The sequence below is a fragment of the Delphinus delphis genome, chromosome 14, assembly GCF_949987515.2.
Source record: "Delphinus delphis chromosome 14, mDelDel1.2, whole genome shotgun sequence".
NCBI classification, from domain to species: Eukaryota; Metazoa; Chordata; class Mammalia; order Artiodactyla; family Delphinidae; genus Delphinus; species Delphinus delphis.
In genome coordinates, this window is record NC_082696.1 from 34,786,051 (window position 1) to 35,074,408 (window position 288,358).

The window sequence follows — 288,358 nt, forward strand, 5'->3', positions numbered from 1 at the left end:
TAAAACCTATTTTGTAAGGTAGACCATCTAATATCACATAAAATATGTAGAATATGGAAAATAGCAATGTTCTTAGTTATTAATTTAAACTACTACTGAAAATAAGCAAATTTAAATTTTCACTCTACCTCTATCAGTGTGTGTGTGTCTGTAATCTTCTTGACAAAACTTGAGTGTGTGTCTCTTACTAGAAAGCACGCTATAGCAAAAACAGGGCTTCATCAATTTATACTGTAAAGGATAATCATAACCACATAAAATGATTAAGTGCCTACTTAAGTATGAAAATTAACCTGTCACTCTGAGAGTTACTCAGAATTTCTTTAAATATTAGATTTTATTTGATTCTACAATTTGAAGGCTTTCGGAGGATGTGTCATTTGAGCTATTATCTGCAATCTAGATAGATAGATTTTTAGCATAAAATGATGAGAATAAATACTTTCCAGGAAGAGAGAACACAGGATCAAAGTCACCAAGTTGTGAAAATTTAAAGTTCTCAGAAGATGCAGTAAGTCTTCCAATTTGTCTAGAACGATGAGTTATTAATTGAAAAAACTGGGAAAGTAAGATAGGAAACATAGTTTAGTAGCAAATTCTGAGGAACCTTGGATGTACAATTCATCATTTTGGGCTTTATTCTGCAGGTAATACGGACTTATTGAAAAAAATCTGAGAGCAACAATAATAACCTAAGAGAAACGATTCCAGACAGAATAGACTGGCATCTGTGTGTAAAAAAAACTCAGTCTGTTGCTACTGAAGAGAACAGATAAGGTATCAGTATTCTACTAAGACTTCATTGGAACTCCCCCAAATATATAACAACAAAGGCAAACTTAAACATATTCCAAGGTAGACTTAGACATAGAGATTAATAAAAAATGATTATGTATTAGGCTACTAGATTAAAAACTACCTAAATTACACAATATCAACTTCAGTTTTTTACCAGATTATATTTGACGTTTTGAATGGGTGTGTGTGTGTGTGTGTGTGGAATTAAAGTATATCATTGAATTAATTTTATCTTTTATTTGTTTCTCTACAAAAGACAACTGCTGTGTGAGATTTTCCATGCTGAAAGACAATTTGTTTAACATTTTCAATATATAATTATTTGACTGTTAAAGACCACATCAGAAAAACTAATTTACTCATGAAGCAGCTTATTATGCCCTCTGATCATTCCTTTTGAAAAACTCTTATACTCAGCATCAAAAACATTTACCCATTTCAGAGAAATCAATCTCAACACACATGATTCTATACCATATTGATGGTATTAATCATATCATATGTAATACTGCTTCAGTTATTTTACCTATTTCAAAAACTTAATTTGAATCTCATCATTACTGCCTTTGCTCTTATTAAATAATAGTGCTTTAAAGCTTAAGAAAGATGACACTCAAAACAGAACCATCCTTCTTTATCTTTACTGGTCCTGTCCATAGCCTTCCTACCTACCAGTAACACCTTGCCAGTGTCAAACACTTAGAAATGCTTAATGGAGTAAAAAAAGAAAAAACCTTATAAGGATGTCTCTGAACTCTCTGAGGAAGTGGTACAGGGAAAGGAGATCCTAATCTAAATTTACACCACTCTTAGTTTTGAAGACTCTAAAAAGAATATTCTAGTTTGAGGACAGGCCTGAGGTTTTGATTAGTTTGTGCTAAAGTAATTCACTACATTAACAAACAAAAGAGGAAAAGAAATATGATCATGTCAGGGGTACAGAAAAAGTATTTGATAAAGTTCAACATCCATTCCTGATAATGCACTTAAAAATTTGGAATTGAACAGAACTTCAATTTGATAAAGATTATCTGTGAAAAACTTACAGCTAACATTATGCTTAATGGTGAAATACTGAATCCTTTCTGACAAAGATAAAGATAAGAATAAGCAACAGTTGTCTGTTCTCACTAGCTCTATTCAACACTGTATTGGAGGTTATAGCCAGTGCATTCAGGCAAGAAAAAAAAAGAAGGAATTCAAACTGGAAAGGAAGAAGTAAACTTGTTACTATTCTCAGTTGATATAATTGTCTATGTAGTAAATCTGACAGCATCTACAAAAATGCTCATAGAACTAATTAGTGAGTATGTCAAGGCTGTGGGATATACGATCAATATACAAGATCGATTGTATTTCTATACTCTAGTGATAAACAATTAGAAATTGAAATCAAACATACCACTTAATGGAAGCAACCTGTGTCCATCAATGATGAATGGATAAAGAAAACGTGGTATATATGATGAATATTATTTAACTGTTAAGAAGATCTTGCAATTTGTGACAACTTAAGCCTCAAAAAATTGTAAGAATTTAAAATGTACAGATATGTTCTCTGACCACAATAAAATTAAAACAGACATCAACAGCAAAAAAGACCACAGGTAAATATCTAAAGAGTTGGAAATTAAGCAATGCTTCCAAATACTTACTGGGTCAAGAGGAAGTCTCACAGGAGATTTTAAAATGTATGTAGAACTGGATGAAAATGAAATATAATAAAAAATGTAGTATAGAGCTAAAGCTGTACAGAAAGGGAGATTTATAGCATTAAATAGTTACGTTAGAAAAGAGGAAAGTCCTCATCAATAATCTGAATTCTTACCCAAAAAGAGTAGAAGAAGAAGAGCCAAACAAAACCAAAGAAAGCAGAAGGAAGGACATAATAAAGAAAAGAACAGAAATCATTGACATTGAAAATAGGAAAACAAAAAAGTCAATAAAACAGAAAGCTAACTCTGAAAAATAGCAACATAATCGATAAACCTCTAGGAAGACTGACAAAGATAGGAAGAGAGAAGATGGAAATAAACAATATCAGGAATGACATGGGAGTTATTTACTATAGAGCCTGAAGCCATTAAAATGATAATAAGGGAATACGCTCATAAATTCAAGAACTTAGAGGAAAAGGACCGATTCCTTGAAAACTATAAGCTACCAAAACCTAACCAAGGTAAAGTAGACAATGTATGTAAATAATCGTGTAACCATTAAATATATTGAAGTCATAATTTACAGCTCCCAAAAAAGAAATTTCCAGGTCAAGCCAGTCCCACTGGAGAATTCTACCAAACATTTAAGATTTAGAACAAGACAGGGATGTCTGTTTAAGCCACTTTTATTCAACATAGTAGTAGATGTTCTATCCAGTGGAACAGGCAATACAAAGAATAAAAAAAAAAGCACAGATAGAAAAAAAATAATTAGAACTTCATTCTGCAGATTTATTCTTGCAGATTTGCAGATGATATAGTTGCTTAAGTACAAAAAGAATCCCCAGAAATCTACAAAAAACATGAAGAGCTAATATGTGAATGCAGCAAAATTGCAGGATACAAAATAATCACAGATAAAATAAGCTCATTTCTATATATTAACAATGAAATGTAGTTACAAAAATTCAACACAATACCATTACAATGGCTCCAAAGAAAATGAAATGCATAGGTATAGGATGTGTATGCTAAACGTGTATAGGATATGTATGCTAAAAAAAATATACTAATGAAGGAAATCAAAGAAAGCCTAAATAAATTGAAAGACAGAGGTGGCATGACAAATCAGTAGTCAAAAGACATTGCTCATTAACTTATGACAGAAAAAATTTGTATTAATAAGAAAAAAATAAAATTAGATCCCTATTACACATCATATACAAAAATTAACTCCAGATGAATTAATCACATACATGTTAAAAACAAAACTGTCAGCGTCATATCAAAACATACAGATGAATGTCTTGTAAATTGGTGGTAGAAAAATATTTAAATAAGAGATAAAAAGTATTGAATATATTTTAAAATTGGTAATTTTGACTATATATAAACAATTAAAAACTCTTGTTCATCAAAAAGACCTTAAAAAGGGAAAATACAAGGTACAAACTGGCATATTTGTAGGTTGCAATACACATAATTGGGAAATGATTAGTATCAAGAATATATAAAGAACTCTTACAGACCAATAAGAAAAAACAAGTAAAAGGTATGAGAAATATTTCTCAGGAGTGGAAACACATGAGACCATAAATCTAAGAGTTGTCCAACATCATTAACAATTAGTAAAATCAAGACCTCCACGTGATTTATATGCATTTAGTTGGCAAAAATCTAAAAGTCTCAGAATGTCAAACGTTGAAGAGGGTGTAGAAAACACAGCCTCTCTTACACATTGTTGGTGCCAATGAGAATAGTTTGGACTACTCTGGAAAACTATTTGCTGTTATATCCTGAAAATGTTTTCACTTACACTGTGATCTAGGTATATACTACTTCTAAGTCTACACCAAAAAGAAACTCTTGCATGTGCACAACTGGACACATGTCTTAGTGGCACTATTCACAATAGCAAAAACTTGGAAACAGTTCACATGTTTATCAACAGGAGAATGGATTAAAAGATGGCGTATAGTCAGACAATGAAATATTTTAAGACAGCAGCAAAATTAAGGAATTAAGCTACACTCAACAATAAGAATGAACCATAGCTTAATAATATCAAATAGGGACTTCCCTGGCAGTCCAGTGGTTAAGTCTCCACACTTCCACTGCAGGGGGCATGGGTTCAATCCCTGGTTGGGGAACTAAGATCCCGCATGCTGCGCCGTGTGGTCCAAATAATAATAATAATATTAATATCAAATAAAATATTTAAGTAATTAAGTCTAGAACATTACAGGGTACAATGTTCTATTTACAAAGTGAAAAAGTTAAAAAATATGTTATATAAAGATGTATAGTTTTAAGGAATATATATGTGTATATATATTCCCTATAAATTGTATACACGTATACACATGTATATGCAAATCAAAGGAATAATGAATCCAGATTTTGGATGATGGTTACTTCTAGCTGAGGGAAAAGGAGGATGGACGGAGTACATATGACTAGATGTCAGTTGTCAAGATCTGAGTTTTTGTACTGGGTTGTGGCTTTATAGATGTTTATTACCTTATTAAAAATAACCAGCTAACAGACTGAAAAGAGATTCTGAATGGATCAGTGGCAAGAGTGTGTCATAAACCAAGGATTATGCATAATACAATTCTGTATACCTGAATGCTTTTAAAAAAAGTTTATGTCTTTGTATTATACAAAATTTTGTCTATTTAAGGAAAATGTTAAATTTAATGTAAAGTACTTATTCAGGCTGTGTTTATACATTAACTTAGATGTATATAAAAACATTATATGAAATATTTTTAAAATCCTAAATTAAGTTGTTTTTATATTTATGAGAACTGTTTGAAAGCATTATCTATTTTACTCCATTTTCACCCCAGCAAGTTTTCAACCGACTTTGCTTTGCCTTCATCCACATATAAACTGTTTCTGCCAAGGTCATAATGACCTAGTAATTTGAAAATCCAGCATCATTTTTCAGTTATTTTACATGATTTCTGATCTCACTTGACACTGTTGAAACTTCTTCCTTTTCAAAGAACTCCCCATTTGTTTTCCTTGATACCATGCTGTCATGGATTTCAGCCCCATTCAGTTTCATTCTTCTTAGTTTCCTTTGTAGGCTATTTATTTTCCTGATCTTCCTATATGTTTCCTTCATAGTTCTATCCTGGTATTCTTACCTCCAAAGGCCTTGGATTACCTCCTGTTTTATGCTAAGGACTTTTAATCAACTCACCTGTTTTGCACAAGCCATCACAGAATCCATGTTTCAGTCAACTGAATCCAAGTGGCTCCAGGTGTCAAATTTGCTCCAGAGTTTCCGCTTAGTACACTACATCAATGTATTCAGCATGATATAAAGATATGTTCTTCCATCTTTGTTTAAGCTCAATTCCCATGATTCTGTTATTTTTAAAAAATATAACTTAAAAGCTCTGCAAGTTTTCTTCTCTAGTCTTGACTTGTTATTGGCTCACTAAATTTTCTTTTAAAAAGATGAGCACCCAAATATCTCTTTAGTGAAAGTAATTTTCTAGGATTAGTATTTATAGGACACAATAAGTGCCTTGTTCTAATAGAAACTTCAATGTTGCCATCATAACATGATGCATGGTACTATTCAGAGATACACATATGTCTAAACCTATTTGGCAATAATTTTATGCTGTAAGTTTATACCAATATCTTAAAGATAGTATGTGTGGCTGTGTAGAAATTAGGCATGAATACAGAATGAGGCTAAGCAGAAATGAGAATTGCTGAGAGGTAGAGAGGGAGAGGGCCACACTGTCTAATCTCCTGGATTGAATTGTTCATTCATACAAAAACTATTTATTGAGCACCTATGTTATTCTAGACACTGTTCTGGGTTCTAAGATTACAACAATGAACACAACAGATTTTTTTAAAAGGAAGAATGATCAAGGAAGGCAATATTGCAAAGGAAAACTTAGAGCAGAAGTTTCAGTGAAATGAGGCTGGAGGTCATTTAGATATCTGAGGGAAGAAATCTTGGCAGAGGAAACAGCAGCTTCAAAGGTCCTGAGGTGGAGCAAGGTGTTCTTTATGGCTAAAGCTGAATGAGTGTGGGGAGGCAGTGGTGGGTAAGAAAGAGGGGAGCGTTGGCTATGGAGGGCTTGTGGGCTCATTATTTTATTCTGAGTGACATGGAAAACATTTAGAGTATTTGGTCCAATGTGTTAAATAATCTGAATATTTTGAGAAACGAAACCAAAAACAATTTTCTGTACCAGTATCCAGGCAGACAAGCAAAGAAAAGGATTCAAGCTATAGTGAATGATGGTGACAAATGGTGCTGATAAGTGACATAAAGCCTAAAATTTGTCATTGGTTTGCAATGTGAAGGTCATCTGTGACCTTGATAGAGGGATATATGTAGAGTAATGGACATCCAAGAGAGACTGAAAGAGAAACTTGAAGACAGTCCCATCTCTGAATTTTCTGGTTAAGAAAAGATTCCTTTTTAATGAAGCTATTTTGAATTGGGTTTCTATCTTGTTGTAGCAAAAGTGGCTCGATTAATTTTAAAAGCAAGACATTAAGCTGATTTCCAGGGTAACAGTTACAATGATGCTGTGCTCATAGAAAAACATCTTTACAGGTCTACAACATAGACAAAACTCTGCTCACAGAAAGAATTGCTTTTTCATCAAAATTCCTTGGCCTGATTACAAGTGCCATTATTAAGAGCTATGCAACTGGATATTTGAAAAATTTTTCTCCAATATACAACTTGTTAATGCTGTACTATAAACGTCTCAGACTTGTCACAATCTTTTCTGTATTTAGTTCAGTAATATCATGTGGTTTAGCTTCTGCTGTTCTGTGTGTATTAAGCTAATCACTGATTGCAAATGTGCATAACTTTGTTTTATGCTATTTTATGTTTCACAGCAATATCCCTGTTAACATCTGTCAAGAAAGTTGCCATGGAAACTGAAGCATAACATACCATATTATACATACAGATTTAACATTTTGTTTTATATCCTTTCTAGTGGAAGTTTTGTGCATATGATCAGTTTTATATTACTTTGTATTTCAGTGTCTTAGCTTTCTTTTCAATAAAAGCAGAAGTTATTTGATATGCTAATACTACACTGTCATGCATAGGGAATTTCTTTAAGCCTTTAAAACTATTTTGGCAGTAAGGTTTTAGTAAATAGAGTATATGGGAAAAGACAGCTAAAACAAATCATGCTTAGAGCATACTTTCACGTATCTAGAAATTAGGAAAAAACTTTAAATATTGAAAATTAATAATTATCTAGAAAATATTTGGATTATTAAGAAGATTATGTCATTCAGAAAAGGATTGCGAGGTTGTTTAATAAAGATGATCTTTAACCTTTAGGCTTTTATTAAAAATACTTTATGGTAATATAGGAATCAGGGTAACAACCTTTGATATTTCACTTCAAAATAAGAAGCAGGTAGAGTAAACGAATTATACTTATGAAACAATCACTTAAAATTATTTAACTGGGTACATTAAGTTATTTAACTCAAAGATATTTACTGAGTTGAATTGTTAGTGGATTAGTGTTAACATTGCACTTTTCAGCATAGGTTAAAACTGCGGCCTTGCAGGTCAGTTCAACCGGTTTTTAGTCTTTGTGGAGGACAAGAAACTGAAGCTGGGGAGGTGGTCTGGATTGGATTACCCATCCTGAGCGTCACAAAGCATTCCACATTGACTGTTTATTGTATTGTTGTGCAGTATATTTAAAATAAACAACATTACAATTTTGCTTCAAAAATATTGAAACACAATTGTTTAAACATTAACTCCTGATTTTAAGAAAAAAAAAATCTATCTTATTACACGGCAGCTAAATTTTAGTTTAAACTTCCTGATGCCTTAGTTTATTTTTCCTGAGTTTTTTCTTATCGATTTTTGTTAAAGACTCAATTCCTGTTCTTCAGATCAGAAACCTTGTCTCCTCTGCATTCATCTGATACACAGAGGGCAACTGGCCGTGCTTTTGATACTATATTAAAAATCTCCCTGTAACCATAGTGTGGTAGGCAGAATCCTAAGATGGCCCCCCAATTTCTTCCTGTTGGTGTACACGACCTGCACGACCTGGAGAGTGGACAAGACCTAAGAATATGAGGGGCTATTACTCCCTTGATTAGGTTGTGCTGTATCGAGGGAGATTCTCCTGCTGGCTTTAAAGAAGCTGCCGTATTGTGATAGGGCCACGTGGCTAGGACCTGAGGGTTGCCTCTAGAAGCTGAGATCAGTCCCTGGGGACCTCAGTCCTACAGCTGCAAGAGACTGAGTTCTGCCAACAACCTGAATAAGCTTGGAAGAGGACCCTGAGCCCCAGATGGGAACGCAGCCTAGGCCAAAATCTTGGTTACATCCGTGTTAGACCCCAGCAGAGACCCCAGCTGCACTGTGCCTGGACTTCTGACCTACAGATACTGTGAGACAATAAGTGAATGTTGTCTTAAAGCACTGTTTGTGGTAATTTGTTATGTAGCAATAGAAAACTAATACAATCTGACTTCCTTTTCTGTATTCCTTTCACTCCTCTTCTGCAATAGATGTAACCAACAGCAGAAACCTTACATGATTAATCTCAAGATGGCCTATTAAGACAGTAATTGTAATGGAAATGTGGCTAACCAATGGTGACTTACCTTGCGTTAAGGCAGCATTCTATAAGTGCTGTTACCTGTGCCACTTCAACATTTATACTTGTGTGTTTTCTTAATTCAGATATAATATTTTAAAAAATTCCTAAAAGAGTTCTTTATTCCAAGAATTTCTAGTGAAAATAAAACAATCCTTATAAATGATTGATTTTATAAAATGAACTATTAGCCATTAATTAAGCAATTCCCAAATGCATTCGCATATTTTCTTGACTATAATATGTTATTTTATCTTTGTTTCTGAAATTGGGATGCAATGCTTCAAATTGATGTCAAAGAAACTTGCTCCCAGAAGGCAGAGGACTGAATTATTTTGTAGCTGTCATTGCCTGCACTTGTGCAGACTTAACCTTGTAGGTATTTTATGTTTATACAATTGTCAATTCGTTTGAGTTGTTTGCATCAGGATCACACAAGCCATTGCTTTATAAATGATACATATATCCTTGATTGTTGCTTAAAATATCTTCATAAAGTTAGTATTATGAAACAGCATTGATATGAAAAGTCATTGTCTATGTGGAAGGTTACCTGTCATGGGCCATGATCATGTTTGCTCACTAAGTGTGGCCAGCACTTTGTGTCTTAAGGCAGAATTAGATTTCATGTCATGTCAAAAGGCAAAAGTTACATGTTGATATTACCTTTGAAAACTTACTTAAACCAATCTGTCTTAGATTAGATTGATGTTACTAACACTGAGTAATAGTTGGACTCATTTCAAGTTCTTGCTTTAACTATGCTTTTTACTTTATTCACACATTATTATCTCACCTCAGATAACCAACAAGTTCTTCATTGTAAATGGATTTCTATATGTATAAAATCAGTCACTTATAGAGGTTAAAAATTAAAAATGAATAAATTGATATCAAATAGATGCAATAAAAATGATGCTCCAGGTCTCAATATTGGTATTAGATAAGAAAGAATTTAAAGAAAAAAGCATTAAAGTGAACAAAATGGTTATTTTTTAGTAGGTGAAAAATACCAAATACAATGAAATTCTAAAAAAATGAAATTTTTGTAAAGTAAATAGATCATCAAAACTGATGAAAAAAATTATAAATCAAGGAGAGAATGAAAAAAACACCTCCACAACTGTTGAAGAAGACTTTAATACAATACTGTCTTATCTTTTAAAAGCAAGTAGGTATCAATAAAAGAAAAAAGAATATAGATAATCAAAGTAATATAATTAATCACATTATTTTAGACATATCTATATATCAAATTTTAGAAACTACAAAGAAGGGCTAAGTCTTAAATACTTATTTATGTCAGTTGGTGGTTCAGTTAGGAAATAGAGATCATTCTGGCTATTTTAAGCAAAAGATATTTGCCCCAGATAACTTAGTTCATAGAAAATGCCTGAAAAGGCAAGAGAACTGAACTGTAGGATGATCCCTAGGAATGATTCCCAGAATCACACTGCTCCACAGGCCTGCAGGGTTGCTGCCACCTTTGCCATCATTAGAAAAGTGGGTAATCACGTGAACACCACCTGAACTGTCAAGTTCAAGAGCACACCCCTGGAGGTATGATCCAGGCATCAGGAAACTGTTGCCAATGTCTCCACTGCAAGTGCTTGTAAAGTTAGTGACTGGGTACTGGGACAATACCGTCTCTGTCCTTATTTGCCAGCTGCAAAAAGCAAAGCGAGAAGTAGTCCCCCGCCTCAGCCTCACCTGCACTTTCCCAATCTCAAGGTTTGGAGTGGGGCATTTTCAGGGTGATCTGTTTCACATCTACATTTTAAATTGCCAATTAATCTTGGAAATATGAGTTTTAGCTTTCCAGCCTCTGTAGTACTAAAAAACTCTTTAGAAAATAGACAGAATGAATACTCAGTACCAGATTTACCAAGTCTACCATATCCGTGAGACTGAAACAAAACTTTTAAAATAATGGGTGTTTATTTGTATGCAAATTATATATTTTAATGCTAATAAATGGAATTATGCAAATTAGTCTCAGACCATGAATTAATAAAACTAGTAATCAATAATACATATGCAAGCAAATATTAAAAAGAAACTCAAAGACTGGAATTAAAAATTATCCTGTGAAATTTTTGGATCAAATATGAACTTGAATCCATAGGGACCTCATAAAATAATGACAATGAAATATCTCATAATAGCATTTTCAGAATGAGACAAAAGATATAGAGAGTCAAGTATATAGCATTAAATGCTTCTATTCTTAAAAGAACTGAATTCCTGGTCTTCTCCCTGAAATCAGCTGCTCCTAATAACTGCCTTCAAATTAAAATGAGAAGTGAGAGAGCTTTTATATACCAAATTTTCAATTTTAGAAACTGTAATTCTCAGGGTCATCAAAGGTAGAGTGACAATGATATATTACACACTCGGAAAAATTATAAGTTCATAAAAAATCTTTGAAGGGTAACTTGGCAATGGGTATCAAAAGCCTTTAAAGTATGAATAAACTTTGATGCAGAATTTCATTGTGGAAATGTTATCCCAGAAAAGTAATCAGAAATATACACAAAGAACATGGAATAGGTTAGCTAGTATAGCACTACTTAGCAAAATTGTCCAATATTAGTGAAAGGTTAGATAAAATATGGTACAATGTTAATTCAATGCTCTGTAACTATTGAAAATAGTGTTTTGGAAAAAAAATTGAATGGCTTGGGAAAATGTTCATTATATATTATTTAGTAAAGGATAGTTTACAAAATAACATGTACAACATGATCTAAATTTTTATATATCTATAAATAGAAAATAATACTGGAAAGCTAAATACAAATATATTAACAGGTTTTTAACTGTGGTTGATATATCAGTCAAGATAGGTTACATTATAATTTGGAAACAAACAATACCAAAATCCCAGTGGCTTAATATACAACAGTTTATTTATTTGCTCTCTCAAGGTCTGCTGAGGGTACAGGCAGCTTTCCAGGGCAGCTGTCTTCCATGTGGGAGCTCAGAACCCCAGGCTAACTTGATCATGTGGCACTTCCATAACAAGTCCTTCCATGATTGCCATGGCAGTGGAGGAGAAAGTCTGCTCAGTCCTACAGGTACTTTTCTCCCTTGAATTTATATTTCAACCATAAGCGAGTATAAACGATGAAAAGCCTAAGTATCTCAAACTAGAATTCAAAACTTCACTCATCCCAAATGGTTGAGTATCTCAAATCATTCTAGTGCCTGAAAATTAGCTTCCAATTCATTTCATTCATTGAGAGTAATGCACTGGCTGTTCTGAACACATCATTTATTCCATCAGAGTCTCAATTATACTAGCTAAAATGAGGAAGAAATATTTACATCAAAGCCTTGATGAAAATTCTAGACTATCTCATCAATAAATAACAGTGAACTGAGATGTGATCCACAGCGTTTATTTGTCTCTTAGACTTCTTTGAACACGTTCTGCTTTCTCCTTTAGATAATGCTCATAAATGTTAAATGCAATGGACTCTGGGGTGATTTTATAGATAGAAATCATATTGTTTATTCCAAGCAACCTGCCTTTATTTTCCCCAATGCCATTACTTTGTTTTTGTTGTTCTCTTAAGTTTTGCCAGGGATTTTATGGGCTGTAACTTTCAAGCAGTTTGTACTGCTCGACATCAATAGTGGGGCAGGGTAATATTTTAGTCATGTTTCTCATCTTGTGTATAACCTCGTGTTAGCCCTTCTGTGTTCTGGTGTGAACTAAAGTTGATTTTTTTTCTTAAAGAAGGGAACTTACCTCTATAGTGAACTTCAAGAACAGAATCATGCCCTTTTGTTAAAATTGGATTAACAGCAACTGGGCACCGTAGAAGACCACTGTAGTTGGTATATAAACATAATAAATAATAGAAAATAGCCTGACATTGAGCAATATCCCAAATTACTGGATCTGCATGAGGGATAGATTTAGATTTCTTCCATTAGGGTTGTTCCGTCTCCAAGGTGAGAATGATGTGGTGCAGCAAGGATTTTTAAAATGTGTTATGCAACTCTAATTAAACTGCTCACGTATAGATACTAGAAATGAGTGACTTATTCAGAACAGGTGAGATGGGATAAATGGTGGAAAAAGAAAGACAAATTCTTTGAAAGGAAAATCATCTATAGTATTAAATATATAAGGTGCATGTGATTTCTTGGTTCCTTCTGCATGTGGTTATAATCAAATCCAACTTTTCCTATTTCACATACAAAATGAAGCTAGGAATTGGGCTGGGAAGGGAATTTCAATTGGCTTTGACAGGTTGGAGTAATTTTCAACATGGCTTTGAGATAGTGGTTTTGCTTGGCTAATACATATTTTTCAATTTTGTCAATTGAGACAGAAACCCCAAACATTAGAAAAGTGTTTGAATACTGGCTGTTTTGTGCCAGGAAGGCACATTGACTTTGGTGTACAATGTTAAGATCATGAATTTTGCTAAATACAATTGCAAACACATGTTCTACTGCAAAGCAGGCAATGAAGAGCAAATTGAAAAATAAACAACACAAATGGGTTTCACTAAGAAGCACTGAATAACACCAAGGATGTTTTAAAAAATTATAAAATTGTGCAACTACTAAAACCACTTTTTACATTGCTAATATTTTAATGAACCATATTGGTTGTGCTATTTTTTCCTACTTTTTAAATACCTGAATTAAGGGGATTAAATTATGAAAGCTTGTATCATACAACTTCAGTCTTCTTTTTATTAGTGAAGGCATTTTAAATACATAAGGAACTAATTTGAGGATGATTTAAATTTTAATTTAATTATTAAAAATGGTATTTTCTGAAATTTTGTTCTGGTCAGATCAGAATAGTATGGATTTTGGATGAAGACTATTACAAGACTCAAAGAAAAATACATAATTACAAGGTGATCTCTAAAATAATGTATAAATAGAATAATTGTGAAAGGGGAAATAGGTGGCAATTTTAAAGTTTATTTCATAAATGAAATTATAGTTTATTCTCTATCTATCATTTTCATTTCATTACTTCTTTCTTAGAAATAGTCCAGAGATGTTCCATCATGTGAAAATATGGGACCATGATATATGGAATCCTTATTCAAGAATCCGTTTGCGGGCAAAGCAGTGCTTCCTAATTCTAGATTCAGAATGTCCAATGTTCTAGCTTTCGAATCTTTCAGTAAGTTCAGATCATTTTCTACACTGCAACAGTACATCCCCAAAGTCATTCCTGTGAGACCAACTGGTGGTTAAACTCCAAATCCAGGAATGTGTCATTCCCCTTTTTCTCAACTTATAAACAATAGGAAGGATTCAGTTTATTTATTCTTTCATTCACTTAATTTATAGGTTTCTCTGAGGTGCATATACTTGTCGATACTTCTCTTACATTTGTCTTTGTAATGTAGCCTGTCTTAAATCATAAGTTCCTATCAGACAGGGACCATGACTATTTAATTTGCTTATAACACATCTAAACCAATGCAATAAAAATATGTGAACTTAACACATGAATCTTGATGATGATGATGATTATTATAATTTATGTTGTTTCTCTTTTGCTTCTCAGTGGCATTTACTAGTAATTCACTCTTACTGACAGCAAAGGTTTGTGTATTTTTGTATACATTTTCATATTTCTTTCAGCAAAAACATAACATAAAGACATAATGCATAAAATTTAACTGCAATATTCCTTTAATTTTATCCCACTTCTCTGGCTCTTTTCCATTTATCTGCCAGAATTACAGATGAGGCCAAATCTTTAAATTCTTTGCAATTTTCTCTTTGGATTTACAGCACAAGTCTGTTGATTATTTCATATCAGTCACTACTAATATAAGGCAAACATTAAAGAAATGGGAAAGGGATAGTTAAAAGAAAAATTCTACAGAACAATGCGTGGTATTTCTCTTCCCACATTCTAATGTAATCCATCATGGCCAAGACTTTAACAATTTGCTGGGTTCCTAGAGAATTATGAGCACTTTTTTCTTTTCTGAGATTTTTCTTTTTTCTGCACAGTTAAGAAACTCCATGCTCTCTCTTTTTTTTTTTTTAATCTCAAAGAGAGGATCTACTGTACTTGAAAAACTAACTTACAGAGAGTAACATTTCAATATAAATATGTAACTACTAACAAATGCATTTGCTAACACTAAGCTTTCTCATTGGAAAATCATACCAATACTGTTATTAGTTGGCATTTGTAGGCTCTCCTACATTGCTTCTCATGGCTATCCCTAAAAAGATTTGGATTTTAAAAAGCAGGTTTCATGTTACGTACATCTTTTAAATACTTATATCACCACCTTGTATACTATAGCATACAATGGATTCCAATAATAAATGTATTTAGGTACATTTTAAATACAGTTGTTATTATTAGTTAGTATGGTATTCTTTTTTTTTTTTAATTTAACATCTTTATTGGACTATAATTGCTTTAAAATGTTGTGTTAGTTTCTGCTGTATAACAAAGAGAATCAGCTACACATATACATATATCCCCATATCTCCTCCTGCTTACCTCTCCCTCCCACCCTCACTATCCCCCCCTCTAGGTGGATACAAAGCACTGAGCTGATCACCCTGTGCTATACAGCTGCTTCCCACTAGCTATTTTACATTTGGTAGTGTATATATGTCCATGCCACTAACTCACGTCGTCCCAGCTTACCCTTCCCCCTCTCCTTGTCCTCAAGTCCATTCTCTATGTCTGCATCTTTATTCCTGTCCTGCCCCTAGGTTCTTCAGTACCATTTATATATTTATTTAGATTCCATATATATGTGTTAGCATACAGTATTTGTTTTTCTCTTTCTGACTTACCTCACTCTGTATAACAGCCTATAGGTCCATCCACCTCACTACAAATAACTCAGTTTTGTTCCTTTTTATGGCTGAGTAACATTCCATTGTGTATATGTGCCACATCTTCTTTATCCATTCATCTGTCGATGGAAATTTAGGTTGCTTCCATGTCCTGGCTATTGTAAATAGAGCTGCAATGAACATCGTGGTACATGACTTTTTTGAATTACGGTTTTTCAGGGTATATGCCCAGCAGTGGGATTGCTGGGCCATATGGTAGTTCTATTTTTAGTTTTTTAAGGAACGTCCATACTGTTCTCCATAGTGGCTGTATCAATTTACATTCCCACAAACAGTGCAAGAGGGTTCCGTTTTCTCCACAGCCTCTCTAACATTTATTGTTTGTAAATTTTTTGATGATGGCCATTCTGACCGGTGTGAGGTGATACCTCATTGTAGTTTTGATTTGCATTTCTCTAATGATTAGTGATGTTGCGTATCCTTTCATGTGTTTATTGGCAATCTGTATATCTTCTTTGGAGAAATGTCTATTTAGGTCTTCTGCCCATTTTTGGATTGGGCTGTTTGTTTTTTTGATACTGAGCTGCTTGTATATTTTGGAGATTAATGCTTTGTCAGTTGCTTCGTTTGCAAATATTTTCACCCATTCTGAGGGTTGTCTTTTCGTCTTGTTTATGGTTTCTTTTACTTTGCAGAAGCTTTTAAGTTTCATTAGGTCCCATTTGTTTATTTTCATTTTTATTTCCATTTCTCTAGGAGTTGGGTCAAAAAGGATCTTGCTGTGATTTATGTCATAGACTGTTCTGCCTATGTTTTTCTCTAAGAGTTTTATAGTGTCTGGCCTTACATTTAGGTCTTTAATCCATTTTGGGTTTATTTTTGTGTAGGGTGTTAGGGAGTGTTCTAATTTCATTCATTTACATGCAGCAGTCCAGTTTTCTCAGCATGACTTATTGAAGAGGCTGTATTTTCTCCATTGTATATTCTTGTCTCTTTTATCAAAGATAAGGTGACCATATGTGCATGGGTTTAACCCTAGGTTTCATATCCTTTTGCATTGATCTGTATTTCTATTTTTGTGCCAATACCATGCAGTCTTGATTACTGTAGCTTTGTAGTATAGTCTGAAGGTAGGGAGCCTGATTCCTCCAGCTTGGTTTTTCTTTTGCAAGATTGCTTTGGGTATTCGGGGTCTTTTGTGTTTCCAAACAAATTGTGAAATTTTTTGTTCTAGTTCTGTGAAAAATGCCAGTGGTAGTTTGGTAGGGATTGCATTGTGTCTGTAGATTGCCTAGGGTAGTATAATCATTTTCTCAATGTTGATTCTTCCAATACAAGAACATGGTATATCTCTCCATCTGTTTGTGTCATCTTTAATTTCTTTCATCAGTGTCTTACAGTTTTCTGCATAAAGGTCTTTTGCCTCCTTAGGTAGGTTTATTCCTAGATATTTTATCCTTTATGTTGCAATGGTAAGTGGGAGTGCTTCCTTAATTTCTCTTTCAGAGTTTTCATCATTAGTGTATAGGAATGCAAGAGATTTCTGTGCATTAATTTTATATCCTGCTACTTTACCAGATTCATTGTTTAGCTCTAGTAGTTTTCTGGTGGCATCTTTAGGATTCTCTACGTATAGTATCATGTCATCTGCAAACAGTGACAGCTTTACTTCTTCTCTTCCAATTTGCATTCCCTTTCTTTCTTTTTCTTCTCTGATTGCTGTGGCTAAAACTTCCAAAACCATGTTGAACAATAGTGGTGAGAGTGGGCAACCTTGTCTTGTTCCTGATCTTAGTGGAAATGCTTTCATTTTTTCACCATTGAGAACGATGTTGGCTGTGGGTTTATCACATATGGCCTTTATTCTGTTGAGGTAAGTTCCCTCTATGCCTACTTTCTGGAAGATTTTTATCATAAATTGGTGTTGAATTTTGTCAAAAGCTTTTTCTGCATCTATTGAGATAATCATATGATTTTTCTCCTTCAATTTGTTAAAATGGTTTATCACGTTGATTGATTTGCGTATATTGAAAAATCCTTGCATTCCTGGGATAAACCTCCTTGATCATATTGTATGATCCTTTTAATGTGCTGTTGGATTCTGTTTGCTAGTATTTTGTTGAGGATTTTTGCATCTCTGTTCATCAGTGAGATTAGCCTGTACTTTTCTTTCTTTGTGACAGCTTTTTCTGGTTTTGGTATCAGGGTGATGGTGGCCTCATAGAATGAGTTCAGGAGTGTTCCACCCTCTGCTATATTTTGGGAGAGTTTGAGAAGGATGGGTGTTAGCTTTTCTCTAAATGTTTGATAGAATTTGCCTGTGAAGCCATCTGGTCCTGGGCTTTTGTTTGTTGGAAAGTTCTTAATCACAGTTTCAATTTCAGTGCTTGTGATTGGTCTGTTTATATTTTCTATTTCTTCCTGGTTCAGTCTCGGAAGGTTGTGCTTTTCTAAGAATTTGTCCATTTCTTCCAGGTTGTCCATTTTATTGGCATAGAGTTGCTTGTAGTAATTGCTCATGATCCTTTGCATTTCTGCAGTTTCAGTTGTTACTTCTCCTTTTTCATTTCTAATTCTATTGATTTGAGTCTTCTCCCTTTTTTCTTGATGAGTCTGGCTAATGGTTTATCAATTTTGTTTATCTTCTCAAAGAACCAGCTTTTAGTTTTATTGATCTTTGCTATTGTTTCCTTCAATTCTTTTTCATTTATTTATGATCTGAGCTTTATGATTTCTTTCCTTCTGCTAACTTTGGGTTTTTTGTTCTTCTTTCTCTAATTGGTTTAGGTATAAGGTTAGGTTGTTTATTTGAGATGTTTCTTGTTTCTTGAGGTAGGATTGTAGTGCTATAAACTTCTCTCTTAGAACTGCTTTTGCTGCATCCTATAGGTTTTGGGTCGGTGTGTTTTCATTGTCATTTGTTTCTAGGTATTTTTTGATTTCTTCAGTGATCTCTTGGATATTTAGTAGTGTATTGTTTAGCCTCCATGTATTTGTATTTTTTACATACTTTTTTCCTGTAATTGATATCTAGTCTCGTAGCACTGTGGTTGGAAAAGTTACTTGATATGATTTCAATTTCCTTAATTTACAAAGGCTTGATTTGTGACCCAAGATATGATCTATCCTGGAGAATGTTCCATGAGCACCTGAGAAGAAAGTGTATTCAGTTGTTTTTGGATGGAATGTCCTATAAATATCAATTAAGTCCATCTTGTTTAAAGTATCATTTAAAGCTTGTGTTTCCTTATTTATTTTCATTTTGGTTGATCTGTTGATTGGTGAAAGTGGGGTGTGAAAGTCCCCTACTATGATTATGTTAGTGTCGATTTCCCCTTTTATGGCTGTTAGCATTTGCCTTATGTATTGAGGTGCTCCTATATTGGGTGCATAAATATTTACAATTGTTATATCTTCTTCTTGGATTGATCCCTTGATCATTATGTAGTGTCTTTCTTTGTCTCCTGTAATAGTCTTTATTTTACAGTTTATTTTGTCTGATATGAGAATTGCTACTGCAGCTTTCTTTTGATTTCCATTTACATGGAATATCTTTTTCCATCCCCTCACTTTCAGTCTGTATGTGTCCCTAGGTCTGAAGTGGGTCTCTTGTAGACAGCATATATATGGGTCTTGTTTTTGTATCCATTCAGCCAGTCTATGTCTTTTGGTTGGAGCATTTAATCCATTTATATTTAAGGTAGTTATTAATATGTATATTCCTATTACCATTTTCTTAATTGTTTTGTGTTTGTTATTGTAGGTCTTTTCCTTCTCTTTTGTTTCCTGCCTAGAGAGAATTTCCTTTGGCATTTGTTGTAAAGCTTATTTGGTGGTGCTGAATTCTCTTAGCTTTTGGTTGCCTGTAAAGGTTTCATTTTCTCTGCTGAATCTGAATGAGATCCTTGCTGGGTAGAGTTTTCTTGGTTGTAGGTTTTTCCCTTTCATCACTTTAAATATGTCCTGCCACTCCCTTCTGGCTTGCAGAGTTTCTGCTGAAAGATCAGTTGTTAACCTTATGGGGATTCCCTTGTATATTATTTGTTGCTTTTCCCTTGCTGCTTTTATTATTTTTTCTTTATATTTAATTTTTGATAGTTTGATTAATATTCATCTTGGTGTGTTTTTTCTTGGACTATCATATATGGGACTCTCTGCACTTCCCGGACCTGATTGACTATTTTCTTTCCCATATTAGGGAAGTTTTTAACTATAATCTCTTCAAGTATTTTCTCAGTCCCTTTTTTTTACTCTTCTTCTTCTGGGACCCCTATAATTAGAATGTTGGTGCATTTAATGTTGTCCCCGAGGTCTCTGAGACTGTCCTCAATTCTTTTCATTATTTTATCTTTATTCTACTCTGCGGTAGTTATTTCCACTATTTTATCTTCCAGGTCACTTATCCGTTCTTCTGCCTCTGTTATTCTGCTATTGCTTCCTTCTGGAGAATTTTTAATTTCATTCATTGTGTTGTTCATCATTGTTTGTTTGCTCTTTAGTTCTTCTAGGTCCTTGTTAAACGTTTCTTGTATTTTCTCTATTCTGTTTCCAAGATTTTGGATCATCTTTACTATCATTACTCTGAATTCTTTTTCAGGTAGACTGCCTATTTCCTCTTCATTTGTTTGGGCTGGTGGGTTTTTACCTAGCTCCTTCATCTGCTGTGTATTTCTCTCTCTTCTCATTTTGCTTAATTTACTGTGTTTGAGGTCTCCTTTTCACAGGCTGCATGTTTGTAGTTCCCGTTATTTTTGGTGTCTGCCCCCAGTGGGTAAGGTTGGTTAAGTGTGTTGTGTAGGCTTCCTGGTGGAGGGGACTCCACCTCAGAGGCTCAGGCCTGACACCCGGCTGGAGCACCTAGACCCTGTTAGCCACACAGCTCAGAAGAAAAGGGAGAAAAAAAAGGAAATAAAATAAAATAACATAAAGTAATTAAAATTAAAAAATTATTTAAATAAAGTAGTAAAAAAAAAAGAAAGAAGAGAGCATCCAAACCAAACAAACAAATCTGCCAATGATAACAAGTGCTAATAACTATACCAAAGAAAAAAAATCGATAGCCTTTAGGACAATTGTTAAAAGCAAAGCTATACAGACAAAATTACACAAAGAAGCATGCACATACACACTCACAAAAAGAGAAAAAGGAAAAAAATATATATATATATTTATAAGAAAACAAGAGGAAGAGAGCAACCATATCAATAAACAAATCTACTAGTGATAATAAGCTCTAAATACTAAACTATGATATGCATAAAACCAGAAACAAAGTAGATGCAGAAAGCAAATCCCAAGTCTACAGTTGCTCCCAAAGTCCACCTCCTCAATTTTGGGTTGATTTGTTGTCTATTCAGGTATTCCAGAGATGCAGGGTACATCAATTTGATAGTGGAGATTTAATCTGCTGCTCCTGAGACTGCTGGGAGAAATTTCCCTTTCTCTACTTTGTTTGCACAGCTCCTGGGTTTTAGCTTTGGATTTGACCCTGCCTCTGAGTGTAGGTCACCTGAAGGCATCTGTTCCCCGCCCGCACAAGATAGGGTTAAAGTAGCAGCTGATCAAGGGGCTCTGGCTCACTCAGGCCAGGGGGGAGGGAGGGGTATGGAATGCAGGGCAAGCTTGCAGTGGCAGAGGCTGGCATGACGTTGCAACAGCCTGAGGTGTGGTGTGTGTTCTGGGGAAGTTGTCCCTGCATCACGGGACCCTTGCAGTGGCTGGCTGCACAGGCTCCTGGGAGGGGAGGTGTGGATAGTGACCTGTACTTGCACACAGGCTTCTTGGTGGCTGCAGCTGCAGGCTTAGCGTTTCATGCACGTCTCTGGTGTCCGTTATGATAGCTGCATCTCAAGCCCTTCTCTGAAGCTCATTTAGGCGGTGCTCTGAATCCCCTCTCCTCGTGCACCCCAAAACAACGGTCTCTTGTCTCTTAGGCAGTTCCAGACTTTTTCCCGGACTCCCTACCAGCTAGCTGTGGTGCACTAGCCCCCTTCAGTCTGTGTTCGTGCAGTCAACACCAGTCCTCTCCCTGGGATCTGACCTCCAAAGCCCGAGCCTCAGCTCCCAGCCCCTTCAGGTGAGCAGAGAAGCCTCTCGGGCTGGTGAGTGCTAGTCGGCACCGATCCTCTGTGTGGGAATCACTCCACTTTGCCCTCTGCACCCTGTTGCTGTGCTCTTGTCCATGGCTCTGAAGCTTCCCCCTTGCCACCCCCACCCCCCGTCTCCACCAGTGAAGGGGCTTCCTAGCGTGTGGAAACTTTTCCTCCTCCACAGCTATCTCCCGGAGGTGCAGGTTCTGTCCCTATTCTTTTGTCTCTGTTTTTTGTTTTGCCCTACCCAGGTACATGGGGAGTTTCTTGCCTTTTGGGAAGTCTGAGGTCTTCTGCCAGCGTTCACTAGGTGTTCCGTAGGAGTTGTTCCACATGTAGATGTATTTCTGATGTATTTGTGGGGAGGAAGGTGATCTCCACGTCTTACTCCTCCACCATCTTGAAGGTCCCCTTCTTAGTATGGTATTCTTATACATTAGCTTATGGAGTTAACCACAAGTCTTAAACAAAAGTTAAATTATAAATTCCTAAAGAGAAAACCCCTTAGATCATGGATCTTTATTTACTTGCATGTTTTATACATCAATAATTGGTCTCAGGGAATTCACTGTCTTATCTTTTCCTATCTCAATGTCATTTTCTCTATTCTCCCACTGTTGAAATTTAATAGTAGCTCAACTTTGAGTAGATCTGAAGTCTAATACCCTGGCCTGTGTGAAACAAAGGAGGCAAGTATGTTAAAGAGCTATTACTGGCTGAAATAGTTGTGGTAAAATCCATACATTTCATTCATAAAAGAGCACTATGTTTACTCAGATCTTATTTAGTCATTGTGTATACAATATGAAAAAATTGTATCTGCAACAAATTCAAACGAGAGGAAGTATACATACTCTAAAACCAAAAGTGAGGTCTGTCAGCTTTGTATCAAAAGATTAAAAATGAATCTATATAAAACAGACAAATCTCAAAAAAGCAGCATGATTTTTGTTTATTTTGTATAGGTAAAACAACCTGTACCTTTCAGTAGTTCCCAAGATAACCCTGTGGTACATCATAGTTAAATAATTAAAATTTGCAATAATGGCTTTGAGTCTTCTAGAATAAGTTAAATAATTATAATTTATATTTCTTTAGTATATTTTGGGATACTTTTCCAGACAATCATTACCATCTGTGTGGTCAAAGAATTCATGAAATTTGACACAAAAATATTTAAAACAAATATAAGTGATACCAAAACAACTGAAGAAATCTGTGTTCCACAATAAAGGTTTACTGAAAGATGGTCCATCCACCCAATAGAATATTACATAGTCATTTAAACGATAATTATTAGAACTATATAAAAATATGGAATAATGTTAACAGTGTTAAGTGAAAAAAGTGATCATAGAATTACATAGACATCTGACAGATCACTGCTATTTAAAAGAAGGTTATTTGTCGATAAAGACTGGAATGAAATAACACAAATGGAAAGACAATGGCAGAATATAGAGGCCATGTGCATAAACTTGGAACCAGGTTTCCTGCGTTTGGTTTCCAGATTTGCCACTTTTTAGTTGCCTTACTTTGAGCAAATTACTCATCTGATAAACAAGGACAGATTATCTTCTCCATATGCTCTTATAAGGATTAAACTGATATAATATATATGTTAAATACTAAGAACAATGCCTAGAACATACTATTACTATATAAGTTGATAAATTTTTAAAAAGTAGTTATATTATATTGGTGAGATTAAAGGAGAATTTTATGTTGTTTCTAGGTAAGGTGAATTAAAATAAAAGATTTCATCATGTAAGTTAATGCCACTTAAAATGTCAAGGAATTACATAAATAATTTGGAAAAAACAATGATTTAAGTGAAATAGTTTTGGATTTTGAAAGAAATGCACTCAGCTATCTGGAAAGTTCAACTAATAGGTAATTTTCTAAAACATCTGGATTAGTCCAGACTTTACTACTCTTAATATTTCACTCTTGTTTACAAATTGCCACCATATTGTTCTCTAAATTTATTGTTAGTTATGTCGTGTGTGTTTGGCCTTCACAGCCACATTGTATCTCCATCCTAAGGAAGCTTGGTGGGTTGAGTAGAATAACCTTTCCTTTGCTTGCCTTACCTTGGGTTAGATTTCCTTTGTTAAGAGATAGAAGTATACCTTGGCAGTAGTAGAAAGGCACAGAGAAAGCTGGAGTCCTGGTTTTAGGCCTGTGGTTTGACATGTAGTTCCATGTAGTTCAGCCTAACTCACAAGCTAAGTTAGGGCTCCATGTGGATATTTGGGGCCAAAGGCAGCAGGTGATAATAAGTCATTCCTTTAACTGGTGTTATTGTATTTATATGTTTTGGCACTAGATGTGCACCAAAACTTAAGCCAGACTGAAGCTCCAGGACAAGCAAAGAAGCCTCCTTCACAAAAAGATTAGGTAGTATACCTCAGTCACTGTCTGCACAGGGCCCTGGAGATGGCAGCCTGCCAAGAGTCACCTTTCTGATTGCCACAGTCCCATGGGACTCAACAATGCAAGCTCCCTTCACCAAAATAGCCAGGCAATCAAGGGGGTATCCCTTGGGTTGTAGCTGTAAAACTGGGACACCAGATGTGAAAACCAGGGCACCAGCTACATATAAAGCTCTTTTTTAGTAGACACTGGTGGTCTGGGTGCAGCAGAGGGAGAATGTGAAGATAGTGCCTACCCTCCATGACCTCTGAAAAGGAGTGCAGTCAACTCCCAGATGTGCTTAATTAGAAACCTGACCTTCAGACTGCAGCTCTGATGATTAGCTAGTAGGCCTCTTTCATAGAAAGGTGGAGATCCTGGGCCCTTTGCCTCTTGCTGTGCCCTGGGGGTGGAAGCTGTTTAAGAATTCTTTTTCCATTGATTACACTTGTGGGAACCACAAGTGTAAGTCCTACTGGCCACCAGAGCCACAAAAATCAGGGTGCCAGACAGGGGTATGAACTCCTTTGTGGGTGACCACAGTTATTACAGTCCTATGGGACCAAGAACACAAGCTCACCTGGCCTCCAGAACAAGGCAGCCAAGAAATGTCCTCTGGGCAACAGCAGCAGAGATCAGAGCACGAAACATATATAAAAGTTCCCTTCTGTGAGATACTCGTGCTCTAAAGCATGGCAAAGGGAGAGAGAAGAGATAGTACATTTCAGTCTCTCTTCCTGGAGAGTGTTCTAATATGGTCCTAGAGTGTGTGTTAAATTAGATGCCTGACCTTAAGGGAAATGCTTTAATATAAGCAAATGAGCCTCCTCTACTTTAAGTGTGGGAGAAATTGGCTGCCTCTGAGCTGGACTCTGGAGTGGCTAAGTCCAAGCATGGGTCCTTTAAGAGCTGTCTCTCAGTTTGCTACAATTTTATGGCTCTCAGGACACAAGTCCTGTCGATTTTCAAAGTTAGATGTTTTGGGGGTTTTCTCTCTGGTGCAAGTCTTACAAGTTGAGGTGCCTGATGTGGGGTTCAAACTATTTGCTCCTTAGGGAGAAGCTCAGGCCTTGGAGTTTTCTCCTGGTTGTGGGGGTGGCGTTTATGGTGAGATTGTGTGCCAGCCTCGTCTACCCATTTCAGTGTGGTTATCTTCTTGTTTTCCCAATGTGTAGTCGTCACTCAGCCGGCCTTTAGGTTTTCTTTAAGAAGAACTTGTTCCATATGTAGCTGTAGACTTAGTGTATCCATGGGAAAAGGTGATTTCCAGGTATTCCTATGTTACCATCTTGAACCTGAAGCAAATAGGAGTCACAGAGCTGAAGAATATAGTAACTAAACTGAAAAATGCACTAGTGGGGTTCAACAGCAGACCAAGTAAAGCAGAAGAAAGGAATTGGTCAACTCGAAGAAAAGGCAGTGTAATTCACCCAATCAGAGCAGCAAAAAGAAAAAAGAATGAAAAAAAAAGTGAAAATAACTTACCGAGCCTATGGGACAACATCAAACTGACTAACATTCACATTACAGGGGTCCCAAAAAGAGAAGAGAGAGAGAAATGGGCAGAAATCTTGTTTGAAGAAATAATGGCTTAAAATTTATTAACCTGGAGAAGGAAAGAGACATCCAGATCTAGTAAGCCCAGAGAGTTACAAATAAGATGAATCCAAAGAGACCCTCATCAAGACACATTGTACTTAAAATACCAAATGTTAAAGACAAGGACAGAGTATTATAAGCAACAAGAGAAAAACAACTTGTTATGCACAAGGGAACCCCCATAAGACTATTAGCAGATTTTTTTCAGCAGAATCTTTGCAGGCCAAAAGGAAGTGGCACAATATATTCAAAATACTGAAAGAAAAAACCTTCCAAACAAGAACACTCTACCCAGTAAAGTTAACATTCAGAGTTGAAGGAGAGATAAAGAGGTTTCCAGGCAAGCAAAAGCTAAAGGAGTTCATTACCACTAAAGCAGCCTTATGAGAAATGATGAAGGGACTTCTTTAATTTGAAAAGAAAGGGTACTAATTAGTAACAAGAAAACAACAAAAGAGTAAATCTCACTGAAAAGGTAAATATATGGTAAAGTTAGTGGATTAACCACTTATAAAGCTAGTAAAAGGTTAAAATACAAAAGTAGTAACAATAACTATGATTACAATAATTATTTAAGGAATACACAAGATAAAAAATGTAAAATGTGTCACGAAAAACATAAAATGTAGGGGAGAGAGTAAAAATGTTGAACTTTAAAATGAGATCAAACTTACATTGTTATCAACTAAAATAAACTGTTATAGATACAAGTTGTTATATGTAAGTCTCATCATAACCACAAAGTTAAAACTTATGGTAAATACACAAAAAATAAAGAGAGAGGAGTATAAGCATACCACTAGAGAAAGTCTTAAAATCACATAGGAAAAGAGCAAGAGAAGAAAAAAGGAACAGAAAGGAACTACAAAAGCAGCCTTAAAAAAATGAACAGAATGGCAGTAAGTACTTACCTATCAATCATTACTTTAAGTGTAAATGGACTAAATTCACTGATCCAAAGACACAGAGTGGCTGAATGAACCCACCAATATGTTGCCTACAAGGGACTGTCTTTAGATGTAAGGACAGGCACAGACTGAAAGTGAAAGGATGGAAAAAGATATTCCATGCAAATGGAAACCAAAAGAAAGCTGAAGTAGCTATAAGTATATCAGACAATATAGACTTTAAGACAAAGACTGTAATAAGAGACAAAGATGGTCATTACATAATGATAAAGGATCCTTTTCAACAATACATGAAAAGGATCACACACCATGAACAAGTGAGATGTATTCCAAGGATGCAAGGATGGCTCAACATCTGCAAATCAGTCCATGTGATATACCACATTAACAAAATGAAGCATAAAAATCACATGATCATCTCAATAGATGCAGATAAAGCATTTGACAAAATTCAACATCCATTTATGATACAAACTCTCAACAAAGTGGGTATAGAGGGAATCTATCTGAACATAATAAAAGCCATATATGACAAGCCCATATCTAACATCATACTCAACAATGAAAAGCTGAAAGCATTTCCTCTAAGAGCAAGAACAAGACAAAGATGTGCACTCTTGCCACTTTTATTCAACATAGTTTCAGAAGTCCTAGCCAGACCAATTAGGCAAGAGAAAGAAATTAATAGCATCCAGGTTATAAAGGAAGAAGTAGAACTGTCACTATTTGCAGATAACATGATACTGCATATAGAAAAATCCTAAATATTCCATTAAAACACTTAGAACTAATAAACAAATCCAGTAAAGTTGAAAGATGCAAAATCAATATATAAAAATCTGTTGCATTTCTATACACTAATAATGAACTATCAGAAAGAGAAAGGAAACCGTCCTGTTTACAATTGCATCAAGAAAAGGAAATACCTAGGAAAAAATTTAACCAAGGAAAGCCCTGTATATTGAAAAATATGACATTAATGAACAAAATTGAAGGAGACACAAATAAATGGAAAGATAGTGCATACTCATGGATTGGAAGAATCAATACTGTTAAGATGTCCACATTACCCCAAACAATCTACAGATTCAGTGCAATCTCTATCAAAATTCCAATGGCATTTTTCACAAAACCAGGACAAATAACCACAAATTTCTATGGAACCACAAAAAACCCTGAATAGCCAAAGCAGTCTTGAGAAAGAAGAACAAAATTGGAGGTATCATGTTCCCTGATTTCAAACTGTATTACAAAGCTATAGTAATCAAAATAGTATGATATTGGCATAAAAACAGGCACAGATTAATGGAACAGAATAGAGAGCCCAGAAATAAACATATGCGTATATGGTCAATTAATTTATAACAAAGCAGCCAAGAATATACAACAGGGAAAGGACAGTCCCTTCAATAAATGGTATTGGGAAAACTGAACAGCTAGATGTAAAAAAATGAAAATCTACCACTATCTTACACCATATACAAAAATAACACAAAATGTATTAAAGACTTGAATATAAGATTTGAAACCATAAAACTCCTAGAAGAAAACGTAGTTGGTAAGGTTCTTGACATAGGTCTTGGTGGTGGTTTTTTTTGAAGCTGACACCAAAAGTAAAAGAAACAAAAGCAAAAATAAATAAATGGGACTGCATTATACCAAAAAGCTTCTGCATAGCAAAGGAAACCATTAACAAAATGAAAAGGTAACTTACTGTATGAGAGAAAATGTTTGCAAATCATCTGATAAGGAGCTAATATCCAAAATATGTAGAGAATTCCTGAAAGTCAATAGTAGACAAGCCAATTAAAGGATGGGCTGAAGATCTGAAGAGACATTTTTCCATAGAAGACATACAGATAGCCAAATGAAAATATGCTCAATGTCATTAATCATTAGAGAAATGAAGATCAAAATCACAATGAAATATCGCCTCACATCTTTTAAAATGGCTATGAAGAAGAAGAAGAGAGATAACAAGTGTTAGCTAGGATGTGGAGGAAAGGAAAACCTTGTGTACTGTTTGCGGGAATGTAAGTTGGTTCAGCCACTATGGAAAACAGTATGGAGGCTCCTCAGAAAATTAAAAATAGAGCTACCATAAGATCTAAGATCAAGCAATTCTACTTTGGGGTATTTATGTAAAGAAAATGAAAACACTAACTCAAAAAGATATATGCACACCCATATTAACTGCTGTGTTATTTACAATAGCCAAGATATAGAAACAGTCTAAGTGTGATTGATGAATGAATGGATAAAGAAATTGCGATATATATATAATTTATATCATTCAGCCATAAAAAATGAAATCTTGCCATTTGTGACAACATGTATGGACTTTGGGGGCATTATACTAAGTGAAATAGGTCAGAGAATGACAAATACTGTATGATCTATCTTATCTGTGGAATCTAAAGAAAAACCAAAAAACCCAAAACAAAAAACCAAGCTCAGAGATACAGAGAACAAATTGATGATTGCCAGAAGTGGGGGGTGGGATGTAAGAGAAATGGGTGAAGGGGTTCAAAAAATAGAGGGAAAAAAAGGCAAATACTATAGATATCTGTTAAATGTTAGCTCAGCTGCACTGTCTGTGTATGTTTTATAATAAGTGCTAACGAGAAAGATTATCTCATCTACTTTGTACTACATTGAGTGTAGCAAGATATATATAGATAATTTATAAACTTCTAATTGCGATGATGCCTTGAGAAAGGGAAAAAAAATTAAAACATTTTTAGCTCTTACATGAATCATATATTTCTATCTTTCATTAAATTTTTTTTCCAAAAACTTCTTCAATAAGGTTATGTTTTTCTGTTGCTTCTTTCTCTGTTATTGAAATTTCCTGAATCAATAAGTCATAGTACTGTCGTTTTCAGTAATTTTCAAGATTAGGCACCATGGCAATGGGCAATGTACTAATTTAGAAATAGAGAAGATTTTTAGGAATGTAGTAATTCAGCTTTATGGAAAACAGGAAAGTGACTCAATAAAACCATCTGGTCACTAAAAAACAAAACAAAACAAAACCTGTATGCCATACTTATGGGTCCCTGCTGTGTGAGTGACCTAGCATGGTATGGGGGCCTGCTTAAACTCACCACTAACAGCTGGTTACCATTCAGTTGCTAGTGTTGGTGCCCAGTTATTTTCAGTTTGTCTTGGCACCGGCAGTGGCTAACATCTGCTAAGTGATGGCTCAATTTGTGGGCCCAGGTCTTTAGGATTTAAACGCCCCTGAATTCACTGTAAGGCATAATCTAGGCCTCTGTGGGAGCTTCTTCAAAGTCGACCTGAATGCTTGCAAGAGGTTGCAAGGCATCATGGTTTCCTGGCTTTTACGCAGCCTGGACCTTCCTTATGAGGTGGTTGCTGCCCACCCAGGCCTCCTAGGACTTGGCTGTCTCCTTCTCTATGTAGCAACAGGAGGGTATTGTTAATGAGATAACTGTTTTCCATAGTTTCTAGATTTTTGCCATACGAATCTGTCTTTGGTGAGAATTATGTTTACATACATATATGTGCATCTGGGGCTGTGGAGCACAGACATTTGCTGTGCATTTCTTTCATGCGTCTACCAGGAATCAGCTAGACATTGGAAGTTGGCTTTTGGAATTTGTTATATCTACTGCTAGGTCACAAAGTTGTGTTGGAAAGTTCAGGAATTAAAAGACCCAAATAGTAGTGAAAACAAAGAAAATATCATTTATTCAAGTTGAGGAACTGGCCAATCTCAAGTAATTACAGCTTCTTGTTTGTTCATATTGATTTTTTCCCTATTTACAGTTCCTAGAAGTTAGAAAATGCTTGCTTGTATCCTATTGCCTTTTTTTTTCCTTTTAAGACAAAGAACTTATTTATTTTAGAACCTAGTGGTCTTTAGCATCATTTTAATGTATGTTTGAGTAAATTTTAGAGTTGGAAGAGTAAAAGAAATGCAGTATTTACATTTTGCTAATTTTCTTCTCTTCTTAGAAAGCTGTTATTTTGCAGAAAGAGAAATATGTTTAAAATGTATGTATTTTAACTATAAAAATCAATTGTCATAAATTGTATATATAGCAAATCACATGGGAAGTCTTTATTTCCTAATTTAAAAAAGCTGCCTCAAAGAAATGTTTCAGCACACAGAGGCACATGGGCCACTTGGCAGACAGCCTAATTGAAACCAAGGGCCCGGGAGAAGAGCTGAACTCTGCATCTGCCATCCAGAACTGGCTGCGCTACACTTTGAACCAGTGCTGATGGCTTTGTACACAAAGATCAAAATGAGTTTGTTTTATTCAGCTGGGTTGTGGAGGTGCACATATTTTGGCTTCTGGATGCAATAAAGCATTGAGCTCTCAGATAAACAAACTATAAATCTAATCAAGCCTAGGCACAGTGATAAGTAGATTGCTTGAGAGAAGGGGGAGAGACAGACAAACAGAGACAGACAGACAGAGACTCATGAGATAAAATGGCCCAATTCCATTTTATGCAATGGAGTACAGAACATGAGTCTTGGTATGTTGCCAGTCTTAACAACTATTTCTTCTTCTTCCTTTTCCTCTTCCTCTTCTCATCTTCCTTCTTGTCATATTGCAGTAAGACTGCAGATATATTCTCTATTAAAGAATTGTCTTGGGAGCTACATCAGACTCCTTGAATGGAAGCAGGTGAATTATTGTTAAATGTTTCTTCTTAAGGTTGTGTCTGAAGACTTTGAAATATTTTCCTCTCTGTTTCTCAAAGCAGTATAGGCAAATAATATTTAGGTAGTGTGTTCCTTGTGTGCTATTTGTAGCCATCAGTATCATTATCATGTAACCTTTATTTGTCCCCAGTTATGTGCTTGGAAGTAAAACAAAAGAACAATGAATGCTCCATCTTAAACACGTTTAGATGTAACCACTCCGAAGCACAGTTGAGAGTTTCAGCTATGACGAAGAAATAGAAAGTTGTCATTGATTTATTCACGTGCTTTGGATGCTTTGACCCACCACACAACTTCAAATATTGTTGGAATCAATCCATCTCCTTACTTTACTAAGTAGCTGCCAGATAAATCTCCAGGTATAATAAAATATGTGTCCATTAGGAATGACTGAATTCCACAACTAGATTCCACCTGAAATCTGTATGATGAAGTTTTCATTTAAAGTGAATATATAAGTTGACAGGTTTAAAAACTGCCCACGAGGGCTTCCCTGGTGGCGCAGTGGTTGAGAGTCCGCCTGCCAATGCAGGGGACACGGGTTCGTGCCCCGGTCCGGGGAGATCCCACATGCCATGGAGCGGCTGGGCCCGTGAGCCATGGCTGCTGAGCCTGCGCGTCCGGAGCCTGTGCTCCGCAACGGGAGAGGCCACAACAGTGAAAGGCCCGTGTACGGCAAAAAAAAGAAATAAATAACAGTGATTTAGAAATTTCCTCCAGTAATACAGGAATCCTGGCTGTGCAATAAATAATGAACTTCTAAAAAATAGACACCTATAATCTAAATCACTAATCAGATATTTACAGCGTGGTTAATTGCTTAAAATTTTTTTATTGAGATATAATTCACTTACCACAAAATTTATGCTTTCAAAGTATACAATTTAAGTAGTTTTTAGTATATTCACAAAGCATGCAACCATCATTTCTATCTAATTCCAGAACATTTTCATCACCTTAAAAAGAAATGGTGTACCCGTTAGCAGGCTTTTGTGGGATTTGTTGATGGTTTCAGAGTACTGGTACCTTCTTTCTAACTTCCAATTTGAATAAAGGTTCATTTGTAGCTCTGAAAAATCAACTTTGATATTTTTTTCATCTCCAATTTCCACGCTATTAAGATTCTTTTCTGTAGATAACCAAAATATTTCAAGCATGTAGTAAAATGTAGCAGAGCTTAGAGAGTTCAGCACTGGACTGGACAGCTTATTGTATGAACTATCTAAGTTCCTTAGCAACTCAAAAGTTTAGTCTTATTGTGTATGAGCCAACCAGGCTAATGAATTGAGCTGGGTACTACATTGTCCAGAGTGTTATGCTAGGAGTCATATTTCTTGTTCAAAACATATATAGAAAGTTCAATAATAATTATTATAATAATGTCAATAATAATTAGGAAGAATAGGAAGAAGAAAATGAAGTTGAAGAAAAACCTATTAACATAATTTATTGATCACCCCACTATGCTAGGAATTTGTTCAATATACTTTTCATTTAGTAATGCATTTATCCTCAGTACAACTCATGAACATAAGTAGCATGATATAGGATTAAGTGTAACTTTGTTCTAAGCAGCAGAAACCAATCCTGTTTATCTACAGTAAACAGTGAGTTTATTGGAATTATCTAGAGGCTTCAGACTCAATGGAGGACACATGACCAGGATTATTGACTAGAAGAAACCAAGGAAGCTACAGAAGACTGGGCAGCAGAAACAGAGTGTTAGTCATGCCACTACAATCTGATGGCATGCCACTGCTCTTACTGCTGCTGTAATGAATATGACCACCTGCTTTCCTGATACCATTGTGTTAATGGCTTAGATTCAACAACCAAGAAAGAGCATCTGATGTACTGAACTTATATTACGTGCGCATTCTGTGGAGAAGCAAGGGAGGAACAAGTCTGTTTGGCTTAGGTGATGGTTAATTTTATGTGTCAACTTGGCTGGGCCACAGTTCCCAGATATTTGGACAAATGTTATTCTATATGTTTTTATGAAGGTGCTTTATGGGTGAGATGAACATTTAAATCAGTGAACTCTGAGTATTGCAGACTACCCTCCATAAAATGGAGAGCCTCATGCAATTCAGTGAAGACCTTAATAGAATGAAGACTGATCTCCTCCCAGCAAGAAAGAATTCTGTCAGCAGACAGCCTTTGGACTTGAACTGAACTTTTTCCTGTGTCTCCAGCCTGCCGGCCTACTCCATTAGATTTTGGACTCACCATACCACACAATAGTGTGAGCCAATTCCTTAAAATAAATCTCTCTCTCTCTCACTCTCACATACACACATTCACACACCCTGTTGGTTCTAATTCTCTGGAGAACCCTGACTAATACAGCTTATTTTGTAGGAAGTGGCTAAAACCTCCATAGAGTTCTACAAAATGAGTCATTACTCAAATGAATTTGGATTACTAATAAGAAGGGAGGGGCTCAGTAATGAACAGCCCCAAAGCAAGAAATGTCTATTACACATAATATATGAAGATGGTGTCTAAGTTCTGAGGGAAAGGAACTCAGTGATATGGAGTTAATCTGGAAAGAAATCATGGGACAATCTTTTCTAAAGGAAGAGAGAGACATGAATTGGAAGAGCGAAAGAAGGAAGGTATTCTAAGTCAGGGGAATAAAAATGGGCACATGATCTCCCACTGAGGTGGCAATACAATGGTGTATGGAGGAAACAATGCTGTGCCAGACCTTTGAATAGCCTGGAAGCCTGTTGGAAGCCAACTGCCATGTCAGAACTGCAACTACCTGGAAACCATCATGCTATGAGAAGTCAAAACCATCTGCAGAGGCCCTAAGAGAAGGAGAGAGAAAGATAACGCACACAAAGAGCACCTATGTGCAAAACGTAAGCGAAGAAACCTTTGAGGAAGTGTATTCTCCAGTTACCCTAGGTATCAAGCTGATATCAAGAATATCAAAGATGAAACATCAAACTGAGTCCTTCTTGGGCACCTTAGCTCCATATCACTAGTTAAATAAAATGGTTGTTTTATGCCATTATGTAGTTTTGGGTAGTTTGACGATGCAGTGGTAGATTCCTGTCACAGATACTATCCGCTTGATGTGGTACTCTAAAAGTTTGGAGATGTAGAACTGAATCAGGAGAACAAATGAGGTTCCTGAGGGTGAAGTTTAGAGAGTACGAAAGTCAAGGACTGAGGCTGAGAGATACCAGTATTAATGGTCAAGGGAAAAATACCCCAGATGTTAGTGAAGGAAAGAGATGATCAGAGCAATCAGAATTAAATTAGGAAACACTGCCACTGAAGACCAAGATGTTGACAGGGGCAGTGAGGAACAATATATGTAGCCAGAGAACATGGGCTCAGTGAAGACAATTTATTTTATTAAGGTCCATATTGATCTTGTATAGAGCAATTTTAATAGAGTGAATAATGAAACTAAAATGGATAAAGAATGAGATTTGGTTTTGGTAAATGTTTAATAGTATTATGTTACTTTAGATTATTAACAACTATAAGTAAGCTCTCTTAAAAGGAAAAGAAATAAAAATCTAATGTGCGTTTTACTAGTACAAGTGTATTTTATAAATGATAAAATTTGTAAATAAAATGTGTTTAAATTTATTTTATAAGTGATAAAATATGTCTATAAATTTATTTTATAAATTTAAATTTATAGAACTTACTTATAAAGAAAATGCATGAGAAGAATAAGGCCATTTTAAAGATAGTAAAAATTTGAAATTTGGACTTGTGGTCCAAATTAATGGCTACTGTCTTCTTTCAAGTTGGCAACCCATTTATTCGAATACCATTTTGGTTTTGCACAATATTGAGGTGCTCTGTGATGCTCCCTTCACTCTTTCAATCCTACAGAAGTGGACATGCATAGGGCTGGCACTTAAAAAGACCAGTGAAGGGCTTCCCTGGTGGCGCGGTGGTTGAGAGTCCGCCTGCCGATGCGGGGGACACAGGTTCGTGCCCCGGTCTGGGAAGATCCCACGTGCTGCGGAGTGGCTGGGCCCGTGAGCCATGGCCGCTGAGCCTGTACGTCCAGAGCCTGTGCTCCACAAAGGGAGTAAGCCACAACAGTGAGAGGCCCACGTACCGCAAAAAAAAAAAAAAAAGAAAAAGAAAAAACAGTGAAAAGTTAAAACTTCCTCATGAATTGCTCATTTGTAAGAAGGTCAAATATATATGGAGATGGCAAAAGAAGCTTTATTCCAAAATCTGCATAGAAACAATTTAACTTAGGAGTCAAGATGAGCTCCACAGATTCTTGTGTGTTAAAATATGCTATATATTGTCTTATGCATCTTTCTAGTTTTGAAATTAGTTAAAAATGTTTAGAAATTATATTTCTATGAAACATTCGTGTGACTCTTGAAGCTTCTCCAAAGGCTTCTATGGAAAACTACTGGTTTAGATTAAACAAAGGGAAATCTTCAAGGCACTTTGCCTTCAACAGAACTACTTTGGATGTAAAGCAATTTCATTTGAGTATAAAAATTATATTCTCCATGCTCTAGTCTGTGCTTATTTTATCTTAATTACTTGTGGTTTCACCAAATTTCAAATAAATGTGTTCTTTATTTTTTTTTATAAAACTTCTCATGGAAATTGGGTAATTTCTTTCTGTATTATTTACTTTCTAGAACTTTCCCCTGCTTTTTGGAAAAAGACTTTTATGGCCAGCTGTATGGCTCACTAAATTCTGCTCAATACCATGCAAGGACAATGGGATAGTCTTTCAGTTTGCTTATATTATTAGCTATTATGTCAGTATTAAAGATATCAGAAGGCATTTTAGCCTCATAGATGAAGCAGACAGTCACTAAATAAGTACTGTGACACCTGTTAGTCTCAATCAAGACTTTAGGTATCATTAGCAAAGAAGCATGTTGGGCTTGAGTGGAGGCTCGGTCATCTTTACTTCAAGGTTGGAATTGCCCTAACTCCACTAATAGCTGTGTAATATGGACACCTCTGTTTTGGATACAAGAGGAAGGTAACTGTTCTGATGCTACAGTTTGTGAAATGTAACACCATTGTTTGGTTCTGTTATTAAGTGCAGTTGTTCACACCTAACCACATATTTATCATCTTGCATTGTTATCTCAGGATATTTATTCTCTAATGGGACTCTAATAGCTTTGTGTGGGAGGTCTCATCTTTCCTGTTTAGCTGTAAACTTTTCAAAGACAATGGGAAATAACTCAAAATTTTAGTTGCCACTGTGTACAGAATAGTTTCAGGCACAAACTAGGAATGCAATAGAGTTTAGCGAATTAATGTAATATTTATTGAGTTCCTACGTCATGTCTGTGGCTATGCTAAGTGCTATGTGCACAATAGTAATATGGCACAGGTTCTACCTCCTTAATAAATTGAAAAAATTAAAAGTGTGTATAAATACACATATACAAACACACTCATATATACATATATATATGCGATGATTCACTTTTTCTATCACTGGTTCAAAATAGTGAGTTTTAGAACTTACTTGAATTTCAAACTTGTAATATTATTGATTTTATTATAGATAATCCAGTATTTTTTGTTAATTTACCAAAGAACATTCCATATTAATAATGTTATAAAATATGGAGAATTTCTTTTTATTAAGAAAATTTTCAATTATTATCTTTATTCTTACTTTTTTTTTTTTTTTTTTTTTTTGTGGTACACGAGCCTCTCACTGTTGTGGCCTCTCCCGTTGCGGAGCACAGGCTTCCGGACACGCAGGCTCAGCAGCCATGGCTCATGGGCCCAGCTGCTCTGCGGCATGTGGGATCTTCCCGGACCGGGGCACGAACCCGTGTCCCCTGCATCAACAGGCGGACTCTCAACCACTGCGCCACCAGGGAAACTCCCTATTCTTACTTTTTAAGATAGGAATAATAACTTAGCAAGACACTTGTGAAAACTCTGTGTCTTAGTTCTTAATTATATTCTCTGTGTTGAAGCCTGATGAAGTTTTGTGTTTTCTGAGAAAACAAGTAAGGAAATGTTTCATGTTGGAGATTTCTATTCAGTGTGCTTTTCATGTTGGAGATTTCTCTTCAAGACCTGCATGATCTTGAATCCTTTGGACTTTGAGCTTTCCCTTACGCCTCTACAACAGGAGTATCTTTTCTTAGCACAAGCTCTGGCCCAGGATTTCCCATTAGCACAGAACAAAGATCATTAGTTAAGGCTGGATGGAAAATTAAAGAAGAGAAAATCTGGGAGCTATGGTAAAATAAACTTGGAATGTATGGTGAACCTTGTTTCACCATTCCCTTTTTCCCTAGAACCTCTCAGTTTCTGGCATGAAACAGAGGGTCTTCCAGGGTTTAAGCTCTAAACTTCTAATAAATGGTAAATCCCCCTCAGAATGAAACTAATGAGAGAATTCTTAAGGGAGTTCTCAAAATTACTGAAACACAGACAATTTGGAAAGAAGGGCAATTTCTCTTTCTGTGAAAAACTTGAATATACTGTTCAAAGGGATAGATAAATGCCTTACTTTTGGCAAATGCAAGTTCCCAGGCAGGACTTAGGGCTGCCCTGGCTGTACTCTGAGTAGTCAGAGGGTGCTATAGGTTTCAGAGAGCTACGGTAGAGTGTGGAGTGGATTACTGTGAATTCTAGTTGCTGGCATCTGAATTATTGCGGCTGATGGTTCTTTGATCTAGAACCCTGAAATAAATCTGGAAGTGGAAGGATATGCTAGTGTTGAGAGAAAGAAAGAAGGGAAAGGAGAGAATTGTTACAACTATTTTCACTAGTGAATATTTGCTTGCTGAAGAGTATTGATTTTTAATGGAAATTTTCTCTTATAGTGAAATATATAAGAATTAGCTGTGATTTAGATATATAAGTTGTATGGGCTTTCCAGTGGAATTTAAATTTCGTGATGCAAAAAAGACAGCATTTTGTATAACTGACATGAATAAAATAAAATAGTCTTGTAAGAGATACTGAAGAGATACTGATAAAGAGAAATTTATTTTAAACAGAGAATCAGAAATAACAGGGAATGTTAATTTAATAAACTACTCCTATCCTCAAAGTCATAAAAAGCAGCATATATAATTTTTTTAACATCTTTATTGGAGTATAATTGCTTTACAATGGTGTGTTAGTTTCTGCTTTATAACAAAGTGAATCAGTTATACATATACATATGTTCCCATATGTCTTCCTTCTTCTGTCTCCTCCCTCCCACCCTCCCTATCCCACCCCTCTAGGTGGTCACAAACCACCTAACTGATCTCCCTGTGCCATGCGGCTGCTTCCCACTAGCTATCCACCCTACGTTTGGTAGTGTATATATGTCCATGCCACTCTGTCACTTTGTCACAGCTTACTCTTCCCCCTCCCCATATCCTCAAGTCCATTCTCTAGTAGGTCTGTGTCTTTATTCCCGTCTTACCCCTAGGTTCTTCATGACCTTTTTTTTTTTCTTAGATTCCATATATATGTGTTAGCATACGGTATTTGTTTTTCTCTTTCTGACGTACTTCACTCTGTATGACAGACTCTAGGTCCAACCACCTCACTACAAATAACTCAATTTTGTTCCTTTATATGGCTGAGTAATATTCCATTGTATATATGTGCCACATCTTCTTTATCCATTCATCTGTTGATGGACACTTAGGTTGCTTTCATGTCCTGGCTATTGTAAATAGAGCTGCAATGAACATTTTGGTACGTGACTCTTTTTGAATTATGGTTTTCTCAGGGTATATGCCCAGTAGTGGGATTGCTGGGTCATATGGTAATTCTATCTTTAGTTTTTTAAGCAACCTCCATACTGTTCTCCATAGTGGCTGTATCAATTTACATTCCCACCAACACTGCAAGAATGCTCCCTTTTTTGGGCTCCCCTGGTGGTGCAGTGGTTGAGAGTCTGCCTGCCAATGCAGGGGACACGGGTTCATGCCCTGGTCCGGGAAGATCCCACATGCCGCCAAGTGGCTGGGCCCGTGAACCATGGCTGCTGAGTCTGCGCATCCGGAGCCTGTGCTCCACAAAGGGAGAGGCCACAACAGTGAGAGGCCCGCGTACCGCAAAAAAAAAAAAAAAAAAAAAAAAAAAAAGTGCTCCCTTTTCTCCACACCCTCTCCGGCATTTATTGTTTGTAGATTTTTTCATGATGGCCATTCTGACAGGTATGAGATGACATCTCATTGTAGTTTTGATTTGCATTTCTCTAATGATTAATGATGTTGAGCATTCTTTCATGTGTTTGTTGGTAATCTGTATATCTTCTTTGGAGAAATGTCTATTTAGGTCTTCTGCCCATTTTTGGATTGGGTTGTTTGTTTTTTTGTTATTGAGCTGCATGAGCTGCTTGTAAATTTTGGAGATTAATCCTTTGTCAGTTGCTTCATTTGCAAATATTTCCTCCCATTCTGAGGGTTGTCCTTTGGTCTTGTTTATGGTTTCCTTTGCTATGCAAAAGCTTTTAAGTTTCATTAGGTCCCATTTGTTTATTTCTGTTTTTATTTCCATTTCTCTAAGAGGTGGGTCAAAAAGGATCTTGCTGTGATTTATGTCATAGAGTGTTCTGCCTATATTTTCCTCTAAGAGTTTGATAGCGTCTGGCCTTACATTTAGGTCTTTAATCCATTTTGAGTTTATTTTTGTGTATGATGTTAAGGAGTGTTCTAATCTCATACTTTTACATGTACCTGTCCAGTTTTCCCAGCACCACTTATTGAAGAGGCTGTCTTTTCTCCACTGTATATTCTTGCCTACTTTATCAAAGAAAAGGTGACCATATGTGCGTGGGTTTACCTCTGGGCTTTCTATCCTGTCCCATTGATCTATATTTCTGTTTTTGTGCCAGTACTATACTGTCTTGATTACTGTAGCTTTGTAGTATAGTCTGAAGTCAGGGAGCCTGATTCCTCCAGCTCCATTTATCATTCTCAGCATTGCTTTGGCTATTCAGGGTCTTTTGTGTTTCCATACAAATTGTGAAATTTTTTGTTCTACTTCTGTGAAAAATGCCAGTGGTAGTTTGATAGGGATTGCATTGAATCTGTAGATTGCTTTGGGTAGTAGAGTCATTTTGACAATGTTTATTCTTCCAATCCAAGAACATGGTATTTTTTCCATCTATTTGTATCTATTTGTATCATCTATTTGTATCATCTATTTGTATCATCTTTAATTTCTTTCATCAGTTTCTTATAATTTTCTGCATACAGGTCTTTTGTCTCTTTAGGTAGGTTTATTCCTAGATATTTTATTCTTTTTGTTGCAATGGTAAATGGGAGTGTTTTCTTAATTTCACTTTTAGATTGTTCATCATTAGTGTATAGGAATGTCAGAGATATCTGTGCATTAATTTTGTATCCTGCTACTTCACCAGATTCATTGATTAGCTCTAGTAGTTCTCTGGTAGCATCTTTAGGATTCTCTATATATAGTATCATGTCATCTGCAAACAGTGACAGCTTTACTTCTTCTTTTCCAATTTGGATTCCTTTTATTTCTTTTTCTTCTCTGATTTTAGCTGTGGCTAAAACTTCCAAAACTATGTTGAATAATAGTGGTGAGAGTGGGCAACCTTGTCTTGTTCCTGATCTTAGTGGAAATGGTTTCAGTTTTTCACCATTGAGGACGATGTTGGCTGTGGGTCTGTCATATATGGCCTTTATTATGTTGTGGAAAGTTCCCTCTATGCCTACTTTCTGCAGGGTTTTTATCATAAATGAGTGTTGAATTTTGTTGAAAGCTTTCTCTGCATCTATTGAGATGATCATATGGTTTTTCTCCTTCAATTTGTTAGTATGGTGTATCACGTTGATTGATTTGTGTATATTGAAGAATCCTTGCATTCGTGGGATAAACCCCACTTGATCATGGTGTATGATCCTTTTAATGTGCTGTTGGATTCTGTTTGCTAATATTTTGTTGAGGATTTTTACACCTATGTTCATCAGTGATATTGGCCTGTAGTTTTCTTTCTTTGAGACATCTTTTTCTGGTTTTGGTATCAGGGTGACGGTGGCCTCGTAGAATGAGTTTGGGAGTGTTCCTCCCTCTGCTATATTTTAGAAGAGTTTGAGAAGGATAGGTGTTAGCTCTTCTCTAAATGTTTGATAGAATTCGCCTGTGAAGCCATCTGTCCTGGGCTTTTGTTTGTTGGAAGATTTTTAATCACGGTTTCAATTTCAGTGCTTGTGATTGGTCTGTTCATATTTTCTATTTCTTCCTGGTTCAGTCTCAGCAGGTTGTGGATTTCAAAGAATTTGTCCATTTCTTCCAGGTTGTCCATTTTTTTGGCATAGAGTTGCTTGTATAATCTCTCATGATCCTTTGTATTTCTGCAGTGTCAGTTGTTACTTCTCCTTTTTCATTTCTAATTCTATTGATTTGAGTCTTCTCCCTTTTTTTCTTGATGAGTCTGGCTAATGGTTTATCAATTTTGTTTATCTTCTCAAAGAACCAGCTTTTAGTTTTATTGATCATTTTATCGTTTCCTTCATTTCTTTTTCATTTATTTCTGATCTGATCTTTATGATTTCTTTCCTTCTACTAACTTTGCGTTTTTTTGTTCTTCTTTCTCTAATTGCTTAAGGTGCAAGTTTAGGTTATTTGAGATGTTTCCTGTTTTTTTTTTTTTTTTGGTGGTACGCGGTCCTCTCACTGCTGTGGCCTTTCCTGTTGTGGAGCACAGGCTCCGGACGCGCAGGCTCAGCGGCCATGCCTCATGGGCCCAGCCCCTCCACAGCATGTGGGATCCTCCCGCACCAGGGCATGAACCCCTGCCCCCTGCATTGGCAGGCGGACTCTCAACCACTGCGCCACCAGGGAAGCCCTCCTGTTTCTTAAGGTAGGATTGTATTGCTATAAACTTCCCTCTTAGAACTGCTTTTGCTGCATCCCACAGGTTTTGGGTTGTCATGTTTACATTGTCCTTTGTTTCTAGGTATTTTTTGATTTCCTCTTTGATTTATTCAGTGATCTCTTGGTTATTAAGTAGTGTATTGTTTAGCCTCCTTGTGTTTTTATTTTTTACAGATCTCTTCCTGTAATTGATATCTAGTCTTACAGCGTTGTGGTTGGAAAAGATACTTGATATGATTTCAATTTTCTTAAATTTACCAAGGCTTGATTTCAGCATATATAATTTTTGACTTGGGTTACATTGTACTATGATATCTCAGTGAAAAGTGATTCAACATTTTTTTTTAATTTATTTTTTTTTTAATTTTTTTTGATTCAACATTTTTGCATCTGTATTTTTTGTGGACATTATGGACATTACTGGTTGATTATTTTTCTTCTGGATTATTTGCATTAATATAGATATAGTCTTTGTAATTCAAAAAATGGAAATATAATAGATTGACCTTAACTATTACGCATGAATCTGAACTTGCAAGGCAATAGTACAAATTACAAAAATATCCCTTTCTCTATAAGGAAGATCAAGATTAAGTTTACAAACTGAAAAACATTTCATTGTTTTGGAGTTGTCTTTCCCTGGTCAAAATATCTTTTTCATGCTTAGAAATGCTGACTACACTTTTAAAATGAGGATTTTATGCTTTAAACTTCAAGTCAATAAATTCTCATATAGGGTAAGAGTTTTTGTATGGAAATTGAAGAGAAGTTGGTGATTATTCCATCATTATTAGCAATATATATTTAGTCATGAGAAAATGTCACTTACGTTTTCAAAATTTGATACCCAGGTAAAACTTATCAGATGGGGTTACTTTCACACCCTCTCTAAAATGTCTGTTTTTTAAGGAAAATCTCCATCTACATCAGAGGCCAGCAAAACTTGAACACATGTCCTAGAAGACACATTTTGGTAAAGACAATTTTACATTTCCGGAATGTTTTAATCATTGCTTCTTCCTTCCTCATGCCCTTTACTTTCTTCCTTTTATTCTGAATAGGAAGCTGTTGAGTTTCTCCTTGAGGACAACATGGCACAAATGGTTAGCATCATTTTTCTCTTTTCCTCTGCTTTTACCCTGTTTCTGTAGTAACCTACTCCTAAATATGTCACTGATGGTTAATATTTAAAGGCTTATCAAATTTCAGAATTCTACATGTTGGTTCACAAAGATCAATTCAAATACTTAACAGTACATAGGGCTCAGAGAGAAGCTTGGTATCATCTATTCTCAGCATCAAAGAGGGCATGTCCATCCTATTCTCTATTCTAAGTTTTGGTCTTCGTTGTTATGGAATTGGTTCTGGTCCCTGTCCAGCAAGGACTGATGAGAAAAGTCTCTTCTTAGTATCAAAATCTGCCTTGCCACTTCTCATCCTTAATAAGCTGTGAGTACATAATTAATAAATTGGATGGGCTACTGGGGATGGGTGGATGAGTCACCACTTTCCCGCCCAAAGGAAGGGGCGGGCTTAAGTAGCAGTTGATACTCCTTGAACTGCCTTCTGTTTGTGTAGTTTTTGCTTGTTCAGTGGAATATTCAATCCAAGGTGATTCCCTTCCATAGGGGATAAAGGGAGGAAAGAGAAGGGAGATGAAATGCCTGGTTCTGGGGGAAGTGATTTTAGAGAAAGAAGAGCCTGAAGAGGATTTTGTGCAATTTTTCAAGGTAAATATTCTTCTGCAACATGAATTCTTCAATAAAAACTCTCTTTGTGCTAATTCATTATGAGTGAGGTGTGTTTCTGGGGTGAGCAGGGTTGAAGTGAGGGCAGAGGCTGCACCATAGGAGGCCACCATATTTGAGCAAAGGGCTACAGCCCACTTCTCTCTTAGTCTCCTCACTAAGACTCCCATCCTTGCTGAAAATTTGTTGCTTTTAAGATCTTAGCAAATTTGGGGGAAGAATCATTTTGAAAACCTAACCTCTGTAGGCCTCATTTTTCTCATCTGTGAATGGGGGTAGTAAAAATACCTGTCTCATAAGATCATTGGGTATATTAATGCAAGTAACCTCTTTAGCACAGTACCTTACATGGGGCACTCAGTGTCTGTTAGATATTTTTCTAATATCAACAATTTGTTAAAGACAGCAGTTGCTTCAATAGAAAAGTGGAGTCAGCAGATCTGGATGATTTCCTTGCAGTTTAGTAAAACAACTGGTTCAAATCAGCCCAGGCACACCAGTTATTATGAGATCACATAAAAGATCAGCATGTTCCTGAAAAGGGAGAAAACTTAGGCTAAAGTGTCATATATATTCATATATATATGAATGATATTGAAAGTTACAGGGAATAAAAGAGAAAGATTAATACTAAAGTCAATTTGAAGGCCCCTTGAAAAGAAAATGGTTTTATATTTGTAAAGAATTAATCCTTTCATATTACTCTCATCCAAGTTACTGAAACACTTAAGACTGATAGATCTGCTGTTGAATTTAAAAAAGAGATCTATATCATGATTCCAGAAAAATCTTAAAAAATTTTCCAGAATAATAGATTCTAGATTCTTTATGCTCTTATTCTAGACCAGGTATATCTAACACCTTTAACATTTTTATTTCATTTAATATTCACAATCTCTCCATGTTAGTAGATATTACTAGCTCTACTCTGCAGATTAGAAAACTATCCAAGTGAAAAATAAATATCATTTTGTTAATGTATATTTTAAATCTTTTCTTCTCTAATAAGTCCATTTTGAACCTATATACTAACCTTTCTCACTTTCCATCAAAACAAAATAAAATTTAAAAGTAGTACTTAAATTCTATGGCTCTCTTTAGCTATATCTTACTTCTCACCCTTTTCATTATAAAGACATAAGGTTGGATTTTGCCTAGACAAAACAATCAGAGAAGATGCTAGATTTTATGTGAAATACATAACCAAAGTTGCATTACTTGATTTTTGAACCCCTCACATATTAAGAATATAAAATTAATCCAGGGTTAGAAATAAAGGAGAATATTTTTGTTGAGACAGATATTTGAGGAGAACTTGTGGAGTGCTGTGAGTCTATCTCCCCCTTTCCTTCTGCCCACAGGAATGAGGGGTACAACTTCTTAACTTTACATCTTTTAAGAGGGACTTCAAGGGGACCACTTAAGGAATCTGATATATATGTAGCTAGATATGTATATATATGTGTGTGTGTGTGCATATGTATGTATATTATGTATATGATAACACACATATATGAATGATTCATAATATGCATGCATATATAATATAAATGTGTATTTGTGTGTATATATTTGTGTATTCTCTGCAGTTGGAGGAAATTGTAAGCTTGTGCTTGATTTACACCTGAGAAAGTGTGACCTGCTGGTGGTGGTGTCCAGCAGTAAGAGGCTGTGAGTTGTGTTATTGGAGACAGTAGTGGGAAATTTGCAATAAGCAGCCAAAAAAGAGGCACTGCCTAGGTCAAGGGAGTTGTTTTCAGAGGGTCCACCCAAGCGTCTCTACAAGATGCCCAGGGAAAGAAAGAATCAGTGTTAACAGAGTATAGAGCCATATAGAGTGTAACAGTACCAGTCAAGACCTGTTCTCAAGGCATTAGGAAAAAAAAACTGCTGTCAAGTGGAAAGGAGAGAAGGCAACCACCTCTGTCTTGGCCTGGGCTCCTTAAAAATGAAAGTCCTATTGAAAGCTTATATGTCAAGACTGTATTGGAAGGTGCAATCTCAATATGGCAAGATCAAGGGAAAAGGGAAGTAAGGCAGGCAGGGAAAGAGGAAGTTCCTATACCAGGTGGCACATCACTGAGCATGCTATAGCTTCACCAGGACACAGAGCTGGTTGCTTGTTCCTAGGGCACCTCTTCCAGACAGGCATTGTCGAGCCACTGTTCCTTAGAATATTCCCTCAATAGAAGTAATAGAGAGGCATTCACCTGCTGGTTTTTACCCATATGTGGTCACTCTTTGGTTCAAGTTCAACTCCTGAGGCATTAACTTCCCTACTTTTGACCCTTGACCCAGGTTGTGTTCTCAGGCCCTCTGGACAGCCACTAGGAAAGCCAGACCTTGTGCCTTGCAGTGCATGGCTTCCTCATGAATGTGAAAGTGGGCAGAGAGTCAGAGTCTCCACAGGTCCAGTTAGGTGGGATTAAGTGCAGAACCAGTGTGAGTACATCATGGCCAACATGAAGAAGCTGAAAAACCTAACACGATGTCAGTATACGAGGCAACAATGAAGGTTGCTGAGGCTGCCCTTGAAAGTGGCTGAGGTTTAGAAGGCAGGTGGGGCAAGATGAGGTGCCTCTCTGATATCCCCCTCTTCATGGAGGGAGGAGGAGCAAATATTTATCTTTGAACAAACCTTGAAAGTTTGTTTATTATGTTGTCGGGACAATTTTACATATTGAACTGAAGCTGAAATAAGAGAATTTATTATGAGAATCTACCTATGAGAATAGATATCTATGAGACTCTATGAGAATTTTTACTAACTGAAAGAAGAGTCATAGAATCTGCCTAGTTTTTATCCAGGGGCATGAAAGGATTATCCACACTGAAGACATTTAAAGAGATAATAAAATTAACTTCACAAATGTATCTTAAGATTTCTGCACTTTCAAGTCATTGATTCTGCTCCAAGCTCTTAAAATGAACTTTATTCCACTATCTCTGCTTCTTCACTTCCCATAGCTTCCTCATGCACCACCATTATTCTTTAGCTCAAATCACTTCACTCGAGCTACTCAGACGAGTATTACCACTAATGTTATAATTGCGCAAACTGATAGCTCTTTTAAGTCCCAATATCACTTGATTTCTCTGCAGCTTTTGTCTGTGCTCACCACTATTTATTTTTTTAATATTCTCCTGTGTCAGATTCTAAGATACAAAGCTTCCTGGTTCACTTTCCACCTCCTGGATCAGTCCTTTGAATCTCCTTCTTCTTCTTTTATACCCACTCCCTCTTCTATACCCAACTTAAAAAAAAAATTAATGACCTTTGGGGTTTACTCCTCAGCTCGTGCTTTCTTGACTCTGTGTCTTTCCCCAAGATGAGTTTTCTTTTCTCTGCCAACCCCCAGCAATTATGAACTCAAATCCCAGAGAGCTCCTTATCTATAGGACATCTCTCTTTCAAATTCAACATGTCCCAAAACTGAACTCTTCATCTTTTACTTCCAAACTGGCTACTTCTTCTGGAATTTACTATCTTGATTTATTGTACCATTAATCACACCACCACCACCACCACCACCACCACCCCGCTGAAGTCAGTAACCTGGGAATGATCCCAGACTTCTCATGGACCTTCATTTCCACATCAAAGCAATCACCGAGCCCTGGAGATAAAACCTCATGAATCTATCTGTTCCATGTCATCCTCACTGCTACTACCTTAGATTAGGCCTTCAGTGGGTCTGACCTGGATGTTACCTTAGCCTCCGACAGCATATTCCTGAAACCATTTCTATCATTTTAAATTTTGGATCTATGCTATCACAAGAGATGTCTTTATAACTTTTTTCTAAAAATAAAATTATAAAAACTCTTCCAACTCTCTTTGGTCTATAAAAGAAATGACAAATTTCATAGCAGCGCAGTCAAAGCCCCTATGATCTGAGCACTGTTGATCTACTAGCTTTAGAATAAGAGAGTAATATGACAAACATAGAGCATGTACTTTACCATTATCCAGTCCTGGGTTCTCATCCTGGCTCTGCTACTCACTGTCTGTCTGACCATGAGCAAAGTAATAACCCCTCTGAACTTTAGGTTTTTCATGGGCAAAATATGGGTCAGTGTATATAACCATGGTGAAAATTAAATGGAACAATGTATGTGATGCATCCAGCACATAGACAATGATCAATACATTTTCCTTTCCTCCTTCCCTCATTTTATTCCCTTTACCTTATGTGTCAGCATGCTGGTAGGCATGAGATACGTTGAATCTATTTTTTGGTTCCATCCATTTATGTCATATAATATTCTCTGTAAGAGTAACTCCCTCTTTCCTGCTGGAAAGTTACTTCTCATTCTAGAAGACAAGGCTGCAGGGTCACTTCTGCAAAGCACCCCCTAACACCCAAGACAAAGGTAAACACTCCATTCTCTTTTTAAAACCTCTTTCCATATCTTGTCCAGTTGCCAAGTCAGCTCTTATGTCACTGTTTCGTAATAATGAGGCACTTGGGCGTGGAGGGTACATAGCCAGTCATGTAATGCTATTCTTAAAAGCTGCCATGATACCAATATAAATTTAAAAAATGCATAAAAGCACCTCTGAAATGATCTTCTCATTATTGTGAAATCATGCATTGGCCAACTGTTTGCATGGTGGTCTTTACCATTAAAAATGAGTGCGGGAAATTTGTATGGGATTGACTGAAAATTATTATGTTTTATAAAACAAGACTTAGGAGAAAAGGCTGATTGTACTGATATTACTCGGTCCAAAGAAGAGGTAGAAATCGTTGAATAACAACTCTCAATCATGTTGTATTTTAACGTAGAGGAGACAACTGGGCATTTTCTGGCATCAGTGAGTACCAGATGATTGTGAATAGCGTAAATTGCCACCGGAAATGTAGATACAGTAACAGAAAAATTTCTTGAGGGTGAAGGATACTAAATAATAAAGTATTTCTTCCAAGTGGCTGTGACAATTCCTCAATACCATCTTTCCAAGTTTGTTTAACATTCCTCTTGAATGCTGGAGAATGGACCAGTTTGCTCATCAAGGTCTTCTCCACCCACAGGATCCCATGAATGCCATCAAATAAAGAAGACTTCACTCTTGTGCAAATGTAAGCATAATAAGTTTTTCTTAAAGCTATTAAACCCTTTGTATTGTAAGCAGTACTTGCACCAGGGGAGACTAAGGTTCACAGATGGATAGCATAAACCCATATAATTATACTACATATCTGCAAATAATTAATTTGGCTTTGTGCATGTAATTTGTGTGTCATTGCCCAAACATTCCCTTACAACAATACAACTCAAAATGTGCTGAACGGGGTGACAAGCTCTTTAGTCGTCATAGTGACATATTTCCAGAATAAGTGACACCAGACCTAAAAGTAGACAGTTGGTCTGTCTTCCATGAGGCCTAAGAGTAGTTAATAGGTGATTGAGGAGTGATTGTAAAGGCGAAGGGGTTCCAGACAGAGAACTGTCACGTCATGAGCCAACAGTGTGTGGGAAGTTGGCAGCCAGTCAGATGGAGACTAAACTGGGCTTTACTACTGCTCTTTACTTCCAGTGAACTGGAGACACGCATCTCCTAATGTGTTTTCTCTTTCCTTTCCTTCCTACTGATGATTATGACTCAGTATGGCGACTGACCAACTTTTCACTTCCACACATTCTGATCTGACTTCCAACCCCCCTCCCTTGCTCTAATACAGTTTTGCCCCAGAGCAGTGGCTGAGTCTAAATCTGCCAATGGCAGCATGTTATCTGCTCCTAACATTCTTGGACTAGGATCAAAATGACGTAACCCTTCAGGGAAAGTTCAGGACTGCTTTTTGCAGCTATATAGCAGCTGCCTGCTGACTATAGAACGTTGTAAGAATGGGCTCAGTGGTTCTTAACTAGGGGCAGTATCATCCCTGATGGGGTTTGTATTTGTATGGGGGCCTTTTGGCACCATTGACATTTGAAAGCCAGAGATGCAAATGTCTTGTAACATTTGGGACAATTCAGCAACACAAAGATTTGTTTCATGCCAAAAGCCAATAGTGATTCTGCTGAGAAGCAGGTTAGATTTAGAACTGCCCCAATGTTGGCCTGAATAGCCAGGAAGCAACCTAAAGGCACCTTGCTTCTCTGCCCAAGGAGATTCTGTGTGAAAGAAAATATGGTTCTATTTTATTTGCCTGAGAACCAGACTCTTATTATAAAAGGGGACAATTAATTTCATCTAAGAACTTGAGATCATAATAGGAGATCTAGACCCAGAGTCTGTTGAGGGCTTTGAGCATTTCTACTATTCCAGTCCAATAGGAAAAAAAACAAGTGCATTTGAAAGGTAAGTGGCATTTAGTGAAAATCCCCTGTGTCATAAAAGCTTTAGAAAACTCTATCTTTGAATACCGCTTCAGCACTTATTAGCTGTATAACCTTAGCCTATGTGCTTACTCCTGAACCTCTATTTTCCTATCCGTAGAAGTGTTATTGTACCACATGGGTTGTTGAGAAAATTAGTTTAATGCTTAAGTCCCACCACAGTATCTTGGTGCTTGAAAAATGGTAGCTAGCTAATAATAATAAATAATTATTAATATTAGTAATAGTGTAATTATTCAGAGTAAGAATAAATGAACCCTATTATCTGAGTCCAACTGATATTCCATTCAATGTCTTCTGTAAAACAAATGTAATACTTAAGCCTTGATGAGATAGTAAACAAGTAACACTCTTTGGTAATAAATGTACAAAATATGTGTGGGGGAGGAAATGTGGTAAAGAGGAAATTACTTTGGTTTCTGGTACTATTTTTTCTTTATATTAATTGTATGGCTCCTTCCCATCCCAGGTCTGGTTGCCTTTAACTTTAGAAGCTGAGAACCTCTTCGGGGGCTAAAGATTCAATTATTCACTGTTATAATACTATCCATTAAAACCCTCTACTGTGAGTTTTGTTGCTGTGAACTTTCATTTAGAAGAACTATTGTGTAATTAGCAGCATCTTGGTATAATTCAGTTTTGGAGGGTGAGAACATTGAAACCATGGGCCCTTGCTCTATTCATCCATCATGTCCATCTGTGTACAAGAAAGAGCTATACTACGTTGAAGTACAGATATTCTTAGGGAAAAAAAATACAGTGCTCAACAAGATGACTTTTTGAATTCATATAAGACAAATAATTGTCCTGTGTCATTTCTTCCTATCAATTCCAGATGCATGCAAAGATTTACCAGACTTTTCAGTAGTTGCTTTGCTGCTCTTGTCTCCAGTGAATCTATAAGAAGATCTATTTTTCTCCTGAAACATTACTCTGTTGCCCATTCTCCCCTACATGGCCGAAATGTTCAGGTACAGTGGTTGTTGATGTGGTGCAAGGGCGCTGTCCTAGCTGCATAAATGGTAATACAATTTTAAGTTCTCTAACAGAGACTTAGCAGATGCCACTCTAGTTTTCAGTTGTACCTAAAGGGATTTGCTAGAAACTGCTTTAAATAAAATACGACAATGCTTAAGAAAAGGCAGCTTTCAAGTTACATGCATGTCCCAGAGGCTTTTCTCACAGGGGCCTTAGACTTAAGAGTTTGGCCCCTTCCACGGCTGCCTCATTCATAGCCTGTGTTCTTGATTCATAAGAATAGAATATATGTTCTTTCTCCATAAGTGTCAAGTGCAGGATCCCAGTTGGTTTAATAAGCCATTTATAAAGCATTGAAAAGCTGAAAAATTGGAAAAATATCTTTAGGGGAATATTGGTTGATTAAGTCAATTATCCAAAAAGAATAGCATAGAAAAATATACAGTTCAATTATATGTAACATAAATTGTTAGTGTTTTATAGTAATTATGCATAACATTCAACTTTATTATTATATCACTATAATAATGTTATATTACAATTTCATATTTAGATTTAATGAATAACTAATTGACCATGGTTAATCATTTTAATCATTTTAAATAAAGGGAAAGAGTTATCGGTCAATGAATTAAGGTGATCAGAATATAAAACTTTATTGTCTACCTGAACATGATTCCTGTGGAGGTAGAGAAAATATTCTCAGTACACTGACTGCACTTCTGTCCCCAGAGTTGTATTTGCATTCTAAAACATTGGAGCAGGTGGAGCTAAGGCATTGGGAGGGAGGGGTCAGCAACCTGGTCCTTACTGTTGTCTGTCTATTTATGCAACCCTGAACCAACTGTCCCATCTGGTCCTTACAGCTTGCAGACATCTCTGAACTATCTTCATTTCTGTCTGCAGGGTCCCTTCAGATTCTGGCACAACTGAGGTTTGAACAGGACTGGTTAAAGTGCTGGAACTCTTAACCAGTTCGTTTTAAGTGACTTTGTGATCATCATGGTGTAGCTGCCACTTTTGACATTAAAGGTGACTAAAGAAATTGTGACTGTGAGCAAGAATGAAAGGGCCTGATTGTATCAGGTGCCAGAGCATAGGATACCACCTAAGAAAACTCAGAACCGTTTGGGAAGAATTTTTTGAAGGCTAGATCAGGCAGAAATAGAACGAGATCATATTGATGATTATTGTTGTTATTACCTTATCTTACTCAGAGGTTAGTATAGTCTGTGAAATACGAGTTTAACTCATCTTTCTAAAAATTCAAAAGATAAAAATGATACATATACAATGGATAAGAGGGAATTTTCATCAGACTTCCAGATCTCAACTCAATTCCTTTAAAAAAATTGTCGTGTAATTCCAAGATCCTTATGTTTTCAATCCCCATGGACAGCTCTTCAGAAATTCATAAAGATGTAAAATGCTTCAAAAGAGATGGAGAATGTTCAGAACAAGAGCAGGGAAATTATCACTTGATAGGTGATGAGCATTGTGAGAAACAAGTTTGCCTTTTTTCATTCCTTTCCTGGTTATTTTTCCCATCACATAAGGAAGAAATGAAACACCAGAAAGAATCAGGTTATCATCATCTACACTGGTTCCTGTCATTGGTTAAGTATTAATTTAATAGCGCATCCTTCATAGAAGAAGCTGCTTCCTAACCCACCGTTCCTGGTGCGTACGTTTTGAGCTGTCTCCCAGGCATGCCACAAAGCAGGAGGAGTTTCTTGGTCACTGTGGGGCCTGCTCCTCTAAAGCAGGAGTTTTCAATCTTCGTTGTTCTGGTTGCAGAACCCTTTGTTTAAAAGCCCAAGATGTAAACCAGATGAACACAGAGCTGCTCTGTTTGAAGCAGGCACTTGAGGGGGCTCATTGTTTTGCTCTTTCACTTCTCCGAGGGCTCTGAAGACCCTTGCTCTATAGCAATTCTAACTTCCTTATTAAAATCAAATTCAGGAGCACCATGGGCTTTCCCTGGAAGGAGAATGTCCACATGGAGAAGCACAGCTTACTGAGTGTCTCTCTCTGCTTCCTTTAGTTTTACATTTGATTTAGTCCCATTCCCACCTTTGTGATGTGATCCTATTAAGCCGTTGGCCCTGGGCTTTTCTTCACAGACATGATAAGGAAGTGATTTTCTACTCCTGAGAACCAAGGAGCCACACTCTTAAACTGTAAGCCCAAGAAGGATAGAGACTGTGTCTGTTTTGTTGAGTGTTGCATTGCTGAGGCATAATGCTGCGCCTGGCACATATTAGGCATTCAGTCAATATTTGTGGACTGACTAAATGAGGGGGTAAAGGAATAACCAGTGGGGGAAAAGCACAGAGAGTTCAGGAGATAAAAAAAGTGCAATCAACGAAGTATGTATTTTTCTAGAGCTGTTATAGCAGCCTTGACACTAGGCTTGTGAACTTGTCTCATCTCATTCTCCATTTTGAGTCAGATGGCCCCAAGGGGCCCTCACAGCTTTACTTGGGCTGTTATGACTTATTGCTTAGCCAGTTTCACTTAGTACCATCTTAAAACTACCCTACGGGGATGGTTTATATACTCTTCTCTATGGCGTACCTTAGTACACCCACGATTGAGACAAAGGGAGTCTGATGCTTTCCCTCAGTTAGTGGAAGACACTGCTTTACTTTATGGGGTTTTTTTCTTTTTGCTTGTTTGTTTTGTCTACGAAGTACTAGAAATTACCTCATCTATCAGATTAGCCCATTCCCCATACATAGTAGATGAGCTTGGCTCTTGCAGTCCTGAATATATAACTGTATTTAAATACAATTCATTATAATAAGAATGGTATTTATAGATTAATAGTAGCAAATATTAATAGCAGCAAAATGATCCCCTGATATCTACAGAAAGCACTCAGAATAGGGGAAGGGTCATTGGAGGGTGGAGTAAGCGGAATAATGCTCCCCCAAAGGTATCAGTTTCTAATCTCTGAAACTTGTAAATGTTACCTTATAAGGGGGGAAAAAGAAGGCCTATGTAGATGTGATTAAGTTGAGAATTTTGGGATAGGGAGATTATCCTGGACAATCAGGGTGGACCTTAAATGTAATGTCTTATAAGAGAGAGGCAGAGGGAGGTTTGATACAGACAATAGAGAAGAAGATACACATGCAGAAGAGAAGGTGATGTGAAGACAGAGGCAGAGACTGGAATGATGAGGCCACAAGCCAAGGAATGCTGGCAGCCACCAGAAACCGGAAGAAGCAAAGAATCGATTCTCCCCTAGAGCCTTCAGAGGGAGTGCATACCTAGTCAGTCTTTGATCTTGGCCCAATGACACTGATGTTGGAGTTCTGGTTCCCACAGTGGTGACAGAATAAATTTTTATTGTTTGGAGCCACCAAGTTTGTCATAATTTGTTTCAGTAGCCACAGGAAACAAAAAGAGAAATGTACCCTTTTAAGATTTGCTATTACATGCTCTTAAATCTGCTCATTGCCAAGTGTTTCTGGGTTTAGGAACATATGAATGTATATACACTATTGGGATTACCAGCTATTTCTTGTGGTTAAAATATTCAGGGGGTTTCCAAACCTTAAAAGATGAGAGAAACTTTTGAAAGGCCAGTCACCATAAAGAACAATTCTCGTCTGTAAAAGTTGAGAGAAGAAAGGATGAGACTCAATTTGAGGAGAGCATTCTGAGAGCAAACAATGGGATTGATGGCAAATAGCTACTGGGGTGATGGGGAAGTGGACTAGGGGACTTACCTGTTAAATGAAATATGATATTTATAAATTAATGCTAGGGTTGGGGGACTTCCCTGGTGGCACAGTGGTTAAGAATCTGCCTGCCAATGCAGGGGACATGGGTTCGAACCCTGGTCTGGGAAGATCCAACATGCCACAGAGCAACTAAGCTCATGGGCCACAACTACTGAGCCTGTGTGCCACAACTACTGAAGCCTGCGTGTCTAGAGCCTGTGCTGTCCATAAGAGAAGCCACTGCAATGAGAAGCCTGCACACGACAACGAAGACCCAAATGCAGCCCAAAATAAATAAATAATTAAAAAAAATTTTTAATGCTAGGGTTGGTGTTACCTTGATATGCAAGCCCTCTAGTCTTTGCATGCAATGAGCCCTGCTTGTCCTCCCATAGGTAAATAACTGGTGAATACCTGTGAGAGCCAACACTCAGTGCAGGAGGCACTTGTTAACAGTAAAAGGCACCAAACATTGACACCCCTGGTTGGATAGCCCCTCTGTTGTTGAACCTTGAAGCATCAGCCCTTAAAGACCTCAGTTCAACTCAGGCCAGCCTTTCTCCTCTAATGGAAGAATGAGCAATTTCTGCTGCTTGCTAAATGTGTCCAGTTAGCCTGTGCGCAGGAGCAGATGACCCCTTCCCACCAAATGCATCCTTTGACTTGCCCACAGGCCTTTATGGTCTTTTTAACTTGAGCTATTCCAGTGGTGTGTTCATGGATACATCTACATTCTCATGAGTTTTTTCATGACTCAGAACCTTCTTTCTAGGAGGCCAGGCTGGAGTAAAGCACCAGTAAAGCATCTTTAGTCTTAAAGCAGAACAAAGACATTGGGCTTTCTTTAGAATCCTATTCTAGCCAGGCTTTCTGTATAAATTATAGATGTGAAAGCTCCTCTAAACATTCTGGGTAGTAGAAAGTACATAATAGTTATCTTGACATTTTAAAGCCATCTGTGCATAAGCTTTAAATTCTCATTATGTCATATAAAAAGGAGAGTGTTCACACATAGGCACTTATGATTTCTAATTACTCCATAGTTCTGGAATTCTGAGAAAAGTTTTTGAGTTGGAAACTAATCATGTGAGAGACTTCGCAAAATCTTTACATTTGCTTATAATTGCTATAGGACTGCTCCACGTTTGTGGTAAGGTAGGACCCTCCAACTTGCCATGTAACTTTCTAATTTTCTCAGTTGATCATAAGTTTTTTATACTTCTATATTCCAGAAAAATACTTGTGTTGTCATCACTGTGGTGCTGATGAGTAAAGCTTAGTCTTACTATGATCCTGTAAGATGTTTGATTTCCTCTAGCTTTTGAAGTTCATAAAATTACAGTTTCCAGCAATGTTTTAATATTTCTCTAAAGAAACAGCAAAGACATAAAACTCATGTTTGTTTGATTCTTCTCTGTATGACAGGCTTTCAAAGTTCAGCATCTCTGGAACTCCAAAATTCCCCACTCTAGAAGATGAATGGCTAATTGGATCCTAGTATGTAAGAAAATACTAGCAAAATAGCAGTACATACCAAGTATTTCTTTTCATGATTCTAAAAGCAGTCAAAACATATTTGTGCTTCTAAAACAACAGTGAAGAGTATGCATTAGATTAACAGTCTTTCATTTGTTAGTAATTTTGTTACATGCTGCTTGGAAGAGATTAGTTAAAGCTGTTATTTCTGGAAAAGAGGGTCAGAGACAGCATAACACCCTAGTAAGACATACTAAACTTTTTTATTTCCTCATTCATTCATTAATGAAATATTTTTCTTAGTGGCTACTTTGTGTTTGATAATATGGTACATTTTTGCAGAAGAATGCAGTGAAACAGTATGTCTATGTCAACCTCTGCAGTTAAGGAATTTATAGGATTAAGGTGCAGTGTAGATATTAGTATAAGTACCACAAAGACAATAATTATTAACAGGTATTGAGCTCTATGTGTCAGGCAGAAGATATTAACAATAAAGTATCTTTTCCTTACAATAATATCTAAGAGAGATAAAAATTTTCTGGTTTTATGAGTGAGATATCTCAAGCCTAAGACTCCATGGTTTAGTAAATTGTGGAACTGGCATTAAAACTAGGTACTTCTTCTCTAGAGCCTGGCTAATATATCACTCTGCTAGAATGCTCCTCATTACAGTTTATAGTTAAGTACAGTGAGAAGCATCGAGTTAATTAAGCTTCATTTTAAGAGGGAGATATCATTTAAGATGGAATCAGTCACCAAAAGTTTTGTTAAAGAGGTTAGCCTATGACATGGATAAGCTTGGGTTTGAGTATGAAAGAAGGTGAAGGAGGTGTTTGTAGGTTAAAGGTACAGAGGTGAGAAAGAGTGAGGATGGTCACGTAGATCAGAGTGTATACATATACATGGGGAAGTAATGGGAAGCTAGGTCCCTCCCTGCCAACATTTTATTATAAATCTTTCCAAATGCACAGAAATTAAAAGAATTGTGCAGTGAACATTCATATACCACCACCTAAATTCTAGTTATTTTTAGTATATTTACTTTATCACACATCTATTCATCTATATATCCATCTTTCTATAAGTCAATCCATCTTACTTATTAATTCATTTCAAATTAAGTTGCAAACATCAGTACACTTCACCGCTAAATACTTCATCATGTATATGAGTAAGTGGGTTCAGTATTTGTTTACAGTTATTTTTTTAAGTAGAATGTGTATACAATGAATACACATAACTTAAATGTACCATTCAATGAGTTTGACTACTCACATACATTTATAAAACAAACCTCTATCAAAATACAGAAATTTATCGTCACTCCAAAAAATTATCTTGTTTCTGTAGTTGGTTAGTTTTTGTAACTGCTGCCTCAGAGGCAACCAGTATGCTGAGAGTTGTTGACCTTAAATTTGTTTTGCCTTTTTTTTTTCACTTAGCATACTGTTTTTGAGATTCATTCATTGCATTGCATCAGTAGTTAATTCATTTTTACTGCTGAGTAACTTTCCTTGTATGAATAGTTTGTCCTTTTGTCTACTGATGAACACCTGGGCTGTTTTAATTTTGAGGCTATTATGAATAAAAGATGCTATTAATATTCCTGTGTACAGTTTTCTTTCCTTGGAAAAATACCTAATAGTGGAACTGCTGTGTCATAAGGGAGTTGTGTGTATAGTTTTATGAGAAATTTCTATATCTCTTCCCAATTTCCATTAAAAATGTATGAGAGTCCTGCTTACTCCATATTCTTGGTAACATTTAGCATGGCAGGCAGAAGCTAAGTGGCAAAAACTAAGTACTGACTAGGTTGTGAAAGAACCAAGTTTTGTGGCTAAAGGCTCCATCTTAATTAAGTAGCTGGGAGTCACTGAGGAGTTTGATCTAGAAGATAGCCTAGGGAATGTGGTGTTTGGTAAGATAAGCTGGCAGTGGGGTACAGGGTGGTTTTGAAAAGTAAGGAATTATAGATAGAGGCTAGGAAGGTTGTTGTAAGCATTTAGGCATGATCTAATGATGATTTAGACTAAAACCAAGTCAGTGGACATAGAAAATTTTAAAAATGAAAAACCCTATGAAGAAGTAATTTAAAGTATTTGGTGCCAACTGAGGGGTATGTGAAGAGACAAAAAAATGCTACATCCTGTGATGAATTTCCTGTATCAACTTACATTCCCACCAACAGTGCAAGAGGGTTCCCTTTCCTCCACACCCTCTCCAAAATTTACTGTTAGTAGATTTTTTGATGATGGCCATTCTGACTGGTGTGAGGTTATACCTCATTGAAGTTTAGATTTGCATTTCTCTAATGATTAGTGATGTTGAGCATCCTTTCATGTGTTTGTTGGCAATCTGTATATCTTCTTTGGAGAAATGTCTGTTTAGTTCTTCTGCCCATTTTTGGATTTAATTTTTTTTTTTTTTGGTATTGAGCCGCATGAGCTGCTTGTATATTTTGGAGATTAATCCTTTGTCAGTTGCTTCATTTGCAAATATTTTCTCCCACTCTGAGGGTTGTCTTTTCGTCTTGTTTAAGGTTACCTTTGTTGTGCAAAATCTTTTAAGTTTCATTAGGACCCATTTGTTTATTTTAGTTTTTATTTCCCTTACTCTAGGAGGTGGGTCCAAAAGGATCTGGCTATGATTTTTTATGTCATAGAGTGTTCTGCCTAAGTTATCCTGGCCTTACATTTAGATCTTTAATCCATTTTGAGTTTATTTTTGTGTATGGTGTTAGGAAGTGTTCTAATTTCATTCTTTTACTAGTAGCTGTCCATTTATCTCAGCACCACTTATTGAAGATGCTGTCTTTTCTCCCTTCCATGTTCTTGCCTCCTTTATCAAAAATAAGGTGACTATATGTGCATGAGTTTATCTCTGGGCTTTCTATCCTGTTCCATTGATCTATATTTCTGTTTTTGTGCCAGTACCATACTATCTTGATTACTGTAGATTTGTAGTATAGTCTGAAATCTGGGAGCCTGATTCCGCCAGCTCCGTTTTTCTTTCTCAAGGTTGCTTTGCCTATTCGGGGTCTTTTGTATTTCCATACAAATTGTGTAATTTTTTGTTCTAGTTCTGTGAAAAATGCCACTGGTAGTTTGATAGGGATTGCATTGAACCTGTAGATTGCTTTGGGTAGTAGAGTCATTTTCACAATGTTGATTCTTCCAATCCAAGAACATGGTATATCTCTCCTCTATTTGTATCATCTTTAATTTCTTTCATCAGTGTCTTCTAGTTTTCTGCATACGGGTTTTTTTGTCTCCTTGGGTAGGTTTATTCCTAGATATTTTATTCTTTTTGTTGCAATGGTAAATGGGAGTGTTTCCTTAACTTCTTGTTCAGATTTTTCATCATTAGTATATAGGAATGCAAGAGATTTCTGTGCATTAATTGTGTATCCTGCTACTTTACCAAATTCATTGATTAGCTCTAGTAGTTTTCTGGAAGTATCTATAGGATACTCTATGCATAGTATCATGTCATCTGCAAACAGTGACCGTTTTACTTCTTCTTTTCTGATTTGGATTCCTTTTATTTCTTTTTCTTCTCTGATTGCTGTGGCTAAAACGTCCAAAACTATGTTGAATAATAATGGTGAGAGTGGGCATCCTTGTCTTTTTCCTGATCTTAGAGGATATGGTTTCCGTTTTTCACCATTGAGAATGATGTTGGCTGTAGGTTTGTCATATATGGCCTTTATTCTGTTGAGGTAAGTTCCCTCTATGCCTACTTTTTGGAGGGTTTTTATCATAAATGGTGTTGAATTTTGTCAGAAGCTTTTTCTGCATGTATTGAGATGATCATATGGCTTTTCTCCTTCAATGTGTTAATATGGTGTATCACATTGATTGATTTGCGTATATTAAAGAATCTTTGCATTCCTGGGATAAACCACCTTGATCATATTCTGTGATCCTTTTAATGTGCTGTTGGATTCTGTTTGCTAGCATTTTGTTGAGGATTTTTGCATCTATGTTCATCAGTGATATTGGCCTGTAGTTTTGTTTCTTTGTTACATCTTTCTCTGGTTTTGGTATCAAGGTGATATTGGCCTCATCGAATGAATTTGGGTGTGTTCCTCCCTCTGCTATATTTTGGAAGAGTTTGAGGAGGATAGGTGTTAGCTTTTCTCTAAATATTTGATAGAATTCACCTGTAAAGATATCTGGTACTGGGCTTTTGTTTGTTGGAAGATTTTTAATCAAAGTCTCAATTTCAGTGCTTGTGATTGGTCTGTTTATATTTTCTATTTCTTCCTGGTTCAGACTTGGAAGGTTGTGCTTTTGTAAGGATTTGTCCATTTCTTCCAGGTTGACCATTTTATTGGCATATAGTTGCTTGTAGTGATCTCTCATGATCCTTTGTATTTCTGCAGTGTCAGTTGTTATTTCTCCTTTTTCATTTCTTATTCTATTGATTTGAGTCTTCTACCTTATTTTTCTGATGAATCTAGCTAATGGTTTATCAATTGTGTTTATCTTCTCAAAGAAGCACCTCTTAGTTTTATTGATCTTTGCTATTGTTTCCTTCATTTCTTTTTCATTTATTTCTGATCTGATCTTATTTCTTTCCTTCTGCTAACTTTGAGGTTTTTAGTTTTTCTTTCTCTAATTCCTTTAGGTGTAAGGTTAGGTTGTTTATTTCAGATGTTTCTTGTTTCTTGAGGTAGGACCCTATTGCTATAAACTTCCCTCTTAGAACTGCTTTTGCTGCATCCCATAAGTTTTCGCTCATCATTTTTTCATTGTCATTTGTTTCTAGGTATTTTTCTATTTCCTCCTTGATTTCTTCAGTGATCGCTTGGTTATTTAGTAGTGTATTGTTTAGCCTCCATGTGTTTGTATTTTTTATCGATTTTTTCCTGTAATTGATATCTAGTCTCATAGTATTATTGTTGGAAAAGATACTTAATACGATTTCAGTTTTCATAAATTTATCAAGGGTTGATTTGTGCCCCAAGATATAATCTATCCTGGGGAATGTTCCATGAGCACTTGGGAAGAAAGTATATTCTGTTGTTTTTGGATGGAATGTCCTATAAATATCAATTAAGTCCATCTTGTTTAAAGTATCATTTAAAGCTTGTGTTTCCTTATTTATTTTCATTTTGGATGATCTGTCCATTCGTGAAAGTGGGGTGTTAAAGTCCCCTACTATGATTATGTTACCATCGATGTCCCCTTTTATGGCTGTTAGCATTTGCCTTATGTACTGAGGTGCTCCTATGTTGGGTGCATAAATATATACAATTGTTATATCTTCTTGGATTTATCCCTTGATCATTATGTAGTGTCCTTCTTTGTCTCTTGTAAGAGTCTTTATTTTAAAGTCTATTTTGTCTGATATGAGAATTGCTACTCCAGCTTTCTTTTGATTTCCATTTGCATGGAATATCTTTTTCCATCCCCTCACTTTCAGTCTGTATGTGTCCCTAGATCTGAAGTGGTTCTCTTGTACACAGCATATATATGGGTCTTGTTTTTGTATCCATTTAGCCAGTCTATGACTTTTGGTTGGAGCATTTAATCCATTTACATTTAAGGTAATTATCGATATGTATGTTCCTATTACCATATTCTAATTGTTTTCAGTTTGTTATTGGAGGCCTTTTCCTTCTCTTTTGTTTCCTGCCTAGAAGATTGCCTTTAGCATTTGTTGTAAAGCTGGTGTGGTGGTGCTGAATTCTCTTAGCTTTTGCTTGTCTGTAAAAGTTTTAATCTCTCTGTTGAGTCTGAATGAGATCCTTGCTGTGTAGAGTAATCTTGGTTATAGTTTTTTCCCTTTCATCACTTTAAATATGTCCTGACACTCCCTTCTGGCTTGCAGAGTTTCTGCTGAAAGATCAGCTGTTAACCGTATGGGGATTCCCTTGTATGTTATTTCTTGGTTTTCCCGTGCTGCTTTTAATACGTTTTCTTTGTATTTAATTTTTGATAGTTTGATTAATATGTATATTGGCATGTTTCTTCTTGTGTTTATCCTGTATGGGACCCTCTGCGCTTCCTTGACTTGATTATTTCCTTTCCCACTTTAGGGAAATTTTCAACTATAATCTCTTCAAATATTTTCTCAGTCCCTTTCTTTTTCTTTCTTCTTCTGGGACACCTATAATTCGAATTTTGGTGTGTTTAATGTTGTCCCAGAAGTCTCTGAGACTGCTCTCAATTCTTTTCATTCGTTTTTCTTTATTCTTCTCTGCGGTAGTTATTTCTACTATTTTATCTTCCAGGTCACTTATCCATTCTTCTGCCTCAGTTATTCTGCTATTGATTCCTTCTAGAGAATTTTTAATTTCATTCATTGTGTTGTTCATCATTGTTTGCTCTTTAGTTCTTCCAGGTCCTTGTTAAACATTTCTTGTATTTTCACCATTCTGTTTCCAAGATTTTGAATCATCCTTACTATCATTACTCTGAATTCTTTTTCAGGTAGACTGCCTATTTCCTCTTCATTTGTTTGGTCTGCTGGGTTTTCACCTTGCTCCTTCATCTGCTGTGTGTTTCTCTGTCTTCTCATTTTGCTTAACTTACTGTATTTAAAGTCTTGTTTTCGCAGGCTGCAGGTTCATAGTTCCCATTGTTTTTGGTGTCTGCCCCCAGTGGCTAAGATTGGTTCAGTGGGTTGTGTAGGCTTCCTGGTGGAGGGGACTGGTGCCTGTGTTCTAGTGGATGAGGCTGGATCTTGTCTTTCTGGTGGGCAGTACTGTGTCCGGTGGTGTGTTTTGGGGTGCCTGTGATCTTATTATTATTTTAGGCTGTCTCTTTACTAATGGGTGGGGTTGTGTTCCCTTCTTGCTAGCTGTTTGGCATAGGTTGTCCAGCACTGTAGCTTGCTGGTTGTGGAATGGAGCTGGGTCTTAGCATTTAGATGGAGATCTCTGGGAGATCTTTTGCTATATGATATTACGTGGAGTCAGGAGGTCTCTGGTGGGCATGTGTCCTGAACTTGGCTCTCCTGCCTCAGAGGTACAGGCCTGACACCTTCCCAGAGCACCAGAACTCTGTCAGCCATACAGCTCAGAAGAAAAGGGAGAAAAAAAGAATAAATAAAATAAAATAAATTTATTAAAATAATAATTATTCAAAATAAAAAAATAAAAAGTAATGAAAAATAGAAAATAAAAGAAAGAAAGAAAGAAGAGAGCAACCAAACCAAAAAACAAATCCACCAATGAAAACAAGCGCTAAAAACTAAACTAAAATAAAAAACAAAAAAAACGAATAGACAGAACCCTCGGACAAATGGTGAAAGCGAAGCTATACAGAGAAAAATCACACAAAGAAGAATATACATACACACTCAGAGAAAGAGAAAAGGAAAAAAATATATATCTATACATATAAAAAATAAAAGGAAGAGAGCAACCAAATCAATAGACAAATCTACCGATGATAATGAACTCTAAATACTAAACTAAGATAAACATAAGACCAGAGACAAATTAGATGCAGAAAGCAAACCCCAAGTCTACAGTTGCTCCCAAAGACCACCGCCTCAATTTGGGGATGATTCATTGCCTATTCAGGTGTTCCGGAGATGCAGTGTACATCAAGTTGATCATGGAGATTTAATCCGCTGCTCCTGAGGCTGCTGGGAGAGATTTCCCTTTCTCTTCTTTGTTTGCACCAGCTCCCAGGGTTCAGCTTTGGATTGGCCCTGCCTCTGCATGTAGGTCACCTGAGGGCGTCTGTTCCCACCCAGGCAGGATGGGGTTAAAGTAGCAGCTGATTAGGGGGCTCTGGCTCACTCAGGCCAGGGGGAGAGAGAGGTACGGAATGCGGGGAGAGCCTGCGGTGGCAGAGGCCAGCGTGATGTTGCAACAGCCTGAGGCACACCGTGTGTTCTCCCGAGGAAGCTGTCCCTGCATCACGGGACCCTGGCAGTGGCGGGCTGCACAGGCTCCTGGGAGGGGAGGTGTGGAGAGTGACCTATGCTTGCACACAGGCTTCTTGGTGGCTGCAGCAGCAGCCTTAGCATTTCATGCCTGTCTCTGGGATCTGCGCTGATAGCTGCAGAGCTTGTTTAGGTGGTGCTCTGAATACCCTCACCCCAAAACAATTGTCTCTTGCCTCTTCGGCAGTTCCAGACTTTTTCCCGGACTCCCTCCCGGCTACCTGTGGCACACTAGGCCCTTCAGGCTCTGTTCACACAGCCAACCCCAGTCCTCTCCCTGGGATCTGACCTCCGAAGCCCAAGCCTCAGCTCCCAGGCCCCGCTCATCCTGGTGGGTGAGCAGACAAACCTCTCAGGCTGGTGAGCGCTGGTCGGCACCCATCCTCTGTGCGGAAATCTCTCCGCTTTGCCCTCCGCACCTCTGTGACTGCGCTCTCCTCTGTGGCTCCGAAGCTTCCCCGCTCCGCCACCCACAGTCTCCGCCCACGAAGGGCCTTCCTAGTGTATGGAAACATTTCCTCCTTCACAGCTCCCTCCCACTGGTGCAGGTCCCATCCCTATTCTTTTGTCTCTGTTTTTTCATTTGCCCTACCCAGGTACGTGGGGAGTTTCTTACCTTTTGGGAAGTCTGAGGTCTTCTGCCAGCATTCAGTAGGTGCTCTGTAGGAGTTGTTCCACATGTAGATGTATTTCTGATGTATTTGGCGGGAGGGGGGTGATCTCCATGTCTTAGTCCTCTGCCATCTTGAAGGTCTCTAAGAAAATTATTGAATTTGTGTTAGTTTTGATGAAAAATAATATTTTCAAAATACTTTTGTTTAAGAACTCATGCACATAAGTTGTGTAAGAAACTGTGTTGAAGGTATTTTGGGTTTAAAATGTATGCCTATGAGCTGCTTCAGTACTTTATTCTAAAATAATACATTAGTGTTTAGAACTTCACAGTGAACACTTAACTCACAGATTCTGCTCTTTATTGACATTTGACAATGTCTTTGAGAAATTACCTTAACATATTGTATTCTGCCTTTGCTCTGCTACGTTTGGAGCAGGTGCTGCTAATCTAAATTCTTTAGAAGGGAAAACTGTTCTTATTGATTACATGTGGCTAAAAATGAAATCTGGAAAGCTTTGTCATTCAAGGGGTGCCTGTCTCCACCCCAATCTTTGTCTTGATTATGTGGTTCTCTTCCCAGCAGCTCCCTTCCTCTGCTGGGCTGCTGCACACTGCACAGATGTTTCTCCTATTGCTGCTACATGGTGATTTTTCAAGCAGTTTCATAGACAGATATTTCCAGATGTGTTCCCCCATTTCTCTGCATAGAACTTTTCTCCTTACAAAGAGCAGATCGCACTGCCTCTCAGGCTTTTGATCTACTGACTATAGAAAAAACAAACAGCACTCATTGATGTTGTGTTTTGAGGGGCTTTGGCAATAGCACACACAATAAGTGTCTTCCTCACTCTTTGAAACACTCCTGCAGATGTTTTCCATGGACTTCTCCACCCAACAGTTTTTATTCTCACCCCAGCTCCTCCTTCCTGAAGGGAGGATGGATTAATGTGGTTCAGCCTCTGTTTTCCATTTATATTACTTTAAGACTCTCTTTACCTGAACTTTGAGGTTAACGGCAAAATTTAACTCTTACCAAATCAAGACCTAGTTAATGTCGTGTGTCAGTAATAAGGTAAATAATTTTAGGAAATGTGTATTTACTGTCAAAAGAGAAATTTTAATTTCAATTACTTACTTAAGAAATTTATTTACCCAAATTTAGAGGGAAAATTATGCACCCAGATTGTCTTAGCACTTAAATACTTGTTTCTCCACACATCTACCCTTCTATCCATCCACTCATCCATTCATGCATGACTATTCACTACCTGATAATTGAAGGCCTACCAGGTAACAGACATTGGGGATACAAAGATGGAAGAGTTAGAATCCTTGACCTCGGGAAGCTCATGACCCAGTCGCAGAAACTAATGTAAGAAATGAAATATAAGCTCTTTGATAGCAGTCTGTATAGAGTTCTGACAGGATGAAAGGAAAGAGCAGTTGGATGGTTAAACTATGAGGAGGTATATCTCCTCCTAAATCAGTTACCTGTTTGTCCCTCTGAATAGCCAAAGATTTGGGTAGTCTCCCCATCTTTCCAATCTGCTGTGGTAGAACAAGCTAAATAATGCTATAATAACAACCACAGTTTCAGTGGGTTAAAACACCAAGGGTTTATTTCTTTTTTGTTTTTTTTTTCTTTTGCGGTACGCGGGCCTCTCACTGCTGCAGCCCCTCCCGCTGCGGAGCACAGGCTCCGGACGCGCAGGCTCAGCGGCCATGGCTCACGGGCCCAGCCGCTCTGCGGCATGTGGGATCCTCCCGAACTGGGGCACGAACCCATGTCCCCTGCATCCGCAGGCGGACTCTCAACCACTGCGCCACCAGGGAAGCCCTAGGGTTTATTTCTTGTTCATGTTACATGTCCATTGCAACTTGCATTGTCATTGTCCTCAATCTAGAACCCAGGCTGAAAAAGTAGCTCCTGGCTAGAGAACTCCCTATCACAGTTGTAGAGGGAAAAGAGTACAGTACAGAAAGAATGGTTTCTTAAGGCTGCAGCCTGGAAGTCACAGAGAACATTATAACCCATTTTTTATTAGCCAAAACAAATCACTTTTGAATTGAAGTAAAGCCTAACTTCGATTACCCAGGGAAATATAATCTTTCCCCAATGAGGAGAAAAATATTGAGGAACAATAACACAGTCTAACACATATTTTATACAAGGAATTTTTGTTGAATATCCTAGTACATCTCAGTTCTTATAATTTTCACTTACTTGTATTGCCTAAATATAAAAATATTAAGACCAAGAAGAATACTTAATATATATTTTATTATACTATAATATAATACTATTTGTATAGTATGCATATAGTATATATAGTATTGATGGTATTGTATATTGAGATTTCTGTGGTTTGCATTTTATTATATCATAGTATAATATATATATTATCTGTATGTAGCATATATAGCATCTATCTGTATATAAATACATGTGTGTGTGTATATATATAAAATAATGCTATATATTTTATTGAGATTTCTGAGGTTGTTTGTTGTCAACAACTTAGCCAAGAACTAGCCTCCCCTGATTGATAGACCTAGTATTCTCAATTACGTTAATCTCTACAAGAATTTGTATGATGTTGACATTAATTCTTCTTTGTTTGATGGAATTTTACCTGTATGGGCTGAGAGTTCTCCTTGTGGGAATGTTTTAATTTAAATATTCAATTACTTGACTAGAATTGTACTAAAGATTTACTAATAAACCCTAAAGATTGCTTTAAGACTTTTCAATTTTTCTATTTCTTCTTCTATCAGTTTTGATAGGTTGTATTATTTAGGAATTTTTCCATTTCTTCTAAATTTTCAAAATTGTTGGCCTGAAGTTGTTTATAATGTTTGGAGAATCTGATGTTAGGTATTTGCACCTTTTCTTTGTAAAAAAATTAATCTCAGTAGAAATTTATCAATTTTATTTTTGTTTTAAAGTAACCAATTTTGGCTTTGCTGATTCTTTTGATTAATCTCTTCTTTATTATTTACTTCTACTATTTTTGCATTTATTTTGCTAATCCCTTGAGAGAAATAATTGACTTATTAATTTTCAGTATTTCTTCTTCTTTAAAGGACACATTTGGGGCTGTGTATTTCTCCTGAAGCAGTGCTTTAGCTGCATCTCATAAGTTGTATGAGACTTTTATTGAATGATAACAAAAATAAATCATAACACAACACTGGCCCTGATAAGGTTGAGTTACTGAGCTAACACCAGCAACTACACCCTTCCCCCCAAATTGCTTTTTTTTTAAAGCTAAAATTGTATAAATTAAAACTGACCCTTTTTAGATGTATAGTTCTATGATTTTTCCAGATGTGTATAGTCACGTAAGCATCACTACAATAAAGATTTAGAACATTTCCATCATCCCCAGAAAAGTCTTCTGGGCCATCTGCTTTAGGCTGAATCCCTGCACCGAACCATTATTTTGTCCTGATAATCAGATTCCCTTCACAATCTTGCTCTTCTTATTATGTCACAGTTTGAATAGAAATCAATTAGATATAAGTCCTTCTGGTATTTCTTGTATTGTTGATTTAAAAATGGTAGATCTTGCTATAAATCAATGAATGATTTCACTCATGAGTTTTTGCAAGATTTTTCTATTAAGATGCTGACACCAAAAAATTGAGACCTTTTTGTCAATGTTAAGAACAGAACTAATAACATTGTCTTTTCCAAATAACAAGAAACATTCTTTCCTAAAATTAATATATGGTAAATTACATTACTGGGCTCCAATCTCCTCCAAGCTAACAATGACTCCCTTAATATTTCAAAGAACACTGGGAAATCATAATGTAGGCTACAGACTTTTATTTACCTTTCAAATAATTTGGGAAAAAACAATATAGTAGTTGTGGGAAGAAATAAAACATTTACATATTAAGTACATTTTACTTTAGTCAATATTTACCTTGGACAATTTGATTTAAGGAGAAATATAGCCCTTCAGGATTTTCATTGTTCTTCTTAAAAGTTGTCAATAGAAAGTTTTATAAGCTGCTAGTGCCAGAATTGATTATAATAACCTCTAATTAAGTCAATATTGGTAAGTAGCTGTTATTCTTCAGCTATTCCTCCTCAATAACAGTGCACTATTAATTTTAAAATCCTGTATGTAAGCTTTTATCTTAAATTAATAAGATTTTAACTGAGACATGAGCAGCCCTTGAAATGTTCCAAATCAATTTATACTAGAAACCGTGTCTCCAGAGTCATATTTCATTGATCTTCTCAAGAAGCAGGCAAACAAATACAAACCACATCTTTATATTTATTGCTATTTACATTTATTTGACAGGAGACAGGGATGTTTGATGTCCTGCAATGAGTGGGGCAATCCCACACAAAAGGGAATTGGCTCCCATCCTGTGTGGCTTTTGAACACTCTATCAGACAAACGCATAAGTGGAAAACCAATTTGTAAACATCTGAGCCTTAATACAATCACTTATTACATAAACACAAGAATTTTGGAACATTTTTACATGCACTGAATTTTTCAGAAATCGTAAGATTTAAATTGAAATACGATTTTTAAAAATTTATCATTTTGGAAAATCAAATCACCAGTGGCAGTGTCATTTTAGTGTTTGAGTTGCCAATACAACATATCCCTTACCAGTTCCTCTCATAATCATGGTAATTCTAATACACACATGTGCATGTATCCACACACACACACACACACACACACACACACACACACACATTTACTTTGATACTTTGAGGTTTTCTTTAATGATGAACACAGAAATGCTGAGAACATTCAGGTGAACATTTGCAACTGAGTTTTATAATTCTGCTCACAGTTGAAAAGTTATCAATGTTCTGTGATAGTATTCTTTTTTAAATAATGAAGCAAGTAGAGAAACCAAATGAACATTTTACAGATAGACAGTAGCAAGTTAACAAAGGTATGTTGTACTTACTTTTTCTCTCCATTTTGACAAGATGTAATTTGGTCTTACCTATTTAGTAATTCCTCCTTTTTCTTATCATAAGTACAAAAGTCAGGTTTGTTAATACTTTTTGTAACTCTAATTTTTATTCTAATGTCACCAATACCATCAACATTTCATTTTCCTTTACTTCTTTTATAGACTGACTTCTGATCTCCCTTGTTCTTTTAAATAAGAACTTATTCATTACAAGTAGGTGAAGCATCTGATGAACTCATTGTGTCTTGTAGTATAGTCACACCTGAGCATTTGCATATTGAACCCTATATTCATTTGCTAAAATTTCTTTTATTTCTCCATTATGTTAAAAATAAGATTTCATATTATATTTTCCTGAACATATTTGTTTAAATGTTATATTACCTCAGATTTACTGTTCAGGATAGAAGGGAGGATACTATTAAACATTTACTTCTTAAAGGGGTCATAAGGTCTCATAGGTTTGAGGACAACTGCCCTAAGCTCTCCAGAGAGTAGAGACCTCAATATACTACTCAGTCTATAAGCCAACTAAGCTTCCTTTCCTTTTTTCCATCTTTCTTCCCTTCCCTTCCCTCCTCTCCCCTTCTGCCTCTTCCTTCCCACCTCTCCCTTCCTTCCTCCTTCCTTTCTTCTTCTTATATTTAATGTGTACTGCTGTGTATTAAATTTTACCGCAAGTTACTGAAATGCAACAGAAATGAATAATACATATTGCTGGCAACAGAGAACCTTAAATCTAATGGACACGATGTATATGTCATAGTTCAAGGACTTAAACACATTTCAAGAGGAGAGAGAAAGGTGAGGATATAAGATGTGTCCAATATTTAATTAGCATTGTATGTGTCTAATATTTAATAACTATGGGTATAGCTATCCTTAATTTTCCAAGATAGGGACACTATTCTGTGTCCTGTGGTAAAATCATGTACACATAGTAGAGTTCCTTACCCTGATCAGTGACTTTAGCAGACTAGATTGAGGAGGAAATTTTAAAACTATACAGAATGCTGTGCCTGTAGCATTTTCTTAATAAATACACAGTAGTTCATTTTATTAATTAAGCAACTGGTCCCTCGACATTCCCAAATTATCACTTTGTTACTTATAAAGAGAAAAATTGTAAGCATAATCAGAAGGTAAAGATTCAGTGAGTGGATTGTATTTCTAGGATTACCTGGGTTTCAAAAATACAGGAAATGCTAGTCAATACTCTGTAATGGTCTATATGAGAAAAGAATCTAAAAAAGAGTGGATATACGTATATGATTCACTTTGCTGTACACCTGAAACTAACACAACATTGTAAATCAACTATACTCCAAAAACCTTTTTAAAAAAATAGATGGGAATGGTGGTGGTGTGTGGAGTTCAGAGGAGGGGCTCTAGAGCCAGACCTACCTGGGTTCAGCCTCACTCCATCACTTACTAGGTGTGTGACATCAACATTAACCTTTTGATGCCTCAGTTTCCCTACCTATAAAAAGTGAAAGTCACCCAAAAAAATAAATAAATAAATAAATGGCAATTCATGCCTTATGTTTTGCTTATACTCAGACACACACAAATGGATACCCTAGCCAGGTCTATTCTTTCAGTGGACAAAATGCACTGAAAATACAATGGATTTTTTTTTTCCCGGTTGACTTGATTGTGTTACCTCATTATTATCTGTGATATCTTTTCTTTAGGAAAATGTATTATTTCATGCATTTTATTTTCCTGTTTTTCTGTTATTTCCACACATTTTCCCACATTTTACCTTCTTATTTCAATAAGCCATGTACTTCTAACGTGTTTGCCAATCTCTTGTAGTCTCAATTTTTAATAAGTTAGATATAATTCATTACCACAAAATTCACCACTTTAAAGTATACAATGCTTTGGTTTTTAGAATATTTACAAAGTTGTGCAACCATCACCACTATTTAGTAACCTCCTAATTTGTGGGTTGTATTTTTACTTTCCTTGCAGTATCCTTTAACACAAAGAGTTTTTTTAATTTTGATGAAGTCTAACTTATCTATGTTTGGAAAGTTTTATTGATGTCATATCTAAGAATTCATTCCCTAATCCAAGATTGCGAAGATTTATACCTGTGCCTTCTTCTAAGAGTTTTATAGCTTTAACTCTTACATTTAGGTCTTTGATTGATTTTGAGTTAATTTTTGCATATGATATGAATTAAGGGTCTAAATTTATCCTTTTGCATGGAGACATGCAGTTTTCACAGTACCATTTGTTAAAAAGATGATTCCCACCCGCCCCACCCGCCCCCCACTGAATAGTCTTGGCATCCTCACTGAAAATTAGTTGGCCACAGACACTAGGTTTATTTCTGTTCTCTCAGTTCTATAACACTCACCTATTGTCTAGCCTTCAGCCGGTATCACACTTTCTTGATTACTGTAGCTTTATAATAGTTTGAAATTAGGAATTGTGAGTTCTTCAGTTTTGTTTGTTTCCAAGATTATGTCGACTATCCCGGTCCCTTGCACTTCTGTATGAATTCTAGGATCAGTTTGTCCATTTCTTTAAGAAAAACAATTGAAATTTTGAAAGGGATCTCTGTGAATCTAAAGACCAGTTTGGGGAGTATTGTGGTCTTAACAATATTGTCTTCCAATTTAAGAGCACAGAATGTTGTTCTATTTATTTAGATCTTCTTTAATTTCTTTCAATAATGTTTTATAGTTTTTATATGAATAAGTTTAACAAAAGGAATTCAAAATTTATACACCATTTGTAGGTTTTTGAGCAATTTCGTAAATCATTATAGAGTATTGGGTTTTGTCAAACTATCTATTGAGATGATTATGTGTTTTCTACTTTTAATTCTATTAACATGGCATATTACATTGATTAATTTTCATTATATGAACTAGCCTTGCATCCCTAGGCTAAATCCAACTTGGTCATATTGCATAATCCTTTTTAGTTTTTGCTGGGTTCTGTAGTTAACTTTACTTGTGTTCTTTATTTCTTCATGTGAATTTGAGTTGTGGTCCAGTGTCCTTTCACAACTTGAAGTGGAATTAAAAACAAAAATCATTTGGTCATTATGTATGACTTCATAATACTCAAAGCTCAAATTTAATCATATGGGAAATATTCATAATATATTAATATTTGAAATATCAGTTATAAATCAGCATACATATCTATGTATCTTATTTACATAAAAAGTGGATATATTTTATACACACAAAGAAAAATTAAAAACAAGAAATTTGTATGCCAAATTGTTAACAATGTTTATCTTCCTGTAGTGGAATTAATGGTGATTTTAAAATTTTAAATGGTGACTTCTTCTTTTTCTCCAAAATTTTTCTATGAATATATACGACGTATAAAAAGTAAAACACGAGTGTTGACTATTCCTTAATAATTTCTTATTCCTCAATTAGACATTCACAGGGAGATTAGGAGAATATAGCGTTGAAAAGAGTTTGTTCTGGCTATTCAGAATAGGATCTTAAACAATTAATTTCCTAACCAGAACTCAACTAAAGTGTAAGCTCTTTAATACTTCTTTATATAACCTGAAATCTACACAGTTTTAGACACATATGAACATGACATAAATATATGTTCAGTATATGGATCAATGACTCAGTAACTCGGTGAATGAATGCATGAGTAAACAAATGAAAATGATTATAGTCTGTATTCTTCTGGAGCTACCTAGGAAAATTTACTTACTAGAACTGCACTCGAGGCTCTTTAGTTTCAATTCTGGAATGAATGATTTATTGCTTATAAAACCATATAAGATACTAGGTGAAAAGCCCTACATAAATGTGAAATATTATTTTATTCATTGTGACTTTTAGAATCATCTGAAAGACTCATAACATACCGTGATTGCCAAAAGCAGCTGACAAACCTGGTTAGCTTGGTATGTTTGCTTTTAAAAAATAAAAGTGAAATTGAAAGAAAAAAAATCATATTCAAAGTTATTCCATATAAGCTGAGACTTACCAGACTTACCAAGCCAAATGAATAATATTTACTTTCATTTAAAAATTATATAATCCAACCATAGAATGTTTACATAGGAGAATTAAATATAGTTATTATTAATTTATACCATGGGGCCGTGATTAATGTTTTTTCTGCCCTAAGACTTTATTTTTTTTCTTCCTTTTCTCAAACATGTTTGGCATTTAGAAGTTTTAAAGTAATTTCCCCCTTTGGCTTCACCTGGGGTCTCTGCTGTCCCAGCACCTCCTCCTGACCTCAGTGTTGTGTTTTCATTTAAAATAGGGCATGTCTATAAATGTCAGCAATACAGGGCAATTAGAAGTTTGAAAAGAGCTGTAACATAAACCAGCATTATGGTGAAATGGATATTGCCTTAAGCTGCCTGCAATTCACTTGCTGTTGGAAAGACAATATCCTGCCATTCTCCCATGGTGGCCTTCAATTGAACACATTTGCCTGAGGATTGACCCATTATTAAGATAAGTCTCCCCCAGCTTGAAACAATGAAAAAACACAGAGAGAGTGAAGCCAGCAAATTGGGCTGGTAGTTAGTCAGCATTGGGCAGAAAGGTGACACTGGATTAGGCCTTAATAGCTGTCTGTGGTGCTATCTGTGAAATCCAATGCTGTCCTGATTCCCTCGAATTGGACGATAGGTGTGTGCTGTTTGGGCTTGCCCCAAATTATCAGGCTTTTGAAGGAATAGCTGTCTATATATTTAGGCATGTATTGGTGTTATTTTTATTTTTTACACCACTACCACCAATAGCAACAAAAAGTCCAGCACTTCTGACATTAACTTGCCTTTATTCATTTCCATTTCCTTTGCTTCCAAGAATCTAGGCCACAAACTGCTTTTGCGATGTTAGAGAATGGGATATGTTTTTAGACATGGCATATCATATTGTTCCAATTTACCCACTTCCAAAGATGTTCGACCTTTGTGCACTCACGATGCTTTCTTTTGCGAGCTCGAGGCCTTTTGACACAGTGTCAGCTGGGTTCTGGCTCGCCCCATGTGACCTCAGAGCAAACTTTCAAACAAGATAAGGTTGCTGTTGAAAGTCTCTCCTGGGTTTTCAAACTTGGTCCTGACTGTTCTGATGTTTGGTGGGATAACGAACTGCAAAAGCGTACCAAGCAAACATGTATTGCCTTCCAGATTCTATCTACTATGGACCTTTTTTTAAGACATTTTTTTAAAGACTACATGAGTTTTGATGGTAAGGCAAGGAGAAAATTTGGGGGACAATTTACAAAATTACCTGCTCTTTTGCTATGTTAGGGTGAGTCATTTTAATTAAATATATTTCTGGTGGGGTGTTGCCATGAACTCGCTTTTTAGTTCCTAACAACATTTCATCTCATCACACTCAGCTTTGTAAAACTCATATGCAAAGCGGAACTGAAATGAGGGAATATATAATAATTGAGTGTAGGGGGGAAAACCTATATCACTGGTCTGCTTGTAAAAATCAAGGTTTCTATGCAGGCCATGAACTACAGTTTTGGCTGTCTTAGGAAAGACTTTTAAAAATCCTTGCTGTCAACAGGCTTTTGAGGTTTTCCAGATTTCAGGGAAAGTTAAATAGACCATGAAATATATAAGAAAGTATGTCTGGGCCATGAGAATTGGGAGAAACTAGAATGGTCTACAAAAGAAGTTGGCTGAATCTCTTGCTGAGGTTTAGTGACATTTGAGGGCCTACACCATTTTGCTTGAAATGGCTTCAGGGACACAGATGCTAGAGTGCCTAAGATACTTTCAATGCTGACTGTCTCTAGCCAAGTATGTGGATTAAATGGCTTTCCATGGTCAAGCTCACCACTGTATTCTAGATTCAATATAAGTGCTTTATCTTCACTTCCTTTGCACATTTTTGTATATAACTAAGTATAATTGTTTCTGAACAGATATATAATGCCCTTTTACAGTGAGTATTGTGTAGAAACACTTCTTAGTAAATGAATGAATTGGGCCTCAGAGACAACTGGAATAAGACCTATGACATACTTCATAATCAAGATGGTTACTGTACCACTAAGACCAGAGAAATCACTAAAACAGTACCATAGGACTCGCCTAAATTGCATCATTTTCATTAACAGTATTCTCAGCCACCCTTCTACACATGCCTAGTCAGGTCTCACTTCCATTCTTCACAACAGCTATTCCAAAATTTTCTTCAACATTTGGAAATTCAACTACCCAGCCCTGCTTTCCTCCCCTTCATCAGGGGCCTCACTCTCATGGACAAAAAACATAGAGCACACTCAGAACTTCCTCAGATAAAGCTTCCTCAAAATTTTAGCCTCAAACAAATCTATCCATTCATCATTCTGTCCTCTCAAAGAAAAGTAGGTTTCATCTCTGTAAGGGTAAACTTCCAGTTGTATACTTGCTTCTTTCCCATTCCTAGGTCTTGTTCATCATTGGTTTCCTATTTTTCCTACATGGCTAGATGTGCATGTGAATTCCTCTGACTTCATATCCTTGCCAAACTTGGCAACTTTTGTCTTTTAAAATTTTAGTTGTTTTTGTATGTGGTGGTATCTCAATGTGTTTTCAAATTGCATTTTGCATTTCCCTGAATACTAATGAAGTTAAACACATTTTTTTTAACATCTTTATTGGAGTATAATTGCTTTACAACGGTGTGTTAGTTTCTGCTTTATAACAAAGTAAACACACTTTTACAATGTCTATTGGCCACTTGGATATTATCTTTTTCAAGTACCTGTTCAAGTATCTTTCTCTGTTTTCTCTGTCTGATATTACAAAACTTTATAGGTAGTCCTTTTCACTGTGTCTTCTGTACTCTTTTGTATTTTACACACTTTATGTTCTTATTCTGGCTACGTTTTTTCCCTGATTTTTCTTTCAGGTTACTAATTGTCTCTTTAATTGTGTTAACCTGTTTTTAAACCCACTGATTGAATTTTTAATTTTGTTTACTGTATTTTTGAGTTTCAGAATTTCCATCTGGATGTTTTTGGTATTTTCCAGTTCTTTCATCAATTTCTATTTTGTCTTTTATTTCCTTGCACAGCATTTGCAGTTATTTAAAAATGTCAATCAGTGAATGACAATATCTGAAACCCCTATTGGTCTTTTTTCTATCGTCTAATTTTTATTGTTGTCACTGGTTTGCTTTTGCTCATGTTGCCTTGTCTTCTAGTATGCCTGATTATGTGTAGGATCTCATATTTAAATATTTTATAGAAATAATTTGAATCTTAGTATGATGTTATATCACAAATGGATTTAAATTTACATGTGTTTCTGCCAGGAGCTTGTGCACTGTTTTCATCATCTGAAAGTTCCTTGGAAGGCTCCTCTTCCTCTGCATTGCCTCTATACTTCTTTAGATTTTGTCCTTGGCCTTCTTTAAGCTCTGTCTGGGTCTCTTCATCCAGTCTCATGTTTTCAATTACCAAACCAACTATGTGAAGCTGAAATCTGTATTTCTATCCAGATCTCTTTCTTTTGAGTGAAACACTCCACGTCCAGCAGCCCAATAAACATATCCACCTGAATAACCTGAGGGTAGCTCAGTCTTGAATGTTTTATACTTCTATATTACTTAATTCATGGTTAATGTAATCAATAAATGCTGACTCCTCTTAATAGTGTCACTTTTCCAAATTTGAATCCTCTTATTTCTTCTCTGACTGTTCCCAAATCTAATCACTCATTAAATTATATTGATTTTTCTTGCTAATACTTTCCTAACCATCTTCCATTAATTAAAAATGTAGAGACATATAAGAAAATTCCTTTGACAACAGACACTGAAGCTATACTGTTTGGGGAATAACTTAAGGTAAATTAGCTAACAAATCTGTGTTTCTGTTTCCCCATCTGCAAAAGAGGCATGGTAATAATACCTACCAAAGGTAGACATCAACCATCACCACAATCTTTTCCTCCTCTCTCTACTCTTCCCCTGGCAATGTGATTTTGAAGCTCCTATGATCAAGAGATGAAGTTGATGGCACCGGCCCTGGGCCCCCTGGATTCCACAGCCAGCTACCCTAGTACCCAACCCCACCTGCCAGTGGGCCAGTGCCAGCCAACACTTCCCCACCTCAAGCTTTGCAGCCAGTTGCACTGGGACTATGCCCTGCCTACCACCAGGCTGGCAGCCACTGTGGGCTTGGGGCCAGCCCACCTACCAGCATACCTATAGTGGTTGGCCCCACCATAAGAAGGGTCCTCACAGCTCATGTAGGGGCACCCCTAGAGTATATAGCTCTGGTGACCAGAGGAGAGTGTGCTGCTAGGTCCTATTAGATGTGTCCTACATAAGGCCACTTTTTCAAAATCTGGAAATTTAACTGACCTACCTAATACATAGAAATAAACAGAAATTTAGGCAAAATGATTAGATGGAGAAATATATTCTGAATGAAGGAACAAGACAAAACTTCAGAAAAAGAACTAAACAAAGTGGAGATGAGCAGTATACCCCATAAAGAGTTCAAGGTGATGATTATAAAGATGCTCAACAAACCTGGGAGAAGAATAGATGAACACAGTGAGAATTTTAAGTTAGAAAATATAAAGAAGAACTGAATTGAGCTGAAGAATACAATAACTGGATTGAAAATACACTAGAAGGAATCAACAGTAGATTAAATGATACAGAGGGATAGATCTAGAAAGTGGAAGAGAGAGTAGTCAAAATCATCCAAGCTGAACAGAAAAAAAGAATTAAAACAATGAGGACAGTTTAAGAGAACTTTGGGACAACATCAAGCACACTAACACTCACATTATAGGAGTTCCAGAAGGAGAAAAGGGAGAGAAAGGGGAGAAAGCATTTTTTTGAAGAAATAATAGCTGGAAACTTTCCTAACCTGGGCAAGGAAACAGATATTCAGCTTCAGAAAGGACAGAGAGCCCCAAACAAGATGGACCCAAAGATGTCCTCACCAAGACACATTTTAATTAAAATGGCAAAAATTAAAGGTAAAGAGAGAATATTAAAAGAGAAGAGAAAAGCAACTAGTTACATACCTGGGAACTTCATGAGACCATCAGCTGACTTTTCAGCAGAAATATTTCAGGCCAGAAGGAAGTGGCATGATATATTCCAAGTGATGAAAGGAAAAAAACCTACAACGAAGAATACTCTACCCACCGTGACTATCATTCAAATTTGAAGGAGAGAGAAAGAATTTTACAAACACACAAAAGCTAAAAGAGTTCGTCAGTACTAAACCAGCTTTACAAGAAATGTTAAAGGCACTTCTCTAAGCAGAAAAGAAAAGACCGCAGGGTTTCCCTGGTGGTGCAGTGGTTGAGAGTCCACCTGCCAATGCAGGGGACATGGGTTCGTGCCCCGGTCTGGGAAGATCCCACATGCTGCGGAGCGGCTATGCCTGTGAGCCATGGCCGCTAAGCCTGTGCGTCCGGAGCCTGTGCTCTGCAATGGGAGAGGCCACAACAGTGAGAGACCCACATACCGCAAAAAAAAGAAAAGAAAAGAAAAGAAAAGACCACAACCAGAAATATGAAAATTACACAAGGAAAAATTCTCATTGCTAAAGGAAAACATACAGTAAAGGTAAGAGATCAACCACATAAAAAGCTGGTAGGAACGTTAAAAGGCAAAAGTAAAGAAAATCATCTATACCCACAATAAGAAGTTAAGGGATACAGAAAACAAAAAGATGTAAAATATGGTGTGAAAAGAACATTAAACATGGGTAGGGGGAGTAAACTGCAGTGTTGCTATAATGCATTCAAAATTAATAGATTATCAACTTTATATACAAACCTTACGGTAACCACAAACCAAAAACCTATAATAAATACACACAGAAAAGACAGAAATTAAAACATCACTAAAGATAGGCGTCAATTCAAAAGAAGAAGAAAGGTGAAAAAATGAAATACAAAAGCAACCTGAAAATAGTTAACAAGATGGCAATAAGTATACACCAATCCATTATTACTTTAAATGTAAATAGACCAAATTCTCCAATTGAAAGACATAGAGTGGTTGAATGGATTAAAAAACATGACCCGTATGTATGCCGCCTATAAGAGACTCACTTCAGATCTAAAGACACAAATAGATTGAAAGCGAGGAGATGGAAAAAATATCCATGTAAATGGAAATAAAAGAAAGCTGGGGTAGCAATACTTACATCAGACAAAATAGATTTTAAAACAAAGAATGTAACAAGATACAAAATTGTACATTACATAATGATAAAGGGATCAATTCAACAAGAAGATATAACAATTATAAATATATAAGCACCTGACATAGGAGCACTTACACATAAAGCAAGTCTTGACAAACATAAAGGGAGAAATTGAGAATAACACAATATTAGTAGAGGACATTAACACCCCACTTGCCTCAATGGACAGCTCATTCAGACAGAAAATAAGGCAACAAAAGCCATAAATGACACATTAGACTAGATGTACTTAACATATATATATAGAGAGAACATTCCTTACAAAAGCCCAGAATACATATTCTTTTCAAGTGAACAAGGAATATTCTCCAGAATAGATCACATGCTAGACCACAAAAGAAGTCTCAATAAATTTAAGAAGACTGAAATCATATCAAGCATCTTTTCCAATTACAAATGTATGAGACTAGAAATCAACTACACGAAAAAAATTGTAAAAATACTAACACATGGAAGCTAAGCAATATGCTACTAAACAACCAATGGCTCACTGAAGAAATCAGAGAGGAAATAAAAAATACCTGTACCAATGAAAATGGAAACACAACAGTCCAAAATCCATGAGACACAGCAAAAGTATTCTAGGAGGGAAGTTTATAGTGATACAAGCCTACCTTAGGAAACAAGAAAAATGTCAAGTAAACAATCTAATATTACACCTAAAGGAACTAGAAAGAGAAGAGCAGTATTAGTAAGAGGAAAGAAATAATAAAGATCAAACCAGAAGTAAATGAAATAGAGACTAAAAAATAATAGAAAAGATCAGTGAAACTAAGAGCTGGTTCATTGAAAAGATAAACAAAATTGATAAACCTTTAGCCAGACTCATCAAAAAAAAAAAAAAAGAGGGCCCAAATAAATAAAGTTACAAATAAAAGAGGAGAAATTACAACTGACACCACAGAAATACAAAGGATCATAAGAGATTGCTACGAATGATTATATGGCAATAAAATGGACAACCTAGAAAAAATGCATAATTTCTTAGCAATGTACAGTTTTCTATGATTGAATCAGTAAGAAATAGAAAATATGAACAGACTGATAATCAGCAATGAATTTGAATCAGTAATAATAATAAAAAACTCCCAACAAATAAAGTTCAGGACCAGAGGTTTCACAGGTGAATTCTACAAAACATTTAAAGAAAAATTCGTCTCAAACTATTCCCCCCATCCAAAAAAAAAATGAAGAGGGGGGAATGCTTCCAAACTCATTCTACAAAGCCAGCCTTACCCTGATAACAAAACCAGATAAGGATGCCACAGGAAAAAAGATTACAAGCCAATATCACTGTATCACTGATGAACATAGATGCAAAAATCCTCAACAAAATGTTAGCAAACCAAATTCAACAATGCATTAAAAAGGTCATACACCATAATCAAGAGCAATTTATCCCAGAGATGCAAGGATGGTTCAGTATTCACAAATCAACCAATGCTATATATTACATTAACAAATTGAAGAATAAAAATAATGAATGTCTCAATAAGTGCAAAAAAAGCTTTTGACAAAATTCAACACTCGTTTATGATTAAAATTCTCAACAAAGTGGCATACAGGGAACATACCTCAACATAATAAAGGCCATAAATGATAAACCTACAGTCAGCATCATACTCAATGGTGAAGAGCTGAAAAAATTTCCTCTAAGATCAGGAACAAGACAAGGATGCCCACTCTCACCACTTTTATTCAACATAGTATTGGAAGTCTTAGCAACAGCAATCAGACAAGAAAAAGAAAATGAAAGGAATCCAAATTGGAAAAGAAGAAGTAAAACTATCATTTTTGCATTTGACATGACACTATATAGAAAAGACACCACCAAAAAACTATTAGAACTAATAAATGAATTCAGTAAAGTTGCAGGATACAAAGTTAGTATGCAGATATTTGTTGCATTTCTATACACTAACAAACTATCAGAAAGAGAAATTAAGAAACAATCACATATATACCTGCATCAAATAGAATAAAATACCTCAGAATAAACCTAACCAATGAGGTAAAAGACTTGTACTTGTAAAATTACAAGACAATGATGAAAGAAATTGAAGACAACACAAACAAATGAAAAGATATACAATGCTCATAGATTGGAAGAATTTATATTGTTAAAATGACCATACTACCCAAGGCAATCTACAGATTCAATGCAATCCCTATCAAAATACCAATGGAATTTTTCACAGACCTAGGACAAATAATTCTAAAATTTATATACAATAGAATATTACTCAGCCATAAAAAAGAATCAAATAATGCTATTTGCAGTGACATGCATGGACCTAGAGATTGTCATACTGAGTGAAGAGTCAGACAAAGACAGATATCATATGATAATCACTTATATGTGGAATCTAAAAAAATGGCACAAAAGAACCTATTTACAAGACAGAAATAGAGTCACAGATGTAGAAAACAAACTTATGTTTACCAAGGGGGGAAGGGGGGAGGGATAAATTGGGAGATTGGGATTGACATATACACATTACTATATATAAAATAGATAACTAATAAGAATCTACTGTATAACACAGGGAACTCTACTCAATACTCTGTAATATCCTACATGGGAAAAAAATCTACAAAAGACTGGATATATGTATATGTATAACTGATTCACTTTGCTGTACAGCAGAAAATAACACAGCATTGTAAATCAACTACACTTCAATAAAAATTAATTTAAAAATAACTAAAATTTGTGAAACACAAAAGATCCCAAATAGTCAAAATAAGTTTGAGAAAGAAGAACAGAGGTATATATATCACACAGCCTGATTTCAGACTATACTACAAAGCCACAGTATTTGAAACAGTATAGTACTGGCACAAAAACATACACATAGATCCATGAAACAGAATAGAGAACCCAGAAAGAAACCCACACTTATATGGTCAATTAATCTATGACAAAAGTGGCAGGAATATGCAATGGAGAAAAGACAGTCTTCAATAAATGGTGTTGGGAAAACTGGACAGCTACATGCAAAAGTATCAGACAGGACTACTTTCTCACATTGTATACAAAAATTAAGTCAAAATAGATTAAAGACTTAAATGTAAGACTTACAACCATAAAACTCCTAGGAGAAAACATAGGCAGTATGCTCTTTGACATCAGTCTTAGCAATTGTTTTTGGATATGTCTCCTCAGACAAGGGAAACAAAAGCAAAAATGAACAAATGGGATACATCAAACTACAGAGTTTTTGCACAGCAAAGGAAACTTATTATTTGAGGCAGATGGTTACTAGACTTATTGTAGTAATCATTTCATAATGTATACAAATGTCAAATCATTGAGTAGTAAACCTGAAACTAACATAATGTTGTATGCCAACTACATTTAATATAAAAAATTTTAAAAGATAGTTAATTTTTCCACCTTTGAATCAGGGCTGTACTGTGAACTGCTTTGATCAATAGAATGAAGAAGGTATGATAGTGTGTAAATTCTAAACCTAGATCTTAAAAGGCTTTGAATACTTATGTTCTCTCAAAACTTGACCCAACTTTCTGGGGAAGGAGAGACCATGTGGTTCAGAGAGAAACCTTCCCAACTGAAGCCATCTTAGACCAGCCAGACCTCAGCCAACCTAGACATTGACCACAGAGAATGTGTGATGCTGGCCAAGATCAGAAGAACTGCCAACCTATGGACTGTTGTGCTAAACAAATGGTTGTTATTTTAAGGCACTATGTTTTGGGTTATTACCCCAAAAAGGCCAATTGATAACACTATTTCAAAGGGTTGTAGTGAAGATTAAATGAGGTAATATGTGTAAATTGCTTAGAATGTGGTCTGGCACAGAGTAAGCATTATTTAAATGTTAGTTATTATTATTCTTTGCTTCTCTATGTTCTCTTAACTGTTCCTATTGCTGCTAATCTCTTCCTCCTCAAGTCCATCCTCCACAATTGCTTCTTGAGTGCTTTTCTAAAATGCAAGTTCAATCATATTAGTTCCCTGTTTAAAATATTGCAATGACTGGTTAGTACTTGGATGGGAGACTGCCTGGGAATACTGGGTGCTATAGGCTTAAAAATATATATTGCATTGAATCTTTACTAGTTACATTTAAGTCTAAACATCTTGGTTTAGTTATTTAAGGCCTGTCTAATTTTCTCTCTTTATATATTACTTTGATTCATTTATGTTTTTATCTGTGCCTGTTATGCTATATTGATTATTAGTAAAATAACTAAAAGTGAGGCAAAAAATATTTTTTACAGTATAGAGACAATTACATTGTAGTTGAATTAATGTGGTGTTTGTGGTCAATTCTGTTAATACTGAGCGGAAGATCAGGAATATAATAATAATCCCAAAATTTACCATATTAAGATTAGATCTGATTTATGCCACTTTTTCCATAAACTAACCCACCATAAAATGCTATCTCTAAACTGTTCATATTAAATTTATTTTCACTATAAATTTCACTATAAATAAATTTTCACTATAAATATAACACCTGGTGCATCAGTATGGTCAGGTAATGAAATGTTGTATCCCAGTAGTTTCCAGATGCAGATCCCCTCATTGATGCTGGATTATTAAATAAGAGAAAATTTTTAAAAATCTGAATACTCCAGGGCCACCCCAAAACTACTGAATAAGAATTTCTACTAGTACAACTAAGGATCTGTGTGGTTTCAAAGAACTTTTGGCTCATAGACCTCTCTTATAACTAAGGAATATTTTTAGTTATTTTGAAGCTAATTGAAAACTCTCTAGGGCACAGAACACTATGGTTTAGAATATATGGAATCTGGGACCAGAATTCTCTTTCAGGTGTACGTTGATTGCTTTCTTATTTTACCAACTGTAAATCTGATAATCATTAATTAAACATAGTAATATTTGTTAGAAGTATAGGAAAAGCACAATGTTTTCCATAGTTAATTTCATTTTAATTGAACTGAGAAGAATTTTAAATATGGTTCCTGACGTTTTAAGAACATTTGGATTGATACTAGAAATTCACAGCTGATAGAAAGTATTCTCCAACAGTCATAAAATTGTGTAATACCTGGAGGCTTATTTTGTTTTATCTTACTAGATGCCATTCTAGCTTTGCTTCACCTAACTTAGAGATTGAATATACCTGTGAACTCTATGCATAACTGAAATATTTTCTTCTAAAGTTTTTCCAATATTTTATATTAACATGATTTCTTTTATTCTGAGGTTGAATGTAAAGTGATTATAGGCTAACTTCCGAAGTGTGGTAAGCCATCAAATTATTCAGCATAATTATGATGTTGTGGGTTCAAATTCAATCTAATGTACAGCTGCTAAAGAAAAAATTTTGCTATGAAGAGCCTTTTCCTATTAATATAAACCAACATGCCAAGATTGTGCATAGGTGACCATGGAGGAAACCTCTGGACCTGCATAGGCCAGGGTTAGAATTTTCACTCTTACTCAGTTTTTCCATATGCTAAATGGGAATAATAAAAGTGTCCCAAACAGAAAATTACTATAAGGATTTAATGAGGTAGTATATGTAAATATTCTTAGCTCTAACTTAGTACCCTGTAAATGTTAATTATTACAATTCAGAAATTATATGGTCAGTCCTTAGTTATCATCAAGCTTAAAATGTCATTGAGTCATATAAATATTGTCTTCCTTATGATAATTTTTATAATTCTATAGTGGAAATGACATTTAACTAGTAATCAAAAGATAAAAATTGAATCAAAGCCACCATGAACTAATGTAAATTTAGGCAGTCTCTTCATTTTCTCCCAACCTTAGCTTTCATCAAATAAGGATACTTGATGCTTTATAAGGAGGGATAAGATGCAATAAAGTAGGTAAAAAATATTTTGTAAACTCCATTTTTTTAGTGATAGTATTGTTACTATCAACAACACTTCTATTGATTCAAGTTCTCATTACATATATAAATATTTGTTGAGTCATTATAGAATTGTTTAGGACATTTTTTCACATCAACTGCATCAATCAAATAGTTTGAACAGTTCTGTGCAAGTTGTAGAATCAGCAGTATTTCACAGAGAAACTGTGTAAACCACTGTGGTTTACAATGATCTACCATTTCAGTAATTATTGTCTGAATTTCTGTTGTGGTATCGCTACATTGTTGGCTGCTACATCTAAGATGTATTGCTATTTAACTCATCACGTGCTTATACCTGTCTCCCAACTAGATAGAAAGCAACTTGAGGGTGGGGACCATAATTTAGACTTCTTGATTATCTTGGCCTCTCACTAAAAGAAAACATGATCTTAAATAAAATAAAAAGATAAATGAGGGTAGGGGGCCTTTTCTCTTCTTAGCCTATTGTTTTGATGTTTGTATTAGCCATCTGAAATAAAGGTTGAAGGGAGAATAGTTTATTGAAGTTTGCCTGGATCACCCCTACTAGAAGCAAAAATTGAGTTGTTTTACCTTGGTTTTCTCTATTATTATAATGATTGTGATGGAACTCTCTTAGTAAGCACCTACTTAGATATTATTTCTTTTTTAATTGAATGACTTTGGAAAACTCAGAGGACATTTTTTCCATATAGCAACTTCAATATAAAGAATTGGTCTTCAGAATCCAAATAATGAGACAATTACACATATTTGCTTTCCTATACTAAAACATCAAGGTGTAAAATAAAAATGAGAGGAGAGCGATTTATAATTATAAAACCTTTCTCTTCAGAGATAGCATTTTAAAGTTTACAAAGCCTTTCTCCTTAAATTATCATGATGAACCAAAAAATGTACAAAAATCATACCATGTCAAACTGTGAGTATGGCGCTTAATTCTACATTAAATGCAAGAGAAGTGAACGGTGCTGGATATTGCTTTGTTAAAGCTCATGATTTCTTGGAGACTTCTGGTCCTCATCGCAGAAAACAAGGATAATAAAAAAAGTCTTAGGTACAGTTGCCTGATGGAGTAGTAATCTGAGAACTGGGGCTTTGAATACTTTTCTTTCTTTGGATACATAAAGTAGCAGAGCATGACTCTGTGCGGGTTCGTTCCACTTTGTGTTTTGGCTTTTGTAATCCAAAATGAATTAGTTTTCCTTGGCAGATTGAGCAGTAGAAAAAGTCTAGAGTGGGTGGAATGCGTGTATTTTATTTTTTTAAAGGAGAGTGGGGATTTGCACAGTGACCCAGATGTGGGCTCTCTGAACTGCAACTGTCTGTGTTCAAATATGCAATGTGAAGTGAACAGGGTTTAAAGAGACCCCTTTGGATACCTTGGGGGTATTTCTTGCACGGTGTTTTGGCAGTGTGCTCTTCTAGCTGAATTAGATTTATTGCTGAAGCACTAAATCTTCATTATACGTGACAACCTTACTCCCCTGCTGTCCTGGTCCCTTTCCATTCACAGTCCTTTTTTTTTTAAACTCCAACATTTTGTTTCTTCCCCTTCCCTAGCCCCAAGATCCCCAAATATTCTACATTCCAGTCTATCTCAGAGTTGAAATTGCATTAAATTTGTGAATGTGTCATTAACAGATGTCAGAAAGTAGAAAGCAGAGTAAAGGTTAAAGATGTCTCATTCAATCCATCAGTATTTAGCAAGGAGTGCACTGGAGCTTTTAAAAGTGATCTATATGGCTGGATGCCTGACATAACTCTATCAATGAGAAGCAGTCACACACATTCTGGCTAGGTGTAGTTACAGGTGAGTATTGAGAAAGAATACTATCTCAGGTGTGTGGTCCTAAAGCTGTCACTTTTCTATCCAGCTCTTCAGGCCAGGGTAAGGAATCAGCAGGAATGCTCAGTGGACTTTATCTCCTGTTGAACTTCTCTGGAATGTTTAATAACTTAAGAAAGACTAGACCAGATGGAATCTAGAATAATTAGATAAATCCAGAAATATTAAGAAAGCTGATTTTTAAAATTCTGGATGTATAGGAAATTCCACCTATGCCCAAATTGCTTAGATCTATTATCTAGCTTATTGAAAAGTTGTAATACTGTTATATTTTCTTTCTCTGATCTTTTACTACAATAACATTAGATTTGATCAATAATACCAATTATGTATAAAGTCAGCAAGTATTACTCTAGTGTTCCTCGTACAGGTATGAAAGTCATTCATTCATTCATTCACTCATTTATTCATTTAGTAGATATTTACTGAATGCCTACCATGTGCCAGACACTGTGAGATATATAATTGTGAACAAGACCAACAAAGTATGTCCTTCTCAGTGAGCTTTCAATAAGGGATGAGATTCAGACCAGTAAGCAGGCATTTGCAATGTAAGTGCTCAGTAAGGATAGGAAATGAGCTATAATGATATAAAGGTCTTCTAACTGAGCCTTGTTAGTCATTTACAATAGATGGTATCTGAGTAAATGCACATAAAAAGGATTAAAAGTGAGACTGGATATGATAGATAGGAAGTGAGGGCAGTTCTGTCTGTTTGGAGCATCAAGGATGGGGAGAGAAGAACAAGAGTGAAGATTGCTAAAGGAAGCAGGATGATTGTAGATGTGAACTTGGCCAGGAACTTCCGATGCACACCCACTGCTCCTAGACTCTCATAGTGGAGCTTCCTGATTCCTACAGAGATGGACATCACCTTTCCAGTGTGCTTTGAAACATTAAATGTCACTTTCAGCTACCATTGTGTTTAGCTTCCAGCATATGTGAAAGTGATTGAAATAGAGAAACAAAGAAACAAGCAGTAAGTAAATGTTTTCCTATCCCATTGAAAAACTGGCTATCTTCTTTTGCAGTTGAGAAAGAGGACATGTCACTGTTACATCAATGAAAAAGAGATTTATAAAAACATGTAACACATGAGGAACATAAATTACAAACAGAACAAAAAACAAAGCTACTCTGAGAAAAAGTGAAAATATAATTTAGCCTAAACCTAAAGCAGGTAAGAAATTTTGATTTTAAAAAAAGTTAAAAAGAAGAAATCATCCTCCAGCAAGCAGAAGTATCCCACCTTGTTATGGACTTCCTTGGAGAGTGCTATGGTCATTGTCATGAGAAAAAATCAAGCAGATGACTCCATTTATGCATGTTTTTGTTGGGGGATTTCTATAGATGCAAAAAAATATTATTCATTCATGATGCTGAAACACAACTTTTACCTTCTTACATGGGCTCAGTTAGCTTTAAATGAATTAAATAGTAGATTTGAAGACAAATGCTACTCCAAATCACTCAAGGTCATCTTTCACTGAAGTCTGATCCCTTTCCCTGATGTCAGTAGCAGTTGTATGTAAGAATTTGGCCCACTGTCCTAAAGATCACCAGGTTTGTTGAGGTCTTTTGAGTCCAATTTTAACCCCAGAACCTTGACACAGCTGAATTTCAGACTGCTGGAGACATTTCCCAACAGCACATGTCAACAAGTTATCCAGGTGTTAAATATATACACGTTGTAATATATACCTCAGAGCTTTAATTGGCATACCTTGATGCTAAATTCTTCTTTGTGGACGGTGGTTTGTTGAAACTTTTGGAGTGTTCATCTATAAACAAGAACAGATTCATTACTTTAAATTTGGCTAAGGTACAAATATGATAATCTGGATTTTTAGAAAAATGCCTGCAAATTTTTTCCAGGCACATTCTCAGTGTAGATTTAGTCAATCTTACCTTCAAGAATCTCTTATCTGCCAAAGGCTTAACTTCTTTCACAAACACACCAGGTAAAATGGAAATTGTTTGCCACGTGTCTACAAAAAGCAAGTAAACAGCGCATCCAATTTCACAGTTTATAAGGTATGTTTAATAATATAGATTCTCCTTACAAAATTCTTCCAGTTCTTTAGAAACTGTTTGAAATGCCATTTTTAATGAAATCTTTTGTGAATTTTGTAAATCAATTTTATTTAAATCCCTTACTACTATCTTAAACCTCTCCTCATACTTTTGTCTTGTACTTATTCATGAACTCTAATCAGTTAACTTTTAAAATAATTAGTGTTAGAGACTCTGCATTATCTGTTTTAAATATCCTGTGTTGCATAGATGGGTACCTCTTATTTAATAGACCCTAGAGGAAATAGTGTGGTGTACTGGAAAGAAAGAGGACTTAGGAATCAGACACACCAGGGTTTGATACCTGTATTTACTATTCCCTAAGCTGAATGGCTTTAGAAAACATACTTAACCTCTCTGTACCTCAGTTTTCTCACCTGTGAAATAAGAACATTAACATACACCGTACAGATTTTCTGTAAGGATCCCAGAAGAGAGCATATCTAAGTGCACTTAGAAGGCAGTAAATAGTTGCAACTTTCTTTCTACTCTTTAGTAGAATTTCAATTTTTAATTCTATAGAAGTATCTTGTGACTTTTAAGTTGTATGTTTGTCTTGTACACATACTAATTTACAAGATATAATTGCTTTTCCGGTTATAATAGCCAATTAGTTTAATTTACCTCTAAAAGCCATAGTGTGCTATTCTTTTCTAAAAGAACAGCCTTACATGTAACGTACAGTGATGTGTGCTGCGAAAGATCCTTAGAGTCTTTTTCTTTATGCCTGTAGAGATCCCGTGTCATGAAATGAAGTGTTGTTAGAAACAGCAAGACGTTAATGAATCAACAACAGCCCAGTGAACCGTTATTTACAGTAACATTACAGCCATGATTTATGTCCGTGAGGTTCCTAGGTGACATGGGAACTGAGATTGTAAATTAATGTAGATTTAGATTGTCACACAGGAGGTGCCAGTGGCCTTTGTTTTCTATTTTGAGGCACAACATTTGAGGCGCAACAAAGGACAGAGGGATGATGTAGTAGCCCAGACACCAGCTAAGCTCACGTTACATTTCACACTCTGGCTCATCTTCTGATTTCTTCTTTGTGTGAGGAGTTTTGTTATTTTATTTTCATGTTGTGAATATGTAGCCGCCTCATGACTAATTCTAAATGACTGAGGGACTCCCACCCTATTACTTTCCAGGTCCAAAGCTACCTGCTGCCATTGATAACAGACACAGGGATGTGTTCTCATTGTGGTCATCATCAGGTGCCTTCTGTCCCTCATACTTAAAAGTCACCAGAAGTGCTTATGCCGATTATATGCCCTGTCAGGGTGACCTCTGAATGGACAAATGTCAAAATCATTGCAGAGGGTTACTGATCTGATCAAATTCAATGGGGTTATAAACTATTTTTGTTTCTGAATCTGTGTACATGAGGATTTCCAAGTCAGATTCGTTCATAATGTTAAGGTTAAAGTTTTGACTTTTAATTGTATTGTTTGGGTGATTATAAGAGAAATTTAAAAAATAGACCGAGAGCTGGTATTTCTAGAAGAACACTTTAAAATACTTTATCTTTTAAAGAACTTTTACCATAAAAGAAATATTATCAATATTATAGAGAAGATTAATTATAACCCCAGAGTATTCTGGCTAGTACAATTTGGAACCAGGACAAGAATCCAGGTCTTTTGAGTCTTATTCCAGTGTTCTTTCTCTTGTAGAATTGCCTCTCTGGCCATATGTGATATGAACAATGTAAAATTTTTTTATCGACCTAGAAATTTATAAATGGACACATGTACATAAATAAGTATATATTCTACATGCACACATTTATCCACATAAGTATCTATTTTCCTCCATCTTGTAGAACAATACATTTTTTGTGTGTGTGTGGTACGCGGGCCTCTCACTGTTGTGGCCTCTCCAGTTGTGGAGCACAGGCTCCGGACGCGCAGGCTCAGCGGCCATGGCTCACGGGCCTAGCCGCTCCGCGGCATATGGAATCTTCCCGGACCGGGGCACGAACCCGTGTCCCCTGCATCGGTAGGCGGACTCTCAACCACTGCGCCACCAGGGAAGCCCAACAATACATTTTTAAGCATTGTTTAACAATGCATCTAATAAATAGAAATAAATAAAATACCAGAGCCAAAGAAAATACAGTTTGATCAGAATGATAAAACATTGGGAAGGTTAAAATATACTATAAAACAGAAAACATAATATAAAGTGTGGTGACATGACTGAGAATAAACATACAAGCCATATTAATAAATACAAATGAATTGGACTCTTCTATTAGTAGAATAGAATTCTCAAATTGGATCACAAAGCAAAACCAGCAAAAAAAAGAGATTTATTTAACTTAAAGTGACTCAGGAATATTGAAAATTAAATGATAGATAACAACATACCAGACAAAATAAAATAAAATAAAGGGACACATATCATTATATCAAAAATGGTTGAAAACCAGGCACAAACACTAAAAGACCTAGAAGAGTCCTCAGTGATGATAAAGAGTGTACTCTGCAATGAAACTATGACATACGTGAATAACTATTTGCCAAAAATGTAGCATTGCCATTCTTAGGGCAAAAACAAACTCAAACGCACACAAAAATAGAGAGACAACATTGGTACCTGATTTTTATTCACTCTCTTAGCCCTTGATAGATTTAGTGGATAAAGATTTTTAAGGGTACTGAAAACATAGACAAAACAAAACAAAAGATATGATAGTGCTAACTGATATGACAAACGTTGTCTGTAGCTTGGAAACAAAATATGTGGCTTTTTTACAAGTTCAATGACCATTCACAAAATTTAATTACATACAGGACATTAAAAATATCTAAATACATGTAAAATGGGAGAAATAATACAAAGAACATTCTCTGATCACAATGTAATACCAGCAGAAATAATGACAAAATAAGAAAGTAACAGATGCTTCCATTTAGAAATTAAAACCAAACAAAACTTCTTCCTTAAACAACAAAAGAAAATCAAAATAAAAAAATACTTAGAAAATGAAATTAAAACACCCATATCAGAATCTAGGAAAATTCTCCACCTAAATATTTATATTCATAAAGAAGAAATAATAAAAAGAAGTGGATTGAGCATTTCCAGGAAGGTAGAAAGGAACAACAAATAGTCTTAAGGAAAGGAGAAAGAATATAGTAGCAAGAGAAAAGCAGAAATTAATAAATTAGAAAATGGAAAAAAAATTAGAGCTACTGAATAAATCCAAGACCAAGTTCCTTAAAAATTAGGTAAGCAAATAACCTACTCAAGGAACAACAAGAGGAGAAAGCACAAATACACAGATAAGAATTGAGAAGGGGGAAGTAACTATAGATTGGGAGGAATCTAAAAGGTCCACATAATGTCTTTTAACCTCATTCAAAAACTTAGCACATCTTGACAAAATGGGAGATTTTCTAGGAAAGATAAATTTCCAAAACAACCCACACCCCCAAGTAAATAGTTCAAATGTCATAAAAACAAGGAAAGAATTTGTATTGTGTTAATGTCTTCCCCCTCCACGCTAAAGCATTAGGCCAAGAGTATGTTTTAGTGTATGGAGTGGAAAACTCATTTATTTAAGTGCTCTATGGCATAGAAAAAGAAAATAAATTTCTGAATTGTTTTACTCAGCTTAGCATAACTTTTATAACCAAACCTGACAACAAATAGCACTAAAAATAAATTTAAATTCATTGAATATAAATTAAATAAATTCTACCATACAAGAGAAAAAAAATCTTATTTTAAGGGGAAAATGCTAAAAGGGGAACTTTAGGAACACTCCCAGTAATGTTAGGACAAAACAAATATGCTATCATAGCTATTATTTAAGATTGTTCTAGAAGTATTAGCTAAATAAGATAAATAAATAATAGGAATAACATTTTTGAGGTTGGAGTAACATTGTAATTATTATAGAAGATTTGATGGTACAGTATACTTGTAAAATCTAAAAGAAGTAGCTAAAAAACTAGTAGCATTCACATATTATATAATAAAAAATTGGAGTATGTTATAAAGGAAAGGCCCCATGACCCTATTTACAGCAGCAATAAAAAGATAAAATAATTAGGGCTTCTCTGGTGGCACAGTGGTTGAGAGTCCGCCTGCCGATGCAGGGGCCGCGGGTTCGTGCCCCAGTCCGGGAAGATCCCACATGCTGCGGATCAGCTGGGCCCGTGAGCCATGGCCGCTGAGCCTGCGCGTCCGGAGCCTGTGCTCCACAACAGGAGAGGCCACAACAGTGAGAGGCCCGCGTACCACAAAAAAAAAAAAAAGGTAAAATAATTAGAAGTATAAAGTTAAACATGTAAGAAATATGTATATATAGAGAGAAAACCATATTTTACGAAAATGAGAGTGCATATGCTTGTATATGCATGGAATAGCTCTGGAAGTGGACTGAAGACTCTTATAAAAGTTGTTGAATCTGGAAAGACGAGTCAAAATGTTGACATCATTTTGTCCTTTTGAATGCTTTATCTTGTTCATATACAATAAATATATAATTTTTATTTTATACAAGTCTTAAGATCCTGCCCAGTTATTAAATTTCATTCACAATTTGATTTAAGATTCCCTTTGGTCAAAGCAAAAGAGAAAAATTAAGAAAATAGTAATTGAACAACCAACCAACCAAGTCATGTACATTTACATGATTTACATTATTCAAAACGAAAGGTACATCAATTTCTTAAGAAAAGAAAAGCTTACCCTGGCTTATATTTGAAAGAAATTTTACACCTTTATCTTTTCCAAGTCATAATCAATGTCCTCTACATGTAACAATTGCAGTGTGGCAGAGAGTGTGCCCCTGTCCACCGAATTCTGTTCTGCTTTCCATTGTAGAATCATTAATGGGAAGATGCTGCCTAGTTAGGGGCCACATATACCCCAATACTCCTTTCAGTGAGATGTGACCATTCATGTGTGAATGGAATTCCTGTGAATGGAAAGTGAGCATAAGATGTGAATGCTATTTTCCGGCTAAGCCTTTTAAGAAAGGGTGTGCCCCTCCAGGATCTCCATCATCTTCTACCATTAGACACACATGATGATGAAGGCCTAGGGCTTCATCAAAGTATTCCCAAATCATCACATGGATAAGAATTGTGCACCTACAGGGAGCACCCATATTAGACTGTTATATGAATGAGAAACGAACTTCTATTATGTTTGAGGTACATATAGATGTTTGGGTCTATTTGTTAAAGCAGTTTAGCCGACCTAACTGAAGAGTTTATTTTTATTTTGTTTATCTTATTGCAGCTCTCAGTACAAGTCTAGGATCCAATACCAAAGTACAATTCAGTAAAAATAGGTCTCTCGAGAGCTATGATAATAGTGTACCCTGGTGGTTAAGGCTTTCTGATGGTGCAGATTGAACTAAGGTAACATAGATGTTCTTTTCTCCTGCTCTTTAATTTCTTGCCATTGCTTCTCATTGACCCAACCTTGCCAAAGCCAGCTGTCAAGGGGGCCTGGGAAATGAGGCTACCTGCAATATAGACAGGAGACAGCAGGGAATGGATTTGAGTGCAAACAGACAAATGACAGCCATGCCTCCCCCTGCCATTCTGCCCTGTACACACACACACACACACACACACACACACACACACACACACACACTCACTCACTCACAGTCCACAGTGGTTTCTCTTCCACTTCAGGTCCACAGAGAGCTCTGTCTCAATTTTCTTTAATTTGGCTCTATCATTTAATTGTTTTCTCTGAAACTTTTTTTTTTAATAACTGCTGGGTTTTCAGTGGGATGGGGTTGGGGAGTATGACCTCAAAGCATGAAAGCACATAGGCTTGACATGAGATATCATATTCTCTCCTTAGCCCTGGTGTTTCACTTTATTATTAGTTTTTTAGGCAAGGTTGCTGAGTGAAAAGAGAATAGACTTTTAGTACAGTCAGATCTGGATTTGAGTTTCAGTTTCACATTAACCACCTATGTGATTATTTTAGGATGGGCTAGTTAAGTTGCCTTATCTATAAAATGGGAATGATAATACTGACCTTACGATCTGTTTAATGATTAAATAAAAGAGAATATCCAAACTGCCATATTGTGAACCAGGTACTATGTGTGTTCTCAATATAAAGTTGTTATTATCATTATTATTATCATAATTATGTTCCACTTCATTCCTAGTTAAGTGAAAGGACTATTAGCCTTGACTTGTATTTTCCAATATATGACTTTCATCTTGTTTTATCAGGAGACATTGATTAGTAGAACTCACAGTAGAATGAGCTATACCCTGTTGGGTATCAAGCATAATGTGTTTTTGTTTCTTTTGGGTATGAAGGATATGCTTAGGAATTAGCAGGGTACCTATACACATCTTTGTTATATCAACTGAATTTATACATCTTGCAACAGGTTAGCAACTATAACCCAGAGAAAGTTTTAAGAGAAAAATAAAATTCACTTGAAATATATTTTAATGCAGACAAATTCCCAAAACCAAAGATTGGAATCTCAGTGCATAACACTTCACAACTACAGGGACCCTCATTGTTGAAATAAAATGTTAAGATTTTAATATTTCTAAGGTCTTTTGCAAATGCTTAGCTAATAACCTTCATATTTTACAGCCTTTGAGCACCAAAATTTTGTGAGGAAAATTTTTCTTACTCTGCAAATGCTAAATAATGCTGGCATATACAACCTAAAGAGAAGCATAGTTTTCATACACTTCTCCCTTCCATCTCATTTTGAAAACTCATCAAAAAAGTTCAACCTCTTGTTCCTTCTAAGGAAGAATGGCTCAGTTCACACTTGACCTCTACTGCTCAACTGTTCTCCTTCAGAGGGTGTCTTCTTTAATGGGTTGGATTTACATAAAAAGGATTTGACTATATTCAATATGAAAACAAACATCTATTAACATATTCGTTGGGTTTTTACGCAGCCAAATCAATGGTTAGACTTACTGTTTCCCTGTCCAAGCTTGTTTTGGCATTGTCACAACTATGTCTGAGCCACCCAGAGTCCTTCCTAACTTCAGAACCCAAGTGCTTGGTTCCATTATCGGGGGCAATGAATCATTAGTATCTATCAGACTTCACAGGGCCATGTAAGTGGTGTAGAAGTTTGAAAGCTGTTTCATTGCCTAATATCTATCTTGTCCCATTTGATTCACATTTTCACCTTGATTACAATCAACTTATACTATTTTCTACATTGCTAATGGAAATAATCAATACAAAGGCTGAAATTAGATTACGTGGTAACTGCCCTTCTACTGTTTCCAACATGAGTGGTTCTCTGTTACTAAATGTTCTGGAGGAATGAAATGTTTACCAATGCAAGTACGAATAATTGTAATCATTGCAAGTGTATTCCTGGGCAATGAGAAATTCAATTTGTCCTTGTCAAAATAAAAACAAAAGAACAAAACATCAGTTGGTTGGAACCTTTGAGGTAGTGGAAAGCACTCATCAGAGATTAATTGGAGAGGGAACTAATTTGAAAATGGTTTAACTGCATCAGTTTTGCATTGATCTGACTGTAATAAATGTCTTTTTGTGTAGCTATAGGAATGGTGGCAGTTGTCTTAAGGTCAAAATATCCACAGGGAGTTTGTTGAGAGTAGTATGAAGGGACGTCACAGGGGAAGTGAAACAAAGGAAAATGATTGATGATGTGTTGAGAGCTTCATTCTGTGAGAATAATCTAAAAGTTTTAGTATTGTTTTCAGCACTGTGTTAAAGTGGTTTTCATATAAAGTAGAACTATGGTACAACACTATTTAAATTTGTGTGGATCCAGATGTGTGGACCCCATACTACTTGGTTGACTGAAATGAAACGAGAGCCATAGTTGTTATGTCAAGAGCCACATAAATACTTATTCTCAAGATATATTCTTGAAAATACTGAGAAATTGATCCACATGAGAAATGGCGTTAAGGCTTGTCAACTTCAGAAAAGCCACATTATCTCAAAACACAAATTTTACCTTAGATTATCAATCACAAAGAATAAGTGAAAATGTAGTGTGAATATAGTAATAACATTAGATACCTATAGAATATATTTCACATTTATTATAGAATAACAAATTAAAATCATATGAGTATAAAAAAAATCAGAGGCTCTGCTTTTTCTTAATCTTTAGAAGTATCTTCATTTTTTTTAATTTAAAAAAATTTTTAAACATCTTTGTTGGAGTATAATTGCTTTACAATGGTGTGTTAGTTTCTGCTTTATAACAAAGTGAATCAGTTATACATATACATATGTTCCCATATCTCTTCCCTCTTGCATCTCCCTCCCTCCCACCCTCCCTATCCCACCCCTCTAGGTGGTCACAAAGCACCGAGCTGATCTCCCTGTGCTATGCGGCTGAGAAGTATCTTACTTTAGATGGCCTATTAATAACCACAAGGTACTGAGCATATCTTATGTGCCACACACTGTGTTTTCCAAGGTGTATTGTGCCGTTATCTGATGTAACCAAATTAACAAGAAATTAGTGGGAAAAAATACAAAGGAAAGAATGCTTGTGGACAAGTTGCATGCCTATAAATGATGATTTGTATATTAGGGAATCAACTAAGTAATAAACATAATTTTTAGGTGGGCCTAGAAAGGTAGTGAGAATGATTCTATAAGATAAATACATAAACTAGACTCATTACTTTTTGATCATTTCTCAAATTAAGAAATCAAACACCTTACCCTTTTAAATTCAATAGCAGGCAAAAATATACAATTAGGAAATGAGAAGAAGGAAAGAGAAAAGGAAGTCACGCTCTACATCGGTGTTTGCCACACAAGGCTATTGTGGAAATGTGAACGAAGTGTCTTTTATTATTGTTTTTATTTTTCTGGGCCTGAATTTTTGCTCACTCAAAAGATCCAACTGTGAGAACTTGCTCTAAAGTCCCAGCTTGCTGATGGGTAGGCATCTTCTCCCAAGGAAATAGGGAAGCTGTTTTAGCAACTCATATTTTTGGAAAAGTCACTGCTTGTTGTAATTTGATCCTGACTGCAACCCATATCTCACCTGCATTTATCAACACCAAGCCACAGAAATGCCTGGAAGGACCAGAATGCTCCTTGCTCGTGCTATGCGTTTGTGGTATTTTGGCTGCTTCACTATAAAAATATTATGCCATAGAAAATACATTCTGATTTCATGTAGCAAGTCAACCCACAAACATGAAGCTGAGTGTCGGTTTTATTATCCTTAACTAATTTGTGTTTCCTTGAGAGTAGAAAGCAATAGTAAATTCATGGATTCGTGTAACTGTGCTTGGGGAAAAAAGCAACTTCTATATCAAACCTCAACAATATTTTTTCCTTTTCTCCAACACCAATGCTTTCTTTCTAGCGTGTTTTATTTGTCTAAAATAAGTTTAAGCGGTTACATTTTATGAATTATGTATGATATTTCCATTTATAAATGAGGATAGCAACTCTTCTATATACAATAAAAGAATAAGAAATTCTGAAAACTATTAAGAAATGTTTAGCCATTTTTACCAGAGAAAGAAGAAAAAATACTTCTTAGACTTACAAATGCAGGTATTCCTTCATTTACTCATTTAGTACATTGTTTGTGATTACAAATTTGAAGGCAAACAATTTGTTGGAACTGGGGGGTCAAAGATAAACAAGCCATGATCCAAGCCATGAAAAATGCCCACAGGGAGAAAGACACATTGACGCAAAGGCAATTGCAATAAAGGAAGATGAGTGCATAAAAACTGTATGTATGTTAAGGTTATGTCTGTCCCTTTAAAGTCAGATATTCTTATGTTAAACCATCATTTTGGAGCTCTTGGCTTGTCTTTCCACTACAGTATCTAGGTCCATTGGTATTCTCCCACAGCATTTTCAAGATTGATACCTGTGTAATGTCAACGATTAGAGAATATCTAATGTGGTGTAAAGCAAGCATTTTTGAGTAAGGAATCATATTTCTCCCCGTGGTGACTTTATATTTTGGCAACAAGCAAAATGATTGATTCTCGCCACCTCTTCTCTTCCCTGTGTTATGAACTGACTCTATTTTCATGATAAGAGGAGGAGTGAGTTAAATAAAACACGTAGCAACAAAAGGAGGAGGCTCAATTTTGTGTACTCTTTTTTAAAAATTATCAATGAGAAATGTCACTTATGGGGCCTGTTTCTCCTTCATAATTCAATAGGAGAATTATCAGGTTCTCAAAACGCTTTGGATCTTTGACCTCCTTTAGGGCATGTTTCAATGTAAAATTACTGTTTTAATGTGAAGTTTTAGAATGGATATAGATAGATACAGGCATAGACATAGATATATGTTTATTCATTCAAATTACTTTTTATGAAATAATTACAATAATTTGCCCTATATTATGGAACTTAGTTATGTATTCGACACCTTTATTTGCATCCCCTGAATGAGTGTGTTTGATAAATATGGTAGTTGGGGGATTGCCAGTGTTGGTTGTGTTTATGAATCTAGAAATATATGAGTAATATGCCTGAGATGCAAGAAAATTAACTTTACCTCCATGCTCCCTAACTCATCTTGCACCTATCAATAGGAGATAAATTCTGTGGGGAAGCAATCAAAAAAGGAATATTTCTAAGCCCATTTTCATGGAGGAGCCAAAAATATTGATAAATTTATATTTTCAGACTTATTATAGTGTACACCAGGTGATCAGAGGGTGACCTTGGATGGTTACTAAATTTTCCTATGCCCAGGGTTTCTCATCCATATTATAGGGATGACAAATAGCCTGTGTTTATGATCAATAAATCTCTCACTTAAACCAGGGCCAAATGCTATTCAAATATTAGTTGGAATATTTTGTAAGTCCACTGCTTATATATATTATTATAGAATTTAAAACTCTAGAAGATCTTCTCTGTGCCCAATATTTCTACAGCTGGAGTTAAGCATCAATTCAGTGCAATTCTTTAAATGCTTTTATTTATTTTTAATGATTAATAACATTTTCTACCCCAACCCTTTCCCCCATTTTATAAGTTGAACAAAGAACATAAAAGAGATTCTGATTTGTAAAAAGTGCCCCCCACACACCCAACGAAGGGGAACTTCCAGTTTCCAGTCCAGCATGTAAGTAGTGTAAAAGAGTCCATTTATCTTAAACAAGTAGAATTTGAACAAACTGAAAAATCAGCAACTCTTCTTAGATCTGTCAGATAATTGAGATCACAGGGCAAACTGCTGCCCCCTAAGTTGGAGAGACAGACAGAAAGATACAAAGAATCTCAACTTACCAGTGTAGAAACCTACGGGCAGAAACCTCCATGGAAACCAGTGTCAGGTTGGAAAACCTGAACTATTGGGTGGGCCAAAACCGAAGTGCTTTTGGTTTTTTAACTAAAAATAAAAGACACATTTTTCATTTTCACCAAGAACTTTATTGAACAGCGTATTCACCCTTTTGTTTCACTACCTTCTTCCATTTTCCAGGCAACTTCATAATTCCATCTTCTGAAAACTTTTTATCTTTTTGAGCAAAGAACTCTTCCAGGTGCCTCTTACAGTCTTCCAGGGAACTGAAATTTTTTCCATTAAGAGAATTTTGTAAAGACTGAAATAAACGGAAATCCAAAGGTGCAATGTCTGGTGAATACGGTGGATGAATCAGTACTTCCCATCCAAGCTGTAACAGTTTTTGCCTGGTCATCAAAGAAACATGCGGTCTTGCATTATCCTGATGGAAGATTATGTGTTTTCTGTTGACTAATTCCGGATGCTTTTCATCAAGTGCTGCTTTCAGTTGGTCTAATTGAGAGCAGTTCTTGTTGGAATTAAGCGTTTGGTTTTCCAGAAGGAGCTCATAATAGAGGAGTCCCTTCCAACCCCACCATATACACAACATCACCTTCTTTGGATGAAGACTGGCCTTTGGTGTGGTTGGTGGTGGTTCATTTCACTTGCCCCACAACCTCTTCTGTTCCACATTATTGTACAGTATCGACTTTTCAGTGCCCATCACAATTTGTTTTAAAAACGGAATTTGTTTTCATTACGTTTCAGTAGAGAATCGCATGCTGAAATATGGTCAAGAAGGTTTTTTTTGCTTAACTTATGTGGAACCCAAACATCAAAGCGATTCACATAACCAAGCTGGTGCAAATGATTTTCAATGCTTGGTTTGGATATTCTGAATATGTCGGCTATCTCCCGTCTGCTATAACGTTGATTGTGGTCAGTTATTGTTTCGATTTGATCGCTATCAACTTAAACTGGTCTACCCCACTGTGGAGCATTGTCCAGTGAGAAATCTCCAGCACAAAACTTCGCAAACCACTTTTGACACGTTCGATCATTCGCAGCACATTCTCCATTCACTGCACAAATCTTTTTGTGCGTTTCAGTTCTGTTTTTACCTTTCTTGAAATAATAAAACACAATAAGCCGAAAATGCTGCTTTTTTCCTTCCATCTTCAATATTAAAATGGCTACACAAAAATTCACCAATTTTAGTAAGTCTTTTTTTATTTTATTTTATTATTTTTTTTTTGCGGTACGCAGGCCTCTCACTGTTGTGGCCTCTGCTGTTGCGGAGCACAGGCTCCGGACGCGCAGGCTCAGCGGCCATGGTTCATGGGCCCAGCCGCTCCGCGGCATGTGGGATCTTCCCGGACTGGGGCACAAACCCGTGTCCCCTGCATCAGCAGGTGGACTCTCAACAACTGCGCCACCAGGGAAGCCCATAAGTCTTTTTTTAAATGCACGCTGATGTGACAGCTGTCACAAATAATCTAACAAAATTGCTTCGAATGAAGCTAAAGACAACTAAGTGCTACTAGAGCCATCTTATGGCAAAAAGCGAAAGAACCTTTTGGCCAACCCAAAATAACTGACAAATTGCCAGAGGCTCAATGTGGACAAGCTTGAGAGTTGAGAACTCCAGGGGGACCCAGTCATCTGAGGGGTCCCACATGTATTGTTACTTTTACCTCCAGGTGCTCCACCAGGTCCTCACAGTGAGTATCAAGAAAAATCTCCTCATGCTTCCAGCAGAAAGAGAGAAAAAGAAACCATTTTGAAATGTGCCTGAGTCTGTTCTTCTTAACAAGACATTCCCTCAGGAGAAACTATTTTGCCAAAGCTTAAAACATGCTGGGGTTTTACTGGAGCCTGACTTACTTGGGGGAAGAGAAATATCTAACTCTAGTCAGCAATAGCCTTCCACATGGGAGAAGGGAAATACCGAACACCAGCTCCCTCCAGCCTTCCATGTGGGAAACAGGAAATACACAACCCCAGGCCCCTCTAGCCATCCTGTCTCACTTAAGGGGAGAAAAGAAAACCTGAGAAGCATGAGTGAAGTTCACTTGGAAGTACCACTTCCAAGATAGGAAGCAGCTTGTTGTGTTTGAAGACACCCACTGTCTGGAAGATTCTACGCATGGAGCAAGCAGGATCTGATAGGGGATGAGGTCAGAGAGACAAGGGGCCAATGTATGCAGGTCTTTTAGGTCAGGATAAAGTGTTTGGATTTTATTCTAAGTGTTATAGGAAGACCTGAGCAATTTTTAGCTGGGAGATAATTGGATCTGATTTGTCTTTTAAGGAGGAGATGGCTGGCTGCTGTGTAGAGAAGAGAATCAAGTGGACTGGGAGGGGAGGCAGGGAGATCATTTAAGAGGCCATGGCAGTAGTCACGTGACAGTGTTGTAGACTTGGACAGCAGTGATGGAAGTAGTGAAAAGTTGTCCAATTTAGAAGATATTTAAATTTAGAGAAGATAAGACTGATGAATTAGATGTGAGAGATGAGAGAGACAGAGGAACCAGTGATAGGTAGTAGTTTTTTGGACTAAGTAAATTGGTGAAAGTGTGGTACATTTTATTTAGAAGGAGATTATAGAAGAAGGAGCAGATTTGGGGATGAGGGGTAGATCAAAATTTTGTTTTGGACCTCTTAAGCTTGAGGTGCTTATTAAACAACCAATAGATAAAGAAATCGCTAACATTTTCTACACCCTAGGTATTTTTAAGTGTTCTCTATATAGTAACTCAATCTTCACATCGACTTTGCAATAGAAGTATTATTATTATCATCATCCTCATTTTAAAGTTTAATACTAATGTAAAGTTTAATACTTACCTAAGGAGTCAATAATAAGTGGCGAGAGGTCTGGTTTCAGGAGTCTGCACTTTTAAACACTGTGACTTATTTCCTTTCAGATGAATATGCCAACCAGGCATTGGGAAAAGGGAAATGCTATTCTTTTTATTAGAAAATAGGCTAATAAATGTGACAATTTTATAGACAGAAGCAATCCTCTAGCAAAAATGTAAAATTACCAAAGTGATTCATTATTAAAAAATTGAATTATTCCTAAAATTATTATCTGAACCTAATTCCCTAAAGCCTTTTCTCCAAAAACTGTTACGGAATCAATGCTTTTATGTTATATGGACTTGAAAAATATAGAAAAGTAAAATATGTTACTATTCCATTCACATTATGAAACATACAGATCTTCCTTGACTTATGATGGGGTTACATCCTGATAAACCCATTGTAATTTGAAAATATTGTTAAGTCAAAATTCTTTTAATTCACCTAAACTATCGAGTGTCATAAATTAACCTAGCCTACCTTAAACATGCTCAGAACACTTACATTAGCCTACAGTTGGGCAAACTCATCTAACACAAACCTATTTTATAATAAAGTATTGAATATCTCATGTAATTTGAAAACTGTACTGAAAGTGAAGAACAGAACGGTTGCATGGGTACAGAATAGTTATAAGTGTATCAGTTGTTCACCCTGTGATCCTGCAGCTGACTGGGAGCTGCAACTCGCTGCGGGTGCCCAGATCATAAGAGAGTATCCTGCTGCATATTGCAAGCCCAGGAAAAGATCAAAATTCAAAGTATTGCTTCTACTGAATGCATTTCTCTTTCTCACCATTGTAAAGTCAAAAAATCGTAAGTTGAAACATCACAGACAGTTTGTATTTAGTTTTAGCACCAAAACTCAAAATGGCCAAAAATTATATATTTAAGTTTACTTACAGATATTTTAATGAAAACTCTATATAAGATTTTTTTTTTTTTTTTTTTGCGGTACGCGGGCCTCTCACTGTTGTGGCCTCTCCTGTTGCGGAGCACAGACTCCGAACGCGCAGGCTCAGCGGCCATGGCTCACGGGCCTAGCCGCTCCGCGGCATGTGGGATCTTCCTGGACCGGGGCACGAACCCGTGTCCCCTGCACCGGCAGGTGGACTCTCAACCACTGCACCACCAGGGAAGCCCTATATAAGATTTTAAAACAGAATATATCACATTGAAATAATTATCCATTGTGACCATAGGTGTTTTCTTTTTCTAACAGGCAAACACGTATAACATGAGAAAAAACAGCAGAATCCAATGCATTAACAGGAAATATAATAAACATGTTATTAGACAACAATTATTGATTAAAAAGCTAAGATGATCACATATTTGTATGTGATATTATATAAATAGAGAATTTCCTCAACTTTTAAAGCCAGGGAGACAGAAGTCTGCATGGGTGGGAAACGTAGATGGTTCAATCTAATAAAAATGGAGAATTCAGGGCTTTCCTGGTGGCGCAGTGGTTGAGAGTCCGCCTGCCGATGCAGGGGACACGGGTTCGTGCCCCGATCCCACGTGCCACGGAGCAGCTAGGCCCGTGAGCCATGGCCGCAGAGCCTGCGCGTCCGGAGCCTGTGCTCCGCAACGGGAGAGGCCACAGCAGTGAGAGGCCCGCGTACCGCAAAAAAAAAAAAAAAAAAAAAAAAGGAGAATTCATGCTATGGAAGTTCTCAAATGCTATGCTAAAGACTTTGGATTTTTCTCTCGGAGATAAAGGGGGGCTCTATTATAAGCAGGGAGGGAGGCCTAAAGGAAGAAGTAATAGTTCTCAGTGAGCATTCAAACTGAACAGTCATGGGACAGGAACAGACCTGCTTAGCTGGGAAGGGGGAGGGTTTTTTTTAAATTTATTTATTTATTTTTGGCTACTTTGGGGCTTCTTTGCTACGTGTGGGCTTTCTCTAGTTGTGGCGAGTAGGGGGCTACTCTCCGCTGCAGTGTACGGGCTTCTCATTGCGGTGGCTTCTCTTGTTGTGGAGCGCAGGCTCTAGGTGCGTGGGCTTCAGTAGTTGTGGCTTGTGGGCTCTAGAGCACAGGCTCAGTAGTTGTGGCGCACGGCCTTAGTTGTTCCACAGCATGTGGGATCTTCCAGGACCAGGGATCAAACCTGTGTCCCCAGCATTGGCAGGCGGATTCTTAACCACTGTGCCACCAGGGAAGTCCCAGGGGGAGGGTTTTTATCACACAGAATGGTATAATAGCTTAGGCTAAAGTCAACAGTCTTCTAGAGATTAAGATCTAGGCAGTTAGCAGAAATACAAAGGATCATGAGAGATTATACAAGCAACTCTATGCCAAAAAAATGGACAACCTGGAAGAAATGGACAAATTCTTTGAAATGCACAACCTGCTGAGACTGAACCAGGAAGAAATAGAAAATATGAACAGACCAATCACAAGCACTGAAATTGAAACTGTGATTAAAAATCTTCCAACAAACAAAAGCCCAGGACCAGAAGGCTTCACAGGTGAATTCTATCAAACAATTAGAGAAGAGCTAACACCTATCCTTCTCAAACTCTTCCAAAATATAGCAGAGGGAGGAACACTCCCAAACTCATTCTACCAGGCCACCATCACCCTGATACCAAAACCAGACAAAGATGTCACAAAGAAAGAAAACTATAGGCCGATATCACTGATGAACATAGATGCAAAAATCCTCAACAAAATACTAGCAAACAGAATCCAACAGCACATTAAAAGGATCATACACCATGATCAAGTGGGGTTTATCCCACGAATGCAAGGATTCTTCAATATACGCAAATCAATCAATGTGATACACCATACTAACAAACTGAAGGAGAAAAACCATATGATCATCTCAATAGATGCAGAGAAAGCTTTCAACAAAATTCAACACCCATTTATGACAAAAACCCTGTAGAAAGTAGGCATAGAGGGAACTTTCCCCAACATAATAAAGGCCATATATGACAAACCCGCAGCCAAAATTGTCCTCAATGGTGAAAAATTGAAACCATTTCCACTAAGGTCAGGAACAAGACAAGGTTGCCCACTCTTACCACTATTATTCAACAGAGTTTTGGAAGTTTTAGCCGCAGCAGTTAGAGAAGAAAAAGAAATAAAAGGAATTCAAATTGGAAAAGAAGAAGTAAAACTGTCACTGTTTGCAGATGACATGATACTATACATAGAGAATCCTAAAGATGCTACCAGAAAACTACTAGAGCTAATCAATGAATTTGGTAAAGTAGCAGGATACAAAATTAATGCACAGAAATATCTTGCATTCCTATACACTAATAATGAACAATCTGAAAGTGAAATTAAGAAAACACTCCCACTTACCATTGCAACAAAAAGAACGAAATATCTAGGAATAAACCTACCTAAGGAGACAAAAGACCTGTATGCAGAAAATTATAAGACACTGATGAAAGAAATTAAAGATGATATAAATAGATGGAGAGACATAGCATGTTCTTGGTTGGGAAGAATCAACATTGTGAAAATGACTCTACTACCCAAAGCAATCTACAGATTCAATGCAATCCCTATCAAACTACCAATGGCATTTTTCACAAAACTAGAAAAAAAATTTCACAATTTGTATGGAAACACAAAAGACCTCGAATAGCCAAAGCAATCTTGAGAACGAAAAACGGAGCTGGAGGAATCAGGCTCCCAGACTTCAGACTCTACTACAAAGCTACAGTAATCAAGACAGTATGGTACTGGCACAAAAACAGAAAGATAGATCAACGGAACAGGATAGAAAGCCCAGAGATAATCCCACACACATATGGTCACATTATCTTTGATAAAGGAGGCAAGAATATACAGTGAAGAAAAGACAGCCTCTTCAGTAAATGGTGCTGGGAAAACTGGACAGCTACATGTAAAAGAATGAAATTAAAACAATCCTTAACACCATACACAAAAATAAACTCAAAATGGATTAAAGACCTAAATGTAAGGCCAGACACCATCAAACTCTTAGAGGAAAACATAGGCAGAACACTCTATGACATAAATCACAGCAAGATCCTTTTTGACCCACCTCCTAGAGAAATGGAAATAAAACAAAAATAAACAAATGGGACCTAATGAAACTTAAAAGCTTTTGCACAGCAAAGGAAACCATAAACAAAATGAAAAGACAACCCTCAGAATGGGAGAAAATATTTGCAAATGAAGCAACTGACAAAGGTTTAATCTCCAAAATTTACAAGCAGCTCATGCAGCTCAATATCAAAAAAACAGACAATCCAGTCCAAAAATGAGCAGGAGACCTAAATAGACATTTCTCCAAAGAAGATATACAGATTGCCAACAAACACATGAAAGGATACTCAACGTCACTAATCATTAGAGAAAAGCAAATCAAAACTACAATGAGGTATCACCTCATACCTGTCAGAATGGCCATCATCAAAAAAATCTACAAACAATAAATGCTGGAGAGGGTGTGGAGAAAAGAGAACCCACTTGCACTGTTGGTGGGAATGTAAATTGATACAGCCACTATGGACAACAGTAAGGAGGTTCCTTAAAAAACTAAAAATAGAACTACTGTACAACCCAGCAATCCCACTACTGGGTATATACCCTGAGAAAACCATAATTCAAAAAGAGTCATGTACCAAAATGTTCATTGCAGCTCTATTTACAATAGCCAGTACATGGAAGCAACCTAAGTGTCCATCGACAGATGAATGGATAAAGAAGATGTGGCACATATACACAATGGAATGTTACTCATCCATAAAGAGGAATGAAACTGAGTTATTTGTAGTGAGGTGAATGGACCTAGAGACTGTCATTCAGAGTGAAGTAAGTCAGAAAGAGAAAAACACATACCATATGCTAAACATATATATGGAATCTAAAAAAAAAAAAAAAAAATTGGTCATGAAGAAACTAGGGGCAAGACGGGAATAAAGACACAGACCTACTAGAGAATGGACTTGAGGATACAGGGAGGGGGAAGGGTAAGCTGGGACAAAGTGAGAGAATGGCATGGGCATATATACACTACAAAACGTAAAATAGCTAGCTAGTGGGAAGCAGCTGCATATCCCAGGGAGATCAGCTCAGTGCTTTGTGACTACTTGGAGGGGTGGGATAGGGAGGGTTGGAGGGAGGGAGATGCAAGAGGGAAGAGATATGGGAACATTTGTATATGTATAACTGATTCAATTTGTATAAAGCAGAAACTAACACACCATTGTAAAGCAATTATACTCCAATAAAGATGTTTAAAAAAAAAGATCCAGGCAGTCAAAAAATGTCAAAATAAGTAAATAACTTTGTATTCTACTGCTAACAAATTCAATGTCTTGTATTTGCTTTAGACTGGCTGAAAGAATTGCTGAAATGGGGTGTCAGAGAGCAGAGGGATATTTAAGAAGACACAAAATTTATTGTTCCTGATGCCTCAAAACTTTGATATACTCAAGAAAAACTAAATATATATGCTGAATCAGAATATGCACTGGACTGAGGGCTAACTAACTATTGATTAGGCAAGCAAATCTTCATATTGATACCAGGATGCTGGGGGGGGGGGGTGTACTTAATTGTCAATGACCATGAAATAAACTCCATGCCATTTGGTATCATATAAATGTGAAAAATAGACTGGAGTCTTTTTGAATGGGAATAATTTCTTTAAAAAAATTAAAAAAACATTCTGATACTCAAACTAGGATTCCATCTCTTATTCAACAACCTCATTCATTTTTGCCAGGATAAATGGAAAGATAATAGAATGGTCTTGTCTCTCCTCCTCTGCCTTCACACACACAACACAGTACATCAGGAACAAGTTAATAGAAGTATGGGTATCTAAACTTTGGTTTACTGAAATATTTAGCCTTTGGATGAATATTCTCTACATAAAGTAAAGACATTTAGAACTCTTTGTTCTTCAAGTTGAGCATAATTAATTAAGTCATGCCTTGAACCCAGTGATAAAGACTTCCCAACAAATGCATGCCATTTGTTCTAGGGGAGTATAGTGATCCCTCGACTCTTATTCCTTCCATTGCCCTATTTGTATCTGATATAAACTACTCTCTTCTCATAAATGAAAATGAATATATGCATGTTGAGAAAGACCATAAATGAATTTGGAAAAACGTAAATAGATTTTCTGTTCTTTATAAACATTGACTAAAGTTGCCTAAATTCAAATGTTACTAGAAGAACCAGCCTCTGCCCTGCCTCTCCTTCATTCCTTTAATTCAGGAATTTGAACAGGGAAATAAATTCTATACTGTTATAACCTGTTTATAGAGATATAATGAGGTGGGGGAATGCATGCCTAAAATTTGACCTTGAATTTTAAACATGTTAGTTTCAATTCCAGCTAACTGTTTGCATAACTAAAGAAATACGTAGTTCTGATATTTATCATGAAAATCTGATGGAGTTCATTTCTTTTGCATCACTAAGATTTAAGATTATTGTCTAGAAACAATAGATGGAAACGAAAGCTTCTTACATAATAATATAAAGCACTATAGTCATTGTTCAGACAGCTATCTGTGCAGATTATATTATATTCACAAAAAAGTGCTTCTCTCTCTTAGTATGGATTTAGACGGCAATGTTTTTGAGATTATTGTTTATCCCAGGGAAGAGTGTATAGGTGTGTGTATGTTTATGCTGGAATCCATGAAACATCTGGTGCCATAGGATAAGTTCAAGAATATATTATTCAAGGAACTTCAGATGGTGACAGGAAATCAACCCAAAATGGCTTAAGTTAAAAAAAAAAAAATCGGGCTTCCCTGATGGCGCAGTGATTGAGAGTCCGCCTGCCGATGCAGGGGACACGGGTTCGTGCCCTGGTCCGGGAAGATCCCACATGCCGCAGAGCGGCTGGGCCCGTGAGCCATGGCCGCTGAGCCTGCGTGTCCGGAGCCTGTGCTCCACAACGGGAGAGGCCACAACAGTGAGAGGCCCGCGTACCACAAAAAAAAAAAAAAAAAAAATCTTAGTTTCCATACTGAAAATTCCAGCCGTACCAGCTTTTATCATGGCTGGATCTAAGAGTCTCAAGTGTCTTCATCAGAGCCAATTTCTCTTTACATGTGAGCCCTGTTTTCCTCTTGGTTGGCCTTATTTTTATGCTTTTATGGTGCCTGATGGAAAGTCAGATTTACTTCATCCTCTCTGCTAGCAGCCTTAGGAAAAAAAACAAAAACAAAAACAAAAAACTTGTCTTTCCTAGCTGCCCCAGAAAAATTCCTGGGATTACTTTGATTAGAGCAAAGAGTGATTAACCAATCACCATGGCCACACCACAATACTGATTGTCCATATCTGGATCACGAGCTCACCTCTGATTCCAGAGGTTGGGCTAGCCCCACCTAAACCACATGGAATGAAAGTGGGTGGAGTTGATCCCCAAGGAAAGTAAAGATGCTATTAAAGGAATAAGGGGAAGGATACTGGCTATGAAACAACACGTGTCCACCCAGCAGCATAGGCTGGCTTCACTTCACACTGACTGACAAACCTGAGTGGTAACCAAACTTTAAACTGCAGAATCCATTATAGACTATTTTCTGGAGGCTCTCCTCCCACATCCAAGTCTCACCCACTGTTGTCATGAATTTATTTTGGACTTGCTACCTTAGTCTTAGGGAAATGCCCCAGGTGATGATTACTGCATCCCGGGAGTGTCCAGATTGAGAAAAGGCCGTGGGTAAAAGCAATCCACATAAAGTATCAGGGAATTTTTTTCTGGGAGGAAACTAGAGGGTTTTACTTGGAATGATCCCCAAGCTACGTCAAAAGCTGCAACACCCATAAACTTTGTGGTTGGGTATTAATGGGAGCAAAGTGACAGGTTAGTGATGGAAAGTGTGAACCTCTTGAATTGGCACTATATCACCTAGAAGACCCAAGTTTCAGGTGGTGAACAACAGTGAACAGAACAGTGACCAAAGACCATGCAGAAAGCAAAGCTAAGAGGAGCACATGACATAGACAATAGCTGCCGGGTCAGTGACTCAAGAGTTGACATGAGAGAAATCCTTTTGTTCCTTTATTTTCCAAATAAACTAGATGGTGACCCTTAGATGCAGGAGGCTGACATTTCAGTTACACAATAATAAAAACCCAAAAATTAGAAGCAACAGCAAAAGGTACAATACGTTATTATTTTCAGATGGGAAAACTGGAGTGGAATGACTATTTCACAGTGACTATTTTAAGCTCTGAAGACATAACAAAATATTGCAAAGTGATTTGGCATTTTAATAGGCCACATTCAAATGGTGATTAAAAATTGGAAGCTTGGGCTTCCTTGCATAAAAATTTTCTTCATCTGCTCTTCAGATGTAACTTTCTTATCCCTGCCACCTTCATTCAATATCGTTCTCCTCAGTTTTCTAGATGGCACCAATCAAAATTAGATTGGGGCACAGGGGACAATTCAAGAACTTGGTGAAAAAGAAGAAAGATGGGAACTTTTTGACCCCAAACGCTACAAAAAAGTTATGGATGTAATCATGAAATAATAATCACTCGCATTCAACAATGCATAGTGTTCTTTACACGTGTATGGGTGTGAGGAGTGGGGGAAGAGCTTAGGAAACCAATTAAACATATCCTTGACCCTTTGGTAGTTTCTAAGACCCCGACACAGATTTAAATGAAAAATAACAGCTATGCAAATCTGTACTAAATGGGATAAGTGATGTACCAGAGAGAGCACAAATGTAATGCAACTTTTCTGTTGCTTTGCAATCATCAGTTGAATTTTAGGACAAAGACCACAGTAAGTGTCTATTCTTTGTGGAAACCTGAAGGGCTTACAGATAACAGGATTATGGCTCTACTTTCATCCGGTATGAACTCCTTTCGGGGCAAATGAAGAGCCAAAGTCTCTTTTTCACCCTCTGGGCCTCTCTCACCAGAGTACCTATACTGATCATACACAATCCACTGAACTTTGGACATGGCTAATGTGAGCAAATAGGAACGAATCAAACTTCCAGAGAAATTGTTGACAATTTCCAGCCATCATTAACATTCACTGCTCCCTTGAATTTTAGCCAAGTTCTTACCTTTAATCACTGGACACCCTTAGGATAATGCACCACACCTGGGACTGGGGATAATTTACCACTTGCAGATGGGTTAGCACTGCAGTTCACTTGGATGGAGTTTTGCATTTATTCTGGGTCCCAGAGGACTTCCTTTTATAGTGCAGTTATATCGACTAAAATTATAACTTCCAAAATTCTGTTCTATTTTATTGCTCTCGTGAAGTATTTATGACCCCTACTGCTTAAGTGGACATTTCTAGAGATTTATTGCTGAAAACTTTCAGGAGAACTGCACAAGATCGGTGCTGCCGGTGCTGAACTATTAGACTGACTGTAAGAACATTTTTATGAGATGCCAAGAGAAAGTGTATCCAGTTTTAGTTTCTGATACCTTAAGAGCAAATCACAGTGAAATATGGAAAGTATATTTCGTGCAGCATCACCATCCAGTAGACTTAATAAGCACCTCATATTATGCAAATGAACGTGTTGACTTTTTTTCTCCTAATTTGATGCAATTTCAGGTAGCCGGAGATTGAGTTATTTCCTAATGTTATAAAACTGGTTAGCGAATTGTGTTTTTTTGCATTTTTATGCTTATACTCTAAAGAGACCTCTTTTGTCAACTTCTTGTCCACTTCTCATATCAGTTTTCTTCTCAGTAAAGCTATTCTGTGTTCTCATACTGCCTTGGCAGGCAGAATTTGCAGAGAATGTTACTGAGGAGTGTCCCAGGAAAACATAGGCAAAGTATTTTCTGGGTTGAACTGCCTTTTTATGACAGATTGAAGGATTTTGCACCATCTAGACTAGAACATACAAGAAAAAGGAGTATTTGTTTCACCATCCATAAAGGCCTGGGCTGGGAAGAGGATTGGCCAGAGGAAAGCTGACACTCTGTCACTAGAAGAGAAACAACTGGTCGTGTCTTGTTAGATTCTTAGCAACTCTCTGTCCTCTCATCCCTGTTCGGACACTTCCACAGGCATAAAAAGGCTCCATTGTACCCTTGACCTGAATACACAGATATGTGTACAAATAATATTAAAAGGACATGTTTGTTATTCAGGATTCCTGGGGACTACACGCTATAAAAACCAACACACACACACACAACACACACACACACACACACGCACGCACACACACACAGGGCTGGCTATCTATACCAACACAGCATGCATGTAATTTTCAACAAAGCAACCAAAGAAATTCCATCTGACAATAATTTTCAAGTAATGCTTTATGTTTTGCTGACACTATTAGCTGTGACATGATAAAATTCAGTAACAGGCCCCAATCCTGCTGAGTCACTTGGTGACACCACTAGCCACTCAGCTGTCCCAGCTTAAAGACTGAAAATGGTCCTTCCAGATGCTCAGGTCACCCCAGGCCACTCTTCTCAGAGTTGCATGGATTCACTGCCTTCCCCAGAACCAGAAACAGGAACTTCCAAGCGTCTCTCATTTAGTCACACTAGGGAGGATGGTGGGAGGAGGAGAAGAAAGATGAAAGAGACATATTAAACCTATTTGGGCACATGATTTCTCAACTCCCCCACCTCTTCCTCTACGTCTTCTGCTTCCACCCACACTCTCTCTATTATAGCCACAGTGAGTGACTACCCGAACACATCATGCTTCTGCAGGCCTCATGCTCTGCAAAATATGGTTTGTCTCAAGCCGGGGAATACCTAGTTATCCTTAGGGACTTACTCAAGTGTTAAATCCTCTGTGAAAACATCCCTAATTCCTCAGGCAGACTTGTCATTCTTCCCTCTGTGTGCCACCAGTACTTATATTCATTAACTCAGGGCTCTACTGCGGTGATTCTGTGCCTTTATCAGTTTCTTCCACCAGATTACAAACCCTTTGAAGTCAGGAATCATGTCTATTTTCATCCTGGTAACCATTTCTCTCTTTTCCTGGTCCCAGTGTCTATCCTTTTTTTCCTTGTCTCAGATCTCTGGACCCTTTCTTCTGTCTTCTCAGCATGTTTAAATTTGCAGATAGCCCATGGAAGAAAATTGATAGACTCCAAGTTCTGGGAATCGAAGAATCTGGTACCCCGAGCCCTCTTACCCCCAAATACTTGACTCTAGAATAGTGAGCCCAGAGTATGAACTCAGTGAATCTCACTGAGAAGACAGGGTGGACAGAAATGCTGACCAGGAAATGCAGGCATGGATTTTCTATGTAAATGATGTGATGGTGATGCAACAATGACCAAATGCCATGCAGTTTTAGAATAAACCTTTGATAACTGATATTGAATGTTGACCAGAAAAAATAAGTGGAAAATAGAAAAATTTTATTTCAAGCTAACAAGTTTTGAGTGTTTACTATGGTGTGCACTATTCTAGGTGCTTTGCATATACTACATAATTTAGTTCTCATCACAATCTTATGAAGAAGATTAGTTATTTCTCCATTTCGCAATGGGGAAACTGAGGTAGAAAGAAGGGCTAAGTAAGTTGCTCAAGCTTATGCTAGTTGGCAGGCGGTAGAGATGGGTTCCAAAAGCTAGCAGTCGGGTTCCAAAAGCTAGCAATCTGGCTCCAGAGTCTGCCATCTTAAATCCATGCAGTTCTTTCCAAATATTAATAAAAAGCTAAATTTTGATATGATTTTATACAAGCAATGTTAACAGATTAATTTATTACTTATGCATGACTACCTAGCAGCATAAATACTTAGCAGCATAACTACCTATCATAACTAACACATCATTGTGTAGGTACTAAATAAGCTACAGTGATTTTGATTTTCTAGAATAACAATCTATGTATATATAACCAGTGTTCATAATTTAAAGCTTATGCTACATAATTGCTGAACTTGGCCAGCTACTATGTTTCATATTTTATAAATTTTGAAATTAAGGAACAAAAATGCTTGATTAATGGGCACGACTTGGTTTCGTTAAAAAAAAACGTTGAAATAAACAGCAGAATTTCTGATTCTAGACTTCTCTTTCTTTACAGTCACAAAAGTGTATTTCAGGACTTTTGCTTTAATGTTGTTTGACATCTGTACAGGTGCTAAGATCTTTAATGTAAATACTGAAGAATTTTGTAACTTCAAATGACTGAGCAGAGTTATAGGATGATGCCAGTGTAGTTTTAAGGGAGATGACTGAAGTATTCTTAAGAATAATAGCTCAATTATATTGAGTGCTTCTTATATACCAGGAACTGTTCTAAGTGTTTTTTATGCATTAACTCCTTAAATTTTCTGAAAATTCTAAGTACCTACAAGTGTTATCCTCATTTTACAGATGAGGAAACTAAGGCTAAGATAAGTATGTTGCTCAAAGTCACATAGCAAATAAATGGAGAAGTCAGGACCAAGACTGGAATAGGACAGGCTTTGCCCCAGTCACTATACACACTGCTTCATTATGCTAGATTATCAACTTGTTGTAGTCAGAAAAATTTAGCCAGTGTGAAATTTAATTATTTGTCCAAGAGATTTAATTCATTAGACAAATGACCAAAGTGATATCTCAGAATCTGGGCCTCTTTATTCTCTAGAGTAACTGCCAAGGTCCTAGTATCACAATGGCAAGCAACCAAAGTTTATACAATCTTCCAGGAGATTCTAGATGCTAAAACACAAAGCTTTGAGTTTTGGTAAGAATAAGAGTTTAAAGAGTCTATTTTTTTCCTTTCTTTTAGAGTGAACCACAGATCAAGAGACTACAGGTGTTCTGCTTTTTTTTTTTTTCCTGAGCAATGTTTTCTTTAATGTTATTACAGCTAAGCACTCTATGGTACTGTCCATATTTAGGAAACATCCTTAAACCAAACATTCCTATGAAGAATAGTCTAAGTCACACATCTTTAATTTTGGAACCCAAGGGATGTGGGCTTTAGCAGAGTGGCAGTGGGAGTGGACCAGCACTGTTTGTCAAGTCTTGTCTGGTACCCAAGGAGTAGCCACACTTTCTGGGATGAAGAGTATCTCCCCCTTCCTTCTTACTTCCTCTTTCAACTTCATCAGGTTATTCATCCCACCTTACTTCTGGTCCTTAATCTTGTTCTATATGGTTAAGGCAGGTCATCTCTGTTAGTCAAAGTCCAAGAAAACAATTGGACCTTTGTGGGTCATGGCATCATAAAGACGAAATGGGCATTCTTGGTGAGATAGATAGAGAAGTAGGCCATTTTTAGTAAGAATGGGATGTAACCACTTTTGTCTCTTTCATATCTGTGCAAAAGTTAGAAAATGAAAACAAAATTTTGGCAGCAACTTCTTAGAGACGTGTGCTTCCTATGGGTTTGTGTAGGTTAAGAGAGCTGGTTCTGGGGTCTTACACAGAAAACTGGGTGAAAGGAGCTTCTGGGAATTTGGCCAAGAGCAGAGTTTATGAGGCTCCAGTATATGACACAGGACCTATGCTATTCCACTTGATTAGAGCAATCCAGGAGGTGACCGAAAGCTTAACATTTAAAGACCTCTACTGGTGTTATATGACTCTATCATATTGGGGCTTTTATTGGTATCTGATGTGTTATAAAATATATTTGGTAGAATAATGTACATCTAGGTGAGTTCATCCTCATATAAGTAAAGCAGCTAACCCAGAATATTTTTCTCATTCTTGACAGGTTTATGATACCACCTGTCTTAGTCAGCTCAGGATGCCATAACAAAATACCATAGATAGGGTGGCTTAAACAACAGAAATTTTTTTTCTCACAGTTCAGGCAGCTGGAAGTCTGAGAATCAGGGTGTCAGTCTGGCTGGGTTCTGATGAGAGACCTCTCCCTGCCTTGGAGACGGTCATCACCTTGTGTGCTCACATGGCCTTTCCTTGGTGAGAGAGAGACAGAGAGAACACTAAAGGTGTTTTTTAAAAAAAAAAGAGTCAAGGACTTCCCTAGTGGTGCAGTGGTTAAGAATCCACCTGCCGATGCAGGGAACACGGGTTTAAGCCTTGGTCCGGGAAGATCCCACATGCCGTGGAGCAACTAAGCCTGTGCGCCGCAACTACCGAGCCTGCGTGCTGCAACCACTGAAGCTCGTGTGCCTAGAGCCCGTGCTCCCCAACAAGAGAAGCCACTGCAACGAGAAGCCTGCGCACCACAATGAAGAGTAGCCCCCAGTCACTGCAACTAGAGAAAGCCTGCATGCAGCACTGAAGACCCAACACAGCCAAAAATAAATTAAAAAAAAAAAAGTCGAAATGAAAGTGTTTAATGAGTATTGCAGGGCACTGGTGATAGCTGAGATAGAAAAGTTAAATATGAATGCTTACCTTTTGTCCATCCTCCTTCCATTAGTACAATTTTAATACTGCAAACTTAGTTTTTCCAACATCTAACACATTTCATGGAGGTAACTGAAGAACCATAAAGGCAGGTGTGGCAGATACAGTGTGCTTAGAGACTTGGGCTGGGCAGAAACTGAAGGATAAGCTTTTCACATACTATTCCTTCTGCCTGGAATACTCTGGTCTATCTTGAATATTCTTCCTTTTGGGAAGAGTTAATTGCTACTTCCTTTGTTCTTTGGAGCCTTTTAAATTGTGAATTTTTTTTTTTTTTTTTTTTTTTTTTGCGGTACGCGGGCCTCTCACTGTTGTGGCCTCTCCCGTTGCGGAGCACAGGTTCCGGACGCGCAGGCTCAGCGGCCATGGCTCACGGGCCCAGCCGCTCCGCGGCATGTGGGATCTTCCCAGACCGGGGCACGAACCTGTGTCCCCTGCATCGGCAGGCGGACTCTCAACCACTGCACCACCAGGGAAGCCCTAAATTGTGAATTTTTGAATTTATGTTCTTTAGAAGTGTGAATTCTTTGATTTTAGTAAACACATTTCTTTATTATCTATTAAATAAGAATTGTTAATTGTGTTGTTTAAAGCCTCCATATTTTTAATATTTTGTCTACTGTTGATTTCTTATAGGCATACTATAGTCTTTAATTATAATACAGGATTTTAAAATATTTTCTTATATTTATACCAGTTTTAATATATAGTCTAGGCTAGCTATCTTGTCGATAAATGTTTATTATTGTATATTTTAATAGATTGTAGCTTTCAAGAATATAAAATGTCACTCTGACATGTTAAATACTTAGTCTAAAATTTGTTTTGTCTTAAATTAATTTTATAACAATACTTAACTTTTGTTTGTGTTTGCCTTCTATGTACTTTTTCTACCCCACTGTGAATAGTATATAGCTTGATTTTTAGAAACTCCATCAGATCTCTGTATTTTAATGGAAGACTTTAACCTTTAACATGTTTTTTTTGTGATTAATGATGTGTTTGAACTTATTTGTCAAGTTACCATGCTTTCTTTTTCCTTCTTTTTTATTAAATAGATCACATGTTTTTGCCACGTGTATTTTTCTTCTCTAGTGGTTTTGCCAATTTACACAACTAATTTGTATATAATATTAGTATTCATAAAGTTTTAACTTCTTTTGAACTTCTTTCTGTTTTTGCTTAGATCTAATGTATAACTTTATCATTTACCATAATTATACTATATATATACAAACACACATACATCTATATATTCATTTAGTTGAATTTAAATGCTCTCTGTGAAAAGGTAAGAACCTTAGGACATTATAAATTGACTCCCTCCCCAATGATCATAATCCCAGCCCTCTACCAACTTCCTCTGCTGAAATCATCTGAGATTTTAGTTCCAGAAATTTGATTACTACTTGATTTTTTACGTTATGCTCCACAACTATTTAAACGTAAATAGGATTATAGGTTTCTTTGCTCATTACTTTTTCTGTTGGCCTACTTCTTCCCACTTCTTGGGCTCCTTTTTTCCTGTTTTATACTGAAGAGTAATTTTTTTCAGAGAACAACTGTGGGTGGTAAATTTTCTGATTCATTGCACATCTGAAAATGTCATTATTTTGCCCTCCAATTTGAATATTAGTTTAAGTATAGTATTTTAGGTTTAAAACCAGTTTTTTGGTGACAACATTAAAGATATAGCTTCATCATTTTCTGGCTCTCAGTGCTGCCAAGGAGATGATTCTTGTTCATCTGATTTGTGTTTGGGGTGGTTTTGTAGATAACCTATTTTTTTTCCACTGTAAAATCTTACAGGATTTTTCTTTTCATCTTTGAAATTCTGAACCTGCAGCATAGTGGCCAAGGTACATGTCTCTTCTTATTCATCTTGTTTGGTACTACATAAGCTCTTTCAATTGTGCCATTAGATCGAAAATTTTCTTCTGGATTTATGTGATTTCTTTGTCATTTCTCCCACTCTAGTCTGTTTGTTCTTTCTGGGACTCTTATTAAATCGATGTTGGAATTTTCTTTCCTTGTCTATTAACTTTTCTCTCATTTTTTCCATTTCTTTGTTCCTTTGTGCTGTGTTCTGGGACACTTCCTTGGCTCCAAGCTCAGCTCATGGATTTACTATCTAGCTGTGCACATTTTTCTACTCAATCCATCCCTCAAGGTTTTTTTTTTTACTTATTTGCTTGTTTCTAACAATTCAACTACTTTAGCTTTTGTTTCCACAAAATCTATTTCTTTCTTTATGGATATAGAATTCTTAAAGAGCTGAGAATAATTATAAAGTTTGTTTTCTTTATTGCATCTTTTTTGTTATTCTTTTTTATAATTATATTTGTTTATTTGCTTGTATAAAATTTCTTTATTTTTTTTCTGAAATTATTGGTAATTCGTTTGTTTTCTGAAAATTTTGTATTTAAGTATCCCTGCCCACCTAAATATAGCTTCTGGTTATGTTTATCATAAACACTTTGGTGATTATGAATGAAAGATAAAAATACTTCAAATTATGTAGATTACTTACAGGCGTCTTTTCTATGTTCAAGAGCTATTACAGGTTATATTATTTTAAATATAAATATGTTTTTTATTTCATGATATTTTAGACAGAAGAGCAATGGGACATATATGTTCCTTTCTTTATATTGATCCAATCCTCTTTTAACTAATTTGAATTGTTTAAATGAAGATTATTATATTCTCTCTCTTACTATATTTGTAAATAGATGTTGGTATAGAGACATATGATACCTGAGGCATAAGAAGAAGCAGAGATGTATGTTCATTCTGCTGTCTTGATCTAATCCTCTCAGTATTTTGTAACCGTTAAAATAATGATTATCAAATTTACTCTTAAAAGTATATACTGAATCTTATCCTTTGTATTCCATGCATGTTTTGCACATAATGTCTGTTTGGTAAACTTTTGCGGAATTGAAGCCAGTTAAACTGAATATTATAGTTAAAATTCCTTAAGCACCAACATTTTTGTTTATTAAGTCTAGACTAAGTATGAATCTCCACAGGGGTAGAAAGAAGAATTGTAACTGTTCTTAAATGATAGAATGATGAAATCAGTCAAATAATAGTTCAGTTGAATCTAGTATCTAATTTCAGTGATTTTTTTAGATGTGTAAATCAGCAATTTGTTCAGCTGAAATAATCTCCTGTTTTAGTTCAATGATAGCACTATTAATACATGAATCAGATTGTCCTGATTTCTTTAATTTTCCTCACAGTTCTTTCTCATTAAAAGAAAATATAAATCATTAAAATTATGTCTCAGTTTATAATCACTTGGACTCTTACCATTGGATCCAGTCAGTAATAGTCTCTTTTGGGTAAAAAGAGAAAAATAAAAATGAAGCTTTCTATCCTCTCCTATTTGTTATGTCTGATTTATGTCTCTACCAGTATGAGTGAATTTTAGATAATAACAGGAAAAGTGGAAGTGACTCTCTTAACATTTATGTGGAAATTTTCTTCCCAAATATAACAATAAACAAAGGAAATCTTCTTTTAGTAAATACCCACTCTGTGCTAGAACTGTGCTGGTCACGAAATCTCTGTGTTTATCCCCACTATGTGGGGATAAAGCTATTAAAACTCAGAAAGATTTCCTTCACACTTATTAGGATGGTTAGTGCAAAAACAAAACAAAACAAATAAACAAAAAGAAAATAACAAGTTCTGGCAAGGATGTGGAGAAGAAAGAATTCTTGTGCTTTGCTGGTCAGACTGTAAAATGGTGCCGCCACTGTGAAAACTGGTATAGTGGCTTCTCAAAAAATTAATAATAGAATTATTATATGATCCAGCAATTCTGCTTCTAGGTGTATGCCCCAAAGAATTGAAAACAGGGATTCAAGCAGATATCTGTACACTCATGTTCTCAGCAGCATTATTCACGATAGCCAGAAGGTGGATGCAACCCAAGTTATCTATCAGCAAATGGATGGATAAGCAAAATGTGGAATACACATAACATGGAATATTATTCATCCTTAAAAAGAAAAGAAATTCTGACACATGCCACAACATGGATGAATCTTGAGGCACTGTACTGAGATAAGCCAGTCACAAAAGACAAGTCCTGTCTGATTCTGTTTATATGAGGTATCTATAGAGACAAACTTTATAGAGACAAAAAATAAAAGGATGCTTGCCAGGGACTGAGGGCAGGAGGGAATGAAGAACTGTTTAATAGGTATAGAATTTCAGTTGGCGGAAGATGAAGAAATTCTGGAGATAGATGGCTCCAGAACAACGTGAACGTACTTAATGTCACAGATCTGCACACCTAAAAATGGTTAAAATGGTCACTCATGTTATTTACATTTTAACACACATACAAAAAAAAAAAAAGCGTTAGAAGGGTTAAATAACATTCCTAGGTTCTGCTATTGGTAAGTGGTGAAGTGAAAATTCCCACCCAGGTGGGAATTCATTCATTCAATCAGCAAACTTTATCGTGTTCCTACTATACTAGCCGAACACTGTGCTGGTTCTGGGATACTTCAGAGAATAAAGGAGAGATTCCTGCCCACTTGGAACTTATATTCAGGTTGGAGGAGAGAGACAGTAAATCAAAATAATTAAAGTATAAGTTATGTGGTATGTGAGAAGGTGATAATTGCTAGTGATAAAAGGAAAATTGGAACAAGGCAAGAGGAACAGGGGCTGCCAGTGTAACTGACATCCAAACTCAAGCTTCATCCATAAACCTATGTTGTCTGTCAGGATATAATATTTCAGAAAAAATATAGGGGTTTTCTTTATTTTGGATAAGTTTTTGTTTTGTCTGTTTTCTCTTTTCCTGCAAGTAATTTATTAAGAAAGTAAAAATAAGGCGTGTTTTATTTCCCTAAGAATCAGACAAGAGCTCTTTACAATACATTGAAATAATATTTCTTTAAGAATACCTCAGCATGTAGGTTATTGTCCCTTTTGCAAGCCTAGGAAATAAAAGACATGTGGAACTTGGAGAAGACTTGTGCCCCTCAAATGGGAAAAATGCTCTTGAGCAATACAAGAGTTTTCAGACTTCCAAATATGACTATTAGTATATTTGTATTGAAATACTGGATCTGGATTTTACTACTGTGTGGCCTTGAGCAAGCCAGACTTTCTTACAAGAAAAATGAACATAAAACATCAGCTCTATTCACTTTGCAGAGCTATTGTGATGACCAAATAATATACTATTAGAGAAGCAGTTAGTTATTTACCAAGCACTATATAAAGATGACTTAGGCACTGGTAATAACATGGTCATAATACGTTTCATTTTACACTGACTGCGAAGCACTGGTTTTGGAAGACTCATAGTTGCCCTAGATGTACACTGCCCTAGATGCACACAGCCTTAAACATTCTCATATCACAAAGGAAAGAAAGAACCAACATCTTCCTACCCAATGTCAGTGGAACCACAGAAGCTCTAACCTCATGTAATGTCTTTGGTGTGGAGTGAGGTGAGGAACTGCTAATGAAGACATCAAAATCACAGAGTCTTGCAACCAGCCATTTTCTACAGATTTCTCAAAGTTTTCTTCATTTTAGCATTTTTTCCTCTAATAGGAAAATAATTTCGCCTCCCATATCCTTAAGTGTGTGAGTTCAATAATTGATGAAAACCAAGAGACCAAAAAAATAGAAACCGATGGAAAATTTACAGTCCAGTGTATGCACCCATTACCAGTATAACAGAGCTCTAATTTACTCACCAAATGAAAACGCTTAAGGTGAATATGAATTAGGTCACTGTTGGTGTGTAAATGTATGTACGTATGCACTGAGGCACTGCCTTGTCGCACGTGTGTGACAGCTGTGGCCAGCTTAGGAGGAAGTGACTGCTGGTGTGCAAGACGGAGAACTCAATTCATGATACAACTTTTTAAAAATCATTAATGCAGTATGTTTATATATTGTATCTGTTACACGGTATTTTAATTATATATGTGGTTGTCTGATTCCCTTCATCTGATTCCCCTTCTTTTCCAGATTATCCCCTTGTGATTAGCCTGAGTCAACATTCACAAAGTTGTCTCAATTGGAAGTCTGTCTGGATTGAAGAGGTTCACCCTAAGACATGGCCCTCTGCGTTTTTCTCCTTACGTTCAAGCACTGCAGCCTGCTGGCAAGTGATACACTTACCTTCATCTGCTCTAAACTTACAGAACACAAGGGCCCCAGTGGAGTACTCTGGATCTCCCCAATTCTAGTTATTTTGGGAAACCAACATCTTAAGATTTTTTTTATTACGTGGGTATGTTTACCTATCATGCACAATTTAATTCATGGGATAAACAAATAACTTTGATAAACTCTGTTTCAGACATGATGAGTTTGGTGTAAGTATGTGAGACGGCCCTGTAGGCAGATCAGTTTCTAGACTGGTTGGCAGCTCCAGAGGTCAGATGAAGGTCTGGGTAGAAGCAACCAATTTAGGAGCTACCAACCTCCAGGTTCTTCTCTCTGCCATCCTTCTCACATACTTTCAGTTATTTTTACAATACACAGATATAAGCAGGTCGTTGTCTACATACAAAAATCTTCAATGAATCCCTAGAATATGAAAAATAAAGTTTAAATATCAATACTTCAACATGAGCATTCAAATACCAAAGCTTGGCTCTTTCTAGACTTTTCTTTTTTCTTTTTTTTTTTTTTTGCTGTACGCGGGCCTCGCACTGTTGTGGCCTCTCCCGTTGCGGAGCACAGGCTTCGGACGCGCAGGCTCAGCAGCCATGGCTCACGGGCCCAGCCGCTCCACGGCATGTGGGATCTTCCCGGACCGGGGCACGAACCCGTGTCCTCTGCATCGGCAGGCGGACTCTCAACCACTGCGCCACCAGGGAAGCCCCCTAGACTTTTCCATTTAATTTTCCACCACTGGCTTTCCATGGAGCCGTGGCCTCAGGCCGTGCACTCATTTTACTGCAAACATACTTGGTGATATCCCACCTTCAGAATTTTGCTCAAGTTGTTTTCTCTGAAGTCCAATCTCTTCTTACAGGCCCTTCTAAAATCCTCCAAGAAGAAAGACATTTTCTTTTGTCTTGTGTCTTTAATAATTAAATCTTTATCTACATAAAGCTGTTTGCACAAGTTTCCCTCTATTTTATCAACAAATTTATTAATCAACTTATTTCTAAACATTTTAAATCAATCTCTCAAGAAGTCAGAACAGCAGTTAAGATATATTCTTCACCATTTGGTGGCTTTCAAATATTCAGTAGGAAAAGGATATGTCTCCTCTAAGAAGACTTTAATTCCAGTAAGGTAATTAATCTCCATGAGGAAGAGGATCTGAATGAGAAATGGAGATGAACTTGGGGAGGAGACAGTTCCAAGCTCTACAGTAGATCCTACCTACCAGAACTAAGCTGAGGGGAAGTCAGTTACAGTTCATACTCATAAAAAGATAGGGGATGATTAAATAGATAATTAATTAATTGAACAGATGACTCCAGGGACCTGAGCTGTCCTGGGGGTGGGGTAGCTATGACTTTTCTCTGAGCTATAAAGAAAAAAAGGAATTTGTGTAAAAAAACACAGAAAAAAATCCTAGCATATTCAATAGCATGGGATTTCGAGAGAACTTGCTATGTTTAGAGAATAACTATCATTTAAGTACAGCTGAGGTGTCATAGGCATAAGACAAGAGAGTTAGGAAGAGATTAGAGCTTGAATGAATTTGTAGACCACACTAAAATGTTTGGGTAATTTTGATCACAGGATTTTGTCTAATACTATACTATATTAGCCCCACTTCATTAAAATTTTTATACTATTTTAATGACTATACATTCTATCAAACTGATATATTATGATTTGTTGAAGGATAACTTGGATATTCTGGTTTTTTTTTTCAAAATTTTTACTATTATAAACATTGCAGCAGTAAACATCTTTGCAAATCTTTGCTTGTGACAGTCCATCTCTGATTATTTCCTAGAAGAGGCACTTTTGAGGTAAGACTAGAAACATATTAGGCTCAAAGACATTATCATGGCCCCATTCCAGGCTCTCATCTTTTCTTAGATTAGAAAAATGTTGGGTTGCTATGACAGCTTATTAATTAATCTCCCTGCTTCCAGTCCAGCACGCCCCTCCAATCCATTCCCTACATTGAGCCAAAATAAACTTTCCAAAATATAAATCTGGTCCCGTCCTCCCTACTAAACTTCATACAATGTCGTCTTAATGGGTCATGTATAAACCATCTAAATTCAAGAACATTTTAAGACTTTTAATACGTATTACCAAACTGCTTACAAGAAGGTTGCCATAATTCATACTCCAAAAAGCAGTGTATAAACTATATGGATCTTATCATGCCCTCACAAACATATGGTATTCTCATTTGTCACACATATTGTAATGATCTGTTATTGTCTGTCTCTTGCAATAATTCATTAATTAGTTACAATCAGAAATGCTGTGCTATTCATCTTTGAATCATAACATCCAGTGAAATGTTAGTGAACAATGAATGAATTAACACTACCTAACACAAGTACTTCATCAGTATGTAGAATTTAAGATCATTTTTATTCTTTGCTCCGCTGAGATTTAGGGTGAGACAGGGTCAGGGCCAGGAGTTGAAGGTTCAAACAAGTGTTGGGGACACAACCAAAGGTCAAAGTAGGTAACGCAAACCATTAGTTCAGGACATCTCACAAACGTTGCTCTCCTATAGATTATTCCATTCTTGTTTTAGATTCTCTAAAAATACATCTTCTTTATTGAGTAATATATAGTTCTTTGACTGAAAAAGCCAAGGTGAGGAGATCGGGTGATATAGCCCCACTTTACTCGTTCAAGTGAGTTATGCTCACTTGAGGAAATTCTTTATATTGGAGGGAACTGATACCAAACAGTTTCATATGCAAGGCAGGCAGTGTACAGGGAAGGCTCATTCACTCCCAGGAGAAGCCTTATGGGTATGAATCCTCCCTAGAGCAGTGTGCCTTTCAAACTTTAACATGTAGACAACTCACTGGGGAATCTTGTTAAAATACTAGATTCTGATGCAGAAAACCTGGCGTGGGTACTGGTATTCTGCATTTCTAACAAGCTCCTAGGTGATGCTGTTGCTGCTAATATGTGGACCATACTTTGAGTAGGAAGACAAGCATATTTTCTATTTCTTCATCTGCTTAATGAGAATTTTAGTACTTACCCCAAAATACTGTTGTGAGACTTAGATGTCAAAAATCTAGTCAATATACCTGGTTATATAAGTACTTCATTGATGCCCTGGAAAGGATGAAACAATAATTATACAAAGGACATGTCTCATCCTTTCCAGTGGGTCTCAAGCTTGGCTACATGTTAAAATCCTCTGGGGAGATTTTAAAACAAAATTATTAGAAATTTTTAGTCATTTGTGTCATTAAGTCTTGGGGAGGCCCCTCCAGGGCCCCATCCAGACCAATTAAACCAAAATCTCTTGCGATAGAGATGAGGCATGAGTATTTTTATAAAGCTTCCCAGGTGACTTTATTGGACAGTCAAGGGTGAGCCAGTTCCACATACATCCCCATCAACTTTCCAACTGTTCCAAAATTATTAGAACTTTTTAGTCATTTGTGTCATTAAGTCTTGGGGCTGTTTTAAACTTTTCATATGAAGTAACTGGGTGCTGATGAATTGAGGACGCGCCTGAATTCTGAATCTGGGGCTCCAGACCTTCCTTTTGCATACCAGGTGCTTCACACAGGTATAGGACAGCACCTTCTGGAGATTCACTCAAGTTTTGGGGCATATGTAGGAGTCTCCTACCCAGCTGAATATCAGAAATCAATCTACCTCTGATGTTTTGCACAGATTCCCAGGTCCAACAGTAGATAGGCGAGGCTCTGATATCTGGCTGTGATTTTAATTCTTTTAAAATGTTTCTTAGTAATTCTGATGCCCCACCAAGTTTGAAATCACAACATAAATACATGCTGGAGAAATAGAAAATGAAATTCATCACATATGTACTATGATGATGCTTTTACCAGTAAACAAAAGTCTAGTTGTTCCTTTAATACTCCAAATTAGAGTCATTTCACTGAAACCAATAAACTATTTGGTCTCAAATTCTCCCCAAATAACAATACTTAGTAGATTCATCACTTTTTAAAAAATAATTTTTATTTTTTAGGCTGTGCAGTGTGCACGTGGGATGTTAGTTTCCCGACCAGGGATCAAACCCACGCTCCCTGCATTGGAAGCATGGAGTCTTAACCACTGGACTGCCAGGGAAGTCCCAGATTCATCACTTTTTACCTGATTTGGAGGGTTCTGCCAACAGAACCAGAGTTCTGTTGTGTGCCCATAGTCACACCTAGTACTGTGACTGTAGTCCAGACCCTGAGAAACACTTGAACCTCCTTTAACTGTGACCTTAGCTTTGCTGTGCCTCAGACTTCTCCATCGTGTATATGTATTGATGGGCCTCATAGAAAAAGACTCCAAAAGGGTTCTGTTGTGCTTTAACTATAAAGCACTCTTTAAAGAACTTTCTCTTTTATGGGAAAATCCAATTGAAGTGTCTTGTGATGACCAAACATAATTATTTACAGAGAAGTATATTGCTCCAGAAAGTATAAACCACCAAAGGCAGGGTCCTTGACCTAAGAAGCTTAAGCTTTAAGATAGGGGTAAACAAAAGTAAGATAACAGTAAAACAGAGTTAGTCTCAAGGCTGTAGAGGGATCAGCCTGGGAGGCTGTGGGGAAGCAGAGTGACATTATTCACCTCTAGTGCCTCATGAAACAAACTCACTTCTAGAAAACCCTAGTAACTTTGGGACCCAAGAAGAGTGTAGAATTCAAGGTTTTAGTTTCTGGCTTTCATGGGGAAAGTTGACAAAAAAACTGATCAAGTCAAAGTGTGGCTTGTTTCAGCTTCAGTTAACATTGTATAGATGAGATTTATCACTATCTTAGCTAGGCTGACCTCTAATTTGGTTTTGAAAATCTTATGGGTTGATTGTTTTGTGATACTAAGACTTTGTCATTGGTCTGTTTAATGTTCAATACTTCTTTCTTAGGTTAAAAGGTTGATTTTTAAATTCTCTTTTATTTTTTACTAATGTAGCCCAGTATACTACACTAAATAAATATGACAAAAGTTAATTAAATGCTTATCAGTCTCAATTTCATTTGCAATTAGTCTTTCTGAGTATTCTGGCTTTGGCTCCCTAACATTAATGTAGGAAGGAAAATATAGTCAAATCCCTAAGTGATATTTGGTCATTAAAAGTTTAACGTGTGTTTATTTTTTTCCTTCCAGGTTTTTATTTCAGAAAATAAATCCTAGATTATGTTCTCAAAGGAATTGGAACTATTTTTGTGTATCTGTCCTTAAAACCCTCTAGGCCTTCCCCATTTCCCCCCCCCCCACCTCCCTTCTTGTGGGTCTTATAAAGGTTTAACAACTGGCAGCCCTGAAATCTGATGACCTCTTCTTTCCTTTGACTAGATAAGGTAGCACAGCTGCTAGGAAGTTTTCCCACAGACGCTGCCAGTGGCGGGGCTTGGGGAGGGGTGTCCCTCTGTGGACAGAGAGGTAATTCGATCTTCACACCGATCAGACCTGGGCCTTGTCAGAGTTGAGAGTATGTGCTATATTAAATTACATTCAGTGTTTTCTGTTCTACTTCTTGAACTACTGTTCACAGAGACCACCCAACTTACAGCACTTTCTTGAGCCCATGAAGAACTCAGTTATAGCTGTCCACTGGGTCGTGCAGCCAGCAGGCTGCCTGGAGCTGGCTTCTTCAGAACCTACCGGTGATGTTTCTGGCAGAGCAATTTCACATTTCTAGTGAAATCTCTTCACGTAAGGAAAGTTAATAACCTTTGGTGAGAAATTATCTGTGCTATGAACCTGCAGAGCAGGAAATTGAGAAGCAGTCAGGCAAAGTTTAGAGATGAGCCGTTTGGTTTCGGTGCATGGCTTTTACTTATCCTCCCTTAACCATAAGCCATATTTTGCGTCTGTATCTGTAACTTCTTGTGCCCCCTCCCTAATCCTCTAGTTTACTGATTTTCAAACTCTAGTGTGTATCAGACTCAGATTCCAGAGCCTCACCCACAGAGAGATTCTTATTCAGGTGTCTGTGCCGCATTTTAACGAACACCCCAGGTGCTTTTGACTCAGATGGTCTAAAGATTATACTATGAGAAAAACGTCAGTAACAAAATGCTATCGCTCAGTCCTCTTCCCACATATCAAGAAGAATGTATACTTCATAGATTATTCATATCTTAATCTGAATTAATGTGTGAATCTACCCGCAAAAAATAAAATTTTATTGGGAGATAATAGAGGGGAAAAAAGCTATTCCAAGAGACCTGTGCAAAAGCAGTAGTATAGACTGTAAATACTGGATAAATCAAGGAAAGGGGCAGTTACTATTAGAAGCTGTGGTCATGGATATCTTCCCAATGCTTTAATTTCTTCACTTTCAGGAAAACTGTTTTTGAAACAGAAAACTTTAAGTAGGAGGGAGCCAGTGATTTTTGCCTACGATCCCCGCTAATGGTAGAAATTAGTTTTTTAGTGGCTTCATTTATGAAAGCAGAATACATTAAACACATGTTATATGGAAGACATTTTGTTGTTGTTGTTCTTGAAGTCCTCTCATATCTACTCTGGTCAAAATTCAAATCCTCAGCATTCTTTAATTTCTCTAAAGTGATAGAGTATGTTCAGTATATTTCAAGAGGAAAGAAATAGTCTCTAAAATTAGGCTCAAGGGAAACACTGGGGCTCTTTAAAAAGTCAATTCACCTTTAAAAAATCTACTGAGGAATTTAAAGATATTTTAAGATGATAACAATTTCTCACAGCAACAACTAGTACTACTGATGCTGCTGCTACTACTACTGCTACTCTAGAGGTGTTTTTTGGCGCTAAAATGCAGAAATGTACTATTGTACAATTTTTCTTAAGTCAAAATAGAGTAGTAGAAAGATTCAAGGACTGTGAGTCAAGTGACATAGCTTCTAGTCTCAAGGCTGGAATTCTCTAGATGTATGACCTTAAGTAAATAAATTAATCTTTCTGTGTCCCAGGCTTTTGTAAGATGGAGTTAAAAATACTTTTTCTTTCTATCTTAAAGACTTATTACAAAGGTAGATAGATGTAATAGTAAAAGTCTTTACATTTTAAAGAGTGTGTTTGTATATAAGTTATTAGTTTATACACACACACACACACACACACACACACACACACATTTCTTTTCCTGCAAATCCACAAGGTAAGCTATGTAATGGAATTAAGCCTCTTGCAATAGGGCTTTGAGTCTCTGGCTTTCCTGAATGCCACTTCTCTCCTACTCTGTTCTCACTCTTGGTAATGCAAGAAAAATGTTCACAATTCTAAGCCAAATTAGAATAAGCTTAACTGGGTTTCTATGAATACTATACTAAAGTTAAGATGCATAATATTTCCTAATGATATCTTGATATTAAATGACAACATGGAGTTTTAGTAGAAAAATAAGAAAATAAGTTAGTTTTAAAACATATTATTTTGTTTGCATAAACTATTTTGTTGAAAGACAGTGTTTCAGGTTCAAGAACCTGGGTATGAAAGGATCTGTGTTATTGGCAATGGCCACTTCTAGTTGGGCTAAGGTATTTTAAACTGAGATATAGACTTGGTTGCTTTTTTAAAAATATTGAACACCTACTATGTGTGAGATACTGTGCTTGATACTATAGGGGTATAAAAATATTTAAATAATGTTACAAGTGAAAAGTTCCTTGAGAGAAACACCAATAAAGAGAAATGGGAGTTCAAAAGAGAGGAGTCAGTTTCAGAAAATTGGGAGCATCAGCGGTTGATTCAAAGATGCTTGAACTGATCTGTAAAGGAAGGAGGCTTCAGATACTTGAGGAAGAAAGAGAGAACATGCCAGGTAGGGAGAATATTAGAAGCAAATGCATAGAAGAGGCAAAGGCAAAAGAATACATAAGAAACAACAAGCAGTTGCACCCACGTTCACTCAAATTTCAAAAAGAGGGAAGAACACCTGTTTTTAAATTTACCGATCACTCACTATTAGGGTCTGAATATTTATGTCCTCACAAACTTCATATGTTGAAATCCTAGGGACTTCCCTGGTGGCGCAGTGATTAGGACCCCGTGCTCCCAATGCAGGGGGCTGGGGTTCAATCCATGGTCAGGGAACTAGATCCCACATGCATGCTGCAACTAAGAGTTCGTATGCCACAGCTAAGGAGCACACGTGCCGCAACTAAAGGAGCCAGCAAGCGACAACTAAAGAGCCCATGAGCCACAACTAAGGAGTCTGCCTGCTGCAATTAAGACCCAATGCAACCAAAGAAATAAATAAAATAAATAAATAAATAAATAAGAAATTCTAACCTTCAATGTGATGGTATTAGGAGGTAGGGCTTTTGGGAGGTGAATAGGTCATGAGAGTGGAGCCCTCATGAATGGGATTAGTGCCCTTATAAAAGAGACACCACAGAGGTCTTTTTCTTTTTCTGCTTTTTGATAACATGAAAAGACACTGTTTATGAATCAGGAAGGAAGAATTCTCCAGACACGAAATCTGCCAGTGCCTTGATCTTGACTTCCCAGCCTCTAGATTGGTGAGAAATAAATTTCTGTTGTTTATAAGCAGATCTGTGGTATTTTGTTATAGCAGCCCAATGGACTAAGACACTCACATTTATAACATTCAGAGAAAAACACTTTTCCCTTAATTAGTAAGTCAAGGGAAAGAATATTGACTCTGCTTCTTAAATATGCTTTAAAAAAAAACTAGTTTTGTTGTAAATGCTCAATTTGAGCTATTTAAGAAAACAGTTGTTCAGCTCTTAGAGACACTGCAGTAGAACACACACCAGAAGTTGCTGGAGTTTCCTTCTGTTCTGGCCCAGACCTTACTGTGTGAATCTGGGCAGATCATTTAACTTTGTTGAGTCTCATTTCCCTGGGGTGTGGGGTTAGTAAGGGGAATAGAACTACATGATCTCCAGGATCTATCCCAGCACTAAATATTTACAAATTCTTATATCCAGCATTTGGAGTTACACATATATTTTACTACTTAATTACTTTTTTTCTCCAGAGTCACCAATGCCAGCCCCTCCAATATCTCCTTCCCCCCAAAAACACATTTCCTCCCTATTTGCTACTATTAGAAACATTAGGAAACTGAATTAAGAAGTTTGGATATCATCTGCAAGAAACTCTAGATTTACAAAAGAAGGACATCAGAATGAATAATTATCACTTTTGTGTATTTACACATGTATGTTATTTATGTGATATGAGATCTTGGGTACACTGAAGGTGGGCTCATTTGAAGAGGAGTCTCTCTGTCCTCAGGAAGAGATGCTGAGAGCATCCCCTGTGGTCTAAGGGAAGCCCAAAGGCCCCAGATTCTTGACATTAATCCACATTTCAGACTACAGATAATGTCAAAGAATTAGGAACAAGGACGGGTATAAACATATTAATAAATAGCTAACATATAGTAAAGCTTATCATGTACCAACCATTGTGCTGTACAGATTTATTCTCATTTAATTCTCCTAATGACTGTATTATCAGTCCCATTTTACTAATGGGGAAACTAAGACTAGGAGAGCCTCAGTTAAATTGTCTAAGACTAAATACTGGCAGAGCCAGGGTGCAAAGCTGACTCTAGATTTACTCCCTTTATGTCTTTACCATACTCGCCTGTATTATTTCATTTAATAGCAAAGAGGGACCTTGAAGTATTTTTGCTTATTAACTAGACGTAAGTACTTTCGGTTCGAGTCTTAATGGTCTCATTATATACTTTACCTACAGTATTTTTAAAATTTTTTTGTGGTACGCGGGCCTCTCACTGTTGTGGCCTCTCCTGTTGCGGAGCAAAGGCTCCGGACGTGCAGGCTCAGCGGCCATGGCTCACAGGCCCAGCCCCTCCACGGCATGTGGGATCTTCCCTGACTGGGGCACGAACTCGTGTCCCCTGCATCGACAGGCGGACTCTCAACCACTGTGCCACCAGGGAAGCCCCTACCTACACTATTAAAGGAAGAGCTCAAGGGTTTTGAAATGTTTCAGCCCAGTCAAGAAATAACCTTAATGACTAAGCTAACATAGTGTATGGTCAGGACACATACCCTGCTCTTGCCCTTTTCTATCTACTTTTGTTCACTGTGGTATCATTCCATCACACACCCAGCCCCCACCGTTAGCAATCCCTATGGGTAGCAGAATTAGCTGTGGCTTCTAAACAAACTCAGTGTTTATGGAGTGAAATGGTCCCATCCAAGAGATTTTTCACTTGCTTAAACCTATTATATAAGCTGCCATGTTTTCTTTCAACATTTTAACAAATATTGTCTTTTATTGGTTGGCAAAAGAATGTGGCCAAAAGCATTTACACTTCTTTACCTTGTACTGTTTGACAGTTGGAGCACAACATGTGATAGGATACTTTGGAAGCCTTGACACCCTTTCTTTCTTTTGAGCACATGTAGTGGAGCAAGAAGACAGGGTATTATTTCCTTGCTGGAATCACACAAGGCCTAGTCAGCCAAGGCAGTTTCACAGTGCCTGACCAAAACACCTTGGCTGCCGCTCCCACGCATTTGGGAGATGTTTTTGGCTGAGGACGATGGCTTGAGCCAGTGATTGCTGAATGCCCTGTATTTGGCATTCTACTTTTCATGTAAATAGTAGGGAGAACAGAGAAGGCCTTCATGATTGTACCTTTACCAACCGAGAGGTTTTGGTGAGTAAATATCCACCTCATGGTTAACTCCCATAGGATTTTTTGTGGGTTGATGTCTTTTACCTTCTCATATTGATGTTGTAGTTGATATGGCTATTTCTTTGATATTGATCAAATATCAAGTTGATATTTATTTCTAAACTACTCTAATGTGTGAATTCAGAAGCATCTTTGTAGCACAATATTTCTCTACAATTACTTCTTGTACTTTATTTAGCTTTATTTTCTTAGCTAGACAAACATTCTTAAGAGCATGTTCCAAGTTCTTAAGACATATTCATTTAGTGTTATTCGAGTGCTTAGTGCAGTGCTGAATGTAGAACAAACATTCATTAACTTCTCAGTTGACTGAGTTGACTTGGCTATTGGCTGACTCCATGAAAGTAATAAACAGGGATTTTAGAGTGGGCTGATTAGTCCGGTTTGTAACAGCATAGTGTTGTTGTCCATTGGGAGTGGGTAGGTGAAGGTCCCTAGATAGATCAATTTGAATTATGAATGTTGACCACTGTATTCAACCCACGACCTCACAAAAGTGTGAGCCTATTTGCAAGAAACAGATGGTAACTGAATCAATAGTAAAAGCCAATAGCCTAAGGTTATGCCCCAAAATGGTGGTTCAGGGATGACCCTCACAAATTAAATACTGAGAGCAAGTAGAGTAATAAAATTTAAAAAATTTTTTTCTTCCTTTCTATCTGCCTGCTTCCTTCAACCCGTCTAACCTTTTTTTCCTTTCTTCAAAAACACCGTGAGTCCTGTCATGGGCTAGATACAGTGCTAGAGGGAAGAAATATAATGGCAAAAGAGATACACCTGACTCTGCTTGTGTTTCAGTGGAGGAGACAGACAAGTAGTGTTATTATCAGGTCTATGCACTCTGTCATAAGAACGTATAATCCAGGGCTAACTGACTGGAGATAGTAGAGGGAGTTAACCAAGTAGGAGGGAATGAGTGCTTTTTGTGGAGAGAATAACATATACAAAGGTATAGAGGTAAGGGAAGGAAGCTGATTAGGGGAGTCAGAATAATGTTAGTGTGGAAGTTGGGGTGAAGATCAAGAGAGAGGAGATGTTGAAGTGGTATAAATGGACCACACTATTATAAAAGACTGCATAAATCCTATTAGGGATTTGAGACTTTACCCCATGGAAAAGAATGAAGTTTTTAAGCAGAGGAAATGGCATGCACAGATTTGTGCTTTTAACAGCCCAGAATGACTGGGCTGGGGGCGAGGGTAAGACAGGAGGCACAGAGATAGGATATTAACAATAAGGACTGAGATCAGTGAATGGATTGGAGGGATATCAACGGGACTTGGGTTTGGTGGTGGAGAGCGAGTCAAGGGTGTATATGTTTCTGACTTGGGCCAGTAGCACAACTCACTGAAACAGGAATCAAAGCAGGAGCAATTTAGGGAAGGGAAATTAATGAATTTGATTTTAGCCCTCATGAATTTGACATGCAGAAAGGGCATTCAGATCAAAATGCTCAACAGATATTCCCTGTTCATAATGAACTTGTAATCATATTGCATATTTTCATAGTGGTTGGATTTTATATTGCTCTTTATGAACTTCATTATTATTATTATAGCCAACATTACCTGCTCTGCTTAAATAAAGGCTGTGAGGAACACAAAGGCACATAGGATGCACTTCTTCCCTTGAGGAGATCAGGGCATGGATTGGTCAATAAGACCTATACTAAAAACAATTAGAAAACACAAAGAATCATGTATACTGAAAAGCTGATACAGCTGTCTCTCTGGGTTTGGTTCCAGGACCACTGTGGATACCACAATGCTCAGTTCCTTTATATGAAATGGCATAGTATAGTTGGCCCCCTGAATCTGCCTGTTCCACATCTGTGTATACCAAGGACTGACTGTATGTATATATTAAAAATAACAAGTACTAGGCTTCCCTGGTGGCGCAGTGGTTGAGAGTCCGCCTGCTGATGCAGGAGACGCGGGTTCGTGCCCCGGTCCAGGAAGATCCCACATGCCGCGGAGCGGCTGGGCCCGTGAGCCATGGCCACTGAGCCTGCATGTCCGGAGGCTGTGCTCCGCAACGGGAGAGGCCACAACAGTGAGAGGCCCGCATACTGCAAAAAATAAAAATAAAAAATAACAAGTACTATAGGATTGCAAATAACCGAGAGATAGAACTAGACTAGGGAAGGCTTCATGTACAAAATGGGACTTGATATTAGTCTTGATAAGATATAAACAGGGGAAGATAATATAGAAAGGCATTTCTAATTTAGGTGCAGAAGAGAAGGGAAAAGCAATTTTATTCATAGTTTAAATGTAATATATACCTTGAAAAATGATGCTACCTAAGCAGATACTTGCCCATTGTGTTTGCTATTAAAAGAATGACAGCTTACCAGTACATATCCATTCAGGTGTATCATTTCTGTTTTGGGCCTTACTACCTTGCACCTATGGAAAAAAGTTTACTAAACTGTCCAAGAAGTGTGGGTTCTCTTAGGAAAAACCAGGTGGGTAGAGTAGCTCTGAATGGATTAGCTTTGCACAGCCTGTGCTTCTGATTTCCTGAACAGTTATGCAATCAAGTTCAGTGAAAGTTTGTTGTCCTCTTTATAGTTATTAAAAACAATTTGAAAATGAATTAATGTAGGATCATTGCCATTGTTATATTTAAAGTAGCCAAACAGAGTTAAAATATAAAACTATTTATTTGGTGGGCAAATGTGGTCTAAAGGCCCATGACTTAGGGCAGTGCTATCCAATAGAAATATAAAGAGAGCCACAAATGTGAGCTGCATATATAATTTAAAACTTTCTCATAGCCACATTGAGAAAAGGAAACAGGTGAAATTAGTAATATATTTATTTAAGCTGACATATCTGAAATATTACCATTTCAACACATAATCAACATAAAATGTATTCATGAATTATTTTATATTTTTTATACCAATTCTATGAAATCTGGTATTTTTATATAAATATGCAGTATGTATCAATTTAAGCACATTTCAAGTCTTCAAGAACCACAGGCGACCACCATTTTGTCCTTGGTTAGCACAGGTCTAATGGTTAGAGTGGCAAGCCTCACATTTTTGCCCTCATATGTGGATTGTAATATTCAGGTTGTCTATTACCGCACACTTTGGTCAGCTCTGCAGACAAATTCTTTGATTCTTTCTAGAAAGAATTCTCAGCAGCAGAAGAAATAAGAAAGAAAGAAAACACAAAAGAGAGTTAACTTTTATTAAATACCTTGTAGGTTCCAGGCAAAGGACTAGACACTTGATGTGAATTATTTCATTAACTTCATCAGCTGTTTGTAGTGAGATAGGCATATACAAATAAACCCATAGACTGACTGAAAAACAAGTGAATTAAGAATTACTTAACACACAGCACATTCAATGGCCAAGGAAATTGAAATTCAGAGACATTAATTGCACAGCTAGTAAGTGGCAGACCATGAATCACACCTAGAACTGTTTGACACTAAAACTGATGCACTTTCTACCGTACTTTGCTGTCTCCTAAATCACATCCCTGGTTTGGCTCAATCAAACTTTTGGTAGACAGTGAATCACCATATGATTTTGCAGTGAAGAACAAGCTCTTGGCAAGATCTTATATCAGAAAAGATACCAAGGAGAGAATTGTTTTGAAGACGTTTTCCTGGACCTGACTCCCGGTACATCCTGAAGGAAAAAACAGTTCCACTGGATTACTCAAGAGGCAAATGGGAACCTTGTGGAGGAAAATAAAAGGAATGGATTGCGTCTGAACAAGGAGTAAGAAAATCTCAGCCTTAATCCAGGTTTTGCATTTAATTCACCAGTGCACCTTAAACTCACTTAGGAAATTTGCTATTCCAAACAACTAAGTGAAAAGAGGAACTCAACAAACAGCATTACGTAAACAATATTAAGTAATTTTTTACTGGCTTTTCAAAAACTACCTTCTTTACTCCCTATCTTATCCATATGGCCTTACAACCTCACAGAGAATGTAGCAATGGGGACAGATTTTCACAGAACCTGGCATATAGAAGAGTGGTTCTTACTCTTTAGCATGGATGAGAATCATCTAGAAAGCGAATAAAACACAAATTCCTGGACCCTACCTCCAGAAAGTCTCATTCAGTAGATCTGAGGAGACCTGATAATTTGTATTTCTTTTTTTCTTTTTTTTGGCCACGTTGTGTGGCATGCTGGATCTTAGTCCCCCTACCAGGGATTGAATCTGCACCTCCTGCAGTGGAAGCATGGAGTCTTAATAACTGGATTGCCAGGGAAGTCCCATTATTTGTATTACTAATAAGCTCTAAGGAGATGCTGATGATGCTGGTCCATAGACTACACTTCTGAGCTGCACTGGTTTAGACGAAGAGGGATGGTGAGGTAGAAGAATCAAAAAATCCATTTGCCATTAGCTTCCAGAAAGCTGTTTCTGGATTCCCTGACATTTCCTCCTTTTGACTCATTTCTCCTGAACTCCATAGATTCCAGTAAGAAAGCTTTCCTTTTTTTTCAAAGAAAAGGTAAGCATAACTTCATATGTCCTTAATTTCTATTTGAATACCGACTTTATGGCCATAGATCACTACATGAAAAAGATGGATTCCATGTTGGTCAAAGTAGGAGAAATTGCAAAGACATTATCAAAGAGCTCTAGAATCTCGAAATTTGTGCAAAACTCTTAATCTGGAATCGTTGTCTTTTAGAACACTGACAAAATAAAATATTAAATTGATAAGTATAGTGGTCTCTGAAGAATTTCAATGAGTGAAATGAGTTGGAAGTAGGAAATTAGCATGTTCTCTGATTCTCAGAAAAAGAGAGAGAAAGCTACTTCCATCAACAGCATAGCAAAAATGCTCCTACTTTTGGGTTATTCATGCGTAACTGTATGTGATTATTTATTAGTAACTCTTTTTTTTTGAGTACCATAAGAAAAATTGGGATCTATTGAACCCATCATGGCTTCTCTAAAAACAAGATATCCCATTTCCTTGTTTGAGTGGGTTTACAAATAGAAACACAAGCTCACAGATACAGAGAACAGATTGGTGATTACCAAAGACAGGGGGTGGGGAGTGGGAGAAATGGGTGAAGTGTTTTTTGTTTTGCTATGCTTTTTTTTTAGTTTAAATAAACTTTTTAAATTTTTTAAAAATAAATTTAAGTAGAGAGTTGACATCTACTTTTATATCTCCTTATGGAGGAAATGAAGAAGCTTACCAGATGTGAGGTCAGTAAGAACTGAATGGCCAATGTAATTGATTATAAGGTTTCTGTCCCTCTAGAGTAGGTGGACATTAGAGTGCCACACCTTTGTCTTTGGCTTCGTTTTCCATTCTTAAGCAAGATGTGGATAAAGCTATGTAGGGTATGCTCATCAAATTTATGCATAATAAATTAGGGGAAAGTGTGATTGTTCTGGTTAATAATATAATTAGCGCTGAAAATTTGGAGTGAAAACCTGATTCTAATAAAATGAGTTTGAACAGCAATTGCACATATAAAAGGTGATAGAAGTTTGGTGTAGTAGTATATGTTATAAAAAATATGAAATTGTAGAAAAAAACTTCTGTATGAGTTGATGGCAAGACAAAAAATAGTCAAAGCAAGGTTTGGTTATATTAGTTAAAAATATAATATTTAGGGCTTCCCTGGTGGCACAGTGGTTGAGAGTCTGCCTGCCGATGCAGGGGACATGGGTTCGTGCCCCGGTCCGGGAAGATGCCACGTGCCGCGGAGCAGCGGGGCCCGTGATCCATGGCCGCTGAGCCTGCGCGTCCGGAGCCTGTGCTCCGCAACGGGAGAGGTCACAACATTGAGAGGCCCGCGTACCGCAAAAAAAAAAAAAAAAAAAAATATATATATATATATATATATATATATATAATATTTAGAACATGATAATCATTTGTTCTGATTTAGTTCCACTATTCACATTGGAAATATAATGTTGAGTTTACTTTTTGGAGTCATATTTTATAATGAATATAGATAAACTAGAACAAGCTCAGAGGGTAGTTATTAGGAGAGTTATAGAACTAAAAACTGTCACATGAAGAAATATGTTTATTGTATCCTTTCCTTTGCTGCATTTCTACCTCATCTAGTCACCCATGCTTGCAATTAGATTTTCAAGAGGTACAAGACAAGCATTATTCCAGCCAAATACACATTCATTATTTTCCTTCAAACCTCTGTTTGCTTCCTAACCCTAGAAACCTGGGCTGGTTAATATTAAACTACATCAAGTATGCCCTTTACAGTGATCCCTAAAAGTCAAACTGGAGCCACACTAAACAACCAGTTTTGTCTTCCTTACCCATTGTTCTCCTGATGGCCCCTCTCATTCTCCAAAACCAAAGATACCTTATGGGAGAAAGTTTTCCCACTTTCATTTCTCTAAAAGTGAAAGGAAAAAGTAGAACAACAGTGGAGGAAGGGCGCCCTCTCAGACGAAGTTGAGATGACTTGAGATATTTGAAATGATATCACTTGGAAAAAAAACATTCTAAATAGTTCTTTGGGTAAACTTTGTACCCAAGTTTGGAACTAGTAGTGAAAGAGACTTTGGCTAATATACGAAAGAACTTGAGAAAAAGCTTCATTGGCTTGTGTATCCTGTCAGTACCTGGAACAGTTCATGGCACAATGTAATTTCAAAAAGTACTTGTGGATGTGTTTAATGAGTAAACAAATAAATGACTCAAAAGAGGAAATAGGCTGTTTGTTTAAGTCACAGGAGATAGTCAAGTAAATGGTCAAATGTGGTAGAATAGTTCATACATTAGATGGGTCTAAATAATTGTTAAAATTCCTTCAACCCGAAAATCAGGGATTCGTCTTTAAGTAAATCTCCCTTCTTCTACCAATCACATGTCTTTACCCTTTTGTTTGTTGTTGTTGTTGTTCTTGACCACACTTGCACTTGCACATAATCTGCAGCCAATTCTAAGTATTCCTAGAACTTTTCATCTGAAACCCATACCTGTGTGTTCTGTGTTCTGGTGAGGTGAGACATAAAAGTCCAGATTCCTGACTTACACAGTTCATAATATATTTTAATAGTATTTTAAGCCCAGATGTCATTGGGTGGCTAGATAGAACAAATAATGGGGCATGTATTTTGCTACCTCATGCTCCCTAGGAGAAAATTGCCTTGTCCTCTACTACTTTCATTCCTCAAAGAAAGTCTCAAGAAATCTGGATATGAATTTCAGCTCTGCCACTTAAAAGCTACAAGACCTCAGGCAAGTCACTTTACTTTTCTGAAACTTTGTTTCCTCATCCATGAAATTGGATAATAGTATTTACCTCATAAAAGATTTTTATGGATATAAAATGAGATATTGGACCTTAAGTGTCTACTATAATTCTTGGCATATAGTAGACCTAGAAATCATGAAGGCAATGCTGATGATGTTGATAAGGATGACTGAGTACCTGTGTGTTTCTTTTCCTTCTCTGAAGAAGATCAGATTCCAAGTGGTAGTATAGATGCAAAAAATAATTTCGAGGCATGGACTATTTTTAGTATTTCTCATGAGGTTTTATAAAGTAGTTTAAACAAGCATAAAATTATGTCCTTTGCTTATGAAATGTCAAGACATTCAGACTATTGCCTTTGTAGGAAAGTCAGCATTCGTTTCAACTATATTGAAATCTTATACTGAGTAAGCCCAGAGAGAAAGGACAACCAAAGTCATGCTAAGGAAAACGTAAGTCCATCCAGTTGTAAATAAATTTCAATGTTTCTTTATGGACAGGAGTTAGGTTTCTTTATCATCATGGGGAAGAAGAGGTGGGAGCTATAAAAGGAGTTTACAAAAATATTTACACAAGTCTTTGAAATACATTAATGCACTACGTCCTTTGAAATGAAGTCTACTTTTGCCTTTACTAGTTTTTTTAAATAAAAATATTGTGTAGGAAAACTAGAATTGGAAAATCTTTTCTACCATTTGTCACTAATTTGGTTGCTTCGTTTGGAGTATTATGCCAGTTTTAGGTGAGGGAAATAAAGAGATCATTATATAGCAAAGCTGATTTTTCTGCCTGTCTAAAAATAATGAGGACCACCACACAATAAATCTGAGTATGAAGACCAGCATTGCCCCTGAGGTTGGCCAAGTTGAATGGGCTGGCTGGGCTGCACTCCCTTGGGCTCATAAACCTAGGCTTTCTGGGTACCAGTGGGTTGGACATTTATATCCGTCATTTTTCAATGATCTTGAGTTTACATGAAATAAAAAAGCAAAACAATTAGCTCTCTTGACTCTGAGATAAATGCTGTCTAAAGTAGTTGTATGGTTGGCACCAAAAAAACTATCTGAAGAAGGCTACCTTCTGACATTCAGTGTTGAAAACCTAGTCAAGAGCTCAATAAGCCTCCAATAGGAGCTGTAAAACTGTGGTTATTTAAAAGTGCAAATCTGGTATATCTTTCAAGTATTAAAAACAGACATTCTCCTTGGCAGCTGTCGGAAGAAATGCGTCCTAGCAAATTTCCTGACTGAACTAAAGTATTCGGCATTTACTTAAAGATCTTGAAGCTATAGCCCAAATTGTAATTAACATATTTGTTACTGGCACTAAATTCTTTCCTTCCAGAAAACAGATGTAAGAGCAAAGCTGAAAGTGATAAATTTTTCATTCTTCATCAGTATAGAAAACCATTCAATGCTACTTTTTCATTCCTACTCTTGTCATTCACAGTACAAATTTTACCAATGTTTCCTATTCATGCACAAAAATAAGCAATGGCTAATGCTCTGAGAACGCATGCCTCCATATTGTTAAGATGGAAGGCAGCCATTGCTATGCAATTTAATCTATATCTTTAATGTTCTAATATCATAATGTTTTTGGCTGCAGTGAACCCAACTGAAAATTTGAACTGTTGATGGCACTTAACTTGCAGATAAATCTTGAAAGTTACAGCCAGCCAGAGAGAAGAGTGATGAGATTTGGCCTCAGTGAAAATCTAAGTACAATAAAATGTTTTATTATTCTAGATTCTTTTTAAAAGTATAAACCTCTCAACTCAGGAGTTGTCTTGGGTCTCTCCCAAGACAGACTGAGGAGATGAGGAAAGATCCATTACTAACCCAGTCATAAAAGGCTACCTTCCTTTAATTGGCCTATGAGGGGCTGTGTTCTTAGTCTGCCTGGCACTGTTGGGTGTATTATTCTGCTCAATCAATCAACCATTTCAGCCAAATAGCTCAGTTGGCTAATTATTTTGTCTCGGTTTTATTGGACTTGATTAGCAGTTGGGGTGAACTTACTAAATCAGCTGGTTGTACTGTTGGCTCTGACTCACTATCTAGGCTTATTAGAGGCCCTCAATAGAGTTAAAACCACATGTCACTCATAGGCCAAATAAATGTGTGTGAATATCCATGTGTATATACAAGAACCTATCTCTGCCTCTTACTGTTGCTTCATCTTTGAGTTGGGGTAGGAAATTCTGTAATTTTTTCACCTTGCTCATCTCTTATTGGCAGAAGGTATTTACAATAGTCTCATATTGTAAATGATCTGTCGTCATCATCAGCAGCAGCAGCAGCAGCAGCCAGCTTAAGCTGTGAAAAGTCACAGAACAAAATGGGAATAAAGAATCTTTATTTTTATTCCTTCCCCTATTAAGTAAAAACAAAACAAAACAAAACATACAATTAGCTTTTTTCTCTTCTGAATCGAACGGCACAATTTTGCTCTTGAACACGTGGTATGTGTTGTTGTTAAACAAAGGAGTGTCTGGTAACTTTCAATGAAAAGTCTGTCAGCTTTTACTGTTGCTGAAATTATAGCTTCACAATTCATTGAACTTGATGTAGAAACTTTCTTTCTCTTCTCTCTTCTTTTTTTTCTCTCTTCCTCTCTCTCTTTCCGCCTTTTTGTTTTTAAACAAAATCCAAACATAAAAATGCGATTTTCCAAATTATACCCCGGGGTATTCATTCACAGCTTATTTCTAAATCTAAGGCAGATACCCCTAAGAGGTGATCAAAGAGATAGAGGATCGTTACTGTTATGATAAACTTAAATATTTAAGATAGTAAAGTTTGAGAGTGGGGTGATGATAGAAGAAAGAATATGTTGTTTGATGCATGAAGCTCATAAATGTCTAAGAAGATTTTGTTGGGGGAATATAGGAAAAAATATGGCAATTCAGGGCATTAATAAAAAATAGAAGTCTAAATTAAATGGAAAAGGGACTGGTTTACTTTTCCACATTTATAAATATTGGTTGTGGGAATTAATATTGAGTGTGGAAATGAGCCACCTTATTAGGATACTGTTTAAGCCAGTACTAGAATCACTTGTTTATGTCACAAATTACTAAGCTTTATGGGTAGGGAAGAGTGTGGCATAGCAACCAATTTGGTGTTAGTGAATACTAGGATTTGGAGAAGGGAAAGAATTTCCCAGGCTTATCAGTCAAAAGTTGAGTTTAGATGCCTAAAAGGAAGGCAACACATAATTTAAGGTCCGTGTGGGGAAATGTTCAGAGTGAAAGGGAGTGCTATTAATATTCATGCTGAGACAACATGCATAAACTGAGCCAATCCCAGGTAAATTGGTTGTGTGTCACCCTCCTTATGGGCAGAATGCTAAGAGGCAGACTTCTCTGGAAAGACTGCACTAGAGATCATTTCAATCACAGCTGGAGAGTTTGTGTGGCGCTTGCTGATCAAGCTTAGGGTCTGGCCGTCCCTAAATCATTGGACTCTTAATTCCAGGGGCATTTTTAGTCTCTGTTCAGAAGTTTTCTTGTAACTACTGTCTTCATGAAAACTTAGGCTTAAGAATTGTGATCTTCTCATTATTTCTGTCACCTAACGTGTTAGAAATTGCCCTGAGTCACAAGAAATTCAGCGTTAGAATAATAGAGTGAGCATTAGTGAATTTTTGTTCCAGCATAGTTTGATCACAAACTGCACTTCTCTCTTCCCTCTCAACTTCTTAGAAATTTTAGGAAGAACAATAGTTTTTATCTGTAGTTGTTTTAGGAGAAAAGAGGGGAATTCCTGGTGGATCAGACACTGGGAAATTCCTGAAAGACAGGAAAGATATTAGATGTTGTTGAAGAAAGATATCGCAATATAAAACATGTATAAGAGAATCAGGGATTACCTGCTGGTCACGGGACTACATATTATGCTGTTTAATATCTCTCTGTTTTTCATATGATGACATCTAAGTCCAGAGAAAGGAAGTGACTACCAGGTTTGCCCACCTATCTAGAATTGAGACTGGTCTCCTGACAACAAATGCAGTTTCTTTCTGCTACTCATTAGCTTCTCCAAAGTTCAGGTTGTGACTTGGTCTCACTGAAAGATTTTGTTCTTCCAAGAAAAAACTCACATAAAATATCCAGTATGCAGGGATCACTGAAGCTCTCCATTAATTCAAGAAAAATATGGTGAAATTAATGTTTTATAATAACGCAAAATAGTCTAGAAAAGATATCTATGACAGTTGCTCTGAATAGATGCGATATTTTGATCTTCCTAAAAGTGTTCCTTGCCCACATTGCAACAAAGACATCAAGATGTAATTGTGTTTTAAAAGATTTTTAAGATATTAAAATGTTAAACAATCTACTATTGACCAATACCAGTAACATAAATGCTAAATTTTATTCTCTTTTCAAGAAGAAGTTAATCTTGTTATTGAATGAATGGGATTTATTATACTTTTTATTGTTGTATAGTCTTCTCAACCATCTGATAGAGGACCAGACATTTTCTCAGTCCATTGCAGTCTAATACTTTTGTAAAATTTAAAGAAAGAAAAAGACAAAAGGGGAAAATAAGCCAGGGTAATGTCAAACTGCTATAAAAGTTTCTAAATACTTGCTCTTAATTTCTTTACGTATGACAGACCAGTAAGACCAGTAATAAACAGTTTGAAGATTAGCACCAAACCACAGACTACATTTTAGCAATAATGTAGACTGTCAGAGTTACAAAATATTTCAAAAAATTCAGCCTTATTTTTGTCACATTGTTTTTTACTGATATAGAATTTACATAAAATAAATTTCAGAAATTATTAATGTTTAGTTCAATTATTTTTGACAGTTACTGCTGTGGACTGAATGTGTCCTCCTCAAATTCATGTATTAAAGCTCTAACCCCAAACTGATAATATTTGGAGATGAGGCCTTTGGGAGGTAATTAGGTTTAGATGAGGGCATGAGGGTGGGGCCCTCATGCTGCAATAAGTGCCCCTATAAGAAGAGAAAGAGACATAAGTCCTCTCTCTCTGCCATGCATGTGAGAACATAGCCAGAAAGTGGCCATCTACAAGACAGGAAAAGGGCTCTCACCAGGAACCAAGAACTGAATTGACTGGTGTCCTGATCTTGGACTTCTAAGCATCCAGAACTTTGAGAAATAAATATTTATATTGTCCCCTATTGCCTATAGCCACCCTATATATAGCATTTTGTTATAGTGGCCCAAGCTGACTAAATTACATACACCTGGGAATTTACCAACAAAAACAAGACATAGAATATATAAAATGCCTTTCAGATTCATCCAGGTTTTGCAGTGTATCAATATTTGCTCCTTTTTATTGCCTAATAGAACTCCATTTTCTCTCTCTCTTTCACACACACACACACATACACACACACACACGCCATTTGCACTACTTGGTAAGTAAGTGCTATGTGTGACTTGTGACTTGTATGCCTTCAAAGCCATTATTCTTACCATTATTTTACTCCTATTTTGGAGTTTGAGAAGGATTGAAATTAGACTGTGATATTGGTGAAATTGTTTAGTTTCCCATACTTCAGTTTGCCCGTAGTGGAGAAATGATAGTCTTTTAGGAGAAAATAAATGAATCACCACATATTTAACTTTATCTTTAAAAATCTATCTTACTTTATCTACAGATTAACCACCTTTGTCTATACCTTGGTATTCTGAAGACATTCACTTCTTTATTTCTGTACACTGGATACAACTTCCAGTACCTGGTCAAAACTATACTCTGTGGAGTTAATAAGGCTGACGGCCTTAAAAAACAGCTCAAAATTTATCTAAAAGATTCCATAAGGAGTATAGTTGGCCTGATATGATGGTGAAAGTCATATTTTGACTTTAATTTTCAGCTATAAGATTATGGGGACATATTCTGATCTATAGCAACATATACAATATTCTACGGATGATTCCTGCTGGTGAAGGGAAGTGAGGACTCAGAATATATTGTTTCTAGGTTTTGATAATCATATAGTTTTTTAAAAAATCTCGATACAACTTGTAATTATATTATACCATTGTCTTACCACTGTAAGGTGAAAAAGAAACTACAGTCTTCCTCAACTTTTGATGGGGTTACATCCTGATATACCCATGGTAAATTGAAAACATGTTTAAGTTGAAAATGCATTTAATACACCTAAACTTCTGAACATGATAGCTCAGCCTTGCCTAACTTAAACATGCTCAGAACACTTATATTAGCCCACAGTTGGGCAAAAATCATCTAACAAAAAGAGTATTTTATAATAAAGTGTTGAATATCTCATGTAATTTATTGAATACTGTACCGAAAGTGAAAAACAGAATGGTTGTAAGTGCATGGCTTTTTACTCTCATGATCGTGTGGTCAGCTGGGTGTTATGGCTCACTGCCACTGCCTGGCGTCTTGGGAGAGTATTGTCCCACATACCAATGGCCCAGGAAAAGACCAAAATTCTAAGTACAGTTTTACTGTATGCTTATCACTTTTGCACCAAAGTCAAAAAATTATAAGTCCAACCATTGTAAGTTGGAGATCATTAGTGTAAGTGCATGTATATAAATAAATACTCTAAAAAGTCTATATTAATTATATATATAATTCAAGTCCAGTTTTAGGTAGGGGTTATCAAGATACTGGTAATTTCCACATCACGCATTGCATATTATTAAAATAAGGGTGTGTTCCTGGACATATATCTATTTTTATGTGAAAATCATAACCAGCTACTTTTAACAGAAGAAGTAGATTTCAGCCTCTTTTTTTTTTTTTTTTGGTGAAGCGACACCTTGTGATAAGACACAACATGTTCACTAAAGGAAATTGTATATCACTAACCCTTTCTAGCATCAGTTTACATCCCATTAAACTGATCTTTCCTTTTGGTTTCTATATCTCTTTAGAGTTCTTGGGACATTTTTAGCTAGAGTTTTACAGCTCAAGTAACATATTTAATGGCAAGTTGTTTTCAGATTCATGTGTCATACAAAGGAATTTCTGAGGACACAATTTCTGTAAGTACAAAATAAGGAGATAAATCTCTAGTTCTGTGGTTTCCTTTAGCTGCCATATTCTTGCTCACTTCCTATACATTTTTGTGGGTATTATTTCAATATATGGATAACAGTCAGGTGTTACAAGAGGACTTGAGTTAGAGATAAGGCCCCAAAGGCCTCAATGACTACCTTGGTTCCTAAGTCAGGTACTGGCAGAGCTGAAACACAATCCTCTCACTCTCATTACAGGATTTTGTTTTCTAGTCCATGCCTCACTACCTCTGCTCTGGCAAACTGTACCAGGTCATTTATTCATTCAATAAAGTTTCATCAGGAATATTCTAAATGCATAATGCTATCATCTGCACTGGGGTGGGTGGCTACAAACAAATTATAAAACATCTTGCTGTTGAGATATCACAGTTAAGTGTCAACAGAAGGCAGCGTATTACAAATGTTGACACCATCAAAATAGTGTGTCAGTACACTGAAGGAGAGAAGGGATAGGGTACTTTTACCTAGAGGGAGTTAGGAGATGCTGGCTTTAACTGGAACCTAAATGATTTGAAGAAATTAGCTCTTCAAAATAAGAACACACAAGACAGTGGTTAGAGAAATTAAGGTCACAACAGAATGATAAGTCCTAATGTTTAAGTGGATGAATCATGTGACCATTTAAAATATGTAATATCAATAGTCCTTTCAAATCAATAGTCCCTTTGAAGTTGGTGATTTGTGATTACAAGAATAGACTGTCTGGGCTTCCCTGGTGGCGCAGTGGTTGAGAGTCTGCCTGCTGATGCAGGGGACACGGGTTCGTGCCCCAGTCCGGGAAGATCCCACATGCCACGGAGCGGCTGCCCCCGTGAGCCATGGTCACTGGGCCTGCGCTTCCGGAGCCGGTGCAAAAAGAATAGACTGTCTGCTTCTCCCACCATCATAATCCCCCAAATTACCCTACTGGTTGCCAATAGCTTATCCTGCTACCGGTTTCCATCCCCTTAGTTAGTAGATTTTCCTTTTGTTTTGTGTCTACTTTTTATGGTGATGCACTTCTATTATCTCCTGCCACTTCCTGGAAACCTTCTACTAATTTGTTTAAATCAACATCAAATATTGCTCTGTGTTAAGTTTGTCAAAGACTCCAGTCTCAGAGAAATGGGAAAAACTAAGATACTACTCTGTGTGATACACAAGGTGATTGAAAGTAATTACAAAACTGTTTACATGATGCAAATAATTTTTAACACAGATATTAATACAAAACAATATTAGACTGTCACGTCTACTGACATGTTTGAAAATCTGCATAATGACATATGAGATAGCGTTATAGAGTTCCTTCATCAAATGTCAAAGTCGTACTTATAAAGAAGTGTCATAGAAACCCTGTTATAGAGGCATTCCCAGAGATGCAACAGACAAAGATGATCCCTGGGTAGCATTTTTTTTTTTTTTTTTTTTTTGCGGTACGCAGGCCTCACTGTTGTGGCCTCTCCTGCTGCGGAGCACAGGCTGCGGATGCGCAGGCTCAGCGGCCATGTCTCACGGGCCCAGCCGCTCCGCGGCATGTGGGATCTTCCCGAACCGGGGCACGAACCCGTGTTCCCCTGCATCAGCAGGCGGACTCTCAACCACTGTGCCACCAGGGAAGCCCCCCTGGGTAGTATTTTAATTTTGGAGTAATTTGTACTTTCTCAATGTGCCTTCCACATATTGCCCTTGATTTTGTATGACAAAGTGTCTACAGGGTTTGGTTAAGGGATTTTTATGATAGTAATAAGCATGATTGATAACAGCTATTGGAAATAATGAAAAATTTTGTGTCATTCTTTCTTCTACATGATATGAAATAATTACCTTGATTGCCTTTTCCTCTAAGCTGCCATTGTAACTACTGAACACAAAAACACTCTGTAGTAGCTGTGATCTATAGAAATGTATCATTGCTGCTCTTGCAACTGTAGTGCTACTGGAAAAAAAATTTTATGTCCCTATTACCTTGTGAGCCAGTAGAAATAGCTAAATAGCTAAAAAGATGGCCCCCATTTACCTTTCTCTTCCACATCTTACATATACACATCTAAGATTTAGGGAAGCTAAATCTTATTCAGAATCTTAGGTGAAAGGGACTCTAGAAAAAGATGCTGCATTGCAAGAATGCACATTACAGAAGGGTGAGTTGAATTTCAACACACCAATGTATAGCATCTACCATTTTGAGAATATAAAAAAACAAAGCCAGCTAACCCAGGATTCTTAGAAGGAAACGATGTTAAGTTTAGATACTTCCAGACTTTTGAATGAATAGGGGAGAGCATGTTCCAGAAAGGAGAATCTTAAAAGACTCAGAAGTGTAAGAGGATGTCACATTAAAAATATTTAAAGTAGTTTGGTATGTGGACAGGGTAGAAACTACCAGGAAAGGGACAAAAGATGAGGTGAGAGAGATCAGCAGAAGCCAGATGGCTAAAGGCCTGGTAGTCATCAGCTCATTAAGAAGTGTTAACTTTTCTTCGCAAATTATGGAGATTTACCACAAAGTCTGGTAGTTCTCAGTTTCATCCCCTTCTCATTCTAACAAGAATAGGAATTTCCTCTCTTTCAATTTTAATTTCTTGTTTGGAAGAGATTTGGACACATTCTCATGACCTAGTGGCAGAGAACCCAAGAACATAAAATTGTTATTCCCTCCAAGCCACCAAAAAAAGAGCAAAAACTGTACATATTCTTACCAACCTGAAGCAAAGGCCCTATATTACCAGGCAGCAATGGATGCTGAATTGTGCTTATTTAAGTTTATAAGCATAAATAATATACCATGTTTTGCAAAATGCTAGGCAGAAGAAGAAGGATATAAGGATGGAATACTTCTAACATCCTCTAAAGTAGTAATAAAAATGTTTGATTTTTGACTATTTCAATTGACTGAAAAGTCATTAATAAGATCACCAAAAAAAAAACCCCTTATTAATGTAACAACTTCTAAGTATACTCTTAAACAAGAGTTAAATTGGAAAGCTCTTTAAGCATCACCTAATTACCTTCCTTGCTTTCAAGCAGAATGGTGTGTGTGGCAACGGAAGACAGGGATATGAATAATTATATTTGTTCCCCATTGTCAACGTCAGGCAGATCTTTCCCATATCTACCTTAAATTCATTCTATATAACTCAAACACATTTTATGTGTGTATGAAAATAATGAATATTTGATTATTAGTGAATGTATAATAGCATTTCATGACCTATTACTGTTATTATTACCTTAGCTTCTTTTTTCCAGAAAAGTCTTTCATCTATTTCCTATAAACCCATGTTATCTTTCTCTAACATTTCTTCATAGTTGATTTTAAGAAACCCTTCTTGCATTGACTGTTATTAATACAAATCGCTTTCTGTGGCCCTGCCTTCAAAATAGAAGAACAATGTATCAATCCATGTTTACTGGCCTTTAAAAAAATAATCCTGGACGCTAAGAATCCAGGACCCAATAGGGATTTACCTGCCACTCCATAGGCTCCAGGTTCAAAGGAGAGGAAAGGAGTTCTGAGACCAACATGTTTGAGAACCACTACAAAAAATTTATTTCTCATTTATATTGCATCTTTGAAACAAGAAGCCGTGTGGCTTACAGGGTTTTGGTGCTCTGACCAGGTGTCAGGCCTGAGCCTCAGAGGCGGGAGAGCCAAGTTCAGGACATTGGACCACCAGAGACCTCCCGGCTCCACCTAATATCAATTGTCGAGAGCTCTCCCAGAGATCTCTAAGTTAACGCTAAGACCCAACTCTACTCAATGACCATCAAGCCCCAGTGCTGGACACCCCATGCCAAACAAGTAGCAAGGCAGGAACACAACCCCACCCATTAGCAGAGAGGCTGCCTAAAATCATAATAAGGTCACAGACACCCCAAAACACACCACCAGATGCGGTCCTGCCCACAGAAAAACAAGATCCGGTTTTATCCACCAGAACACAGGCACCAGTCCCGTTCACCAGGAAACCTACACAACCCACTGAATCAATCTTACTCACTGGAGGCAGGCACCAAAAACATCGGGAACTACAAATCTGCAGCCTGTGAAAAGGAAACCACAAACGCAGTAAGTTAAGCAAAATGAGAAGGCACAGAAATACACAGCAGATGAAGGAGCAAGGTAAAAAAAAACACACCACACCAAACAAATGAAAAGGAAATAAGCAGTCTACCTGAAAAAGAATTCAGTGTAATGATAGTAAAGATGATACAAAATCTTGGAAACAGAATGGAGAAAATACAAGAAATGTTTAACAAGGACCTAAAAGAACTAAAGAGCAACCATACAATGATGAACAACACAATGAATGAAATTTAAAATTCTCCAGAAGGAATCAATAGCAGAATAACAGAGGCAGAAGAACAGATAAGTGACCTGGAAGATAAAATAGTGGAAATAACTATTGCAGAACAGAATAAAGAAAAAAGAATGAAAAGAATTGAGGACAGTCTCAGAGACCTCGGGGACAACATTAAATGCACCAACATTCTAATTATAGGGGTCCCAGAAGAAGAAGAGTAAAAAAAAAGGGACTGAGAAAATATTTGAAGAGATTATAGTTGAAAACTTCCCTAATATTGGAAAAGAAATAGTCAATCAAGTCCAAGAAGCACAGAGTACCATAAAGGATAAATCCAAGGAGAAACACACCACAACACATATTAACCAAAGTATCAAAAAGTTAATACAAAGAAAAAATATTGAAAGCAGCAAGGGAAAAGCAACAAATAATAAACAAGGGAATATCCAGAAGGATAACAGCTGATCTATCAGCAGAAATTCTGCAAGCCAGAAGGGACTGGCAGGACATATTTAAAGTGATGAAAGGGAAAAACCTACACCAAGATTACTCTAGCCAGCAAGGATCTCATTCAGATTCGACCGAGAAATTAAAATCTTTATAGACAAGCAAAAGCTAAGAGAATTCAGCACCACCAAACCAGCTTTACTACAAATCCTAAAGGAACTTCTCTAGGCAGGAAACACAAGAGAAGGAAAAGGCCTACAATAACAAACCAAAAACAATTATGAAAATGGTAATAGGAACATACATATCGATAACCACCTTAAATGTAAATGGAATAAATGCTCCAACCAAAAGACATAGACTGGCTGAATGGATACCATAACAAGACCCATATATATGCTGACTACAAGAGACCCACTTCAGACATAGGGACACATAAGGACAAAAAGTGAGGGGATGGAAAAAGATATTCCATACAAATGGAAATCAAATGAAAGCTGGAGTAGCAATTCTCATATCAGACAAAATAGACTTTAAAATAAAGACTATTACAAGAGACAAAGAAGGACAGTACATAATGATCAAGAGATCAGTCCAAGAAGAAGATATAACAATTGTAAATATTTATGCACCCAACATAGGAGCAACTCAATACATAAGGCAAATACTAACAGCCATAAAAGGGGAAATCAACAGTAACACAGTCATAGTAGGGGGCTTTAACACCCCACTTTCACAAATGGACAGATCATCCAAAATGAAAATAAATAATGAAGCACAAACTTTAAATGATACATTAAACAAGATGGACTTAATTGATATTTATAGGACATTCTATCCAAAAACAACAGAATACACTTTCTTCTCAAGTGTTCATGGAACATTCTCCAGGATAGATAATATCTTGGGTCACAAATCAAGCCTTGGTAAATTTAAGAAAATTGAAATCGTATCAAGTATCTTTTCCGACCACAATGCTATGAGACTAGATATCAATTACAGGAAAAAACCTGTAAAAAGTACAAACACATGGAGGCTAAACAATACACTACTAAATATCCAAGAGAACACTGAAGAAATCAAACAGGAAATCACAAAATACCTAGAAACAAATGACAATGAAAACACGATGACCCAAAACCTATAGGATGAAGCAAAAGCAGTTCTAAGAGGGAAGTTTATAGTAGTACAATCCTATCTCAAGAAACAAGAAATATCTCAAATAAACAACCTAACCTTACACCTAAAGCTATTAGAGAAAGAAGAACAAAAAAACCCCAAAGTTAGCAGAAGGAAAGAAACAAAGATCAGATCAGAAATAAATGAAAAAGAAATGAAGGAAATGATAGCAAGGATCAATAAAACTAAGAGCTGGTTTTTTGAGAAGATAAACAAAACTGATAAACCATCAGCCAGACTCATCAAGAAAAAAAAGGGAGAAGACTCAAATGAACAGAATTAGAAATGAAAAAGGAGAAGTAACAACTGACACTGCAGAAATACAAAGGATCATGAGAGATTACTACAAGCAACTCTATGCCAATAAAATGGACAACCTGGAAGAAATGGACAAATTCTTAGAAAAGCTCAACCTCCAAGACTGAACCAGGAAGAAATAGAAAATATAAACAGACCAATCACAAGCACTGAAATTGAGACTGTGATTAAAAATCTTCCAAGAAACAAAAGCCTAGGACCAGATGGATTCACAGGCAAATTCAATGAAACATTTAGAGAAGAGCTAACACCTATACTTCTAGAACTCTTCCAAAATATAGCCGAGTGAGGAACACTCCCAAACTCATTCTATGAGGCCACCATCACCCTGATACCAAAACCAGACAATGATGTCAGAAACAAAGAAATCTAAGGCCAATATCACTGATGAACATAGATGCAAAAATCCTCAACAAGAATACTAGCAGACAAAATCCAGCAGCACATTAAAAGGATCATACACCATGATCAAGTGAGGTTACCCCAGGAATACAATACACAAATCAATCAATGTGATACACCATATTAACAAAATGAAGGATTAAAAAAAATATGATCATCTCAATAGATGCAGAAAAAGCTTTCAACAAAATTCAACACTGATTTATGATAAAAAACTCTCCAGAAAGTAGGCATAAGGAGAACTTACCTCAACATAGTAAAGGCCATATATGACAAACCCACAGCCAACATCATTCTCAACGGTGAAAAACTGAAACCATTTCCACTAAGGTCAGGAACAAGACAAGATTGCCCACTCTCACCACTATCATTCAACATAGTTTTGGAAGTTTTAGCCACAGCAAACAGAGAAGAAAAAGAAATAAAAGGAATCCAAATCAGAAAAGAAGAAGTAAAACTGTCACTGTTTGCAGATGACATGATACTATATATAGAGTACCCTAAAGATGCTACCAGAAAACTCCTAAAGCTAATCAGTGAATTTGGTAAAGTAGCAGTATACAAAATTAATGCACAGAAATATCTTGCATTCCTATACACTAATGATGAAAAATCTGAAAGAGAAATTAAGGAAACACTCCCATTTAAAATTGCAACAAAAAGATTAAAATACCAAGGAGTAAACCTACCTAAGGAGACAAAAGACCTGTCTGCAGAAAACTGTAAGACACCGATGAAAGAAATTAAAGATGATACAAACAGATGGAGAGATATACCATGTCCTTGCATTGGAAGAATAAACATTGTGAAAATGACTCTACTACCCAAAGCAATCTACATATTCAATGCAATCCCTATCAAACTACCAATGGTATTTTTCACAGAACTAGAACAAAAAATTTCACAATTTGCATGGAAACACAAAGACCCCGAGTAGCCAAATCAATCTTGAGAAGGAAAAACGGAGCTAGAGGAATCAGGCTCCCAGACTTCAGACTATACTACAAAGCTACAATAATCAAGACAGTATGGTACTGGCACAAAAACAGAAATATAGATCAATAGAACAGGATAGAAAGCCCAGAGATAAACGCACACACATATGGTCATCTTATCTTTGATAAAGAAGGCAAGAATATACAATGGAGAAAAGACAGCCTCTTCAATAAGTGGTGCTGGGAAAACTGGACAGGTACATGTAAAAGAATGAAATTAGAACACTCCCTACCACCTTATGCAAAAATAAACTCAAAATGGATTAAAGACCTAAATGTAAGGCCAGACACTATAAAACTCTTAAAGGAAAACATAGGCAGAACACTCTATGACATAAATCACAGCAAGATCCTTTTGGACCCACCTCTTAGAGAAATGGAAATAAAAACAAAAATAAATGGGACCTAATGAAACTTAAAAGCTTTTTCACAGCAAAGGAACCCATAAACAAGACCAAAAGACAACCCTCAGAATAGGAGAAAATATTTGCAAACGAAGCAACTAGCAAAGGATTAATTTCCAAAATATACAAGCAGCTCATGCAACTCAATATCAAAAAAACAAACAACCCAATCCAAAAAAGGGCAGAAGAACTAAACAGACATTTCTCCAAAGATATACAGATTGCCAACAAACACATGAAAATATGCTCAACATCACTAATCATTAGAGAAATGCAAATCAAAACCACAGTGAGGTATCACCTCACACCGGTAAGAATGGCCATCAGCAAAAAATAAATGCTGGAGAGGATGTGGAGAAAAGGGAACCCTCTTGCACTGTTGGTGGGAATATAAATTGATACAGCCACTATGGAGAACAGTATGGAGGTTCCTTAAAAAACTAAAAATAGGTCTTCCCTGGTGGCGCAGTGGTTGAGAGTCCGCCTGCCAATGCAGGGGACACGGGTTCGTGCCCCCGTCTGGGAAGATCCCACATGCCGCAGAGCAGCTGGGCCCGTGAGCCATGGCCGCTGAGCCTGCGCGTCCGGAGCCTGTGCTCTGCAACGGGATTGCGGGGCCACAGCAGTGAGAGGCCCGTGTACCGCACAAAAAAAAAAAAAAAAAAAAAAAAACTAAAAATAGAACTAACATATGACCCAGCAATCCCACTACTGGGCATATACCCTGAGAAAACCATAATTCAAAAAGTGTCATGTACCATAATGTTCATTGCAGCTCTATTTACAATAGCCAGGACATGGAAGCAACCTAAATGTCCATTGAGAGATGAATGGATAAAGAGGATGTGGCACATATGTACAATGGAATATTACTCAGCCATATAAAGAAACAAAACTGCGTTATTTGTAGTGAGGTGGATGGACCTAGAGTCTGTCATACAGAGTGAATTAAGTCAGAAAAAGAAAAACAAATACCGTATGCTAACACATGTATATGGAGTCTAAAAAAAAAAAAGGTTCTGAAATACCTAGGAGCAGGACAGGAATAAAGATGCAGATGTAGACAATGGACTTGAGAACACGGAGAGGGGGAAGGGTAAGCTGGGACGAAGTGAGAGAGTGGCATGGACATATATACACTACCAAATGTAAAATAGCTAGTGGGAAGCAGCCGCATAGCAGAGGGAGATCAGCTCGGTGCTTTGTGACCACCTAGAGGTGTAGGATAGGGAGGGTGGGAGGGAGACACAAGAGGGAGGTTATATGGGGATATATGTATACTTATAGCTGATTCACTTTGTTATATAGCAGAAACTAACACACAATGTAAAGCAATTATACTGCAAAGGTGTTAAAAAAAATCCTGAGTAGTATGCTTACTTACAAGAATATTGATGACTTTAAGTGGGTTTAGTTTTTCTAATATTTTATATCAATTAATAGAAGGCACATATAAGAAAATGAATATACCAAGAGGCTAATTTATCCACCAACCTTTAACTACAGCCTGATCCAAAAGGTAAATTTAAACCTGTTTCCTTCCAGCTAGGTCTTTTCCCCCAAACCCTGCTGTAACCTAGAGAAAAATTACTGATTTTTATCCTTCTATTTTCAATTTTGCAATTAAAATATGAAAAATTCCAGAGGAACATTGGTAAATAGCAGAAGTAACACATACCGGAGGGTGTTCATGTTACTGGCATGTGAAGGCCCGCAGAAGAGGGCTTATTTTATATTGGTCTTTTGTATTTTTACATTTGACTGATGGAGTCAATGGAAAGCAGCCCTAACTGTTGCTTTATAGGCGGACGATGTTTTCCATCACTGGCACATACTGAACTAAACCTTCAGGGAGTGAAACAGGGCTGGGCTGCTGTTTTCTGTTACTCTGCAAATCAGAAAAAGATTGGTAGTTCTGATTAATCTTTTATTTTGTTTAGTTGCCTACACAACACCCTGCCAAATTACTTTATAATAAATAATAAAAGTCACTGAGAACTGTGTTTATTTTCACGAATTCAAATAAAAGGTTTTCTGTAAATGAGTTATTTCTAATAAAGCACAAAGCTAGAAAATATATTAAAAGCAAATTGCCGCATGTTTTTATGTTAGTAGAATGTACAAAACTTGAGAAGAAGTTCAACTAATGGTGATGTGGTTTTTAAAGGCTCTAGAAAATCTAGAGGCAGCAAAGCAATTCCAAATGTATCTCTTCATCTTGTAAAATGACATTTAATGAATAAAACTTACTGTTAGGGTAAACACATGCTATTCAGATTCTCCACAACAGTGGACTTCAGAAATATAATTTGTTGGGTATGTTAGAATAACATTTTTTTTAAATGCGCTAAAACAAAACAAGTATTAGACTCTACATGAAAAAAGACTGCTTTTAACAGCAGAGTGTAATGCTGCCATACACACTTTCTCAATGGGAAGATGAGTTAATGAGATCATTCTTTTGCAAGAACATGGTGAACATCAAAGTATGATTACTACTAAACACACACATTGTTCTCTGAAAAACACAGAATGGCCTATATTCATTTTTGTTATTAACGTTTCCTGAGCACCACCAGCCACTACTCTCATTTTCACAGATGAGGAAGTGAAGATGTAAAATAATCAAACTATTTACACAAGAAAACAAATGAGTTTGTGGCCATGCCAAGATCCAGCTCATCACCACAGTGATTCTTACGTGGGGCAACTGCGACTCTGCAGTTCGGTGTTCATAGCTGGGGTGATACAGCCAACTCCCTGAAACATGACGATCAAAGAATTATCAGCAAATGTGACATCTGGAAGTTGTTTCAATAGTGCAGGATGTTAAAGCAAGTGTGTGTGGTGGTAATTAATTGATTTAGCACATTTAAGGGAAGTTTCTTCTCAATTACAATACTTGCTGGGAAATAATGGTGTACTAAAGAAGCAGCCTTTTTTCCACGGCTAGGGTTACCATCATGCCATTTCTTTCTCCCTTAGTCGATGATAGGCACTTAAGTTGAGGGTTGAGCTATAAAATGTGTCTTAAAATGCTGGTCAATAGGATATTGGATAACTTTCTGGAAATTTTCAAAAGATCTGCTCCTAATACATTAAATTATATGGCTTCAGATGTATTTAGTTATTTTGCTTAACTGTTATAGTGACTTCTCTCACCTAATAATTCAAACACCTCTTAAACTACTGAAAAACCATTAGGATAGGCATTGATTCTATCAGCTGCAGGTTACAAGTGTATTTTACACAGTCAAGAATTTTTAGAACTCAAAGGCTTCCTCTATTATTTGTTAAATGGCTACTTGGCTGAGAGAAAAAATGGAGCATGGGGCTCAGCTCAGAGGCATTAATGGCAACAACTCAAACCCAAACCAAATCAAACCAAACCAGACAAAAACAATCACATTTCTGTCCCGTGGCAAAAGGAGTCAGTTAAAAATGCCGTGGAGCTGATATGTTTAATTGAAGTCGAAAATAATTAGAAGATAAGTGAATGGACTCAGTAAAAACTTTCTAAAACACTTAGCTCTGGATGGAATTAGAATAACTTCCTAACCGAATCATAAACGTCTTATTCGCTAAAAAGATCAGCCTTGGTTCTTGAGAAGGTATCCTATTTTGTGTGCAGTCTAATAATTAAGGGGAAATGAGGAAAAGGAATTAGACAGAATACAAGGAGATGAACTAGTTGATTAAATGAACATTTATGAGCATCTAGTATGTGCCAGGCCTAGGACCTCACAGACACTTAAACAAGTAACTTTAAAAAAACATGAGAAGAGGCAAGAACAAAACCTGAGAGAGCACCCAAGAGAGGGGTTAACCCTCCATAGAACAGTGAACAATGCTGCACAGAGAGGATGACATTTCTGCTGACAGAGGGCAATGCATAAAGATGCTCAGAGTGAGACAAAGGAAGTATCACCTGTAAAGACCATCTTGATCTCTCGTAATATTTTATCATCTTTGTACTGATGAATTCATCACATTTCAGAGTCTAGAGTCAGTCCTACCGACTTCATAATTCAGTCTCTTTAGTGTTCCAGACTTGGAAGAATGGGGCATGTAAACTCAAAAGGCAAACCTCACAGAACATGATATAAAGGACTGGAATGTCAGTTTATTCACTCACTATGATAGGTCTAATTCAATTAGAAGCTATCCTTGTGCCATCCTGAACAGAGAAGTCTCTATAGAGGTAGAAGACTAGAATTAACAAAAATTACTTACTGAGGTTTGGATCAGAGCAAGGAAACTGGAATGCGTATGAGACTTACATTTTGACAGCAAGATGAAACTGTCTTTGTGTCAGAGATATCCTAGCTCACAGAACACACTCTTACACAACATGCACCTGGGGGTTTATTTCTAAGTTTGTCTCCTTTTACTTCACCTCTTCCAAAAAGCTCCCTACCCCATCTCACCAGATTCGTCTGCCTGGCCGACTCAGATATATTAACTCATTTAGTGGAGTTACAATATAGCAGATTTCTGGTTTCACACTGATTTTGTACATGTCTTTTAAAATCCATTTTATATTGATTCAATACTTGAATACTTAATGGGAAACTAATTTTCAGTGTTTTAGGAATAAGGAGCATTCAGCACACCTGGAGCAAAATTATGCTTAGGGTGGAATGGTGTTTATTGAGTGTGCAAAGATGGACGTAACTGGCTGATCAAGGGCCATTTATGTCTTGCTACTAAGATAGGTCATAACTTTGTAGGCATTTTGAGGAGGAGGTGGGAAATGCAAGACTTTGAGTGAAAAAGTGATTAGTCACAGGGAGAGTGAAGAGAATAAGGTGGAAGTTAGCTGAGAGCATTCATTTGCACATGAGCACTGATTTTTTTTGACTGGTCAAAATATACATCTCCTGTGAGCTAAGAGAAAAAAGCCATCGTTGTAAAACTATTAATAATAGGGAGGTGAGGCAGAATGGACAGGTAGGAGTCAGGTCATGAGGGCTTGTATGACGTGTTATAAAGTGTGGAGTATCATTAAAGAAATTGATGACCTTAGTAAATTTGTCTCTTAAAAGATACCTCTAGTGCCATCTTAAAAGAGAAGTATAGATAGGGAGGGTGGGAGGGAGGGAGACGCAAGAGGGAAGAGATATGGGAACATATGTATATGTATAACTGATTCACTTTGTTATAAAGCAGAAACTAACACACCATTGTAAAGCAATTATACTCCAATAAAGATGTAAAAAAAAAAAGGGAGGGGATATGGGTATATACGTAAGCATATAGCTGATTCATTTTGTTATACAGCAGAAACTATAACGCAACATTGTAAAGCAATTATACTCCAATAAAGATGTTTAAAAAAAAAGAGAAGTATATTAGAGAGGTGCAAGAATGAAGGCAAGTAGTCAATTTAAACGGATTTTGTAGTAATCCAAGTAACAAATATTGATGGTCTGATCTTGAGACAGTGGTCATAGAAGAAAAGAGACAAATTTGAAAGATTCTAGTCGGATCTGATGTCCAAAGTTGATTGGGGAGGAGTAGAGAAGGAAATGAAGATGCTTTTCATTGTCATAGAATGGGTAGAATAGTGTATGTAGAATGTGTTGTAGACTGTGTAGATTTGAAAAGATACTACATTCATTTTGGACATGTATTTGAGGTACCAGTTAGGCATTCATTTGGAAAGATTAGGTAGAGAGTTAGAGTTTTGAATCTGGACCTCAGAAGAGAGACATATATGTTGTGGGTAGAGATTGAGACCCAACATCTATTTTTTTTTTGGTAGTAGTTGAACCATGGAACTAGATGACAGGGAGCGTGCATTGAGAAAGAGCATGCCAATCTAGAAGATAAAAGCAACCATGTTCCCTTGAAACACAGCTTATGTGTAATAAAGAATTGGATGGAAGAATGGGAGTTTACAAAAGAGAATAGAAAATAAAGGCTAAAGAAGAAAAAGTAAAAGCAGAAGAGCATACAGTCATGGGACATTCAAGGAGGGAGTGATCTATAGGAGGTATTAATGGGAAGGGAAGCATTGGGATGACAAGTGGAAGCTACCCTTTTTTAGAAGATCATCAGTGAGGGAAATGATAACCACATGGCCCTGACCAGAGAAGAAGAGGTCCTAGACCCCTCTCCAGTGAGCTCTAGCAGTACCTGTGCATGGCCACATGTTAGCAGTTGCCTTGCAACTGCTGACTTAGCTGGCCCCTGACCAGATGGAAAGCTCCTTGAAGGCAAGGGTTGCGTATAATCTGGTCATGACTTTTGAGTGCATTTGACACCTTGTACTTGTAATTGCTCAGTAAATATGTGATGAATGAAGGAGGATGCAGAACTGAGGAAGCATTTTTATGAGCTGAAAGGAAACAGTTAATAGAGAGAAAGAGGCTACATGTAACTGACAAAGAAGTAACTGACAAAGCAGGGAGTCTGATTTGCTTATAAATGGGATCCAGAACGTAGTTGGAAGCTTTTATGTTTAACAAAAGACTTTTTTTCCCTCCTCTGAAATAGAACAAAATGAGGAGATGATGGGTTCATATGTGAATTAAATGTGTAGATGTGGGGCTAAGAAGTGAAGGAAATTCATTCTGGATAGTCTTGCTTACTTACTGATGTAGGATGCATTTACTGAGTGGCTAATAAATGCCAGGCACATATATTTCCTAATATCGCTTCATTCATGAATCTATATTCATAAGAGAGATCTGTCTTTAGTTTCATTTTTTTGTATAATGTTTGTCAGGTTTTGATGTCAGAATTATCCTGGCTTCATAAAATAGATTTGATTGCTTTCCATATTTTTTCCTATGTTCTGGAACAAATTATACAGAATTGAGTTTACTAGTTCCTTTAAAGTTTCAAATAATTCGCTAGTAAAACAATCCCTGGAGAATTTGGAGTAAGTTTTGGAAATGTTTTTCATTATGCCTCTGGGTATTATTCAATTCAGATTCTTCTAATTTTTATAAATTTTTATTTTTAGTTTATATCTTTCATGAAAAGCACCCATTTCACAGTTTTACATATTTACTGCATACACAGGATCTTGATTGTAACTGCATACATTTTACTCTATTTGATTTTTGTACCCTTTTTCTTTCTAATTCAATTATTTTCTCCTTTTTCTTAATCAGATTTTCTAGAAACCTGTCTTCTCTAATTTTATTGCCAATAATCCATGGGCTCATCTATCTATTTTTTCCTGATTTTAATTCATTAAACTTCGCTTTCAAAATATTATTTTTTCTTTTATTCTTAGTTATTTTATTTCATTGTTTTGCTAATTCTTGTTTAAAAATGTGTATGTTTAAAGTTGTGAAATTTCCAGTGAATGTAACCTTTTGCCATCTATTTCTCCAGGACTGCTTTCTATTATTTTGTTTTTGCCAAATAAGTCTTTGATCATCCTTTTATTTTTATTTTTATTCTATGTCACTGCAGCTATTGTAAGTAGCAAAGAGGTGAATTTTTCTACCCTGATCTGAAAAGTTTTAAATATGAGGATTTAACTAGTTCACATTGAGAGTCACAGATGATGTTTGGCCTTTTTCTCTGTTGTTATTTTTCATGCTTTAACATTTATTTTTCCCTTTGCTATGTGAGCTATGCCTTATTTGTTTTTTTTTTCCATATATAAGAAAGTTCATTACAACACTTAAAAATTTATGAACATTGATTTTTAATTCTGTTTTCATTACCAAGAAATGAACCTATATCCTATCTTTTTATAAAATTAAAAAGCAAAATAATTAGAAAATAAATAAAGACCAGAAGGAACTGCTGGTAGTTATTCGAACTTTATTCAGGAATGTGGGGAAAGAAAGTAGACTATATTTTCACACACTTTTTTTCTTTTAACCTGCCAGAGACCAGCTGGGTTTGTCTACACTATACCCTAAAAAAAACAGTTGAGGACAGTTACTCTCTAAACAACATGCCTAATAACCAGGTGAAATAAAGGACTTACTTTCCAGTGGAGCAAGTGAGGGTCTATGCAGATCAGAGGCTGCAGAGAAGCCTATCATGTGGACATGGATGCTTTCCTCTGGGCATACAGGTTATTGAGGGAAAAAGGAGGGAACAAAGAAGCCTTGAAAAGGGGGAAATAGTGCCTGATAGAAAAATACTTGAAGATTTCACCTAAAAGAACTGTGTACATCAGATAAAATTAAAATTAGTTTAAGCACTCTCCCATTTTTAACCGTAACATAGAAGTTTCATATCAAGATAATGACAGTTATAGAAATTTTTAGTGTGTAAATTTACACATTCACTTGTAGTGTGTAAATTTCTTGCATTAGTAACTTACATTTTAAAATTCTGCTTGAGCATGTTTATTGATCTTTTTAAAAAATAATCCTTGAAATTATCAAATTTTGCTAGACCCCATCTAGGTGTGAATTTTTTGTTTTTTTTATGAACTTCAATCCACACTTGGATAAGGAAAATAAGGAAATTTTTCATGTGAGGAAAATTTACTTTTATTACGTTCTTCAATATTGTTTCTTACCCCTCAGGAATGTCAAATATGTATATACTTGATTGCTAGGCCATTTACGTCTGCTGTATGCCCCCTTATCCTTTTCAATTTGCTCTTTTCCTCTACAGTCTCAGAGACTTACTTTAACTTGTTCTTTATATTTCACACTTTATTTCAATAATGCTAATTCCTCTCTTTAACGTTTCTGTGATGGATATTGTATATGACAGATAGCAACCATTGTACCTTGCCTCTGGCCCCCCTGTATCACAGCCCTAAAAACCTGGGAACTGAATTTTCCAAAACCCCCTATTAAAAGGAGTCTAGATACAGGTCAAGTTTTATTGATGAGGGGCATTCACATGACATTTGAAAGGTAGAAGTCATTCTGCTTCCTTGGGAACTGGTAACATACACTGGCTTTGGCAAATAAGAATTTTTGCAATGTTCACTTTCTCCTGCCATTCACCTGTATTAGAGCCATGAAGCAGCTATGAAGTCAGCAGTGGTTTCCTGCAGGCTGAAATTACTTTTCTAAATCAGAATTCCTTGCCAGAGACTTTTATTATAGAATTATTAACTGTGTGTCTCTGCTATAAAGTCATCCCATATGTATCTCCTTATCAGTATCCATCGCCTTCCCTTCTGCAATTCCAGCTGCACTAGTCAGAGAAAATATCTCCTTATCAAGGTAAATATGGAAGGGGATATCATTTTACTGTCACCGCAGCATCCTCACATTGCACATCACAATTCACCCTTAATTGCCTGTTAGAACTCCTCTTAGTGAGGTTTCTCTTCCGAATGTCTACGTCAACTCATCTCCTCCTGCCTTGCTCTTCTGTGCCTGGGGACTTTTGGGTGGCAACACAGTGGGAAGAGAGACCAGGCCAGGACAGCTTAAGGACATCTATTAAGACTAAGCAAAAGTCGATGTTTGTGAGCAGTCATGATAAAGAATCCCAATGCCTAACAACTGGGTCCCTTTCCCTTTTTAACAAGGATCAAATAAAATCTTGGCATTGTGACCTTGGATTTGGCAATGCTTTGATGCCAAGAACACAAACGATAATGGATTGATGTACTTCATCAACATTAAAAAATTTTGTGCTTCAAAGGATATCATGAAGAAAAATGGAAAACCCAGAGACTGGGAGGAACTATTTGCAAATCATATCTGATAAGGGATCTGTATCCTGAATATCTAAGGAACTATTAAAACTCAATAATAAAAGACAAGTAACCCAATTAACAGGGATTTGAATAGCTAAGTCTTCAAAAAATATATACAAATATCCAATAAGCAAATGAAAAGTTGTTCAACTTCATACAGTCATACAAACCAAATGCACAATGCAAAGCAAAAGCCCAATGAGCTATCAATCACTTCACAACCACCAGAATGGCTGTGATTTAGGAAAAAAAAAAAAAAAAAGACAATAGTAATAAGTGTTGGTGAGGATGTAGAGAAACTGAAACCTAATACAACTGAAAATGTAACATGATGCAGCCACTTTGAAAAACAGTTTGGCAGTGACTCAAAACATTAAACATAAAGTTACCATATGACCCAGCAATTCTGCTCAGATATCTACCCAAAAGAAATGAAAACATATGTTAACACAAAAAATGTGTACACAGGACTTCTCTGGTGGCGCAATGGTTAAGAAACCGCCTGCCAATGCAGGGGATGCGGGTTCAATCCCTGGTCCGAGAAGATCCCACATGCCGCAGAGCCACTAAGCCCAAGCACCACAACTACTGAGCTTGCGCTCTAGAGCCCGTGAGCCACAACTACTGAAACTCATGCGCTTAGAGACCATTCTCTGCAGCAAGAGAAGCCACTGCAATGAGAAGCCCATGCACCGCAAGGAAGAGTAACCCTTGCTTGCTGCAACTAGAGAAAGCCTGTACACAGCAATGAAGACCCAACATAGCCAAAGATGAATTAATTAATTAATTTTTTAAAATGTGTATACAAATGTTCCTATCTACACTATTCATAGTACACAAAAAATGAAAATGTTCATCAAATGATAAATAGATAAACACAATACAGTATATCCACACAATAGAATATTATTCAGCAATAAAAAGGAAGGAAGTACTGGTACATACCATACCAGGGATGAAAGATGCCAGTCACAAATGAGCACGAATTGTATATAGCTCCATGTATATGGAATGTTCAGAATAGGCAAATATATAGAGAAAGGAAGTAGATTAGTGGTTGTGTAAGACTCAGAATAGGAGGCAGAAATAGGGAGTGACTGCTAAAGGGTACAATATATATTTTGGGGGTGATAAAACTGTTCTAAAATTAGATTATGGTGATGATCGCAAAACTGTATAGATGTATTAAAACCATTGATCGCATTATACACTTTAAAGGGTAAACATTATGGTATATCAATTATATATCAATAAAACTGTTGTTTTAATTTTTTGTTTTTTTAGCATTACAGAAAAGAGCCACGTATGTACTCTCCCTAGCAAGGGCCTGGTATTACTTCTAGATATTATCCACTACTGCTTTGGCAAAAGCCTGACCTTTTCTGTCAGGCAACTAGCAGAATTACCAGATGATGACTCAAAAGTTGTCATTCATCAGGCAGTTGATGAAAGATGACATTTTGTGAAAGAGAAGATACACTTTTTGGTCAATGTAAGATGAGCAAAAGTGTGAGTTGTAAAAAAAGCAATGCCTGAGGTTTAAAACATTCGGAAAGATGTATGTGTGAGAAGGGAAGGAATGACCATGGACATCTTGTAAAAGAAGGGTGGCTTCCAGGCCTTCCGGTCAGTGGTACAGGACTTGAGCCTCTGGCATTCTCAAGTCGATGGGTGGAAGCTTGACTTTCCTATTTATCTAGAAAGATTGCTCTGTTTCTGAGGTCTAGGTTTGAGTTAATATAAAGGATTTTTTTCATCAAATTTGTTATATATATATATATATGTAAATAATTTAAGGAAAAAATTACTGATAGATGTGTATTTGGTAACATCTTTTTAGAGTAATTTGGACATCTATGGTTGAAGTGTTCAAAAAAACACATTGATCGTGGCAGAATAAATTATTTGAATGAATTATGGAGAAAAGTTCTGATTGTTGGTGCATGGTGTGCATTCTAGACTGGGGTCATTTTTTCTGAAGTATCTAAAATCCCACATACGTCCTCCAACCCTGAGGACTGATTTCCTTCTAAATGCCACCATCTCTTCTGCATGACAAATTCATATTCCTTCTAGTAAAATTACTTTGATCCTATTTCAATTAAAATAAACCTTGGTCTTATGCTGTGAGAATTGCCTTAAGCACTTTTCAAAGCTTCTCTACTTTGACTATCAATAAATGATGTCTCTGCCCTATTTGATTCCCTAAAGTTGAGGAGATAGGGCAAGAAATAACAGCCAAACACCTCTCTAACTGCTCTAAATATAACTTATTTAATCCTCACAACACCTATGAAAACAAGTACTATTATAAACCCCATCTTACAGACGAAAAACTGAGGCACATAGAGATTAAATAATTTGCTCAGATTTACTTAGTAGATAGAGCTGTAGAGAGAGTCAACCATTCTGGCTCTATCTGCTTCCAACATCGGAATAGTAAAGGTAGAAATTTGGGTTCATTTTCACAGAGAAGAGGTTATTAGGTTCAGATTGGACAAATAGCATGGGAATGAAGAGTAAACAGCAAATGCAAAGATCAGTTCTTAGAAAAATATGACAAAACCTGGAGACTGGCAACTTACATAAACTAAGAGCAGTGAGGAAGCCAGTGTTTCTTGTTTGGCAGTGAGAATAATCAGTGGGGCCACTGATTGAAATGGGGTGCAAATATCTTATGAGGAAGGAAAAGAATGACCCCAGCTTGATCCTCAAGTATATTTTGATTATATTCTATTTCTCTTCTCAGTAGAAGAAATTCAATTTATTAGATGAATAGAGGAAGAGAGGGGAAAGGGGAGTGTTTCAAAGAATAAGGTTAAAGTCATCACAGCTTGACAGAATCTTAAAAATCAAAAATTACGCCAGAATAGCAGGTATTTGAGACTTACTGTGAGAAACAATTTTATTTTAAACACATGTGCTTTCTTAATGACACTGCTAGCTTGGTGGCTGTGCAGCCCGCCTTCAGCAGGAAGTGCTGATTTGTTTAATTCTATTAAGCCTGTAGGAAAGGTAAATCTGTCTCCTGAACTTAAAGGGCCTCTGCTCCAAAGTAAGTTTGACATTGGCCAATAATCACCCTGACATTCCTGTGGCTTTGGCTGCTCTCGAAGCTGCTGAGTGGCACCAAGAGAAGAGGCTGAGTGAGAAAGCCTACCTACAGCAACAGCATGTCCTTTCAGTGCTGAGAAGGGATAATATCCTCAAAACGGCACAAACATAGATGCTGTCCATTGTGCTCCACGGTGTTGAGGGCCCTTGGGGTGAGGACTGGGAAAGTTCTTAAAGCCAACAGAGGCAGAGGGAATGATGTGCTTCTCGAGGCAGGTCTAAGTCAAAGGAGTCAACCGTGACAATGGCCTCTGAAGCTGCTTGCTTTACGAAATGAACTCTGCAAACGGGGCCAACCTGAAGAGCATGTGTTATATTTTGGTCACCATTTTAGCTCCAAAATACCACAACTCTTAGCCCTTAATAAATGCTTCCTAAATATGTGGTACCATTAGAAGCTTGTGTTTGGGAAGGATGGTGATCCCAGTGTGTAGAGGAGAGTCTTGGTTTACCTTTTATTTGTCCTAAGGTCCTGTTCAGTTGCATATGTCCAAGTATCTTAATTTTTTCCCAAGTATCATTATTAATAGTTGTATGAAAATAAGCCAGGATAGGTCTGGTAGATATCTATTTTATTTCCAGCTCCTGTCATTTTCTTACTGGCAGTAGGTATTAAATTCATATACACTGAAAGATGACCAGCAATAGCTTCTCTTTAATTTTTTAAGAATCTTTTCCAGATTCAAAGAGAATGTGCAGTGCAAAAGCTAACTCATTTTGTCCTGGTGGTGGCGGGAGAAGAATTAGATGTTCCTCCCCTGCTAGTCACTTGGTGTAATACCCAGTTGTGTTAAAGCCTATGTGACCTGCAATAGTCATAAGTCCACCAGTATCCCAGAAGGAAGGGCCATTGATATATATATATATATATATATCACATATGCATAGAAATAGAGACTGAGCAGTCTTGTCTTAAAATGTATAGCAAGTAGTTTGAATGTTCTTCCTACAGTGATGCCATCTACCAATTGTAGTTCTATAGCTATTTATCGTATTGTTTGGCAATATTCTTTGAATTTTGCAATTAATCCTTCTGTCGTCAATGACCTCAAACATGAAAGTGCATGTTTCATTTTAAAAATACTTACTAAATTTTCCATTCATCACAAAGGCCATAGTGATATCACTGACCAGATGAAAACTAGAGGACAAATGAGATCTGCTAGGAAGTCAGCAGCGTCAACCAAAATTTGTTATTTTAGGAAGACTGTGTCCAAAAGGAAAATTTTACATAGGCCACCACACAAGGTGTGTCTATTTATCACTCTTTGAAGCATGAGTTTTCATTTAGATCAACTGACTGTTGGCTTAAGTTCATGTTGCTCATTTTCAATTCCAAGATTTGGGGCATGCATGAAGCGGGAAGTAATAGCAGAAAATTCTGTGGCTCCATTAGCAGAAGAACTTCTTAAGTTTGAAGGATGTCAGTTTTGTATCAGCAGATGCTTCAAATTGAAAATTAGTTAATTCCAATAACAGTTCTTTTTTTATTTTCACATGGTTTCTGGAATCAAAGTAAAGCTTTCGGAATGTATTCTTCCAAAGGTGAAACATCTGATATTGTTGTGAATGTTAAAAGTGTAACAGTGAAGTTATAATATTTGTTTTTGTTTTTTTTATGCGGTACGCGAGTCTCTCACTGTTGTGGCCTCTCCCGTTGCGGAGCACAGGCTCCAGACGCACAGGCTCAGCGGCCATGGGTCGTGGGCCCAGCCGCTCCGCGGCACGTGGGATCTTCCCAGAGCGGGGCACGAACCCGTATCCCCTGCATCGGCAGGCGGACTCTCAACCACTGCACCACCAGGGAAGCCCTATAGTATTTGTTTTTGTCGTGATAGTATGAGTAGGAAATTTTGTGGAGCATATCACCATGGTAACAACAATGTTCTCACTAAATTAAGAAACCTATGGAAGAGAAATGTATTTGGAATTGCTTGGGATGTACACATAATTCATAATTTCATCCAAATAAGCTGTAACATTCTACCAGTTGAAATTGAAGATACAGTTGTCAAAATGTACATATATTTTTATATGTACACAATTGGAATAACTAAACTTTTGTAATAAAACTAATATTGAATTAAAAAAAAATCTTCAGCATGGGATTATATTCTTTCTCTCTTTGCAACATCTCATCAATAAGATTCCAGGAATGTGGGCTTCCCTGGTGGCGCAGTGGTTGAGAGTCTGCCTGCTGATGCAGGGAACACGGGTTTGTGCCCCGGTCCGGGAAGATCCCACATGTTGCGGAGCGGCTAGGCCCGTGAGCCATGGCCGCTGAGCCTGCACATCCGGAGCCTGTGCTCCGCAACGGGAGAGGCCACAACAGTGCGAGGCCCGCGTACCGCAAAAAAAAAAAAAAAAAAAAGATTCCAGGAATGTTTGAGCCTTCGAATAACTACTTTATAAATCATCCCTAATGTCCAACAATGATATTAATATTTTTGTAAATTATTTCACTAAATTTTGATTGAATTTTGTTCAAAGTCAGCTGGAATTTTTAAGCAAAGTATTCAACAAATGGTGCGGCAAGAAAAGTAACCTCAGTTTGAAGCTCTCAGCAAATTGAAATTTTCAAAGACAGTATCTTGCAAACAGGAAAGCATTTATCTCTACAAATGCAATGAAGAGATAAATCAAAGAATGAGATTACAGACAGTATAAAATTTAGTTTTGAAATTGCATAACAGCTTTGGAACATCTGACTTGTGGGAAGAATTAGTTGATAGATCTCCTATTTGTAATCGAATAAATTTATGTCCTGTATTGGAATAAAAGAAAATTGAGAAAGCCTACAATTTTGCAGCTTTTCAATTTGGTAAACTTTCAAGAAAATTGTAAACAGAGACAAGTTATTTGACAAATGTTGTCTTACAAAAATATTTGTTGAAGGAAGCTACTTTAAATGGAAGCAAAAAGGCAGTGTCTGTGAAAATATTTGGGCTGAAATATTTACCCATTTCAGTATAAATTAAATTGGAATTGAGAATATATTTTACCTAGCGGAATTTATTTGGAGATTACCAGCTTCCTCAGCACATTTAGAAAGACTATTTTCCTACTTCTTTTACAAAGAAATAGTTAATTAAGCTGTCAATGATTTCAACTCTTTTTTTTAACATAGAATTCTAATTCAAAAATGTTGCAGAGGGCTTCCCTGGTGGCACAGTGGTTGAGAGTCTGCCTGCCGATGCAGGGGACACGGGTTCGTGCCCCGGTCCGGGAAGATCCCACATGCTGCGGAGCGGCTAGGCCCGTGAGCCATGGCCGCTGAGACTGCGCGTCCAGAGCCTCTGCTCTGCAACTGGAGAGGCCGCAACGGTGAGAGGCCCGCGTACCGCAAAAAAAAGAAAAAAAAAATGTTGCAGACTATCACATGGAAAAAATAAAAATAGTAAGTCCATATCTTACAAAACACATTCTTCTGGTTATGGACATGGAATTAGAGAGATTCAGCTAAGAAGCTGATTAAAATATGTAAATATGTGCCAAGAATATTTTTTTCCTAATAGTTTATATAATCAATATAATCTTTTAATTTTCTTTCTAATATATACAAATATGTATTAGCTTTATCTTTAAGAAAAAAACTTCAGTTTTTTAAAAAAAAATTTATTTATTTACTTGGTTACATTTTATTTATTTATTTACTTATTTGGTTGCACCAGGTCTTAGTTGCAGCAGGCGGGCTCCTTAGTTGCGGCTCGCCAGCTCCTTAATTGCAGCATGTGGGCTCCCCAGTTGCAGCAGGTGGGCTCCTTAGCTGCAGCTTGCTGGTTCTTTAGTTGTGACATGCGAGCTCTTAGTTGCAGCATGCATGTGGGATCCAGCTCCCCGACCAGGGATCGAACCTGGGCCCCCCGCATTGGGAGCACAGAGTCTTAACTACTGTGCCACCAGGGAAGTTCCAAAACTTCAGTTTTGAAAGTAATTTTTGAATAGAATTGCTGTGTAGGTCCATGAACATAATGCAATAAAATTTTAGACAATAAATAATATTTTGAACAATAAATAAACTTTCCAAAATGATATAAACTTATTTTAGTGCTCCCTTTCACTCTCAAATCTCTCCCATAAATTTTATGGTCATCCTTGTTTCCGGCATCCAGATCAGCTTCCGAAGACTGAGCAAAAGCTAAAACTTTTGTTCTTAGAGATGCTGGTACTTAATGTAAATCTAACTTTCATATTAATCTCCATTAAGGGAGTATTGTGACCATGGTAGAGTTTCTGAAGCTCCCAAGGAGAAGAGCTAACCATCTTAAGCCAAGTTTTAGCCCATGAGAAATTAATTGGCCTCAACATTGTAATAGAGGCGCAGTCATCATACAAAATAAGACAGTTATATATGGTTGGATGAAATTTATGAGGTGGTATTTCTTCACTTCCTGTTCAATTTTTTTTTTAGGATAGGTCACCAGTGTTCCAGCTGCTGCTTTTCTATGACTGCAGCACAGTTTTGAGTGGCAGTGAAATTATGACACTGTTGGGCAGTGACATAGTAGTGAGCACAGTGGTGATGAATCAAAGTCTGAGATTTTTTCTAACTGTATCAGATTACAAATCACTTCATAGGATTGAAGGACTATTTATTCCTTGTTGGGCTTGTGGGGTTCCCAGACGAAGACGATCTTTTCACTAGCACAACAGTTTGTAATAACTGAGACAATAATTTGATCCTCATTTCATATTTTAAAGTTAGGAAGGAGGCAAATTTATTTTGTACAGTAAAGAGCAAGTACAGGCTTTGATATCCGCATTTAGGACTTAAAAGAGGCAAACAGCCCTTCGCTGTGCCTGGTGGGATAAAGCAGGACATATACTAGGTTATCTCTCATCTCCACTTGCCATGCTTCCTCAGTAAACACAATCCCTCTTTAAAATCTCAGTGACAATGCCTCTCCAAATCTACCATTAGATTTTGGAAGGTAGCTTACCCACCACTTTATTTCCGGCTTTACTCCTGACTAGTCACAGGTATTAGCCGACAAAATCTTCCCACCCCAGTCTAAGTACATCATGATTGCACTATGTCATTGGGCCAAAGACATAGATGTACCCCAGAGCTTCAGTTTTTCCCAGACTTGACTCAACCATGGGACACGAATGAGACACACACCTACCATGATTGAAAGCTTCTTGGGCCTGTGAAAAGAACATTGGAATTAGACATATTTTCACTTATAATAGCCATGATCACTCTTCTCCTTTGATTTTCTTTACTCATATTGCTAAACAAAATAATATAAAACAACTCATTGCAGCAATTGTACGTGTCACTGCCCTGGAATAAAAATCTGACAATGATGGCTCCTGGGATTATAAATTGAAATAATAATTACAGTGATAAATAACAGTAATAATAATAATGGTAACACTGATAGATACCAGGCACTATGTTCAGTATTTTACATATCATTTAATTTTCACTGATTCTTTAAGTGAATTCTTTAAAGAACTGATTCTTTAAAGAACTGATTCTTTAAGATAAATACTATAATTGTCCCAATTTTAAGGATTATGAAACAAAGGCGCAGAGAAGTTAAGTCATTTGCTCAAGATCACACAGCTACTAAGTGAGAAAACAGGGAATTGAATCAAGCTGCCTGGATAAAAGGTCATACTCATAACCATAGGCTATATACCCTTGTATTACATCAGGTTTGCATCCCTGGAAGGAACCTTACTTCAATATGGTGAACTCTCATTTTAAAATTTTAATTAACTTCACTAGAACTTTATCATTGTTGTTCCATTGTACATGAGATAGTGTTCTCATTTGCGTTCTGCTTGTTTTGTGTTTGTGCCTGTATATGATAATTTGTTTTCTTTTTTATTCTCTATTTTTGTCAGATTTTATTGATGTTTTACTACTTTCATAACTAGGAAGCTTCCCGTATTTTCTAGGTCCTAAGACAAATAAAAAAGCATGTAAGGGCTTCCCTGGTGGCGCAGTGGTTGAGAGTCCGCCTGCCGATGCAGGGGACACGGGTTCGTGCCCCGGTCTGGGAAGATCCCACATGCCGCAGAGCGGCTGGGCCCGTGAGCCATGGCCGCTGAGCCTGCACGTCCGGAGCCTGTGCTCCGCAACGGGAGAGGCCACAACAGTGAGAGGCCTGCGTACAGCAAGGAAAAAAAAAAAGCACGTAATTTTTTAAAGATTGAAAAATTAAGCATAAAATTCTCTGAACCTGGAAATTTTTCTTGGAGTTAATGTGTACACAGCTGTGCAAAGTGCCTTGTTACACTATTTGAATATCTCCCATATTCATCCACTCTATATACTTATAGAGTTTAGAGAGTTTATGAGAGCCTGCTACACCTATGAGGTGTTAGGTTATAGCTATGCTGAGTTATAGATGAATACAGTGAATAAGACAAAGCCCTGAAAATTAAGAAGCTTACTGTAAATTCAGTTTTTATTATGCTCCATTTTTGATTTCTAAATTATTTGTATTGTTTGAATTTCTTGACTAGAATTTAAACAAAATTTTGTTCATTTTAGTTTGTTTTATTTTACTTATCCTCAAGAATCAGTTATCAGACACATTAATTATATTTTTCTTTCCTTTTTTCTACTTTCTTAGTAATTGACTGAGGTTCCTATTAATTTTCTCTGAAAACAGATTTTTAAAATTTTTAAACTTTTTGGTTGAATGCTTATTTGCTTCTTTTTAAATAATACAATCCCATAAGCCTACACTATTACTTCTGAATATAATTCTGGTTACATCCTATATAGCATGATATTAGTATCTTAATTTTTATTGAACTTAGATTGCATTTATATTTTTTCCTTTTATTGTCCCAGTTGTATGAAAAGACATTTAAGCACATATCAAGCTAATAGAATGTTTATGTTTATGACTTTGCTCTAAATTTAGATATGTCTGCAGAATGGTTGGGTGTTATCCAAAAGCTTCTATTATTTAGAATTTGTTGAGAATTTTCAGTATGTTTCATGGCTGTATGTAAATGTGATATATTTGTTTGTAGAAGTCAATGTTTTATACTTCTTATTTTATTAGCATGATGTTAGTCAAATCCTTTATGCCATTATTTTTTATCACATTTAACCCAAACTTATAGATAACAATATTAATTATAGCACTACAGATGTTTTGGGTGAATTTATTCTTGCATGTATCACTATTTGTTTTCATTGTGAACTTCCTTTTATCAAGATAGTATGATCCTTCTCGTCCTTTTAGTTTGTTTTGCCATTAATTTTACCTTGTTGGATTTTAATATAACCATATTCTGATGCTAATTTATATTTGCCTACTATGTCCTTATTATCAAATGTTAAAACTATCAACTTTTTGTACCATTTTGGTTTCCATACATCTCTTGTAAGCAGAATATAGTTGTTTATTAAACAAATTGCCTTGTCCTTCACTAAAGGAGATTAAATAATTTATATTGGTTGTTATTGGTGAGGTTTGTTTTTCTGCCATCTGATGGAGTACTTTCCTTTTGTTTTGTAAATATTTTTTTCTAGTTTCCTTGGGCTGTTTTACAATATGATTGATGTTTTCTTTGTTTTTAGCTTTCAGTAAAATTCTGAGTGTTTAAGTCTTTCAGATCAACTCAAATAAATATTGAAACTCAAATCAACTCAAATCAATTCAAATATTTCTTTAAAAACAAAAAATCCAAGCAGGAAAGAAAATATGTCACTTGTTTTTATAAGATTTGAAATTTGGGACTTTTTACTCTCTTTCCCTCTTATACCCATTTATAATTTTTTATAAATTTAATCAAGAATTACAGATTTCTACAAATATTGTGAGGTGTTAATGTTTAAACATTATTTTTGGCATTTGAACTTGAGATTTTAATTGTAGGTATAGTAATTATTCCGTCTTCCTTTACTTAAGTGATGGCTGTATTTATTGCATTTTTTAAAATGTCATGAGTGCTTTGCTCCTTAGTGTTACTAGAATATATTCTTAAGAAATTTTTCCAGAAACATGGGTGGTTCATTTTCTTCATTCTTGTGTATCTGAGGATATTTTTCCTGTGACTTCCACATACTGAATGTGTATTAAATTGTTTAAATATAAGCTTCATAAAATCATTCCATTTAATTCTGATATTTAGTGTTATGGGGAATTTTGAAATCAGCTTAATATCTGTAAGTTGTAGATGACCTATTCTTTTACCTGTCTAGGTATTTTAAATAATTTAATCCTAAATTTTTTAGTAACTTTTTATTTAAAAGAGTTTTTTTGCCTGGGGTGGAAACGAGCTCTCTTTTCAATTCAGAACATTTCATGAATTATATATTTAATTGTTTTTCAATTTTGTTTGCTTCTATTCTTTCTCAAATTCAAGATGTTCATCCTAAATTATGTATACTCTATCCTTTTATTCTTTCATTTCTTTTCATTATTTTCATGTAATCTTTATATTATGGAAAGTTTTCTCAAATTGGCTTCAATATTTTTGATTCAGTTTTCTACTTCCAAAATTTTATTTTTTATTGCCTTCAGTTAACTTTGTATTTCTGTTAACATGCTGATACTTTTATTACCTTCTTTTAAACTTAAAATTTTTTTTCACTTTAGTTCGAACTCCATGTCAACCAGCTAAAAATTAATTACTTCCTGACATATTTTCATTAGTGCTCTTCTTTCTTCATAGAAATACTATTTTATTAAAAACCCAAAGCTATCTGGGTTTTTTTATCTTATGGGTTTTCTTCATTTCTATAGATGAATTAAATTAAGAATATGACTTCCTTAAGAGTCCTCAGGGTAATAATTAGCATCCAACTCTGTGAACACAAGGAGAAGAATTTAGAAATCCAAGCAATTTTTGACTGCACATCTGAATTAAGTGGAGAGCTCTTATTATTTTCTATGCCCTACCCACTGACCTCCTGATAGAATAGGTCTATAGTTGGACCCAGTCATATTTTGTGTTTGTTTTGTTTGTTTCTATAGCTCCACAGAAGACACTCATAATTAGGTAGGTTTGAAAACCACTAAACTAAAAAACATTAAGCTCTTCACAGAAGAGATGCACTTGGAAAACTATATCCTCCCATCTCTATCTTGTATGTAACCCTTCAAAAAAGTTTTATGGGACTTCCCTGGTGGTGCGGTGGTTAAGAATCTGCCTGCCAATGCAGGGGACATGGGTTTGATCCCTGGTCTGGGAAGATATCCCATGCTGCAGAGCAACTAAACCTGTGCACCACAACTACTGAGCCTACACTCTAGAGCCCCCGAGCCACAACTACTGAGCCCATGTGCCACAACTACTGAAGCCCGCGTGCCTAGAGCCCATGCTCTGCAACAAGAGAAGCTACAGCAATGAGAAGCCCCGCACACCGCAACGAAGAGTAACCCCCACTTGCCGCAACTAGAGAAAGCCCGTGTGCAGCAACGAAGACCCTGTGCAGCCAAAAAGTAAATAAGTAAATGAATAAAAATTTAAAAAATAAGTTTTATGCACCTTAGATTTTTTTTACCTCTTTATTGGATTATAATTGCTTTACAATGTTGTGTTAGTTTCTACTGTACAACAAAGTGAATCAGCTATATGTATATATATATCCCCTCCCTCTTAGACCTCCCTCCCACCTCCCCATCCCACCCCTCTAGGTCGTCACAAAGCACCGAGTTGATCTCCCTGTGCTATACAGCAGCTTCGCACTAGCTATCTATTTTATACATGGTAGTGTATATACGTCAATGCTACTCTCTCAGTTTGTACCACCCTCCCCTTACCCCACTGTGTCCACAAGTCCATTCTCTACATCTGTGTCTCTGTTCCTGCCCTGCCACTAGATTCATCAGTACCATTCTTCTAGATTCCATATATATGTGTTAATATAGAGTATTTGTTTTTCTCTTTCTGACTTACTTCACTCTGTTTGACAGACTCTAGGTCCATCCACGTCACTACAAATGACTCCATTTCGTTCCTTTTTATGGCTGAGTAATATTCCATTGTATATATGTACCACATCTTCTTTAACCATTCATCTGTCGATGGACATTTAGGTTGCTTCCATGCCCTGGCCATTGTAAATAGTGCTGCAGTGAACATGGGGGTGCATGACTTATTTTGAATTATGGTTTTCTCAGGGTATATGCCCAGTAGTGGGATTGCTGGGTCATACGGTAGTTCTACTTTTAGTTTTTTAAGGAACCTCCATACTGTTCTCCATAGTGGCTGTATCAATTTATATTCCCACCAACAGTGCAGGAGGGTTCCCTTTTCTCCACACTCTCTCCAGCATTTATTGTTTGTAGATTTTTGATGATGGCCATTCTGACAGGTGTGAGGTGATACCTCATTGTGGTTTTGATTTGCATTTCTCTAATGATTGGTGAGGTTGAGCATCTTTTCATGTGTTTGTTGGCCATCTGTATGTCTTCTTTGGAGAAATGTCTATTTAGATCTTCTGCCCATTTTTGGATTAGGTTGTTTGTTTTTTTGATATTGAGCTGCATGTGCTGCTTGTATTTTTTTGCACCTTAGGTTTTAAGGTAGAAATGACATAAATTCTTTAATTCCCAGAACACAAATTAGCTGCTACCTCTCAATAGATTTGGCAGCCACTTTTCCTTCCATATCAGCACTTCTTGTACTCTTGATACATTGCAGGAATACAACAGCTACCTTTCATTGAGCATTTAATCTTCATAATCAGTCTCTCATTTAATCATCCTAACAACTTGAAGAAGATATGTAGCATCATCCTCATTTTGAAGAGCAGTTAAGAGGGGTCTGGAAAGGTTTAGTAATGTATTCAAGATCACACAACTGGTGAAACTAGACTAGCAGAAAGATCATTGAACTTCCCAATCTGTCCTCTTATCCTCTGCACCACATGGTTATATAATGCCCTGAAGAAAATAGTGAATACTACACTACGTCTCTCAGGGTTTCCTTTTCCTTCACTGTTTCAGGGATGCAGCCTACTGGGCCTCTGGCAGTGTGGCAAGAGTGTACTTGATGGAAAGAAGCCAATATCCGGTACTGAAGAAAAGGAATGAATGAATGCCTAGCTACATAGCTGCAGATGGTCTTCAAGAAAGAAATCAATTTTCAAGAGCAAATGGTTATTAAAGTGTAACCAATCTCAAAAGATTTTAGAGAGGAAAGTCACTATATGTGAATAGATTATGCTCTTTATCTCTTATGCAAATATTTGGCACTGGGAAAGAGGCCAAGTGTAACATCTGTAAACAGTTTGGTACTGTCCACTGTGCTCTCAATCAACAGTACCATTTGAAAGTGTGTCTTGGTTGTTGCTTATCTTGATCTTTTAGAAAGATTTTTCTTCTGATGCATAAAACTGGTGAGAGGTCAGGTCATGGTGAAAATTTTCCCTCTTGCCTACCCAATGAAACATATGGTATCAGTAATTAAAGGATTTAAAATATTGACAAAATGGAATAAAAATAAAAAAGCAATAGTGCTGAAGCAACTAGTTAAAATTTAATCAAACATGTTTGACGTCATGTGTATAATATAGAAATTATCTGAATTTTTAAGTATTTCTATTGAATTCAACTAAAAAACATTCAGCTGTATGATTACAACCTTTTATAAAAAAAGAAGACAAAACTAACTTGAGGTGATTTAAGCCACAATGGTATATCAACTCATATCTTTAGTAAAATGAAATAAAGCCAGCTAAACTTCTGATATTATTTGCATTTTGTTAACCTTTTATCTATTTGTCCCACTCTCTAGTTAAAATAATTATAGTCCTTGAAAGTCATGATATTACAAATTTATTTTGACATGCTTTGGTTGATTTCATTTCCCCTATTATACTCAGGATGACAATACCTTCCAAAAGTTTAAGCATAACATGGTAAAGTCAAAAGTTATATAAGGGTTTTCCCTGGTGGTGCAGTGGTTAAGAAGTTAAGAATCCGTCTGCCAATGCAGGAGACACGGGTTCGAGCCCTGGTCCGGGAAGATCCCACATGCCGTGGAGCAACTAAGCCCGTGTGTCACAACTACTGAGCCTGTGCTCAAGAGTCCATGAACCACAACTACTGAGCCCGCCTGCCTAGAGCCCATGCTCTGCAACAAGAGAAGCCACCGCAATGATAAGCCCATGCACTGCAACAAAGTATAGCCCCAGCTCACCACAACTAGGGAAAGCCCACACGCAGCAATGAAGACCCAACTCAGCCAAAAATAAATAAATAAATAAAAATTTTAAAAAAGCTTATTAAAAAATTTATGTAAGAACTGTAAATATGAGTGCATAGAGTCTTTGTGAGTTTTAGAAGAGAGTAAAGAAGGGAAAATTCTTCTTGAAAGAAGACTCCCCAGTTAGTTCTAATGAGCTTGCAGGTTTGAGGTGCTCTGATCCACTTGGACAGCTTCAGTTAACAGCTAAGGAAGTGGAAGGACAGACAAGGAAAATCAAACAACATGCTAATGATAGAAGGAAATTTTGATGTAGCCAAGTTTCTTATGTCCATTTCCACATTCAGGTAGAGATCATCTTCTCTGACAGATTTCCAGATCAGAGCTTAGTTCATTCATCATCAAAAAGCTCTTTTGTCACACAGTGTGCTTTGAGAGGAAGTCTCACTCATCCTTAAACATGTCCGCCATAAGCCCTTCATCTGGGCCACCAAATCTCCTCTCTGCGGTTAATGCCTTAAAGACTGTCGCTAAAGTGAAGATATGCTAGGTGTCCTTAAATTATTTTCATCATAACTCAAAATAGTTTTCCAGGTTAACTGGATATTACCCTGGGAATTCACCATAGAACTGAATTTATGAAAGGTCAACTACTAAGCAATAAAGCAATGGCAAATGGTCAGAGTTCAAGTCTCAATTATGCTTATTAGCTGTGCAAATTGTTAAATCTTCTTGTCTTCTCCCAATGTGGGTAATAATACTTAAATCTGAAGGTGTTATAAGTTTTGAATAAGGTAAAGGAATTTCCAGACATACGATAATTCATTGCAGTTATTATTCTTTTGGGATTTAAGAAGTTATCCTAAAACTATTACAGTCCTATCCAGGCTTCAACACTCCTTAAAGTCCATTGTTAGGGATTAATTTTTTTGAATTAAGCATTTTCTTCTCTAGTTATCAATCATTTATTAAAAGCAAAGTCTCTTGATGACTCAATACATTGTTTCAATAAATCACAACCTTTGTGTAAATAAATCTACTTTAAATATTTCTAAGATTGGAAGAGCCAGAATAGCATGCACTCTGGAGCCCATGAAGAGACAGTGGCTAGACACAGGGCAGACAGAGTGGAGAAGAGGATGGGAAAGTTGTAGGGCACAGATTGTTGTGCAGGGGGGCAGCTCTACATATTTGCCAGTGGAGTGGAGATTTAAAGACCCTGGTGGGAAATAGGGATGTAGGGAAGGACAGAAGAAACAAAGTGTTGAAAACAGTTCTCCAAAAATAGTTGAATAAGGATTCAAGCAAACCACTCTCCCAAAGGAAATGGAGACATTTTCGGATTCCTGGAGTGTTACAGCTATTCTTGGGTACCCAATATCTAAGCTCTCATTAGGACTGAAAAAGCAAAATCTCTGTGATGGCTGAAGGATATGAGAATTGTCTTTAAATATGTGATTGTCTCCTTTGTGAATGCCTATCATGTTTGATCTATGTCCCCAGAGGAAAGTCAAGAATTAGTGTGTTCATGTTACATGAGACAGTTACAGTCATTTCCTCAAAACTTTTCTTGAGCCTCTTCTGTGTGTGCTTGGGAAGGCAGTACATGTGGTGGTTAAGCCTACCGGCTCTGCAGTTAGACTGCCTGGGTTCAAATCCCTAACTCACCACTTATTATCCTTGTGATCACAAACATATTAATTAGTCCTCTCATGACTCAGTTTACTCATCTATAAAATGGGAATAATAACAATATCTACTTCATAGAATTGCCATGAGGGTTAAATAAATATATTGCTTACAAGGCTGTAATATTCAGTATATGCCTTTATTATCATTTTTCTACATGTGAGGCACTGTGCTAACCTGTAGGGAATATTAGAATGAACAAGACGCAAAGCCTTAATTCAAGTCTATCACAGGTTCAAGCTTGAGCCTAAGCTGTGCTTGGTGTGATGATCCCAGAAGTCCACTTGCAGGAATAACTCAGAAGCTTTAAGTATCAAAGCTTTAGAAAATTGTAGGGGAGGAGGATTTCTGAGTGCAGTATTGTGTCTGTCATTTGCACTGATCTTGGCACTCAGCTACCTCTGTAGTCAAATTTGTCCTATGAAGGGAGATGAGGCTGGGCAATTAATTAAAAACTCAGGAAAGCACTGGGTTGGGGAGGCCTGGTACGGCCACACAAGCAACAAGAGAGTACACCACAAAAATGAGAGAGACAAAATCTCTCTGCACAGCTCAGGGTTGCTCCAGCCACTACCAGTCCCAGTGAACAGGGTGCATGGTGGCAAGGTCCCTGTGTGAGGTAAGTGTGCCTAGCAGATGCGGCAGGTTCTACATGACATTTACTGGATAGTTGATCTGAACCGTTGATAAGTATTACTTGTGAGACATTTTCTGGAATAATCAGAAATACAAGGGATTGGGGGAGGCATTTTCTAAGGAGTAGGGTTTCTATGTGAGCCAGTGTGGGATGTATGCCAGTGGAATATGGAAATTGCTTTAAATGGAACCCCATTTGAATCCGTAGACTGGTATGTATGCTCTGGGGCAATTCCGTTTATTTTAAGGGAGGCTTTAGTTATTAGAGAGGTTTCAAAATGGAATATAGCATCAGTAATGATTTGGTCAAGCAGAGCCTGAGGAGGCACTTAGTGGAGATGTATTAGATAGAAAACTACTTAGAGTGTAGGAATACATGACCTCTTAAGATCGTTTCTAATTGTGAAATTATTGGGCTCTCTAAAATTATTTAGAACTTTAAAGAAAAGCTCTTTTCTATTTCCAGACTGCCTGTGTCTTTTGCAGATGCTCTGATGAGGGCATTATCAAGTTCTTCCTACACTTTGCCTACTTTACAAAAATGGCCCATTAGGATATGAGATCTTCTGTGATAACGACCAGATCTTATTCACCTTTGTATCCTCAGTAGTGAAGACCATGCCTGAAGCTTGGGAATGTAGATCTGAATGGAAGTATTTTAGTGTTTTGACTTTTTTCCTTTAAATTCTTGTGTAAATGGTTTTGCTAGTTTGCTGTTTAGTGATGCTGCATGTTACTAGGGCAAGAAAATATTTTTTGATAGCAAGTAAAGTGTAAATACTAAATAATATGGCATTGATAGTTAATACATAGGTAGAAACCTTGCCACATATACCATTGATTGACCCTTGTGCATTACTTTGCACCTATGGGACAAGCATATATACATATATTTTTTAACGTATCTCAGGTACTTCTGCAATCTGACATTTATGTCACTTCCTTTGATATTCTGATGGTTAAAATATTTATTACGTAAATTGTTCTCTTTCTTTCCTCATCTATGGCTCCTTTGTGGCATGGTATAGTAGACAGAAACTTTGGGACTTTTTGGAGGGAGAGAGACAAGCATTTTAATATTGATCAAAGTTTTAAGCTAAAAGCATTAAGTCCTGATAATAAAACTTCTGGCATTATCCTAAGGGGTAGAGATTTCCAACCCTTGAAACTGGAAGATCTGGATCCCCAGGCCTCCTAAATCCTAAACACAGGTGAAATGACTTGGGAGAAGGCACTTAACCTTTCTAGGTTTCAGTTTCCACATTTTCAAAATGAGGATATTGAAGGGAGTGGTAGTTAATGTACTTTTTAGTACTAGAGTTTTACCTACTTCAGTTTTACCTTTTCTTCTCTACTTTATTTCATTATTTTCTGAAGGCATCAATGACAGAATAAAATTCTTTTACACATTTATAAGTTTCTTCTTGAGAATAACAAAACTTTGACAGTTCATTGCTTGGGAAAAAAACAACAAAAGTGAGGAAAAGGTACACAAAAGCAATTGAGCAAAGGAGAGACTGAGAGAATGCAGAAGTAGTAATGCTTGTGAGTATGGTATTTTATCCTTTGGGTTTTAAGTAGAAATTAATCATTTTCTTTTGGAATGCTCATTTCAAACACATGTGAATTGTGATCAAATTTCATCTCTTGCCACTGACTCCACTGGGAAGCTTCTGGTGATAAATCTCCATGTCAGTATACACCGTCTCCCAGAGCTGCAAACACGTTGGAATGAAAAAGTCTGGTTATACTGGAAATAACGAAGATAGGTCAGGGTCATGCTATATAAAACAGTTTTTTATTCCACTAAGGAGGAATGGTCATCAGAGACAGTGTTTTGGGGAATATGATGATAGCCACAGGTCTAAGGAGAGTATGGAGCAACGACATTTGAAAATGTTGTATATTTTAGTCATTTTATTTTAAAATTGAAAGAAGAGGCAGCTACAAATCTTCATGTGAAGTGCTGATAGTTTGGGGACCTTTAAGGGGGTACACTAGGCACTGTGTCTTGTTGGGCAAAAGACCTGGGAACCAAAAGGTCATTCCTTGACTCTTTTTCTGCCATCCTGAGCAGAAAAAGCTTTATTTGATGTAAATGACTGGATGCCAGGCTACTATTCAGGGCAAAAATGAGCCTTCTTGAAAAGGATCATGTCCTATGATGGCTCTGAGTAGCATGTTATTTATACCTACTTGGCAAATGTTATTAAATAATAATGATGAACTTCCCCTGATGAGAATGGGGAAAGGGTAGATATCTATAGGTGCGTTTCACAGAGAAGTAAATACACTGGAGATTGGTACCAAAAGAGACTGTACAGATATTTGTTTTAGGTCACAGGTATGACTGGAGAGGTCTATCTCATAGAGTCAGGGAGGAAAGTAGTTTAGCTTGACTTTTTGAATTTATTATAAAATGTTTAAGGCACTAAAAAATGTAAAGAATAATACAATAATTAGTCATGGAACCACCACCTATTTCAGAACTGAGATGTTACTGATGTACTTAAAAAAGATGTGGAAGCCTTCCTAAGCATTCTTTTCCAAGCTCCCAGAGAAACCAATATCCTACACTTGGTGATTGTTGTTTCATGAATTTCATGTAAATAAAATATATATATCTCGTATGTATTATATATTCACATACACATATATACACATAAATATACATATATAGTATATGTGTCTTCTTAAATAATTCTTAAGGGCCTATTCTTAAATATATAATATTCATGGCAAAAATTTTAAACTATACATAAAGTAATTATTCCTTAATATTCTTCTGCAACCTGTTTTTTAAAAACTTTTTGCTCAATATTTTTTGTGAGAACCTTACATATTTGTCCATGTTCCTTAAATTCATTATCTTTATCTACTGTATTTCACTGTATGAACATATAACAGTTCATCTATCCATTCTTTCATTGAGAGACATTTATGTTGTTGCTAATTTTTTGCCATTGCAAACAATGTGTCTATGAACATATGTATTTTTTTAAGTTTTCAAATATAATATATACCTAGGAATGGGATTGACAGGTCTCAGAATACATATATGTAAATATTTTATAATTTACATTTGCTATCATTGCCAATTTAGTCCTATTTGTCCATATTCTGGATTTCTTATGAATATATTATCATCTCATTTTATTCAAGACGTTGGCTGTGGAATTTTGTTTTGCTCTTATATTTCTTCTTTACATTTTTAAAGGGGCTTGGGGACAGTTTATAACCAAATTACCACTGTAATGTTGACTAGAAGCCACCCTTTTGATTCAAACAAACTTTTCAAAAGCAAACTTTTCAAACTTCTCAACATTTTGTTTTTTAAAAAGCACAATTAAAAAGAATAGACAGTAGTTATAATCACATATACCAAAAAAGCATAGGGGCTTCCCTGGTGGCACAGTGGTTGAGAGTCCGCCTGCCGATGCAGGGAACACGGGTTTGTGCCCCGGTCCGGGAAGATCCCACATGTTGCGGAGCGGCTGGGTCCGTGAGCCATGGCGGCTGAGCCTGCGCGTTCGGAGCCTGTGCTCCGCAACGGGAGAGGCCACAACAGTGAGAGGCCCGCGTACCGAAAAAAAAAAAAAAAAAAAAAAGAAGGAAAGTATTTTATAACAAGATCCCATGATTTTTCAATAAGATAATATGAAAGATTAACATGAAAACCTGTGGTTATCATTTCCCTCATACTAAGGAAGTATTTTAGTTATGCTTGGGCATAAAATTTGCACTGCCTATTATGAAATAGCTTGAGGCATGACAGTATATTTATAGACTGACAAGATGGAAAGGAATGACTAAAAGCTCATATTACTTTTGGCTATAATGTGCAGGGGTTAGGTCCAACTGACTATCCATCCAGATTCAGTTACATGGGGCAAGCCCTAGTCTTCAAGGACTATAGCCTTGAATTTTTGAAAAACAGTCAGCTCTATGACACTGAAAATAAAGAGATCACATAAGTGTTTCAAGTTGAACAAGCAAATTTTCAGAGATAAAGATATTCTGGCACATTTTAAATGAGATATTAAATAACAGCCCCTTTCTAACAGAGGACATGTATATATATATCCAACTTGCCATGTACCTAGTTATGGATCTTTAGGAAAAAATTACTCTTGGGAATATCCTGTGAAAGTCAATGCTACTCTGTCAATTAAACTGCCCTTTTCATCAGAGCTCATAGAAAGGCAGCATTCCCTTCAGGGAAAGACCATGAATTATGAAGCCAAAAGGAATTTCCCTTGGAATCATTCCTCCTTCACTCATTCAATGTGTGATCTTAGACAAGTTTCTCAATTTCTAGATCTCTCTTTGTTTGTGAAACAAGAATAATAATGCCTACTTTTTGGAGTTATTGTGAGGTTGACATATTGAAATATGGCACATAGGTGGAATCAATAAATGCTAGTATCCATAATTCTCCTATCACTTCTGCAAGTAAAGTTTGCCAACGTGTGATAGATGTTAGCAAGGCCAAGTATGTTTCCTGGGTAGAATGGAAATTAGTGAGGAATGAAAGACAGTAGTAGCCTGTGTATAATTATGTCAGATGAGGGAGTCATCTGTCCATTGATCAGTTTATTAGTTGATTCAGTTTTGTATTCATTAACATTTAATTATCTGCTGTATGTCAAGGAGTACATGACCCAGAGGAAGAAGAGAAATAAAGTCATACAAGGGGATGTACTATGACAAAAAAAATGCACAGATGTCATGAAAAACACTGGAGGAATTAACTGGAGGCAGAATTAACCATGTAAAGACTAGAGAGAAGGAAATTTCACACAGAAGAAGCAGAATATGTAAAAGCCCAAATGTGGGGAATTGAGACACGATACTTAATTTTCATGTGAAGTTGGGTAAACCACTGTAACTCTCTTGGTAGCTCTTGGAGTAACCTTTTCCAAATCTTTCCAAAATGCTGTCTTCAATGTATTTTTCCTGGAAATATTCGAATTGCTATATATTCCTCTGAAAATGAGAAGATTAAAAAGTGTACCCAACAACCTTAATGATATGACTAATACTAATTACCGTACCATGCTTATTAGACATTACAGTGAGAATTCTCATTACTTAAAACTCACTGTATTGTTGGCAGATACTTATATTCAACTGTATCCTCATTTATCCTGTTGTTTGTATCTACATCTACAAATGTGTAGACATGAAGCCTGATTTCATTCAAAGCTGTGTTTTTTGGCCTGCACAGCTCAAACAAAAGGAAATAACATTTAAAACCTAGAAAATTCACGTAAAACAGGAATTTATAATTTCTTGTGAAAAGTCAAAAATTTTGGCAATGTTGGATGTACATTCCTGCATGGCCAGATGGGCAGGCACTGATGGAACCTGACCTCTTCAAGCTGGGGATGAGCTAATTTGCCATAATCATCAGCACTTAGGGGCTGCAAACCCAGACCTTATGCCCTGCAGGCTTCACACGTTTGCAAAATACCTGCCTGGTTACATGAGGCATTTTATTTTATAGCTCTAGTCTAAATTTTTCTAGTTTTATCTGATTTTTTTTCATCCTTTTATCATTCTTCAATTTACTACCTTGCATTTATCTCTGATGACTTTATCCTGTTTCTGACAGACTCTTTCCAGTAAAATGAAGTTATATTTGCTATTACTATTTAAAGATTAACTCAACCTATAGGGTAAACAATAGCTTTTATGTTTTAAATGTATTTGTTTTAATGGGTATTTTGCCTGTATTAAAAATGCAAAATGGGACTGGGATTACATATCAGGTAGTGTATGGGCACAAATGGACTTTTTACACAGTGTGAACCTTTTCAGAAGGATCATGTTGCAAGAATCCTAATTTCTTCCAAGATATATTACTGCTTGCCACACACAATGAAAGCCAAGGGTTTGGTTTGGATAAGCCATATCAACTCAAAAATATACATATATTTTAAGTTAGAAATGGTCTTAGTTTAGATTCAACTGGTTGATGAAATACTTGACTACATGACTCCCCTAACTGTATATTTAAGTACCACTTCTGATATTTAATAACATGGGAATTTTAGGATTTTCAAAGCAGATTCAATCCAACTGAAACAAAATTTTAGAACATACAAGATTTAAAAAGACATGAACCTAATTTTCTAATCTAATCTGTTAGCATAGTTATATAAATATATAATACTAATAAGGGGCTTGTGATTGCATTGTGTCATTGGGTCTTAACAACCATGGTTGGGTGAGTATTATCATCTCCCTTTAGCTCTTAAGAAAACGGAGGCTCACTTAAGCAAACTGCCAAAATTCAAGTAGATAACACCTAAATCTGGAACTGCGACCCAGGTTTCTGAATTTAAGTTAATTTATTTTTACTATTAATATTTTTAAGATAAATTTATTTATTTTATTTATTTATTTTTGGCTGCTTGGGTCTTCATTGCTGCACGCGGGCTTTCTCTGGTTGCAGCGAGCGGAGGCTACTCTTCGTTGCCGTGTGCAGACTTCTCACTGTGGTGGCTTCTCTTGTGAAGCATGGGCTCTAGGCGCGTGGGAATCAGTAGCTGTGGCACGCGGGCTCAGTAATTGTGGCTCGCAGGCCCTAGAGTGCAGGTTCAGTAGCTGTGGTGCACGAGCTTAGTTGCTCTGCGGCATGTGGGATCTTCCCAGACCAGGGATTGAACCCATGTCCCCTGCATTGGCAGGAAGATTCTTAACCATTGTGCCACCAGGGATGTCCCTATAATTAATATTTATATGCTTTTTGCAGGCTTTCTGCTAAATTGTGCAGCTACGGTAATAAATAAAATAGTTTCTGCCCTTAAGGAACTCACAGATGCCCAAATAAGTAAAATACAGTATAGCTGGTAAAATAATGCAGATATTCAAAGCGCATGACAGCATACTCAAGGGGGCACCTCAGATTGCCTTGGGATAAGGAGGCTTGGTCTGGGAGCATGTCTTCAAGAAGGTGGCACCTATAGGAAGACTTAAGGGTATAAAGGAGTCAGATGAAGCTTCAAAGGACAAGCAGAAGTTATTTGGATAAAATGGGAATGAGAAATGGTAAACAGAGGGCAGAAAGGACAGAATGAGTGAGGATAGGGAGGAGAGAAGCAGGAAATTACAAGCGTTGATACTGCTAGAGGTAAGAAGAGGTAAGATATGAGCTGTCAATATGGAGAGGAACAGAAGCATACTGAGCACCCCTCTAATACCTCTGGCCTTTATCCTGTAGCCCAGGGTTTAAAAAAATAGAATGCATTCAAAATAGAATGGAAAATACCGGAATGAATCACATTTATTAAGTTTTTTTTAACTTTCAGTTATATTTTGTGTTGTACTGGAACATGATGTAATGCGTATTTCTAAGGTACAGTTCTTAATGGGAATAAAAAATGGGTAGCAAAAAATGTTAGGAAGTACAATTCTGTTCCTGTGTATAGGCCTAGCATAAACATGCCGTATATTTAACACATGATACGTATACAAGAATACTCACAGTAACACTAATCATAATAGTCAAACACTGAAAACTGCCTACTTGTCCATGGATAAAGTGCAAAAAAGTTTTGATATATCCATACAATTGAATTTTATGTAGCAATGAAAATGAGTGATCTATAAACACACACACTATTAATAATTACCGTAAACATTTTATTTTTTATTTATGTACAGTTCAAAGTGTGACAAAACTAATTTATATAGTTGGAACTCAGGACACCGGTTGCCACGGGTGCAGGCCAGTGAGGGGTGCATGGGGTGGAGTTTAGGTGTAGGGAGGAGACATGAGAAGGGCTCCAGGATGCTATGCATTACTTATTTTTTGTTCTGGGAGTTGGTTACCTGAGTGTGTTTATTTTTTTCTGAGGAATTTCAGAAAGGGAAAATTGGAAGGGAAGCAGAGAATGAATCCCTACAGAACTAAGAGAACAAGGAAAGTGTCGTACCAGGAAGTGAAAGGAGTAGAACATTTTACGGAGATAATCAATAGTGCCAAATAAAGAGGGGGCTAATCAATAGTGCCAAATAAAGAGGGGGCTTCAATCAAATAGTGTTTGAAAAATATCCCCTTAATTTGTCAATTAGAAGACAGTAAATGACTTTATAAGAACTGTTTCAGTAGATTGCAGAGGATATTAAGATGTAAATGAGAGGTGAGGTAGTAGAAGGAAAAAGTCTATGTAACTCAATTGTTACTTCCTCCCTATCACTCCAATATAGATTGAAAAAAATAGAGGGCTTACGATAGTTCTTCATGAGCTATGGACTTGGTAATTGCCCTTTCTTTGTGCTTTGAACCAACTCACGCTTTGCTGCTGGTTGCACCTTGTCCCCTTGATAGATCAGATTCTCTTTTCTCTATCCAGGAACCAATAAAAGAGTGAAAGTGGGGTAAGCCACTCTTCTTATAATTACATCATGACCTTATTCTCCACCATACCATCACATAAGGCTATACAGGTACATCATATTTACTGACTTGTTGGATAACTAAAAGGGAACATTATTATTTTTTAATGACTATTCTTACTGTTCAAAGGCAAAGTCACAAGCAGTTCTTCACAGGGGATTCCCTTGTCAGAATCCTAAATTTCTAATCTTGTACCCCCTGTTCTCAGGTCCTTGCTTCCTTTTGAAAGGCTCATCTTTCTTCCAAATCACCTTTATGCAGCTCTCCATCACCTCTCACAAAATTCAATCTCCTGGTTATAATGCTTGGCCTCTTCCAAAAATCCATCTTCCTCCACCAGCAATTGCCCAAGTTTGACATATAAAGTTAGACCAGAGTTTCTCAACAGGGATTCTGCAGAACTCTAGGGTTCCAAGATATGTCAGGATTCTACAAGATTGTGACTGAAAGCAAAAATCATCTTTTTTTTAGGTCCTGCATTTTACATGATAAGAGCACTAAGGGTGACGTGCATTTACTAAGCATACCACTAGCAATTTTGTTAGTGGTCATCAGCACCATATGGCAATGCATGGGAGGAACATGTTCAAATAGTTGAGTATTTAACTTTTGGTGTGACATGGAAGAGGCCATTAATAATTGGTAAGCATGCAATTGCTGATAATGTAGGTTCCTTTATCCTGGTTTACTGCCTCCATCATCCTCTTAATGTGCTGCCAGTGAATATTCAGAGACAAACAGGCTCTTCTGGTGTAAAAAAATTCAAGGACAATTCTCATTCTAAATAAGACAAGTGTATATGCAGTGACTTGGCTGCTTCCCTGACTCTTTGCTACTATTGCTACTGTTGCAAAATGTGGAATTTGTAGAAGAGAATTTTATTGTAAAATGTTTGTATTTTTGCAATTTTATAATTTAACATTTCTTTATGCCTATCTCATTTATTTATGATGCCCTATATTTTATTAACGATTGTGTTTTGTTTGCTGGTCCAATAAGGCAATTTTTAAAGATGAGCCAGGACAGAAGTCCTCTCATTTCAGTTGGAAGTAAGATATTTGTGTGCCCACCTCAAATTCGATAAAAAATTGAATGTTTGTGTAGCACAACTTTCACATAAAGACGTACAACACTTTTTATTCATATATGTCTATTAAATTGTCTCATTACATTTTTAATTTATATTTCTTTGACATATGGATTGAGTAGCTTTACTAGTCAACATTGTTAATACATTTCATGTTATAAATAACACTAATTAAAATCAATTTACAGTCTTTATTTAAATTAGTTGCTGATGGGCAACTGTCAAATTAAACATACATACACTCATCCACACACTACACACACACACACACACACACACACACACACACACACACACACATTTTCCCAAGGACAAATATTCATTCTCATGGATAGTAAAGTTAAACTCAAACAGGGAAAAAAGAATTTTTTTCTGTGTCTCATAGTCTGCAAAGCTATCTCTCTACAATGAGGTAGTTCTTTGGATTATGCTTCCTTGTTTTCCACTCCCATACTGTGCATAATTTCTTGTTAAGATTTCTTCTCTTTGTATAATAAAACACCATTTTTGAAAACTAATTTTTTGGATATAAAATTATATGTTCTTTTAAGTGTATCAGCATAACATTTGAGGGACTTCCCTGATGGTCCAGTGATTAAGAATCTGCCTTCCAATTCAGGGGACATGGGTTCTTTCCCTGGTCGGGGAACTAAGATCCCACATGACACGGGGCACGTGCCACAACTAAGACCCAATGCGGCCAAAAATAAATAAATAAATATTTTTAAAAACACATACATTAGAAAAGAAATAATTCCTATTGTTATATGTCCTGATCTGTGTATGGAAAGTTCATTGGCAAGTTCATAAAATGGCAATTCCACACATCCCTGGAAAATAATAATTATACTATTAAAATTATCCTGAAAGCTCCTAAATTGGTTTTTATTCATCTAATAAAATGTAAATTATTTTAATAGAATGTTATTACTAAATGCTTTTTATTGTATTATTTTTATTGATTTTATTTAAAGTAAATAAAATTTTAAATTTGTGTATAATATTTGTAGTAATTCAAGCAGAATATTAGATTAAACAGAACACCTCATTTTAAGATTCTGCTAGAAAAGTATTCTCTGTATTATTATAGTTTTCATAATTTGCTTTATTTATCTATTATCTATCTACCAGCATATGTGAATACATGTGTGTATATATATGTGTGTGTGTGTGTGTGTGTGTGTGTGTGTGTGTGTGTGTGTGTGTGTATTTATGTTCTCTCACTAATAATATTATTGGAAACAGTGGAATAGTTTAAAATGAATGGAATAAACTGAATCAAGTCTGCACTTTCATGCTGGTTAAAAGTTGTCTATCTGTAGTATAATATTCAACCTGTCTTCTTACTTCTCCTCAATGCAAATTCTCCTCTCCAAAAAAAGTTTCACTTTTTTTCCTTCCTCTGTACATGCATTAACAAGAGTTAGAAGAAATCATAAAAATGATTTAGTCTAAAGCCAGCATTGTAAATATGAGAAAAATGAGGCCAAGAGAGGAGGAATTACTTGTCTAAAGACTCATGTCTATTGATGAGAATCTAGAGTAAAACTCAACTTACACGTATCACATCTAAGGTTCTTTTCACTGAACTCAACCTGGGTATCACACTTACTCCCACTTGGATGCCTTTGCTCACTCTATTCTCACCACCAGGACTTCTCATTCTCTTTCTGTTTTGCTTAAGCAAAACTGAACTCTTTTGCCCAACCTTCTAGTTTACCCTGTGTCTGCTTTGACCAACTTCTTAATGTACCTATTACCTATTTTACAATTTCTTGATTATATGAATAATATAATATAATTTATATAAATAGAAATATTTTCAATTCATTTCCATTTTTTGGCTATGTGAGCTCAATTTTAAAAAGAGATAATAGCAGTAATGTTCGACTTATTATATGCTAAGCACAACCCTAATAGTTTTACATGCACGTATTTCCTTTCATCACTTCAACTGAGAAACAATTATTATCTTCACCTTATAGGTGAGGCAGCTGAAGCACAGGGGAGTGAAATAACTCATTCAACTTCACACAGAAACATGTTAATTTTGCACAGAAGCCTATCATGAACTACCATATTTCACTGAGTTTTAACATGAACACTTTCCAATACACTTTTCATCTCTAAATTTGGGATGAATGTTATAATCAGTAGTATTTTTAGTTGTGCCATAATTTAACTGGCAACATTTTTTCTCTTTTAGTGGTACATATGTCAGTGCATCTTATGAGAGACGATATCTTAAATTTGAGGAAATATGGTACTTCTTTTGCATCTCTCCACAAATCAAGTGCTATTCACAAGTAAACACTTATAGGTGAATTAACATCTTAGAAGATAGTGAATGTGAATTAACCTTAATCAAGAGGGTCAAGTGAAAGATGGTTAGGAACAGAAGATATTATAGTATCAGTTTATAGTTTGAAGATCCTTTCTTTGCTTGCTGACCTTGCATTATCAACAAATGCTTTATATTTTTGGAGGTGGAGACAAAATGTCAGGAAAGATAGACTCCAACAGTGAAACCCTCCTCACATAGACATTAATTGGAAATCTTGTATTAAGAACAAATTATTATATGGAACCATTCATGTTAAAGGTAAATGAAGAATTTAAAAATATATCATATGTAATGAAAGTGACAAAAGAAAAAGAAAGATTGAAATAGTACACTCTTAATTTGAAAATTTGGAACTATTTGAAAAGAGATGACAACCAATGACAATCAATAATGGTAATCAAGCATCTCTGTTCCATTATGCCCTATTATTTCTTAAAATAGAATTAATTTGAAAATTGTCAGAATTCCTGGGGTTCTTAGAGCAGTGAGCAGTGAGTTCTTGGTTGCCAAGAACTGTCTGTTCTTTTAGAATTGTTGAAAATTGTAATGTAAAGGTTGTACCTTCTTTTTGTCATTAACTTCCATCTCATGTTGTTTATAATAATTCATTAAACTTTAAACATAATGAAAATTAATTAACTGCAGTCAAAGAAGAAATGTTAATTAACAAAATATCAGTTTTGTAAATATTGCTTTATTCATAATTTTTCAATTTTAATGCTTTCATAATTTTAATACTCCTTTGAAACACACAGTATAAGATTTTTCTTTTTAATCTGAAATAAATTACTTCTGTTGTAGATATTCCCAGGAAGGCATTATTTAGAGAGAAGAAAACATGACATGCCAAAAATTTTTGATACATAAGAACTTAACTTAATTAGTGTGTGACCAAAACCTCTTAAAAAACAAATCACTGAGTTTTGAGAGAAGTATAAAGAAAGAACTGATAAGAAGGAAAGAGAAAATAAGAATTTATTTTATTTGATGTCACTCAAACTGTATTTTTTTAAAATGTGGTTTAAGTCAACCCTGGTTACTGCTAACTTGAACACTATGTATGACTAATTAGTTTTTGTTTAATAGGGAGTGAAAGTAATATTTTTTTTATAATTTTGTTGTGATTTTGGAGAGATATATATATATATATAAATGGAAGAAAGAGAAAAGGAAAGAGGAATGAAGACATAAAATATTCTTTTTTAAGGTTACAGCATCTCTAGAAATTGGATACTATAAGTATCTTCCTTTAAATATGCATACACTGAGACTCTGAAATGTTAAGTAATTCGTCCAAGTTCATATAGATAGAAAGAAGCATGATGAAATCAATCTCTATAACTGCAGAGCCAGGCTCTTAATCAATATGCTGTTCAACAGGTATCTGCAATGGTGGAGGGGAATGCTTGCACTAACTACCTAAAAACTCCACATCCCATTAAAGTAGCTAAATTAAAAGAATAGCCAAGGGCTTCCCTGGTGGTGGTGGTGCAGTGGTTAAGTATCCACCTGCCAATGAAGGGGACACGGGTTCAAGCCCTGGTCCAGGAAGATACCACATGCCTCAGAGCAACTAAGCCCGCGTGCCACAACTACTGAGGCTGTGCTCTAGAGCCCGCGAGCCACAACTACTGAGCCCACGTGCTGCAAACAATGAAGCTCATGTGCCTAGAGCCAGTGCTCTGCAACAAGAGAAGCCCACACACCACAACAAAGAGTAGCCCCCTGCTCACCGCAACTAGAGAAAACCCACGTGCAGCAACGAAGACCCAGCACAGCCAAAAACAAATAAATAAAATAAACAAATTTATATATAAAAGAAAAGAATAGCCAATTGTTAATGAGGACACAAACGCACTGGAACACTCATATATGTTGGTAGGAATGTAAAACAGTACTATCATTTCGGCTATTTTGCAGTTTCTTAAAAAGATATATGTAGGGCTTCCCTGGTGGCGCAGTGGTTGAGAGTCCGCCTGCCGATGCAGGGGACACGGGGTCGTGCCCCGGTCTGGGAAGATCCCACATGCCGCGGAGCGGCTGGGCCCGTGAGCCATGGCCGCTGAGCCTGCGCGTCCGGAGCCTGTGCTCCGCAGCGGGAGAGGCCACAACAGTGAGAGGCCCGCGTACCGCAAAAAAAAAAAAAAAAAAAAAGATATGTAAACCTCCTGTATGGTCCAGCTATTCTACTTCTTTTTATAATGAAAGCATATATTTAAGCAAAGACTGTACACAAATGTTCATAGCAGCTTTGTCTGTAACAACCCCAAACTGGAGACAACCCAAATGTCTATCAACTGGTGAATGGATAAACAAATTGTAACAAGTCTGTATAATAGAATAGTACTCAACAGTAAACAGGAATGAGCTATTTATGTATGTACTGATACAGATAAATCTCAAAATAATGGTTTCATCACTCCAGAAAATGCAAACTAATCAGTAGTGACAGAAATCAAATAAGTTTTTGCCTGAGGATGGGAGTGGAGAGAGGTATGAATTAAAAGGAGCACAAGGAAATTTGGGGGGTAATGGAAATGTGCATTATTTTGATCATGATGATGGTTTAACCGTTTGCACGTGTTAAAACTCACCAAATGTGTGCATTTAACTGCATGCCACTTATAACTCAATAATGTTATAAGATTAAAAGTGCAGAGATATTTCCAGAGTCTTTGTGCAAGAATGACAAAAAATTACTATTATAATATTTTAGGAATACATTTCTATAGGAATTATATTATGATGACCCCAAGTAGCTCTGGTTCAATTAGCAACTTATTTCTAACAGTGCCTTCACTAGACCCACCAGGAACCTGCGGGGTATGCTTATAAGGTTTGGGAGCCCCCAAATATTTATTAATCACCTACAATATGCCTAGCATAATTTGGAGTCCAGGTGACACATGGCTATGATTAAAACAAGTAACTAGCTTAGCCTCAGGGAGCTCATAGTTTTTAGATAATAACAAATTGATAGCTATTGAAATCAATTTAGTTGATTGCAAACAGCTTTTTAAAAAATGAAATAAAATAGACTACGATGGAATCGAATAGATCAGGGTGCATCACATGCAGCAGGGCAAATTACATATGGTAAAATTCTTAGTTCTATATAGGTATATATGTCTATACTCGGTTTATATATCAACTGTACTTATATAGATGATAATAAAAAATTTAATACCACTAGTGCTAGTAGAGGAGGCATGAATGTAGAAAATAATATAGAAAGGAATAAAACAGATCAAGCAACAGAAGTACACAGAGAAGGTACTATGTACCTTGTTTTTTTATCCCAAGGAGGAAAGAGTTGAAGAAGTTGATAAAGAAACAGATGAACAGAGTTGAAGAAGAGACTTGCATTTTTGAATATGATAGTTTATAACAAATCAACCTTCCCACTGAAAATACCTACAAAAATGAATAAATAATCATTTTGAAATCTCTTTAAAGTCATGGAGAGCAATCAAAGCAACCTGGTTTTGGAGAGAAAGGAAACACATTGAGATGAGCCCAGCATTTACTATCGCTTTTCCCCTTCAGGTGTTTGTGGTTCAGAAGCAGTGATCCAAGAACTCAAGCCTAAAGTGGTAATTCAAACATTTCAACTGTCTCATAGGGTCAAGAACACACAGTTGGAGTTTAGGGCTATCAAGGCAGCCAGGACTTGAGAGACCAAAATTCCAGAAATAAGGGAACACAGATACATGAGTGTGACGTTATGCACTCCTATTATTTTGAGGAATTTGCTTATTTCAAAGGCCAAGACAGTCACATTGAAAGGAACAGGTAAAAGGCTAAAAATCAGACCTGAGATTTTTCAGCCTTAACAGGTAGGAGACACAAAGAGGAGAGACCCTGGTAAACACTCCAGGCTTTCACTAATCTATGAGGATAAAAGTCATAAAAGTAATAATCTTTGAGAAAGTAGTGACTGGCAAGGGGAGCCAAGAAGATTTTTGGAGTACTAGCAATGATAATTTCTTGACCTGGTAGTACTTACATTACCATGTTCATTTTGTAAAAATTCATAAATACATTTGTGATATGCATCCTCTTCTGTGTGTATGTTAACTTTGGAAAAAATGGAAAAATCAGCATCTCGTCTTAAAAAGGTGAAGTATTGCTAAGGTAGTAACAAAGAAGGACATTTCACCATATCCTTTGTTTATACAAATAAGTAAAGTGTATTTGGCCTGATTTGTCATCCGGACAGGGAAAAGAGTTTGAAAAAAGATGAAAATTTAAAGAAAACTATTGTTATATTTCTCCCTATTATAGTAATTGCATTCATCTAGACAGTACCCAGTGTTGAAGAACTAACTGGAAAAAAAAAAAAAGAATGCACTAAACTGACTATACGTTTTTAGTGTTGCATTTATATAAAAGACATGAATGTCATTTAAAATAGTTGTGGAAACCAGAATAGAGAAAGGTCAGAAGATTAACACAAACACAGGAGGGAAAACTAAAGCTTTAAATGGGCCAGATCTTTGACTGGGCCAGATCTGTGTGAGAAGGCTGTATCATCCAAGAAAATTTTTTATTGCAACATATATCTTATTAGAATCCTAATTGTTTTCAGTCTCCAGCAGAGCAGTAATGGCATGACAATGTTTTTATATTTCTTAAAGCAGTCTTCTAGATTTCTCTTGGAGAGTTGTCTTTAACATTTGGTTTACTTTTGCAGTGGCAATATTTTTTCCATTGTTTTGCATGCTAAAACAGCAATTGATTAGTACAGAAGCCTTGAGCCAAGTTCTGCCCTAGGATATGTATGTGACCCCCACTAACTTCAAATAGAGTTGCACGCACACATCCTGGAGTGGAATTTGGCTTTCTTCCATGGTAATCAATGAGAGTCATTGAAATAGATGGGAACCATGCTTGGATAACTGACAGCTAAATTTGGTCCTTAGGAATTGAAACTCATCTGAACATTTTCTTTGGAAAAAAATAATTAAAGTCTAAGAATTATAATAAATCATAATTTCTAGAATCGAGTAGTTTTATCAACCAGTTGAAATCTTACAGTATGTATCTATAAAAGCACTCTAATGATAGAAAGTAAGATTGTGATATATTTGCCATATAATCCTTTGTTCATATAATAATGATTGAAATAAGAAAATAAGGAGACAGGTGATTTTATAAAAAGCACATTAATTGTTGTAAGAGGAAATGCTACTTTTTAAAGTTTTAAAAACTCTAGAGAACATCTTTATATATAATAATATCTATTTATTGGACTCCTAGAAGCTTGTGATTGAAAAAGAAATAATTTTTTGGAGTCAAGTTTATAAAGCTGTTTCACAAAATGAATAAAAAAGATAAGCTAACTTCCATTCTCATTCTGCTGCACTAATGTCACCTGAGGGAAAGCTAGCGCTCTGTCTCCAGGGAGTACATAGTTGTCTGTGGTGTTTGTATACTTAGGGACATTCTGAAAATGATACTGTGAGGAATTGACTCTCTCTTGATTTGGACTTATTTCATTAACATACCATCTCTTGTAGACAAGGGCAATATCTTTCTGAAGGTAGCAGTTTATTTTCCTGGCCCAGATTTAAAAGGATTTTTTCTCAAATTTTCATTATGAAAAATTTCAAACTTTCAAAAAAATATGAAAGAATATACAATATACTCCTATAACCTCCCTCTTATTCTACGATATTCTATATTTCCTCACTCTCTCTCTCTCCCTTTCCTTCTACACTCTGTCCTTCCTTCTTTTCTTCCTTCCTATCCCATCTTCCTCTCCTTCTTCTTTTCCTGGTTTTTTTTTCTGTTAATTCTCTGATGAACCATTTGAAAATAAAATGTAGACATTGAGATATCACCCCTAAATATTTCAGCATCACTTCCTAAGAATAAGGATTTTCTCCTACATAACCACATTATTATTATGACATCTACAGAAGTCATTAATTCTCTCATAATATTAATTCTCTAATATCATCTATAACCAGTCAATATTCAATTTTTCCCAACTGCCCCCAAAATGTCTGATGGCTATTTTCAGAACCAGTAGTCAGTCAATATTCATATGGTGCTTTTGGCTATTATGTCTCTAACATACAGTTATCTTCCCTATGATATTGACTTTTTGAAGAGACCAGGTCAGTTGTCCCATAAAACATCTACCTTCCTGAATTGGTTTAAATATGTCCTTGTAGTATAATTAACTTATTCTTCCACACTCTGTATTTTCTGTAAACTGGTAAATGTCAGATATATAATTACAAAATTTTAATGAATTATTGGTTTAATCTGTGGGCTGCAATAGTAAAACAATCTGTAACATATAACAGTAACACTGTTTTCCACTTATGTCACAGAGTCTAAGTATTCAAGCTCTGCTTACCTTTCTCTTTTCAGGGGTACATCAACATGGTATTGATGGCATACTTATAGATTGGATTGCATGGGTTAAGGACCATGTATTATTTGTATTTGCCTAATATACCATTCCCACTCTTCTGGTGATAGTTATGCCCTTCCTCTGGGAAACTGACTTTCCTCTATACCATGTATTTCTGATAGACCAGCCAATCAGAGAACTCCATTCCAACACCATCCTTAAACCTTAGCCCATGATTTAAGTTAGACCAAATAATTTTCTCTCCTGAGAAAGACAGGAGGATATAATAAATACTTCAGTGTTTGAGGACCATATGGCCTCTGTCACAGCTACTCAACTCTGCCCTTATAGTGCAAAAGCAGCCATAAACAATGCTTAAATGAATGGGTGTGTCTATGTTCCAATAAAACTTTATTGACCAAAAAAAAACTTTACAAGAAAGGCAGAGTTCTTGGTGTTGACCCATGGACAGTAGTTTGCTGTTCTGGAGAGGCAATCCATGAACAGCTGAGCTTGAAATTTTCCCGGATCAACAAGAACTAGCTGTTCAAATCCTACCTCTACTTTAAAAACAAAACTCAGCTTTATTGAGATATAATTGACATACAAAATTGTTAAAATATTCATAGTGTACCTCCTGGTCATACATGTGCACATTGTGAACAGATTCCCCTCTTCTAGTTAATTAACACATCCATTACCTCACATATTTTTTTAAATTTTTTTGATGAAAACATTTGTTTTACTCTCAGCAAATTTCAATTATACAATACAGTTTATGAACTATAGTCACTATGTTTTACATTAGATATTCAGATCTTATTCCTCTTATAATTGAAAACTTTTACCATTTTACCAAACTCTTCCCATATCCCCCAATCTCCAGCCCCTGGCAATCAGTTTTCTACTCTCTCTCTCTATGAATTTGACACGTTTTATGGTTTTGTTTTGTTTTTGAGATTCCACATAAATGATACTACAAAGTGTTTGAAGTATTTGTCTTTCTGTCTTTCTCTGTCTGAAAAATGTTTGAAGTATTTGTCTTTCTCTGGCTTATTTCACTTAGAATAATGCCCTCAGGGTCCATCCATACTGTTGCAAATGGCAGGATTTCCTTCTGTCTCATGGCTGAATAACATTACATTGCTTATATAAACTACATCTTTATCCATCCATCTTTTGACAGACACTCAGGTTATTTCCATAACTTAGCTATTGTGAATAATGCTGCAGTGAACGTGGGAGTGCAGATATCTATTCAATATCCTGTTTTCATTTCCTTTGTATATGTAACCAGAAGTATGGTAGTTTTATTTAAAATTTTTGAAGAACCTCCATACTGTTTTCCATAATGGCAGCACCAATTTATATTCCTACCAATAGTGTGTAGTGGTTCCCTTTTCTCCACATCCTAGTCAACACTTGTCACTTGTCTTTTTTTTTGCGGTATGCGGGCCCAGCCACTCCACGGCATGTGGGATCTTCCCGGACCGGGGCACGAACCCGTGTCCCCTGCATCGCCAGGCAGACTCTCAACCACTGCGCCACCAGAGGGAAGCCTGTCACTTGTCTTTTGATGGTAGCTATTCTAACAGGTGTGAGGTGATATCTCATTGTAGTTTTGATTTGCATTTTCCTGATGATTAGTGATGTTGAACACATTTGCATGTACCTGTTGGTCACTTGCAATGTCTTCTTTAGAAAAATGTCTATTAAATTCCTCTGCCCATTTTTTAATCTGATTGTTTTTTACTATTGAGTTGTATGAATTATTTATACATTTTGAGTATTAACTACTTATTAGATATGTGGTTTGCAAATATTTTTAATCCCGTAATTGTCTTTTCATTTCATTGGTGATTTCCTCTGCTGTGCAGAAGATTTTTAGTTCGATGTAGTCCCACTTGTTTATTTTTGCTTTTGTTGCTTTTGCTTTCGGAGTCAAATCCAAAAAAAAAAAAAAAAAAAATCATTGCCAAAACTGATGTCAAGGAGCTCACACTCTATGCTCTCTTCTGAGAGTTTTATGGTTTCAGGTCTTATGTGCAAGTCTTTATCCATTTTGAGTTGATTTTTGTGCATGGGGTAAGATAAGGGTCCACTTTCATTCGTTTGCATGTAGCTGTCCAGTTTTCCTCACACCATTTATTTAAGAGACTGTGTTTTCCCCATTGTATATTCTTGCCTCCTGTGTCATAGAATAATTGACCATATAAGTGTGGGTTCATTTCTTGGCTCTCTATTCTGTTTCATTGATCTATGTGTTTGTTTTTATGCCCATACCATATTATTTTGATTGCCATAGCTTTGTAACAGGGTTTGAAATCAGGAAGTCTGATGCCTTCAGCAATTCCACTCCTGGATATATATCCAAAAAACCCAAAAATACTTATTTGAAAAGATGCATGCACACCAATGTTGATAGCAGCATTTTTTGCAGTTGCCAAGATATTGAAGCAACCCAAGTGTCCATCAACAGATGAATGAATAAAGAAGATGTGGCATATATACATAATGGAATACTACTCAACCATAAAAAAAGAATGAAATATTTCCATTTGTAGCAACATGGATGGACTTAGTAAAATAAATCAGAGAAAGACAAATACTGTATGATATCACTTATATGTGGAATCTAAAAAATACAACAAACCAATGAATATAACAAAAAAGAAGCAGACTCACAGATATAGAGAACAAACTAGTGGTTACCAGTGGGGAGAGGGAAGGGGAAGGGGAAAAATATGTGTAGGGGAATAAGAGGTATAAACTATTAGGTATAAAATAAGTTACAAGGATATATTGTACAACATGGGGAATATAGCAAATATTTTATAGTAGCTATAAATGGAGTATAACCTTTAAAAATTGTGAATCACTATGTTGTATGCCTGTAACATAAAATATTATACATCAACTATACTTCAATTAAAAATAAAAATATTATATTTTCCTAGTGAATTGACACTTTTCTTAGCATGCAATGTCTTCTGCATCTCTAGTAATTCTTCTTCCCCTATAGCCTACTTTCTCTCAGATTAGTATAGCTACTAGAGCTTCTTCTTCATTAGTATTTGCATATGTGCTTTTCTATCCTTTTTACTTTCAACCTTTTCTTATATTATTATAAGCATCATTTATTCCTGTTATTATTATTCAATCCAACAATGTTTATCTTTAAAATGGAGTGTTTATTCCATTTAAGTTAACATAATTACTCGTATATTTGAGTATCCAATCATCTTACTATTTTCTATTTTCTTCTTAGTTTCTCCCTTTTTATTTCTTATCTTCCCTTAGATTAATAAAGAGTCTTCTATTATTATAACTTCCCATCCCCTTGTTAATTATAGTTGATTTTATTATTCTTTTAGTAGTTATACTAGAAACTAGAAAATGTAAAAATCTACCTTTAATTAGTACTTCTGTCATTTTCCAGGCACCTCTCATCTTTTGTGTTATTGATGTTATGTATTTAGTTTTACATATATTTTCCATCTCACACAGTAATATTATTATTATAATTATTTACATGGTTGTTGTTGTTTTAAATCATCAATATTCATTTTGATTTATTCTCCATATTTACCCTTTTCTAACTTCTAATTTTTTTTTTGTTTTCAGATGCTTTCATCTGCAATATTTTCTCTTCTGACTGAAAAACTATCTTTAGTATTTCTCTTACTGTGTGTCAGCTGGCGATCAATTCTCTCAGTTTTTGTTTGTCTGATTTATCTTTATTTCGCCCTCATTTTTAAAAGAATATTTTAACTGGATGAAATCATTTTACTTCAACATTTTAAGATGTAATTATATTGGTGTCTGACTTCTATTCTGTGATTCCAGTTACAGCAGATCATTTTACAATATCTCATGTGTCTCTTGTGTTCTGTTATGGAGGACAGGGAAGCAGAGTTCAGTGAGGGTTTTGACCAATCTTTATAATCATTCTTGGGAGAATGGATCATCTAAGAACAACTTCTCATAGTAAGAAATCATAGTATGAAGATAGAATATATATTTTAAATGTGGAAATGTTTCAATCAAAGGAATCTATAATTCATGGAATTTGGGGAATACAGAGGAAAATCTTTCTTGGCCAAGTAGTTGTCTAACATTTGAGTATACTCTGTACCTCCACCCCCTTTACTCACTCAGAATGTTTCCCCACAGGTAGCGTAGACTAGAGTGAAATAGATGGACTCAACATTGTGTAGTAGTATCTACCCTCATATACCATCCTTATTTTTCAAGTGGTTCTATATTTTCTCCATGATAAAAAAAAATAATAATAAAGGAAGAAAGGAAGCAGGCCATAGTAAACAAAGTTATTTTTTAACATAATGCACTTTAAATTTTCAAAGCTTTAATCCTATACATAATTTCTAAGACTTTTTCTTTTAATTCAGATTCCCTTAATTTTGATGCTAAGCAAGAACACTCTAGTCTTGTGTTCTTAATTCATAGATCAAAAAAGAAATATATAACTTCTGTTTATTACAGTATTAGTTTTCACCTAACACCTCAATCAAAGAAACCTTATTTAGTTCCAAATGGCTATTTTCCTAGCTATAAATACATGTTTTGTAAACGCATCCTTGTCCAGGCCTTTGTTGCCTGAACACATAAATGGCTGCTGCAGACAGTGCTATAAAAGAATTAGAGCCTGGGGCTGGCAATTACAGTATAGGACAATCTTGTTATTTATTTATTTATTTAATGCCTTGAGAATTATTTCAACTTCTTTTTGCAGCTATAAGATTGGTTAAATGTATAGAAAAAGAGATCTTGTAACTCAAAGGATTTGGGATCTTAAACTTTTGTATTTGATTACATTTGAATGCAATTACGGAAACTTGTAATGTAATATTTTCTTTCTACTGGATGAAAATTACAGATATGTAATATGGGTTTACTTACCTGATTGCACATTAACTCTAATACTTTCAGATAGCCTGCGGCATGGGCAAAAATAAAAAGGCTGTGTTGTTTGGCTTGGAACGAAGTCAGGTATATCATTGGTTAAACAATCTGCCTGTTTCCTGCAAAGATGCAGCTTTAATGTAGAAATGGTGCAATATGTATGGTTTGCTTCAAAAGAGAGAGAGAGACCGTCTTAATATCAGAGCAAGGAAGAAATAATCCATAATAAATTTGCAGTTCCCAGATGTTGTAAGTAAATTTTTGATTTGTAAAGATTTTTCTTCACCAAAGCCCAAGTATTACATGATTAGATAATATGAAAAGCCAAGCCTTTGACCTTTTCGGCTAAACTTACAAACTTGAAGATTTCCCAAAGAATGGAAAACCCTCAACTCATTATGGAAAAGGGAAATCCAGAAATTGAATAGTTCTAAAATTATCTCCAGGACCAAAATTTAGAAACCTTAGAATTTAGGGACTTAGGAAGTTCTCCTGGTGGTAAAAACAAGCTGTAGTAATTACAGTATTAAATCAAGTAAGAGAAGAAATAATATCTGGGCATGGAAAACACTTAAATGTACTTATGTGGCATAGGAAAAAAATGTATTGGTATTTACTGTATACAAAGAACTGGGTTAAGTTTTCTGGGGATTAAGATTTGAGGGACAAATGTGGCTTCTGTCTTCGAGGTGTCACAGTCTGGAGGAGAAAACATGTACATAAATAATGTCCACAGAGGAGACGGTGATGAATACTGCAACAAAAAGACCAACCATCAGCAAATGGGAACGGTTGGCTATGGATACTAGTTCTGTGTTTTAATATATGTTGAGGTTACAAAATAGTAGACAGTTTTGCGTCTCATTTCTAACACCAGCATCTGACTGGCACATGGCTGCTTCTACTAAGTATCCCTGAGTTAAATTTGGATTGAGGATTGAGTTATGTAAGAAATAGGAAGGTTAAAGATAAATAAATAAAATAAATTTTAAAAAATAAGTAAATTAAAAAAAGAAATAGGAAGGTTATTTATTGGACTTCAAAGTCAGAAGTAAATTTATCTGTCTACTCTTAATTCTTTTTTCCTTGTTTGACATTTGTGACTATTTATCTTGACATTTACCTATGTGACAACTACATGAAACCTATTTCTATGTGGCTTAAAATGCTACTCCTTAGGAGAGGATTAGCATGTCATTGGAGTAGAACCTAGACAGCAATGTGAGTTCTGAAGAATGACACGGTGGCAGATTGAATAATTAGAAATCTTTCTAAGAAGGACTCTGCAGAACATGAGCCTCTGGCAGGAAGGAGTGCTCCACCACTCATTTTTCCTTATTATCACTTGTCTTCATGTTTAGTTTTGCATCTGCACTTTTGTAATAATATTGACTGTTCTGGTAAGAACTCACTACCTCAAAGAAATGTCATAGTAAACATACATATCTATCAGGTCAGCCAAAGACCAAACTTAATCACATGAATTTAATTTCAATCCAATGGTGGGGATGATATTTAGCATTTTTGTTTAGAGGAGATCTAATCCTTCCAACTACAATCTTCCTCTTCCTCGTGCTCTTCTCCACAAACAATTAAAAGCAATAACAAAAAACACATATAGATATATCCGAAATATCTACATATTGACTTGAATATAGCTATTTACAAAAATAAATATTTTAATAACAATTCTAATATTGTGTACTTCTGAATAAAGAATTCAATAAATGAACATTTGAGAAAATCCATAAATTAACTTTTTCTTTTTTTGGCCACACTGTGCAGCATGTGGTATCTGATTTCCCCGATCAGGGATCGAACCCATGCCCCCTGCATTGGGAGAGCAGTGTCTTAACTGCTGGACCACCAAGGAAGTCACGGTAAATTAAATTTGAATCTAAGAAGACTAGAGCTTAAATATTTTACATGCAATAAATGACAATCATTTATAAATGGTTTTGCCAATCGTGAAAAAATTAAATTCATGACTGGAGTTTTAAACAACGAAAAAAAATCTGTCCTTCTATCCCATCATGATTGTCCTTACATCAGTATTTATTGGACCATACATTTTTACCAAGAAGAAAGCTGTGGGACACTGGGATATCTTCCATGATCAATTTTAAAAAATCTAAGAACTATAGAGAAGAAAGTCAAAAACTGAAATACTTTCCCTTCCCCTATGCATTTACCTTCATAATTTGTATCTTTATTATTAAAGATAATAATAAATTTGCAGCTAAGTTCCTGGAGCTATTTCTTGAGTTATTTGATAGATAAGTGATGTTAAAGAAAATACACCTTAATTTCTTGTTGAGGTATTCATTAAATGGTGTTTACATTAGTGAGAGACAGCATAGTGCCCATGTTTAGAATCCATTCACCTGGTAAGATGACAAGAGAATAAAAAGATCATAGAGCAGGCACATGGTTTTCAATTGTGAAGTTCCCTGGTGTTGCATCTTAACTTCAGTGTTGCCTGAGTTTGAGGACAACTGATAATTGGAGTAATTTGATGGCTCTTATCGTCAACTCAAGCAATAATTAATTTTGTGCATGAAGAGATCAAAGGGCAATTAGTCTTCATTTTCCACCCAAAGAATAAGATTGGATGTATTTTCCTATTATCTCAACTTTTTATTTTCTATAACTTAACACGAATTTTGCATCAGGGTATGTTTAACTGCAAGTAATAGAATATTTGGGGTGGGGGAGAAAAAAAGGATTCTGGCAGTTCTAGGTTAGTACATGACTCAGGCTTTTTCTATTCTTTCCTTTTACTTTTCTCAGCATTTTGGCTTTTTATCTTTCCTCTAAATTTTCAATTCAGAGTCACAACACTGCAGCTGTTTCAAGCATCATGGTTTCCAACAACCAAGAGAAAATAAAACAGACAGAAAAGAGGCCAATTTCCAAATATTCTCTAATTTATCAGGGAAATACATCTTTCCCCTGTTACTCCTAGAGCTCTTTGCACAATATTTTCTATCTCATTTTCAGAATTAGATATGACCTATATGTATGTGTTTTTCATGACTGGTTGAGACCAAACATGATTTACATCTTGGAAATAGAGGAGGGGCTTACCTTGTCAGAACACAATGCTGACAGATGAATACTTGAACAAAAGAAAAAGTTATGCATGTATGTGAGGGGAGAGGTTAAAATGGTCTGACGGATCACTAACAGCATCTACCACAGATAACCAATTAGGGAGTAGAATTCTGTGGGATATTAAGATGGGGAATCTTATTAATTAATATTAAATTAAAATAAATTATACAATTATTTTCTCCCTGGAGTACAGTGTCTTTCTGCCCCAAACTCTTATGGCATCAATACTTGTTTAATGGCTGCTCTTGCACATATTGACAATTCATTTAGCAAGGAGCCATGATGATATCTAGAACTCCATGAGAAATTAAAATATAAATAGAATACAAAAAAAATTCAAGGTCATTTTCCAATCTCAGATGTACTGTGATTTTAATGTGGGGAAAATTTTTATGTAAGTATTTACCTTATTGGAAACAGAAGTTCCCCAAACTTCTTTTTGCATAATATGGGAGGACTCTTCTAAGTGGCCTCTAAACTCTAGCAACAAAGTGGAAATTCTCCCACTTAATGGGATTAAAAAAAAAAGCAAACCTGAGAGCCCATTTTTATCTATAAGAATTAAAATTCAGCAACAAACTACAGGTGGAAATTTTAGCAATATTCTTATGTGTGTATGTTTGTTATTTGGGAGAAGTTTGTTTAGTGCTTATAAGGATTTGATTGATTACTAGTTTAATGTATACCTAATATATAGATATTCTATAGTACTTCTTGAATCACACATCCAGTAATCAGTAGTTGATTTAGTATTTCAGAATGTCATGCCAAGAGAGGGTACATAAGCTTTTAAGATCATATTTTAAAAATCAAAATATTTGTTGAGTAGCCCAGAATTCATTCCTTTCATTTTATTAAAGAGCCATTATTGGGGCCTGAGGAAGACCAAATTGGCCTCAATTTTATGGGTACATATTGTGCTATTTTGTCTTGAGACAGTAGTCAAAGCCAAAGTTGAATTGTTATCCTCACCTGTATAATAAAAGATAGAGTGTACTAAGGTGATGGAGCTAAGAAATCCCAGGTTATGAATTCTTTATTTCTCCATTTTGAGTCTAGATTTGAAAAATGTAGTACATAGTCTTGGAAGAATGACAGTCATTAATATAATTAGATCTAATGAGTTTCCAAAATATTTCAATTTAGAATGGGATGGGGTATTTTTAATGCATAAAATGAGTGTAACTCTATAAAACAATAATTTTAAAATGTATTCAAACATTAATTTTGTCATGAAATCTTCCTTTCTTCCTTAATTAAAATATATTTTGATTCTGCTTATCGTTAACAATTTTATCAGATTGCAAAATTTCAGACACCTAAAATGTCAGAAGTGGTTGGGTACACAGAGGGAAAATCTTAATTAAGAGAATTTATAAATTCTCTTAATTTATAAGTTGTTAACAATTTATAATATTATAATATTAAATTGTGTTGTCAATTTTCATGCTTTTAGGTGGACAGCAAAGGTTTATGTTTGACTGAAAAATAATCTATGGTTTCATTCCAGCTTTTGATTGGCTGTTAAATCGAATTCTTATCTCCTTTGTAATCCCGGTGGTGAATCTAAAACAAATAAAGGTATGTTTTCAAGGCATACCTAGTTAATGTTCACATATTTATTCAATAAACATCATGTTCATATAACTATCAAATGCCAAGTATTGTGGATACAGGACAAAGCATTGCGCCGGCTCTCAGGTTGCTTATAATTACTAACCTGGGCCAAAGACACCAGATAACTATTTAGAATACAGTGTAATAAGCGCTGTGATAGAGCTTAGATGCATGTTCCTGTAGAAGGTCAACAAAGTAATTGTATGAGTCAAAAGGTTCTCATTTATATGCAAGATAGCACATTTGGAAAGGTATTAACAAGTAGCCACAGGAATAGTTTAAACTGTTGACATACAGGATGACTATTACCTAATAATACGCGTCAGTCTATTTCTGCTAGGACAAAGGTGAGAGATGTGAGTTTCAGGGGTCATCTCCAAAAAAGCATATTGACAAAGGATTAGACACAGCATTTTGCAGAGAGATATCCATATGTGAGTTCTATAAATAGATATAATCTAAGTCAAAATACCTATGGGAAATTTAGAGCAGACTCACAGAGAACATGAGTGTTTCAATACAAGTTAATTCAATATGGTGTACAGCTGGCAAAGCAGAGGGCTTTTGTGCAGGGGACTGAGAAGGGAGATTAATAACAAAGTGGAATCTTATTTTAAGCATGTTGGAATGTAGTTTTGATCTCAACATACATGTACATAGCTGATTTTTTGAAATTTTTAAAATGTAACTTGTTCTTGCCAGTAAGAAGTGAATGAATGTCTTTTATTATTGAAGTAACTTAACTCTTCCAACCAACTGAATTCTTACATTATAAAGAGATATACTGAAGTACTGCTGCTGCTTTCAAAATACTGCTCACACTTGTTAGAAACAAGGAAATGTAATTGACAGTGTGTTCACATAATATTTTTTACAGAATAATGAAGTTTTTCAGATTTCTAAGACTAAATCTTACTTTTTCATAAGACTTGTCTTTTGAATCACACTATTTTTTTCTCCCCTGCAATAGTCATTGACTAGAATTCTGACATGGATCTGTTTCCTACTCTCATTCCAGCCCTGCCCCTTTCAGCTCCAGTTCTCTCCCAGGGTTGGAGTCCTATTGTCATCCTGAGTCCTATTATCCTACATAGGACCTAGGACTCTCCACTCCACCAATGATGCCTCTTCTCTGAGGATGGGGGTAGAGGGCTAAAGATAAACTGAGAAACGTGAACACAGCTCTAATGTGTGGCATCCCATCTGCACAAAATGAGGATATGTGAAATGCAACCATAATTGCTATCAGTAATGAAAAGCAATCATTTTGATAATTACCCAGTAATAAACTTTAATATGCTTTCTTGTGGAAGAATAACAGTGGAGTCATTGACTGATGTTGGTCTCTGAACTGTGCTTGGGAAACTGCACTAAATGGTACCTAATGACCTTTGGGAGTTAACAATCCCCCAAACATGGGTAATTTATTCTCTTCTCAGAGCTGTTCTCAAACATTTTTGAAAATCAAAAAAATTTTTCCATTTAGTTATCCCTAATTATGTGTTAACTCCTTTGTCCTCTTGTGACACAGAATGACCTGGCAATGAGCAAGAAGATAAAATAAGGTGTCCTACCGTGACTGCAAGTAAGCAAGGAAACAAACAAACAAAAGCCCTTACTAGAGCTGATGCCAGCTAGCCAGTTAGCCATGACAGAGAGGATAAGTGAGAAACATTGTGGAGGTGCTGGACAGACGAGTAGGGTAGAGTAAACTTTAACATTGAGGGCAGTAGTAGTCTAAGAACAAACTTGTTTAGGTGGACAGGTTTGCTTAGGTGGGTTCCCATGTTCCACATCCTTAGAGTATGTCAACAGAGTGAAGAAGATTCTTCCCACGAGTAGATGGATAAAATCTGTGTGGCCATTCTGAAACTAAGAGATTTTGTTTCATCTGGGTAGAGATTACGCTCATGGCTTTGGCCACTAGACGAATGCAGAGGAATATTCTTGAGTAGCTATCCATTTACTTTATCATTTGCCACACAGTGTGTATTGCCATTGTATGAGAAAATCCTTTCTGGTTAAAATGACTGCTTACAAAGCAGCATTTTATATCTTTTCCCATCTGTGAGGAATTTGTCACATCTTGATATAAAATCCCTCGTTGCCTTAAAGTTTTTAAGACCAAACACATTATAGTTCTAAGGGCATGTTTGTTCTTGTCCATCATCTTTTTTTTTTTTTTTACTTTTAAAACCATGTTTATTTATTTTTGTATCAGAATATGCATGACTTTGTTCTGACTTCCTTTTTTCTTCTCCCATGATAGTCTGAAGAATCAGATACTGGATCTCAAGAGGCTTCCTCAAACTATTTTAGAAATGCAAGAAGAAAATGTTTGGCTAGCCCTCATTTGTTGACTTGTCCCAGCGAGTAAGGTTGGTAATAATTGCCCCTTACAAGTCCAACTAGAAGATAGGTCTCTAGGACTATGGTAACTTGTGCCACCAAATATATTCTACATCAAGGATCACGAATATTCTATACATAGGAGTTTGATGGTATCACTTAATTATGTTTCTTATCTTTTCCTCACTTATAACTTCTCTCCTATTTTTATCTGCTGTGAAAGTTCAAAATGTTTTCAAAAGCATTTCCATAAAGTAATATAGTCATTCAGTACTGTAGGAGAAAAAAGTTTCATATTTTATTTCTAGAATATGATTTGCTGAGAAATCCTAACCTTGGCCATTTCTTTATATTTTGTTCATGGAGTTCAAGTAGAACAGAGAGAGGCAAGAGTGCTGACAAAATCACCTATAGTTAAAATGTAGGATTCTTCTACATATGGATTTATTCATTATTGGTCCTCAAAATTACTATTAAATATTGTTAAACTGAAAAAGTTCTAAGCATATAGTTTAAAAGCAAGAATCATGAATATTTAAAATGTATTTAAAAGTCATAGAACTGCCAAATTTTATCTGGGGAAAGAGGCATTGTGCTCACCATCTCACACAGGGCAGAAGCCCCCTATACAGAGAACAGATCAAACATGTGTTTGAAAGACCTGAGGTCTATAAAGGCAGCTCATTCCAGTTGGGTGACAGCTAATTATATAAAGGTCTCCACAGAATGAACCAGAAGCTGTTTCCTTATAGTTTTACTTGTTGATTCTGGTGAGCTCTTTTTAAATGATATGAAGCAAAGCTGTTTGCCATCCTTATCATCTTTCCCCACACGATGTTCAAAATAAAAAACACTTAAATCTTTTTTTTGGTATGGCTTATAGATACCTAACCATTTTAGTTCTCGCGTTGCTCTCTGGTGTGTCAATATTCTTAAATAAAATGCTCCTAATTAAATATTTCGTGGCTGTTTCCGGGTGTTCGTAACAATCTAATATGGGATGTTCCCCTTGGGAAAACTAATTATTTCCACACTAATTGGTAGAGTAATAGCATATCAGAATTCTATTGGTGTAGTCTGCTTCATAGCCATGATGTATATTTTCTCTAAAACCACACTCTTCTCATGTTAAAAAATATATACTCTCTGTAACCAATCAATTCCACTTCTAAGAACGTAACAAAGGAAATAATCTGAAATGTCAAATTAAAATATTAGGCACAAAAATGAAATTTTAATATTAAGCACAAAAATATATGGATATAAACTATTTAATTGTCCAATGATAGAAAATATTGAATGAATCCATTCAGCAAACAGAAATCCATTCTATGGATATTATGTGGCCGAAAGAATTATTATGGAACATGAACATTATAATCATATGATAATAAAAAACAATAGAAGAATATGTATAAGTATAGAAATATATATTATATACATAGAGAGAGAGAGAGAGCGAGAGAGAGCGCATACACACACTATTCATTCCAAAGATACTGAAAATAAAAACCAAAATTATAGTTATTTTTGTATGCTATACTATTTCATTTTTTCTTCCCTATATTTTTATACATTTTCCCAACTTCTATAATTAGCAAATATTACTTAGAAAAATGAAAGATCTCCAATAAACTTTTATTTTTAACTATTGGACATTCCTATATGGAACACAATTTTTTTCAGATGTTTTTATGAACAGATTGTTATTCTCCCTATGTCGCACCAGTATAAAGATTTTGGCTTCATCACTGAATCTTTGAGGTTAACAAACTGGAGGACAAGGCAGCCATACCACTTGCCCTAGGCAGAGTCTCGTCATGATGGCAAATAGATCTAGCTGGGCTTGCAAAGTATCTCTGAAAACTCATGTGTTCTGCCACTTTATTTTTATTTCTTTATGGAGAAAAGGGGGGAGGTGAGAGAGCAATTGAGAGAGAGAGAGAGAAAGTGGATGGGGAAAGGCAGGAGGCAGAGTGTGTGGTAAAAAGGACAAAGAGAAAGCTGATTGCAACAGCTGCTCTGCTTATCTGAAAGTTTTAACTTGACTCTTGTTCACATCCCAGGTGACCAGCTAATAAAAATAATTTAAGCTTTAACAAAACAAGGGTAATTTATAATGTGAAAACTGTAGTCTGGCACTTGTATCAGCACCAGAAACAAGGTTTCTGAAAGTTCCTTAGGGGAATGGAACTAGCAGGGACATACAATTTAATAATAGCCTTCTTTCCACTTGACCGTCCCATCCCAGCCCCCCACCCCCTGCTGCCAATGCTACCTCAGCATCGAAACCTTGAATCAAACATATAAAGTTCTGTCTCACTGTAAGATTCTCCATGTTGTTTTTAAAGCAACCGCCAAATCATATTGTTTTTCCTCTTTACATGAAAATATTTTAAAAATTCAGCCTTTAACATTAATTGTTTTCAGTAAAATTATCGCCACTGCAAATCTAACGTTATTCAAGAGACCCAGAGTTTAAGCAGAAGTAATTCAATTTTTGAACTAGAATATTTATTGTATACTTCAAAATTCTACTTTTCTTGGAATCAGGGCCTCTTGAAAAGAAAATGTCTTACAAAAAAGACAGATTTTAATATTTTTCATCCTCATTGAATTAGAGCCGAAATTAATTTGCTAAGTGGAAAACTATTGTCATATAACATATTGCATAAATGAACATACACTTGGAAATTAATCAAAACAAGAACAACATCAGCATCATAGCAGTGTCATGCTTAAAATGAACTTACATTTTTCTTCTGCCTTGAGGATACACAGATTGTTTTGTTTTAATGGCTTCCAGCCATCTCTATTATACAGCGTAAAGGCTCAAAGGGAAAAGCAGATTTTAGTCCTCAGAATAACAACTATAAGGAAGGAGTTTAAAAGTGCTGATGAAGCAAATGTTGTTGAGTTAGTCTGTCTACTTCACAGTTGGGTTTAAGTCATTGTGGGACCAATATTTAACCATTGGAGTGATTGTCTGGACATTATTTAAAACCTAGATGAATCCTGGGCATTTCTGAGGATGCATTTTAAATGACAGGCATAGTTTGCTTAAAGGAAGTCCTTGGTAGAGTTACTAAGAGAGAACTTAACTCTCGTATTAGAAGGCAATAAGTTCAACCAATCATTAAAAACTCAGAATCAAATAAGTTCTAGGAGGCATATGGACTTTCACTGGTAGGCAACTTGTCTTTCTCTGCAAACTCAGCTGCTGAATTCACAGTGAGAAACAGAGGATCAAGCATGCTTCTGTCACATAGCTACTGTGTCACCTTCATTAAATCATTTAACTTTCTGACCCTAAGTTTCCTCATTACTGAAATGGAAGTCATAATAATAATTGTCCTGTCTAATTCATAGGACTGTTCTCAATATCAAATGAGGTAGTGAATGTAAAAGTATTTCATAGCTGCAAAAAACAGGGAAAATTTTATTCACTATATTATGGATGAATTCATGTGCATTTGTGCATAACTTTTTATGGATATTTGATAAGGAACAAGAAGGCTAGAATTCTGATTTGGAGTTGGAACACTTGTATTCAGATCCAGGCATTGACAATAACTAGTCCTGTTACAAGGAGCAAGTTAGTGAATTTAAGCCTCCATTTTTATAGACCTAACATGAGTTAACAATAATACTTGCCTATTATGTAATCTGAAGATCAAACGACACAATATAAATAAAAACATTGTCTAACATTACTGTTATCATTGTCATTATCTTTCAAAAATTCTCTTTTTATGATCAAAGACTAAGATAATTTCTACCCAACATGGACCTCAGTTAACTAGACTTGGCTTCCCTTCCCTCCCCTCTTTGTTGAAATTATGTCTCCAATGCAAATTGTTTCTTTTTGGAAACTGTAAATCTTCTACCCAGAACTTCGTGTTTTGTTTAATTCTTTTCTTTATACATGGTGGCAGAATAATTTTTAGATGATTTACCAAATTCTTAAGGATAATTTAAGAAAACACAATAACTGACAAAATTATTATATTAATGGCAGAGCAGAAGAATCTATGGGAACAGTGTGTGTTTCTGGGATGCCATACCTCAAACAGCTTGATGCAAGAGCCCCAGCGCAGGGGCAAAGGAGTGAGGTCAGCTGGGTTCTAGCTTGGATTTGACAACAGTTCACTGGGACTTCTTTTTTTTTTTTTTTTAATTTGTAAACTGAGAGAATTAGAGTGAATAGTACATAGGACCTTCCTGCTTTGACATTTTCTTCAACCCTTAAAGTCTAAGCAGTTTGCAGATACTTAGGGATAAAAGGGCTCTGACCATTCTAACTGATCAATGTAGTTCAACTAAAAGGCAGAGCTATTTGACTGGGAGCTAAAAGGGTTGCAGCTGCTGTTTGACAATGTTTTAGTTTTGACTCGGAGAATTTACTTTTCAAAACTGCTTGAAAATTTATAGCGATCTACTTAGTAATATCCTCACGGTAAGAAAAAACTCATGTGGGTTCCAAAGAAGCTCTACTTAGTTCTAGAAAGGAACTTAAGTTCTGGAAGTATCTGATTCAATAACAGTGAATCAGTGAAGATAAAATAGGGGTTTTCAACTTAACATCTTTTGAAATGGGAAAGTTCTATTTTATGGTGTTTATCTACTGTAAATTATTTCAAATCTTTGAGAGCAAAACACATGTGCAAATATAGCTAAAATTAGTGATTACTTATTTTAGTGATTACGTACTTAATGCAATTGCAGATATGCAAGGGTTAAATTCAGCAAAGAGCTTCTATTTCTTCTTGATATTATACAAGGGACATTGCTGGATATTTTTCATCATAATACCCCAAATCTTAAGTCACATAAATATGTTAGAAATATTTAAAAATAAAATCCAAGTGAAAATTCTGTAATATGAACATTTCTGTATTTTACAATTTTAAATCCCTTCAAATATAGTTTATATTTAAATTTAAACTTTAATTTGGTATCTTTTATCTTATTTGATTTACCCCAAAAAGCTAAAACTTAGGTAGTTAATGATACTGATTTTTATGGATAAAATTATGAGCTGAGCTGTAATTTTCAAAACAAATTTAAAATAAATTTCATCAGTGTTTTAATCCATAATATGAAATAGTTGATAATCATATACGGAGTGTCTTGGTCATTCAATATGCAACATTAAAATTCCCAGCACCTTTACTTAAATTTGGATCATCTAATATACAATAATATGCTATTATTTCACTTTTTGCCTAGCTTACAGGAAAAGACAATGATGTCCTTAGTTGCCTAACTTAGATAAACATTTCAAATTTCAGAGCCACATATTGACTGCAAATAATATATGAGACCAAAAATTTGAAATAAAGATAAATCTTCTGAGTTAAATTTATGTATTCAATTTCAAATGCTTGATTTTGGGAAAATCTGTGTCATCTTATAAACAAGAATTGAATGAATATACGGTAAATTATACTCTTTCAACACTTGCATCCTCTTATTAGGTACTATATCTAGGATAAAACTATGCTTGGGGTATGGCTTAGAATATAGAGATAAATCACCATGTAAGTGTATCTTGCCTATAAGTAATATTTGTTAGTGTCTAAACATGTTCTACATTTTTTTTTAAAAATCTGAATCTTAAATTCTAATAGGACAACTGGAAAAATATAACTTTCAGTGCTTAAAACTGTTTTATTCTCTTCAAGATATTTCTCTCAATTACCATATAAAAAGAAGAGTAATGCTAGCTACTTAATCTATTAGTGTTGTTTTTTCTGTTCTACTGGTTTCTACTTTCCTTCAGCCTTACTGTCCAGAAAAAAAGTAAGGCATGGAGCTAGGGAAAGGCTCCCAAAGAAGCTTGGATAGTGAGTTTTCCCCACCAAATAACAAACCTTCAAATATTACAATAATCATAATAATAACAATAACCCATTAACCACTGTTCAGAGAAGTTTGTGGAAAATAACAAAATGGAAAAGTTGCCTTAGCTTGGGTTCCTCATAAATACTAAAAAAAGGTATTGAAACTCTATGAATTTATAGTTATTTTTTGCTCAGTATCTCCCTGAAATGAATTACATATACATACATACATATGTACGTACAGATACAGGTAAATACTTTGACAACTGAGACATAGAAAATTAAACGATAAAACCTTTAATTCAAAATGTGTGATCATTGGCTATATTATTGAGCTAGAATAGTGGTATTGCTGTCCAAGATTTTAAAGTTTCATTCTATTGTATTTCATGATAAGAAAAGTTCTTGGCTGTAAGCAGGACCAATCAAATCTAGGCACTGATCTCCTTCCAAGAGGCTTTTTTTTACAAAAGGAAAGAGAAGTGTTTTTGATAAGTGCCCCTAATGCTCCACAAGCCTTAACTGGAGAAGAGAAAATAGAAACAGCGTTTTACCTCAATGCTATACATAATCTATTTAAGTCAAGACCTACACAGTAATTTCAAACCTTTGCCTTTTTAGAAGTCTTAAGCTGTAACATGGTAGCAAATTGTTCAGGTACTATGGGGAATGAATATGCAATAAATTATATACTGTTCCTTTTGGCACTCCCAACTTCTTGATAATTAAGATATAAGGAAACACATGTCCTGGGCGTGATCACTGGAAATCAAGTTCTTAAGTCTTTTTGAAAACTGATGAGTCATTATGTAGAATTGTTTCAGTGGGATAAGGGGCTTTTTACCATGATCTTCTTCAGATTACTTAAAGGTACCATCTCTTAAAAATATAACACTACTTGTTTTAGGAATTTTATACTAGGCTTAATACAACACAAGGATTAATACATACAAGGATTAATAATTAATAATTATTGTATTATTAATTAATTAATAATACAATACAAGGATTAATCAGATAAACTCTTTAGGATGTTTAAAATCATTGTGAATAAGATAAAATTCATCTGAGTTGCAAAATATTCTCTTTTAATTCTTACTGAACAGGGGTCATACATTAATTATTACTCAATTTGAATTAACTAGCTTATTACATGCTTTAGTTATAGTCCATTCTACTTGTATTTACATTTGACCCCTTTGTGTCTATCCAGTTCAGGATTAGATATGATAGTGGTCTTTTTATTAATTTAATTTTGCCTCAGGTGATTGGTCTAGCAATTGATGGTTACCAAATACTCCTGTCCTCTGGCCAGAGACTGTGTCTTGGATAGGCAAGCCTGACTTTGGGCTAATGTTCCTGAGAAAGAGGCCTGCTCAGATCTTTGAAATGAAGCCAGGTTCTCTCTTGTTTTTTCTCTCTTCTCTCTCTGTCCCTCTCTCCCTTTTTCTTTTTCTCCCTTGCTAAATGTGATACATTTAAAAAGACACATTCTGCAGTGCCTGTGGGCCACCATATTATTATGTCAAGGGAAGTAAAATTTACACTTAGGAAGTAAGTTATGATACTGTTGAGAATAAAAGATATATAAAACAAATGATTAATACAACACTATAAGAAATAAAAGAAGGAAAATATAAGCATGTTTGTTATTATTTATGTCAGGATTTACTTAGATGAAGACTTGAATTGTTTCCTACAAAATACATGTAATTTGAATAACGGATACAAAGAGAGCTAAAGCAATCCTAGGAAAGTGGGGTATGAAAATGGGATGCAGACTACGGGATCGAATGAGGATAGTGAGGAAACTGGCTTGGTTCAAGCTATATCTTTGTGTTGAAGTGTTTAGATTGACAGGGAGAGAGTGCCTTCTGAATTCCTGACTTTACACTTAGTGAATATTAACTCAGCTGCTAGTGCCCCTGTTGTTGGCAACTGGTGGTGAGGGGGTGGAGAATATGTCAGCTATGCTTCTGTGTCACTTCTTTGGAGAAACTGTCCCTCTTTCAGATGATAGAATCCTGGTAGGACTGTAAACATTAAAACCTGCCAACAGCCATAGGAACGAGCTTATCACTGAAGCTGGACCAATTATTGTTCTGAATTATTTTGGACACAATCATAGTTCCAATGATGGCATGTATCTCAATCAGAGAAAGGTAAAGTATATTTCAGGGACTGATACATAGACATTGGAAGAAAGAACCACTCTTCCCAGAAAGATAAAGGTCTGGTTCTGCCAGGGTCCATTTTGCTCACCATATGGAGAAAGTCAGCCCACAGAGTGAAGCCAGGCAAAGCAAGAAAGCAGGGAGATGGAGAAAGTGAGATAAACCTAGTGCCCACAATTGAGCTTCTAGTTCCAATTGTGCCTGCAGGCAGTAAGTTCTACTGTGATTTCCTAGTTACATGAAGCAATAGTTTCCTTTCAATTTAAGCCAATTTGGCTTGGGAATCTGTCACTTAAACAACAAGCAGAATCTTAATTAGTACTATGATTCAACCATTAGGGAGATGATTGAAATATTAGCTGAAGCACAAACACTGATCATCACCAGACAGTACTTTTATTTTTATTCATATATTATTAATATTTCACAAATAAGAATATGAGGTTAAGGGGGCTTGTTGGCCAAGAACTGGCTTAAAGTAATCAACTGCATGTCACTTGGAATGGTTTTTATATAAGGGAGTAAAAATTAAGGAATCAAACACCAGTATAGCAGGAGTTCTCCATTTTGCTAATCTAACAAATGAATACAAGACAAAGTGGCCATTTTACATTACTGTCTTCAGTCTCACATTGTCACTTGAGAGACTATTTTTTAATAAAGTTTTAGGTTTTAGGAAATGAAAATATGACTTTTTAAAAAATAAAGATATGCTGGAAACAAAGAAATTAACATTCGGGTTGTTATGTAAGTCAAATTCTGCTTTCTCACCTCTCGGCTCTGTATATATACCATCAATACATCAGATAATTTCAGCGAGTCCACTGGGTGGGTGAAAAACATCAGCCAAAAACAGTCTGGCACCAAATCAACAGAATGACTGTTGATGGGACAAAGTTTTCCCTTTTCAGTAAGTAGTTGTGTCATTACCCTAACAGCTAAATAAAAGATGGGGCAATTTCTAATGACAAGAACATATAAAACCTCACACTGAAAGGTTCGATTTCTTAGCAAGGAAGTTTCGACTCCAAGAGAATTTGGCTTCAGGTGTGTTGTATATAATGTATATGTGTTTTTGAGAACAAATTTCAAACTCTGTACTTTTTACTGGTGTGTAAACCTGTACTAAATGACTCGAGAAACATTTAAATCCAAGCTGAAACCCCCCCCCCAACCCATTGCTAATGTACAATTAAAATACCCAGTCCCAACGTTGTTGTAATCACAATGCAATTTGAAACCAAGTGTGAAAAGATCTACTTTGGGGGATGGGCGTTTGAGAGCTGCCAGGGGACTTGCTCCTTTGGCAGTGATTAACAGTTTGGTAATGAGGGTCTGTTGTGTGGGGTTGAGAATCCAAACACTGTGTCAAATGGTTAGCTGCTCTTTTAGTGACCCCAAAGTCCACAGCAGCCCTAGAGCTGAGAGAGAGGGAAAGAGAAAGAGTGAGAGAAGCTGGAATAGCGTGACAAAGGATTCCAAAATTCTTACCTTTACACAAAGACACAAGATTGTTTTCTGTTCTGGTGAGCACACCAATCCCACACCCTCTGCCTCCAAATGGTATCATCATCTGATAGTAATAACAAAATAACCCAAACAAACAAAACCAGAAGATACTTAGGACAACAGGTTCAGGAGTTGAATCTATCAACAAAATGACTTTTTTAACTAAAAAAAAATGAAACTTGAAAAAGAAATAATGTTTAAATAGTGGTTTTCAAAATAGTTTAACAATAGATTCAACTATCCCAGAAACTTTCTCATTTACCCGTCAGTTTTATGCCTTAAAAAGTTATCTCTTAACTCAACTTTGTATAAGATAGAGAAAGTGAAAAAAAAAACTAACTCCTCAGGAAAATCTGAGGGGGAAGAAAAGCTAACTGCGAACTTCAGTGTCTTTATATTGATTGGCTTGAGGTCAATCTGTTATGAGATGTCTTGGATATTGTATCCATAATATCTGTGTTTTTTCCCCTAGCTATACAACCAGAGCTGTGTTGTTCATAGAAAGACAGAAATACCTGGGCATGAATTCCTTGTCTGTTAATTAGTGTGACCTGGGGGAACTTATTTGATTTTGGTTTCCAATAATAATACCTTCCTCTTAAAGTTATTACAAAGAATGAATGAGATAATATAGTGCCTGATACATAAAAATATCATGATTAGATATCAGGACCATTTCTTCTCCCTTTTGTCCTATTCAACTTAGGATCGCTTTATGATTATTATTCATGTGGTTAATTTTGAGGTAAAGTGAACATTTTTCAAAATGTATTATCTTTTAGTACGAAGTTACACAGTTTATTTACAACTGTACTTCGATGTATTTCAAATTTTAATGAAACAAGGAACGCATAAGAATTTCAGCCTCAGAAACAAAAAAAAGGAAAAAATAATTTGCGGGATACCTATATCAATCATCAAGGTTCTTCTGGTAAAACATGTCTGTAAACAAAATTTAGTATAAATTTTAACTGAACGTAAAATGTGAATGAAGAAAGTACAAGACTCACATGGATGTGTAAACCCCAGAAAATGTCCAAAGTGGATTTTGGCTAAAATCATCTGGACAGTTGCCTGGGTAGTACAAAGCCAAAGCAAAGAGAAGCTGGTCCAAAGGAAGCCTAAGTACATAAACATGAAACTACTGAACTCTGAGGAAATTAGTGAACAAGTTAAATCCTGATCCAGGAGCTCTCTGGTCATTTTTATCAGGGGGATGGGTATTCTCGAAGCAGGCATCTGGTCTTCATGTTTTGCAGAAAGGTCTAAAGCTGGTGGGGCATGCTGATAGTGGGGGAGGCTAGGCATCTGTGGAGGCAGAGAATATAGGAGAAATTTCTGTAGCTTCTCAATTTTGTTGTGAACCTAAAACTGCTCTAAAAAACAAAGTATGAATATTAACAAAAGAAAACTCGAAGAGTATGAAGAAGGTAAGACAAGCACGGGCATATCCAAACACTGGTTCCCTTTCCTTCCTTAAAACTGTTCATTTATGAATTAATTAAACCTTATTACATTTTATAGAAGTTAGACATTTTCCTAAGGTGGAATAATTAGGCATCACCTTGAAAAGGAAGTTTAAATTTATTTTTGTAGTGAAAAGATTTTTTAATTTGCTCTCTAACTTGAGGTTTTTAATGTTGAGCTCATAGACCCATTGGTCTGGACATGGAACTCAGGATATCTATGATGGGAAGAAAACTTTCATTTTTTTTTTCTATCCTCTTGAATTGTTAATGTGGTGTATCATATCTATCTTTATAGCATATTATGGTTGTTGCCGATATGTTGAAATACCACTTGTGGTCAGTCATTGTTACTTTGAAATTATGGTATTTATTACACTGCCAGTGGGGTCCACAGCAAAAATAAGGAGAAAGACCCCTGCAGTAAACCCATATATTTACATATCTTTCAATTCATGAAATATGTGTAAACTTTGTGGATGTACTTACTGGGTTACTAAAGGAAGGGTGTTTCTCTGTCCCTTCCCCCAACATATTCTAACCTAAACATTTACCAACTCATTCATATTGTCCTGTATAAAGCAATACATTTCAATAATGAAGACCATGAGGCTAGGGACTGCTTCTTCTTTTAAAGCCCTAAAAGTGTCTTGAATAGTCTTAGCATAGAGTTTGATTATGGAGTAATGGCAACAGTTCCCCTAGGCAAATCTGCAGATTGATTCTGTTCCTTTAAAACCCTTTCTTCCCATACACTATGCTCCAGACTGCCAATCAAAATTTGGAAAAGAAGGGGCTTCCCTGGTGGTGCGGTGGTTGGGGGTCCGCCTGCCGATGCAGGGGACGCGGGTTCGTGCCCCGTCCGGGAGGATCCCGCGTGCCGCGGAGCGGCTGGGCCCGTGAGCCGTGGCCGCTGGGCCTGCGCGTCCGGAGCCTGTGCTCCGCGGCGGGAGAGGCCGCAGCGGTGAGAGGCCCACGTACCGCAAAAAAAAAAAAAAAAAAAAAAAAATTTGGAAAAGAAGAATGCAGAAATTTAGGTAATTATTTTAAATCTCAGTTGTTTTCATGATATATAAGAGAGCAAGATAAATGAGAAACTTTGTCTTAGGCTAATTTTGTCAAGTGGATAAAAGTGCATAAATGAGATTATCCTGGGGAGAATACACACTGAACAAGGTGTTAACCCCTAAAAATTAAAGAAATTCTGTCACATTGAAGAAAAACTGTCCCCCCATTATTCACTAAATACTGAGTTGAATGTGTCATAAGTTTAATCATGAAAATGGTGTAGTTAGGGTTGACGTTTATAGTGTCAATAAATATATTTTCAAATCCAACCACTAATTATGAGCTCAAATACCCCAAAAATGCCCCATGCCTGTAACATTGCAGGCAATTGAAGTGTTTTCAGAAATTTAGCATTGGAAAGAAACATCATTTTCAGCAGATGAATTCTTGTAGGGCTTCCATTTTGATTAGAAGGGTTGTTTGCTGTGGAATGAAAAGAACTGACCGCTGACTGAGAATCTCAGGATTGACTTTGCTTCCAAACAAGTGGCAAGTCACTGAACCTCTCATGTGTAATGAAGAGATGGGTCCCGTCAAAGTCTATTAAAACTCCAAAACTACATTGCTCTATGACATCCAAAATAGAGGTACCAAAAATCTTTGTTAGAAACCTCCATTCCCATGATGTATTTTCATTAAAAAAATCAAAAACAGCTAAGAAATTTATTTTTCAATCTTATATAGGATACTCAATCTTATTCAATGTTTTATAACCCTTTCCTTATATTTTGGGGGTAAAATTCCATTTAGAGGAAAGTTTTTCTTCATAAAAGGGCTGACAGGCAGTGTGGTAAAACTAATGTTGTTGCTAGTCCCTCTCTGGAGACCAGTTTAGCTACACTTTTTTTTTCTATGAGGACCCTTGAGATTGACCCTAGAAGCATTTTCATTTCCTCAATTAAATGTAGAGAAGAAAGTGTGGCGGAAAACAGGGCTAGAATTTGTGTTTCTGTTTCAACCCACCTAATAATATAAGTTTGTATAAACAATTTTTCACTATTTGTTCTGAGGCAGCTCCCTGGAAAACAGATATGTATTATCAGTTGGCTAGTTCTAGGAATAAAAGAGGCTAAAACTCAAGTCATTTGAGTGAATTTACATCACTGAATTACTATGATGTAGCCTTTCAGTTAGTGAATTGTCTGAGTTCCTAACCCCTAAAATATCAAGTAATACAAATTCTATAAATTGAATAAATGCCATAGCCTTTTGCTTCTGCTTAGGATATCATTGAGGATATCACATCCATGAAGAAAACAAGCAAACGTAAAAATTTGGTTATGATGAAGAATATTCATAAGGAGCAATGTACTGAGCTGCGTTTTCAAACACACTTTTGTTACATGGGGATTCCAATGCCTCGAAAAATAAGTCAAGTATCATCATGCAATTAGAGTAGCATGAAATATCATGCCCTTAATAACTTCCTCATGTTTTAAATGATATAACAGCTCATTGATTCTTTTATTCATGAGAGCTTGTCATGGACTCTAGGCACTGGGATACAAAGATGAACAAGATAGACAAAATCTCTGCCCTCACAGACCTTACATTATAGTAGAAAATTACAGACATAAATTAATAAATATTCAATATAATTACAGATCATAAGTAAAGTGAAAAAGGAAAGCATCCCAGGAGGGTAGAGATTGAGCATGTGTGCAAAGGAGTGGAAGGAGAAGTGGACCAAGATGATGGAAGAGAGAATATTTCAACACTTGAGCAGGGAGATGAACAAAATGAGAAAGGGAGTCATGGGGAAATCAGGGAGTGAAAGAAGAGGAATTCCAGTGAAAGACAGGAGAACATGCAAAGGTCCTGAGGTCTGTTCAAGGCAAGGTCAAAGTGTCTAGACAAAGAACAGGCTGAGTGAGTGGAATAGGAGATAAGCCTGAGGAAAAGAAGGGACGGGCCACTGATGGTCTTTTAGGCCATCTTAAGGTGTTCGGTTTTATTCTAAATGTGATGAAAAATCAATAGAGGGTTTTGAAGAGGGGGTTAACACTGTCATATTCATGCTTTAAAAAGAACATTCTGACTGTTAGATTTGAAATATAGCCTCCTTATGTAGTTTATACTTTCTAAAAGAAGTTGTACATCTAAAATTTATACTTTAGAAAAACCAATATAATGCTCCCAGCACCATTGTTTTATTTCATTGGTATCAACTATGGAAATATTTCATAATTATAAACAAAGATGTAGGGTAAACTAATGGATTGAGACATTGGTAACACTTTAATTCCATTATTCAATGCTCATCTGTTCTGTTTTTTTCTTTAAGCTCTATGCTGGTTTCATGAAATAGTGGCATAATGTATTACTCCTCTATAATATAAATGGTAGGAAAGTATTGGTTGTAATTATCAATATTACGAAAGTCTTAGTTGAAAAATGGCTTTACAAGTATTGTAAAAATTCTAAAATTTGCCTAGCTTTAATAGTCTTGGAAATGTCATTATGTAGACTTAGGAAATGAATGAAGTTAGGGCATCAAATTGTAAAAAGGACCTCTGATTTTACTAGCTTATCAGATCTCTTCTGACCGCCCAGTATGTGCCAAACATGGAGCTGAACTTTGGAGGTTGAAATCAATTAAGATACTGCTCTTTGCTTTAAGGTATTTGTGGTCTATGAACACAATTGTAGTGAGTGAAATTGAATTTCAACCTGAGAAAATAGTATAAGTAAACGTTTCATAAAAATGTGTGCAAAACAATAAACTCGCCTTCTTAGTTTTGTCTCCAGTAATTTAAATCTTTTTGCCTAACAGAACAGAAGAGAGAGACGTTCCAATCTGGCCATGTAGCAGGAAGCTGTGATGAGGATGGGTAGCAGACGGATGTCAAAGATGTGACAGAGAAGCTCTCAGGTTTCCATATAGGACAACACATCACTTAGATCCTCAATGAGGCAGTGTGATGTCATGGAAACACAATTTTCAGGTCCAGACATACTGCTCTCCCTCTATGAGACATTTGAATTGGGGCTGATTTGAAGCCATTTGAGGGAAGTGACGATAACAATAAATTCTTTTCCAGGTTGTTATGATGTGCAAGTAAGTTAACATAGTTCAAGTGCCTAAACTGCATTGCCACACAGTTGGTCAGCTTCCCTTCCAGCTGAACAGCAAGAGTAAACTTCCTTCTGTGGCACCAAACTAGTTGAGCAGTGGACAGCTCTATAGATATTCTCACACTCACAAAATTGCAATGAATGCTAGATCTTGGTTATATGATTCACCCACCCCATACAGGTGTTGAGGAGATTAATTAATTAATGCTTGTAAGGCACTTTATGATTCATAGGTCAAAGGCATTTGTGAATGCAAAGTTCCCTTATTAAATGTAACCACCTGCAGGCTCCACTGCTTTCCTTCAGAAACACTGTGTGGGTCAAGAGATGCCTTTTTGGAAAGTAAATTTTCTCATCGTTTCCTTCTGCCACCACTGGAAGAAAAATGTGGTATCTCAATGGGAAATACTACCACATTGCTTGTTCTTGAGGGATTTCCAGGAGAAATACCACAAAAATGCTTTTCTTTGAGAGTATTCAGACTGAAATTCTTATAGATTGAGTGGATATCAACACAGCTCGTATGGGTAGTATATAGTCTGGTTTTGTTGTCATTGCTCTAGAAATGGTGCCACATGGAAATCCAAGGAATTCCTTCATTTGGTGGAGGATAGAGGGTGAAGAGTCAGCTAATATGAAAAGCAAATTCCTCTAAAAAGTTCTGGAAAAAAGCAAGATAGAACTCCCACTTAACAAGGTGAAAAAGTCACTCAAAAGAGCAAACAAAGCAATATCACTTTAATAATTAATACATAAGCATAAATTTCCCAGAGGAGATTTATTTCCTTTTTGAATGCTGATGGTGGCAACAGATTTTATATCTTCCTTCTACAAGTCCTCTTTTCAATAAAGGATGATATTACCACCTTGGTAATTTGACAAGAAAATAGCTATTTTCCCCCTACCCTCCCTGTGAATAAAAAAAAAAATGCTTTATTAATTTGAGCATAGGTAATGGGTAACCGTTGAACTAACAAGTATCATTTAGAGTAACACTAACCCTAAAATAATGGGCTCCATCAGTCTGGTTGAGCATCTAGTACATGTTGTCCACTGAGCTTGGCAGTGCGATATGCCAATAAGCAGGGCAATGAGAATAAATAGAAAGGGTTTTGTGTGTAGACACCAAAATTCACACTCTTAGCACTGGCGTTTAGCTGTTATATGAGGCTGGGCAAGTTGCTTAATTTTTCTTATCCTCAGCTTCATAGCACAAAAGATGGAGAAAACAGTACAACCCCGTCCAATTGTTGGGAGGATTAGTATGAAGTGAATTTTATATAGAAACTGCTCTCAGACTAATAGGAAAGATGATGCTGCTGAAGATGAAAAAATATGGTTATTCAGGAGCTTATGTTTTATGTGGGGCAACAAAACAAACCCAGAAACAGATTTTAAAAATTAGGGATTATGTAAGTAACATATTGTAAAATATTGAATTAATTTCATGGCTATGATCATAGATTTAATGTTTTGTGATTATTAATAATTAAATTTTAAAAATCCAAGTTTCTTTGGGTTTTGTTTTGTCGTGTTGTGTTATGGGCTGCGCCGCCTCCCCGAGGCTTGCGGGATCTTAGTTCCCCGACCAGGGAACGAACCCGGGCCCCGCGGCAGTGGAAGAGCATAGCCCTAACCACTGGACCCCAGGCAATTCACCCAAAACCAAGTTTTCAACATGCTCTCTTTTTGCAATTTTTTTGATGCCAACAGGTGAAATCTATCAAGCTTATTTTAAAATCGGGGGATTTATTTGATATTGCTTGATTGGTTAGACTTTTGTTATATTTTGTTGCTTGCATTACCATTTCAATAATCTCCTAATTACTGAATAATGATATTAAGGTATGAAATTATGAACTTTCTCCTCAAAAATGTGGTGTGAGGTTCTAACTCCAACTGCCAAATTCACTAATTTTTGAGTATTCACTGAAGTAAGGGTCTGGATTAAAAATCTCCTTTGAGCTTATCGATGAGAAGTGATACTTCAAACAGAAAAGACCATGTTCATTTTCCGACACGCAAAGAACATGAAACATTCCATGTCTTTCTAATGCAATTGATGATGCCAAGTTACCCAACTTCAGTCTGTTTTCTTTAAATGAGATGGCTCTGCCTGTGTGTGTATGTTTTCATTTGCATACCAGATCAGATTAGTTACTTGTAAGACCTGGAGCATCTATAGTTAGTTAAAAAGGCAAAACATAGGTCATAATTTTTCTCTGTATTCATGTTACTAAAAATTCCTCTTCAGAATCTGAAGCTCAACCTTTATTCTTTAACCCCAGCCTTGTTAGTGCTGCCACCTACAGGAAGATATGGTGGCAAAACGAGAGGCATCCTTGCAAAATCCTATAACAATTCACCTCCTTACTTCTGTCCCTACACTAACCTCTTGAAGCCACCCCTAGCAAACACAAAAAATTGGCGCCTGCATATGCATGTATTCACATATAACACAGCCCCTCCCCAAAGTTTTTGCACCCAGGCATCCATGTCCTGATGGCAAACAGTATTTAAGTCCACTGTAAGTCAGCATCCTAAATTGTAACTGTCTATGCTCTTCTTTGACCTAGTCTATATTTTTGAAAGGGAAAATTGATTTTCTTTTGTCTGTCTTATGTCTGGGTTGGATTTTTATGTCCACTTTTACTGAGACTGAAATGTCAACCTGCACACTTGGAACTATACAGCATGGGGGAAAGGGTTAAGGGACATGGTGAATAAAGCATTGGCTTTTTGCCAGAGAGATACAGGTTTCAATCTGACCTATAGTTCTATACAAAATCGTCTTGTCCTGTCCCTAGGGGACAGTGGTCTATGTCCAAAAAATTTTCTGTATATAATTCAACAAATAGGCAGCCCTATTAAGTTGAAAGCTGAGGCTGTATTTGCAGAGAGGATTAAGTACTTTCCCCCTTAGAGAGGGAGAGAAAGGGTGGGAAACTTCTTGCTCAGGGTTCAATTCATTGGAAAGATTCACACCCTACTTGTTTGTGCCTGTCACAGAGAAGCAATGATGCCCATTTTCTAAAGTCTAGTTACAAATATCTATATTCATGTTGTTTTTGATTCATGCAATTAATCTGGCTATACTTCTGGTAAGAAAGTAATTTGCCCCCAAACGCTTATGCCAATATTACCATGAAGAACATTTAATTTCCCCAGCTGCACCAAAGGATGGGCCAGGGTAGTAAATATGTCAAGTCAGATGCCTGTTCAGTTACATTGGTGGTGGCTTCCTGGAGAGCTCTGCTGAGAATTCTGGGGTAAAGCAAGAGCTTAGCAGGAAACGGTGTCCTGATTAAAATACTAGTGGCCGGAGGTGGGATCCGGGAAGGTAGTCCTGTGTATCTTACCTAGTTTGCTGTCTCTGGACTAGGTGCTATACAAATAGTTTAGGAAGGGTTAGCCTGAACAATAATTCTCCCACTAGAGGAAAGTCTACAGGAAACAGAGAACTAATGAAAATGGTGATATAAATGTAAGTATAACACATTTCCATCATTTACGGATAAGAAAGCAACTATGATTGGTAGGGTGTTGAGTGAAAACGAAATCATGGGTTTTATCCATTTTGATGGGTTGGGGGAAGTTGTAAGTGGGAGAGTATGGAGCGAGGATACTGAACCACATTTCCGTTTAAGCCCTGTTAACAGATTTGCCCGCACTCTAACACGGCTCATCTATTCACACTGGCAGACACTTGTAAGACCACAGCCTGAGATTGGCCCATACTCTGCAAGATTTCCTGTCTGAGTAGCAGTTATTTGAGTCTCTGCTCCCCTTTGGTACTGACATCTTGTGGCTACTGATTTGTCTTACCTTTATCTAGATCTCAGATACGTGTATATTATCTGGCTCTGGACTCTCCAATGCGTTTCTAGTCCCCTCTTTGTCTTGGCAATGTATCAAGCTTTTGGTATCTCTGCAGTGGTCCAAATGGTGCCCGTATTTGATTTCTATCTCAGAATCTTGATTCTAATGCTTTGCATAGCCCCAGTCTCCTGTACAATGTCAGTACAGCATGTGACAAATTGGGAAGAGAGAGTCACTCTAGCAGAGGAAAGAGTTCAGGAAAGAGACAGAGGCAAAAGTAGGGAGAGACAGGGTCAATCAGACGAGTAAATTAGCTTGGAGAACGTGGAGGGGACAAACTAGGAGTAAGGTCTCAGGAGAAATGTTCTGTGTGGTCCCACAAAAAGTTCAAGCGACAATTAAGGCAAGCTTTGGTCAGATCCATTATGGGAAATAGAGACGATAAAAAATCATTTTCTCAAGGAACTGGGAAACTTGGTGCCTTAATGAACTGTCAAAGGAAATTCTGGGGGGAAATCGTGATATAGTGTCAGGGGACAGTGAGGGAGGGGAAAGGAAGGCATGATCAGGGAGCCAGGAGGGAAACGCTGTCGCATTTGGTAATGTGCCGTGCTAATTCTAGGCTGCAATTCCCTGGGGCTCTGGTGACTCTTAATACCACCCACTCCTGAGTCGCTAGATTATTTTAGTGGCAATTAAACCAGGGGTGAGAGAGAGAGAGGGAGAGAGAGAGAGAGAGAGAGAGAGAGAGAGAGAGAGAGAGAGTGTGTGTGTGTGTGTGTGTGTGTGTGTGTTTTAATAAAGTAGGCTTATGTGAAATTGTTTCAAGGAAAAAACCATCCCCGGAGCAACGTGACTTTCATTCCCAGGCCCCTTCTTTTCTCCCTCTAAAAAAAAATAAAATAAAAGACTCTGACTGTAAGATCCAGTTTGAGAATGTCTGGTTTAAGTCCTGGTGTTAGGACCTCACACTTTCAGAAATTAATTGGGGCAATCAACATGCCAGGAAGCAGCAGAACAAAGCTGGAATGGCTTTAGTTAAATCCTAACTGGGAAGATGCTTCTCAAATTCACTGTTTCTTGCTTAACACATATAGACATAAAAGTACCAGAATCTTATCCATTTCTCTAACCATACATTTCTGAAGGGTCAGAAAAAATGAGATATTCTCCTGACACATACAAACAACAGTATAGGTATGTGTTGATGGATGAAGCACCAGTAAACAAGAGACTCTCCTTAAAAATAATTCTAAAAAGGCCAATTTATTGTCTTCTTTAAAGAACTTCTTAATAGAAGTCGAACTAGAAAGACATCAAGAAGTTTAAACATTTCACAAATGAAGAGTGTATTATAGTTTTTCCATTAAGTCAAGTTGCAAGAAATATTGTATTTATAGTGTTATTGTAGTTCCTTTTTGGTTTGAAACTTTTTTGTAAATGATATGGAAAAAGTTATGGACAAGATTATCTCCTAACAACTCACAGATCTCAAAGGACTTGGTATCTTCAACTAGCGGAACAGAAGAGTGCAAAAAAAAAAAAACTACACTAATTACAGAAAAAAAAATCTTCAAAGTTGTTTACACATATTTTCAACTAATCTAAAACTTCCTAGAATGAGATACAGAAAAAATGCTTGGAATAAAATCTGAGGCCATTCACAGTTTGACTGAGAAGAGAGTCCCCAAATTAGTGTATTATCATTCATCAAATTCTGGGTCCCCACTTCAAATACAGAGCAACATCCCAACCGCTGGAAATCACCAGAAGGCCCAACAGAGCCCTGAAATCTCACTGGATGCTTGTCCTGCATCATACCCGCAGCAGGCAGAATGTAAATAGCTTACAACTTCCCTCTCTAAGGAAGAAGTGGAATATCAAGTTATTAGTGTCTCATTATTTGCGAAGAACGAAAGAACCAACCGGCAGAGAGGAAAAAGTCCCAGACTCTCTCTAAGAGGAAGGGGAAAGTCCTTATAAAGTTCATCCTAGGAAAAGCACAGTAGCACTGTTTTTACTGAATCATATCGTTTACAAATGTGACCAAATGGAATAAGCTAGGCACATGGCATCCTGGAGATCACATGGAGGTAAAACCTTTACCAAAACCAAAGAGATTACTGTGCTGAATAAGGTAATATTTACAGTAGACACTGATCAGTATTTTAATTGCGGCAAAATAACAATAGTTTGGGGGAGAGGGGTAGCCTCTAAATCAGGGTAAATTTCCTATTTCTTTGCTAAGACCAAAGTAGAGTAAAGCAAAATAAATTCCAAGGTTTTAAAATCAAATTTTCCTCCCTTTGTTACTTCAGAAAAGCGAATGTATCTGGAGCTGTTTTTGGTCCAATGGAAATTGATAACGTTGTTTTGGATGGGAATAGTTTAGCTTTCTTTTATACTCATGGTGACCTATGATGTGAAGATCATAAGATATTTAGGTCATTCCTACACTCAGAGAAGTCTAGGTTGGTCTTGGGTGTAGCTAATGACCTGAGAAATTGCTCTAAACTTCTGTTTTCTATTGTGACTGTCTGGAACAGAAGCAGGAAAGGACTACGTGATCCTCAGAGGACACCGTGAGAGAAGTTTACAAGGTGTCATGACACTGCTCTGTCTTGCCCACTAGAACAGGCATTTAGTTCTTTCCAAGGTCCTCTTGTGTCTGGTATTTTGTTTCTGTGATTCTGACCACCTCCTTAATGATAATTTCATGCCCCATATTTTACCACCAGCTTTTTGACTTTTGCCATCTACTTATCTCTCCATCTTTAGGTTTCTATAAGCCCTGCTTTTCTCTATTGACTTTCCATTCACTCAGCGTCTGCCCTGGTTTTGTCATTCCTACTTTCTGGGCAAGTTACCTCAATGTCTTTGGTTGGGGAATTATCCCAAGCTCTCATGATACTCGGGACCATGAAACTATCTATGGAACCAAAACTGCTAGAGGACTTGTCCCTTCAGTTTCATAGCTCTATATTTCAGAAGTGAACATTGAAATCACTAAATTGACTAGTATTTTTGAGAAATTTCCCTTTTAAAGCATTTACGTAAGTTTCTTTCTGCTCTAAAAATGTACACTTTCCTAACTTAGGCATATTGCAAAACAGAAAGAAATCATGTTAGCACAGACAGCTTATTTACTCATTATTGGTACTCATCGTAAAGGTGGCCCACATTCAGAAACAGCAGCAACGAGAAATGGTTTTGGTCGTAGAAAATGGGCGAAAGTTGGGGATAAGATTTCAGCTTAGATTTCTAATGAATACACAAATTATGATGGAAACTTGCAAAAAGAATTTCAATACTGCCTCAAAGTAATTGAAGGTTGCTTAATCTAAAAAAGTTATCTAAAAAGAGAAAAGTGTAGGAAAATCTTTCTGGATATTGATGGTAAAATCAAGATTAAAAGGTATAGTGCATGTATTTATTATATAATTAATGTATATATTTAGCCTCTCATGCAAAGTTTTCGATGATCTTGTCATGAAATTACTCAAGGTAGAAATTGTATTATGTATGGTAGAAAAGAAAGTTGTTAAAAAAAAGGGTTTTATTATCTGTTATTTGTCAATATGCTGTTGAAATGTGCCTTGGTTATGAAGCCAATCAAGTTTGCATTTTACACAATTAGCTTCTGTCTCCTTCCAAAGAGTAATTAATCCCTCAATTCCACTTCTCGCTTCAGTTTCAGAGGGCCCTGTGACTATAAACCAGCTTCCCTTTCAAAACAGTAAATGATAAAAGACAGTCCCTTACATTTTCTGGTAAAATAAATTTTAGAGTAAATATATTATAATCTACTTGCATTTCTAATTTTTTAGACTGTTATTTGCTTTCCTACTATGACTACTGTCACCTATATCAGACATTTGGGAACACATTCCAGCTTATCCATTTTATTTCTACCTCCAGTAATATACCTTTCCAAAAAAAAAAAATTAAGATTTACTGCAATGACTTCCAGTGGTTTTCCAGATAAATCACAACTCCTTACCACAATCTAAAAGCCTTTATGATCCGCCTCATCAAATTTGTCCAGCCTCATTGTGGGCCTTTCCGCCCCTGCTCTCTTCTCACCAGCTTCTTATGTCTTTTTTCTCCTTGGACGCTAAGCTCCTTTTTACCTCAAGGCTATTGTTCATATTGCTCCCAAGGATTGTTTTTCTTTGCCCTTCACAGCACCCTCCTATTCTTGATAATCTCCTACTCCTAAGTCAGGGTCCTCTGATATATCAGCTCTTTTCTTTGGACAGTGTAAGCACATTAATTAAAAATTGTCTGAATAATATCTACCTCTTCTTCGATAATGCAAGCTCCACAAATCAGGAACTATGTTGGTCCTGTACAATCCTCTATATTCAGTCTCATAAGTAGTAAGAACTCAACAAATACTTGTTCAATACAAAAATGAGCAAATAAAGAAAAGAGTGGAAGAAATGAAATGCATCATCTTTTTGTTACTAGAAATATTGCTTTCTCCCAGTGCTTTCACCTTTTTATGTCAAAGTGAAGTGGGGGCTGGCTGCAAGAAGATGTAATCTGTGTCAGAATGAGGTGGTGATAGGTGCTTATTGAAAAGAAATAAAGAATTATGAGCATGCCGTTCTAGTTGCCCTTCCCTACTAGGTCCCTAAGGGAAATATGACTATGGAGGATAAGGCCAAACAAGGGTTTTTGACCCAAGATTTTGGTGAGAACTTTCAAAACTCAAGCTGTAAGCAATGGAAGCTCCTTTTAGATCAGGCTAAATTTGTCTGGGTGGTCTAAAATTAAAGCAGTCCAAAACCCTTCATTTCTCTTTCCCCACCAGTTCTTTTGGATCTTAGATCTCATTATTCCAGTGCTGGAAAAAATCAGTCAAGTGCTCTAAAGCATCAAGAAGAGAGAGATGAACAAAAGATAGTGAGTGGACACAGGATCTGAGAGCATCTGCCACAAAGCCTAGGTGAAAGGAAGGGGCTGGAAGAGGAGCTCCTGGTGAGGAACTCTACTTTGAGAAAACAATACATTAGTCCTTGAGTACCTTTACAGAACAGAAGTTTAATTAATCTCTATTTTTCATAAACTCTCCAAAAATGTGTGTGGTTGTTTTTAATCACACATAACATATGAAAGAATAAGAATGCTCTTAATACTTTAAATTCTATACTGCTTTACATTTTCCTTTTTCTACATTATAGGAATTTGTATACTTCTGTCAAATGGATGAGTTTTATATTAGGAAGCTTTTGAGTATTTTTACTGGCTCAAATAAGTGGCCATAGGTGATAACTTGGCAGCAATATTTTCAGCTAAGGTCTCTCTTGACTTGTTCCTTCATTCAATGACTATTTTCTGACAAATGTTGCTGTCAGTACTGGCCATGGCAGTTGTGACTAAGACAATGCCCTGTTTTTATAAGCTTATGCAGCTTGCTTTTCAGGGATGGAGACAGCAAACAAATATCTATATCAGGAAGTAATAAGCACTAAGAGACAACAAAGGCATGTAGAAAGGGGTAGACCATAACTAAAAGTCAATGTGTATAGGATTCTACTAAAAGTGTCCAGGAAAGACCTCACTGAGAAAATAATGTTTGAGCAGAGATCTGAATGCAATAAGGAAGCAAGCTGGATGAAAACTCGGGGAACAGCAATCCAGACAGAGGGAACAGTGAATACAAAGTCCCTGGGGCAAGAACAAGCATGGCATGTTCAAGGAATAGCAAGGAGGCAAGCGTAGTTGAAGAGTAGTAAAGGGTAGTATGCAAAAGACCGCATTAGGGAGTTAACCAGGGACCAGATCGTACACAACCCTGTAGGCTAACAGATTTTATCTGAATATGCTGGGAAGCCATCGGACAGTTTATAGCAGGGAAATAACATGATTTGAATTATATTTTTAGAAGCTTTCTTTGGCTCCAGATGGGGAATAAAAGCAGAAGTGGAGATCAGTTATGAGGCTATTGCAGAGAGGATTCAGAACGACCTCTGGGTTTTTGGCCTGAGCACGTGATAAATGGTGGAGCTTTTTATAAAGTTAGAAAATATTGACATTGGTCAGGGTAGAAATTCAAGGACTCTATTTTAGGTATGTTAATTTTTAGACCCCTATTAGACAGCCAAGTGAACACACTGAGTAGGTAGTTGATTATATGAGATAAGGGTTCAGGGGAGAAGTCAGAACAGAAGATATAAATTTACATATTGATGGTATTTAAAACCATGAATCTGGATGAGATTGATGAGGAGAGAGATGAGATCACTTAGGAGATGACTGTAAAGAAAACTTAGTTTTTGGAGGAGTGGGTACTCCAGTATCAAAGGATAACACCCCACCCTATGAGGACCTTCAGGCATTCTGAGGTTCCTTCTATAAGGCTCTTCAGAGGGTTCCCAGCAAGATAGAGTCCCAGAGGTGATCAGCTAATGAACAGATCAAATATCGTCTTTCCCTCGTGCGTCTTTCACTTTTCCCAATGCCCCAGTCCTGTTCCTTGGGATCATTTGCCAAAATAAGTTACTACACAAAAGCCCTTGTCCCAGGCTCTGCTTTCCAGGGAAACTAAGTTAAATCACTGATATTGTGATTTATAATAAACATATATTTTGCTCTTCATCCAAAGTTCCTGGCTCACAGCTCTCAAAACCCATGGACTTTCCTGAGCGATAACAGCAATGGGAACATCTTTTATTACAACATTTAGACTTTTGTCTTCACTTCCTGAAATCCTGAAATCGCTCCAGAGCCAAAAAGGTAAAATGGGTATCTTGTTATTCATAACAAGCTCCTCTCAACCACACTTGAGTTTATGTTAATGAGGTGACTCTTGGAAAGCCCCTAAGTAACTTAAGGATGGAAGGCTGGTTGCCAAGAGAACCAACCATGTGATTAGAGGGTTGGAACTTTCCTCCCACCACACTCATACCTCCAAAGAGGGAAGAGGGCTGGAAACTAAGTTGAATCATGAATGGCCAGTGATTTAATCAATCAAGCCTACACAATGAAGCCTCCATAAAAACTCTGATCTACAGGGTTCAGGGAGCTTCCAGGCTGGCATACTCCAGACTCCATGGGGACAGAAGCTCCTGTGTTCAGAACCCCTCTAGACCTTGCCCTGTGTATCTCTTCATCTGCCTGTTCATTTGTATCCTTTAATGTCTCTTGTAATAAACTGGTTATCTAGTAAGTAAACTGGTCTCCTGAGTTCTGTGAGTTGCTTTAGCAAATTAATAGACCCTGTGGAGGGGGTCATAGGGACCTCCAATTTATAGCCAGTCTGTAAGAAGCACTGGTAACAACCTGGACTTGCAATTGGCATCTGAATTGGAGGCAGCATTGTGGGACTGAGACCTTAACTTGTAGGATCTGATGTTATTTCCAGGTAAATGTGTCAGAACTGAGTTTGATTTGTAGGTCACGTACAAATAGGTCTGCTGAGAATTGGAGAATTGCTTGGTGGTATTGGAAAACACACATCATAGTCACCTACCATCAGAAAGATACACACTAAATTGTTTCCTCCGTGATGAGCAGGGTCTTATGTTTAGCTTTCAAACATCTTTTCCTTGATTACTCTTCTAACCAACCACATGGCATTGGAGAAAGTTGTCCAGGTTTAGGGATTCAGACTCTAGCTATATAGATACAGCGATTTTCTCTGGTGAACACTGATGGGTCCTCCTAGGAATAAGTAATAACTTGTTATCCTTTCTACTTATTTAGCCACATGATTTACCAAGCAAGCCAATCAAGCCAGGAAATGAAAGAAGATATGTAAAAATTAAAATTACAAGAAAAGTCCCCGTGACAGCATATCTACTTCCACTGGAGTGATAGATAACTATGCAAACCCTAAGAAAGGAAGGAAATGTGTTGTAGAGACTGGATCCTCCTTCAGCTCTGCTCCCTGGAGTCTAGCTCTCCCTCTCCCTGGGACAGCCTTCTGCTGTTCTTGGCCTTCTCCTCTCAACCAGCTCCAGAGAGCAGTTCACCAGAGAGTAGGAGAAGTGCTTCTTGGCTAACAACCTTTTCAGGTGGTTGGCCTCCAACCTGGACGATTGGGAAGGGCTCCTAGAAATGATCCTCCTGATTATTTTTCCAAGCAGCTGGTCTCTTCCCACTACCCATCTGGGAGGAGTTGAGAGAAAGCAGTCAGAACAAAGAAGAACACCACAGAACACTGTCAGGTGGAAGAGCAGCAGATCCCACTGTCAAGCAAGCGTAATCCCTCTCCAGGACTTCTTCCATCCTTGCATCTGCCCACTAAGGGCCAAACTGCCTCCTTGGCCAGCCGGCTTACTTCATGATTCTTGGAAACGTATCAGTATCTTTCATAAAACATTACAGGGAACATCCAGAACATTCATAACATGTTCATAAATATAAATCTTTAAATGAAATAATTTTTTCCCTTGGATGAAATGAACTTGTTGAAACAAGAAGCATTTGGCATTCCTCAGACAGCTTTGGATCGTGTGCTGTTTAAGTAACTGTCAGTTCACTGCTGGGTTCGTTGACACTTGGTTCTTTAATGGTGCTTATAGTGAATAATGCTGTCTGCACAGAAAGGGTAAAGGAAACAGTCAAATGAAATTCAAATCTTGTCTGGTGGAGGGTGAGAATGAATATTCCTGATATGCTGGTTAAATCTGAAGCCTAAATTAGCTTTACATGCAATCAAAAAGAAGTCAAAATAATTATTTTACCCAAATGCTGTGTGTACAGGTTCAGTCTATTTTCATAAAAGAAAAAAAAATTCAACAGATGGCTAGAAAGAGTAGTTTAAGACATCAAAAACAGCTGAGTAAACTCTCAACAGTCTGGGGTGAGAGAGAGAGAGAAATAGAAACAAGCTTACATTTTAACATTCTAGCCCATTATATATTTATTTGCATTGGGGGTTCATTGAGTTATGTTACAAAATATATTTTAACATATATTCACTGATTTTTAAATGAGAAAATATAATTCAAAAGGAATGATATAAAGCATATAATTATAATCATATATATAATACATACATAATATAATAAACATAATATAATCAAAAATCATTTTATTTTTTATAATTATTTTCTTTTGTAAACAATAAATTTAACCACATGTTAAACAAATAATATTGCTTTAATAGTCTTACCATGGCATAGAAGAAACGATACCCATGGAAGGATATTTCTATATTAAAGATTATAGAATAAGAAGAGGGGCGAGGAGGAGGAGGAAGAGTGTGTCGCTATTGATTTATAACAGTGATCTGGATTTGTTAAAAATTGTATGGAGGCCTTCCCTGGTGGCGCAGTGGTTGAGAGTCCGCCTGCCGATGCAGGGGACGCGGGTTTGTGCCCTGGTCCGGGAAGATCCCACATGCCGCAGAGCGGCTGGGCCCGTGAGCCATGGCCGCTGAGCCTGTGCGTCCGGAGCCTGTGATCCGCAATGGGAGAGGCCACAACATTGAGAGGGCCGCGTACCGCAAAAAAAAAAAAAAAAAAAAAAAAAAAAAAAAAAAATTGTATGGAGAATCTAACCAGGATGAAATTTTCCTGGAAATTATAACCTCAAAACAGTTAAAACAGCACAAATGTTCTGTAAGCACACAGGTATAAGTTTCAGGAGGCTTGAGTCTCATCCCTGTTCAATCATTAACTTATTTTTGTGACTCTAGACAAAATTGCTTAACCTTTCCAGGCCTCAGTTTCAATAATTCTAAAATGAATAGATTGAACCACAAAATACCTTAGTTTCCTTTAGCTCTAACATTTAATGATTCTAACAGAAAGAGTCAGCCTTATCCATATCATGAGTTGCAGCTTAAGGGGAACAAAAAAATTGTCCTCTCCCCGACCCTTTCCTTCCCATTCTTCTTCTTCTATCCCCAAATGTCTTCCTCACCATATGATTCTTACCAAAAACAGTATTAGAAAGAGGACCCATTATTGGCTATCAACACTTTATCTGAAATTAGTTTTAACTACCAGTTGTGGAGAAAACACATATTTAGTGAGGGGTGTGGCTTCCCCAGCATGCTCCATCCTGTGGATTGCTATCTGAGCTCAGAGAAGTGGGAGGGGCCAGGGTAGGTACCTGGAACACTGGCCATCCAAACAGTAGAGATGAGAGGAAGAAATGGAATGGGCACGTCACCATTTTATTGCTTATAGCAACTACTATGACCAGTATTAGAATTCTCCAGCCAAAAGGAATATATTTTGGAGGGGGCCTCTAACACCCAGTCCCATTTTTACTTCCAGTTACCAAATACTTTGTCCACTGTTCATTGGAAAAATAAAAATATCTTAATTGGAATTGAGATCTTTCTCTCATGCTCCGTCTGCCATTCACAGAAAGCTCTAGCACCTTCTATGGAAGTACCCCAGTCAAAATTGCTATTAGTATTCAAAACATATCATTTAGTTCATGCAACTTACAACCCCTCAATATTTCTAATCATCAGTATTTATATTTGAAAAAAAATAAACTTAAATTTCCAAGTCTTAAAGTAGATCAGTTAACATCATTAAGATTCCAATACCTCAGACTCTTAATTATTATAGTTATTGAAGTACATTGGTTTAATCTGGCATTAATCATTCTTTTAACCTTGAGATTTATTATCCAATGTCCTGGTCTCCTTCATGAGTCCCACGAATTGATTTTTGTTGATGTGCTAACAGAGAGCATCCAGGTACCTAAATTCTTGCACATTCTTATTCATAATGTTACCTTGTGGTTTTAAGCACTGTGTTAGGCCTAATTTCTTAAATGAGTGCTCTTTTGTTGTTGTTGTTAGGACACCACACTATTTTCTTAAGTCTATGGGACAACAATATCTAAATTTTACAGTCATCTAAAATTTGGCTCCTTCTGAATAAATCCAGTACACAAAAATTTAGATTTATTTTTGAAAAAGACAAATTAGGAAGTAATTAGGAATGTCACAAAAGAGGTATTTATTCTATAACAGAATTTCCTACAAAATCTTTCAAATAGCTGTTATTTAATTTACAGTAAACTGCTTTAATACTTTCCCAAAATCAATTTATTGCACAAAATAAGATGATTTTCTTTTATTTTGAGATACCATTGTTTCTAAGCTTAAATATCACTAATAAGAAATAGTTTTAGTCACAAAATAGGTCAAAAATTACAAGAAATCCTAATTGCTAAATAATATGACCATTGGGGATGAAAGAATCCCAGGATTGTCCAAAGTATAGGAATAAAAAAAAGGTACTAATTCCAGCTGAGTTTCTTTCTAATTTTAGCATATTTATTCCACCAAATCTGTTTAATTAACACATCGCTTGGCAGTTTGTTATCTTGTATGAACATTTGTTAATTTTTACTGGATTCCATATGCAAAATTCCAAGTGATAGATTAAATGTGTTAATTGTATGAAAATGTATCTATTAAATCTAGCTTTTTGTCTACTTTCTCCACTCCTCATTTTTCTTTAGAAATATATTGGAAAAAGAGAATTTTTACAGATTATTTTTGAAACAGGACTGTGTGTGACTTTGAGGAAGGCCCTGGTCCCACATATCTGTCTTTTGGTCCACTCCATTATGCTTTGAGTAGATAAGAAACAGTAAGTTAGGGGCTGCATATGAGCATGGATCCAGATTCCCCTAAAAAATGACAGAAAGAGACAATCCTCGTAGGGCTTAAATTCGACTAATACTGAAAACAAGGTTGCCTTATTGTTCTCTTCTTCATACCACACACTCCATTGCCTTCTCCTTAGCTTATTGGGTGGCTTATTCAGGGCCACATACTGAAGCCTGTAGGGCACCCATAAAAATGGTCTATGTGTAGTTCTAAAAATTCTTCCCAGTCTTTCATCACGTCTCTCTCCTCCCTCTTTCTCTCTAAAGCCTTCCAGAGACCCAGAGCAGGCATCCCTATCGACCCAGTGTCACAGCCAGCTCTGGCCACGTGCACATGAAAAATCTGCTCATTTAAAAGATAACCCTCCATTCTGGATTTTCACACTGGCACCTCTCTTTTCCTGTTTTTCCAGATAAACCAGGAAAGATATATACAATATTACCAAGCTAACCCATTATGGAAGTTGCAAAGTTTTATTTCCTGAGAAGAACCAAGGTTTAATTAGCTAAAAAGGAAGTGAACAGACGAATGATAAGTAAAAGTTGGTCTCTGTCTCTCGAGGGAGATTATCCTCAGTACCTCTGAACTCTATTATCCAAACAATGAAGGAATGGCGTGACTTGGAGCCTCCGATAATCTCATACTCATTATTGCTCATGTAAAGCTGTGAAGAGGCTGTCAGCTATTGCAGTGGCTTTGGAGAAAGAAGAGGCAAACCTCAAAAGGTTTGTGATTTGGAAGAAGTTCAGATATGCTTCCAGAACTTGGCTGCTTGTCCAAAGCTTATCCGAACTATCTGAACCTTTCAAGTCTTCAGAACTGGCCTGGATAGTTCTGGCTCTTTCTTACTGGACCTGGCTTGGAACTGCATGAGGATGGCCTTTTATAAAGATTTTTGGCACCTCTGGTTCTGATGCTGCTTACAAGCTACAAACTAAAAATTAACAAATCAAAAAGGCATTTTAATTATTTTAAAACCTTAGTAAGAGTTTGGAGTTTTGTAGAAACAATTTTTTTAATGTTAACACTCTTTACAGATCCTTTTATAATTATTTAACCATATGGACTAAGGTAACCAATTGTTTCAGTTTGTCAAGAACTGAGAGTTTTCCTTCGATATGGGATTTTTCAATTCCAAAATGGGGGTTGTATCAGGTAACTAAGACAAGTTAGTCACCTTAATATGAACATTTCAACAGCAGACCAAATTCTGGCTAAAGTCCAAAGTAGAATGTAATGAATAACATATCTAGTAATGTCTTTTAAATTATACATTTATCTGTGTTAATTATTATATAATTAGAGTTTTGACCTTAGCCAAAGTCTTTTTTTTTTTTTTTTTTTTTTTTTTTGCGGTACGCAGGCCTCTCACTGTTGTGGCCTCTCCCGTTGCGGAGCACAGGCTCCGGACGCGCAGGCTCAGCGGCCGTGGCTCACGGACCCAGCCGCTCCGCGGCATGTGGGATCTTCCTGCACCGGGGCACGAACCTGCGTCCCCTACATCGGCAGGCGGACTCTCAACCACTGCGCCACCAGGGAAACCCAGCCAAAGTCTTTAAAAGATAATTTTTTTCCTACTGGTTCTGTGGTACGAGATACTACCCTGTGTGGTTAACTAGTAGATTTAATAAAGGCATAATCTTACATAGAAACAAGTAATGTTATTAGGAGAAAAAAAGTATAATTAAGAAATTTTGGATTTTTATTCCATGTCATGACCATGAACTAAAATTCCATATTAATAAAATCAAAAAACAAAAGAGAAATTATATTTAAATAAAACTCCATGGAGTGTTTTAAGATAGTTTCAGGGGCTAAGATACAGTCTAGCAAAGAATAATGATCCTGAGAATTATAAACTAGATTACTATCACCGAACTTTTACTTTGCTCCAGAGTGGTATCAGTTTAATATTTTCTTAGAACACACATGTTTTTAGAATCCATGCTCCATTATTTTATTTCTTGGTCCTTATAGAACAGAACTATGGAATTTCCTTTAAATGGTCTTCAGTGAAAGGCTTTTCTTCTTTCCCATCTCTTTCCAGCTCGTTTCTCCCAAAGATACTTCAACTTTCTTTCCTCAACCATAAGGGCACTGGGACTACACTGATCACGTAATTTATTATCCTCACCAACAACTTTTAAAAGTGAAGAGGGTGCTATTAGGGACTTCCCTGGTGGCACAGTAGTTAAAAATCTGCCTGCTAATGCAGAGGACATGGGTTCGAGCCCTGGTCCAGGAAGATCCCACATGCCGCAGAGCAACTAAGCTCATGCACCACAACTACTAAGCTTCAGCCTGCGCTGTAGAGCTCACGAGCCACAACTACTGAGCCCGCGTGCTGCAACTACTGAAGCCCGTGAATCTAGAGCCTGTGATCCACAACAAGAGAAGACACTGCAATGAGAAGCCCACGCACCACAATGAAGAGTAGCCCCCGCTTCCCGCAACTAGAGAAAGCCCGCACGCAGCAACCAAGACACAACGCAGCCAAAAATAAAAATAATAAAATTAATTTTAAAAAGAGGGTGCTATTAATAATTAAACTAGGATAACAGGCATAAATCTGAGACTATCCAAAGCATACACTGTGAATTGTCACACCCTAAATCTACAAAGTGTATAGATGACCTTTGTAGAATTTGATTCTAAGTCCCTCATACATATCTTTATTTAATTACTAGTACTCTCTTCTGTCCCCTCACCCTCCACTCCCCACAAACATAAATTCTTTTTCCTTCCCTATGTATCTCCTAAATTTCTCTTGATAACATAGATTCTTCAATCAGCCAGTGTTCTCAGGAATCTCAGGGAGTGGGTCTGTTCTGCTCCTGTCATAATAATTGGGCTCTGCTCACTTGCCCTGCCTCACTCTCTCTCTCCTTCCCTGCGCTCTTGCTTTCTATGCGTTTTATTTTTAAACTCTAGAATTTGGGTATGGTCATGATATAGGGGAGGAAGTATTTTTCCATAATGATTACATTTTCCCTTTAATGACCTTTGGATTTTCTGGTCTTTAAATACTTCACTTTTTAAAGTATCTTGTAAGTAACTATTTTTTTCCTTTTATACTCAGTCTCTTCTGTGAAATTAGAATGAACTCTCCAGTGTTGAAACAGTCTTCCTTTCACCTCTTAGTGTGAGAATTATAGTCCTTGAGACTTGTGAGTCCCAAAGTAGACTTGGCCCTTTTCTCCCAGGGGGCCTTGTAACTCATATGACGTAACCACAACTTGTGGTAGGCTGCTCAGTTTTCCCTGTTCCTTTGTACATAAATTAGACTTCTTCCAAGAGCTCCATGATTTAGCAAGAAAAAAAAAACAGCCTCAATATCAATCCATAGTAAAAGGAAAAGCAAAAATCATCAACATAGTCACTGCAAAATTTTTTTTAGTTAATATATAAGTAGTTGAACAGGAATTTCTTCTTAATTTCTATATAATGACTCAGTCTCATGATGACATTTGAGATGTATCATGATTAGTTTTTTTATTAGTGTCTAATATATTATTAAAAGTCAATCTGTCTCTTCCTTTCTCGTATACACATTACACCTAAACACATAATGGAAAAAACAGTACAACTATATATAAGATAGATAACTAACAAGGACCTACTGTACAGCACAGGGAATTCTACTCAATATTCTGTGATAACCTATATGAGACAAGAATCTGAAAAGGATGACTATATGTATATGTACAACTGAATCACTTTGCTGTACACCTGAAACTAACACAACATTGTAAATCAACTATACTCCAATAACATTTTAAAACAATTCATATAAAATTTCAAACCTGAAAAAAAAAAAACCAAAACATTACAATAAGCCAGATTTCAAGGCTCTTGTCCCAGTTCTCCCTTTAAAATACCCATATATTTGATTTTGTTTACCTGGCCTCATCTGTGGAGGCGACAATGAGGCTGTCTTCTGGGTTTTTATCTTCTGCTTCCCAGCCTCCTAAAAGTTGTTTCCCTTGTTTCTCACATTCTTTGTCTTTGTGTACCCTTTCATAGTCTTTTGAATGGGTTTTCTGGTGCATTTCAATCCACCATCTTGAACCCAAAATTTCAATTTAATTTCTCTGGATCTCAGTTTTTTCATCTCTAAATTGAGAAAGTTGGATCAATTTTCTCTGAGATCACTTCCAAATATTCTGAGGCTATGAACTCCAAATAATATGTTGCACAATTATTTTTACAGCAATTAAATTAACCTCAAAATTAACATTGCATTTGCTGGACCCTACATCACACTGCCTATAGAATAAAGTTTTAGTCGATCACTTAAAGCCTCGTATAACCTGATTCAATCTTTCCTTAAAAATAGCAATGCTTCCAAAAAAAAAAGAAAAAGGAAACATTACTTTCCATTTGTTTGTGATGTCGACCTCTGTAAGCCAACATAGTTTCTCAAACAGTTGTCGAATGTGATAGCACCGCTGTATCCCTAGAGCTTTGCTCAGTTCCTGGTCTTTACATTTGTGTTGAATGCGATAATGAATGAGATAGGTCATTGTTCAGGGTCATGGGTTTCACCAGATAGAGGATATGACCTTAAAATGGATATTTCAGTTAGCTGAAGGAATTAGTGCACCTCCCAAAGTAATGATCTGTTTACCAGTCCACAGAGTGGAAGGACTTGAAAAAGTATTTCTTGGATTAAAACCCTATATTTTCAATTTTTGTCTCTTCAGACTGGGAGATAGTAGTAGGGAAGAAAGAGGAAAATATATTTGATTTAGTCATAAATATCCACTTTTCCCTACATTTTTTAAAAACTTTTTATTTTATATTGGAGTATAGTTGGTTAAAAATATTGTGATAGTTTCAGGTGTACGGCAAAGAGATTCAGTTATACATATACATGTACCTATTCTTTTTCAAATTCTTTTCCCTTTTAGGTTGTCACTGTTCCCTACATTTTTAATAGCCACACTCTGTTTTGTATTCAAAAAGAGGACAGGAGAAGTGAGCAGGGATAAAAAATATATACAATCTTCTTGACCCTGTCCCAGATTACTCTCTCTCTGCACTCCTGTGGGGCCTGAAAAGAGTCAAGGTTCAGAACAAAAAGGAACCAGATTTGCTATCAGATGGGACATGGTCTGCACCTTACTCCTCAACTCAGTGTCTGCCACTTTGAACAGGGCTTGGCCATGTTCAAATGTTGCATTTTGTGTGGTCTATCCACACAAAATGGTATTCCTCCTTCTAGGTGCCATTTGACCTTAGGGAGAGATGATCAGGACCAAAGTGTGTGATGACTGGCACATTATCCATGGCCTGGGCTTAGGTCCAATGGCCGTTGTCAAGCAAATTCAACTAAACTTTTTGTTGTTTTAGAGCCAGTCTTTGCTTAGCTCTGTTACACAGACCTTAAACACTCTCAACTGTGGAGAAAGGCTGCCTTTCTGGCACTGAATAAAATGGCCTGGCGTATCAAGTGAGCTCTCTAACCCTTAATTGATAATGGCAACAAGTCATGCCAATCATTCAGGAACTCCTCATCCCCATCTCAAGTAACCTTGTGGATGAGGGCTGGCACGGTCCCTTGCCTTTCAAACATTTCAGATACTGTTTCTTGCTTTTTGGCGAAAACTCTCACTGATGCTGGAAGAAGACCAAGATGTATCATGTTGTTGCTTTTTTCAATCCTGACTTTGCTTTCCTTTAGACAAAACGCTTCTTGATTTACTGAACGTGGGGGGGAAAAATCTCCCTCTTCTTTTCATTTTCCCTTCTCATTGGGGGCTCAAGGTGATGTCAGGAATGCTATTAAGTGGCACCTTTTGAGATGGTATACTAGACACATGGTAGTCTGATCCATTTCACTGCACCTTAGTTAATGGGCTTTTTATGGTACACTTGTGCACATAGAGTTTATGGCTCTTTTCCTAAATTACCATTTGGAGGAGGGGAAATGTCTCTCAGCACAGCATGATATTCTATTGTGTTCAGGCAGGGATACTATTTAGAAAATTTAGCACACCATTCATTTGATACCTCTCATTAAGGTATCAAAATGGAATCACCATGCATTAATTTACAATTTCTCACTGAGTAAAATTTTTCAAGGGAGCATTAGCCTAACAGGCAGCCCTCCCAGGTGGTTTCTTGTCACCCATACAAAGCTGCTGTCACCCACTAACACACTGGAAACCTTAGAAACGACACAGCCACAGTACCCTCCCTGATGACCCCAAATAGGCAACTGTTTACCTTAGATGGTTTCATTTGCTTTTCTTGGGCCATCTGAGACTCTATCAATTCTAAGGCCAGATCAAGTTGTAGTTCTTTCCCCTCATATGATCCCATTAATTGAGGAAACTAAAGATTCCCCCCTATTTCCTTGTGCCCTCATTCCCCCAGAATAATATTTTATTGTTGGAACAGGGTAAGAAAAGGGTGAAGTCTCCACACCCATCCTTGTCATCTCAGAAGTAGTCATATGCTTCCCAAGGCAGAGCATTAGGGCTTGTTCTCTGATATTTGAAGGCTGAATTTAATTTCGGTTTCCCTTTATTTTCCTTAATCACTACAGAGGATGCTATCCTTTTATATCCAATGTTTATCAAAACGTTAAGTTTAGGCAGTATTATTATTTTAGGAATAAAGAGATATGACAAATAGGCCTCTCCTAAAAGCACAGGGTAAGCAGGGAAGAACTAAGGGGTTTTTAAGTGATAAGGTGTTAGTTAAGTAGCAAGATTACCAGAGAAAATAAAAGAAATGGAAAATCTCCAGAACTGAGAGAAAATTGTGAGAGAAAAAGGAGAAGAGAATGAGACTAAGGACTGATGATCTGCTAGTTGTATTTCAAAATGACAGAAGCAATTTACGTAGAAACTCTTGGTACCCAATAAGAAACTCAAGTGTGCAACGGATAGGCTGACTGCCTAATGTTTGGACTCCACAGGCCTTTTTAATCCTTAATATTAATAATTAAATGGCAATTCAAAAAGATTGCACATATTTCTAATCGCTTTTCTAATATGTTGAAGTTTAGATAAGTAGAACAAAATTACAGATGAAAAACAATCTTGTATAAGTCTGTCCATTCAATTCCATTAGACAAGTAATTATAAATCAGAAAAAGGTGGGGGTCTGAATAGAGGTGGAAATTTCTAAAAACTTTTTCTTAGAGTCTTTGAATTTTAGAAGGAAATGGTACAGTCATAAATACCATTGAGAGGTGGGTTGACCAGCTGTTCTCCATCTCCACTGAGGGAGTAGAAGAAAAAAGTAAGTTAATTCTATAAGGACATGATTTAAATTAAATAGATGGGAGATTTGTCTTGTAGCAAGGGCTGTGGAGAACTAGAATAAGATCATTAGGCAACCTTAAATGCCCCTCTGGTGATCTCTGAAATTGAGCTTAACCTTGCTTGGTTTGCATTTGTCTGAGAGTGTTAAGGTATGATGATGGATAACCTCTGTAACTTCTTGGGCTTATTCAGTGAGAGGATTTAAAATTCTGTTTTATAAACCAGGGCCCCAGTCAGTGGGCATATTGTTTTTCTCTCTTTTGTATTATATGGTAGATGGCCTAGTCTGGAGAATTAATTCTCTTCATCTTTTTGGGTTGGGTTACAGGCCTTAAATGATTCACTTGGACCGATTCTGAAGCAGAATTTTTCAAATGGTGTTCAGGGAAATTTCTGTAGTTCAGGGTCAATTTTTACTGAAACTTTTCTCCTTTCAACTTAACTGCTACCTGCCTATCCTCATCTCTCCGGGTTCTGTGTCTGTTGAGATCACCGGACAAACAGTATCCTCTGAAATTTTTTTCAGGGGTTTCCAGTTTTATATTATTAAACTAGAATTTTTAAAAACTGTGAAAATGACTACCATCAAGACAACAATACTGACTTTTTCATTGAGGTAAAGCCTGAATATTCTGTCTACAACATGTGCAAATTATAATAACATTTATAACAACTTTAATGTAAAGTTCCTGGTTTACCAATTCCCCTAAGCAAAATTCATTCTTCTTTTAAAGAAGAATAAAAACCATCCTTCTGGTTTCTGCAAATGCTAGTAAGCCTCATTTATTGCTCCCTCATCAGATTTTCTCACATTCCCTGCTAACTTCTCTCACTGTCCTAACCTCAGATTTTCTAATTGTTTCTTTTTGTCTAGAGAATTAGAAAATATGACTTAAAAACAAATCAACAATTAGTACAATTGATCTGTCTGTAAAGAATATCCTGCTTATAATAGAAACATCTAAAAAGGAAGTCATCATTTAAAATATCAAGTACAAATTAATATAACTTTAATATATCTACACTGTGTATCAGTGCTTCCTACTATAACAATCATTCATGTCACCTGAGGAGCTTACTAAAAACACAGATTTCAGGGCACCACCAGTGGGAGGTCTTCATTCCAGAGGTTTAGGAAGGAATCTGTGATCCTCCAAGTTTGGAAATCACAACCCTTGGCTAGTTCAGCACATGTTGTAGATCTAAGATCCTAAAATCAGTAGTTAGCAACAACACAGAGAAAATACAATTAAGACAAGAAGCTTAAAAACACATTTTCTTAAATTTTTGTTTTCTTCCAGTATACTCTCCTCTTGACCTTCCTTCTACTTTTGGCTGAATAAATTAAATGCCTATGAAGTGGGAGAGATTTTTCTTTTGCAATGGGATTAGCCAACAGACCAATCAACAATCAATTGACCTGTTTTCCTTCTCTTCCTGTTTGCATTCCAGGCATGTTCAAGTGATTAAGTACCATTTGAACTCTGGCTGGGAAGTAAGGTGATGACAGGACATGAAGAGAAATAAGTCACCTCAACACAGAGCCTGGTATACCACATAGAAGTGCAGATGTTTACTTGTGTGTTTGAGTTAAAGAAAGCATTAAATTTCTGATTCCTTCAAGTCTAAATGCAGACTAAACAGCCTTTGGTCAAAATGTTAATTCATATAGTACAAAAGTTCATATTTTGGATTTTCTGTTAAAGAATCTCCAGTTTTCTGTATTTCAGGAGATTCTACAGTTGCACTGATTGTTAATTATGGGCACTTATATATGATGTACAATGGCCCCTAGCAATGGAAAGATATAAGAAGGAAGAGAGACCTGAGGCTTTGACAAGAAGTATTACCTAATAGGTAAACAAGGTCAGAGAACTCTCCCAGCTCCCGAGACTGGCCATGGAGGTAGTCAGATAACATTTAGCAATGGGACTTGGGCCAAGATCTTTTTTTTCATAGGTGGCAAGGCCATAGTCACTGGTATAGGGTTCAGGAGTGGGTTTCTAATTTCAAGGCTAGCAGGGAGGAGTGACAGGAAGAGGGGCTGGCAATACTCTTGCTGGGTCACTGCCATCATAGGGCACTGGATTCTGGGTATGGCTGGCAGACAGAGAGCCCAGTAATCAACACAACGACCCCTGAAAACCAAACTTTAGCAGAATAGAGGAAATGTGGATCAAGAGATGTGTTTTATTTCAGCATGTATTGAGAATGAAGGGTAGGATAACCTCTTGGTGGAAAAATCAGTGAGCCAGACTGGGAAAGACAGAGGCTGTCAAGATGCCAAGTGTATGTGGACACTCTATAGAACCTTATGCCAATGGTATCCCTATTCCTGTTGGGAACAGAAGTATTTTTAAATGTCAGAAAAGAATATGAAATTCAGTTTGAAATTTTAAGAGGGAGAGAAAGAAATCAAAGCAGACTGAAGCAATATTTTAAAAACATTATATACGATTCACTCTTAAGGGCTAGTGTGGCAAGTTACATTTCCACTGATGAATTCATATATTGTCCTAACAATCTCTTCTTAAGCATGACTATATACATCCCTACCCAAAATAGTTTGCCAGTTATGTAGGGTAAAGCCCAGACTCCTCAGTTAGCATACAGATATGTCTAGGCGATGATTCCAACCTCTTTTCTTATTTCATTCTTCCATAGACCCTGTGCTCTGGCTCCCCAACTCCATTCTCCATTTCCTGAACAAATTTCACAACTTCACAACTTTGCTGCATTCAACTGTTCTGTTAACCAAAAATATGCAACTCAAATAGCAACAGCCTTCCATGGCCACCAATCAATGAAGACTGCTTTTTCTTCTGTGTACTTTGATTTGTTCACTTAATTCCTCCTTACGGTTAATTTGTAGCTCTCTTTTTCTTAGTTCATTTGAGGCTTTGACCAAGTCAACCAGAAACTGAGCTCTTCTTATGAAGAGATTACTTTTTAGTCATTATTATAATCTGCAGTGTCTAGTACAGAGTTTTGCACGTGGCAAGGACTCACATTTTAAGTTAAATAACCATCTGTCTGGTATGAATGTAAAATGTATATTCTAATTTTATTTAGTGTTTAAGGAAAGGCACAGATCTCTTATTTGGTAATGAAGAAAAATACTTTATTCTCTAATGAATTACCTCCTTCTTCCCTAATGAAATACCTCCTTTTGATTAATCCTCAATCTGTGTTTTTATCATAACACATTAATTATAATTTTTTAAAACTATGTTTAAATAATACTGCATTTACTCAAAGAAAAAGTTCCCCATTCCAAATGTAGCAGTCCATTCTAATTTTTGAATGCATGGCAGGAAAACTGTGTAGACTCCAAATTAAGCTACTGAGAGTCAAAGATTAGAGTAACCCATTGCCTCTTTCTCCATGAAAGTTTCACTTTTCCCCCTTTATTTCTCGTCTAACCTAGGTTAGAAAGGGAACATTTCTCTATTCCATGCTTAAAATCCACTTTAGATTTTTTGGTTTCCTTATCTTTGATTTCTTTAGTTAAAGCCGTCTGGAAGCAGCAAGGTCAACTCTTAGGAGATGGAAAAGAGCATTTTCAGTTTAACCATATCTCTGTCTCTAGTCAACAGAGGCTCCAAATTAACGAGCTCTGAAGAGATCCAAGTGTAGTCCCTGCTGGACCGTGCTGTGGGACCTGGAGAGGGCAAGGACACCAATTGAATAATAGAGTGTCTTGGTGACAGTGGAACTTATTCACCCCAGGGATAAAAAAGCACCATTAAAAGCAAATAGCATCTAATTAGAATCTTCTCTTCATTCAGGTTTCTTCTGAAGATGAATTTTCTTTCATTTTATAATAGATTATAGATCCATCATCTGAATTCAAATTGCAATTGCTTTGCGAGACTGAGATGAGATAGATCACTCGGGTCCTCTATTCACTGAGGTCTGCACAAAAGAGTGATTAGAGAGGATACAAGCAGAGCACTTTAAAAATGGTCACAAAATTGTTTTATTTATGTTTGTAAAATATATTCTCTCCAGAGAATTCTCCTCAACTTGGAGACAACAGCTCTTTCAGGGAGGTCTTTCTTACTCATATGTTCCAGCTGGGTTGAGCAAAATCTTGAGAAGACAAAGTTATACTTCTCAGGTTGATAAACTTTGCCAGAATGGCTCAGGGAGAGAAAGGTAAGAAAAGGTATTCTGCTTATTTGTTTATCCCAGAGTCGAAACTAGGAGAAAGTAAACAATTGCTTAAAAATTTTAAGTACTAACTCCACCAGCTATAAGAAGCTGTATATGTCACTGAAAACATAATTCACAGTCAAGACAATCTGAATATCTTCCTGGAAGATGCTAATATGCAGTGCAGTTCTTTCAGAGTAGCTATTTGAAAGATATTTAGTGATTTAGAGATTGATTTTAAGTGTTTACAGTGTGTTAGGCAAATTACATATATATATGCACATATATATGTATATATGTGTGTGTGTGTGTGTGTGTGTGTGTATATTTTTTTTTCTTTTTTTTTTTGCTGCACCACACAGTTTACGGGATCTTAGTTCCCCGACCAGGGACTGAACCCAGCCACGGCAATGAAAGTGCAAAGTCCTAACCACTGGACTGCCAGGGAACTCCCAAGGCAATTTACCTATATTTTAAAATTTAATCTGCATGGTAATCCTGGGAGTTAGGTATCAATATCTCCATTTTAAGGAGGAATGGAGTAGGCTTTAAAGAAAGGAAGCAATTTCACCAGGGTCTCACTGGACACTGGGTTCACACACAGGCTGCCCTTTCTCCAAAGCCTGTGTTCCTTACACTACATCACACTGTCTTTCTAGGAAAAATAGTCTTCAGAATTATTGACTTATTTCATACTGCTTTCTTTATGTGAACGCAAAATTACATCAGAGCAAATCTTCTCAGACCCAACCATTATGTGGAAGAGAATTCAATACAAACAGTAATTCTGTGAATGGAGAACTATAAGTAAATCTCCCATTAATATTTCCTAGTAGGCACTTTTTAAAACTTTGTAATTTCACTTACACAATATAATCTTGATGTTCATTTTGAACCAATCCCTTGGCATCCTGTTTGATTAAAAAGCAAATGAAAAGGCAAATCCAATTAAGTACTTGTTTCTTAAAGTTCTTTCTTCATTTGACTTCTAGACAACACACTTCCTTTCTCACTGGTCATTCTTTCTTACTCTCACTAGCTCCTTGTCTCCCTGGTATTTTAACAAACAGGCTTAATCCTCTAACCTCTGTATTTATCCTCACTCCCTTTGCCAATAAATTCATCCTTGGTAAAAGATCAGTCTGAATAGTCCCAAATCATCATTTCCATTCACGAACTTCCCCCTTAATCTTGATACTTATAACCCAACTGCCTTCACAAGATCTCTGTTTATGTACAGGCATCTCACATATAAGATGTCAAAAGACAAATATCTCATTCCCCCCCACCAAAATGTTTCTCTATTAGTTTTTTCTAATAAAAGACAATGCCATTCTTCTAGTTTTTCAGCATCCTTGATTGCTATCTTTCTCTAACACTTTACAACCAATCTTTGAATAAATACACATTGCTATCAAAATATGCCCAGAGTTTGATGATCTCTCCTGATCTCAGCAATCAATTACAGTAAAGATCTTTTTTCAGTAGCCTTCTGGCTGGTCTCCCTGCTTCTTCTACTCTTGCTCTTTCCAGTTTATTCTCACAAAGCAGTCAAAATAGATTTTTAGAAATACAAAACTTTATTTTTTATGTTTTCCTCTGCTCTAACCCCTTCAATGGCTCTGCATGTCACTCATACAATGCCCTTAAAATGGCCCACAAGGCTTTGTATGTCCTGACTCCCTCTCCCTTTCCTACACAGGCCTATTTTAGTTTCTTCAGTTTACTGTTCCCTCAGATCTCTACATAACTCGCTCCTTCAAGTTCTCTGCTGAAATGTCCCCTCATCATTGAAGCCACTCCTGAGGACTGTGTATAAGGCTATTCTTCTCAGGGCTCAGCACTCCCTACCCCCTTACACAGCGTCATTTTTACCCTTTACAGTTTTCACACCAGACATGTTACACATTTATTTGCACATAGAATGGATCCCCCAACCGTAAGCTAACTGGAGGGCAGGGACTTTTTCTATTTTTCAATACCCTTTTCCCAGCCACCAACAAGGAACAGTGCCTGCCGCAAACAAGGTGCTTAGTAAATATTTAAAGAATGAATAAGCGAAGTATAACCAGTGAGATAAACAGGCAATCAGAATGTCTTAAAGTCTTTATCGGAAGTGGCAAGAATCTTCACATGGTCAAAAAACGTAAACAATTTAGAATATTTGGGACACAAGAGGAATAATGTGGCAAAAGAACAGTTGAAAAGCAAAAGTGGAATATTTTACATGGCTTCACTTTAGAACGGTAGCTTCAAATCTAGGATCTCGGAAAAAAAATCATGAGCAAAATAACTTAGCTCATCCATTAATAACTGTTATGCACAATTAACAACATAATGAAATCTTTCAGTCCACTGGGTGTTATAATTTAACAGAAACCACTTTAGTTTCATAGGTCTTTAAGAGATTTAGCTGATGCTCATTCCAAGGGACCCTTAACAGATAACACACAGATAAACTGAAATAGTCCAAAAGTTTCTCATTAGAAATATAACTGGGAGCATTTTTTTTTTTTTATAAATTTATTTATTTATTTATTTATGGCTGTGTTGGGTCTTCGTTTCTGTGCGAGGGCTTTCTCTAGTTGTGGCAAGCGGGGGCCAGTCTTCATCGCGGTGCGCGGGCCTCTGACTATCGCGGCCTCTCTTGTTGAGGAGCACAGGCTCCAGACACGCAGGCTCAGTAGTTGTGGCTCACGGGCCTAGTTGCTCAGTGGCATGTGGGATCTTCCCAGACCAGGGCTCGAACCCATGTCCCCAGCATTAGCAGGCAGACTCTCAACCACTGCACCACCAGGGAAGCCCACTGGGAGCATTTTTATATAACTTTTAAAATTTTGAGCAAGGCCTGGGTACCAAATCAAATTTTGTCCTTAATAAGCTTTGAGACTCTGGATGGAGTGGCATGCAATTCCTTGGAGCTATATTTCCTGTTTATAAAACAAGAATAGATATATAGCCATTCCTGTATCACGTGGTTGTTATGAGGATCAAATAAGAAACATCTATTAACACAGTATGGAACGTGGAGTGGAGTCATCAAGATTCCTGAATTTTAGCCCTTGGTCCCCGTGTACTTAAGTGTAGCCTTAGAGAAGACAATTGACCTTATAGGTTTCAGCTCTTATATCTACAAAATCAAGTGGTATGGCTACTTGATCTTCAGGGTCTTTAAATTTTAAGATATGCTACATATCCTTTGAAAAGCGTTAAGTAAACATGTGAATATTTGGTACTAAAATAAACAGCTGCAGCAAAAATGAGGCTTATATCCTCTGTATCTATTCAAGAACAGTTTCTGCGGTGCTAAACCAACACTGCCCCACACTCACACCTTCTGCTCCAGAGTTATCTACAACACTCAAGGTGTGCCAGTCACCCACATGCCCACCCGCCTCAGAAAAATAGCTACTATAAATGTTAAGATGGTGAAGCCATAAACCCAGACTGTGATTACTAAACTAGTGTATGCACTAAACAGCCCAGCCCAGCACTGTCGCAAGTGGATCACTTTTTTGTTTCAGAAAATTATGATGCCAGCAATAGACAATGGCAGCTTCTTAAAAACATCATAATTAAACAGCTGTTGTAAATATAGGAGATCAAAGCTTTTAAGTTAATAGTGAAAAAAAAATCGGTTTGTGACTCAGTTTCCTCATTTGAACAACAAAAAAAGATAATTTGTCATGTCTTAAAGATTGTAAGGAGACATATACTTCAAAATGACCTTTGTGTTTTGAAGAACAATAGTGTAAATGACCTTTTCTCTCACAGCCTATCAACTGTAGATCTCATTGAAATGTTTCTAATAAAGTGATAATTGAAGCTCATTACTACTAGGTTATTGCATGATCCTAAAGAACACTAATAGTAAAAAATAAATAAATAAATAACTTACAATCAGCAGTGTTGGCACAATGCTCATTTTATCCTTCTCCAATTGTTAAAAATGTGGCTCTCTTGCAAAGAACCTTTCAGATGTACCTCTAACTTTTCACCTTAAGAATGTTTTTCTTGAGGCAAACCAATCATGAATCATAGAATAATAAACACTCAGGAGCTAATCTTTATGGTTTGCCTATTTAGCTCATTGAAATGATCAGTGAAAATGCTAATTTTGAAAGTGCAATGAATTCTACATTATGTAGTAAAGTCTAGATACTAAGGTCTATTAAGATTGGCAGTGATAACTATGGTTTCTGGCATCACCTGCTGTGAGGTTTTACAAAGAGTAGGGGGAGTAACAGATACTTCCCTGATCTCACCCTCATCTATGAAATTTCTTTTAAGACTCTTAAATCCTAGCAAATAGTTAGTTCTGCAATATGAATATAGCCTTTAATAAGGCAAATAAATAATCTAAGTACGCTCTCTAACAACGATGGATCCCTGAAATAAAGTTGTTTTAAATCATCTGAGTTATTTTAAATCATTTGAGTTATGACAGTTATTTCTTTCATTTGTAGTTACATATTTCAAAGGAACTCCTTTTTTGGGGGGGACCAATCTCCTTTAATGGAGACAATAACATCACAAACCTTTTGGAAACACTCAGAATGAAATCATATGTTTTTTTTTTTTTTTGGTTTGTTTGTTTCCTGTTCAAGAATTTAAATCTTCCTTTATTAACTGTCATGTTTATGAAGTGGCATTGTGGCTTGCCTTTCCCACCAGGCAGTCCCTCTCTTCCCTCCTCTTCTCCCTCCCCAGCCCACCCCCATGACTTTCACCACTCTTCTCCTGTGTTAATTTGCACACCTCACCTGCTCCCCTGTAATTGACCGTTGCTGTGTGTGTGGTATTTGAAGGGGCAGGGAAAGAATAATGAGAGGAATGTGCGTGTCAGCTTCCTTTGCCTGATACACAGCCACCAGAGCTGGGTTTCTGCCCTCTCCTTGGATTTAGTGAAAATACATAAGTAATGATCCTTCATAGTACTTTGAATATCATCCAAAGAACCCAAAGTGCTTTATAAATATGATGCCCTTGACACTGAGTGCCACTCATTATTCTGTTTCGAGAGAGGCAGAGCAATCCTCATCCCAGAGGCCAGACTTTGAGGACATTCGGTGCTAGATCCTTTGACTCGCACATCTGGGAATGTGAACTGAGAAATCGCTACCACTCAGGCTCTGGACGTATCCTGGACTCAAAAAGTCTGCATGATTAAGCGGGTGAGCAGCAGACACCACCACCACCACCCTCCCCAGGCATTTCCCCTGATTAGCCTGAAATCCAGCCCATATTCTTAATGTGACTATTTTGGTCTGTGGGTTCATATTAGGTTCACAGATGAAAATAAGCAAAATCAAGGTCCAAAATTCCACTTGGAACCAAGAAGACTTTGAATTTCCACTTTAGAATAGTCTTTTGTGTTTGTGATTACCAGTGTGGGTTACCTGGGAATTTAATCGAGATTAAAGTATCTTAAATGAATGTTGCATACAATTCTGAAAGTTAAGATTAACTTCCACTGATCAATATGTTGTTTTCAGCTTTGTGATTTTGCCGGCAAAACATCTCAAAGCAATATAAAAGTGTATAGCATCTGTTTGCTAGCTAATATATGGAGGGTCACCTCTGAAATTCCCAAACTATTGTTTATGACAACATTTATCCTTTATTAGAAATGGTCACTTATATATACCTCAGCCAAATATTATGTACTGGATATTTGTATTACTATCCCAAATCCAGATGCAGAGTCTACATTCTTAACCAATCATCCTTGATATTGTTTGTGACATTTTAGGGATATTTGAAAATCATGGAGCTAGAATATCTTTTGCAAAACCAAAGAAATACAATAAGCAGTTATGAATTAATGATGGCTTGTATTTTGACTAATTAGATAGATTTTAATTTTCCTTTTCTCATTGACTTGAAGCAAACATTAATCTGGATGAAGAGAAAAAAAGACATTTCTTTTCAAAGTAAAGTATAGTGACATGACATTATAGCTACTCTTTATGGTGTGGCAAAGACTAAGAGTAAAGGGAAATAAAAGAAATTGTTCTTTAATGTATTAGGGATTTATAAAATCTCATTGCTTTATTCCACGGTCACTGTAACTTTTGAAAGTGAACGTGGTCATTAACCATCTGGTTTACTACAAAGTTAACTAAAAAAGTGTCTCGGAAACGCCAAAACTGGCTTCAGCTCCCAATGCTAGTTTATTGCTCCACGGGCCCTAGCATGTCTAAACTCAAGGGAAGACGGTGCTTCTACGGCAGTGCAGCACGGCAAACACCTGGAATATATTCTCCAGAGTGAAAACAGCAGGGAACTGACCAGAAATAACCTCTCTCATATTATTGCTTCAATTAGACCAAAACAACTTTCCCTTTGAAAACTTAATAATAAACACTGCAGGTCATTCACTTGTTTTGAGCCCCTTTGGGAGAGAGGAGCAGATGTATCCCCTTAGCTAGCCCCCTTGCTGTCATAGAGACAAGAGGCACAAATCAGGACAGATATTGATTTTAATTGGAACCAACAGCACCTACATGCCATATTAATTTTCACATCTTCCTACAAAAAAATTTTTTTTAAATGTTGGTTTCTGGTTCTGTGAGATTGATTAGACAGAGTGATATAATTAATGCATTTGTAGACTGAACAATACTTAAGCAAACTTAAGTACTTCTAAAAGTCTTACTGTGAACGAAAAGCGTAGAAGAAAACATCCTTAATAAATTAGATTCTTGTTTACGACCAGTGAATGGGCGTTTTCCTTAATAGCTTTCACTGGAGTCTCAAAAGATGCCATAGATATAGTGAGAACAAGCAGTAAAGAGAAACTTTTATAAACCTAGATGGTTGTGTTGTTATTTTTCTTTCCTTAATTAGAATTGTCCCATGAAGTTGTTTCCACACAAAACAAAATTGACCTTCAAATGTGCCTTCTTTAACCTCACTAGATCTCAACATCCTCTAAACATAAAAGTAATGCCATTGGATTTATGAAGAAACAAAATTTCTTCCCAGTTCTATCTTTCCCCACGATACGTTCATTCCACACAGGCTGGGAGGTGCAGTATGTTCTATACTTATTCTACCGATATACAAATTTAGTTGCTTGCTGACCCCCCCTCAGAGTAGTTCTCAGACTTTCCCAGGCTCCACATTTAGATACTCTGTAACAGCAGGTCTAGGGCGGGGCCCAGGAATCTGCATTTATAACCAGCACTCCAGGTCATTCTGATCCAGGTGATCCAAGTTTGGGAGAACACTGACCTAGCAGCTTTGAGCCTAGATAATAATGACACTTAAAGAGATGGAGACTAAAATGGTACAATCTCAACTCATTTATTCCCATAGTGGCAAAATAAACAAGCTGGTAAAATTGCAATCATAGATCTCAAAAGACAGCATTGGGCTTCCCTGGTGGCGCAGTGGTTGAGAGTCCGCCTGTCGATGCAGGGGACACGGGTTCGTGCCCCCGTCCGGGAGGATCCCACATGCGTGGAGCGGCTATGCCCGTGAGCCATGTCTGCTGAGCCTGCGCGTCCGGAGCCTGTGCTCCGCAACGGGAGAGGCCACAACAGTGAGAGGCCCGTGTACCGCAAAAAAAAAAAAAAAAAAAAAGACAGCATTTATATGTGATTTAGCTTAATTCATTCAGCTCTCCAACTAATATTTATTGAGAACTATTGTATCAAGGGAGAAAATGTTCAACAGGACAGAGAAGGTTTTCACTGTAATTCCAGGTTACTGAGATGGGTCTATAGTTTATGTGTGTGTGCTCTTATTTATAAGGTTTATATTAAAGAAGAGGAAAAAAATAAGAATAAAGTGAGTTATTTGGCAGGAAAAAAAACACGAAAACTATCAATTTTTGCCCTCTTACCTTAAAAATCCATATTTTCAATTTTTGCTCTAATATATAGCATTTCCATCACATCTGCAGACAAAAGATCGTTTTAACAGACAGTGATATATCCTTACTATGTTATTGAAATCATGCCTTTGTGTTTAATGATAGAAAAATATTTATGCTGAATTGTAAATTAAAAAACAGGTTTTAATATACTATCTATGTATGATAATACATTTCTGTGATAATAAATATCTGTTGTATGCTAGAAAAAAGGTTCTATCCAGTGAGATTACAGATTATTTTTACTCTTTTTCCTTTGCTTGTCCATATTTTTTACATTTGCAACCACGTATTACTATTTGTTTACATATTACTTTAATACTAGGTAAAAAAAATGTATTTTCAATTTGACTGTTACATACCAGCTGGGAACTTGTGAAATAGCAAAGGTACCAGAAAATAAGACTAGATACAGAACATTCTAGAAGGGAACTTCTTGGGCTGTTTTATCTTCCTCTTTTCTTCAGCACTCCTAGCCTTCCTGGAGAGAGTTTCAAGATAGGACTGTAATTTAGAGTTAAAAGGTACGTTATGGGACTTCCCTGGTGGCACAGTGGTTAAGAATCCACCTGCCAATGCAGCGGACATGGGGTCAAGTCCTGGACCGGGAAGATCTCACATGCTGCAGAGCAACTAAGCCCGTGCACCACAGCTACTGAAGCCTGCGTGCCTAGAGCCCATGCTCTGCAACAAGAGAAGCCACTGCGATGAGAAGCCCGTGCACCTCAACGAAGAGTAGCCCCCGCTCGCTGCAACTAGAGAAAGCCCGCACGAAGCAACGAAGAACCAATGCAGCCAAAAATAAATAAATAAATTTAAAAAAATACGTTATAAATTAAAAGTTAAAAGATATGGCTGAGGCTGAGGCAAACCCTAGATACAGATCTGGGACTAGTCAATCTCCATCAAGCCTGCAAGGAAGTGAATAAAATCTTATTTGAAAACCTTAGGCAAAATGGGTAATAAGAAACTGTCCCTGGGTTTGGAAATATCAATACTTGGAAATAGAAAATACTCACCCTTACCTATACTATATTTGTAAATTGGGAACATCAGTAGTAATTTACAAATATGTGGAAATTTTCAGAGAAAGTTAAAGAATAGTCCTAACAAATTCTTACCAGGTTTTGTTTATTTTATTGCTGCTTTTTAAACATTTGAACTGACTAACCCTCAAGAACATACTATAGAATTAAGGAAATATGAATAAAATGTAAAAAAAAAAAAAAGAAGAGAAGCAAGGTAAAAAGCAAAGAAAAAGGATACTCAACCTAAGGATCTTAATATTATTTGGCTTGCATAAAGACAAAGGGAAAAAAATAATGATGACAACAACAAAACAATAAATAACCACATTTTACTGAGCATCTGCTAAGTGCTGGACACTGCTGGGCAGTTTATATAATCATCTCCCATCTTGACACAACCCTGAAAGGAAGACAATAATAACCACATATACCCGTGAGGAAACAGAATTCAGAAAGATTAAGTGAATTGCCCAAGGCCAGTTCACATTATGTAAGTGGTGGAACAATTGTATATTATACCATGTTTAGAAACATGGCTGCACAACTCCATATTATACCATTCTGAAATGTTTAGAACATTAATACATATCATTGATATATATTTATTCTTCTATTCAATCACTGGACAAGCCAGTGGAAAACAATCAGACAAAACTCTCTGCCCTCCTGGCCTTTTTAATTGGAAGAATATCGATGATGAGTCAATTATGTAGTATGGTGGATAGTGGTAAATGCCACGAAAGAGAATAAGGCAGGGAAGACGCCTAGGTAACGTTGATGGGGGGCGGGGGTTGGATGGGGGCGTGGGCATCTCCTGGAGTTCTTTGTCTTCCTAAAATTGAGGTACCTTTTAATAACACTTTTTGAGAGGTATAGACATTACAGTACCTTGCTTATTTTCAAAGCAAGCTATACACAATCTTTCTTGGAGGGTGTGAGGGCCAGGGAAAGTTGTTTTCTAGTATAAAAATAGGCTACATGTGATCTGATAGTTCTTTTCCATATTATAGTCTTAAGAGTAGGATCTCCTCAAGAGGAATTCATAGTTCTTTTTACCTCCTTCTTTTGTACTCCTTTTTCTCTCGCTTCACTGATTTTAAGTCAGTTTTGGGAGCTTGGCAAGATCTGTTTGTGCCAAAGCTTCCTTGTTCTCTAAGCAGGTTTTCCCAAGCTTGGGTTTAAAAGACCCCCTGGAGAAGCACTACAAGACAAACACTAATTAGCGTAACAATTTATTAAGGAAGATCTTTGATCTTTTCTCACCTACCCAGTTGCCTAGTTCTGCTTTGTCTCCACAATTATAAAATGTGTTTACATAACTAAATAACACAACAGATTGAGTTTTACTGAGTACATGATAGTAAGTGGTCCAAATGGTTTGATCTCATGATAAAGGAGGAAGTGTTGGGAATTAGCACTTCCTAAGAGATCCAAATGGGAGTAACCATTTTGAGTTCCCATAAAACAAAAGTTCTTAATGTTCCCAAATGGGACATTCTATTATAGTAAGCTTCAGTATTTGAACCTTCACTACAGCATGTTTTATAAGAAAAATATGTAAATACAGCAAATTCTGAGCTATTTTCAGAGATGAAACAAGCTTTTAAAAATATCGTGTTTATTTTCCCCCTGTAAATTTTCCTATTAGTAACTCAAACTAATTTTAGATAAAGTATTTTGGGGAAAGAAAGTTTTCACTTTTGCTTTGTTAAATTCACATGTAAGAGATGAAGAGTTTATAGTTGTAAAGAAGCCCAGTGTGGAGATTATAAAGTCTTTTCTTATAAAACATAACACTAATATTATTCACAGTCATGTTTACTTGTAATTTTAAAGAGTTAGAATCTTCCTGTGTCAGTGGTCATTTAGCACCTTCTACAGTATATTTTAAACTCTAAAAACATTTTTTCCTGGTGGGAAGAATCTCATATTTCCAAGGGCAAGTGAAAGTCTAACATCAAAAGATTTGAGGCAGGGTCAAAATTCCAAAATCTTTTCCTCTCCCAAGAGCAGGTGAGATATACAGATTTTTGCCCATCCTTGATTTCTGAATTTAAAATTCAGTTCATTCTTCTGAGAGGTTATTGTTTATGCACACTTGGAAAAACTCAACTTTCTGCGGAGAGAGAAAGATAGAGACTTGTGATTACAAAACAGTTTGACAACTTAAGTGCAAATGAATCAGAAACATGTGGATTAAATTTCCCTTGAAACACACATAATTTTTAAAAATTAGGAGGAAAGGGGCTTGGCAACAAGCATTTTAGTTTCTGCCAAACCCAAAGCGTTTGGAAAATAATCCAGATTGTGGCTGGGCTCTCTCCTTTAGAGTCAATTCTCAATACCTGAAGTTTCAAATCACCAATACAACATATACATATAGAAATACTCTAGCACGTCTATTTTTAATATTGTTACTTCCATATTATTTTAGGATCAATAGAAATCAAAGTGATTGTGAACAAATTGAATCAGAGGGTGGGCAGAGATTCCTCATTAGAGGATTGGCATACATTCCCAAAATAGATGGCAGCAGGCTTATTCTAGAGAATGCTGGCATATGAATATCTCACACACTGGGAGAAGCAAAGGCATTCAGAGAAAAGGATAGTATATATTTTAGGATAGTCACGAAAGTGAAGGTCCTGAAGGACACTAGGAAACCTAAAAGAGGGCATATCTTTAATCTAGCATGAATTTTTTATACTATGATCAATATTACCAAATGAAAAATAACCTCAGGAATTCAAAGTCTCATCTATACTTACAGGAGATACCACTATCCTAATATTGAGCATTTTCTCTTATAATTAGAAAGTATTTTTCCCTTTATAGGATAATCCAGACAGTATAAATCGTCCTGTTTACAGACAAGGAAACTTCATTCTTAAATGTCCTACATGCATGAAGCTTTGGATTCCCATATAGTAACTATTTAAAAATCTGTTGACTACATAGACATGGAAAAGGAAAAAAGGGGAAAAGGAAGGAAGGAAAGAAAGAAGGAAGGAAGGAAGGGGAAAGATAGCAAAAAGGAAAAAAAAAAGGAAGAAAGACTGAATTCCTAGATTTTCATTAAAGGCAGCTTTTGGAGAATTATAACAAAAAAAGCACTAAATGTCCCTGGGGTATTTAGGAACAAAACTGCAATCTTAGCAAAGCAAACAGTGACAGCGGAAATAAAACCATTACCACCTATGAGTGCTAACACTGTATCAGACACGGCGGTAGGTGCTTCATGTGCATTGTCTGTTTTAATGTCAACACAAACTCACAAGACAAAGAGTTATAAGCTAATTAACTCACCTAAGGTTTTAGGACTGGATTGAGAGTCAAGTCCTTCTCAGTCTAGAGCCCAAGCACTCATTCACTTCGTCTCCTCCCCTAACATGTTCCGCAGCAAGCCTCCCTCAATCCAAGACTCATTTGTTCAAACCCTTCATTATCAATTAGGAAACTGCTATCTAACCCAGTTACTGAGGTCAGCAATGTGTCCTTCCCGAGAGAGTGCAGCAGGATCCCTGAAACGAATCTTATCACACAGGGGCCAGCTGCCTGTACACTCAGAATATAAGAACACTTTCAAATTTAACACACTTTTCTATTTATTCAAAATCTGTTCTAATTTTATAAACCATTGTCTTTTAGGAGAAACAAATGAAGTAAGGAGAGTTAATATCATGTTAGTTTGGAATAGAACTTCTTTACAGAGAACTTGGGAGTTTTAAAGCCATATACATTTTAAAAAATGTATTTGCTCAGAAATCTCAAAAAAGTATATAATTTTCTTATATTGTAGTACTATATATTATTAATCTCCAATTGGGTGATAAGAGAGAATATAAATAGAATATCAGATATTTAGCCTATTTGATCAGGTCAATAACTTTCAAATATACCTACAAATCAGTAACACCCACTTTCTTCATAGGTTGGTCTATATTCATAATTAATTATTAAGGTCAGCTTTTTTTAGATTCAACTATTTGCTATTTTAATTCCCAAAACTATTCTAATTTCCACATGACCAAATTTTTACTAAAAAATGTTATTATTTAAGAGAATAAATGTATCCCTCTTGAAATAAAAAATTCTATAGATCAGAAAATTTTCAAATAAAATAATCTTTGGGTCACATTCCTTGTCCGAGAATATGGGCATTTTTGCTTCCCAGAAATATATAATAAAGTCAAATTACTTCACGGAAACTGTGTTTAATGAAAAACTCTGTGAATAGAAAATAATCCTTTAAGTTCATTGGTTCAACATTTATTAAGTATCACTATTTTCAAGACATTGTACCGGGGATTAAATAAATAAGATTTTGTTCCGCCTTTAAGGAAACTGAAAGTTTCTCTCAGTAGCATGTGTGATATGAGGATATATTCCTCAGAATAAAAGAAGCGTCCGTTCCCCATGTTTCATCATGCCCTCACTAAAGTGTGAACCATTAGTGCAACTCTTAATTGAATGTATTAACTACATCTAGTCCCAAATGTTCCATTTGCTGCTGTTTCTTACCTAAATTGAACCTGTAGAACCTAGGTTCAAACAGCAGAAAAGAAAAGCTGGTAAAGTAAAATTGACATCAGAGAAAGACAAAATAGATTTGCCTGGGAGTTAAAATCACTTTGAGGCACTCACTTCCCGTACTTTTGACTTAATTCGTTTAATAAGTATGTACGGCACGTCTCTGTTTTAGGCACCTGGGAATTAGAGATGAGCAAGACCGAGTCACTGACACAGCTTACATTCCAGAAGCGCTTAGACAGCCTCCCTGTTTCCACCCCATCTGCCTTGGACTTTGCCATGGAGGCAGAAGAGAGCCTGGGCTTCACCTGGAAACACCCCCTCCCGTTTTTTTTTTTTTTTTTTCCTCCGGGGTCTTAGTTCCCAGACCAGGGATCGAACCCAGCCCCCGGCAGTGAAAGTTCGGAGTCCTAATCACTGGACAGCCAGGGAATTCCCTGGAAAGCCCCCTGTAATGTTACTTTCTTACATTATCAAGCAGTAATGTTCATGTAATACTTTACTCAAAATAAAAACACTTGAAAATAAACTTTAAGGTATTAAATCGTCACCTGAGTTTTCTCTGAAGGACTCACAACAACTAAAGGTAACTTGGGGAGGCACATTCTTCTTCCTCCTGCAATGTGAAAGACAAGCCCCTTCGAGTTGCCACCTGCGGGGTGTGGGACGACCAGCCCCCTTCTTCCACCGTCAGACTACAAGCCTCTTTCTTGCCATAATGAAGAGGCTGATTGATGGAGTCACCTTCCCCACTGCTGACACTCTTATCTTTCTCAGTTTAGCAGTAACAGACATGACCTGCTCCCTACCAGCTGGGCCCTGTGTGAGGGGCCCGTCCATCACTCCATGTCCCCACTCCATCTGTTCGCCCCTCCTCCAAATTTCAGCCCATATGCCTACTGGCAGCAACCAATATGTCTGTCTGTCAGTAGCTCTGTAATGAGACCAATTTATAAGGTCATATAATCCTGACTCGTAAGGAAGAAAAAAAAAGCCTGTCCCAGTTACTGAGAGAAAGTCACCTTTGCCTCTGGTTCTCATGACTGTGGGAGGTCATGTATGAAAAACCAAGAAATAACTTAAAATTAATTTCAAATGGTCTGTTTTCCACCAAATTTCCTTTAAAAGACACCCCTTCTGTTTTGCTTTATTTGTCAGTGATCTTAGCTAGAAGTTGCAAAAGGAAAATATTGACCTTTAGGGAGGAAACTAAGGTCGAGAAACAATTTAGCTTACTCTGTCAAATAAGTGAACATTCTACTTCAATTCCAGTAGTGTTTGTGGTTATCAGCACACCCTCTCTCTCACTTGCATAGGAAGTTTACGCACAGGATTTCCAAGGACCTGTCAGTAAGAGTTGCATGTTTATATGGCACAGCAGAATTTTCCCCAGGAACGTTTTGTGCCTTCAGCTGACTAGTGCAAATTAAATTCTATGTCAGTTTTGCCCACAGGCTAAGAGCACCTCATTACATTTTATTGAATTCAAATAATTGCAATCAAAACATATGTAAGCACAATGCAACCAGTGAGTCTTTTTCTATGATATAAGCTGTCATGGGCAGTATATTACTTTTCTTTTCTACAAAGTGTGGCACCTTATACCATGCAATTCCCTAGAGATTACACTCAACAACTGTTAATTAGTTATGATATGTGAATGTTGCTGTGTTTAACAGGAACAGATGAAGACCAAACACTGGATTGAATTAAAAGCCTTCCAGGATATCTAAACTTGGAGAATTATCGGTTTGTGCTTTTTCGTCATTGAGGGACTCATGCTGACTGATCCGAAAGCCCCTGCTCAGCTTGGTTGCAGAGTTCAGAGTTGATTTCCTGGCTACAGTCGCTCCATCCCCACACCCTGTCGCCCCTTTTCCATCACCAATGTAACCCTTAACTAAGAGGCAGGTGTGTGAAGGAGGCAGTCGGTGAAATGAATGCCAAACACTGCCATGCCTCAATGTTTTAAATTTTTAACTCAGCCCATTGCTTACACTTCATTTCTGTATTTCTGACCCCTAGAACCACAACTTCCTACTGGTAGAAATTATAGTTACCTGGTTAATAACTAAGCTTAATTCTAGTTAGTGTTGACTATGGGCCTGGTCATAATCCTCTACAGCAACAAAAAATGTTCAGTTTTATGTAGAATCAGGCACCCGATGAGGGAGAAAAATTACATGTTCTGAACATGCTAATGCTGTCTTTCTTAGGACTTCCTTTTGTAATTAAGGAACATTTGTTAATTCGTATAAAATATAACAAAATTTAGAGCTGGTATCTTCAAAGTTGGGGCTCTTTTTAGTAATTAATGTATTTAATAATAATAAAATTTACTTTACCTAAAGCTAAGTATTTTGTTTTCTATGTTAAAGTATTAAGCCCAGCATACAACTATTTCTTTTTTTTTTTTGACCAGGAATATTACCAGGCTTTGAGATTTTATTTTAATTTAATAAAAATAACCTATTTTCCTTCATATATGTCAGTTGATTGGCCTACCATTAAAAACGAAGCTTTTGTTGAATTTCCAGTAGTGATGGTCCTGTATAGATCTACCCATATTCTTTCACATAATTTCTCTTTTGATTGGCATTTGCAGAACAGCTGGCTGGGTTTGTTTTTTAGACTATAGCTAAAGAGCAAAATTGATCAGCATGAAATAGATTTCAGAGAAAAATACATAGAATATTCTATTCAATGGGTTTTGCATATATCTAAATCTCATCATATTTTTAATAAAAATGGGACTTGCCTAATTTATATTTTAAGATTATTCATCATTGTAGTATTAAGAATCTAGGCGTAAAGTCTCTAGAGAGAAACTGGTGATTTGAAGTTTAAAAATTGCTTTGCATCTATATTTTTGTCTCTAATATAGAGGCTGGAAAAAATGGGCAGTTGTGAAAAACTGACCTATAATCTTTTGAGTGTAACATTGAATAACGGAAGTATTCAGATATAGGTAGGGCAAAGCTGTAGATGAAAATGGTATTCCATAACTACAAAAGGGGTTTGCTGGTTTCACCATAACATAGGGGACATATCAGTCTGCTTTCCTGAGACACAGCTTTGCTCAGGGATCCAGGAAGTTACATGTGAGAGCTCAGGAAAGAAAGAAAAAGAAAAAGGAAAAAAGAGCAGGGTCCACTTATGAGAATGAAAGTTGTGCTGTGTCTCTGGAAAGCAGGGTGCTGGGCCTCTGAGCTGAGAACTAGGGTTAGGAAGATTAGCAGAGGCTGGATAGGGAAGGACCAGCTAAGCAGTTTGGAGTTGGTCCTTAAAGTAACAGCTTTTTAAGAGGATTAACATGATAGGGTTACATTCTAGGAAGAAGCCTCTAGTTGCAACACGAGAAATGGAGGAGTCTGGGGAGAGAATGGAGGTGGGAGAACAAGTACAATAATATTGTTTTGGCAAGAAATGTTGAGGCTCCTGAAGCAGTGTGAATGGAGATAGGGGACCCATTGAAAGCTATTAAAGACTTAGAGTTATTAGGTCTTGGTGACTGACTGGATTTGGGTGTTTAGAAGAAACAGGAGGCAGGAAGGGATCAGAGATTTCTGATTTGAGTAACTGAGAGATACTCCTCTATGGCAGGCAGAGGAAAGAACAGGTTTGGAGGAAAATATGCTAAATTCTTTTGAGATGTGTTGAAGTATCTATAGAACATGGATGTAGAGAAACTCAGTGTACAGCTGAAGCTCTGAAAGAGGAGTGTGGGATAAGATTTGGATTGTAAGTTTCAGGCAGAGAGAAAATATGAAACCATAGAAGTACATTACATTGTCCAGAATTTCTTAACTACCTACTATAAACTAAAACGGGACTCAAAACACACTTCCCTGAATGAATCAGAAGCCCTTTCTTCTACTTATATCTCAGGTATTAACCCTGATCTACCCAAGGAAGGGTTTTCCAGGTTTGGAGGTGAACTGAAGAAAATGTCCTAATGTTCATTTCCCTAGTATGATATGGAAGGCACCATGTAGTGTATCTGTTGTTTCTGGAGCCGCACTCCTGTCAAATCACTCATGCTGTTGGGCAGCTGGAAAATATCTTTGTGGTGGAATAAGTCAGACATGTAGCCACGGGAAGTTTTCCTAGCTGAGCAACTTGTACCAAGCCAACCTCATCCATGAAATCTTCTCTGGAAGTTACCCTTCCATGAATCCACTCTAGAACATTAATAGATGGTTCAGCAGTCAAGTGTTTATTTATTTATGATAAATAAATATTTATGATTTTTTGATGTATGCACTTCCTTTCTTCTCCTCCTCAGACAAGTAAATTGTAAGACACTAGACATCAAGGACTGACAAATCCAGTTCATTATCTCTGCTCCTTCTTTCTAGTTTCCTCACATTTGGACTCCCCACATTTAGTGGTTTACTATCCCCTTTTCCATGTAACACCAGCTTGAAGCACAAAGAATTTTAGAGGCTTCAATTTGCACCTAGAGGTACCCACCACATACAGCTTAGGGCGTTCTCCTTATCAGTTGCTTCAGGACACAGTGCCTCAAGACTGGCCTTTGGACTCTCAAGCTGTGCTTAGATCCAAGCTCCTCTCATGGATGTTCTGATATTAACCATCTAATTCCTGCTGGTAAGAGCCCAAGTAATACTTGTCTCCATTGCCACAGTTTGCAAGGCTAGAGATGTAATTTTATACATTTCCAAGTTTCTGTCCAGTCCTCTAATTCCTCTTGTTTTTTCCAATCTTGAAATTGGAGCTCAGGATCTGTCCTCCAGCCCAGTTGCGTCATGAAGTCTTGAAGCTTTGCTACTTGCAGATACATACAGTTGTCTGAGGACCTTTAAGATTTTTGTATTTTTAGGAATCACGTGGTCAAGAATATGGTCAACAATTATTATTCATTGATATTCGTTTCTCCTCTCCCCTGGATGTTTGAAATTTACTGCTTCCTCTCAGGACTAGTGACTGGAAGTGACAGTTATAGTCCAGATATTTGAATCCATTCATCTGGATTCCTGAGTAAGGATGACCTGGAGCAGAGTCAGTAGGTCCTAACACCCACTAATCTTCAACAGAAATGCAGCATGAGAAACAAACCTTTGTTGTTTTCATTCACCAAGATTTTTTGGATTGCTAGCTGCCATAGTGTAAACTAACCTACGCTGAATAATAAAATCACCTTCTTCTCTTTGCTGTTCTTGGGTCACCACTCCTATTATGTTAATTGGCTACTTATCACCTCTGGGGGTGTTGATTACCAGTGCCAGGCTGACCAATATCTTGCCTTGCCTCCTGGACTAAATCTCAGAACAGAGGATTTGACTTAGAGCAAAGAGGAGTTTTCCTGAAATAAGAGCTTTAACGATTATAATTCTAAAAGTTAGAAAAGAGGAGATGGAAATTTTGTTCTTTGTGAATGCTTAAAAATGGGATAAAAGCTTTTGCACAGCAAAGCTTTTGCATTGACAAAATGAAAAGAAAACCTACTGAATGGGAGAAAATATTTGCAAATGATATGACCGATAAGGGGTTAATATTCAAAATATATAAACAGCTCATACAACTCAACAACAGAAAAAAAAAAAAAAAAAAACAGCCCAATTAAAAAATGGGCAGAAGACCTGAATAGACATTTCTCCAAAGAGGACATGCAGATGGCCAACAGGCACACGAAAAGATGCTCATCACTAATCATTAGGGAAATGCAAATCAAAACCACAATGAGATATCACCTCATACTTGTCAGAATGGCTATCATCAAAGAGAACACAAATAACAAGTGTTGGCAAGGATGTGGGGAAAGAAAACACTTGTACACTGTTGGTAAGAATGTAAATTTGTGCAGCCACTGGGGAAAACAGTATGAAGGTTTCTCAAAAAACTAAAAATAGAACTACCATATGATCCAGCCATTCCGCTCGGGTATATATCAAAAAAAAAACTGAAAATACTAATTCAGAAAGATATGTGCACTCCAATATTCATAGCAGAATTATTTATAATTGCCAAGATATGGAAGCAACTTAAGTGTCATCAACAGATGAATGGATAAAGAAGATGTGGCATATATATATACAATGGAATACTACTCAGCCATAAAAATAATGTAATTTTGCCATTTGCAGCAATATGGATGGACTTGGAGGGAACTATGCTAACTGAAATAAGTCAAAAAAAGACACATACTGTATGATACCACTTAATGTGGAATCTAAAGAATACAACAAACTAGTGAAATAGCAAAAAGAAACAGACTCACAGTCATAGAGAACAAATAGTGGTTACCAGTGGAGAGAGGGGATGGGGGAGGAGCAATACAGAGGTAGGGGATTAAGAGGTACAAAATTTATGTATAAAATAAACTACAAGGATATATTGTACAACACAAGAACTATAGCCAATATTTTATAATAACTATAAATGGAGTATAACCTTTAAAAATTGTGAATCACTATATTGTACACCTGTAGCTTATATAATATTGTACATCAACTATACTTCAATTAAAAATAAATAAACAAATAAATCACTACATTAACAAAATAGAAATAAAAAATGAAAATAAATAAAAATGTGATATAGATTGGATCAATCTGGAATGACTTAAGGCAATTCTGCCTGAAAACAATGGGATGGACTGAGGCTGACTACAAATGAAAATTCTGCTGCTTAACAAGAGTCCCACTGAACAGTGAATCTCTATAATAATGGCTCATCATTGCAAAAACAGTAAACATAAAGTTTGCTAGACTTATTGCAGAAAAAAAATGTGCTATTTTAGCTAGATAGCTATTGTAGTGATGCAGCCTCTAATAAGATGAATGTTAAGTTGATATAACTAATTAAAATCAGTATAACAAAAACTACAAAAGTATATTGGCATGCATGCCTCAGGGAATCACATGGCACCCCAGAGACCTCACTCTGCATTGGAACCACAATGTCCTCTACATCAAGAAGACTTCAGGACTCTTGCCAAGGACATTGGCACACCTGAATTAACAGAAAAAAGGAGATGGACTGATGCACCTTCTAATGCCACTTCCTAGGAAGACAAGAGTGGAAAATAGTAGTCTTAATCCTGCTCCAATCAGTGGACTAACTGTTTTCCTTCACTGAAAGAAGATAGAACCACCTTTCAAAAAATCAGCTTTGTTGAATTATAAATTACATTTAAAAAAATGTACAGATTTTAAAGTATAGTTCAAAGTAAATGCTGTGTGACTACCACCCCCATTAAGGCTAAGGAAGAGTTCCACAATCCCAGAAGTTTCCCTCATATCATTTTGCAGTCAATACCCCTCTCTTTGTTAACTGGACTTCTGTCATCATAGCTTAGTCTTTCCTGTTCTGGAATGTCATATGTAATCATATGGTATGCACTATTTTGTGTGACTTCTTTCTCTCCATATAATGTTTCTGAGATTCATCCTTGTTGTTAAGCCTATCAGTAGTTAATAGAGTTATACTGCTGAGTAGTATTCCTTATGTGAATGGACCACAATTTGTTTACTCATTCACCTGCTGACGGACATGTGGAATGATTCCAGATCTGGTTATTATAAATAAATACATAGCAGTGAAATTGCTAAGTCATAAGATAGGTTTTTGTTTAACTTTATAAGAAATTCCAAATTATTTTCCAAAGTGATGTACAATTTTATATTCCTATGGACAATGTATGAGAGTTCCAGTTCATGTTAGTTTTAATTTGTATTTCCTTCATTGACTAATAATGTTGAGCAACTGTTCATGTGCCATTGTATGTATATGTGTCTCCATATCTGTGTGTATCTGTGTGTCTGTGAATGTGTGTACGTCTATGTGTGTGAAGTGTCTTTTGAGTCTTTTCCTCAATTAAAAAAATCTGGTTATCATTTTGTTAGTGAGCTGTAGATTTTTAACATGTTCTAGATGGAAGTTCTTTTTCAGATATATACATCATGATTATTTTCTCTTATTCTGTGGCTTACTTTTTCATATTCTTAAAGATGTCTTTTGAAAAACAGTAATTTTTAATTTATATGAAACCTAATTTATAATTATTTCCTTTTTTTCTTTTTTCATGTCCTAAGAAAACTTCGCCTGCTCCAAGATCAAGAAAATACATCATGAAGATATCGTTCTATGTTTTCTTCTAGAAGTTTTATAGTTTTAGGTCTACAATATGTTTTCAGTTAGCTTTTGTGAAAAATGAGAGAGAGAAATCAAAGTTCTTTTTAAAACAAATATTTAGTATTCTAGCACCATTTGTTGAAAATACTATTATTTCCACATTGAATTATCTTGGTGTGTTTTCAAAAATCAGTTAACTGTGTATGACTTTATTTTTAGAATTTTTAATCCTGTTTCATTGATCTACTTGTCTATTCCTATGCCAATACCACACTATCTTAATTAGTTAGCTCTATAGTAAGTCTTGAAATCAGATGTTATAAACTCTCTCTGTTCTTCTTTTACAAAGTTGTATTGTCTAATCTAAGTACTTTGAATTTCTATATGAATTTTGGCATCAGTGTATCAATTTCTATCAAAAAGCCTGCTAGAATTTTGGTGAGAATTGCATTGAATCAAGAATTGACCTCTTAAAAATATTGAGTTTTTTATTTCATCACTATGGTGTATCTTTCTGGTTAGTTAAATCTTCCTTAATTTCTCTTAGTAATGCTGTATGGTTTTGAGGTAAGGAAAGATTGTGAAAAACTGTGGCAAAATATTTAACTACTTTGATAACATAAACAAATTCTTAGGAAAAATGTTTCAAAAACCAACATAAAAAGAAAATTTAAAAATGTAAATAACACTATATAAAAGACATTAAGTTCACAATTACAAAGTCTCTTCCACAAGACTTCCCAAGGTCATTGACATCTCTGTAGTACTTGTATGCTAGTCCACCCTAAAATTCATATGGAATCTTAAGAAGCCAAAACAATCCTGAAAAAGAAAGATGAAGTCTGAGGTCTCACACTTCCTGATTTCAAAATTACTACAAAGCTAGAGTAATCAACACAGTGTGGTACTGGCATAAAGACAAACATAGAGCATTGGAATAAAGATATCAGAAATAAACCCTCACACATATGGTCAAATGATTTTTTTTTTTGTGGTACACGGGCCTCTCACTGCTGTGGCCTCTCCCGTTGCGGAGCACAGGCTCCGGATGCGCAGGCTCAGCAGCCATGGCTCACGGGCCCAGCCGCTCTGCGGCATGTGGGATCCTCCCGGACCGGGGCATGAACCCGCGTCCCCTGCATCAGCAGGCGGACTCCCAACCACTGTGCCACCAGGGAAGCCCTGGTCAAATGATTTTTGACAAGGGTGCCAAGACCATTCAATGGGGAAAGGACAGTCTTTTTAACAAATGGTGTTGGGGAAACTGACTGTCCATGTGCAAAAGAATGATGCTGAACCTTACATTTTACCATATACAAATATTAATTTAAATGGGTTAAACATGTACACATAAGAGCTAAAAATATAAAACTCTGAGAAGGAAACATAGAGGGAAATTTTCAAGACATTGAATTTGGCAGTGATCTCTTGGATATGACAACAAAAGCAAAGGCAACTAAGGAAAAAATAGATAATAACACTACCTCAAAATTAAAACATTCGTGCATCACAGGCACTGTCAACAGAGTGAAAAGGCAACACGTAGAGTGGGAGAAATTATTTGCAAATAATATATCTGATAACTCATTAATATCCAAAATATATAAAGAACTCCTACAACTCAGCAACAACAATAATAAATCAAGTAAAAATTGTTAAAGAACTTGAAAAGATATTTTTCCAAAGAAGACTCCCAAATGGCCAATAAACACAAGAAAAGATGCTCAACATCACTAATCATTAGGGAAATGTAAGTTAGGACACAATGAGATACCATTTCATACCCATTAGGATGACGATTATCAAAAAAAAAAAAAAACCAGAAAATAATAAGTGTTGGTGAGGATGTGGAGAAATTGGACTGGTCTTGCACTGCTATTGAGAATATGAAATGGTATAGCCACTATGGAAGACAATATGGCAATTTCTCAAAAAATTAAAAAGATTTATTATATGATCCAGCAATTTCACTTCTGGGTTTATACTCAAAAGAATTGAAAGTAGGGACTCAAACAGATAGTTGTACATCCATGTTCATAGTAACGTTGAAATATTATTTGGTCTTAAAAAAGAAGGAAATTCAGGGAATTCCCTGGTGGTCCAGTGGTTAGGACTGTTGCTTTCATTGCCCAGGCCTGGGTTCAATCCTTCATCAGGGAACTAAGATCCTGCAAGCTGTGCAGAGCAGCAAAAAAAAAAAAAAAAAAATTAAGGAGATTCAGACACATCCTATAACATGCATGAACCTTGAAGACATCATGTTAGTGAAATAAGGCAGTCACAAAATTATAAATACTCGGTGATTGCATTTATAGAGGTACCTAGAGTAGTGAAATTCACAGACAGAAAGTGGAATGTAGTTTCCAGGGGCTGGGAAGAGGGGGAAGTACGAGTTATTATTGAATGAGTACAGAGTTTCAGTTTGGGAAGATGAAAAAACTTCTGGAGATGAATGGTGGTAATGGTTGCATAAAAATGTGAATATACTTAAAGGTACTGAACTGTACATGCAAAAATGGTTAAAATGGTAAATTTATGTTATATATATTTTACCATAATAAAAATTTCTGACAGATTTCATCAGTGAATCTATCTGAAGTTGGAAGATTTCTTGGTGGGAAGAATTTTAATTATGAAATCAATGCCTTTAATATAGTAAGGTCCATTTAAATTTTCTATTATTTATGTGTCAGTTTTGGTGTGTTGTGTTTTTCAAATAATTGTCCTTTTTTCTAAATTAACATATTTATTAGCATGAAGTTGATAAAAATATCCTGTTATGCTTTTAATGTCTCTGGGACCTGTTGTGATGGATACACTTTTATTCCTGATATTGGTAATTTATGTTCTCTCTTTTTTTTTGATAAGTTAGCTAGGATTTCTGCTTTTTATCATTTCTTTTCTTCTATTATTATTGTTGTAAATTTTTAAAGTGGAAGCTTAACTCACTGATTTAATCCTTACTTCTTTTCTAATATAAGCTCTTAATGTTATAAATTTTCTTCTAAGAACTGGTTTGGTTCCATCCCACAAATTTTGATATGCTGTGTGTTAATTACCACTGAGTTCAAATTATTTTCTAGTTTCCCTTAAATTTCTTTGATCCATGAATTATTTAGGTGTGTGTTTAGTTTCCGAATATTTGAGGCTTATATTATTATTGATTTCTTTTTAACATCTTTATCAGAGTATAATTGCTTTACAATGGTGTGTTGTTTCTGCTTTATAACAAAATGAATCAGCTATACATATACATATATCCTCATATCTCCTCCCTCTTGCGTCTCCCTCCCACCCCACTAGGTGGTCACAAAGCACCGAGCTGATCTCCCTGTGTATGTGGCTGCTTCCTAGTAGCTATCTATTTTACATTTGATAGTATATATATGTCCATGCCCCTCTCTCACTTCGTCCCAGCTTACCCTTCCCATTACCCGTGTCCTTAAGTCCATTCTCTACACCTGCATCTTTATTCCTGTCCTGCCCCTAGGTTCGCCAGAACCATTTTTTTTTTTTAGATTCCATATATATGTGCTAGCATACAGTATTTGTTTTTCTCTTTCTGACTTACTGCACTCTGTATGACAGAGTCAAGGTCCATCCAACTCACTATAAATAAGTCAATTCCATTTCCTTTTATGGCTGAGTAATATTCCATTGTATATATGTGCCACATCTTCTTTATCCATTCAACGGTTGGTGGACACATAGGTTGCTTCCATGTCCTGGCTGTTGTAAATAGAGCTGCAATGAACATTGTGGTACATGACTTTTTTTGAATTATGGTTTTCTCAGGGTATATGCCCAGTAGTGGGATTGCTGGGTCACATGGTAGTTCTATTTTTAGTTTTCTAAGGAACCTCCATAACGTTCTCCATAGCGGCGGTATCAATTTATATTCGCACCAACAGTGCAAGAGGGTTCCCTTTTCTCCACACCCTCTTTTGTAGATTTTTTGTTTGTAGATTTTTTGATGATGGCCATTTATTGTTTGTAGATTTATTTATTGTTTGTAGATTTTTTGAAGATGGCCATTCTGACTGGTGTGAGGTGATACATCATTGTAGTTTTGATTTGCATTTCTCTAATGATTAGTGATGTTGAGCATCCTTTCAGGTGTTTGTTGGCAATCTGTATATCTTCTTTGGAGAACTGTCTGTTTAGGTCTTCTGCCCATTTTTGGATTGGGTTGTTTGTTTTTTTGATATTGAGCTGCATGACCTGCTTGTAAATTTTGGAGATTAATCCTTTGCCAGTTGCTTTGTTTGCAAATATTTTCTCCCATTCTGAGGGTTGTCTTTTCATCTTGTTTATGGTTTCCTTTGCTGTGCCAAGCTTTTAAGCTTTGTTAGGTCCCATTTGTTTATTTTTGTTTTTATTTCCTTTTCTCTAGGAGGTGGGTCAAAAAGGATCTTGCTGTGATTTATGTCAAGAGTGTTCTGCCTATGTTTTCCTCTAAGAGTTTTATAGTTTCTGGCTTTACATTTAGGTCTGTAATCCATTTGGAGTTTATTTTTGTGTATGGTGTTGGGGTCTGTTCTAATTTCATTCTTTTACATGTAGCTGTCCAATTTTCCAAGCATCACTTATTGAAGAGGCTTTCTTTTCTCCATTGTATATTATTACCTCCTTTATCAAAAATAAGGTGACCATATGTGCGTGGATTTATCTCTGGGCTTTCTATCCTATTCCATTCATCTATATTTCTGTTTTTGTGCCAGTATCATACTGTATTGATTACTGTAGCTTTGTAGTATAGTCTGCAGTCTGGAAGCCTTATTCCTCCAGCTCCATTTTTCTTTCTCAATATTGCTTTGGCTATTCAGGGTCGTTTGGGTTTCCATACAAATTGTGAAATTTCTTCTTCTAGTTCTGTGAAAAATGCCATTGGTAGTTTGATAGGGATTGCATTGAATCTGTAGATTGCTTTGGGTAGTAGAGTCATTTTCACAATGTTGATTCTTCCAATCCAAGAACATGGTATATCTCTCCATCTTTTAGTATCATCTTTAATTTCTTTCATTAGTGTCGTATAGTTTTCTGCACACAGGTCTATCATCTCCTTAGGTAGGTTGTTTCCTTGGTATTTTATTCTTTTTGTTGTAATGGTAAATGGTAGTTTTTCCTTAATTTCTCTTTCAGATTTTCCATCATTATTGTATAGGAATGCAAGAGATTTCTGTGCATTAATTTTTTATCCTGCTACTTTACTAAATTCATTGATTAGCTCTAGTAGTTTTCTATGTATAATATCATGTCATCTGCAAAAGTGACAGTTTTACTTCTTCTTTTCTGATCTGGATTCTTTTTATTTCTTTTTCTTCTCTGATTGCTGTGGCTAAAACTTCCAAAACTATGTTGAATAATTTGGTGAGAGTGGGCAACCTTGCCTTGTTCCTGACCTTAGAGGAAACAGTTTCAGTTTTTCACCATTGAAAACGATGTTGGCTGTGGTTTTGTCATATATGGTATTTATTATGTTGAGATAAGTTCCCTCTGTGCCTACTTTCTGGAAGGTTTTTATCATAAATGGGTGCTGAATTTTGTCGAAAGCTTTTTCTGCATCTATTGAGATGATTGTATGGTTTTTCTCCTTCAATTTTTTATTATGGTTTATTACATTGATTTGCGTATACTGAAGAATCCTTGCATTCCTGGGATAAACCCCACGTGATCATGGTGTATGATCCTTTTAATGTGCTGTTGGATTCTGTTTGCTAGTATTTTGTTGAGGATTTTTGCATCTATGTTCATCAGTGATATTGGCCTGTAGCTTTCTTTCTTTATGACATCCTTGTCTGGTTTTGGTATCAGGGTGATGGTGGCCTTGTAGAATGAGTTTGGGAGTGTTCCTCCCTCTGTTATATTTTGGAAGAGTTTGAGAAGGATAGGTGTTAACTCTTCTCTAAATGTTTGATAGAATTCACCTGTGAAGCCATCTGGTCCTGGGCTTTTGTTTGTTGGAAGATTTTTAATCACAGTCTCAATTTCAGTTCTTGTGATTGGTCAGTTTATATTTTCTATTTCTTCCTGGTTCAGGCTTGGAAGGTTGTGCTTTTGTAAGAATTTGTCCATTTCTTCCAGGTTGTCCATTTTATTGGCATAGAGTGGCTTGTAGTAATCTCTCATGATCCTTTGTATTTCTTCCATGTCAGTTGTTACTTCTCCTTTTTCATTTCTAATTCCATTGATTTGAGTCTTCTCCCTTTTTTTCTTGATGAGCCTGGCTGATGGTTTATCAATTTTGTTTATCTTCTCAGAAAAACAACCTTTAGTTTTATTGATCTTTGCTATTGTTTCCTTCATTTCTTTTTCATTTATTTCTGAACTGATCTTTATTTCTTTCCTTCTGCTAACTTGGGGGTTTTTTTGTTCTTCTTTCTCTAATTGCTTTCTTTAGGTGTAAGGTTAGGTTGTTTATTTGAGATGTTTCTTTTTTCTTGAAGTAGGATTGTACTGCTATAAACTTCCCTCTTAGAACTGCTTTTGCTGCATCCCATAGATTTTGGGTCATCATGTTTTCATTGTCATTTGTTTCTAGGTATTTTTTGATTTCTTCAGTGATCTCTTGGATATTTAGTAGTGTATTGTTTCGCCTCCATGTGTTTGTATTTTTTACATATTTTTTTCCTGTAATTGATATCTAATCTCATAGCACTCTGGTTGGAAAAGTTACTTGATATGATTTCAATTTCCTTAATTTACCAAGGCTTGATTTGTGACCCAAGATATGATCTATCCTGGAGAATGTTCCATGAGCACTTGAGAAGAAAGTGTATTCTGTTATTTTTGGATGGAATGTCCTATAAATATCAATTAAGTCCACCTTGTTTAATGTATCATTTAAAGTTTGTTTTTCCTTATTTATTTTCATTTTGGATGATCTGTCCATTGTTGAAAATGGGGTGTTAAAGTCACCCACAATAATTGTTTTACTGTCGATTTCCCCTTTTATGGCTGTTAGCATTTGCCTTATGTATTGAGGTGCTCCTATGTTGGGTGCATAATATTTACAAGAAAGAAAATAAATAAATAAATAAAATAAAGTTACTAAAGTAAAAATTTAAAAAATTATTGAAACTAAAAAACAATTTTAAGTAATAAAAAAAAGAAAAAGAAAGAAAGAAGAGAGCAACCAAACCAAAAACAATCCAGCAGTGATAACCAGCACTAAAAACTATACTAAGGAAACAAAAACACAAATGGACAGACAGAACCCCAGGACAAATGGTAAAAGCAAAGCTATACAGAGAAAATCACACAAAGAAGCAGGCACATACACACTCAGAAAAAAAGGAAAAAAAATCTATATATATAAAAAAAAGGAAGAGAGCAATGAAATCAATAAACAAATTTACCAATGATAATAAACTCTAAATACTAAACTAAGATAAACATAAAACCAGAAACAAATTAGATGCAGAAAGCAAACCCCAAGTCTACAATTGCTCCCAAAGTCCACCGCCTCAATTTTGGGATGATTCGTTGTCTTTTCAGGTATTCCACAGATACAGTGTACATCAAGTTGATTGTGGAGATTTAATCCGCTGCTTGCGAGGCTGGTGGGAGAGATTTCCCTTTCTCTTCTTTGTTCACACAGCTCCTGCGGTTCAGCTTTGAATTTGGCCCTGCCTCTGCATGTAGGTCACCTGACGGCATCTGTTCTTTGATCAGACAGGACGGGGTTAAAGTTGCAGCTGATTAGGGGGCTCTGGCTCACTCAGACCAGGGGGAGGGAGGGGTTCAGAATGAAGGGCGAGCCTGTGGCGGCAGAGGCTGGTGTGATGTTGCAGCAGCCTGAGGCACGCCGTGTGTTCTCCCGGGGAAGTTGTCCCTGGATCACGGGACCCTGGCAGTGGTGGGCTGCACAGGCTCCTGGGAGGGGAGTTGTGGATAGTGACCTGTGCTTGCACACAGGCTTCTTGGGCTGCAGCAGCAGCCTTAGCATCTCAGGTCCATCTCTGGGGTCCGCGCTGATAGCCGTAGCTCGTGCCTGTCTCTGGAGCTCGTTTAGGTGGTGCTCTGAATCCCCTCTCCTCGTGCACCCCAAAACAATGGTCTGTTGCCTCTTAGGCAGTTCCAGACTTTTTCCCAGACTCCCTCCTGTCTAGCTGTGGTGCACTAGCCCACTTCAGGCTGTGTTCACGCAGCCAGCCCCAGTCCTCTCCCTGGGCTCTGACCTCCGAAGCCCGAGCCTCAGCTCCCAGCCCCCACCTACCCCAGCGGGTGAGCAGACAAGCCTCTCAGGCTGGTGAGTACTGGTCGGCACCGATCCTCTGTGCTGGAATCTCTCTGCTTTGCCCTCTGCACCCCTGTTGCTGCACTCTCCTCCGTGGTTCCAAAGCTTCCCCCCACCACCCCTGTCTCTGTCCACAAAGGGGCTTCCTAGTGTGTGGAAACTTTTCCTCTTTCACAGCTCCCTCTCTGAGGTGCAGGTCCCATCCCTATTCTTTTGTCTCTGTTTTTTCTTTTTTCTTTTGCCCTACCCAGGTACATGGGGAGTTTCTTGCCTTTTGGGAAGTCTGAGGTCTTCTGCCAGTGCTCAGTAGGTGTTCCATAGGAGTTGTTCCACATGTAGATGTATTTGTGGGGAGGAAGGTGATATCCATGTCTTACTCTTCCATCATCTTGAAGGTCTCCCCCTATCATTGATTTTTATTTAATCATTTATTGTCAAAGAACCTACTCTGTGTGATTTCATTTCTTTAAAATTATTGACACCAGTTTTATGGCACAGCATGTAATCTGTTTTAGTGAGTATTTCCTATACGCTTGAAAAGATTGTGTATTTTGCATTTATTAGGTATAGAGTTCTATATATATCGATTAGATCAACTTATTTGATCATGTTCAATTTATACTCATACTGATTTTGTTTTTGTCTGTATGAATTACTAATTATTGAAAGACTATGCTAAAACTTCTATTTTCCCCTTTAGTTCTTTTTTTGCTTCATATTTTATTAAGCCCTATTTTAAGATTATAAAATTTTGTGATATGTTTTATCTACAATCTACAAAGATATTATCTTTGTACTATCTTTTATCGTTAAAAATGGTCCTCTTTATTTCTGTTATACATGTCTCTTGAGACTACTTTGCTTGATTTTTAACATAGGCAATAACTTGCTTATTGTTAGTGTTTTATGACATATTGTTTTTCAACCTTTTACTTACAACCTGTGTTTGTCTTGGTTTTCCTTCTTTAACTAGTTTGACAGCTTCTATCTTTTGATTGGAATGTTAATCCATTTATGCTTAATGTGTAGCAAAGTGTACCACATTGCCATTTGTTTTCTATTTATTCCCTTTGTTTTTTGTGAATTTTTCTTTCTTTTCTGTCTTATTTTGTCTTTGTTGAGTGTTTTCTAGTATTATTACACCCTATCTTTTCTATTGCCCTTTAAGCTATACTTCATTATCTCATTTTTAGTGACTGCTTTAGAAATTACAATATGTATTCTTACCTTATTCACAGTTTGCCTCAAATTTAAGTTATACTGTTTTCATTTATTGTGAGAACCTTATTACTCTGTTTACCTGCTTTCCTGCCCTTTTGTTCTATCTTTATTATATATTTACCTCTCTATATGGTATAAAATTCACAATATATTGTTATTATTTTACTTTAGTCATTTGACTTTTTAAAACTTAATAAAAAAAGAATTTTATATTTACTCATATATTACTA